Source organism: Epinephelus fuscoguttatus, linkage group LG4 (assembly GCF_011397635.1).
Source record: "Epinephelus fuscoguttatus linkage group LG4, E.fuscoguttatus.final_Chr_v1".
Taxonomy (NCBI): Eukaryota; Metazoa; Chordata; class Actinopteri; order Perciformes; family Serranidae; genus Epinephelus; species Epinephelus fuscoguttatus.
In genome coordinates, this window is record NC_064755.1 from 28,188,627 (window position 1) to 28,411,361 (window position 222,735).

Genomic DNA, 222,735 nt, shown 5'->3' on the forward strand with positions numbered 1-222,735 from the left:
AGCAAAAACATGTAGTTTTGATTTTGTGGTCAACTGTGCCTTTAAGATGAAGCAAATTCTTTTTCGTTCTATAAATTGTGATCAGGGGTTTTCACCTCCCAGATTATTTTACTTGATTAGTTTTTAGAGGCTTGAGGAGGTTAAACTACAGTATTCTGGGGGGAAAAGAAGCATCTAATAGAGAGAAGTCAGGAAAATAAATAAACTTTGTGTATCCTAATGAGTGAACTGAGTTTTTTCTTATTTCTTACTTTTATCTAATGACCCATTAAATTCATCTTGTGACTATTTGCAAGGAGCCTTTTCACAGCATCATTTAGGGATGCAAGTCTAATAAAATCCATCATACTAATCCAACTCCTCTATTAAAATGTCTTGTGATCTTTCAGTGACATTCTTTACAGTGACATGTTTAAATGTAGGATTTGGCTCAGTGTTTAAGCTGCTCAATCTCGACAACAATCTCTGTCTTTGTCCCTCTGATAGCTCTATTATGTCACACCTTCACACAGGCCTACAGTATTTGCCGTGTGTCACCACAGGGGGGCGGTGTGATATCAACGCCCCTGTTGCTCAATCAGCACATACTGTCCCCCTGCGACTCATTTGAATACATTAAAAACTCAACTGACCTGTATTTCTGGTGCTGTGACGGTGGACACACCCAGTACACTCAGTGTTTGTTCTGCTAACAGGTTTACTTTCTTACGTCAAACATGTTTACTTATATTTTTTTGAAGAGTCAAACCTAAATGAATCCTAAAAGAGACAGACAATACATGAAAGGAGACTTCATTTCCTTTTACTCGCTTAATCTTAGTAATACTTTAATGTACAACACAATGCAAGCTGCCAAAATGACCATAAACTTGTGTAAACACCTCTCTGAAAAGTTTCAGCTAAACATTTTAACATTCATGTAGACAGAGGCGGAGCAGTGGGGTGGTGTCTGGGGCTCCAGCTGGGACTGTTTTCCCAAAAGGGGCAAATATTTTAGGTTTTTAAAAATTCTTTCAGCTTTGTGTTATTCACATAATAATATATGTGCATGTTGTTTATCCTACTGTCTACTACTGTTCATCCTACTGTGTATCCTACTTATCTTAACCGAGTAAACATTGCTTTGTTGGCCTTTCAGTCTGAGTCAGCAGGACCACCTTTACTTCTTACCCCTCTCTCTCTCTGTCCTCCTATCAAATAAAGGCAAAAGCCAGAACAAAACAAACAAAGTAATGCTGTTTACACCAATTTCCTGACCTACCTATGTTATGTAACTTAACATAGTAAGGTGAAGACCTAGAGTTGATACAGAGTGCCTTAGGGTTTTGTGTTTATTTGTTAAGTGTTCTTTCTTTCTTTCTTTCTTTCTTTCTTTCTTTCTTTCTTTCTTTTTCATGCTTGTCTGCACCACTTAATGGATTGTGTTTGTTTTTTATAAATAGAAACATCAGACATTTTTTTTGCCTCTTTTTAGGTGCTGGGAGTGAAAAGACAACATCCTCTACATTTGTTGTGTGTTGATTCCAGGATGATGAAGACAGATGGAGAACAGTTAGATACAAAATAAGATGTAGGCTCTACAGCAGGGGTGTCAAACATACGGCCCGGGGGCCAGAACTGGACAGCCAGAGGGTTCAATCCGGCCCTTTAGATGAATTTGCACACCTAATGTTGATGCACATGTTAAGGCTGAGGTTTGAAGAGCAATTTAAATAGTGAGTAGATAGTAACACGACTTAAGACTGGTAATGGTTTGTAAGGCAGGGGATGACTTCACCTGTTTCTTCAGTAATTTCAGCTTTAGCGGAAAATCATGACTAAATGCATATGTAATGACAGTGAGTAGTAGACTGACTGAATGTGGAACAACTGAGACATACTGTGGAATTTGCACATACTTTTCACAGGTTGCTCATTTGTTTTGTAAATGGATGAATGGATGTCTTTACACTAAAAAGAATGATTAAAAAATTGAAGGGGTTGCTATTTATAGGTTTCACTGCAGTGGTTTTACTGGTCCTGCCCATTTGAGATTGAACTGGGCTGTACAATATGTGGCCCCTGAACTAAAGTGAGTTTGACACCCATACTCTACAGGATGACTTTTTTCTTGGCAGCGATATTGTTTTTATCAAATGGTGTACAGATTTTCAAGCATTATTTTATCTCAGGTGGCTTGACAAATGCATATAGCTGCTGTAAATGGCAAAGAAACCTCCCTGGGGGAGTAGCATACACCTGGACCCATATGTTTACAAAGTCTGGTTCCATTGTACACATCCAGGTGTACCAAAAAGTGTGCATTTGAGTTGATAAACTGTATCTGAAATCTGAATGAAATGTGGCTCTATTGCATTATTTTACTTCATTTAATCACACACAGATACATTACAGTGTACAATGATATTTAGACATTCATGTTTAATACTCAACAATTTAGGTAAACCCCTCCCCTGTTTCCACATGACAGTGCCCCCATGAACAAGGCCAGGTCCGCATTACAGTGTTTTTCTCAGACGGATGTGAAAGGACTTGACTGGCCAACACAGTGTCCCAACCTCGACTCTGTCCAACACCTTGAGGAAAAACTGGAATGTCGCCTGAGAGCCAGCTCTTATCACCCAACCTCAGCACCTGACCTCACTAACGATCTTGTGGCTGAATGAAAATCCAGCAGCCAAGTTCAGAAATGTGGTGGAGACACTTCCCAGAGGAGTGGAGGCTGTTATAGCAGCATAAGGCCTTGTTAAGAGACATTCAACACTCACACATGTGAAGGAGTGAACTGTACATTTACTGAAGTTAATCAAGTTAAATTAATTAATGAATTATGATGTACTGTTATAGATTAAGATAAAACTTTATTGATCCTAGAGGGAAATTCACATGCTGTCCAGCAACATATTAAGTAATTGAAATCAGGTCCATCTTTATCAGCTGCAATATTAATGTGATGTTTACACATTAGTGCATTAATAATTAGAATGCAATATATGATCATGAAATGTATTTTTACACTGCAGTATTGCTACCTTTACTTAAGTTAAGTACTTCTTTCATTGTTGCATGTTCGCAAACAAATACGTTTAGGTTGCTGAACAAGACTGAGTCAAACTCTGTTCAGTTCTTTGAACCTCTGACCTGGAAAAAGCTGTCCACACCTTCAACTCCCTTGATTACTGCATCTCTTTATATTTTGCATTACTCATCTGAGCTAAGGGGGCAGAGGCTCTTAAACAGCTCAAAAACAGACTTAAAGGGACAGTTCACCCCCAAAATCAAAAATATAACAGAAGTAGATACAGTAGCACTCAGCTTGTGGTGCTCAAAGCTCAAAAGAAGCATATATCATGCCCGAAGGCTTGTGTGTGGGACAGCACAAGATGTAAACATTAATGGCGTCCTCCTCAGCTGAGCTGTAACATTAGCTAGCACAGTGGTGCTTGGTAAGCGAGCAGTAGATGTACACTTTGAAAGAAAATAGCTCCTACATGAAACCGCTCACAACAAGGCCTGTGGATTATCTTGAGTAAACTGGTCATGATTTCTGGAAAGAGACATTGCTGTTGAGTTTTTCAAATGTAATTTTTGGACACTTTGAGCACCACAAACAGAGTGCCATCTAGTTCCATTATATTGGAGATAAGGCAGACATCTCTACAGCCGATATCTCCATCATTCAGCAACTCGCACCAAAACAATCTAGACTGGAATTTTTCTAGTTTTACAAGAAATTAGGCACAGAAAAAGTAGCATTACTTTATTTGCAGCTGTAAAAAATGGTCAAATACAATGGATTTTTATGCCCGAGATCTGTTATTGGTTTTGACAGCACTTTTAATGAAGCACTATCTTAAACCCAAATAAGTCTATCTAGAGATCAGACTGACTCCACTGAGATAACTTACTCCAAACATAAGTAACAACACGGTGCATTAATTTACCTATGAATTTCTTTCTGGCACACAAAAGGAAGTAACACTTGTTTATGTAAAGCCATAGCTGTATCACCCATTGGGCCTACGTGGTCCAGGCCCAGGGTCCTAAGAGCTCAGGGGGCCCCTGAGCCAAAGCTTCTGCATGCAGTCGCTGTTGTTAACTTTGCATTTCTTATCAAAGGGCTTTGTCATCATGTCAGTAGCAGAGCCCTAAAAGTCCTAAAAAAACTTCATATACAAAGCGCACTCTTTGCAGTGTGGACCCCTGAATTCTGTGGGGAGAAACAACAGAATGTTGTGCCTGCCCTGGGGCCGGTAGGGGGCCTCTCCGTCATAATCTGCCTATGTGTATAGCCCATATAAAGTGTAAAACATAAATATTTCCTTACTGGGTTTAATGACAATGCTTTATGGTCAGTCCTGTGTGCTGTCAGTCTGATGTGAGGGGGACATTTACATGTCTGGGCCCATTCTCTCATAATGTGTCCATACCTGCTGCTTCATTTCTTCTGAAATGTCTGTAAGTCTTTGTATCTATTTCATGTGTATTGGCTGAACACTTTAAATTATTTTTTTCCCTATATTTTATTATTTGTAGGTTTTCCTAACATGTGGGTGTCCTCGCACTGATGCAGTTTCAGGGATTACCACAGACAGACAGACAGTTGGCTCTTGACGCATGAGACAGGAGGCAGAGCAAGGGTGTCGCTCTCACTCTCTGATGCAGTCACTTTCTCTGACGCACACACACACACACACACACACACACACACACACACACACACACACACACACACACACACACACACACACACTCAAGGCTGACCTGAGTCAACCTTGAGGCTGATGTCTGTCACTCTGCACTTCTGATCTCTGCTGGGAATTCATGGACACAGTTGCTATGATGCCCCACTGTTCTGACTCATCAATGAAATGTTGCAACATCCTTCCAAAAAACACCGCTGATGTTGAATCACACACCCTAAATAAAAAGTATTGTGCAAATTTAAAGCAGAAAAAAATGTGCCTCCCTTCCTGAGAACAGTTTTGTTCTGGAAAAGCATTCGTTTTACAGAGGAAAAGTGAAAACACACCGAAAGAGATAAACTTTATCTCTGACTGGTTGTGCCCGACACAGTCAGACTCTCCCTCCTCTACACACACCCTGTGCTTGACTCATCTTTTTGTTTTGCGTTCGCTCTGCATTCACCTCCTATGGTAATGGGAATCACAATTTCAGGGCGGTGACAGTGACTATAACTTATAACACTTTCTAATATCCCATCAGATCAGATCACTTGGTTAGAGGAGCAGGTACACTTCATCTGAGAGGAGAACATCTACTATCGACAAAGCATTAATGGTTATGGTGAGTCAAAATCTGTGATTTTTTGGAGCTGTTTATACAGATTAATCTATTTTACTGCTGTTTTAATAATGAAGTTAAATTAATTTTGCGTTGCCACAGTCTCAGCCTCACTGAGACATCAAATGCCTGCATGTGAAGCTTTGAGTGATTGTTTCTATGTACAAACATGCCGTGACGTGAAGCTTGTGTGATTGAGCATGAACAATTATGTGTGCAGGTGAAAGGTGATTTTTCAGGTAAATGATGAGCTGATAAGTAGAGGAAGGATGCCTCCACATATCTCCCTGTGCATCTTACTCAGTGTAAACCCATCAACCTTGATCTGCTTTAGGGAGACGAGATCCTCCACTGTCCTCAAGGGAAATGATTGGCTGATTAAATAACCTCTGGACAGGCTGTGCTTTATCTTTTTCAGCTCAGATGCGCCGAAACAAAGGAAGGCAGTCAGGGAACAAAGCAATTAGAGCAGACATGTTTATCCAATGAGAGATGTTTATCTATTCTGCTCCAACAGAGACTTTTCTAACTGTATAGCCTTCATCCAGACAGGTAGACAGTATAGTGCAGACATGCAGCATGTATCATGTATGACTCCCATGCTTCATATCGCTTTCAAGTTGTCTGCAGTGACTCACTGTTGCTAAGCTCAAATAAAACAAACCAGATAAAAACTAAGGTGTGGCGCCACCTTAATAATAGAGTACGGCTGTGCCACACCTGGCACACCAACAGTCCTCCATTCAAACTCAACGTCATTATAAAGACTGAACTTAATATGAAGCCAATTTGTGAAGACATCAGAGAACAAAGCTCTCCAGAGCCCAAACGCCTTTACTGCAGCACACTGAGGCATAATGTTTAAAGGATATACATGAGTTAACATAATCATTACAGATTCAAAAGGAACAGCAATTTATCTGTTAAATAAAAACATAAATAAAACTGTTTGGTGCAAAACTAACAAACAATGGTGAGTAGAAATAGATTCAGCATTTCTGAGACACTGGTAAATTATTATTTCATTGTCATTTATAGTACTTTGTAAATTGTTTCATTTGTATTTTCATGTGCTCTTGGTTATGAGGTCATTGGTTCCTACCTGCCCTTGTTTTATAGGGACAGGTACAAGTGATACATACAGTAAGAGAGCGTGAGTGCCTCGTGATTAACAGTGAAGAGAAGTTTCTATACCTCTAAGGTGGGATGTGTTAGTACTGTCTTGCCGTGTTGGTAAGAATTAAACGGAGAGGAGGAAACAAATGCTTTAGCTCACTTATTACCAGCAGCCCGGAAGAACTGAGGAACACATACAATCAAGAAAAGAGGGTTACAGTACCAATACCATAGTGTAAAATACTCTACTAAAAGTTCTATTAAAAGTACATATTAGCATCAAAATATACTTTAAGGATCAAAAGTCAGAGTACTCAAAATGCGGAACGGTCCATTTCAGATTAAAACACATTACTGTGTATCGATGGATTATAACTAACAAAGCATTAATGTATAAAATATGTATATAAATAATTTGTAATCAATATAAAAGACAGTTGTTGGACAGAGAGGGGAGTTATATATTAAGATTTATTTATTCATTTTCTTATTTTATTTGATAGGGACGATGCAATCTAGCATAGTTCAAATACAGAGTTTGGGACCAATGTGTTGCTGAGTTTATAGCTATTGCTAATTTTCAACTCTCGCAAACATGGAAGGCACATAAATCATACATAACATACATAAACTACAAGCCACATAAAACACGACATATACCACAATACATTCGTCACAACATATCCCACAATACATCTACTTCAAGAGACGTACCACAACACATATACCAAAGTACACATAAATACACTTAAACGAATACCCTTTAAAGGTTTGAGCGCATTTAGCTAAGAGTGAGTACAGCTCTGGTTTGGTTTAATTCAAAAACAATGTTGTGTTTGCACGAAAAGCAAACAGACAGGAGGTACAGTAATAGTTAAACAAAGTAAAAAAAAAAAAAAAATCAGACAATTTAAAAAGATGTACAAAAAAATTCTTTTTCACATTCTTGTCTGGGTAGTGTTGTTGATTATTAGTGGTTTAGTTGTGGGGACGGACGCTGGAGCGGCTGGTCTGTTTATGTGATTGAGTATTGATGGATTAGTATAGAACAGGAGTAAGACTAGACAAGCATGTTGCTTCTTTCTACTGCTTTTTGGACATAAAATGTTAATTTAAGTTGCTTATTTAAAGTCTGTAAGATAAGTCCTCTGTTATCTGCTGCTTATTGCTGTTCCATTTGATTTTTTGTGCATATTTTATTTTATTAAAATTTTAGATTCAAGTTTAATCATGTGAATTCAGTGTTACAGCTGATAAAAGTGGAATGAATTACAACTATTTCAAAAACCTCTGGGTAGCTCCTATAATAATACATCATAATTTGTTTGTTGACTTATATTTTGTATTAATAATCAGCATTTGAAAAGCAACTAAAGACTACTGTTGTACTACACTAGCTCCTGAAATGTGGAGGAATAAAATGGAAATGCTGAAGTAAAGCACCTCAGAACTGAACGTCACTGCAGTACTTGCAGTAGTTTATTCCATCCTGTGAACAACAGTGTAGTAACACAGCATGACATGTGACATCATGGTGTTAATGAATTGGCTCTGTCACATTTAACCTGGTTATTAATTTGGGTATGACTCCACTGACCACAGAGCTGTGAGAGAGTGCTGAATCACTGACAGTTAATTGACCTGGTTTCTCCACACTCTCACCTCATGTTAAACTCTGATTCAACATGGATCTTTATTTATTTATTTTTTCATTTTAATGTTAATAATACATAATTGTCATAGGTTTTTTTTTTTTTTACCTTACATCTTAAATTATGTTATATTAAATTTAAAAAATATATTAAAGTTTATTTTAACCTTTTTTTTTAAATCCACTTAATTCAGATTTTCACAGATTTAAACTTAAATTTATGCGATTTCAGGTATTTTCAGAGCAAATAAAATCTCATAAACATTTTGAAATCCAGTTAAACCTAACTCTCAATCTCTAATTGATCACTCTGTTGGAGATTAAATCTTAAGTACTAAACTAAATTGGTTTTTAAAGGTTTAACTAACAAATATTTGACTAAAGCAACAGCAGCAGTGCGTAAAGAGGAGCAGCTCACCTGTGAGTCACCTGGAGAAAACAGGGCAAGTAGAGGCCAGTAAAAAGTACATTAGAGACAGTGTGGTGGACAGAAAATGGCTATTTGGTTTTATGAGAGCAGCTGGACTAATTATATGATATTAAAAATAGACATGAGTGACTCCAGAAGGAGGCAGTAACGCAACGTTAAAGTAGCCAACGGCACCAAAACCTGAAAGAATAAGATAAGGAGAGGAGCACCTGTGTGAGTCAGGTACTAATCTGGGTTCAGTGAGGCTCCACCTCCTGCTGGTGTGCAGCTCTGCTCGCTCTGTGTGCGCTTCTCTGTGCGTCTCACATACTTTCGGCTGCGCAAACAACCTGCCCGCACCACTCTGTCCGGACGCTTCTCTCGCGTCTCGTCTTCTTTAACTTGCCACTATGAGTGTCATGGCCTCTGAGAATGCGTTTCTGACCGCTTTACAGCCCAACACCACGGTCACCACCTATGGACTCCCGTCTGAGATCCACCTCGGGAACGGAAGCACCATGTCGGACGAGATGGCCAGAGCGCGGCGCGTCAAGGAGCAGGTCCAGATGAGAATGGCGCAGAAGTCCACACTTCCGCGTCAGAATGGATCGGCCACACAATACGCCATGTCAGGTAAACAAATCTATTTAACTCACAAAGAACTGCAGCGGCTTTATGCTCTGCTTTGTGACAGTATTTCCGTGTGGAGCTCAGTGAGCTGAAGAAAGATTTGGGGTCAGTGACTGCTAAAGCTGCAGCCACTCAGAGCCCCCCCCACTGGTACAGGTGCAGGTACAGGTACAGGTGTTGACAACAGTGCTGAGTTTATGTAGTTTATGTAGTAATTAAAGCTCTTATCTGACCAGTCAGTCTTGTTTCCTTTGGCCTCAGTCCAGATAAGTGAAATAAAATCATTTGGGTTGGGCTTTTCAATTGCACGGGACATTCCAAATTGGTTTTTAAGTCACAACACACACACATTTTAAAAGTTTGTGAACTAACAAGTATTTTAAGTACTATATATATATATATATATATATATATATATATTTTTTTTTATCAATCTACTGAATACTTTATCCAATAATCGTTTCCTCCAGAGTTCCCAGAGCTCATAGTGATGTCTTCAGTATCTTTTTTTATTAGATAAGTCAGTTAAAACCCAAAGATATTTAGTATAAGGGGCAGGGCCGTAAATATAGACAGTACAGTTGCATTTGGGCCTGTGGGGTGGAGCAGCAGTATGTTGAGTGGAGTGTTGGCCCTCAGAAATACGCTGCACGTTAAATGAAAAATGGTGCCATTTGCTGTATATTCTGTCGAAAAGGCAAGGCCATTTCTGTTAGGGATTTTATTATTTTTCGTAAAATAGTGAGTAGCAATCTTTAAACTACGCGAACTTTACAAAACTGACAAAGATTTCAATTGAATGAATAATTTTTTATATTCTTTGGGGTTTTATGCTCTGATGATTGCTGGATAATATGTACATTGATGTTGTCCAGTGTCATCGCTATTTGATCATTTGGCAAGAGGATATGATAAATGGTAGCTTTGGGGGGCCCGTCATATTAACATGAACTGGAGCCTGTTGTAACTTCCTTATGCCAGTGTACAGAGGACAAAGAAAACCAGAAAATATTCACATTTAAGAGGCTGGAACCAGTGAGGTTGTGCTTTAAAATTTACTTCAACAATTTGTTCGGTTTCAAAAGAGTGGATGATAAATTTGTTGTTGCCCGACAGATTAATTATTCGATTAATCATTACAGGTTTAGAGTTAGTTACTTTTTCTTTCGTTTATTTTACTGGAACTAATGTCATAATCCCCCTGACTCAGATCAGTGAGGAAGCTTTTACTTTCAAGAGTGTGTGTGCATTAGTATGTCTGATATATATGTGTGTGTGTGTGTGTGTGTGTGTGTGTGTGTGTGTGTGACCCTGTTGCATTCCTGTGAACTTGTTTCTTGTCAGCTCATGGGGGGAATTTGTCCATGCAGCTGCTCTGCAGGTTCAGATGAACCTAAGGCCTGAGCTGCGATCTCACAGCAGCAGCTCTGTATGCCACCTACCTGCCCATGAGAAAGGGTTAATGTGTAACAGGCTCAAACAAGAGCTGCTTTCATGAACTTCCCTGATAGCAGATCAAGGTGAAAGCCTCTCTCTGTGAGATTGAGTTTCAGGTCTTACTCAGCTTTAAGAGATGAGGGCTGATGAGATACATGGGAGATGACGGTGTCGTGAGAACCAGCTGTTGTGTTGTCTGTTTAAAGACGTCGCAGTTTTAGTCAGTGTCTCTTTGAGTCGTCTTGGCGCTCAGACAGAGTCACTCAAGATGGGGTTGTTGTGTAAGCCGCAGTGAGACTCTCACAGGAGAAATTAAAGGATTCCAGAAGAGCCGTGAATTCGTTTACTCAATTGTTACAACTTATGTGACGACTTGATGTGGTTAAGGAGCTCAGTTGGTGTTGAGCTACCCTTAGACACGTTTTTTTTTTTTGAATCTGCTGACTAAAACTTGTGCACCTGCTTGATGCATGAGGACGTTCCTTCATGTCCCATAATTCAGTGTGTTCCCCCCAAACTGCAGTGAGCAGCATGGTGTTGGATCTTGTCTAATAACCTTTAAAATTCTGGTTGTAAAGAAGAATCTGTTTCTCACTCGTCTAGTTTGGGCATTTCCCTGAGGCACCAACATACCTGCCTTGAGAGAAAAAACATGCTGATCGTGTTTTTTTTAACTGCAGGGATGCAAACAGACACACGAGTTTGCAAAATGAGCCAGTTTCTGTTTTTACGTCCATTACATTTGTCAAACGCTCTGTCAGAACTAGGCTGAGCGTGATGTTTCACAGTGTTATCTCTGCCTGTCCTTTGCCCTGGGCTTTGCTGGGAGGAAAACACACAGTCATAAAATGTCGCCACGTCATAATCATCATCTTTTCAAACCTGTACAAGAGGGAGAGAAGGATTCCTAACGACACAACAGGGAATGCTGCAATTTCAGTGGCTTGTGGCTTTGAAGGAGCTCATAATGAATGCACGAGTGTTCAAACATGAGGAAAACACTCTGCGAGGAACGCCTCCTTTTTTGTATTTAAATACTGCAACAACTGTGCAAGTATGGGCTTATTGGTATTTACAGGAAGGCAAGTCTCAGCAGTGGGCGAAAGAAAGGAAAAAAAAACTGTGTGTGTTTAAGTATTGGCTTTATGACCAAAGTGAATTTTTCAAAAGACAACAGAGGAAAACAAAAAGTTCAGTTGTCAGGGTGTGTTTTCCCTGTGGTGCAAAGGTGTGTTGGGCGTAGCCGAGGTTGGGCTGGGGCCAAGGGATGTGTCAGTCAATCTCTATACCAACTGGTTTGGTGTGTGTGCTCTGTAGAAATGAAGCGTGACGACAGCTCGCCCCTCCCCTCTGCTACACATGGGAAATGTAAAACCCACAGCACGCAGACGCACATGTACAGAATGCTCACACATAATCATAGGTGCAATCGCACCGATAAACCTGTCTTTGGTTTTTAATGTTTCCTCAGATTATTGTGTTATTTTTGTTATTTAAGTGTCTGGGCTCCCTCAAGGCAAAAGCAATTTTGAATCATGATCAGTGCGGCCTGAATTTTATACCGATCATCGGCTCGAGCCTTGTGTCAGAACATGTAACTGATCTTCAAACAATGATTGCTGGCTACCTTCTCAGTCACGCTGCCTGTGTGGCTCTATGAATGACAGTGTCAATCAGTCTGCCGCTTTGATCCATACTGAATGACCTCAGCAACTATTGAATGGATTGCAATGAAATTTTGTTTATGGTCCCCAGATGCTGACTGCTGCAGTCTTCATGATCCCCCGTTTTTTTTCCTGTTTTTTTTTTTGCCACCAGTGAAGCAAACATTTTAGACACTTTTCATCTGGCGATATCATCAGCTCAGGTCATTTTATTCTGTCCAATAATTTCACCATTTACCCACAAAACTGAAGATACTCCTATCAGCCTCAACTCAACTTTGTCTTTAATGCTAATTAGATAAACTAAGAGATGTTAAGGCCCTGACACACCAAACTGGCATCAAAGAAGTATTGGCAACAAAGGCAGACTGTTGCATAACCTCACGTTGCCTGTGTCTCCGCCAAAACGTTGCACCTATACACACCGCAAAGACAACAGCCAACGGCCAACTGGCATGTACGTTCTATGTCTGCATGAGAGGAAATAAATCTCCATACCAGCAAGGGAATGCGCAAGACTGGCAGGACCAATTCATGACACTAGTTAGCCAGTTTGCACAACCTGATATTAAAGGAAGAAAGGGTATTACTGTCCGCTAGCAAACAACAAAACGATTACAAACCATTTTTGCTAAAGACCTCACCTGCTGCAAAACTGAGCTTTCCTCATATTAAAAGTTTGACTTCTTTTAGCTGTTTGTTTGCTTTTCTCACTTCCGTTTCTTGTCTCGTGCTGAACTGAACTGTCAATCAGTGCAAGATCTCTCAACAATGTGCTCCGCTGTCTCCTAATCTGGATAAACATGCTGATTTGTCTGGAAAAAAGCAGACAAGGGTCGACTAGTGCCAACGGTTCGAGACACGCCGCAGAAACTAGGGTGACAGATGCTCACCGATAGCGTGAAATTGACCAACGACCGACCATCGGCTTGGTTTATAAGGGCCTCCAACATTTAGTTAAGAGCTGCTAGCATGGCTGTAGTCTTTTTTGGTGTTTGTGTTTGCCTCCCTGCAACAACAAATTGCTTCTCTGAAAGTCAAATGGTGGCTACTTTACAAGCCTGCTGTCACATTCATTACTCACCTGTCAGGTAACTCTGCGTTCTGGTTTTACAGCAGAGCATTCACACTGTCTCTGAGCCGAGAGAGCCGAGAGCGTCTTAGTGTGTCAGATGTGAACTGTTCACTCTGTGTGAAGGGTAACCAGAGACGTCAGACCTTGGGACTGGTCGGGTCTTGCTGTTACAGACTGTGTGTGCAATCGAAACTTCCGTCATTAGTGCAACAGGATACCTGCTATTCAAAATGTTTGTCTTTCATGCAAATCATTGTTGTAAATAAAAGAGGCGTAACACCTCGTAACAGCTGCGATTGTGATTAAATCTACCTCCACTGAGCCATGTGTTCGATAAAGACACTTTATTTTGTGCTTTGAAGTCTTGTACAGTTATATTCAGATGAACTTAATTGGGTAACGCTGAATTAAAACAATAGCTCAAAGAAAAGTGTGTTTTAATTTAGAAACATGAGCTTGTAAAGGAAACAGGATTCAATTTAATCGATTCCTTGACTGTATCCTTACATGCAGTCATGCCACTAAAGGTCAGGCTTGACTTGATGCTGTATTATTTATCTGTGGCAGAGCCCAGTGATCAGTTGACACACCAAACACCATTTAAGTTTTCCTTTCGCCACTATAGCTTACTTTGTTCTGCTTCTACAAAATTACAAAATTAAAAAAAGTCCCCACATTCTACTGAAGGGTGACCTCACAAGAATAAAACCAAAAAAAGAGATTTGTCAGCTGAATGTGCTTTCAGAGGAAAAACAATCTCCTTGCTTGCAAAAAAGTGAAACTCCTTTTTAACAGAAGTGCACACAGAACGAAAGATGAACAGCTTAACATGCAGATTTGTGGACAACACATTTCAAGCACAAGGAGTAGACACTTTTTGCATTCAAAGCGCTTCCAGTTGTCTTTGTCTTGTTTCTGCCTGGACCTGTACTTGACAGTGACACTGCTGCTTCTTATAAGATAAACACATATATTCTGTTATGATTTTTTTGTCATCTTAAAAAAACTCTTGCTGATACTGTTTTAAGAAGAGGAGTTTCTGACATTTTAAACTAATGCCCCTCCCACTTTTCCAGCCAGCCTCACCAGGCAGTTGGCTGACATGGGAGGATTGTTACCTTGATTAGGCTCACCTGGGCTTCCAGGCTATAAAAGCTGCCTCATGTGTTCACTTGGCCTCTCCCTTCCTTCAGCTGACATCCACCGCTTTTGGTTGCACCTTCAACGCCTCCACACTCACCCATGCATGGCTTTCATAACTGACTTTGCTGACCTGCACACTCCATTTTTTATTTAAGTTCATTTTAGTTTAATAAATTCTGCTTGTTATTAGTAAATCTTTTGTGTGGACTCCCTTCTTGTCACATTTACTGAGCCAGTCTGTGACATAATTGATCAATCGAGAAAATCAACAGATAATATAAATAATCGTTAGTTAGAACCCTACTATAATGCAGCCTTTAAAACCAGGAAAAGACAAGGCTTACGATATTACAATATCCAAAATCTAAGGGTGTTTTCACACCTGCCCTGTTTGGTTCTGTTCAATGGAACTCACTTCATTTGCCCCCTAAGTGCAGTTCGTTTGGGCAGGTGTTAACACAGCAATTGCACTTGGGTGTGCATCAAAACAAGCAGACCCAGACCTTCTTGAAGAGGTGGTCTCAATCAGGTTACAAATGAACTCTGGTGCAGTTTGTTTGTGGTGAGATCCGAACCAACTGCAGTCACATGACACATTGTTTGGGTTAAACATGAGCATGTTACAGTCCTGGAGGATTATTAATGCGCACCTCCTCCTGTACTGCCTTAATATGCACATTCAGCACATCCAATGCATCAAAACATTGATTTCTAGTTGGAGCCGCGCCTCGTTTTCAAACTGTATGGTTTGACTAAAATGAACAATGACAGCAATATAGTCCACGATGAGCAGCGCTAAAATCAACCTGCGTAGTTGTCCCTCCATTGTGACATTAGAAAGTGTCACATTTATCTTGCAAGTGTACTCTTCTTCAACGTTTGGTTTACTTCCTGGATTCTTCCCACATGGAAATTCTGACCAATCAAGAGCAGCTTTCTCGCCAGGCACATTGTCTGGTCCACTTATAAATTCTGCCATGAGAACATGAACGAACTCTATTAAGTGAGCTTATGGTCACACTAAATAGTCTCATCATGATATTTATATAATAGGGATGCACAATAATATTGGTATCGGCCAGTATCGGCTTTAAAATGAACTATGAGAATTGGCCAACGTGCTTTTTCTTATTTTGCACAATGAATAACTATTACATAGATTAAAAAACATTCTGTTTCCTGTCTCCGTCCTCTGGTGGGCCATCATGATAACAGTATGCATGCATAATATAATGTTAATTCCACTATAGAAGAGATGTATGTTTTAATTAATAGTTTACTGCATCAAAGAAAAGCTGTAAACCAGTTTTTATTCTTCTTGTAACATTTCACTTTATTACAGTTGTATCAATATGATCTTCTACGTGGCACTTATCTTATTTTCTGTCTCTGCTTCCTTTCAGACTACGGTGGTTCTTCAACAATGAAATATAGCACCTATACCCCAAGCTACAGCTCTAAATCATCTTTTATGTACTCCGGCGCCAAAACACTGGTAAGTACTGCAGCAGTATCTCACTGTTTCAGTGTGTATTCACACATATCGTGGAAATATTACACTGATCATGTCATGTTTCATTTAACTGGATGTTCTAATAAACCAGTCTGACCCTCTGCTGGTGCCACAGGGGGTCACCCAGGACATAGCATGTGTGGTATTTCACAGTACGCTGTCATGAGATCAGCTCAGGGTTTTCAAGTCCACCCTCTAGATTCCTCAATTTCAGTAATTCAACAGCAACACTGGCTTTGTGCCACAGATGTTTGAGCTCTGAGCTTTTAGAGAGGCCTGAAGTTGCATTTTAGGCTTCATCGTACTTTTCAGTCATTTTATATTTGAGTCACTAATAACACTGACCTCTGCGCTTAAATTACTGTGCCCAGTATGAGGAATGGAAATCAGTATGTCAAGGGCCTGACCCTTGTTTCCCAAAAGGTTGTCACATTCCTCTGATTAAATTTAGAAACCATTTTTGTCGATATACTGTGACTCTTAACAAATCCACCCACACATTCGCAGTTCACTTCTGGAGCATGATGAGTAACTGTGGTCACACCTTTGATTGTAACAGTCACTCCTCTTCTCATCCTCAGGGTCCACGCATGTCCCATAGGTCAGGCTTCAGCTGCCAGTCTGCTGGCCCGGACATGGCCCAGATGCACAAGATCAGTGTTGGAGGTGGTGGTGGCGGCAGCAGTTTTTACCGAGAAGACATGCGCATTGGCAGCTACCATACAACCCCCAGGCCACAGAGCCGAATGGAGCAGGAGGTTCTCTCCCAGGGCGCAGTGCGGCAGCACACAGCACTGGTGAATCCCTGGCCGATGGACAGCAGCGATACTGGCAGCTTGGTCTCCGACCGTGACGCCACCTTAAACCGCCAGTACGCTCAGAGCGCAATCAACGGCTACACCAGCCAGGTGAGGCAAGGAGGAGGCACCATGTCTTTTACATCTCCAATGCGCAGATCTCTCAGTGGCACTCTCTCCCGTGGTGGAGGGATGTCAGGGGGAGAGGTGGAGATGGTCCAGCAGCATTCCTACAAAGGCCCGGCCCAGCGCACCATCAACAGGATTACAAGCCGAAACCGGATGAGCATGGGCTCTATGTCTGGGCAGCAGGTATCCTCAGGTGGGAGCATGTATCGCGGAGGGATGGACGTGGTGGACAGAGGTTTCATCACAGCCGGAGTGTCCTCTGGTTCCCAGGGGAACCTGATGCGTCAGAACACCCTGTCCCGTGCCATGTCTGTCAAAAGCATGCAGAGTGTTGGCAGGGGCATGGACATCTTCGGGAATATGGAGATGGGAGCCAGCATGGGCAACCTCAGCGGGTAAGAAGCTCACATGACAACAATGTTTCATTTGCATCACTGACTTCCTGTTGTCAACAAATCCTCAGGAAACAGGACCAAGAATGAACTGATCCCACTAACATGTTTTGTTTGTGTATGTAAAGCCTGATAGTAGGTTAATCCTCTGTGCTAAAGACCCTTCTTTGTACACAAACTACTAAAATCACATCAGTAAGCCACACTTTTGCACTGAGTGACCAGCCAGTTTGTTACAATGAACATGGTCACTGCTCTTTATCTTGAGTTGATGCCACATGCACTGTCCTGCTGCTGTATATACTCACAAAACCAAATCTGTATTAATCCGTTGCTGAAAATAGTCCCCAAAAAATGTTCTTATTTACTTCAGTTTGAGTGCTCAGTTGTTTAAGAAATCATTGAGCCTTTTAAAAAAAAAATTAGCATGATATCTGTGACCACTTTTTAAGCTTTATGTCTTTAATTGAAACAAATGAGCTTGGGGCTGGAAACGTAACACAGTATAGGGAGGTCAGACAGTATTGAAATACAGACTTACACAATTTTTGGTCTTTTCATGGGATTTTCTGACAATGGGAGAAATATGTAATGACGCAAGCCTTATCCTCTAACCAGACTATAATACACAATGACAGAGATGACAGCTCTCGTAAAACTCGTGACTCAGAGTGTCATGTTCCTCCTGAACGTCAGTGATATTCAAGTGATTGTGATACACCAGCATGATGGAGTCACAACTTTCACATGTCAGGGGCTTTTAGCGAGGGAGTGTGTGATGTGAACTGTGTATTTCCTAAGAGCTGTGGATTGGGAGGTGGCTCCGCAGTGGCAGGACTGGTTTTGGGTGTGGCAGCTCAGTTTCAGGCCTCACATTTCACACATCCCACAGCATGTGGTTAGTTGAGCGGATTTGCAGACCGCTGTGTGATTTGGAAGAAATTCAACGAGCTTAAATTCCTGGAGACAAGAAACAAATCATCTATGAATAATTACCATGGCTTCACATTTAAACATCCAAGAGACATATTTTGTGCTACCATACGTAACAGCAGGGTGATTACATAATTAAATGTTTTAGATTCTTTGGTTGAATATGTTTGTTTACTCCTTCACTAGGATTGCCTCCTTGGACATGCCCACTGCAGTGCAGAACCTGAGAGAGTCCGACCATGACCTGCAGGTCCTGGGTGCTGCCTACATTCAACATGAGTGTTACAACAACAGCGACGCCAAAAACGAGGTACTTCAGACTGATTAAACTTGTGGTTTAAAATCCTCTGGGTCCTTCCTCTCTGTCTGTGCAATCCCGTATTGAGACACTCAGTCATAAAAATTGTTTTCCCTTCAGGCGTAGGCGTCCATTGATGGATGTTTCTCCATTTCTGGTGACATAAAGTAGCCGCAGTTTTGCTTCTGTTCTGGTGTGCTACAGTTGTTACACATGATGTCAGTTTTTATCATCCCTGTAAACGTACTTGGACTTTGCCCTGTATAGGTGTTGAATGGCAGACTTACAGTAGGGATTAAAACTCTTATCTTATGTGGCAGATGGCTCAGTCGGCCCTGTGCTTTTAGCTCGTAGAGGTTATTTTCAGCTTTGAGGATACAGTCTCCTGTGAGCTTTATGAAAAGATCCAGATGATTTTATATTAATAGGAATAGTTTGACATTTTGGGAAAAAAGACAGAGTGGTTTTCATGCTCAGAGGTAGATGAGAAGATTGATGCGACTCCCATATTTGTACGGTAAATTTGAAGTTACAGCCAGCAGTCGGTTAGCTCAGCTGACCATAAAGACTGTAAACGGAGGGAAACAGCTGGTCTGGCTCTGTGCCAAGGTAACAAAATCATTTCAGCACCTCATTTAATATTTAAATACAGACAGGAGGGTGATATTGTGCATTGCCCAAAAGGTTGAACTATTCCTTTAAAGCCTCTATTTCAACTTCTATCAGTGATATGACAAAAATGCTGTGGCTGACAACAGTGCACGATGGATCCAACCCAAGGACACTGACCAAGCGGCAACTTCCAGGGCTGAAAAATGAAGCCAATGCATAAGTGCCAAAAACTGCAGGCCACTAGAGGCTGGTGTCAAGAGTCAATCAATCCCCATAGACACCTATGTTAAAATTTACAGCAGAAATAAACATCTTTACAGCCTTTACAGCCTCATAACAGCTGTATGGGGGTTGAATTATTATGTAACTCAACCATTCACATTTTAATAGGTATTAAAGTTATGCATAATTAAGGGCAGGACCGCTGTGAGTGACAGCCTGTCTGCAAGGCATCACCACAGTCTGTGAGTTAGATCCACCTCTCGCTCCTCCCAAGCTCATCCAAGTGTCACTTCTGGCTCCAAAAATTTGAGGTGGCAACGGCCAAAATGCCAAACTCAAGGCAAGAGTCCACAAAGCAATGGGTGCGTCAAGGTGGCTACGCCCATAATTTTTAAACAGTCTTGAACACTGAGGCTGCACCAATTTTTCTGCAAACAAAAAATTAAAATGTAAATATGATCAAATCATATAAAAATGTATACATAGGGGTTTTAATCCCTGAAGAAGTTTAGTTCCTAAGCTTGCAAAGAACCATAAATCACATAATCACTGGAGAAAATAGAGTTACCAAGCGAATTAATATCCTAAACAGAGCTTTTTTCCTGCCACCCTGTCTCTAGGTGCGTCGCCTGAAGGGCATTAGTGAGCTGGTGAAGTTGTTCAACTGCGACAACCAGGAGGTGCAACGTTACGCCACTGGCGCCACTCGCAACCTCATCTACGAGAACATGGATAACAAGGTGACCCTGATCGAGGAGGGTGGCATCCCACAACTGGTCGAGGCACTTAAGGAGCCAGACGAGGAGCTCCACAAAAACATCACCGGTAAGAAAAACCTGATGGCTTCATTAAAATAAGAACATGACACAACAAGCAGAGCTGGTCTCAGACTGCCTGTTTTGGACTTTTGCCTCCAGCAGAAATGAGTGCAAATTAGTCAGTCACAATATTTGGATGCAACATGATCTTAGCCATGGTGCCCTTGAAATTCTTTGAGGAAACAGTAACCTTTGAAAGTGATATTATTCTGCACGAAACAAATAGAAGGGCAGTGGCAAGCTGTAGCCTTACAGGAATCCACAGAGCATTTACTGGAACTAAATTACAGTCTGAGATGTGAGAAACATGATTCTTTCTCATGGTAGAGTCTTGTTGTTTTATTAATGTCTGTGAGCCATTCACAGTTCAAGTTTAAATAAGTTGTGTTTTCAGTTTACTCTGTCTTCTCACCCCTCAGCACTACACACTACATTCTTAAAAGTTCATCTGGTGTCACAATTATGTGTTATCAGCAAAACTGTCAGTCATACTTTCTAAGAAAATGAACGCTGACTGGAATTTAAGGAAAACGATGTTGCGACCCCAACTTCATAGTCTTAGTGTGTCTGAGCCCACAAGGTGGAGGAGGTGGAGCTGCAGACTTTTCTATAGGGTGTGTGAAGGTGGGGGAATGAAGGCATGTGTGGGAGTTGTCTGGGCCTGTGGACTTACAGTATATCTGCCGCTCCCTTTTATGAGTGATGGCCTTGTCACTCTTTCCTTTGAGCTGTTACACCTTGATTTGTATCTGTACTGTAGGTTGGCTAAAGAACACATGTCGTTGGGAGAGTGATGAATAACAGGGTAATTGCATGTGTGCACATTTTTTTCTGGTTGGATTGCTAGGATGTGACACAGAGATCTTATCTTACCCACAGTGAATGCCAACTGTGTCAGCTTCACTGCCATAGTTTCTCACATTTGAAAAGAATTCGTCGTCCAAGTTCAACATTTTGGAAAATCATTTGCTTTCTTGCTGAGAGTTAAATGAGAAGGTTGATACCATCTGCATGTTTGTGCGCTAATGAAGATAAAGCTGGCAGCTGGTTAGCTTAGCTTAGCTTAACTTAGCACAAACACCTGAAATGGGGCGAAACACACAGTACCAAATCCGCCTCTACGTTTTCGCTGAGAGTTAGATGAGAAGATTGATACCACCTGCTTGTCTGTATGCTAAATATGAAGCTTTAGCCGGCACCTAGTTAGCTTAGCTTAGCACAAAGACTTGAACAGGGAAAAACAATTAGTCTGACTCAGTGTAGCAGTACTAAATCCACCACCGCTATTTTTCGAAGAGTTAGAAGAGAAGATTGATACCACTTAGGCTACATATCTGTATGCTAAATATGAAGCTATCATCAGGGAGCAGCCAGTTAGCTTAGCTTAGCTTAGCTTAGCACAAAGACTTGGAGCAGGGGAAAACAGGGGAACTGCCCATTGGTCCGACAGCCCATTGTTCCGACCATATTAAACCCATTGTTCCGAAGTCCATTCGAAATCATCATGATGCCCTGTGGTTAAGGTCTGGTTAGGTTTAGGCACAAAAACCACTTGGTTAGGGTCAGGAAAAGATCATAGTGTGGTTAAAATGAAAAAGAAAGTGACAAACACATAAGCCGTGAGCCTGCTCCGCCTCAAGCCTTTCCCAGCTGACCCAGAGCCGGTCGCGGCGCACCATACGCCCGCGGCAAGCCGTTCAGCACCACGGACAGTCGGGCTAATGGGATGTCGAACCAATGGGCTGTCGGACCAATGACATGGACCCGGAAAACAGTTAGCCTGTCTCTGTCCAGCAGTACCAACTCCGCCTCCCAGCACCTCCTAAACTCCAGGAAGTTACTGCACCTGGCCAAGAAATAGACTTGTTATTGGTCAGTTGGTTTTTGTATAGATTACACAAACATGATATAATGTGTTAATTAGTGAGCTTTAGGGGTGTTGGTAGACACTTTTTGTTGACTTCAGACTGAGCCAGGCTAGCTGTCTCCCTGTTTCCAGTCTTTATGCCAAGCTAAGCTAACAAGCTGCTGGTTTCGTACTGAATGGACAAACATGAGAGTGGTATCAATCTTCTCATCTAATTCTATGCAAAAAAGTGACGTCTATTTTCAAAATATTTCTCTAAACTGGGGAAACATGAAAATCTCCTAGAATGAGGTTAAAATGTCCAAAATTCCTGACACCCAGGTTGGGACATGAAACATTAAAGACACTACAGGGATATGCAAAATCAAACACACTGTAAATGTCAGATTCACTGACTCTCCCCTGGTATGTGTATGTGTGCAGGTATCCTATGGAACCTTTCATCCAAAGACAATCTGAAGGAGAAACTGGCCAGGGAGACACTTCCTGACCTGACCGAGAAGATCCTCATCCCTCTGTCAGGTGGTGGAGACTCTGAGATCATCCAGCAGTCGCCCTCTGAGGCAGACATCTTCTACAACACTACAGGATGCCTCAGGTGCACCTCTACTATCTGTGTCGTCTCTCTGTGGCTGCAGCACGCTGCTTCGTTAAAAATATTTGTCTGCCTGTTTAACCTTTTCTCCCATGACCACATTTGCATTTCGGGAACTTGTTCTAGCAGGAGACTCAAACTCGTGTGGCAGCTCATAGCCACTGGAGATTTTACCACACCCATCGCTTTTCACTGTTGTTTGCAAAAGCGTGCGTCACTCCAGCCTTCAGTTACCTTGGGCTCTGCTCTGTTAATGTGCACCCTGGAGAGTTTTTATCAGCAAATTAATTGCTATTTGGGGGGATATTTGCTGTGCTCCCTGCATGATAATTATCATGTAGCACAGTGCAACAAACTGTGCTGACATCTATATTTGCACTGTCTGGTTAAAGGTCCCATGAAGGTCCCAGATTTCCATGTCTTTTCCTATTATAAAGCAGGTATCAATAACAGCTATATCAAGTATCAAAACGCTCAATCGGCAGAGAAAGGCACAGTCCATATTCAAAAACGCTGCCTTTAAACAAGCCGTTAAGACCTCCATGAAGTTGTGATGTCACAACTATACTATATAAAGGTAGAAACTGCTGCTACAGTGTCGTTATAGTCATATCTAGCTCCAATAACGGGGTAGAGACGCTGAGAGTGCACATGTGAAAGACACGGAAACACTGACCGATCAAAGCAGACTTGACTTTTTAGGGGAGAGGGGCTTAAAGACAGTTTTTTGTACATTAAAGCATGTAAACATGTTGTAGTAGAAACCCAGAATAGAAGTGCAACCCTGAAAATGAGCTCAATATAGGCCCACATGTATGATTCCTGACTGAATTTTTACTGAAATATCTCTCTGACTCCTTGTTGGCTCTGTGTGTGCTCAGGAATATGAGCTCGGTGAATGAGAAGACCCGTCAGCAGATGAGAGAAACACACGGACTGGTGGACTCTTTGGTGGGCTACATCAAGGCCTCCCTTGAAGAAAACAAGGCAGAAGACAAGGTGAGACCAGACGAGAAGGATCTGAATTTAAGCTGCTGTTTATGCTCAGCTCAAGGCTTGTGTATTCATGTGTCTGTGTGTGTGTATTCGTAGGGGGTGGAAAATGCAGTGTGTGTCTTGAGGAACCTCTCCTACCAGCTCTACAGCGAGATGCCTCCATCTGCTATGATGCGCCTGGAAGGACAAACCAGAGATCAGGCCTCAGGGAAAGGCGACGCCATTGGTTGCTTTACACCTCAGAGCAGGAAAGCCAAAAATGTACGCTTGCATGAGATTTACCCCGTCAGCTTTTAATGTGTGCAGACCAGACTCAGCCCGTGTCAACAATGTCCTCTTGTATCCCTCTTCCACTGACAGAGCAAGAACCAGGATCTCTCCACCTTCACCGAGGTCGCTCGGGTGCCAAAGGGCGTGGAGTGGCTGTGGCACCCACAGATAGTGGGGCTGTACAACCGTGTGCTGCATCAGTGTGAGATCAACACCACCACCCGCGAGGCAGCTGCTGGAGCGCTGCAGAACATCACAGCTGGAGACAAGAGGGTAAGCATCATAGTCATCAGTAAAAACCATTCAGATGCAACAATCTATAGGTTTGTCCAAATACTTAAACATATTTTTCCCACAGTGGGCATCAGTGCTGAGCCGGGTGGCTCTGGAGCAGGAGCGCATGCTGCCAGTGCTGCTGGACCTCCTGCGTTCCAACAATGACCTGGAGCTGCGTTCTCTAACAGGCCTCCTCCGAAATCTGTCCCGCCATGCCAGGGATAAGAACGACATGGGTCAGTACTAATTTTTTTTTTAAATCCTTGTTCAGTATAAATAACGTAATGCCTGTTAACTGAGTAAACCTGTCACCTATTCACTTAAATGAAAATGTGTTGTTAAATTGCATTTGAGACAAACTGTGAGCAGAAACACTTTTAACCAGTGTTGCATCACAATGTTACTATTGAAATTTAAATATCACTGAACTTATAGTGTTCAAATGTTTTACTTTAAAAAAACATTTTTCTGAATTTAAGTGGTTTGAATTCACTTTGAAATCTTCTTCCGGGTTATTATGATTTGTTCAATTTTTATTCAGTTCTTTTCTTTTTTTTACAACAATAAAGTGCACGTGTGCATGTCGGTATGTACAGTGACTGAAATGTCCACAGGTGGACTGAGTGTCAGAAATAGAGTCCATAAAAACAAGAACTAGGTAGGTCAAAGAATGCTCAAGATTAAGGATGGAAAATTGAACCCCTTCTTTCAGGTTATGTTAAGTTAAAGTGCAAATTCAAAAACAGGGATTCACAAATTCACATCAGTCAAATTCTGTCAGGGTAATTTGAATAAAGTAAAAAAGGATCAGGCTGCTCAAACTCAGTCAAATCCAGTATCAGCAGTATCATCCAGTTTACCCAAGATAATCAAACAAAACCTGAATGAAATCAATCAATCATCTGTCTATAACAATAAATATTAATTGTTAAGAGTGCAAAACAAACACATACAGAAAGTTCTTGTGAAATAACCAAACTGATTGAACTGTGCCAGAAATGTGTGTGTTAATGCAGGATCTCATTGTTAAGAGGAATTAGCTGATTGTGAAAATTGGTTTTAAACTCTTTTTTTGGAGAACATTTGTTTTATGGAACAAGTTTTCCATTTGTGCATGAAAAAAAATTTAAAAAGAGGAAAAGGGAAAACATACTTCAACATAGAGGTAAAATACAAAAAAATAAAATGTTTAATATTATAAAGAAAATATATTCAAATGTTTTTTTTTTAACAAAATCAAACATTGATTTAAAGAAAAAAAAAGAAAAAAATCTAAAGCAAACCAAAGAAACAAATGCATATTAATTGATAGTAATGTTTTTTTTCCACTTAAATACATCTCCACATACATACACATCAACTAACTAAACTGAGGTTAAGTAAGACGGTAAAGTTGGAGTTGGTCCAGGAAGAGTCATACATTTGGGGTCATTTAATTTTAAAGGCCTGTACATTTTCTGAAAGGTTACAGGTTATATTTTCTGGAGTGCTCATTTGGCCGATGTCTTGGTGATGGTGAATTTTAAGATTTCCAGATACAGTAGTTAGAATGTGTTTTTTCACTGCAGTGCCAGCAAACAAAATAAATTTATTTATTGTGTTGGTTCACATTAACATTAAGCTGATGTCTTCGAAAATCCATAGTTTTGGGTCCTTCCCAATTTGAAATAATTTTATCTTTGATATTAATACAATACTGTGTTTTCAACCTTCACTGGACAATCCAAAGCATATGTGGGAGATTTCCTTTTTTTTAGGTTTTAAACACATTAATTCTAACAATACTTACTGGTTCATCCAGCCACAAAGGTGGTGAACAACCTGGTGACCAAGCTGCCCGATGATGGACACAAAAAGGAGCCATCCAGCGAGGTGGTGGTCAACATCTGTGGTGTCCTCAATAACCTGGTGACCAGCAGCAGTTTAGCTGCCAGAGACATCACCTTCTTTGATGGCATCCCAAAACTGATCGGCATCAAGAACTCCCATGACAGCAGGTGAGTGTATTATGGCATTGATTAAACATAGTGTAATAATTAAATGTGTACTTAGTGGTTGAGACATTAGCGGGACATTTGATGAATGATCAACAACCTATCTTCTCACACACTGTTAACCTTGGATGCCTCTTTCTTTTCTAGCTCTGGGAAGATGAAAGCAGCCAAAGCAGCAGCCACAGTTCTTAGCAACATGTTCCAGTACAAGAAACTGCACAAAAACTACAAACAGGTATGAGAAAAATGTTTTTTTAATTGTCCTTTGCACGTTTCTGCAGAGTTTTTAAATGTTAATCACATTTAGATGCCTTTAAAGGGGTCAAATTATAATTTTAGACTATCAAATCACACTGTAATAGAATTTAAACATGTTGAAACTCTTTAAAAACTTTCTGAAACCACAGATAGCAATGTTATAGAAACACTTGCTAAATAAAAATATCATTAAGCATTACCAACTCGTATTAATGTATAGCTATACTGCACTTCAGGACTTCTTATTACAGGACTTTAAGGTTTTCTTCTCACGCATTATAGTAAAAAAAAAAAAAAAGATATAAAAGATGCATCAAAGTAAAAAAAAAAAAAGATCAGCTTAATTTGTGCATATTTTTGATGACACTTTCAATATCTCTTTCTTAAGAGTCTCCTGACCTCTAATATGGAGAACAAGTTAGACTGTTTGTCGACTGTTGCACAAAAGTCAAGCCTCGGTGAAAAACCTCTTCTCGAGGGGCCTCGCCCTCATTCTTCTATCTGCGCGTGTGTGCCTGAGTGTGAAAAAGAGTGAGAGTGACAGAGATTGTGTGTGTGTGTGTGTGTGTGTGTGTGTGTGTGTGCGCGCGTGTGCGTGTGTGTGTGTGTGTGTGTGTGTGTGCGCATGTGTGTGTGACAGATGACATTCCTCTCTTCCCGGCAATTCCCTCGTCTGTTGGGTGGCGCATGTTCAAAACCCATATATCTCTCACTGTTCACACTGTTGCTCTTTCAACACACACTCAAACACTGAGGCGTGTCCACGTCTCTGGGCAGGACCAGGTAGTGTTCGCTTGCTGCCTTCTGCAGATCACGGCTTGCCCCTCCCAAGGGTGCGGTGTTAAGCTTATTTCCTAACCAGCAAGTCCCAGCAGAACAAAAAATGCTTTTATGCTTGTCTTATATGCAGTTTGAAAGTTTATCCCTGGATACCTGCACCACCACATGTTGTAAAAAATATCTAAAGCTACAGTCAGTGATTCTGGGAAGAGGTAGTTGATAATTGAACTTAGCACCCAAACAAATACACTCCTCCTGTCAGTTTTACCGTCCCTCCAGCTCCCACTGCCTTTGTCTTCATACTTCCGTGACCTTTTCCTTTGGCTGGAAAAGTGTTGTGTGGCTTAGTCAGAGCCACTTTGTTTGTTTCCCATTGACAGAGCCAGGTTTTTTTTCAGCGCACGCACAAAGCAGGAGATATTCGCTGAATTTCACAAAAAGTTTATCAGATTAGAATCGCTGACTGCGGCTTTAAACAACCGAGTTGTGTAACTCTGAGATGCATTGTGTTGAGTTCAGATGTCACTCCAGGTCAAATATTAAAATCAAGGATGCTGTTTGCACCTCTGTGGTGCACAGCGTATTTCACATTTGAATAAATAGTTAAAGGTCCAGTATGTAGGATTTAGGGGGAAATGTTGGCAGAAATGAAAATAATCAAATGAATATGTTTTCTTTAGTGTATGATCACCTGAAACTGAGCATCATTGTGTTTTCGTTACCTTAGAATGAGCCGTTTATATCTACACAGGGTGCGTGCCCTCATTCATAGAGTCCCCCATGTTGCACCGACATGTTTCTACAGAAGCCCAAACCAGACAAAACAAACACTCCATGGGGCATTGGAAAAACACAGATTTTTTAACTGATGCTGCTTTATTCAGTGTTTTTTCTGGTTTTAATTGCTGGGTCTGTTTGTTTTGGAGAGAAAGAGACCTCTGCAGATAATTCGGCTCCCATTAAAAACCTCCTGAACAATGAACACTAAAGGAATTCTAACCAGGAGTTCACACTTGGCACATGGGAAAAGTTTCAGCTGGTTGCAGTCTGCAATCCTCACCACTAGATGCCACTAAATCCTACACTCTGCTCCTTTAAATTAATAAACACCGCATAGCATTTTTTTTCTGTTTCATGCTCATGCAACATCCTAACACTGTCTTGTTTGTTTCTTTGTGTTACAGAAAGGGTTCATTAGATCGGATTTTGCAGACATGACAATGTAAAACAAGAGTGACGCAGCACAAGTTTCCCGGCCTGTACTCCACCAGCCCCATATGGAGTAAACAGACTGTTAATACTATTCAACGATAACGTAGGTTAAGTTTTTATCAGCCATACTTTGTGAGGAGAACATGGACACACAAGTGATGGAGGATCTACCCGATGGAAAAGGACTTCCTGTGTATTCTTAAAACTCGACGGACAGTTCAAGGAACGTGGATCCGGTGTGGCGGACTATTGATGGACTCTGATACAAATGTGTGCACCTTAAGCATTTATTCTCTTTGTTTGAACACTGTATGTCTTAGTGCGGAATCAGGGATTTCTTTTCTGTCACAGCAACATGTACTTAGATGAACCTGCAGCTGTTTGTGTTTCTGCTGTTTGGAAACAGTTCACGACTGTTAAAAAGACAATATGGTGGACGCTTGTGCCTTATCTTCACACTGCTGCACCTCAGCCACGACATGAATGCAAACGGGTGCGGCACATGGTATTTTGTAAATATTGCTTCTTCTTTTACACAGAAATCAAATGTTTTATATATTGTACTTTATATTTGTAGTTTTTGGATGGATGGATGGATAAATGAGTTTAAAATTATAACCCACAGTTATAATTCAATGTAAACCACAGGAGATTTATAGAGAGTTGGAGTGGTTAATTAGATTGAGAAATGTGGGGATAATGATTGTGCCTCCGATGTTGACTTTTTTATGTAGTTAAGTGCTTTTTTACATTTGCAAAATCTCGGTCTTGCCATACAAAATGCTGATGTGTGGCGTTCATAATCACTTTGTCAAACATGGAGTACTACAATGTCTGTTTATTGTCATTATACCCAAGGCTATTCAAGAGAAGGCTGAGACACGGGGTCAAACATGGGGGGGATTGCACATGCGCAGTAAAATCTGGTCTGCACTTCCTCAAAGGCTCAGTAGATGGCGTGAGACCGCGGAATAAAGGGGATGTGCATGCATGTCATTTTCACAGCTTATTATTGGACTGTCACTGGTGGCCTGCATTTTGGGTGAGAATGACAGAGATGCAATTCCGAACACTTCAGGCAGCTGCCGTCCAAAAGTCCAAGCAGACTGCACCAAGCACACTCCTTGATCGCCTGAGCGGATCCTGTGCTTTTTATCTAGCGCCCCTGCTGTCACTCTCCAGCATTGCAGCTCAAGTTATACTGCGCATGTGCAATCCCCCCATGTTTGATCCTGTGTCTCAGCCTTCTCTTGAATAGCCTTGATTATACCTAAAGTTATTTTAATTAAATTGATGTGAGTGTGAAACAGGTGAACAGGATACAGTCTTAACTTTGATTTTAAAAGAAAAAATATTATTTTTGTAACATTTGGACCCCATTAAAACTTAGCAAGTATATTTTAATTATATTTGTGTAACTTGAACGAATTCTTAGAAAAAGTTAAAAACTCAGATTAAATCTTTGGATTATTTCTGCTCTGTGTCATAAATGGTGACCCTTTGTTTCTGTGTGGCTTCTGAATGTTGTAATGTTGTGTTGTGTACAGGCAGATGTGGATATTTTTCAGTTAATAAAGAGACGAATTTGGAAGTGAACTGTCACGTTGTAAGCCTTTCTCACGTGTGTGTGTGTGCTGCAGCGTTTGCTGTGATGGTCTTATACTGACACAATCATGGTAAAATGTCGGCCACTCCCTGTTTACATATTTTCTCCTGCTCAGACAGGAATGATACCGACCTTCCCTGCTGCACCTTTATTTAGGCTCCTGTTTCACTGCCGGTAATCATTATTCCATGAGGACAGATAGCAACACCCCCTACAGAGAGACACAGCCAGGTATTTAGTTAAAACTGCTTTATTAGTGTGATTGCTGAGTTGTTGTGAGAGTGTGTGTACATCACACACAAAACCCTCCCCTTTACAGAAATGTCAAGAACTGTGAGTCCTTCGGTCATGAGTGTTGTCATGCTTCAGTTGACTGCTCTGCAAACAGATATGAGCGTTCTGGGTTTAAATCTGACTTTAAGACGCTGTCTTTGCTCCAACTGTCCCAAACCTTTGCATACTGTCAGCTGTTACCTTGTGACAAATGTTTTAATTCCTTCTGCTTATTATCTGACATCACTCTGCCCTCTGCTGGGGACTTCATGAGAGATGTTACAGGGTTCCCATGGTCAAGTCATGGAATTTCACAATCAAATATTCCAGGCCTGGAAAAGTCATGTCGTTTTAGATTAAACTGTTACAGTAACCGTCCATGTAATGTAACATAGCAGCAAATTTATTTTCTGGAGCTGATGATGTTATGTAGCTCTAACATGCTCCAATATGTGACCACTTTTTGTTTACAGTCAAATACGTTCATCATTTTTGTCCCCACGTTCTGTCCCCCCCACGTTCTGTCTCTCCCTTATAATATTGATGGCTAACTGAAGTCATGTATGAAAAGAGTTTGAATCTGTTTGAAAAACTCCAGGCAAGTAGCGCAAGAATAGAAAATTATGTCCTTGAAAAGTCATGGAAAAGTTTTGAATTTTTTTTCCATGAAAACACGTGGGAACCCTGATCTTGGCTGTGAAATGACAATAAAATGTCCCTGTTTTTCCGATTGACATAAAAATTTCAGATAATTTCTCTCATAAAATATTTTACACCACAGTAAAAAATACAAAAACATTAAAAACAGGTCTTTGGTAAGAGGAAACAGATAACAATTTGATTTTAACAACACACTATAAAAAACATATTATTGAGACAGATAACTGTGAAGCGATATTAATGAGGATATCCTTAGTGTTAACTGTAAGTGAGGGGAGTGTGGATCACATGTCCTCCTCTGTGACCAGGCAGTAGAAGTCTGAGCGAGCTCCGTAGTTGCGTGATCCCAGGTCGGACACGTCGATGTCGGAGGGTTTGGGCTCGGCTGTGGTGATGGGAGCAGGAGGGAGGACTGGAGCTTTACAGGCCAGAGCCTTGTACACAGGGAGGCGAAACCCTGCAGCAGAAAGACAAAGATTTTTCACTTGGCCACATTGTGATTTTTTTTAATTGCAAGACAATACAAAACACAAACTAAACAAGGACAGTGACTACAAAAGTAAATACAGGCCAGTGTTGTCAGAGGATAAGGGGACAAGGTTGGGTTGGCTGGCATGTGTGTGTGTCTGTGTCTCTATACTCTACAGGTTTAACAGGTGAAAGGATGGGGGAAGGGGGAAGAAAGAAAAAGGGAAGAAAGTATATTAAACTAATCCTACCTTTACCCTGTTACCACCAATAATTAAAAAATGATTAATAATAATAAAGTCAGGGGCGTGTCCTCCCATCCACCGGGAGCAAAGCAGTGCCGAGTCACCATCGGAAAACTCGAGAATGGGTGGACAAAACCCTGACAGCTCTTGTGTGGGTTATTTATTATCATTTTATTTATTATCATTATTTATACATTCATAAGTACGCAACTAAGAAACAATGGCATTAGTAATATAAAAAGGGTGTGTGTGGGAGGGAGAGAAAAAAACAAATTGCGATTTGGATAATATTTCAATTAATTGTGAAGCCCTGAAAAGTATTTATCAGTGGATGTACAAAGGTTCACAGTTTAGTGAATAAGTGCATGTGCAGAGATAACAGTTCAAGATGTGGGTTAATGTAACATGTATATACAGTGTCTACTGGGGTGGGGGGGGGGTGAGAGACCGTGGCAGTGGGGTCCTGGGCCTTGTTGATGAGGCCCATACATTCGTCAGGCCTCAGGCTACAACACATTTTTACAGTTACAAGATGTTGCACCTATATGCAAAGCCGGACTCATTAAAGGAGCAGTGTGACATTTTGTGAAATATTTATTTGCTTTCTTGCTGAGAGTTTGAGGAGAATATTAAGATCCTGTTCCCAGTCTTTGTGCTACGCTAAGATAACCAGCTGCAGCTTCACGTTTCAGTGAAGAATAAAAAAAAGATGTATCAACTATACAAGGAAGCAAATGCTGAGCTATTCCTGTGACATGAACACTCATTTGCCTCTCAAATCTATCTTTATTCAAAACACCACAGACAAAATATGTGCAAGCTCAGCATGTGAAAGGATTTCCCGGTATTGAAGATTAACTGAAGCTGAATCTTTGTTTGTTGAGTCAAACTGGGCCAGTTTCAATAATGCACAGTGCATGGTGGAAAAGAGAAAAGCATCTCTATCAGGTCGGGACTTGCATATAGGCCATAACTTTTTATATTCTAATTCTCATGACACAAAAAGTACAAGAAACCGTTGGCAGGTAGGCGTTTACATCTCTGGATCAGAGTCAGCAGCACCAGATGGTTGTTAAACATGAGCATGCTTGCCTCAGTGTGTTGTCCAGGTATTGAGTTTTTTAAAACAGTCACCTTGTGCTCATCTGTGCAAGGTAGTGCAGCTTTTTTTATTTGCATGTGCAAATAGAGTGACAAGTAAACCAAACATTACTGCGTGAGGACTTTTCTAGTCCCGTGATAGCTGCTCTTACCCAGATCTCCGGCAGGATCGGTGTCCGAGCGGCAGTCCAGGTAGTCGGACTCAAGGGTCAGCATGGGGTCCTTGTCGTCTTGTAGGATAGTCTGAGGGTCGCCTGCAGACTCGCTGCGGAAGACGACTTTGCGAGGCATCACTAAGGCCAGCTCCTTCCAGAAGACTGAGGACGGAGTCTGTGGAAACCGAACATATTACACCGGGCTATTAATCAGAATCAGAATCACAATCAGAAATACTTCACTGATCCCTGAGGGGAAACTGTGATTCGTCACAGTCACTCCGGTAAAGAATCGAGGTATAGAAGAAGGAACAGAAGTAATAATAATAATACATTTTATTTATGGGCATCTTTCACGACACTCACTGTACAGGCAAAGACAGAGAAAATAACAGCAGATTAAAAAACAGATACAGAGAACAAGATAAGGAATTAAGTAAAAAATAATAATATTAACATAACAACAAATAAATATTCAGCAAAACCAGTTTAAAGAAGTGAAATTCTGTGTAAATAGAGAATCTGTGTGCCTAGATGGACGGGAGCCATATAAGAATAAGAGTAGGAAATAGAAGGATGTAAATAAAAGCAATAAAATAAAATATAATAGAAATGAAAATGTGCATTAAAAATAAAAATAAACTAAAAACAGAATGTGCATTATGCTACAGTATTTAACACTAGTTACTAAGATATTAAAAATGTTAAAAATAAAATATATATCGTCACTGTGCCGAGGCTGTTAGTGTGAAATATATATATATAATATATATATATATATATAAAATAAAATAGAATAAGTGTAAGCATAAGATGCATGTATCATCATATGATATAAACTGTACATTTATAATCTGAATTCATATGTACATTTTTTTAATTCCATTGAAACACCATTCTATACTGACAAATTTCTATAGTTGTGTAATTAGTTGTCAGTTAAATAGACTATTTACATTGTTACAAAAATCAACATTGCTTTTAGTGATAATAATTATTACATATGACAGATATCTGTCTGTGATGTCTCACACAGGTTCGCAGTGGACTGGGTTCACTTGGAGAAAGATGATGTCACACACAGCACCCACACAGTCATACATTTTTCAGTGTTGAAGATATATTATACAGGATTTTCTTACAAAAAGAACAACCAATAGACTCACACAGGAGTAATCCCTCTCATCCTCACTTATGACCCACTCTCAGTGTGTGGTGGTGTGTTCCTCGACAGAGACTCTGCTCTCTGCATGTATTTTTTGATTTTCTTTTTATGTTGTGTGTTTGGGGTGTTTATGGGCGTGTACCCCCACAGTGCTCAGGTGAGATCAGATTTTTTAAAAAAAGGTAGTGACCAGATGCCAGACTGTAATCAGTAGGCATTTAAGAAACTCAGCACCAAAAAAAAAAAAAAAAAATTGCAAATATGCAATAGGCAAAATGTCTAATGAGAGTGAATCTAGTATGTTTAAAAACAGTAACCGACCATCCTGCATAATATACCTTTACCTTTAAACACTTACAGATTAAAAAATTACTATTTTATGATGCCTTTTTTAAACCTACACTTTGAGTGTTTCTTAGAGATCTAAAAAATGTTGTATAAGACAGTCTATTCACATGATTATTTCACTATAATGTCAATATGTAATGTGGCTTCAAGGGAAACACAACTGAGTGGGACAGCGAAGACAGAGACAGACACAAGATGTAAATGTTAAAGATACTTTGCACATATGTACATGTGTAGTTTACATAATGATATATTCACTCCACGTGAGTTGGCCAAAATCCAATTTACCGTCAGGGTTTTTAGTCAGAGGAGACGATGGTGTCTAAAGAGAGTCATATCGTATTTCGTTCGTTTGCTCAGAGAGCACTAACAGGTGTTATTGTGGATCTTACCACAGAGTTGTGCCTCCAGGTGAGCACGGTGAGGCAGTGCTGGTTCTCACTGAGCACCTGCTTGATCTCAGGTCTCATACGTTTGGACTGACCCTCCAACATGATGAGGATGGGCTGCTGATTCAACTCCAACAAGTGCAGAAGGCCCTGTCTGAAAACACACAGATACAGTGTGTAATGATATGACATGCTGGAGATACTGCAGTGTACAGCAGCAACACTGACCTCAAGTGGTGTATTGTGATGATGCCACAGTATTTACACTCAGTTTCACACTTTGTTTCTACATCAAATTTGTCTGACCTGAAGTTATTGCAGCACCAGTCCTGCTCAAGGTAAGCATAAGAGAGCAACACGATCAGACGCCGAGAGCGACTCATGTTCATCAGAAGCTCTGCAGAAGGTTCTGGAGACACAAAATATCGTTGCGCATTGTTAAAAACCGCCAGCTTTACATTACAATTTGTAACCCAGGAGCCTCTTTCCCTAAAACTCTTATTATTATTTATTTCTATTTTTTACTCTGTAAGTCTCACTTATAAATTAGATCATGTTCTCAGTGTGACTTCCTGATTAAATAAAGTATATATAAATTGGGTGAAATAACAGCTAACAGATGTATTGTGAAGATTAAAACAATCAAAAACTGCATAAACAATGGATTAAATATTAATTTCAATGTAATATTATTAATAAATCTTACCTGAGCCTGGTAGGATATCGTTTTCATTGAGGTGCACCTTGTATGCATTTTTACTCTCCAGGTGAGGTTTGAGAATAAAGTTGACAAACTTCCTGTCATGATCGTTGTTGACATACGAGATGTAGGCGTCGTATAATTTGCCATCTGAAGACATGAAGACACAGACACACCTGTGGTGTTAATAAAACAGTCTTAATCATGATTATAAAAACCTGACAGCACCTCAACAGAAACCTCACCATTGAGTTCGTAGTCTCCGTACAAGTTCTTGTACCAGAGTTTGATGTTGAGGTGACACCTGGAGTACACAACAGCAGCCACAGCCAGGAGGAGGAGGAGGACGATGGCTGCGATAACAGCAGCTGTGTGGTTGGGGGGGCGAGGGAGGTCACGGGGGCACCCAATTATTTCTGAGAAAAAAAAGAAAAAGAAAACCAATCAACCAATACTGTAATTCAAATTGATCGTCACAAACTTTATGGAATATGGTTTCTGTCAGTAGAGTGAGTCTGTATAACTGGGTTCTTCTAACTAAAGGACTTAAAGTCTGGGTAAAACAAATGAAATTTGTGTTTTGAGTTTGTCACAACACAGACAAATGTGTCACAAACCACTTAGCCAAATTTGAATAATTAAAAAATCGACAAGAATAATAAATATAAAATTGAGCTAAAGAGCAAGTGCGGCAACACAGCAACTGACTCTCATTCAGCAGCTAACGTTAGCACAAAGCACACAGCAGTGAGCAGTAACTGCCGGCAGCTCGGGAAACTGATTTGGGCCGAACGCCTGAAAGGTGCATTAGTGACGGCTGTTTTGAATGAGTTTATATGATTGTGGCATTTAACAAAGTGTTTGGCCATGTAATTATTAGACTGAAAGAGCTAAGAGAGCTTGTTTAACGTAGTGAACTCTCCACTCACACACGGGGTGAACATAACGACACTGATGCTATGCAATCTAACACCTAGTTTTATATAGTCGGCTCCTGTGCATCATCGCGCAATGATTTCGGGCACACTCAAAAAATTGTGGACCCAGAAAGTATTTTCCAACATGTATAATGTGTTTAGAAAGAAATAACTTATGTTGCTTTTCTTTAAGTACTGTACACATTTCAGTAACATTAGTCAGAATCAATTCATGTTGTGAACCAGATGGACCTCTGCTGCCTACACTGCCAATCCCGGCTACCCGCCAAGACACTGTGAAGTGATACAGACTGAAGGTATCTGTGTGTGTGTGGTATTAACAGGTGTGAGAGAGCAGACAAAAAGCGTGTGTACCTGGCTGACTTCCCCCAGCTCCAAAGGTACACTGACCATGTCTACGATTGATATGACTTTTGATGAAGATGCAGGTTATAACTGCTCCTCCTCTTGTCCCCTCTTGTCTTGTCTTTCACTCTTTTCTGGGAATGTCCTGAACCGATCACTAAGATCAGTATCGGGGCTGGTCAAGGCATTTTGTAACTGATCTGGATTGGCTATATTGAGTTAGATTGAGCCTGATCCCATTCATTGTTTCACGTCAGCTGTCACACAGGTGTTTTGTATGTACAGCAACACAACAAGTGTCCCCAACTCTCCAAGCCCCACAAGCACAAAGCCAATAAGAGAAATTCATTAATGTAATTCATGCTAAACGTGTACAGATGACAAAAATAAAGGCTCGATGGAACACAGTTCATTCAGGTAACTCAGACACAGGCTGCACCAAAGCAACAAAAACTGGAGAATACTCTCTAAAAGCAAAAGAGAAATTCCTTCAGCAACAAGGCCAAAAAGATTAAACAGAGGGCTCGCTATACCAGACTTCATGTTATTTTGTAAAAAATACAAATAAAAAACATTAAGGAACGGCTTGGAAGCAGGTTATTTTTTTCTTGATACACTGCAGAGCTATTTAATTTATTTAGTAAAGTATCGGGTGGAGACTCTGATCTAAATGATCTGGATTGGAATTGGGGACAAAAAAAGCAGTTTTCTCTATAATACATGATCACATTTGCATGTCTCTTTCATGTTTGGGTTGCCGATCTCTTTAGAAATATGACACAACATGCAGGAAGAATCTGAGAAACCCAGTATATATATGTGTAGGTATCTTTAGTTGTCGTACCTGAATGTATCACAATGAAGTCAGATGAAATGTTCCTCACTGTGCAGCTGTAGGGCCCAAAATGTGTCAGGTCTGTGAGGTTGATCACCAGCAGACTGTTTACCATCAGCTGACCAGCAGCAGGAGACCTGATCATCAGAACAGAAAACACCGTCTTACTCAAATACGTTTTTAAGCGGGTACATGTAAGTGATATTCTAAAAAGCTTCAAGTCACCATGAGGAGGTGTTCTGCATGTCATATGATTGATTAGTGAGAGGTTGGCCATCTTTACTCCACTGCAGCGTGGTGTCACAGTACTCGTCTGTTGGGTCCCAGGGGAGGACAGCAGTGCAGTTCAGTGTCACAGTGGATCCCATAATCCCGTAGACTCCATCATGGTGCCCATCATGTTTAAATTCAGGGGCTCTGGAGCACAGGGACTCTGTGGAAAGACATTCCACTGTTATCTGTGTTCACTGCAGGAGCTGGAGACAATAGACGCCTTCATACGCAACGCCAGGTACAGTCTGAGACTGCTGCTGGAAGGCACACTGAAACTAAATGCCTCTTTGCAGGTGCAGCTGTTCAACCCCCGTGCAAACTGCACTGCAGGGACAAATCATAGCTAACCGTAGGCAGACACATAATTACAGTATCAGGTTTAAGATGACTTCATTACACTTAAACACAGAAATAATACTTACCTTTAACTACGAGACGCACAGTGAACGAGGCTGTGCTGTTGCCCTGCTGCGTGCAGGTGTAATTCCCTTGGTCCTCTGAGCTGAGGCTGCTAAACTCCAGGTAGGTCTTGTTTTCCTGGGTGGGCAGCTGCTGGCAGTTTCTCTGCCAGGTCAGTTTGGGCTGAGGGGAGCTCTGGAGCTCCAGAGGGCAGTTCAGACGATATGGAGGCTGCTTCACATAGAGCACCTGCTCCTTAAACTCGCTCCCATCCACACAAGTCTGAGCTGCAAATAGAGACACAGGGAGTTTACACAGTCATCTTTACAGCAGGGATGCAACAAACCAACTTTATTCATCCTAAAACTGATTATAGTCTCTTAACTCGTAATGATCCTATACCAGGGCTCTCGCACTGTCGCCTCACAGCAAGAGGGTTCTGGTTTAAACCCAGGGTGGGGGAGCCCTTCTGTGCAGAGTTTGCATGTTCTCCCCGTGTCAGCGTGGATTTTCTCCAGGTACTCTGGCTTCCTCCCACAGTCCAAAGACATGCAGGTTAACCGGTGACTCTAAATTGGCCTAGGTGTGAACATGACTGGCTCTCTGTCTGTCTGTAAGTGTCAGCCCTGTGATAGTCTGGTGACCTGTCCAGGGTGTATCCCGCCTCTCGCCCAATGTCAGCTGAGATAGGCCCAGCCCCCTCGTGACCCGCAACAGGATAAGCGGTTACAGAAAATTAATTAATGAAAAATGAATGTCTGAACTCTTTTTGTTCTATTTTTGCAGATTCTTGAAGTGAACAGTGGTCAGCGATTTGTTGAAGATGGAGAAACTGGATTATCGCGCTGTGATCACATATCTTCATCTCATCTCACCATCTGAAATCCACCAAGATATGCTAAATACTAAACATGACAATGCCCCTTCATGTGCCACAGTCAAACACTGGGTGCAAGAATTCAAGCGTAGCATGGAGAGTGTTGAAGATGGGTCACAGGGTCCCAGATAAAGGAGCTCCAGCATTGCTGAAGCGAGTGTGTCGCCCTTGAGGGGGGATTATGTTGAAAAATAGAAGCACTTTCAGTTACCTCTTGTAACTATAGTGAAATTATAATGGGAGCAGTGGATGTTTGGTGTAACTGACAGTGTATAACTTGTCAAACTGTTTATCTTAGTGATGGCCAGTGAAAAGAAACTGGTGCTGTTTTGGCCTGATAAATGAAGAAACTGTATTTAACCCCGATCACGTCAAAGCCAAGTCATAGTCTACTAAATGGTGCATCTCTATTTTATGTTGTGTGCAGCTTTTCTTCTTTGCCCACTGTCTGCATATAAAAAAGACTTTGTTCAGTCTTTAGCTTTTGACAAAGAGTGAGTGTCTAATAGTGCATGACGGTGAACCTGTTTACTCTTTCACCCTGGCTGACTCTGAGCTAATGGCTGTTATGCTGACATGGATGAAAAGATAAAAACACGCTTCTGTTCTGTCTGAGGATGACATGTTCAATGTAAACAGCAACGCACCACTGCTCCTGTGGCAGGACAGATCTAAAAACGCATCTCAAACAATCTAATTAATGAGCTCTGCCCTGTTGAATCTGGACCTGTTCTTCAACATATTCTGCGCATGCGCTCATCGTGGCTGCGGCCAGCAAATAACCCGCACAACTGCTCTCTCTGGTTCCTCTCTGACGTCACTTTGCTTTCCTCTTCTTCTATTTTTTAACTATTTATCAAACAAAGGGGCACACATCCGGGTCCGAAGTCCGGGTCTGGTCCTCAGGTTGCCAGGCAACAGCATGTGACTGCGTGACAGTGACCCTGTACCTAGTGACCACATGTGTATTGACCTGTATTTACCCACCCAGCATCCCCTACACCTCACTGCGACTGATATATATACCAAAATAATAAGGTGAACACTGCAGCTATTAGCTCGTTTTTTTAATATTCCAAATAAAGTATCATAACTGAGTGAATTTAAGTGAATAAAGTTTATTTTGTCTCTTACCGTCTGCCAGGAAAGTCCTGTCCCATTTCCCGCTGAACACCAGTATGATAGCGACCAGAATCAGAGCCATGAGCCGCAGTCTTCGTCTTCTTCCTCTTCCTCAGGTGACAAACAAACCGTATGAAGACTGTTTTCTACTACTGCTGTTTGTTTTTTGTTTACCTACATCACTTCCTGTAAGATAACCTGTTAGTTTATTACAGTTTGGTTACATTATCCAGAGCCGTGACGCGACTATGCAGACGTCAGCCTTCTGGTTCATCAACTGCACCTGGAGATACCAGAAACTCTGCTGGCCATTGGCTCCCCGGGGTCACGTGATGTCTGCTCCGGCTTTCACCTGCGCAGTGAAATTTAAGTCACTGAAATACCTAAAATACATCTTTATAAAAGGATGTGTGAGTTCTAACTACTACTTGGCTTCATTTTATTTATTTATTTTTCAATTATTTATTTATTAGTTTTTAAAGTTTTACAAACACCTCCGAGCAAATACATTGGCAGTAAAGACAAGATTAAATTATAATAGTAATAACTAATGAGGAGAAAATAATATAAAACAATAATAATAATAATAATAATAATAATAATATATTATAATAATATATTATGAATAAAATAACAATATAATGAGAAAATAATAACAATAATGATAATAATTTACAAAAAAGAAATAATAAAATAAATACAAAATACTTGTATACTTGTAAGTGCATTGTTCCAGTTGTAGTGTTGACTTTATTATATTTTTCAAATGCAAAGTCCCTTACTCATCACTGCATTCTTCATATTTTGGTGGGTTGGACATCACTGACCACTCCCAGACAGAAGCACTGGTATATCTTTATTTATAAAGCAATACTGGGCAAACTTGCCTACTTCTGCACCCTTCTGTGTGCTAGCTTTGGTAGTTTCAGCTACACTCCTCCGGGTGGTTGCTTTTAAATTTTTTAGGTTTAACTGTATTTTCTTACTATGCACCATGGGCATGGTACATCTTCAAAAAGATCTAAAATTGGAAACACTTATATCAACTGATCATAAAGAATGTGGTGACAGAGACGTGTGCTTGTTTTATTTGAGAGGCCACGATGTTTGGATAATTGTTGTTTTATTGTGGATTTTTGTATTATATGTTGTATTTGTTGCAGTTTAATGTGTTTTAATTGGCTGCTACCTTGGCCTGGTTTCTCTTGTTAAAGATATTTTCAATCTCAATGTGACTTCCTGGTTAAATAAAGGTTAAATAAGAAAACATTATGAATAGTTACTTAATCACTTGCAAACCAGTAGCAAGATCTGGGTTGCCAGGTTGTTAAATATCCTGATTAACTGGTGTTTATTATTTGCAGTTAGGTCCATAAATGCTGCAGAAACATTAACAAATGTTCACAAGTTTCTCACTTTCTAAAACACATTAATATTGCAGGTACAGATGATAATGAGTCAATAAGGGGCGCAGTTTTCAATCTACACCTTCTGCAACGCGGTGGATCTGAGGGATACTCCCTCCAGGATAATTTTTTAGAAACTTCACAGCTCAACTGGCCATTTTAGAGCATGCTGAAACAAAAATCTTAGACCAGGGGTTTGTCATGGTTTAGGAAGCCAGCTGATTGAGTGCTGCACGGGATAAATGCACACAATAGGAGTTTTTAGGCAAACTGTAAACTTATAACGCACTAACACTTTATGAAAACTTCTACACTTGGACAGTGTAGTATAGTCTTACTACACTTATACTGCATCCTAAATTTCCTCTTTTTAATCAGTATTCTCATAAAACGGTCCGTATGATATCCTGCGGAAAAATGCATGCACAGCACTTCGTGTGACGTTACGTCCTTAACGTACAGTTACGTAATTAGCGTAATGTTACGAAAGTTAGGTTGAGGCAAGTAAAGTCACTGAGGTTAGGTTAAGGATGAGAAACATGGCGAAGACGTACCTTAAAATGACTAAAAGTTCACTCGGCTCTGAGCACGTGACTCCAGGGGAAAACCAAAGGGAAAGTCATCCACCCTCCCTTACTTCCTACAAGATTGCTTGGGACTACTTCCTTGTTTACTCCCATTGGTCACGTGATCGCTGTCTTTCAAGACATATGGGATATGGGTTAAGATGAGGTAAGGTGCCTCCACCCCTTTAATTCTTCTCCCTAACAAGTACATGGCACCAAGTCTGCTCTCAGCACATGTATGAAATTGATATGCTGCAGTAAGTGATGGCATATCATCTGAATTGCTGCATTATTAAAATTTATTCCACTTTATATTGTTTTTTGTGAGGGATGTTGAACACAATATGAAACTGCTTTTTGATTCGACCAATAAAAAGGCCATAAAGACACTTGACATCTGTAGCTAGGTCTTATAATATCTCTGTGTAGTATGTTATCCCCCTGGCTTTCTGTTTCTGTTATTGTTGTGTTTGTATTTACTGTTGTGTTTGTATACTCTCAACTGTACACTGAGTCCTTTTCACACTGTGTTTAAATAAAGATAAATCTACCTAAACTGTTTAAGACTAAACTGATCTGTTTTTTTTGTCACTGGAAAATAGTGATCTATGTATTTATATTAAGTTGCACATAAAAGGTTTTGACATATATGTGATGATGGGGGATCTGTGGGGAAAGTCATTCATTCATTCATCCTCTTGAGGGTCGCGGGGGGGCTGGAGCCTATCCCAGCTGACATCGGGCGAGAGGCAGGGTACACCCTGGACAGGTCGCCAGACTATCGCAGGGCTGACACATAGAGACAGACAACCATTCACGCTCACATTCACACCTACGGGCAATTTAGAGTCACCAATTAACCTAGTCCCCAATCTGCATGTCTTTGGACTGTGGGAGGAAGCCGGAGTGCCCGGAGAGAACCCATGCTGACACAGGGAGAACATGCAAACTCCGCACAGAAGGGCTCCCACGCCCGGGATCGAACCGGCAACCCTCTTGCTGTGATGGGAGAGTGCTAACCACCACACCACCGTGCCGCCCTGGAAAGTCATTCAGTTTATTTTAAAGGAAAACATTTTTTTCATTTATAAAATAAAAACATATAGTTAGACCTTTTGGGGCAAGACACTCCCAAACCCAAAGGGACCCCTGCCTCAAAATATGATTTAGTTAGACTAGTATATAGCATATGGAACTTGCTGCAGGAAGACATCCTGAAATAAAAACAACTAGCCTAAAGGAAAGGCTAAAAAACCTCTAGATAATCCATTAATGGATCAGGGTTGGGATTTTAGTTTAGTCAGATAGCTTGTTTTGTAGCTTGGGGGCATCTTGCCCGGGGCAGGGCCCTTTACAAGATTTTCATTTTTGTGCTTAAACAACAAAAGTGGTTACTGTACTAATTTATTTCCTCCAACAGTGTGTTGGTTTGCACCATCATCCTGTACATGCTAAACTCATATCAAAATATTTTGTAATTTTACAGTAAACTGACTTGGTTCTTAAGGGGGCATCTTTCACCATATTACCTAATGAATTTGAGTGCATTACTTTTCTACTCAAAGCAGTCGAGCAACAGCTTCTGCTGGTTTACAGCAATGCCAGAACTGCACTACACCATTTGTTAAATGTATTTATATGATTACAATTAACGTAGATGTGCTAACAATTATTTAAGAAAGCAATGTGAGGTGGCCAGTTGCAGCAAATTAACATTAAGACTCTCAAAAAAGTGATTTATCTGCATAAATCGATCCTTGGGCAATTAAGATATCAAGATTAAGAACTACTAGATTAACCCTTAGCAGACACTATGTGTGATTACAGAATGTAAACTCCTCCTCAGGCCATGAAATCCCCCAAATTCTAAATCATAAACATAATCAAACAATATTAGAGAGAGGGTATGAAAGCAACACTGACATAAATGTCACTATTACTGAAATAACGTGTGTATGTAAGGGGAGGTACTACAGGTGAATAAAATCTCTAACTAACCGATATTACCATGAAACCTCCTCAGGTGATTACTTACTTAAGACAATTATTTTTTGTTATAACATGATGCTTTATCTTATTGAATATGTGCTAATTGGCAGACATTTCCAGAGCAGAAAGTAAAGCATTGAGTAAAGCCAAGTCCAGCATTCTTGTTTTATTTTGTTGACACAAGAAAGTCAAATTTTCTTTTCTCTTTTTATCTCTCCATAAATCAGAGAATACTGTCAACAGCTGTATAAAAAAAAAAAAAAAAAAAAAAAAAAAAGTCATGTTTTTAGTGATCAAATGTGCTATAAATTGGGCTATAAATGAGATATGGAAAAATAACTCTCTGCCAAACCCTTCAGAATATAGATAAGAATCAAACTGGTTAGTCTGGTGTATTTTACTGCTGCTGCAGTGGAGTTTTTTTGTAAAATTTCATCAATTCTTAGACATGGCTACATGTTTCATGAATAGGGTAAAAAATTTGAACTAACACATATGAAACTGCCCTAGCTGATTACTAACATTAAGACGATAAAATAAACATAATATATATATATATATATATATATATATATATAATATAACCTAAATGTGTATTTTGGATGTTTTCTTTCCACTGGTCTGAAAGAAGACATGTTATGGAGACAAAACAGCCCAAAATCTCAAACTTGACCAGTACATGATGTAAAAAAAAAACTGTAGGTGAAAAATGTTTTCATGTGGGGTTTTCTCACCTTAAAATGTCACGTATGACATACCTTTTACATGTCAAGCTTAAATTCAAAAGACATTACATGAGGCGAAAGTTTTCCTCTTTTATTCAATAATATAAAATATTATAATGCAAAACATTCCTGTGTCATGTTTACAAAAGACACCATCAGATTCGGTCTGCAGTAATGACAATCATCACAGCGCTTTTTAACAATATAAGGCAACATCGTAACACACAATCAGTACTGTATGTGCAGCAGCAGTATAAATTATCTGTAGGCTTTCAATATAAACACTCACATACGTCTCACAAATATAGAGATCCAACAGTAAGCGATCAGTGCATTCTGACAATAGAATAAGAACAATCTCATGGTCAGTAAAATCAGTTGCTGTACACGTGTTTCGTCCAAGAAAAAATTAGTCTGCCTTCAAAGTCTGTTTCATACATGAGTATCCAGATAGCCAGCACTTAACATTTGACTGCAAACAATGAAAGAGAGTGAGAGTCCTCGGTCTGAACTCTTCAGAGAGACAATTGATGACTTTGAAGGTGACTCAACACTGTGATAGTCTGGACACTTTAATGCACAAGGCAACACTGAGCTCATGTCCTCTAAATGTGTAAACTTCAAGTGTCTGAATCTGCTCATGCTTCAAATGAACTGTAAGAAAGAAAAGAAAGGGTTGGTTAGTTGCAGCATCTATTTCAAGGAATCTGAGAGCACTGCAAAACACATCTTAAAAATATGTAATATATAATTAATATAATGTGAGCTACAGACAACAAATGTCACATTTGTATTTATGTGGCATCATGTAGGCGATTAGGATTCAGTTAAAAATTAAAACTAAAGTACCATTAACAAGTGCCAGTACACTGGGATTACAGTTTCAAGGTCAGAGAGGAGTTCCTCCACATTTTTAATTTAGTGCTTCCCAGAAAACCTCTGTATATCTGATTAATGTGATCTGCATCAGCATAGCTAGATTTATTCAGACAGTAAAACGACATGTACAGCACATGACAGACAGACAGACTTTTAACAGGGAGATAAGCACAATCGTGATGCAAATCAACCAATCACATCAGTCAAATTCATCAATTCAATTCAAGTCCATCTTGTTCCTGAGATCACAAGTCATGGCCGACACCCAGTTGGGTAGTAACAGGTAATGTGTGATCAGGATTACACAATCAGATAACAAAACCTCACCTCTACCACCCCAGCCTTCACCTTTCTAATTCAGTGTCCTAATGTGATTCTAAGATTAAATGGTGATCAATGTCTTGCTTGGGCTCACAAGCACCTGTACACCAGGGGGGTTTTCTGCATTGCGGTCCCTGTTTTGTCATAGCATAGCATGCTGCTTGTCTAATCCATGGAGCACCTCAAGAGCAGAGCCCTCAGCGCAAAACATTACTGTATTTCCACCTCCAAAAGCTATACAGCGGGATTGAATTTATAGCACTTCTCTAGTCTTGATGCTTTACATTACAGGCAACATTCACCCCATTCACACACTATCTATCTATCTATCTATCTATCTATCTATCTATCTATCTATCTGTCTGTCTGTCTGTCTGTCTGTCTATCTTAATGATTGAAAATGAATGAGCACAATTGTACTTTGGCATCCAGCTGCCACATCAGTGTCATCACACATTACTTGAGACACACCTGAGTTCCTCTTTTAGTCTGTTGAGTTTATCGAAGAGTCGATCATTCTTGACCTGCATCGGAGCGCTCGGCACAAACCAGGCTGCAATGAACTTGAATATGACGACAACATGCTGCAAACAAAGAAAGAAAATGTTAGGAATGTTACCTGTGAAAATGTGGTTTCATTAAAGATTACACTCTCGGATTTTGTCATAGTGTAGATCAGTGTGGTGAAAGATTAAAATAAACAAACAGTGAGCTGGGAGGACAATGTGCACGTTCCGGTGGGTGATATAGTACAAGAAACTGCTGAAAGAAATCAGAGAAGAAGTGGTTGGTGGTTTTGTTTGGTCATGGGTGAGGCTTACCTCAAACAGGATGACAAAAGCAAAGCGGACAGCTAAAATTAGCCAGAACTGTGGGGTTAAACTGTAGTCCTCATTGCTCCTGTAGTCTTTATAACTGTGAAGGACAGCAGACCAGAAAGCAGACATTATCTCCCTGATCAGTTTTTTATAAATCAATCACACGGTGGATTATTATGGGTACCATCTGCACTGATGGCCCCATATTTTACATAGCACTTCTATCACCTGAGGTAACACAGTCCTTACAGTAACAATCACAGTGCAGTACTACCAGGACATCTGAGTGCACTGCGAACACTGAGCTGTTATTAACACTGATGAGCAGGATCAGTGCTTTCGACTCTGTTGTTACTCAAATGTTTTGACTTTGATTTCTCTTGACCTAAACATCAGAATTACTCCTCAGTTGTAGAAGACAAGATAAAAAGAGGACAAACCTGCATGAAGTGACATTGATGCCATTAGGAGTGATCATCTGACCCTCTAAAAACTCGTTGTTTATGTTCTGGTCGTCTATGTGTGCAATGGAGAGAGTGTTGCTGATGTATCCGACCATGCAGCTTGTAAAACAGAAGAATTTCCAATTAAAATGAGTGTTGCACACAACCTGACAGAACGTAAACATTTTCAAGATGAGTCCTCACTCAGTATCTGTCACCGTGCCATTGGCACATGGGCCGTAGCGGTAACGGTACACCAATCGAGGGATGAAGTCTGAAGACACACCGATGACCAGCCCATTTGCAATGACAGCTAAGACACCAATAGCCTCCAACACGTCTATCCACACACCTTAGGAGAAACAATGATATGAGGAGAACTTAATCTACAGCATAAACAAGAAAACAGCATTTTAATCCTTAATACCTCCTTAATAAGAAATACCTCCCCTTACAAATGGTTATCTGTATGTCAGCTGCTCAGCTTGTGTTTTGTTGAATTCATGAAGAAAATGTTTTTCTCGCATACCTCCATGATGAACGAAGAATCCAAAAATTGAGAAAATTCTTGAGATATTGAGGGCTCCATGTTTAACAGCACCAAAACTATATCAGACCATCTGCTGACAAATGTTCACACAATTTATGCAGTATAATTTGGGGGGCTGTATTCACAAAGCTCTCTAGTACGAAGCGCTACCTAGTGACTAGTGATGAAATGTTACGAAAATTTGACATTTTTTAAGAATTTTTCCCTTAAAGTTAAAACAAGATCCTTAGCCCTCAAAGGAGCTCCTCAGTTAAGAACTGTTAGAAGTAGGGAGGAGGACTTTTAAGAGTTTCTGAAGCAGAAGTGAAAATGAAAATAACAGCGGGTTAAAATACTACAGCTTCAATCATCCAAGGAAAATGTTTGTGGTTGATCTCGTTAGAGATGCACGTACATCTCCCACCAATCACAATAAAGCCAGAAATAAAGTGATCACAACACTAAGATATTTGGCAACTGTCTCGACCTTCCATCAGCAGAGTGATCACTGTATCAATAACAGCTCTTTCAGTCTCATATTGTGATGCAGTTCATTAAACGTCAACTGGGTGTCCACTCCTGTCATGCTCACTAAAGGACAACCAATCACACCTTTTAAAAGAATGCATCATACCTAGCAACAGGGTCAACCACACCTCCTCAGTAAGTTAAAAGTTTCTGTCCTGTTCTTGGAGTTGCTCTGAGATATTTCCTAAATCACTCCTAAGCGAGGACTCCTTGCTAGAATTTCTAAGGCTAAGTTAGGAGCTCTCTGAATGTTTGTGAACATGGCCCAGGTCTCATTTTTAGTTTATCCGCTGCCTTGATCTGTAGTTTGTTCGTGTTATTGTGTGTTGCTGAATTGTCCCCCTATGACTTCAAGAATTTTCTCATTTTTTTGGATTCTTCGGTCACAGAGGGGGCAAGGAATTCAAAGTAACATGAGGTGAGTAATTCATATACAAATGCTAATTCGGGGGGTGAAGTACTCCATTAAAAGTAATGCTCACCAATATCGTTGGTTTTCTTGGGAACCAATCTGCGCTCCAAAGTGACCATTTTAATGGCATCCAGACGGATCTCAATGACATTATTAATGAGGGCCAGCAGAGGAGCTAGAGGAAACGCTGCCACAAATATGGTTGTAAAGCTGAACTGGATCACTGAACAGAGAGCAAAGAAGAATATTATTCACCAAAACCAGACCAGTAACTGTCTACTGTTTTTGTTGTTAAAGTATTCAGCGGGGTACGTACCCATCTCCAGGAACTCATGGAACAGGCTGAAGGAGTCGACATCGTTGAGACGGTAGTTGCTGAGCCAGTCTCGGAGCTTGCAGTTATCACACAGTTCAGCTCCGTGTCTGGCCTCTGATTCGTCTTTCAGGTAGCAGTGGGCGCATTTCCTCTGTAGCTTGTGGGTTCTTCTTCTCTTCAACCACCTGCAGAACCAGCTGATGCAAACAGGACACAGCTTTCAAAATCCCAGACCTGACGTGAGTTAAGTGGATGATACAGTGCACATGTGCAGTATCCAAACACAAATCTGATTTCTACTTACGGGCCAGTGAACTCAAAGACATTGCTGATGGTTTGCTTGAGTACCATGATAATTGCCATTTGGATGAACAGGTCTGTGAGACATCCACTGGGATGACACTGCACAGGGAGATACAATATTCAAATATAAAGCAGCAGTTTTTACTTAAAAATGGACATTTAATCCTTCTAAATTAGATATTCATGTTACCCACCTCCTCCAACCGCCATTTCCCTGAAATTCGGACATAACCACCAGGATGGCCGTTTATCCTGCCGGGTGTGTTAGAAAAAAAGACACATTATCATTGGTCATGTCAGAGGGGTGTCGGGTGAGGACAATGAGTTCCTGGTTGCTGGAGCCTATCCCAGCTGACATTGGGCGAGAGGCGGTGTACACCCTGGATAGGTCGCACAGGGCTGACACATAGAGACAGACAACCATTCACACTCACATTCACACCTACGGCCAATTTAGCGTCATCAATTAACCTGCGTGTCTTTGGACTGTGGGAGGAAGCTGGAGTACCCGGAGAAAACCCAAACTGACACGGGGAGAACATGCAAACTCTGCACAGAAGGGCTCCCACACCCTGCGTTCAAACCAGGAACCCTCTTGCTGTGAGGCGACAATGCTAACCACTGCAGCATCTTGCCGCAGACTCAGAACAGTAAGACTAAAATTCTTTCCGAGTGGAAGCTTAAAGGTTCCCAAGAACAATAATTTCAAGTGTTACAGTTTTCCGTATTCAAACCTCACTCACTTCTTACATGTCTGCTCAAATCACCATCATCAGTTACCTTGCGAGGCAGCTGATTCCCAAGATCACAAGAGAATCCAGCCATTATTTGCTCAAACAGATCTCTATTCTACCAGTGGATACGTTTCCACTGTTGCTTGATATATACCATCATACTGCCCAACCCTAATGTGAGCACTGAATCAACAGAGTCCACCAGTTCTTACCTGCCAAGAAAAAAGGCCACGTAGAAGAGGGAGGAGAAGTAGGTGAAGAACTGGAAGGTGAACATCTTGACGGTGAAACTCTTCTCTGTGGCAGCAAATGATCTTGTTTTCTCTGGTGCAGACAGACTTCATGTCAGTGTTTATGCAGTTCACTGTTTGGTCAATGGATGGCACAATCTCACACATAGCATTTCAACCTTACATCTATTATATTATTACCTCTATTTACATTTCATTTATCTAAATAGTTGTATTCTGGTGCACATAAAACTGAGATATAATGTCATGTGTTTAAACATAAAGTTATTGTCCTTTTGAGTCTTCCATTTCTACAGGCAGCTTAAAGATGCTGTATTCAACACACCACAGCTGAACCTGACAGGCTGCCTGTGCTACACAATGGCCAAAAAGACCGTTTTTACAAGGACAATCTGGTGTACATGTCATAACAAGTAAAGCACAGGTGTAATTAATAACATCATGATGGCTGTGCTCTTATCAGGTGTGCCAGTTCAAGGATCCTGACATCAGACATGCTGCCTCACTGGCATGGGACTCAGCAAAACGACAGAGCAATCATAAACCAGGGTGTCTACAGATATCAGACTTTAATGTACAGTAATGTCTTTAAGACAGCAGTTTATATTACAAAACATACACTGGAGCAGATGCAGTATATTTTGCGCTGTTGTTCAGATTTTTTCAAAATTTTAAAAGTGATAAAATGTTCACATAAGAGCTATAAAAATAAGTCAGGGGGAGACTTGAATAAAACAGCTAGAATAAAACAACATAATGGGGTCATCTATCCAACACCTCCACAAAATCTGGCCGTAAGGGTCTTTCTAACGAATTTCACCCACATGGTCCAGAATTTAATGAATAAATTTTTCTGAGCATGAAGAGATAAAGTCATTTTTTCAATAACATAAATGTCATTTACTATATCTATCCATTCCTGTATTGTGGGAGGTATAATTTTCCATCAAATTTAAGGCTGATTTTTGGACAAATATTCTTCTTCTCATTCAAGTATTGCAGATAAGTATAAAGTTAAGTATATGCTCCCATGCAGAGGCAGGTTTTATGTAGGAATATGGTTATTAAAGTGAGTTAGGTTAATTTTAAGTACAAAGTAATAAGACAGTTTTTGGTTCAGCGGTATCACAAATGTGGATTTTCACACAGATTTTGACAAATTAAATGATGGATAAATTAGATAAAATGTTTGTGGCACTTCAGACCTCACAAATTTAAATTTAAGATTATTTAATTACTTTTAATGCCTAATATTTATGAAATCGAATTTAAGACATTAAAGACTTTTCAAGGACCCGCACACACCCTGTAAATTAATGTTACATTACACCAGTGTTTCTCCTGCCATGACGAGTCAAAAAAAATCTGTTGTGAAGAAGGACTTCTGTGTCATATAAGTGTCCAAAGAAAAAAATATGTGGTATATAGTAAACAAATGATATGTAGCAGGGCTCAGATGTAGACCACACCACTGGGTCATGCCGTTGTCTGGCTTGTGATCCATAAATCAAAGGACATCTACTCATGACCTTTTGTCACATGCTACTGTGTTGCAAAGTGTGATGTTCCCTTCTCAGATGGTTTCATTTGGGTAATTCTTAGAGGCGTGTGGAGAAAATACTCTCCAGTATAAATTTGAAGATTTTCCTTATTATTCATCTTGTGAAACTTCAGATTTGTTTTATGACCACTGACGGGGGTTTTGGCTTTGCTCTACATGACAGGGCCAGCAGACTAGATCGGATTGCAAAGACCCTCATACAGTGTACCACTTCATGATAATCTCCTTCTTCTTTAGACTCTCTCTTTCTGTTCCTTGTGTACTGTATGTTCTCAGGCAGTTTACTTCCTGCATAACTCACCTTCCCTCTTATTGCCTCTGTAAGTATCCTTCCTCTGATTATCACCGTCATACATCTTTACAGCATTTTCCCAATCAGTGTACATGTTGGCCCAGTTCCAATGTCCACCCTGTGAGGTGATGTTTGCTCATGTACTTCATATATAATAAAGATACTGTACTTGCTGCTACAGTGTGTATGTGTGAACATGATGTCGGCAGAACTTTTGAAATGGTTTTTGGTTGGTTGCATAGTTTTTATCACAGGGATGCTAATTTGTGGCTAAATTTCACAAGAGAAATTGGGGAAAGGTTTGCAGAAAGTCCATGAGAGCCCTTAAACACAGTTTCTCAGTGAGACAGCCTTAAGCCCCTCACATCCTTTAAAAAACATGCAGGTAAGTCTATGAGTCTGTAAGAGTGGGCTTCGGATTTGGGCCACCGTATACAGGACGGCTCTCTGTCTCTCTCTACCACATCATCTAGTGTTCCAGACACTACTTGTTATCTGTCTGTTATCTCTGTCTTGACCTTCTTCCCGTCTGATTACTCACCTCCCTGCTTCGTCCCCCCTGCATTTGTTTGCCTGTTCTCTCTGCTGTAAACCAACTGTAAACCTGTGAGAGGACCAGTGTGTCAGTTTTAGAGGCATCTAGGGGTGAGGTTGCAGGTTGCAAGCAAATGAATACCCCTCCCTTTCCAGGCGTGTAGTATAACCTACAGTATCCCTAAATTTATAGTAAAAACAGGCCCTCTCTGGAGCCAGTTTTGGTTTAACCATTCTGGACTAGTGTAGAAACATGGCAGTAAAGGAAAGGTTAGGACTCAAGCCCCCAGGAACAGTGCCAGGCTTTGAGGGCAAGTTGACATAGTGGTCCAACAGGGGACTTACAATGACGTGTTCATCATGTGATGCTATTGGGCCCCAAAAGACTTTTTCTAGTAGACTAACACTGTGATTTTTAACACACTTTTCTTGGCTCCAGGAAAGTTTTATAAATATAAAATCTCCATGGATCAAAAATTCATAATAAAAAGAGTCATAATCGGAGCACTGTGATACTGTGAGCGGCCACTGGGAGATATTGAAGCAAGGCTGAAATGCTTTCCTGGGGCCTGGTCACAATCCCTCATGAAATGACTCTTCTCACTATCAGAAGGTCATCCATTAGTCAGATAACATTTCTAAAGTCTTGATAAGTTGCACAATTAAATTATTTTAACCTTATTCAAGTTAGCAGATGGCCAAACTGGCATGGAAGTCTCTAGTGTGCTTGCTCTATGGGCAAAATGATGCAGAAGATCTGGTACTTTTAAACCCAAGGAAGACAAACTTTTTTGGCTTCATGCGCCACTGAGCAACTATCAAAGGAATAAACAGGCCCTTGTCTCCAACACTATATCCAGGTCTCTTTATACCCCTATGCTCCCTATTAGATATAAACAGCTTATTCTAAGGTAATATAAAGATTCTTAGTTTCAGGTGATGATACACTCATGAAAACATAATTATAAATATCATATGCCATTTCTGCCAACTGATCCCCCTAAATCCCACACACTGGCTCTTCAAGCTAACGTTTAAATCTCCCAGTATCTCTTTTTAAAATGTGATCATTAGAATAGTAAACGTACCTATTTCACAGAGCTTCATGGCCACAATCCTGTTGACCTGCAAAGACAAAGACATCATCAGAGTCACAGAAAATATCTCTAAAAGTTAACAGAGATGCACATTTAGAGACCCGCATACCCGTGTCATGACGGTGATGATGACGTAATGGAGGACGGCCCCCAGCATCATTGCCCCGCTGTTGGAGTGGTTGCTCAGAAACTCCCATGATCCCTCAGCCAAGAGCACTGCTGCGATCACCCTGAACACCACCAAGGCATGTGTCAGACCGATGATCACCAGTATCTGCGGAAAAGACACAAAACACTTATTTGTGTCACTATGGTGGTGAGGGCCTCCATGATGAACACAAATACCCTCCACTGCTGTTCATGCCGAAACCTGAATCTCACCCAACCTCAACATGATTCTTATCTTAACCTGAACTGTAAAGATGTGAAAGCTGTTTAATAAATAACACACGTGAAGAGCGTAAAATGACGGTCACCCACCATAACGGTGACACAGATTAAAACCAGAGTGCTGCGCAGATATGAGTGTTTATATTCTTTTGGTGCACAGTTGACGTCGTTCACAATTTCCAGGATCAGTTCCTCCTACAGTTAAATATGATTTAAAAAAACAGGAAAAAAGGAAAGAAAAAAACACACAGTAATGACTTCCAATGATCACTCATTAACGAGTATTACTGAAACGAGATTTAACATATAAAAGTGATCATACCTCCTCCTCACACCAATCGGACACTTTCCATTCACACACATAGGATGCTCGATGTCTCTTCCAAAACTCCAAAAACAGTGTTGCTGTGAAGATGAAGGATTTCATAAAGTTCATAAAGCCAACTGAACAGTGACAGTTTTTAAAATCAGATTCACTGTGGTGGTAAGGCATTTTGCCAGTTTTGGGATATTTGGTATAAGGGTGTACAAAAATATAAATACATTTCAGTATTGTGATATTATGTTCTGTGATATTGTATTGATTCTCAAAAACACTATTGATTTTTAATCAATAATTTACATGCAAAGTTTGTGGCAATGGTTCATGGACCGCTAGATACCAGTGTTGCAATCTATCCTTGGTCGTTTGACTCTTCCACTCGGACGTAGTAACATATAACGCGCATAAACCCAAAGAACACAGGCCTATCAAACAGGCAGGGTTATAAAAAGCTGCAATATATCACCTTGTTTCAAGTATCGTAATATACTGCAATATATCAAATCGTAACCCCTGTATCGTGATATTTATCGTATCACCAGATTCTTGCCAATATAGATCAATCGTTCTAAATCTAAAAATCAATCTAAATGTATGAAAAATACTGACATGTTTTCAGGGTTTAACATCTGATGAAAAATGTTCTCATTTTGTCACGTACACACTTTGGTTTTTGGTTGTAGCATACTAGCACAAGACGTTGTCACAAAAACTAGAAAGCAGAAGAAAATTCAGGAAACGATCCCTACTTCTGCGGTCTTACAGTAAACTAACTTTGACATAAATTGCAAAATTCTAAATAGTTTTTTAAAAACAACCTTTTACACTGGTATTATGAGGGGACTTCCATTCAGCTGGGCACAATTTGTCCTGCAACATCAGCATTATGCTGTCCTTGATGCATTTCTCTCTCTGTATATCACCCCTCCCTGACACACTTCCTCTTATACATTCATTTTCAGAAGACTGCAGTGGCTGTTCCAGTTAACTGTACTCTTCTCACAGTTGCTAACAGACTTCACTCAAACAAATAATCTAACCATCACTGTGCCTGAATCCGTATTCTCTACAGCAGGTATGAATTTGATGTGAGTGACAGTCTGAGTGACAACAGACTTTAAAGACATTAAAAACTCACAAAAAGCAGAGGAACTAAAAGCAGAAAAGAGCATTTATATGTTCTTATAGATGACTGCTTGACCACCCCCACGGCCAGATGGCCTGGGCTGATTAAGATGTGAGAAGCCAGGACGAGTAGGTTCTGTCAGTGATGTGGCATCTCGTTGGCAGTGCATATCTCAGTGATCATAAAAAATCCAGTTGGATAAAATCAATGTGAGGCAGATAAAAGACTGGTTTGTATAAGTCGTCCTGTGAAGCCAAAATTGTTTAGACAAATAAACAAGAGCATTGGGGAGGAGATCTGCAGCCTGATTGTCAATTGCTTGTATTAAATGTGCCTATTGCATGGGTCTTAATGGCTATGAAACAAAATTGCATCTGCAGGAAGTATGATTGTGATAAGTCACACTAATCTATCTAAAACAGGGATCTGAATACTAAAAGAAAAACATGATTATGTCAATCAACACAAGAATAATTATGTCATATAAACACACAAAACTCACCCCACACTGCCATGAACATTGCGAAGAGCACTGTGCCATTATTATCAAACAGCTGGCTCACCTGTAGGCAGACGAAAGCCACAGTGAGCGCAAAGAGACAAGCACACCATTCAGCTGCCCACTGTAAATGCACTGAGGTACCTTGGCGTATGTGCAGGTGTCGGAGAGAAGCCACACTTTGCATCTCTTGTCACAAAGGGGGCACATGACTGTGTCAGCCTCACAAACCTCCTTTCTACGGCACAATAAAAAGCTCTTTATTTATCACAGTGTTACAATGCCGATACTGTGGAGTTGTGGAGAAACTTACATGAGGGGTGAGCTGTTAAAGAACGCAAGGCCATAGAGGAAGACGATGACCCCGATGAGAGCTGGCGGGATGAGGAGATACGTGTACCAGCCCAACCACAGGTAGTACAAGGCCACCTTCTCCCCAAAGTAGTTCCTGATATGAGAACACATACACAGAAGGAGAAAATGACTAAACTCAAAAGGTAAGGATAAGTATTTAAAGCTACTGTTTGTAACCTTTATCATTTTCTTTTCATATTTACTGAAACTGACACTATTCACACAAATGAGACAGATAATCTGTAGAATAAATCATAGACCTCTGCCTACTCTCTTGTCTTGTAGTGCTTCTAATGGACGAAAACGCCCAGTCAGAGCAGAGGAGTCTCAAACGCAGCTGTCAATCATGTCAATTACAGCTCGTGAACTGCAGTCAAACTGTCAAACTAGACAGCGCTGATCAAATATGAATCAAGATTCTGTTACTGCATGGCCTATTTCTTGTCTCAGATGTTTTCAGAAACATATTTTAGTGACTGTTTAGCTGTAAAATGAGAGTTTGTGACCCAGCCACCATGTTGGATACAGTTTAAACAGGAGTACCACACACCACCCACCAGCTGGACCAAGTTTCTGATTTTACAGCTAAAGAGTACACTAAAATATGTTCATATTTGATCAGCACTGCCTAGTTTGGTAGTTTGACTGCAGTTCATGAAGGGATTGGCATGACTGACAGCTGCGTTAGAGACTCCTCAGCTCTGGTTGGTTTCATTAAAGGTAATAACTGTCACTTTAAGGTACTTGTCCACTAGATTTGTCATTTCCATGCTTCCTGTTCATTGTCTATATAAGCAGCTGTGCAGTGCAATCTGGTAGTGCTGTGCTGTGTTTCGAGAGACAGGTAGTCCACTCCTGTCTGCATTAAGTTAAAACTCAGTCCGCTTTATGCAAATCAAGGCAATCTGGTGCAACTTGCACACCTCTGGAAACTCTTGAACAAATTTAAACGACGCTTGTTGATCTTAAATGAAGACAGATTCAGTAACTGTATGGCTTATTTCTCACCTCAGGTGTTTTCAGAAACACATGTCAGTGAACTGTTTTCGTGATATAAAAGACAATTGCTGTGCTGATCCGGTTTTAAGACAACCCACGCACCTAGTCGCGCAGCCATCAAGTGCCCAATGCTGGGAGGCGACATGACCCCTTGCGTCTAACAGTGCCTTTTTTGCCTTTTGCAATTTATAAACATAACAATAAAATGACGTTGGCAACCAATTTCATACAGATTTTATACAACATTTCACATAAATGTCATGCTGTTTAAGGCACACATTTATCAGTGTATAAAATCTGTAAAATATGTACTTTAATTACATGACAGAAACACTGTAAGGTTCATAAAATGTAAAACTTCCAACATAAATTCTCAAAGATTTTTCATACGGGAGTGGTTTTGCTTCTTGGTATTTAAAATAATTACACTTAAAAGGACTGCGAGTACTTGACTGATTTTGGCCCAATGCAGTATAATGATGTACAGTGTATCTTGTCGCTATGGTTTGCTGATAATGTGGGTGGTATAATAAAAGGCTGAAATTGAAATCACACAGCCCACATATTCACATGAAGCAGAACTGGAGACATGTTTGCATTGTGTTCTTCTGCTTGGACTCAAGTGGATCTAAAGACTGCAGCTCTAATCTGCACCTGCATTATGTGCTGTGCATGATTTTAAACAGTGGGTCCAGACAATGCCTGCAACATGTGTGGGTGATAACATGCTTGACATGGAAAACAATAATGCTGCAATAACCGCAGATAAAAGAAGGAAAAAACCAAACAAATAAACAAAAACAAAGGGCAGGATTATGAATAGGCTGTTGTGTTGCAGTCCAAACCTGACGGCAGTAATGGGTTGCCCTTGGAGACAGGCTGTCCATCGTGCCCAGCTCTCCTTCAGCTCTCTCTGTTTCTTTTTCTGAAAGCAGAAGCACAAAACAAACAAACAAGAAATATCAAAGGAAATCGACATGAACAGGAGCTTTGTGCACATGCATAAACACAACATACAGTCACACTGAAAACAGAAGCTCACAATCTAAAAATATGATCAGATTTTACTAGCTTATTTATACAATTGTAAAACATCCACAGTTAATGCTGCTTTATATTTTGAATGAGTTTTGGACATTTATTTACATTCAAAGTTCATGGACATTTAATCTGGAGGAAATGTCCTCACCTCCCACAGCGCTGTAACGTAAACACAAGGACACACATGTACATGCTTACATGCGCACACACAGTTAGTGTCAATGTATGTTCACATGCACACGAGCCCACATACTCCCAGCAATGAATGACTCACTGCATTAATATGACTCCCATGGAGTCTCGGTGAACAAATACTTTATTGGCAGCAATGCATTATTTTGGAATGCCACTGCCAAGTTTCACGTCATAATTTTAGATGCTCTTTAAGAAAAAGAAAACACTTCGGTGGCCATGTGAAGAAAAGAGCTTTGTCAGTACATAATCGTGTCACTATCTTTAGTATGATTATGTGTGGATCCACACGGTGAAAAGATACGGCTTTAATTGTATCATTCACACCCTAATTCAGTCCACTGTTTTCATTTTTTTATTCATACAATCTGTTTGATCTGCAGTTCCTGTCCAAAATAATAATTCAATTATCAGACCAGACACGGTGACAATATTGCAACCTGTAGCAGTGATGAATCAGAGATGCTGCACAACAACAACAAGGCTCGTACGGTATGTTAGGATATTTACCTCGTGCAAGCAGAACCTTGCCTCAAAAACCTTCATCTTCATAAGATCCCGCAAACCCTCTGCGAAGAACAACAGGCAAGAGGAATAACATGAAATATGAGGTTACCAGAGGAGGATCAGGATTGTAAATACAGTTAGTCTGTCTCACCTCCTGAACGTATAGGGGTGTGATTCAAGATGAAGTGGACAATCCTTATCCTGAAACAAGGACAAGTATCAGTGAGAAAACTGAACTTGCAACAAGATGATAAAAAGTTCATTAAGTCAAGAAATTTTCACGGAGACTTTGAGATTTTGGCTTTATGTAACGATGAAGAAGAGTTGGGCTTTAAAATATCACATTCATACAAACGCATAAAATACAATATCATTTGTATTAGTAATGGGACGATACATGATTTTATCATGAATCACAATAAATAATGCTTGCAATAAGCTGATCGTGGTGAATTTCCATTATCAGGGTAATCATGAATATTGTGTCCAGCAGCCCCCAAAGAGAAAAACAGGCTGCCCACAGACCAACCTCAAAAAATGCACAAGATCTTAAAAGGATGTTCAATAAAAATGTGTGTCCTATTTTTCAGATCTATTCTTTATTTTATCCCTCTGAGTCACAGTATCTCGTCTGTGAGGGAGTCCTAGCCAAGATGGGCAGCAAAATTAAAAATTTTGTAATACTACCTGTGATGCAATAAAGGTATGTGTTTCTTAACAAACTGTGAAGTGATTCCAGTATGTTTTGGTAGCATTTCAAGAGTGGTAAGTACATGTTGATCATTATCAGGATATCATGAATCACAATCATTTTGGCAAGGATAATCGTCACATGAAATCGTCCCATGCCTAATCTCCAAACCACATATTTAGAAAAATAACTGTTTAAAGATCATGTTGAGCACATAAACAGTCACAGATACTTTTAAAAACAGCCAAAACCAGCAACATGTTTTACCTGGTGCTGAGAGGCACAATGTTCTGATCCGAGCTCCAGTTACAAGCATCAGACACTTTGAGCAGGTACCTGTACTTCTCAAAAATCTCTTTAGGTGCTTGAATCCCATAGAAGATGAGATCGTCATCTATAATTTTCTAACAGGGGTGAATAAAGATGAAATGAATGAAAGAACCTTGCAACCTTTCCAACAGTGAGGACACATTTTTATTCGGTGTTGAGAGACTTACGGTAACTTTCAAGTTCTTTTTCTTCAGTTCTTCAATGTATTCAGTTTGCTTCTTGAACGTCTCTCTGTCCTGTTTGTCAATTGTTTTGGCAACCAGGACGTAGTCATATGATAGAGGCGTGTGCTGTGTGGCAAAGATCATATGGCAAAGTCAGACTTTCAGACATTATAGGGATCTGTGAATTAAGGCAGCCAGGACTAGCTGGTGTGTGGTTAGAGTGGACACATTAAAGTCTTACCACAGGTGGGAGTGCTGTCTGATCATTGCCATTCTCTCTGACCACTCCCATTAGTTCCAGCAATTCAATACTGGGCTACATGACAGAACAGTAAAAATATTAAAAGGAGAAGTTAAAAAATGTTACATTCTACACATTATGGATAAATTGTAGTGTTTTAAAGCGAGACACCCCAGGTGAAAACACCTGAGCACTCAAAAATACACCTGTAGGTGTTTATTTTAGTTCCGGTTTCTGTTCTAGCAGTGTACACAAAAAGAGCGTATATCATTAGGTCATTACTGGCCTCCTTTGCATGTTTAAACATAAAATTCGGAAAACTGGTGGTACAGTAATTGTCCCCATGTATGTAATCACCTGGGGGAGTTTCATGGTAACATCTATTCAGTTCAATTCAATTCAATAAACTTCATTTAATCCAGAAGGAAATTCTTGTACCAGAAAATGCTTAAAATTACAGTAACCACAATTTTAACAATTCAATTAATGATTCAGTTCGGGGTTACTCACTGGGCCCAGTTTTACAACAATAGAGTATGTTATTCACCTATAGTATCTCACCTTAAATAATCTAAAAGGCCTGAGTGGCACATAATGAGTCTATTTAAGTATATAATTAGGTTTCCCCTGGTATTTGATTACAAGCTTGTGAAAATCTGCAGAAAGGTCATCATGATGAAGACTACAAAAGAATCCTGTTTAACTGTGACGTAGGGGGTGTGCCAGTGAATGCCACTGGGGTGATCCTGAGTCACTGTCAGAGCAGATGGTTTGTCTAACCTGACTGAACAGCATGGCATGTGGACATACTCTCACCCTCATGCCGATCCAGGCTATTCACTTACAGGGCAGTCTAAACACTGATACTGTACATGTAAGCCAACACAAGGAAGGTGTGGCATACTTAAATATACAATCAGAGCACTGTGATAGCAGAGGAAGCACATAAACATCCTATTTAATACTAAATATGATTAAAACATGTGGTGTTGATTTGTGTAACCTGCACTGGGATGAGCTTGTGTTGCATCTGTTTAGTCTGACAAGTGCAGGATTAAAGACAGCAGGCCTGTCTATGATCAACACAACAAAGGCTTACAGAGCTGGCTTCACGACAGCTCCAATTTGCATCGAAGTAATCTCTGTATGTGTGAATAAGATCACCTACCTGCCTCCTGTGGACGGGCATGATGAGTATGAGCTGAATGCAGATGCGGCTTCCCGGATATGAAAAAAATAAAAAGCTTCAGTCACCATTCAGTGATCCCGGAGCCTCTCTGTCAGCTCACCGATATGCCCCACTATAAAATGACATGAGTGCTGTTGAGCAGGCAGTAGGCAACTTCTGTACTTCCTCCAGGAACAAACGTATTGTATTACAAGCTGAGGAATGTAAAAGCGACTCTACCTGTTGCTGGTGTCACAGCATTTATCTCTATCGCCTCCACCTTTTTCTCTCAGCCTGGTCAGCTGAACGGTGCGGTCCACAAACACACAGACACACACAAACAGGGTCTGCTGTGTGTGTGAGAGAGAACAGAGATAATGTCGATATGGCTTGTCAGGTGCGTTGGAATGGCATATTTCTGTCTGCCTCCTCCTCACTGATGCAACATGACAGGATCCGCCGTTAGATGGCAGCAGTGACCTCTGTTCATGCCCGAGCTGTGATTGACTCATCCTACACACTCCCGAGTCAGCAGCACTGACCGTAACATTTGTAGAAAAAGACATTAACACTTCGACACTTTGAGTCATGAAATGACACCGTGAAAGCATCTCGAGGTCCATAATGGAGGCTGAGCAGGTCCATTACTATTCACAGCAGAGCAGGCTATTAAGTCGTGACTGAGCAAACCAACATGAAAACAGAATTGAAATAAATTCATTGTCACTATGTTGCATAGCATTAAAGGGGAACACCACCTAAATGAAGCATTCCAATATGTTATTTCCATGGCCAAGGAGAGCTAAATAAATATTTATGAACATAAGCTTCTCTCTCTCAAAGCTAGAAACCAGCAAGTACCCCTAAAACTTCAATTAAAAGCCTGGTCACAATTAAACACCTAGTCCCCTAGTCCCTTCCCATCCATCCATTTTCATCTGCTTAGGGGGCAGCAGGCCAAGCAAAGCACCCCAGACGTCACCCCCCCCCCACATCGCTTTCCAGCTCCTCCTGGAGGATCACAAGGGTTTCCAGGCCAGATGTGATATGTAATCCCTCCAGCGTGTTCTGGGCCAGTCCCGGGGCCTCCTACCAGTGGGACGTGCCTGGATCACCTCCAACAGGACACGCCCAGGAGGCATCCTGATCAGATGCCCGAACTACCCCAGTTGCCCCCTCTGGACATGAAGGAGCAGCGGCTCTACTCCGAGCTCCCTCCGCATATCCAAGCTTCTTATTCTATCTCTAAGGCTGAGCCCAGACACCCCACGGAGGAAACTCATTTCTGCCACTGTATCTTTTGGTCACTACCCAGAGCTTATGACCATGGGTGAGGGTTGGGACGTCAGTGGAAGAGTAAATCGAAAGCTTTGCCTTCCAGCTCGCTCGCCATGACGGTCTGGCGCACTGCCTGCATCACTACAAAAGCTGCACCAAACCACTGATCCATCTCACACTCGCTGTAGCTACACATTCTGACAAATAAAAGCCTGTCTTAATTGACCCTTCACAAAGTCCCACAAAAATATATAAAACTGGATTGTTGGCTACCTCACATTATGTGTCCGTTCCTCGATTATCCTGTAAGTTATTCATATTCCTTTTGTCTGTAAGGGTCCTCAGATCAAAAGAATCAGAAGGGGTTTTTTTAATCCAAGTTGTGAGTAGCCTACTGTTTTAACAGGAGAAAGTGGTGTTGCATCAGTATGCTGGGTGCGAAATCCATGTGTGTTGTAATTCACTCTCCCTCTGATTCATAATTGATATATTTCTCTGAAGCGCTATTTTTATACAAGTAATAATCACAGTTAAATAAACAATTTAATTGTATTTCCCGGTATTTGCTGAGCAACAGTTTTGTATGAAAGGAATTAAAGGCCTGTACTATATAGACGCCTGTCACGAATATCGGCCTGTTGATTTAAGTGATTTAAGCAAATAATAGCCCAGGCTAATATTTGAAGTTTAACGATAGGTCTTAAACTTGTAATGTCATCATGTATAGAATCTGGAACTGCTCCACTGACAATGAATGGGAGACTGACTTTGTGGACCCATTGAAAGTTTCTTTTTTATACCCAAATGAGCTTTATTTATTGTAGATATTGTGATCTCAGTTCTGAAAGAGAAAATGTACCCATATACTCAGAACATTTTCCTGGGTGCTCTCAGTGTCATCTGGAACACCTTTCCCAATTCATTGCCTATTGAGTGGCGACACACTTTTTACCCCTCAAACATCACAAATTTGTCTTTTAGCACTTTAGATTTTGGATATGGGCGACAGTTATTCATTTTAACTAATATTTTTGGACTGTACTAAACCATAGGAATAAAATGTATGAATTTTGAAAATGGGTGAAGTTCCCACCGAAGGCCAAGTCCGAAGTGGCTCTGCTTCGAGTCTTTGCTGAATGTCTCTCCTTCTCTGCCCCCATTCATGTCTCTCCGTTATCAAAGCACAAAAATGCAGAACAAAACAAAACACAAAAACAAACCAAAACCTAAATTCACCATAAATCTTAGCTTTAGTGTTACTTAATTCCTTTATAGCCATCATGTTACCATCAGTTTAGCTGCAAATAGAAGCTAAATTAATGCAAGTAGGCTAATACATGTTCAAGATGAACTCACCTCATTAGACGTTCCTTGGTGATCTGTGGACGATGTAACAAATGTGGGCTAAACCGGACTTATTTATAGAGGTTACACAATGTTACAGCTTTCCAAGTTGCTGCTTCAGCACTTTTACTTCAAATTGCAAGTTTCTGTCATTTAGGAGACAAAACATGCCCACGCTTTAACACTTACAGGAAGTTTTTAAACAATCATTTAAATGAATCAGTGAAAAATACACAACATTTGCCCAGTGTAAGTAAGTTTTTAGTGGTGGAAAGTTAGGTACAATTTCAAAGGTAGTATTTTAGCCTTCGTAGAATTTCCATTTCATACACTATAGCACTTAATTTTTACTCCCTCTTTTGAGCGATAGATGCTTTTCTGATATAGGCTGTTTTATTACTGTATTATTTGAAATACAATATATATGACTAAATGTATAGAATGATTCAGTGTGAATGAGTAAATGACCAACAGCATGTAAAACTACTTTAGCCTACTCCACTTTACCACCACACTGAAATGCTGCTTAACACAAATAGTATCCAGCACGGTAGCCTAAAATAAATCTGATTCTCTTGATGGATACTCTTTCGTAATATTTACAGTATTTTTTAGTGTTACTACTTTTACTTATATAAACATTTAGGCTGTTTCACATTGGTGTCTTGCTGTGTTTGAGCTTGTCTGTATTTCCCATATTTCTAAAATATATTTTTAAAAATCTGTAAAGACTGACATACGCAGGGACTCAAAAGCAGACTCGTGCACAGTGGAAAACACAAACTTGTCCTTTAATCTTGCCAAAGTCGGTACACAGGAGGTCAAACAGCGGAGGCAAAGGTACAGAGACGGCAGGCAAAAAGCAGGGTCAAAAAAAAAAAAAAAAAAAAGTAGCTATTGGTCAAAAAACACTTAAGACTCAAGGAAAAAAAACGCTGGAACGCTGTCACAAAAACAAGACGAACTGGCACAGAGGGGAGAAAACAGACTAAATACGCTACAGGGAGGGGAGACAATGAGACACAGGTGCAACACATTAGGGGCGGGGCAGGTAATCACACAGGTGGGAAAACACGAGGGCAGGAAGTGAAGGACCTGAAATGAGACAACAGGTGAGTTTCAAAATAAAAGATAAATTTGAGAAACAAAAATAACTTAACAGGGTGGACTCTCATGGTTCTGGGGAGTTTAAGTTTGACTGCCACAGGATTAAGAACCTTCGAGACAGGAAATGGGCCTACGAACCTGGGGGTGAGCTTCCTGGATTCCACCCGAAGGGGCAAGTCTTGTGGACAGCCATACCTTCTGACCTGTCCTGTAGATAGGCGCAGGGGTGCGGCGCTGATCTGCTGCCTTCTTGTAGTGCTTGGAGTTGCGAAGCAGAGTGCGTCGGGCCTGGGCCCACATGTTGCGACAGCGGCGGACCAGGGCCAGCGCAGATGGCACGCTAACCTCTGTCTCCAGAGCTGGGAAAAGTGGAGGCTGATAACCATAAACACATTGGAAAGGTGAGAGACCAGTTGAGGAACATGGCAGAGAGTTATGTGCATACTCAACCCAGGTGAGTTGCCTGCTCCAGGTGTTGGGACTCTGAGAGGTGAGGCAGCGTAGACTGGTCTCTAATTCCTGGTTCAGCCGTTCCGTCTGACCATTAGTCTGAGGATGATGTCCAGAGGAGAGACTGGCAGATGCTCCAATGAGAACACAGAAGGCCCGCCAGAACTGTGCTATGAATTGTGGACCCCGGTCAGACACCACATCCCTGGGAAAACCATGAAGGCGAAACACATGATGCAACAGTACCTCGGCCGTTTCCTTGGCCGAGGGTAATTTTGGCAAGGGAAGAAAATGCACCATCTTGGAGAACCTATCCACCACTGTGAGAATGGTGGTGTTACCTTCAGAGGTGGGTAAACAAGTCACAAAGTCCACTGAGATGTCTGACCAGGTTGATGTGGCACAGGGAGAGGGCAGAGAAGACTAGCAGCTGGGCGACGAGAGACCTTGCTGCGAGCACACACTGGACAGGCCATCACGTACTTCACCACCTCTTTCTCCATGACTGGCCACCAGAAGCGTTGACGCAGGACAAGCAATGTCCTACGCACACCAGGATGGCAGGAGAATGAGGATGCATGAGCCCAGTGGATGACCTGGGAACGTAAATCAGAGGGCACAAACAATTGGTTCAGCGGGCAGCCGGCCGGTACTTGACAGTTCAAGTTAGCATCAGAGACCTTTCTTTCATTATCCCAGGAAAATGCACCAACACCACATGAAGGAAGCAGAATAGGTGAAGGTTCAGTGGCAGAGTTACCAGGGGAAAATACACGGGAGAGAGCATCTGGCTTGGTATTCTTGGAGCCAGGTCTATATGACAGTGTGAAAACAAACTGGTTGAAAAAGAGAGCCCACCTTGCCTGCCGAGAGTTGAGCCTCTTGGCTGTCCTTAGATACTGCAAGTTCTTATGGTCGGTCCAAACCAGGAAAGGTTGTTCGGCTCCCTCCAACCAGTGTCTCCATTCTTCCAGAGCCACCTTAATGGCCAGCAGCTCCCGGTTCCCCACATCATAATTTCTCTCAGCAGGGGAAAGCTTGCGGGAGAGGAAAGCACAGGGATGCAGCCTGCTGTCGGTAGCTGACCTCTGGGAGAGCACTGCCCCCACACCTACATCTGAGGCATCGACCTCCACAACAAACTGTAGGCTGGGGTCAGGGAGTGTCAGGACAGGAGCGGAGGTGAAACAGGTCTTGAGCCGTTGAAAAGCATGGTCAGCTTGGGAGTTCCACTGGAAACTGGACTTGGGAGAGGTTAGTGCATGGAGAGGGGCAGCAACAGAACTAAAGTTTCTGATAAACTTCCTGTAAAAGTTTGCAAATCCGAGGAAACGCTGCAGCTCCTTGCGGGTGCTTGGAGTAGGCCAATCCTTAACAGCACTAACCTTTTCGGAATCCATCTGGACCGCCCCTTCCGACACGATGAATCCCAGGGGGGACACAGAGGGCACGTGAAACTCACTTTTCTGCCTTCACAAAGAGCTGGTGTTGGAGGAGACGTTGGAGGACCCGCCGCACGTGCTGAATGTGTGTTTGCTCATCAGGGGAGAAGATCAGAATATCGTCCAGATATACAAAAACAAATACATTAAGCATGTCCCGAAGGACGTCATTGACAAGAGCTTGAAATACTGCAGGGGCATTAGTGAGTCCAAATGGCATAACCAGGTATTCGATTCCTCTACATACTTCCTCATAGCCTGGGTTTCAGGAGCTGACAGTACAGGCGGCCCCTAGGTGGTGAAGTACCAGGCAGCAGGTCTATGGTGCAGTCGTAGGACCGATGAGGGGGCAGAGAGGTGGCTTGGGCCTTGCTGAAAACCTCCTTGAGGTCGTGGTAACAGGAAGGAACCTTGGAGAGATCTGGAAACTCCTCAGCAGGCTGAGATTCTGAAGCAAAACAGTCCTGGTAAGTTTTTTCCCCCATGACAAGATTTGACCAGTAGACCAGTCTATGAGGATTGTGAGTCTGGAGCCAGGGGTGACCCAGGATGAGTGGATGTTGAGGGGCATGAAAGACGTGAAAACTGATGTGCTCAGTGTGGCAGTCTGGGAATGACAGAAGTAGTGTCTGAGTGCGGTGAGTGACCTTACAGATAATTCTTCCATCCAGAGCACTGGCATCCAATGGTTGGTCGAGGGGAAGAGTTCTAAGACCCAGCTTCCTGACGAGATAAGAGTCCATAAGATTGGCATCAGAACCAGAATCCACCAGGACAGGATGCTTAAGAGAAAGCACAGAAGACTGAAGAGATACAAGTGGCAACATCCGGGAGGAATTACTAGCAGTCAATGTGCTTCTCACCTTAACAGCTGGGCCTGATCGCCTCACTGGACAGGATGCTATGAAGTGACCCATCTTGCCACAGTAGATGCATCGGCCCTCAGAGACTCTTCACTGGCGTTCCTCAGGTGTCAAACGAGTGTGTCCAAGTTGCATGGGCACCTCCAAGGCCTCAGGGGGTGCTGCAAACGAATCCGAGTGAGGCGTGGCTCGGCATGAAGTAGAGGAAGAGTTGCTGGTCCGCTGCCTCCAGTGGAGTGGTGGGGAACTGCGAGAGCTGGTTCAGCTTTTCTCTCTTTCACACAAACGCTTGTCCACTTTAATGGCCAAGGCAATGAGTGAGTCCAGGTCAACAGGTAGGTCAAAGGGTGCAAGATAGTCTTTAATGGAGTCAGAAAGACCATCCAAAAAGGCATCAAACAGCGCAGACTGATTCCAATCACTCTCTGCTGCCAGGATCCGGAATTCTATGGCATAATCAGAAACTCTCCTTGCCTTGTCGCAGACTCACCAGAGCACGTGCTGCCTCTTGTCCGGGGGTAGTCTGCTGGAAGATCTGGGTGAAGGATTTAGTGAATGCAGACAATGAATCACAAACCGGGGACCTCCTACTCCACTCTGCAGTAGCCCAAGCCTCTGCTCTTCCAGTCAGGTGGGAAATTATGTAAGCAATCTTAGAACAATTAGAGGGAAAAGCTGCAGCTTGGAGCTCAAAATGTAAGTCACACTGAGTGAGGAAGGATTTACAGTCACCTGAATCTCCAGAGAAACGCTCAGGTCGGGAGAGGTGGAGGGGCAAAGATGCAGAGGCAGCCACAGGAGATGCAGTCTCAACACTGGCACCTTGAAGCGTAGAGGGGGTGGCGTCAGGCAGAGCAGGAGAGTGTTGTAGCTGACGCATCTGATCAATGAGCAGATTCAGCTGTGTACCAAAACCAGCCAAGTGAGATTCCTGACGATCAGAGAGCTCTTTCACCTCATGGCGAAGGAGACTGATTTGTTGGTCTTGGTCATGAATCTTGTGCACATGTGCCTGGAGAATCGAACTGACTCAAACTGATCCTGAGTCCGCTGAGTCCATCTTGGCCAGTTCGTACTGTAAAGACTGACATACGCAGGGACTCAAAAGCAGACTCGTGCACAGTGGAAAACGCAAATTTGTCCTTTAATCTTGCCAAAGTCGGTACACAGGAGGTCAAACAGCAGAGGCAAAGGTACAGAGACGGCAGGCAAAAAGCAGGGTCAAAAAAGGGTAGCTATTGGTCAAAACACACTGAAGACTCACAAGGAAAAAAACCGCTGGAACGCTGTCACAAAGAAACAAGACGAACTGGCACAGAGGGGAGAAAACAAGCAGACTAAATACTCTACAGGAAGGGGAGACAATGAGACACAGGTGCAACACATTAGGGGCGGGGCAGGTAATCACACAGGTGGGAAAACACGAGGGCAGGAAGTGAAGGACCTGAAATGAGACAACAGGTGAGTTTCAAAATAAAACAACAAAGATAAATGCGAGAAACAAAAAGTAACTTAACTAACAAGGCAAGGTGTGACACTATCTGCTTTAAATTATAGACTACTGACACTAGGAGTCTTCTCTATACAGTAGTCAGTGTTTGTGAGCTTATGATGTGCTTGTGTGCGTGTTTTTTAAATGTCTCACATATGATTCCCATTGCACAGTCCCCTGGACCTATTTCTGTTCCCCATCCTTTCTCTCTGACTGTAAAAAAAGAAAGACTAACATGTCAAATGGGTGGCCCTCCGTGCCTTGTTATTAAATATGAGTTTCACCATTAGTCTTAGAAACCTTGGAAAGCAGTGCACACCCAGGAGGACCCACATGTCAAGCAGCAAAGGCGATACGAGGTTAAAGAAAAAGTGGTTGCGAAAATAAGCAGCTGTATTTCTGTACACGGCCACACCCCACAGAGGAGGATCACATAATTACACCAGTACAGGACCGTGTAAACCACTTGAAGGGCGACAGAGGGGGCCGCTGCGGCTAAATTTGCCCGGAGTGGAAGTACAGGGTAGAGAGGTGGCTGGGAGGAGCAGGGAAAGGCTGCTGATAGACTCCTTCCTGAGTTCCCTGTCATAGAGGAAACAAATATACTGATGAGGTGAATGACTGGGAAGATAAGCTAAACAGGATGCTGCTTTAAACACAACAAAACAATACGCCAAACTAAACATCTACATGACTGCTGAAAGATAGCCCGAGGTCTCCTCAGCAAAGAACTGAACATCTGTTTTATTATATATATGGGAATATATGTTTATCTGAAAAGGTCCAGTGTGTAGTGTTTAGTGGCAGAGAGGTCGCAGAACTGAAATTACTCCCATGTGCAGGACATGTAGGAGAACTATGGTGGGGGTGCACAAAAACATGAATGGCCCTGTATTAGAGCCACTGTTTAAATTTGGCAGTATTGGGCTACTGTAGAGCAACATGGCCGACTCAGTGGAACCATGGATGTAAAGAGATCTGGATACAGCGTTGGAGGTGCTCAGTGGCACTTGACACCAATAACATTCAAGATTACTGCAGTGGTCTGTTTGTAGGACTTTCGAGACAAAATGTTTGCCACTTCAGCTTATTCAGAATGCTGCTGCTAGGGTCCTGACAAACACCAGGAAATATGACCTCATTACTCCAGTTCTAAAATCCTTACACCTGTCACTCAGAAAACTGATTTCAAAATCTTGCTGCTTGTGTATAAATCACTCTGTGGCTCAGCACCTAAATATATCTCTGACACGCTTGTGACATATGAAACTTTTAGGACCCTGAGGACATCTGGGGCCGGCCCACTGACTGTCCAGAGAGTCAGAACAAAACATGGTGAAGCAGCATTTTGTCATCATGCAGCACAAACCTGGAATAACCTCCCAGATGATGAAAGACAAGCCCTGACTCTGAACACTTTTAGGTCAAAGCTAAAAACTTTCCTTTTTCACACTGCCTACTCCACCCTGTAATGACTGCAACCTTCTTTGTAAACTCAATTTTGATTCATTTTAAATAATCTTTTTATTTTTGCACCTCTTTTCTGCACTTGTGCTATTTCTAATGGTGATTTTCTTTAAAATTGTAAATCATTTAATAATTAATTTTACCCTCTATATCTTTTTTATCTTGACACTTTTCTGTATCCTTTATCATATCTTTTTTTGCTCTGGAAAGCAATTTGAATTGCCCTTGTATATGACATGTGCTATACAAAGAAAGCTGCCTTGCCCTCCAAATGTTATGGATCAAATGAATCAAATTCTGTTGGTAAAAAATGAATCATTTCGCATGGGGTGTGCCCCTCAAAAAAATGTAACCACTGATTTGCTGAGGTCTCTTTTACAATGTAAATCTATAGGAAAAGTCTTTATGGACCTAATGGCATCATGTGACAGACTCTGAAGTTGTAATTCCACTGTTTAACCACCAAGAAAATTAAGGTGCAATCTGAATCGCATACTTTTTCTTTTTACTTTTAGTAGGTACTGCAGCTGCCCTTAAGAAGTATGTACTGTTGCATGCAGTATGCACACAATCAGGACAGACTACTTTCTCATAACATTACACCCTGAACTTTTACCGTCTTGCTTTTGTATCCATTACCTTGGAGATGAAACAAATGCCACTCGCCGAATTTGCCAGAGACGGAGATCAACCCGGAGAACTCTGCTAATATTACTTTGCAATGTATTTAGTTTAACTCAAACATTCTAACTGCATAGATTGTAGATCTAACATATTAAATTAGCTAAATTACATCTGCATTTCTCTTTTATTGTAATTTTTTTTTACAATTACAGCCTTTTGTTGTTTTTAATTTTTATGATCATTTTGTTTACTTAATCAATATTCCTATGATTACTATTTCACTGATCATCAGTTACTTAAAAGCACTGTTGTCTATCACTGCGACTTCTGACACCTGTAAAACAGCTGTCAAGCTGACATCTGTTTGCGGCTCAGTCGATGTGACATATCATCTGCTGCGCAGAGGATTGTGGGTCAGAATAGCCAGAAAAACATGCTGGCTTGCACACTACAAAATTTGACCCGATGCAGTAGAACATCCTGGTATTTCTGGCATACTGCATTTGATATACTGGGACATACTAAATCTTTGTCTTGCAGTATGTGTATTGGAACGCACAGTTGGCTTCAAAGCCCAGCGCACTTCCTGGGGCCCTGGGTGAAAGAGGACCCAATCCATATAATAGTCTATGCTCCATATGTGCTCATTATAAGGTAACAAAAACACAGTGATTCTTATTTTCAAGTGACTATAAACCAATGAAATCATACCAATGATTATTGATTACCATTTGAAGATGCTCCTAAATGCCCCACACTGGACCTTTAACTGTCTGAACGTGTCAAGTGGGAGATTGAGATCTCTTTTTATGAGACACCTTTGGATAGGCATGAGTTAATATGTGGTTGGTTATGAAGGAGTTCCTGAAAGCACTCACTCTGGAAATTTTGCCAAACAAATTAAATTAATATCTAACAAATGAATGATCTAAGGGAGAATAGCTACAGCAGCACAAATCCTTGTAGCCTTGTAGTCTGTCTTGTTTAATGTAGCCTCGTTTGCATACTAACAAATGCTGAGAGCTGGATTGCAGATGTTATCACAGGGCCTGGGTAATTGTTGCTAGGTTGTTAGGTTGTTATTTTCCATAGTTCACCCACTGGCTTTCACTTCCCACTTTTTAACCATCCACTGACAAAAGAAGATCCCGCATAAAGCACTGTCACAAAGTAACCCACACTCTGTAGAGGCCACTTTAGGAAAGCTCGGTTGAAGAATACTCGTTCTGATTGGCTGACACGTGTCACATCTCAATAAAGTTCTAGGACTTCAATTAAACGGCTGGTTACCGTGGCAACAACCCTTTTAAGGACGGCTCTCTTTCAGTAAAAATGAACTTCGGGGTTAAACTGGCTTAAAAAAAAATACGACTTTTCAAGCCCAGACGAGGTATTTGTTTCCTTTCCTAACTGTCAAGGTAAACATAGGCCACTGAAGTGTAAACATAGACTCCTAGTTGTTTTGAAGACTAATGAAGTTCATAGAGGAGAGCCTTCAACTTGTCCGTTAGCTAACGTTAGCTTCTGTATAATTTAGCTTCTGTTTAGTAGGTTAATGTTTTAAATTGAGACTATCCATTTGTGTTCGTTTAGTTTTACATACCTAGAATGTCGACCTTTGTGTAATTACAGTATTTGTTCACCCCCAGGCTCATTGGCTTGTGGTGTGTGGAGCCACTCCCCTCCTGTACCCTCCCTCCATGCTGAGGTGATGCAGCAGTCGGCGGTCAGAGGGTGAAGCAGGGCAGCCTGGCGAACAGCCTGGTGGACTAGCAGAGGCGTCTCTGAAGAGGACGACTGTGAAGGAGGACGGGACGGAGTTCAAGCGTGGGAAGGCAGGACAGAAACCGTCTGGCTGGGGATATCTCGGCGTACATGAGGACCGATAATCACGTCTTGGGTACACTAGAGACTCAACATGCACCGAATAACGGGGAAAGCGGGAGGGGACAGTTTGATTGAGATGAGCCCGACAGACTCTTTCAATGGTGAGTAGCTAAACGCCAGCCAGTCTGCCTTCAAGCTGCATACACTCAAAATGTTGCTATGAAGTTAATGTGTTGTGCTTCATTAGTGCTGAGAAACCTTCCTACTGGGAAATCAATTAGGACTAAACTGAGGCTGGTGTTCCCCAGTCTGTGAAGCCTTTAAAAATAGGTTAAACTTTTCGAGGACTACTAAACATGTGAAACACTAAAACTCCAATCTTTGAAACATTACTCTATATAAACATAGTGTACAAATAGCTTACAGGAACTGAAACCTTACATATAACAACATAACATTACCATAGCATTCCTCAGTTAACAACAAAGGTGAACAGCACATTTAAAATTAGATTCATGTCACTGACTGGTGTATGTTGACATGGCCTTCCTGGACAACTTGCAAGTCATTGTGCCACTAATAACAACCTTTACCATCTTCACCTATACACAGGATATTTTGATAATAATCTGAGTAACATTTGCTGAACTATTTTAAAATGTACCCTCCCTGCACATTTTCCCTTCGTCTCTGTACTTTCTATTGGAGCAGCAGTGACTTATAGCCAGCCAGCCTCTGACAGCTGGCCTGCTTACTGGAAACACTTTGTCACTTACAGGCGCCACTTCATCCACCAGCACAAACCCCAAACCCTGCTCTGCTCCTGGCTAAATGTGAATTTTAAGCAACGCTCAGTGGATTGTGTTTTTTAGCCATTTATGGTGTCAGTGAATGGCTGATGATTCACCCTGGATGCCCTCCAGGACCCTTATCTGTATGAGTCAAGGTAACCCTGTTGTGTTTCATCTGCAGCATACAGAGAATCATACTGGTATTATAGCAGATTACAGCAGGATCATGAACTATAGTTACAGTTGGATAGGTGTTGTGTATTTATGGTGTGCTGAGATGACAACGCAAGCAGCGTATACCACAAATCACACTCGCAGCTCCCCGACGTTAAATCACTGTAGTACTCCAGATCTTGACTGTTTTAATATAGAGGTAAACAGATTCTGCGATTGCCACTGCTGATGGAAAGCAGCCTCTTTATAACTTCCACGAACCATCAGAACTGAATATATGTACAACATTCCAACTGTAGGATGCAGGGGCTGCAAAAATGAATTTCCAGGTTGTAAATATGCACTCAAAAAGTCTTCCTGTTACTGGTACATATCCCCAGACTGCTAGTTTTTCCAGACAACACACCAAGAGTCATATAAGCTGAGTCGTACAGGGTCGTTTCAAGGAAAATCCAACTGCACAAACACACAAGTCAAAACACAGGGATGGCGGAAGGTCTCACAGTTTGCTTACAAACCCTTTGTGCATTGTATTTAAATACAGATTCAAACCACATTGACCGTACTGTAGGTGCATGTTTCCAGACTATTCATGATTGTGGTTTGACCATGTTGGTTCAGACTAACTTGGACTGTCACTTGTTTTGGAGCCAGTGTTTATCCTTACTGTAAATATGGATTACATTTAACTAGCATTGTCTTGACATGTGATCAGGCCTGTTAAAGCATGTGTATATGTGCACCTGAAACTTAAAAAACACTAAATGTGAAAGGCAACCAAAGGTTTCTTGTCACAGGAAGCCAGATAAATCCACCCACTGTGTTTATATACAAATAACAAAGTTAAAAGTGGGGCTGCTGAAATTACAGTTACAGCTTTGCTTCGCTGTTTTAGGATTCAGCAGGATTTCCCCTTTATTATCAGTACAGCTGAGTTGCAGATAACTTTCCTTGTGTAAATAATTGATGTATACAAGGACTGGAATCTGTAGTCTGTTGGGTTGCTGTGGTAATAAAATAAAGAGACAGAAGCAGCCTTGTGGCATTTCCACTGTGATCAGCTGCTCTGTCTTAAACAAAGCCTTAACTGTGGAGGCTTCTTAGCTAGGTGGGAGAAGACTGTTGGCTTAGCTGAGTGGTGAACACTGAGTGCTCTAATACTGCGTCCTACTGTGCAAAAATATGTTCAGCTGTTTGAGAGGCATTCTCATGTGTTGTGATAGAAATATATTTTGGAATAAATGACAGCAGTGTAGTCAGTCAATATAATAACTGTTTTTAAGGAAGATGAAACAAGAAGTTGGATATGAAGTTGTTAAAAACACCATAAAAGTCTGTCATAAAAGAGCAGCTATGTGTTATAGCTTTAAATCTGCTGCAGTTTGTACTGTATGGCCTCAACTGATTGTTAAGGATTCTTCACTGCTGGTGAATTGCAGCCCCTATATTTCCACATCCTGCCTTAACTCAATAGACATTGGTAAAAAAATAAGCATGGGGTGTATGCAAATGTTAACAGCAAGCTTGATTTTCATAGTCTAGATAACAAATAACTACCAATTACATTTATTTTAGTTGTTGCATTGTTACTGTGAACCACTATCTAGAGCCTTGTAATTTAAGAGAAGTGAAAAAAGTGAAGAACAGTGATTTAGTCCAACAAAGTAAAAAAGCAAAAGTCACCAGCGGGGAAAGCTGCTGGCTTCCAGTTGGAAGATGGAAAATGTAATTTATTTTAGTTTTGAACCACTAACTTATACTTTGCTGACTTGGAGTGTAATAACATCGAGACAGAGAAGGTTTACATATTACAAGGTTCGAAAGCTTGTTTCAGGTCAGTGTAAGCACATTTTCTGTGTTGAGTCCAGACTGAATATAACCCCAGAGAGACCATCAATTAGGATGGTTGCATTTCTATTTAAACACAGACAAAGAGGCTGAAACCTTTTGCTTCATTTTTTTGATGGTACTAGTGCCAGCAGCGCTTCATGTTTTCCCTGCTTTTCCATCTGCCCTGCTATTTGTTTATGTAAATCTCTTTATCACAGTGAATTGGAGGCTGTAATTGCATTTGAGAGACAATAAATAGCAGGTGAAAGCAGCACTTCAGCATGGTTAAACCCATGTGTCATAACGCATGCAGCTTTCATTTTCAATCACATTGAGGGGGTTTACCAAACTTCTTGGTCTCATATCCTGCCGTCCCTCCTGTAGTGGTAGAGTCACAGCCCAGCAACATGGCTGGTTGTATTCTCTCCCAGTGATCCAGTTAAGTCATGCTGTCTGGCCTGTGGGAGCGCTGCCACAAAATGCTGTACAAATATAGACCACAACATTGGCCGCCTGTCAGTGCGCCTCTCCTAACTGAGGCAGCTGTTCATATGCCTGAATCTTAACTTTACTGCCACCAACCTGCCTGCCTGAGATTCACTAATCGTTATTTTTGCAATGGTTATTGTTTTGCAGACGATATCAATGGCTACAACCAACACCCCTCGTCCAGCACAGGATCTTTCCAGCAGGGACAGTCAGAGGTAAACACCAAACTCGCCACCACATGCTTACACAGCACATTTATACAGATGTTTCTGTAAAGGAACTTCTTTTGCCTTGATTGTGGACAGTCTGAGAGAGTTTCTTTACATACAGATTCCAGATAGTAATTTCTTGACATCCCATGTCATCATACATACACATCATACATACATCATACGTACATACATTTCAAATGCTTCGGAATAGATTGTAAATACTTGAATTATTTGAATTTGTACCAGCTATTTAAATATATGAAGATGTACCCCTCCTTTTTGTTAATATTTAGCTTTCCAAGACCGATACATGAAAGATTTCTTTTTGACACTATTATATCTTCACCCCCAGCTTACCACCTCTAAGCGTGGTGGCAGGAAATGTGTGCACAAGTAAAATGCTTTACTGAGATTTCCCCATCAGTCACACTGATTTTCTTATTGTAAATACCACCACCAGTCATCAACAGCCAATATGTGGTTGAAGAGTTAATCTTGTGGGTTTTAATGGAGGACAAAACTCATAGACTCAGTTTTGAGATTACATACATGTTTCCAATACAATCTTAATAGTTTACAACCTGTAAATGCCACGAGGGAGTCAGAGATAACCCTTATACTCCTGTCTATTCTCTCCCTACTCTCACACTGTACTTAAAGTCTCCTTTAAGGCCTGATGTGTGTGTCGAGACCTGTGAGTCTCTCAACACCAGCCTGGCCTCCTTGGCCGCCTCTGACCACAGCGACAGTCCAAAGTTTGAGGATCAGACCTTTGAGCGAATTAATGCTTTAACTGGGGTAAGACGCCAGTCGAGGACACAGATGCATGCTGCAGTGTCAGTGTCTGCGTGTTTGTGTCATCTCACATCATCTTCAAACTCAAGCCTGTAACTGAGCAAGACCTGACTCTGACTTTGCCTGACTTATAACATTTAGTGGTTTTCAGAGTGCTGTGAAGTGTTTCTTGACATAATCTGTAAGTGTGGAGTGACATTTTGATCCCCTCTGTAGGGGTGCTGCTACAGTTTTAGCTGTATGTTCTTTAATCTGTCATGTTGTTAGGCCTTCCCTCACTATCCACTCGGTTCCTCCACAGCTGGCGAGAAAGAGGGCACTTTTCCTGAAGTTTCGTTCCAGGGTATGGCATGGTAAAACAGGCTTGTGATGTGATGCAACTTTATGCATATGTCTGTCTGCCAGCCTTTATTTCCTTCTTGAGAAATGTCTGTTCAGTATTGAGTTTCTCCACCAGCATTAGATGTTCAGTGAGGCTTGGACAACAGAGTTGATATCAATATACTCTTCCTGGTAGAGAGCTGATGTTTTCTTCTGGAGAGCATGTTTTTTTTTCTGCAGGGAGTAATGGAAATATGCTGGCATGAGCTATGTGTTGATGCATCGTATGAGTTAATTAAAAATGGAAAAGGTCTTTTCACTTTGCTTTGCTCACCTGCGATTATCGTCCGCTTCACTGAAGAGAAATCAACAGCCTGGTGGTGTTACAGCATAATTAGAAAGTGCACACTTGCACTCACACATGCAGACTTGCACATGCACTGTACATCATATTTGTCATTTGCCTCGCTGTTTTTGTGTGTCTGCATTTATGTGTGTTCATATACTTTAAAGGTATACAGTCAATACTGTAATCATGACCCTGCCCTTTGCTTATGACAGGGCTGAACTTTGCTGTGGCTAACCATATACAGTAATGTACTGTAGGCTTCTACTTTCGAAACCTCTAAAACGTGGTCTTTATTATTGTGTAACCCATTTTAATGGAAAGTGGAATTATTGCTAATCATTGCTTGTTAATGGTGGCTAATCTTAAAGGAAAATAACCCTGCAATACGCTTAATGGCTCCCTCCAACTAAAGGCTACGATTTAGCCAAGTTGAAGATCACATCAAGCCGTTTTAGAGGGGAGGCAGCTGCACTACATCTATGACTTGCCTCTATAATGAGGAAGGGAGATAAAAGCTGAGTGTATGGTTCTCCTCCTACAGTCCTGCAGTTTCAGCTGTGCAGCCTTCCAGCAGGGTTATCACTGTGAACTTTTTCAGAGGCTGAACTAGACACAGTTCTTTCTGCAGATCTGGGAATCAGAGTATTCATTTTTCCATTTTTAGCTCTGAAGAAAAACACAATTTTCTCTGTGCTTAAAACAAGCCTGAAGATTGCAACAATGAAATAAAGCTATAATCCAGAGGCATCCATTTACTAACAACTACAGAACTATGTTCTTTGGAAAAACAATCCTTGATATTGTTCAAATAATATGGGGCAGCAGGGGAGAAGAGAATTGCACCCTTGCCACAGGGTTTTTCTGGCCCTAATATCAGATTGCATTTAAGACTTAACATGATGTTAAAGTGTAGAAGATGATCCTAGATGTGAGAGGCCTAGGGTGGAGAGATGATTATTCATTATGACACAGTTTAGCAGCTGTAGTGTATTTAAAAGAGATAACCAGTTTCCTAGAAGTTCTGTTCAAAACCCTTTTGGCCCACAAAAAAAACGAAATGCTTTGAAAATAATATTTAAAAAGAAACTCCTCCCTTAAACTAGTAGCCTATTTATCTAACTCTATGTTCTACATTTACCCTCCTTAATTAAGATGAAAGACATACGCATGTTCAAACACCCGGTAGTTAGGGCTAAGCTGGTAAATGTATAGAGCTCTGTGGCCTCTACCAGCTTCACTAAGCAGAAACAGCTCCCAGCAGATGCACTGATTCCATATGGCTGATCTGTAATTACAGCAAATTAGAGAGCTTTTCCAGCGACGTCCCGGTTAAAGAAAGCAACCACCCTGCCATGGTCAACATGGTCCAACCTAGTCTGGGAGGTAATGCAGACGAATGGTTAGAACGTATGCATAATTTGAGATGAGAAAACCGTAAAAAAGTGTAGACACAGTTAGTACAGTAGGAACCAAGGAGGTAGGTCCAGCTGTAGAGCTAAAAACAGCTGGCTTACTTACAGTATATCACTATATGCCTGAGGCAATATACATAGATAGTGTCCCATCTGCACTTTGTTCGCCATTGTGGTAACCTGTCCAGATTTGTTTATTGATTAGCTTCAAACAGTCAAGTCAGACTGAGGGGATTATGCACCAGTCATCAGTTTTGGTTTTCTGTAGCTCACTCTTATCCGTGCAGATTTCTTCATGTGGTCAGTCGTCTTTTCAGCTGATAATTCACTGGTTATCTGAAATATTAGACAACATGTCTGAGGGACACTGATGGTCAGTGTTGTGCAGTACAGTGATACCACCTCCCCTGATGCTGTGTTCTTATTACATTAGCTAGCTAGCTGGCAGCCGCTATGTCTCCCCATGCTGATGTCATCTCTAGGAGTCCTCTCTACGTATCCCTCCTGCTGTCTCGCTCCCTCTTTCTTCTCTGGATGTCTGAGCAAGTGAGGGCTCGTCCAGGGAGGTGAGTGGGCTGGATGGAGCCCCTCTGGCTGGGGAGATCAGTGTAGTGAGAGTGAGAGAAGCAGTGAATTCAGGGCTGGACTGTGCTCCCTGGAGAAAGTCAATTTTGCTCAACCAGGCAGCCGGCCTTTCTGCTGATGCATCATAACCATAAAGGGAGTGTACCATGGAGGTAAAGTGCTCTTCCTTTCCTCCCTACCCCCACAGTGCTGTGCTTACGGAGAGGGCCGGCTTTGTGGGAACTACAGAGAGCAGTGCTATGTTGTAGTTTTTGTGGTGCTACATGTTAATGAGTTCTCTGAATTGTCTGCAGTCCAGTGTAGGAAGCTACTGTAGTGATGACAGAAGTAACTGGTACATGGTTATTTTTAGCTTTCTGAACAGCTGAAGCGGCACTAGCAGCGAGCAGTCATGTCTTCCTTTCCTCCCTTAAAGCATTCCTGTGTAGTTCATTTAAATGCAGCCCTGTGGCTGCTCAGGAGACAGACACTGAAGGGCTAGCATTTTGCTGGCAAGCACATGTTTGGAATTTCCTTAGCCACCAATGTGGATGTTTTCAGACAATATGGATTTACAAAATTTGCAGAAAACCATATAAACTCCAATAATGTTGGAGTGTTAAGCCTGATTTAGCTGTTGGATGTTCCTGTTGTGTAGAGAATGGTGTTAATGAATTTGTAGTCCTCTTCACATATCCTCTGCTATATTATGTACCCTGAAGGTTGTGTGAAATGAGTTGACAGATGCCTGAAATTAAAGCATTTATATCATGGATATCTTTCAGGATTTAAGTCTGTGATGCGACAAAGATCCCTTCAAAAGCATGTTCTCATCTTTGGTAAATCCTATAAGTGGACACAAGCATATGAAACATCTTAGCCTTAGAAGATGCCCTCCATTTACAGTAGCATGATGTTTGTGTTTGGAGTGAAAATATCCCAATCAGTATTTTTGTTGTTTTAGACAAGCAGTCAAGTGTGATGTGGTGTTGAAGCCTTGTTCTTTGGGTTTTTGCTGCCACTGACATAGTTTGACTGTCTTTTCTGCTGTGCTGAGTGCATCTAAAGGCGTGCTGATCTGATTCTGTACCCATGTATATGTGTTTCTAAATGTTGTGACCTTTGTTTTATCTCGTTATAGATTGACAAACAACAACACAGTAAAGACTCTGTGTTCTTCCGTGATGGATTGCGCAGGATTGACTTTGTCCTGTCCTATGTTGACGATAAAGATGGTGAAAGAAAACAGGTAAGAAACAACTTTATAGGTACTGTATGTTCAGTATATTTCCCAAAGTCACTAACTGCAAGTGCTGTGTGTGTTTGTATTAACTGATGTTCTTGATGAATGTTTTTCGTCATTAATGTTATATTCACAGAACTAAATATATTGAAATCCTAAAATATAACACAAAAGAGCAGCTGGTGTTATTTCCACTTCTTTATTTAAACAATAAGAATGGATTCTCACAGGATATCCTTGGAGTTCACAGTGAGTGTCACCAGCATACCCTAAATGCCACAACACTGATAAAGTTAGATAAACTCTTCAGCTCAGCTTGTTCTGTAATCCTCTCAAGGAATTTTCTAAGAAGGTCACTCAGGCTTTCAGGCCCTTTTTCTTAAGTAAATCAACCTTGAAGTACATTTCCATACTGTTGCTGGCCAGATTTGTTTTTCAAGCTCGTCTCTTTATCAACTGTGGAGTGCTGGAAGACCAGTGTTTGATACTGAGCTGTTAGTCTTCACATGTCTGTGTTACCACTTGGGTATGAGGCAGTTTGTCACAGCCGACTCACTTTTTACCCACAGCCTCATCCGTGAGTCAACACTCAGACCTCTGGCCTGGTCAGGAAATCACTAATTTTTTCCACTGTATGAGGAAGGGCAAACAGGAGGCTACTTCCTGTGTTTTATCCACATGTGTTGTAAAATGCGACCGTAAATTTCAGCTCTAACAAGGAGCATTTTTTTTGGGCTGTCAGTTTTTGATATAGACAATACTTTCCTATGTGCTTATTTCTGAAAACAATAAACCTAATTCCAAGTGCTATGTGGGAATGTTACATGTTGGATTTAGTGAGGGCTGCTATTGAACGTACTGAGCTAACTGACAGGGCTTTATCCCATGGATGTATAATAACACCTAAATACTGGATCTCAAGATAATGCCTATTTGTTCCGATGGAGTTGCTTGCCAGGAGCATACGGCAAAAAACTTTTGGGTTTACTTCCGAGGTATACGGCTCACTGAATATGCACAGTAGTGTTACTCCCACTGGCCCCGCCCGCAAGTTCTTACTCAGCTTATAGACTTTACATTGTGGTGACATCACAGATTTTTAAGATGTTTTTCTCATAGTTCAATTCATAGTAGTACAAAGGGTCATGATTGACCTTGTTTGCAGTTCAAGGTGTCCTGTCAACAGCTTTACAGACGTCTCTTTTATATTGGTGGTCTATGGGTAAATGCTGTTTGGGGCCACAGAGATTTTTTTTTTGCTGCAATACTGGGAGTGACCACTTGAAAAAATTGGCCACAAGGCTGGGACCTGCTTTATTCACACTGTAGTGTCTGAAATTTGCTTTTTGACTCACTGGTCAAGGGGACTGGTAGATGAAAAAATCCACTGGCCAAACATATTTTGTACTGGCCAACATCATTGCCTTTTTGTGTCACATGATAATATAATTGTCATGTTCAATAAGAAGATATTTTATTGAATACAAATTCAAAGAAGAGGCCAGAGCAAAATTTGAAGCAAAATCATTGAATTATATTGATGAACAGTTTATCATTTAAAGCCTGAATACAACTCAACAAGCCTTGATCTCAAAATTCTATTAAAGTATTTGCTTTTAAATGTGCTTGAGTGTTTGTTAATCTGTCTGATGCTTTTCCAGTCAATGAACTTAAACCTCCTCATCAGGCTCCTCATGCTTGACCGCAATCCCCCTCTTCTTTGCACGGTCCGTGAAGTCTGGCCTCCTGCTCCTGACAGAGTCCTGACCAGCAGCAAGTCATAGTTTAGTGGAGTAGCTGGAAAAATGCAGGAGAAACTGTCAGCGTAGTTATTTACTCATTTGGTACAAACATTTACCAGCCACTGTGGAAGATAGCCTTTCAAGATTTATGTGCAAAATGGAGAATCTGTTCGCATTTGGCACTTGGTGTTTATTTCGTACCCTGCCACACTGGTTAAAATAGTAGTTGTGTGAATGTTTTTACACCTGCTGCATTACTGTGACTCTACACTTAACAGTCTTAAATATTTGCTACTCACCTTTTTTATGTGTAGTTTTCCCAGTATTTATGCGCTTTTCTTTCAAGCTTTTGTGGATAATTTTTTCCTCACAAAGTTTGTGTGTACTTAAATTTTTTGTACAGTAGATTTAACTGTTGTACAATGGCAGTATAGAAGTTAAACTTTTATAAAGCTAATATGTATATATGCTTTGTTTTTTTCTAAAGGAGAGGAGGAAGGTGTACGAAGCCAATCTAGTGAATGTCGGCCTGGAGCTGGAGACAGAAGATAAATCGGTAAGAGTGTCCACTTATTGATTTGGTTATGTCTAATGTAAAGGGAAATTAAGTGTATACAGTATGAGTGTGTATATCATATTACATATCTGTGTTGTGTTGATTTTGTTTTTTTCTTGTTTTTACAAAGATAAAACAATGGTAAAACAATAAACCTGTACAGAAGTGTCTGTGGGTCTTTTACATGAAACACATGGATCTCCTTTTAACACTGAATAATGTTCTTTTGTTCATGCATCAGTAGCCCCACACTCATTATCTGTGATACCTGTCTCACTGCCACTATCATCAGGAGTCAGAGGATGGAAAGACTTATTTTGTGAAGATCCACGCTCCATGGGAAGTGTTGGCCACCTACGCAGATGTGCTGAAGATCAAGGTGCCATTCAAGGCCAACGACATCCCAGAGAACAGTGAGATGCCCATGAACTGGCTGTCCACCCCCTTTCGTCTGCCGGAGCACATCATGCACCCTGAGCCAGACTATTTCACAGCTTCCTTCGACAAGAGCAAGTCTGACTTCTTCCTGATCGACGACAAGGACACATTTTTCCCGCCTTCTACTCGCAACAGGATAGTAAGGATGCTTTGACTGTGACTTTTTTTATCTTGTTTGTGACCATCAAATTAAAACATTTCATCAAAATTTAGATCAAATCTGAATTTGCTATATTAAATGCTGCAGTATACTGTAGTTCTGTGTGAAGGCCTTCTCATGTTACATTTTTAAAAAGGCTTATTAAATGACTAACCTTCAGATTTAGTAGGTTATGTCTATTGTGAGGAATTGAATGTCCATTATCTTAAACTCTTGTGATACAGAAGCAACTTCATCATTCTGTTTTTATCCAGTGAAACTACATCATTCCATTTCTCCTTCTGCCCAGGTCTACTACATCCTGTCTCGCTGCTCGTACAACAGGGATGAATGTGGAGATAAAGACAAAAAAGGGATCAAGAGGTTACTCAACAATGGCACCTACACTGCTGCCTTCCCCCTGCACGATGTGAGTTTCTCTTGGTGAACTTTTTGCACTTTTTTTCTCATTGGAAAAGCCTATAATGGAATGTGCACTCATCGTGTTTAAGGCAGCGTTGCATGTTGCATCGCATGGATTAATAATTTTGCAGTAACGCTATGAATGTGACTGTATCTTCTGTGTGCATGCAGTGTAGATACTGGACAAGATCAAGGGATGCAAACTGCGAAAGTGAGAGATACAGTCTCTACAAACACTGGGCCAGATTCTTCTGTTTCTTCAAGGAGCAGCCCCTCAATCTTATAAGGCAAGACTCGAAGACAAAGTTAACATACCTGATGTGTATTTATTTAACATGAACTAAAAGAATTTAATTAAAAAATGTTGTTTTTCCCTTTAACAGGAAGTATTATGGAGAGAAGATAGGTATTTATTTTGCCTGGCTGGGCTTCTACACTGAGATGCTGTTGTTTGCTGCAATAGTTGGAACAATTTGTTTTATCTACGGATTCCTCACCTACGATGACAATGAGTGGAGGTGATTTTTAAATCAAGAATACTAGCCCGTTTTGTTGAATGTCACTATAATATCAGGTATTGTTTTATCACTAATGTCATTGTTCCTGTTGTTAATAAATTACTCTTGCTTCTCTTCAGTAAAGAAATATGTAGTCCGGATATTGGAGGCAATATCGTCATGTGCCCACTGTGTGACAAGAAATGTGGCTACTGGAAACTCAACTCAACGTGCAACTCCTCATGGGTGAGACATCCGGGCTTTGTGAATGATGGATGGAGATGGAGGGCAGGCAACTGAAGGCAAAGACTACTAACACTGCACAAATGCCTACAGTTTGTGCTGTTTACAGCTGTTAGAATCCAGAAAATTGGGAAAAAACAAGGGCCACTTTAAGAGATGAAAATAGTAGGATGTAAAGGGGAGAAGCAAAAAACAGTGGTCACTGAGAAACAGCAGCTGTCATTCTGGAGGAGTGAAGTCAACCAATGTGAGACACTAACGTTAAAGCATTGTGTTAAACACACCTCGAGTTGGATGCAATTACAACGTGCTGTGACATTTTCTCTGTGTTTTTAGCCACGACCCAGATTTTAATGGCATTTACCAGGGAAACAGTTGACGTCGTGTATAGAAAACAGAACTGCACCTGACAGCGGTGCACCATGTGCAGAGTTGAAATATGAAAGACAGTTATACTGAAGCACATTTACCCACCTGGCCAAAACTTTATGGACCCAACTGCACACAAAACAGTTATAGTCTACTAAATTCTTGTAGACTTCCACCATGTAACGTTAGTAACATTAGGACCTCTGGAGGACGGGGTAATTTGTAACAACAATCATGTCCACACTGGGCAAACTGGTCAAGTTGTGGGAGAAATCAATTTTTTTCATTTTGTATGGATCACATCCAACACTTCACTTCCTGCCCACCATCTGAATTTCAAGCATCATAATAGTCACATGATTGCTAATCTCTCAAGACAGATTCTGGAAGAATTTTTTTTTTTTTTACAGATGGATTTCCAGATTGCGTGATTGCAAACAATCTATGGAAAGGGTGTTCATTTTTCATTGTCTCACTTTATTTCTCAAATATGTTCTTTTTTCAGCAATCACACCTGTTTGACAACGTGGCAACAGTGTTTTTTGCCATATTTATGGGGATTTGGGGTGAGTAAAAATGTCTGCTTTCTGCCTTTTGTATTTTCTAACACAGTGCACCACCTAGTGGGAGCTGATGAGCTGTTATGTCATTTAAATTCATTGTTACTCACTCTGTATTCAAACAACCTATTCACCCAAATCAGAAAAATATATTTCACTTGCTTTTGTTCAGTGAGGTGCTGAAATCTGATACTTCTGCTGAATTGTGGTGAACTGTGGGGGTCAGAGCACTGAAAAAATAAATTCATGGGTCGTGTGCTCTGCAGTGACGCTGTTTCTGGAGTTCTGGAAGAGGCGGCAGGCTCGTCTTGAATACGAGTGGGATCTGGTCGACTTTGAGGAAGAGCAACAGCAACTGCAGCTTCGGCCAGAGTACGAGACCAAGTGCACCAACCGCAAGCTGAACCGCATCACTCAGGTGTTTGTGTGCTCATGAAATACTAATATGCTGTATAATACTGTTCCAATATACTGCTTCAAGTCTGTGTAGCTTCCATGAGGCTTTGCCAGACACATACTGTATGGTAGGATCGGACAGACTACATTATCTGTTGTATTACTGGATAATACTGAGTTGGTTGCAGTCATTCATTAGGCCAGTTCCTGGACTAATAACAGGTTTGAATGGAGGTTCTTTGATTAAGAATATTACTGAGTAAAATTGACCAACTGTGTTTTCAGGGAATCTAGAATACGTAGTTAGTGATAGTGACAGACACAGATGTGTGATATTAACAGAACCAGGGTGCTGTAATTTACCTTGACCACATCCCCCGTTTTTAGGAAATGGAGTGGGTTCTTGACAGGACTCCTTCAGATATAATGGGGAAGTTGTTGTTCTGCTGGGCCACCGTGTTACTCTGGGTAAGGGTGGCACTTAACATGGAATGCCACATTGGTTGGAAAGAGGTTTTGGTGTGGTGCAGTTTGTGTGGATAATAGACATTTCTGGAAAGACTCAGAGGCATGAGTTTCTCTCTGTACCGCATTACTGTTTGTCTGGTAGATCAGTATCTTGAAAGGCTGGCTTCACTAGGAGACCACTAGATGAAAGAATTGGACTCGACCTGGAACACCTACGCACATAGAGCTGTGATTGGGCGACCTCCCTCTGCCTTGCATCTGAGGCCAGTGATAATTAAAGGAACCTGGCCTTTTAGAGCTGTCTTTTCAGGATATAACAAAGGGTGACTGACTCCTGTGTTCATGCTTTGCTTGCTCATGATGTAGGAAATGGAGCCATACTTACCTATAACAAGCAAGTGTGCACGCTCATGTCTGTCTGGAGCCACCGTCCTGTTATGGGTGAGCATTTGAATTTTTGGTACACTTGATGAATCTAAATGGCTATCATCCTCCACCTGTTCCTCCACCTTGTGTCTTTTTGTCTTTCCTATCAAACTGTCCACCATAATCACTAATATCTTGTCACCAGGGCCAGTATGTTTAAAACTTTTAAGAGAGTGAGCTTTCTTAAATATTTTGGAGCTGAGACCAAGTCAGAATACTTGTTTATTCGTGGCACTAAATCCTAAAAATACGGACAATTCTCAGAAATGTGACCCATTTAAGACCAAAGAGTTGCAGCTTTAAACATAACGTCCCAGATTTAATAACTGCTGTGAACTGTTGTTTTTAAAAATATGCAACATGTGAAAGAGCTAATGTAAGGATTAAGGTATATTTCTGTTAAAGGTGGCATGTGTGCACACTTCAAGCATAACAGTTACTCCTAACATCTTTGTTGGCAATAATTCACCATGCTTTATACATGTGTCTATGTGTTTTGGTTTTTGCACTTGCATCAGGATTGGTGTTGTGTTCTCATTGAGTGTGGTTACATGGACATGAATAACCCATTTATGAGACTCATCGCGGTTATGATCAAATTCAGGATACTGTATTTACATGAGGACAGAAAAATCAGGTTATTTATACATACATGAACACTACCAGTAACTCGGTTGCTAATTACTGCAGTCCATTTGCACAGGCACTGCGATGTTTACAAAAACAAATCAACAATAGGAGATGAGAGCGACATGAAATATTAAACACCACGCTGTACAGTACATTTACTAGGCTAACACTTGAACACTACATTGCTAATTTCTTCTCTGCTCTGATCGGAAACAGCTGTCTGCTCTGAGCAGCAGTCTCTTTTCTTTTTTTCTCAACTGCACACAGACGCACTACATAGTTACTCACTTCCCATCATTCCTGAAAGCAGCGACACTACTCTTATAAAACTGTCGTCCACACTGGTGCCAGCCTGTCACTGTGTCTGTAAGCCGGGAGCAGTGGTTGAAGACATTCAGCCTCTTTTATTACTGAAAGACAAAAGACTGTTTCTTCATTGCTCCAGAAATGAGAGGCTGTCGGTCCTGCCTTTTTTTTTTCTGTTATATCACTTGGCTGAAGCTGCGCCTGTGCAGGTATTCAGTGGCCCTCAATAACTAGTATAAATTATATACAAGCAACAGTATCCCAGTTTCTTTGGGTCATTCACTTCCATGTAAACACGCTCACTGTACTTTTGTCTTGTGCCATGCATTTGTCTTTCATGTTGTCTCTGTTGTCTCTGTCCTGAAGATCTCATTGATCATTGCCTGCATCATTGGGGTGATAGCGTACCGCCTGGCGGTATACGCAGCCTTCGCCAGCATCATGAAGGACAACCCCACCTCCCATCTGCAGGTGGTCGGCCCCTACATCACGCCACAGCTGGCCACCTCTGTCACTGCCTCCTGCATCAACTTTGTCATCATCATGATCCTCAACCTCATGTATGAGAAAGTGGCTGTTTGGATCACTGACATGGGTGAGGGTCAGAGTGAGAGAGCGAATTCCAGATTATTAAACTTCTGTGGCTTTATATGTCCATTTTACATTTTGTATTGATCCATGAGTGTGCAAATATGTTCCTTTTTTGGATTATGTCATTTAAATATATTTTATTATCTTTCACTACGTGGCAGAAATCCCCAAGACCCACATGGAGTATGAGAACAAACTGACGGTGAAGATGTTCCTCTTCCAGTTTGTCAACTACTACTCCTCCTGCTTCTATGTGGCTTTCTTTAAGGGCAAGTTTGTCGGCTATCCTGGAAAATATGTTTATATGTTTGGCAGCAGTCTGAGGAATGAAGAGGTACTAGATATAACTACACTACATTACATTCTTTAAGATAAGTACTGAGTCTGTATTTGAGTTAGTGTTTTTCCTTCCCACCTCTCCTTGATCTCAACCTATTTACATTCAGTGTGACCCTGGTGGCTGTTTGATTGAGTTGACCACCCAGCTGGTGATTGTGATGACTGGTAAACAAGTGTGGGGCAACATCCAGGAGGCTCTGGTCCCGTGAGTACTCAAACTGAACCGACCACTCAAAGCACAATTCATCTGCATACAGAGAAGATACAGTGAGATTAAATAGACACACTCTTTACAGGCTTTGCAGCTACATCACATGACTCATAGATATATCAGCCTGGGCTGGGGCCTTGTTTTGTACTATGATGTCATTGATCTTTTTCCGGATATAGTATAAATGTTTAGTAATCTCTGCTAAAGTAAGGTTTTGTTTTTTTTAATTGTCAATTCCTGCAAGATAATTCAGAAAAACACTCAAAGTTATTACGTATTATGGCATTATTCAGACACCAAATCAATGAGATTTAGACATTCAAAGAAAGACAGAAAGACATTTAAAATGCAACAGAAAGAAAAGCAGGAGCATAAATAGTACAATTAATTATGGCTAATTCGATTTAGCTGCCTCAGTTTCTGGCTGCTGGTCTTGTGCATGTTGGCTCACTACTCATTGACTACGTTTACATACACAGAATGTTTTGGTTTTTGCCCTTATTCCGAAAAAGCAATATTCCTACCAGGCTATTTACGTGTCTTATGAAAATATATATTCTGCTAATATTCCTGTTTACATGCAGCCGCAACATGTCTTTTATCACATCAAAAATGGTGGCAGACTTGTGTGAACACAGCCTCCCTCTTTTATTCCTTCAGTGCCTTATTGAAAATCCAGAATCCTGTTAATATGCCACTCTTTCATAATGTGTTAATTTAATGTGTGTTTCTCCTTCCGAAAAGATTCCGAAAGATTTATTTATTTTTTTCCTTTGAGCATGCATTTTTACACCAGCCTTGTAAACTGTTGGCTAGTCGGTTTGTCGCTTAGACCTGACCGTAAACAGGCAGGAGGCCTTGTGTCGCAAACTGCAGTACAAACCTCAACTGAGACGCAAACCCTAATATATTCATGTCTAAATTATGCTCTTCAAATGTGAATAATGCCGACATATCCCATGTCTTAATCTGAAAATGCTACCTTCAGAATAAGGCCTAATTTGGAATATCAAAATAGAGCATGCTTTTTACATGACCTGTATTAAATTCAGGAATATTTTCATATTCAGAATAACATGGAATATTAGTCTGCATGTAAACATAGTCATTTGTCACCCTGTCATAGCTTACTGGGACACTTAAACAGAACAGAGCCATCATTATTGTTACTAGTAACACTTGAGCTTTTGCTGCTATGACAGTCAAAATGTCTGCTATCAAATTATGTATTTCTGCACAATCAGTTCCCAGTCAACAAGGCTAGAGCGCTTAAACTTCAGACTTCAGAAACTTGAGGCTTAAAAGTTCAGATGTAAAGGTTCTTTGTTTTGAAGCTCTCTACAGCTATTGTTTAGAATTCAGTACAGCCTCCAATGAGGCTATCGGAGGATGAATTGTGTTTCTACATGGCTCTTTATTGCCCCCTTGTGTCCTTCAGGTGGCTGATGAACTGGTGGGGCAGCAGGAAGGCACGAAACCACCCAGAGAGTCTGTACAGCCGCTGGGAGCAGGACCACGACTTGCAGGGCTTTGGACAGCTGGGCCTCTTCTACGAGTACCTGGAAATGGGTAAACATTCAGTACATAGTCAAACCATTACACGAAACAAAGATTTAGAGCCTGGCTGCTGTCCACCCAATCAAGACCATTTTAGAGAATTTCATTTTCATTCAGATAAGGCCTAGAGCAAACCCAAGACAAACTTCCTGTTAAAATTCTGCAGCATAGTTGAGGATAGATGTGTAGGCAGATTAGAAAGATGCAGTGTCCCCTTAGAGTCTGCAGATGGTGCTGTTTCCATCCTACCGTCTGTCATTAACCTCTCTCCTCTCTGTGTCCCAGTGATCCAGTTTGGTTTCATCACTCTGTTCGTCGCCTCCTTCCCCCTGGCACCCCTGCTGGCACTAATCAACAACATCATCGAGGTTAGAGTGGATGCCTGGAAGCTCACCACACAGTTCAGACGTCCTGTGGCAGCAAAGGCCCACAGCATCGGGGCCTGGCATGAGATCCTCAATGGGATAGCCGTACTCTCTGTGGTCACAAATGTGAGTGCTGGACTGGACTCCATCTGTGTGCTTTGTGTCCGCTCCTTATCCTCCCAGTTTTATCTCTAGTTTTCCTCATTTCTCTCCCTGCTCTTCAGGCGTTTATTGTGGCCTTCACCTCTGACATGATGCCTCGGCTGGTGTACATGTATGCCTACAAGCCAGACGGTGAGATGACTATGAAAGGCTACATAAACAACAGCCTGTCAGTGTTTAATATCTCTGAGATCCCACTAGCCAGCATGCCTGATGAGGGGGAGAGTCCATCCTGGTTCAACAACTCCATCACTACCTGCAGGTATGTGTGACTGTAAGACTCTGTGTATGAGAGAGACAGATTGTAGATGTAGGGCATGTTTGCACTTCTATCTTAATATATGACTGTGTTGGAGGAAGTACACAGATTCTTTACTTAAGTTAGAGCAGAAATACCATCATGTAAAAACAATCTGTTTCAACCAAGTCCTCCAGTCAAAAGTCTACTAGATAAAAAGTACAGAATTATTACCAGCATATCAGTATTCATTTTTAAATATAAATAACATGTTAAATATGTAACATTAGCTTAATTATTATCATGGGTGCTTTAAACTGTAAGCAACACTTAAATGCAGTGGGATGAGTGAAGCTAATTCAAACTGTTTTATTAATTTGGGTTGAGTAGTTCAAACACAATCTGTACACCCATGGTCCACATAGTTTAAAATTGTATCACTCTTATTAGTACACAGACTTTGGTGATTGCATGTAAATCTCAGTTTTGCAAAACTCTAAAACTCAGTTCTAATGAGACACAATATTGAAAACACCTATGTCGGTGTGTAGGTTCTTTAATCCATTATAATGTATCATTTTATATAAACTGATTATGTGTTTTGTATGTAAAATCAAAGTAACTGATAAATTAAGCTGTTGAATAAATGTAGTACCAGAGTAAAAAGCACAACACTTCCCTCTGAAATGTGGTGGAGCTGAAGTATAAGGGACCGTACACATGCTGTAGTTTTTGCACCCTCCAAATTCATTGTTTTCAAAGTAGAGGCACAGAAGGCGCACTCAAAAGTGAGACCAACACTGTTGTAACAAACAAGTGTTCCAAAGTACCTGATTTTCAGGGTGTGAAGGCTTCACCCTGATATAAACAGAGTTCAACTTTTGGAACACAGCAGCTTGCACCGCATGTTATATGACAAGGAACAACCAATCACAGCCAGCAGATACCTTTCCCTTCTTCAGTAAATATCAGTCTGTGGGAAGTATGGAGAAGTTGATCATTTTAGTGCAGGTCTACCTAGAGCTTTACTACATCTGTCGCATGGACAATATTTTAGGCCTAAAACACACTTAAGAAACAGTGTCTGGAAGAAAATCAGCTCTGCACTCAGGATTTCTGGTAAGTAGGCTATGATGTGGTGCTGGTTGTGGTCGCTTAGCAACGTCAGGCACAAACTGCCTCTGCGCTCTTGTAAGTTGGCACTGACTCAGCACAAGAGTAGCACCCAGCATCTGACCTCGCGTTTTACAGGCAGTTAAAGACGCGGCATGTGTACAGACCCTGAAGTAACATAAAATTCTCAGGTAAAATGCAAGTACCTCAAGGTTGTACTGAACTATGCTCATTTTCAACATTCATACGTTATTCCTTTGGTCTAAGATAGTCCAAAATGTTAGTAAAAATGAACAAAAACTGAAGTGTTAAACTCAAATTTGTGATGTCTTAGGGTATAAAGTCTGGAGCTGATCCATAGACAATGAATGGTGAAAGATGTTATAGATGACACTGAGAGCACCCAGGGGAATGTTCTGAGTATATGAGTATATGATTTTCTGTTTCAGAATTGAGAACACTACAATATGATGAAGATCATTTGGGTATAAAAAAGAAAACAAACATTCTGTGGGTCCTCAAGGTCAGTCTCCCATTCACTGACTATGGAGCAGCTCCAGAATTTATGCCCCAGGACATCCTAAGTTTGAAATTCACTTCTCTTTGTGAGAGCAGTTCATGCTCACAAATATTTATTTATCTTTCCTTGGCCATGAACATAACATATGTAAAATTCCAAATGTATGTGGTGTTAAACCTTTTAAGCACAGTATTTGAGTAAATGTGGTTTATTACTTTTCACCACTGATACACGATATGTCAGGTCATGATGGTAAGAATAGTCCAGTGCCTTCTGGACACATTTTTGCAAGATAGAGATTTTTCTATTTTAGCTCAGAATTTTAATTTAGTAAAGCCTCATAAATACAACTCAGATGAACTTGTGTCACAGCCACTTTACTCAAATCAGTGTTTAACTCCACAACAGTTTAAATGTTGTGTGGTTAAAATTGTGTTTACTACTTCACAGTGGTGGAGGAATTATTCAGATCTTTTACTCAGTAAAGGTAGAAATACAACAGTAACAAAATACTGTGCTATAAGTACACATCCCGAGTATAGAATCTCACTTAACTACAAGTATTAAAATATTAGCATCAAAATATACTCAAAGAACAAAAATTGAAAGTACTCATTATGCAGAATGACCCATTTCAGATTATTATATCAGCTACTGTATTATGAATTAGAATTATTGATGATTTAATGTGAACATCACTTTAATTTTGCAGCTGGTAAAAGTGAGCTGATTTTTTTATGATATATGCTACTGGGTAAGTTTTATCTTTATCCACATAATACATCAAAATTCATTTGTTGATTATGTTTGTATTGATAATTTGAATCTGCAAAGTAACTAGTAACTAATGTTGAGAAATAAATGAAGTGAAATAAAAAGTTCAGTACTGCCTTCCAAAGTGTAGTGGAGTGTAAGTAAAAGTAGCAAAAAAATAAGATACTCGAGTAAAGTAAAAGTACCTCCAAATTGTATTTAAGTACAGGACTTGAGTAAATGTACATAGTTACATTCCACCACTGCCTTTTCACAATTTTAATACATTTTTATAGCTAACACTGGAGTAATTATTACTTAATTTGCCTTCACTCAATGGACTGAAGAATGACATTAAACTATCTTGAATCAAAGCCTTTAAAAATGTTCCTCTTTTGTAGGTATCGTGATTACCGCTACCCTCCTGGCCATGACAAGAAATACTCCCACACCATGCAGTTCTGGCATATTCTGGCTGCCAAGCTGGCTTTCATCATCATCATGGAGGTAAAACCAGGCCGCAGTGCTTCCACCAACACTTAATGACCACATCACATTCTTACTTTGGACAGTAAATGATTGTTACATTAATAGTAACCCCCGTTCTCCCACACACACATATTTTTCAGATATAATACAAACCCATACAGTTTTTCTTTATCTGCAGCTCTTGCTGACACTGTCTTGAGGTGAAACTAACCTGGTGCGCCTTCTTCTTCCACAGCATGTTGTGTTCTCGGTCAAATTCTTTGTGGCCTGGATGATCCCCGACGTTCCTTCAGACGTGCAGGCCCGAATTAAGAGAGAGCGCTACCTGGTCCAGGAGTATCTCCATAACTACGAAGTGGAGAAGCTGAAAATGCAACTCAGCCAAAACGGCCACAACGACTGTACCTGCACGGCCATGATCTATCCCTCTATCAAACACGAGGTGCTGTCAGAGTGTCTCTAGCCCAGCGAGCTGCTGGTCAATCAGCTGGGCATGATGGGAGGACATGGTGATATAGATTTCCCTGCTTGTGTATTATGATACTGACCACCACTTTGCTTTAGTGCCTGTTGATTGTGCAGTACACACACACACACACACACACACACACACACACACACACACACACACACACACACACAGAATTTAAAGAGCTAGAGGTTTCCTCAATTCACAGCCATCCTTCTTCCACTAATCTGCTGATAGTTGAAATGCACACAGGTGAAAGACCAAGTTTCTGTGCATGCTGAAACGTGTATTTAAACCTCTGTCTAATATATACGGCTCTTAGTTCTCTATGTTGTAAACAAAGTGCTGATGATAATCAACATTTGCTGCAAAGAAAGAAAGAAAGAGAATATCTTATACACTGTGTCTAAACCAGACAACTTCCTCTTGTTTGAATATAAGACTATTTATTTAAGTGCCACTACAAGTAACCAAAGACTGGATGCCTTAATATATCACACACTTATCGTTGGTTCTTTCTGCCACTAGAATAACAGCTGGTATCATTCAGAAACTGGGAGCTTGATTATTATGAGTGTTTCCCTTATATGCAGCTGTATGAAGGGCTCCAGTATCATACTGTATGTTAATAATCAACTTTTTATTTTTACAGTTACTGCAACAAATGTGAGCATTGTTTATTTGCATTGAGGTCACAGCACAGACGCAACACAACAGTACCAAATAATTGTTTTCACTCCACTGTCAGTTAATCGGCTGGTAACATTTTACTTTTAATCTAACAACAGCCAAACACTTTCTTCAGGCCAGAATCGGACACGTGAAGTAGCTTTTTGAAGACATATCTGTGCAGCTGTTATTACTGTGAGTAAGGGCAGATTTTGTCCTGCAAAGGCCAGTTGTTGAGCAGCAGCAGCTGGTGCATGTTGACTGTTGACAGTCCTGTTCCTGGAGATGAGAAGCGAAAAAGCCCAGAGAGAGTGAAGAGATCCCTTTTTAATGTGCCTCTGTTTACCAACATGTCGGCGCTAATGAAAGCCTGCCCCTACCTACTGAACTATGTTTGCTCCATTACACAAAGCACGTCAGCCATCGCCCAGTTCTCGCGCTCCTGTTTTCCTCAGCTGTGTCTGCGTAGAGAAGGAAAGATACACATTCTTAGTTTTTTTTTGTTTTGCACAAAGCACTTAATGAAACGTGACTACCGAGACGTAAACATGTCAGTGATTGTTGTGACACTACGTATTCATAATCAGTGTTTTGAAGCAGCGACGTGTGATAAACTTTGTTCATTTAAATGGAACAAGAGTTGTACTGTAGATGAGAAGGAGTCTGAAGTTGAATATCAAACTTAAATAACACAAAGAGAAAGATGTAGCTTTTTGTTTAAAAATTATATGAAGGACATTAAATGTTTATTCGACTGCGTATATAGAAATATGTGAGACGTATCTGTTGTTGAAGTATTTAAATTGTATGCAAAATAGCAGGCTGGCTGTGCTGCAAACTCAGGCAACTAAATCTGTTTGTTTGAGATGCATGTAGATGTGACCACGTAGCCAAGAGCAATGTCGGACTGATCCAGTTTGCCTTTTTCATGCCCTGCGCTAAGCTAAACTATTGCCTGTTGATGCCTTTAACCATCTAATACTTTGTGTTTTCTATTTTTATTTCCTTGTATATCTCTTTTTATGTTTTCTTCTTGTTAAGCTCTAGTAATATTTTGTTTTATACTGTTAACATGCTTTGAAAAAAGAGGTCAACCTGTTTACTGTATGCTTAAAGTTCCATGTTTTCATTCGTCATTTTTGTAATTGTCCTGTATCCAAACAAAGACAAATGTCCAAAATAAAGTACCAGTTCAACTTGAGTGGTTGTTTGGATCTATCTTAAATACTGTAGCCCATCGGCTCCTCTGCTGAGGGCACAAAAGTTGCTGTTCACCTAACAGATGGCCCGAGAGCACACTGATAACTATTCAGTGTTTGTTCACACTGGTGGGTGTGTTTTACACCAAAATATGTTGGCATGGTTGTTTCACTTGGCACACTGCGAAGCCACTGCAACAAAGACATGGACAACACTCAGGTTCATCAGGTAGGCTGGACAGATTTATTGTAGTTTTAAGTATTTTATCTAGCAGGTTAAACGAGATTTTCAAGAGAGAGATTGTGCCTGTTATGAGTTAATAGTGTTTTCTGTGAGGGCAGATATCCTGTCCACATCTTTAAAGTTGTCTACTGAAGCGTAAGTATTGATTAGATGAAGCTTTAGATGAAGACAGCGAGGATAGAAGCTATTTTGTGAACTCCAAGCTGAACCTCTGTGGTCATGACCATCCAGCTTCCAGAGGCAGCCTTCTGTGACCTGAACACAGGAGCTCTACCGGTGGTCCAGCTCTACGTGATGCCGTCCTTCTTCCTGGCAGTGCTGATCCTCGGGCTTCCCCTCAACCTGCTCTCCCTCTGGGTTTTCTTCCACCGCTTGCGGCGCTGGACCCGCAGCACGGTGTTCCTCTTCAACCTGACCCTGGCTGACACCTCGTGGCTGCTGGCCCTGCCTTACCTCATCAACTACCACCTGGACGATCTGTACTGGAAGCTGGGGCTGCCGCTCTGCATGGGCGTGAGGATGTTCTACCATAACTACTTCTACCTCAGCATCTTCTTCGTCACCTGTATCAGTGTGGACAGATACCTGGCCATCGTGCACCCGCTGCGCTCCCTGGTGCTGCTGGGCCGGAGGCAGACCTGCTTGCTGTGTGTGGTGGTCTGGGTGGGCACCCTGCTCCTCAGCATACCTGTTGCCGGTATGACTCTAATCCAGACCTGCCCCGGGAGCAACCGCACCGTCTGTACCCTGTATATACTGCTGAGTGAGACCGGTGAGAGCCTCCCTTTTTCCCTCGTCTGCTCCGCCATCGGCTTCCTCTTCCCGCTGTTCTCCATCTGCTACTGCGGCCTGCGCAGCGTCAGAGAGCTGCGCCTCCGGCCGCGCCGCGCCGACCCGCACAACCAGCAGCGGCGGCTCCGGCGGGTGCTGTGCGCAGCCCTAGTTTTCTTCGCCTTGTTCTACCTGCCCTACCACATGAGCCGCAACGCTGCCATCGTGATGCGGGTGGTGTACCCTGACAGCCCCGCCTCCTGGCGGCACGCAGACCTGGCCTTCTCCCTGGAGATGTGCCTGTGCAGCCTCATCACCTGCATCAACCCAATGTTCAGCTGTTTCATGGGCCGCCAGTTCAGGAGGGAGTTTCACGGCACTTTTGCTGCCATGTTTTTCCTGTGTCCTGGCACTCGGCTGGCCTCAGTCATATCTAAGAGGACCCGGATGACGGTGAAGAGGCGGCAGGGCCTGTCTACTGTCGCACCTGTGTGCGCACTGCCTGTACCTGGACCCCAATGAGCTGTAGAGATGTACATCAATACTGCTGTGTCTAATATTCATAAAACTGTATAGAAACGATTTTAATGTCATTTGTTTAATTTTATTTGATTGGTGGAATAAGATAAATACACTGTACATGACTGTATGTTGGTTTCCAGTCTCCTTTATCTCCCATCAGCTGAGGTTTGGTCTCTTACACAACACTGCCTCTGCGTGGTTGACTGCATACTGTACTTTACAGTCTGGCTACACATGTCTTCTTTTATTCAATGAAAAATATTATAATCACCAGTTTATTCATTTTAGTAAAAACAAATATTTCAACAAATGCATTCCTGGGGTTTAAACACTGTCTATAAAGGCTGCAGGTCAGACTAAAACCCAGAAATAACCGGATGTAGGGAGGGTAAAGGAGGAGGAGGAGGAGGAGGAGGGGGGATCACTGCTTTGTGCCCGCTGCAGCAAGTGATTTATAATTGGTCGGAGCTCCTCCTGAAATCCCTCTTTTTTATTCAGTTACATATGAGTGAAGGAGAGAGGTTATGCAATTGGCAAATGTCGCTGTTAACAGATTTTTAGGTAGTAATTGAATTAGAGGAGAGGAGCGGAGGGAGGAGGGGCGCTGCTCGGAGCTGCTGACAGGTAGATGAGCTGTGCGCTGTCCGCGGTGCTGAAACCTCCTCCGGCTGCTGCCTCACCGGAGATCCTCACCTCAGATTAGACCGGAGCTCCTCTGACCTGCACCGGCTCCACATTTACACTTTTTTTCCCACCTTTGATTTCCTTAAAGAAAACTAAAAAAAAAATCCAACTTTCTGTTTCCTGCGTTGCTGTTTTCTAATCGCAGCCTGGATCTTAAGATGGCACTGCATGGATTAACATTGCGCAAGGCAAAAGCGGACTTATTTGACTGCTGTTTTGTGACTGTGAAACCAGCCCTTTCAGACTGAACGTCTTTTCTCTCCTCTTTCTCCATTTTCCTGGCTCATCTTTTACCGGACATCGAGGCGTTTTCTGCTCAAAAAAAAAGACAGACGTGCGTTATTTGGATTAATATCTTAACAATATGCTCATTACTGCAGCGCTTCCATTTGTTATAGTGTTATAGAATTTTTAAAGAAATTTTGGATATGGAGCCAGGCGCGGAGAAAGCTGCCCCTTACTCTAAAGAGGGGATAAAACAACTCGCAGGAAAGGCCCTCGGGGGTATTTACAGGTAAGGAGAAGAAATCCCCTTTTTCTGCATGATTTTTTTTAATCAGAGAATTATGAGAAATTAAAAATAGAAAACACCCAGGTGTTAAGATCACACACTGGCTTTAAATATCTTTATGACTAAATCACAAATAAATCAAATGGGTAAATCTGTTCTTTATGGGATGGATCACGGACAGGATGCTGAAAGCAGAGAGTCGTGTGGCCCGAATATTTAAGGATCAGATATTTCCCTGGAGGATGATCCCCCTCCACCAGCTGCTGTGGGTGTTTTTTAATAATTAATGAAACAGAACGAGTCGTGACACAAGGTCGGAGGATATCTATTACCTTATGTATCCATCTGTATTAATCCAAGATCGATGGACTTCATATCAATTGACTTGCTTTATTCTTCTTACTGTCAGAGGGACATAAATGAAATGTGGTCCTAAGGAAAGCTGATCACTGAAAATCAAACACATCTTCATTTTAAAAGCAGAGGAAGGTATGAGGACGTAGAGGAGCAGATTTTCTTATGTATTAAATTGAATTATTTATTATTCCTGATTGAAAATGCGAATAAAATCAAATTTTGTTGAATATTAATCCAGTGAAAAACGAATTTTCGCACAAATCATCTTAAAAACACATATTTTAGATCACTATTAATGCAGGCACACATTTATTTTTTGCACCTTTAATGTCTTTCAGTTCTTGAACTTGATTTCAGGCTGCAACACAGAAACGTGACTCAAAGCTATGCATGAAAAAAAATCTGTTGAAGGCCTGGTATGAGGCCTTCACATTTTTTTTTTCTAAATGAACCTTAAATTCCTTTGCACGAATTTGAAATGAAAGCCAAAGCAAAATGTCGACGCCATATTTTAAAGGCTAATTAAAAATGGAAAGGGTAAAAAAAATAAGTCTAAACAATGATGCTGCTGATAGTGCTGCAATGCGGTATGAAGGCAATTCTTTCCTCGTTTGCCAGCGTGTCTTTCTTTTGCAGAAACATGGCAGGGAACGAAAAAAACAGTTTGATTTTAACTAAAAGGGAGCAGGGTTTAAAGGGCCTGAGCCAAAAATGAAAGAAGAAATTAAAGATATTGAAGGCCTGTGTTTGAAAGGACATATAGTAAAGATGCAAGCTATTTTCCTTTGTAGCATGAGCTGCAAACAGACTATAATATGAACAGAAATATATGTGTATATGCAGTTTTATGTGCAGAAAATCACACATTTCCCACTTAATTCCTCGCCCCTTTAATGCACCTTAATCCGCCTGTGTTGGATTTCACACACCCAAGTATACACATTAAATTCAACCCTAAAAAAGAGCATATGATCGGATGTGTCGTGCAGGAGGCTAGAGAAGCGGCAGCAGACAGGTGAGGCGATCGAGCTGACGGAGGATGGGAGACCCACGGCGGACCCGGAGCGGAAGAAGCCCCTGGTGGACTGCACGTGCTTTGGGCTCCCGCGCAGATACATCATCGCTATGCTGAGCGGGATTGGCTTCTGCATCTCCTTCGGTATCCGGTGTAACTTGGGTGTGGCCATCGTCAGCATGGTCAATAACCACACGATCCATCAAAACGGCAAGATCATCATCAAAGAGGTGCTTGTTAAACCCCGCCCCCCGCACGAGACACACATATTTAATAAGTGATGAGGGCCAAAGCCAATAGATTGATCCATTTAACACACCTGGAGAACCTCAATTGAGCCTGCGTGTACTTTTAAATTGTGTTGGGCCTTTATTATATAACACATAGAAGCAAATACATGTAGGCTCCTTGATTCTTAATTCTATTTTTCCTACAAATCTGCTTTTTTTTTTTTTGCTTTAGTTAGTCAAACAATCATGATATATATCCATTAGTGTGGCTGCAAAGGTATTAAAGCATCAAATGAAAAATAGATCCGACATCTTTCTGATAATATTTTTATTCTAAGAAGCATTTTGATCTCATCTTTAACCATTTTGTATCGTTTTAAAGGCATTTAATATGATTTATATTTTTTTTATTTTTGTCTGAAAGAAAGCGAAATTCAACTGGGACCCAGAGACCGTGGGGATGATTCATGGCTCCTTCTTCTGGGGCTACATAGTCACTCAGATCCCAGGAGGGTATATCTCTTCAAGACTGGCCGCTAACAGGTAACTGCACGCGCACAAGTATAGATTTTGGTGGGGGGTGCAGGGGACACGTGCCCCTCATTATTTAAAACATGTGCATGTGCCCCCCCAACAAAAATGTGACTTTTATTATGATAAAAGTTAAAAATACAACAAAAAAATGATGCGTTAAAGGCACAACACGGTGCGTAAAATTCATCAAAATGCAGGAAATTAAGTGTTTGATGCTCAAAATTTTCGGTGTTGAAACTTACGCCCTTGTGCACGTGATCATCTCTCCCAATTCTCCGCCGATAAATAGTGGGTGGGGGTATCAAGAGATCTGTTGTAGATATGCTGATATTTTTAATCTATAATTGTGATGTAGGTGTGATGTTTGGATGAAGAGTGGAGGCTGACCTTACAGCAGATAAACTGGGGGTTTGGCTGATGCCTACCAGGCGTGCCTCCTCATGTTAATGAGCTCCCGAGGGACCACCGTGTCTAATCCTTTATATTCAGAGGCATGGCAACCACACCAGCCAAAGCCTTGTGTGTGTGTGTGTGTGTGTGTGTGTGTGTGTGTGTGTGTGTGTGTGTGTGTGTGTGTATGTGTGAAATGCGGTTCTAAGTGATGATTGTAGCGCGATTTCAATGACCATCCTGCCTCTATATATCACATTATTACACTAACAAATTAGTCAGCTACAAATAGAGAAAAGGAGCAGAACAAATGCAACAAATATGTAAAAACTGGAGAAGAACATCAAATTCTAACAACAAAACCTGCAAAATCTTTTATAGAAAATAAATATAGGCTAATAGTGATACAATAAAGAGCAATCAAAGTATAATGTTGCAGTGTAAGTCCTTGCACATCCATGTTATGGGATTGTTAGATTTCTCGTGAGGGAAATGGAGGCTAAATAAGATGCAAATCTTTGAAGAGCTTCATCATGCCAAGTCAGCTGAGCCCACTGAGGCCTTCTGCTCCAAACACCTCCTGTCCTCACTTCAATAGAAACTGAATAACTGCCTGTTGTGTGTGAATGTGTGTGCGTGTCCAAATCTGTATCAGTATAAACATACAGTATAAACTTGCATAGGCATAGATTTCAGGGGGGGTGTAGGAGACATGTCCCCCTTAATTTTAAATTCTGCATTTCCCCCTCTAATAAAACATGACTGTAAAGGAGGACATTTATTCTGACAAAATTAAAGATGTTTACATCATAAATTGATGCAGAAAATGCACAAAATGGTGCATACAAATTCACTAGAATGCAGGAAATAAGGTGTTTGATGCTCACAATTTTCTGGAATAGAACCCCCAAACCCCAGTTACATATGTGTCCCCCCCAAAGAAACCTACACTTTTGTCACACTGTATTGATATTTTGTTACTTATCTGATGCTGTAGTCTATCTGAAGTGCTTGAATCAATATCACTGCTGTTTATCTTCCTGAATAAGATGATCTCACTCTGATAATATTCTGACAAATACTCCACACTGTTTATCCAGAGTTTTTGGTGCTGCCATCTTGCTGACATCCACCCTGAACATGTTCATTCCCACTGCCGCCCGGGCGCACTACGGATGTGTCATCTTTGTGAGGATATTACAAGGGCTGGTGGAGGTACGGATGCACAGTTTGCACGTCAGATCCTGACCTTTAAAAAGCCTCAAAATTGATGCCTCATTATCAAGCTGAGAGCTAAACTCGACCCCTAATGAAATTGTCCTGACATTCTGTATTTGACCACAATTTACAGAAATCCTCTTGTGCTGAACTCCCTGGCTTTCTGTTTGAATTGGCACAGGAAAATGAAGCCCATTATTGAGAGGCTCCATTCATTATACTGTATACAATTGTCAGATTAGCCTACAAATAACACACAGCATGAAATCCTTGAATAGCAGGGCTCATGTATGTTGGTTTACCTGGCTGAAACAGCTCCATGTTCACATAGAAACACAGAACAAAAGAGATAAAGCCCACTTGATGCGGGCGGCTCCCTCAGCCCAACAGAAGAGATTTCAGAGTGAGAGATGCTATTATCAAACTGAAGGTCATCCTCCTTTGTGATTTTGTTTTGCTGCCATTTCAATAGCAGCTCATGACCGCAGAGAGAGCAAGTCGCCTGCGTTCAGCACCCACCGACTTATTACTGCAAATTAAACATTAGCATTTCAGGGTGTCTCCCACTGCAAGCCCCAGCAATTTATGTCTATCAATAGTTGATTGTATGCCACTTAGTGTGTAATGAAGATTTAATAGGAGCAGTTCAGTTTTTTTTCCTCATGAAGTGGGTAGTCAGGCTGAATCTGCACCGACTCACACCTAACCCATTAGTCTCTATTAGAAAGGTCAGCTACAATGCACGTCAGTTTGTTTGTTATTAACTACAATTTGTCTTGAATGTCGTCGGCAAATAAGAACAGACTACGTCAATCAGGCAGAATCAGTTACATTATGTAAATTCTGTTGACTGAAAGTGGAACAATAGGAGTAAAACAGAAGTTATTTGCATCATATTGAGAAAATACATCTTAATAGAAAATGATCCTCGTGTATTCAGACTGTGAGTGTAATGTTATCTGTCACCGTGCAGGGAGTGACTTATCCAGCCTGCCACGGGATCTGGAGTAAATGGGCTCCACCGCTGGAGAGAAGTCGTCTGGCAACCATCTCCTTCTGTGGTACAACATCTACACACACTGTCACCTTTCTGTGTTGATTTCATCATCATATTACTTCACACGCTGAACTACAGGTTTAGAGTGACACAATATTGCTCCTAAAATGTGTGTAAACGTGTGCTGAACACATCTGACATGAAACACTGGAGCAGTTCTCTGAATAAGCAGCCGGGATCAAATTCTGCCTGGTCAAAATATTTCTATCTTGTCCAGGATCCTATGCTGGTGCAGTGATAGCCATGCCTCTGGCTGGGATCCTGGTGCAGTACACTGGATGGTCCTCTGTCTTCTACGTGTATGGTGAGTATCACTTTGATTGTAACACCTTAAAGGGAGACTATGTAACTTTTGAAAAAAGTATTGACACAGTTTCTTAGTTCCTAAGCAATTAATCGCACCCTTTTTCAAAAATTCAACACACTCAGGAGTTTTGCTGCTGCAGCCTTAAATGGACTGGTGTGACCAATAGCTTCTGGTGGCTAACATTTGCAAACTTTAGACTCCAGAGCCACATGCGGTTCTTTTGCCTTTCTCCAGTCGCTAATAATAATGATTATTTTTTAACATTTTAATTTCCGTTTATCATCCTTATAAACCTTAAGAAGTTCTTACATTCGTCAGCTGTAAAAATGTGTAGCCTATACACCAAATAAGAAAAATATTTTTACATTTCATCGACTAAAATGTGCATCATCTGTGGACTAGCATCTTTTCCTCTAAATTTTGCCAAATCTCAATGGCAGTAGCTCGTCTTGAGTCTCCCTAGCTAGACTAGCTATGGATTCCAAATCCAAAAGAGGAAAAGTCTTGGAGTAAAGTATTCAATAGGGTGTGGACAGGTTTGTATGCTTTTACTGCCAATGCTGCAAAGTTAAAGTACCGAATAGTCCTTAAGAGTTCAGTAGCCACCTTGTGGTAAAACATATAATGAATGCTCATTTAGACCTTTTAATAATGCTGATAGGCTAATACAGACTTAATAGGCTGTGTTACCTTCAGATAAAACTCAAATATGTTTTGCGGCTCCAGAAAGATGGTAGTCTTTTATAAAAGTTGCCATGCATGTTGCTATGTTTGTAGCAAGCAGCAACCTCTGGCGAGAAAAAGGAAGTCAACAGGGAAGTGCCCAAAACTGCAGTTCTTTGAGCAGCTACTTGAGGCTGGCTCCAGGAGCGAGTCAATCCCCACAGACTCTCATGTTAAGTTGTCCAACTTTACAACTGAAATAAACATGTTTACAGCCTCGTTTAAGACACCTCTGCCTCTATAGCTTTTGTAACATTCACGACAACTGTACGGGAGGTGAATTTTTATATGTAACTCACCTGTTTGTATTTTATTAAGGCTTAAAGGTACTTTTTTTTTTTTTTTTTTTTTTTTTTTACAGCAGACTGCTTTAAGTGACAGGTTGTCTGTGTCCTCAGCTTCTCAGTCAGATCTACTTTTGCTCTAATATGGTCATTTCTGGCTCCAAAAAACCATAATGGCGACAGCTAAAATGCTGAATTTGAGGCTTGAAAAAGGGTGTCCACAACCCAATGGGTGACGTCATGGTAGCTGCATCCCTTATTTTTACAGTCTGTGGGTGTTAGGCTTCTTCTTCTTTTTCTTTTTTTTCCAAATAAAGCAATAAAATTAATAATTAATGAAAAAAATTGAAGGCATCTATTGAGAGTCTGTGATTTATACTACACTAATGTTGCCACTAATTATCCATACTTAATCTAACTCACCTAAAATGTTTTCAGCACTTGCAACAGATCTGGATGCAACAGTCTCTGTCATGCAGTAACATTAGTAAAGTGTTCATCAATCAGTGTTGTTTGTGTTCCAGCACAATGTTGTGTGTAAAACAGATTACCCCTGCTTTTATGCAGAACATCTGGAAATTGCCTTGCATGGTCTTGAGCAGTAATTTTGTCATGAGACGTTCATGTTGCTCATGTCTGCATCTTCACAACCAGAAACAAGGAAGCGAGTTTGGTGATGTTGTGTGGGGGGACTGCTATGATCAGTGAACCTAATGGCAAACTATGATGATTGGTCAGTTTATCAAAAATGTTGCGGTGATTGGACAAAATTGCATGGCTGCGCAGTATTCACAGGAGTTGGTTGAATTTTTATTAACTGTTGTGATCCCAACATCTGTAGGGGCTGACTGACATTACTGAGTCAGTTTACTGTCTTTGTGAGTCTTCTCTTTGCTACTGTTACACTGAGTTTTAGCAGGTACTATTATTGTGTGTGGCTACTGTTCAATTGACTAGCTTTTCCACTTTTTAGTTCTTCTGAAGTGCCATTATGGGGAAAATTCTCACTTTTATGTTGATGACCAACCACTGGTGATGGTAAATGAAGTTGACTGAAGCAATAAATTCCTCAGTGTTTGCTATACTGACTGAGAAGGCTGCAGCTCTGATATCTTTTGTTCTTCCTGCACCCAGTGCCGTCATCTGATGCATCAGTGACGCATTTGGAGATAAGGGAGAACTACAGGCTCTTTTATCTTGGATTTCTACTTCGCCTCAGGTACCCAGGGGGCATCCTCTAGATATCGCTCAAAAACAGGATTTCCCTGTTCTCTTTGCTTGTATTGCAACCTAGCCGTGTTTACAGCAGCGGAAATAGCATCCCAAAATATGAGTGCAGAGAATGAGGATACAGCTGACAGTGTTTTGGCTGACTCACATATTCAGCCATATTTGTTCAAGGCAGAAATGGAAGAAAGGAAGAAATGCAGCGAGCTACAGTGGCTGTAGCTGCATGAGCTGTGCAAGAGGATATGGTCGGCAGGGACCCTCCAGAATCTGAGCTACCAGGAGGGAATAATTCTCCTGCAATGAATTTTAGCATGGGCCTTTTTTGTTGGATGCTGTTGCCAATACCAACCCAGAGAGAGCCCATGTGTGTGTGTTACTATGCATGAAAGCTTACTCCTCACTTGGACAGAGCTGCGCTGGAGACCTTCTTCAGGATCCCAAAGATAAACTGAAAAGACAACCAAGTCCAGCAGGGCTGAGGGCAGATGGCCACTGTGAGTGAGGACTTTTGACACCTAATGCTACGTTCTGGTCAACAAAGCTTGCGTCAATACATCCTGGTACATGTAGGCTCTGCCGGCCTGACTCAGTGAGCAGGAGAACTCAGCTTTCTTGGTCACGAGTGAGGATTTATTGCTTCAGCTGACTACATATACTATCAGGACTGATTGGACATCCACATAAAAGGTGGCAAAGATTGGAAAAATCACCTTATTAGTCACTGACAGCATCATAGTCTGTATCAGCTCATCATCAGAGCTGTTATATGATGTTTAAACTGAGTGAAATATTCAAATATAAGACTCTGTGTTTGTTATGGCTGCACCATTCTATCATATAGAAATATTCTAGATATAATTTGCCTCGTTCTATACACATTTTACCAAATTTCAGTCTGACATGTTTGGTATCTTTGGAAACTTTGGAATCTCCACTATATTTAAGGTCACGTTCTGGGGGTCTGATAAATGTTTGGCTGCACAGCCTGAGTTTGTTATGACTAACATGCTCATCACTGTGTCAATCTGTTCAGGATGCTTTGGGATATTTTGGTACATGTTCTGGATCTTTGTGTCCTATGAGAGCCCAGCGGAGCACCCGACCATCACTGACGAGGAGCGCCGTTACATCGAGGAGAGCATCGGTGAAAGTGCCCAGCTGATGGGTGCAATGGAGGTGAGTTCTCAATATGTATCCACTGATGTGTGCATCATGACGATTGCTGTGCATTCAGCTGATTCTCTGTTTGTTGTGACAGAAATTCAAGACCCCCTGGAGGAAGTTCTTCTCCTCCATGCCCGTCTATGCAATCATTGTGGCCAACTTCTGCAGGAGCTGGACCTTTTATCTGCTCCTCATCAGCCAGCCTGCATACTTTGAGGAGGTGTTTGGTTTTGAAATCAGCAAGGTAAATGAATCCCTTATAATCCCTGGTGTCAGCCCTAAAAATATCCTTTAATGTCATGTGATTAAGATTACAAGCTGTGATTTTCCCAGACATGAATTGTAAATTAAGAACCTTCTTGCTACTAGTGCTATGAACTGTCACTGTCAGAAGTATCACAGTGCTGTTGTTCATTTTATAATGTGTTGCTTTCACAACTTCCACTTCCCAAAATTGGCTAAAGACATCAGTTTTTGCAGGTTTAAAAATTGCTACCAGTGTTAGAGTCAAACTAAAATTGAGCATAGCGTAAGTTCAGACAGGACACGAAGTCAAGCTCAGCTCACAGCTACATCAGCTGATCTCAAACATCCCCATCAACTGATGGAGCAGCTGATTTATGGAAGGGAGTCAGCTGATCGATCACATGATTCCTTTCTATACAACCAATTGGCAAACCTCATTCAGGGCGCCCTATTTAAACTGCTCTGGCCTGCCTACTGTTGCTGCTTCCTCTGCAAGCCGTTTTGCAACCAACCGCCACACCAGCTCCTCCTTTTCATGTTGTGGATGACTTATCAATGTCATTTGTTTATCATTGATGTTTGCGCTGTTCTGTTCCCGGGAAGGGGTCTTTGCTGCTGCTCCCATGCTTAAGGCTTTCCATGTAGGCGCATGGAAGGGCAGAGAGGTGTGCTCTCTCTGCCTCAGGCTTTCTTCGTTTGCACGTGGAAAGACGGAGAAGTGTGCTCTCTCCGGTTTAGGCTTTCCATGTAGGCACCGAAAGGGTGGAGAAGTGTGCTCTTTCCGGTTTAGGCTTTCCACGTAGGTGCGTGGAGGAGGTTTTCTGTGTAGGCCTAGGAAAGGCTGAAAAGGCCCCAGTACAGAGCCATACCGCCAAATATAATACTGCAAATAGAAATAAAATGTTCCTGACTGAAATGGCAACCCAGTCACCAGAAAAAATATTGCCATTGTGCACTTCTGCAAACCGTGGATACTTTACATTTGTATGTTATTATGTAGGCTAGTGGTACAAAAAACACTTGGTTATGGTTGGGAAAAGATCATATTTTGGCTTTAAATCCCCTGGGCACAATAGCAGCTGGAAACGCAGCGATGTCACTGTAAAATACAACTGCTTTTTGTGGCACTATTACTCATAGAAAAACAGTGACGGGTCACTACAAACACCCACGTTTGTCTGCTAAAAAGAGGCAGGATAAACAGCAATGGGTCACTAAAAATCAGCCAGGGTTTTCGTTTGTTGGTCTTGAACTTGGCTGGTGTCTCGTCATCCACCATCCACTCCACCTCCTAATCTCAAAGATGGCTCATATACTATGTCACTTTAGAAACAATATGATACAAATGAAATGTATAAATGTAACATATTTGTGGTTTGCACAAACACACTTAAAACATTTTCTTCCGGCGACTGGGCTGAAAATTAAGTTTGGTCTTAGCATGCCCCGAGACAATAGACTCACAGACATGATTCTCATTTTATGTTTGTTCCTGCTTTGTAGCCTGTGTTATTGTGTTTCCAATTGTGGTGAACAATGGCTCCACTGCTTCCATTGTTGTTAGTTATTAGGTGCAAACTGTGGTTAGACTGTGAGGATGATGACATGCTCAGGGCATATAGTGAAGAGGCAGACATTTTAAAATTCAGATACTTTGCTTAACTGTCTTAAATGGTTTTCCTCAGCTGTGGGAATCATTACTTTAATTGTTCAATTGAATCAAGCTTAAAATTCTTCTACCGAGCCCTTTCACAAAACATTAATTGGAATAATCTTACTCATTTGGCATAATTTGTCACCTCTTTTAAGAAAATTGATTTAAAACATATTGAGTGTATTTTGCAAAGATTGCTTCTGAAGGTGCTGTGGTTTGGTCATTTTCTGATCCTGCTGTCCATGAGTGAATGTGTCAGACAAAGATTCTAGTTAATCTTAAAAAATCACACTCTTAACCCGCGCTGGAGAGTGTGAAGCATGAATCAAGCTGGTTTGGCAGGTGTAATTCGGCTTCAGGATGGGCTGCTGTGATTACTGCAGCTGAATTATGGCTCAGATGTGACGCTGCAGTCAGAGGTTAAAACAGACACAAAGATTGGGTCCCAGAAGAGAAGAAGAATCACTTCTGTTTTGACAGCTTCTTTGGAGTTGTCACATTTGCTTCAGACAAGTGTTTGATGCTTTCTCAGGTTGGAATAGTGTCGGCGCTCCCTCACTTGGTCATGACCATCATCGTGCCCTTAGGAGGCCAGTTAGCGGACTACCTGCGGACCCACAACATCTTGTCCACCACCATGGTCCGGAAAATCATGAACTGCGGAGGTGAGGCTTTGATAATCAGCTCTCTGTCTGTTTCCTTGATGTTGTAAAAGTATGCCTCACCACAGAACTCTTGTCCTGTTGTTTTCAGGGTTTGGCATGGAGGCCACCCTCTTGTTAGTGGTGGGTTATTCTCACAGTAAGGGGGTGGCCATCTCTTTCTTAGTTCTGGCGGTGGGTTTTAGCGGCTTTGCAATATCAGGTGAGTCTCAACACAGTGGATTGGATGGGACAGATGTCCTTTTGTGTTGTTCATAAGAGCACAAGACTCTAAATATTCACTCTTTGTTGCTGCAGGTTTCAATGTCAACCATCTAGACATCGCTCCTCGCTATGCCAGCATCCTCATGGGTATATCCAACGGTGTTGGTACCCTGTCAGGGATGGTTTGCCCTCTAATAGTGGGAGCCATGACTAAGCACAAGGTGAGTCATTGCTATTCATACAGTAATTTGAATGTTAATGCAGATAGGAACTTTAAAAGACCCTGAAAAGTGTTTTTAAATCTTCAATAACACTGTTTCTCATTATTTTTATTGGGATTATTTTAGCACCTTATGTCTACCAGAGAAGAAAGTTACACTGACTAATTCAATATTGTCGGTGTATCTGTCTCAGCGTCCTTTCTCTTTTCTTTGCTTATGCTGGAAAAATGATCCCACTGAATGGCCAGTGGTGGCATACTTTGATATTTACAAATATTTTATCAAATCAGCGGGTAAGATCATCATTCAAAAGAGATCTGAAGACACAGTATGTAAGAAGTGCATTGCCTGTGAAACTGGAAGTGTATTTAGAAAGAAGACAATGCATGTAACAGGCAGAACTTGACACGGCGTCCCAGAACGTCAACATCCAACACACCCAGGGTACCTTTCACGTCGTATCTGGACATGGAAAGTCCATGATCAACTGCCGACATGTGACGAGGTCAGAGTGAGAATGTGTTGCATTGAAGCTAACAAAGATCAAAACCAGGCCTCACTAGTTAGCTTCAACCTCCACAGTTTTTCTGGCCAAGTTAGCAAATGCTTGCTACATGAAGATGTACTGAGTGTCAGGATCTTACAGTTTTCCCTTATCCTCCTGCTGATGCCTCAAGTTGTATTGCTTACAAAGCTCCGTTTTTTGGTTTGCCAGCTTGTAAAAACTTAGTTATGGAGTCTTTACCATGATCTTGTGCATCCCACCACAATGTAGCTTTTAATGTTGTTTGCTAGCAGATGTTAATGAAAAGGAAGCACCATTAGCAATACAAAGTTATTGGAGAGTGATGGATTGTTTTCCCCTCTAGTGGGGCTGGGACTGACATACACTTTGTCTCCATGGTGAAGGCATGACCCACCCTATTCTTCCTCTGATTGGCAAGTACCCATTGCCTTGGGTTGATAGGTTCAGGCATGAGGAGTGAGATTTGTTAGGGTTAGGGTAAGAATATCAGAGTGAGTCAGTCACTGGCAGAGTAGTACGGGTCATGCCTTTGCCATTGTAGGATGATCTGGTGACTTGTTAGCAAGCCTTAACCCTTGAAGAAATGGCCCTTCGGAGCAGTGCACATTTTTTGGGGGGGTAACAGACTGTCGTACAAATAGGCTTTCGGTCCAAAGGGACATTTTTTGGACTATTAAGGCTCCATAATTATGGGCTGTTGGAACAATAGTGTGGCTCCAATAGGTACAAAGAGATGCCAACCCAATCAACAGTGTAAATGCTGGCAATATTTTTTCCCTGCAAATAACAGATATGTTACATTTGCACATTTCATATTTTATCTTCCTCCTGATGAGAGCCACAGCTCATATACATGTAATCTGAGCTATGTCAGTTTAGACGTAGCTGTTGATGTTGATATGATACTAAAACATGATAAAACATACAAATGTGGCATAACAGTGGTTTGCAATAATGTGTAATGCCAACATTTTATTTTGAAGACTGGGCTGGGGACACATGACTTCACTTTTGTCCAACTATACAGACACCAATACATGAATCTGTCATGTGAAACCAAAGCTGTTTGGTGGAAAATTGCTCATGCTAAGAAGTCAGTTATGAAAATACATCATCACGGACTTAAAGGGATACTTTGCAAATTTTCAGTTTTTTGAATGCAGCATTGGAGGTGGGATCCCGTTCACTCTTATGAATGCTGCTCAGCAGCGTATGAAGCCAAAAAGTTCAACTGCCACCTATAAAATTACCCGGATGACTGGCACTGCTTCCACTTCATCAGGCCCATAGAGCAAACCCACTAGAGACTTCTGCCAGCCAAACTGGCAACTTTGGGTTAAGTGCTCCGCTAACTTGAATGGGAGTAGAGAGATTTAATCTTGCAGCTCATCTAAACTTTCAAAATGTTATCGTACCCAATGCACAAATACTGATAGTAAAATGAGTCGTTTTGCAGGGATGAGATGCTCAAAAAAATGCATCAACTCATTTACAGAAGTCTCTATCACAATGTTAGTCTATGGGAAAAGTCTTTTTGGGCCCAGTGGCTTCACTTGACAGACTTGGAAGGAGTAATTCCACATTTCGTCACTATGTAAAATTGGCTTCACAGACCGGCACTTCCTGGAGGCTTGGTTAACAGCAGGCCGCCATGTTTTTTGGAATAAGTAGCTCACATCCCCTACCAGTGGGGGTGTTTATTGGTTCAGTGCAGCGCAGTGCATTTTGGTAGTTGTAGGTTTTCTACCTCTTGAACAAAAGCTAATGCCGCAGCCTTTTTCTTCTGTTTTCTCTTGGCATTTAACACCATTTTCAGAAGTATTTGCATCTTTCTGCTGCACAAACAGCGTAGTTTTGTAAAAAGACCACGTTTCCAGCAATGAAATACTTCTTCAAAGAAGTGACTCAGCCTGATGCAACTGTTTTCTGTCCCTAGACTCGGGAAGAGTGGCAGTATGTCTTCCTCATTGCTTCCCTGGTGCATTATGGGGGAGTGGTGTTTTACGGGATCTTTGCATCTGGGGAGAAACAGCCATGGGCCGACCCTGAAGAAACCAGTGAAGAGAAGTGCGGCTTCATTGATGAGGATGAGCTGGCTGAGGAGACCGGTGACATCACACAGGGTTATGGTGCAATGGGCGGCCCGGCTAAGAGCTACGGGGCCACTGCGCAGCTCAACGGAGGTTGGGTGCAGGACTGGGATAAGACAGAGGAGTATGTACAGGAGCCGGCTGGAAAGATGTATTCTGAGCGTGGCTACTCTTAAACCAGACAGTGGTGGTGAGTCTGCTCGCAGACTCTCCATCATGGATTGCACAACATTATCTTAGATATTTAAATCCATTCTGTGTATTCAAGTAAAATGTTTACTAGTTTCAAAAAGCCAATGTAAAGAAATAGTTAATTGCAATGCAGAACAATCCTCATTAGATTCTCACACGTCTCTCATCACATCTACCTACTGTAGGGCTTCACTATACAGAGAGCAAAGAACACTGCAGGCATATGTTGTCCTTCTTAGACACCCAAACCTCATCAATCTACTTGAACAACATGAGCCAGATGACACTGCAGTTGACCATCATATAGGGTCTTTCTAATACCACTCTGATTGCACTGAAACTATAAGTATTCTAAAAACAAATTCTATTCTGTTTCTCAAATGTGTTTTATGTACTGTATATACCTGTATACTGTTTCTGTGAGACTATTGTGGATTTTGGGTCGTTGATCTGTGTTAACATTAATATAAAAGGCCATATTTTTCATGGACAGTACCTTTTCAGGGAGATGTCTGCTTGCAAAAAAGGTCTCCTCTTCCCAGAGCGAGGCCTGTAATACACTATAAGACAAAAATAGCGTGAGTGAAGTTGAACCGTAGAGTTTTAGTGTGTGTTTGTTTGCATGAATTTGCTCAGATCAATGTTTCAGATGCAGCCGCCTCACAGTCATGGATAGTCCTCATACGGCTCACTGCTTTGTTCTTAGATAAGCGTCTTCTGCCATAATGAATAATAAAACGAACTTTCAGGTGCCAGTCGTGATGTGAGACAAATCAAAAAAAAAAAAAAGAAGTTTTGAAGGCGATTGCTCAGAAGACATTGTTTATTGATGTTTGGTGTGCACTGCAATAAATTCTGTGTACCAGCCACCACCCATCACATTCTGTTCTGTAATGTAACACTGGCTTGCTGTATCTAACTGTAATTGTTTTGGAGTCATGTGATGCTCAACATTAAGGTGTGTGTTTTAACAAATTACTAGTCTGGAAAATCCAGCTTTAGTGCTCATGATGCAGGACAAGTTACATTTTGACAGCGGGGAATGCAGTAATGTATGTGAACAACCAGGCTGTTGTGATCTTCTTGGTGTTTCTTGGTTGTTCTCATTGTCACCTTGTTGACACTTTGATATTGTCACGTTTGGAGTGAAGCACATGAGTTAATAGACGGCTCTTCCACCTGACTTTATTTGCTATTTGAACACTTTATTCATTTGCTGTATGAACTCTGCAAGGATGTTTAAAAATATATGAATATTTAAGAATGTTTTAAGATGACCAAAAGATGCTATTACGGCTTTGTGCCTGAAGTTTATGTAAAACAGATTAATGTGATTTTATGGCTTCTAATATTGTGTTTAATGAAGAGGTATGTTGATGTCAAAAAGTGTTATAAAAAATACTCATATCATTTTATAAAAAAAAACAACCAAAAGTCATGTTTTTTGTCGTTCTTTGCCATCTTTGCACCGTACTGTACTGCAGCATATCCAGCTGTTTATCTGAAGGTTACTGGTCCTCAGAGACTGGAGCCAGACTACTAACCAGTATGAACCACCTTCTCCAATCAGTGTCGTGCAACTACAATTCTCTCCACGTTTTCTCATTAGTAAATCAATGACCGAGGTCTCTGGAGTCCAAGGGAGAGTATCGGACCCCAGAGCTCAGTAACTGATAAAAGGAAAGCAGCAATGTTAACGCTATTACTGGAGTTTAACATCCCAACAAACCAGTATCACTGTCTGTCGTCTCACAGACTTAAATATGCAGTGTACATGAGGTGTCAGTGTAGGTGCATGAAAGTGTGATAAACTAATTAAACCTCTCAGCAGCATCTCACACTTCTCTGGAACGTACAGGAAAAAGATCAGAGGCGTAACTGAAAAAGAAGAAACACATTATGAGAATGTAATGTGAAATATTATACTTGTGGCACACCCTGTTTCCTCAGTGTGTCCTCCGCTACACGACTGAGGTCACCAGTGTTACATGAACATATTCCACTATTGACCCAGCTCCTGCATTAAATCGTGACAAATCAATACTGTTTAACTCCACAGCAGATTGGACTTTTAAAACCAAAATGCCTCTAATGAAAGTTTGAATTCAGAATAAATGCTGGTGACAAGAAAGGTCGCGCTGCCTTTACAGTCGACACTAAACACATATAAAACATCAGTGCTCATTACATTGCATTAATTTACATTTTAATAAAATCCTCGATTTAACTTGCAATGAGTGCAGCTGTAAAATAAGGTTTGATTCCTACATTATTAATGTTACAAGCAACCGTTTGATGATGCACAATTGAAATACTGACGTTACAAGGTGAAACCTGAATGCAACATTAGTTCCTTGTAGCTTTGGTCTTTGATGACACCATCCAATGAAAATCAGCAACAGCATTTACTTTATTTTGAATACTAAGATAAGTTTGTTCCGTCTTGTGAGAGGCTCTTAGCATGGGTGGAATATGGTCTCAATAAAAAATATGAAATGCAAGCCTCCTCCAAAAAATATCCAGAGCACACTGTTGGATTTGTGCAAAATTAAAAAGACCTTATTTTACATGGCAGCATGTATTTATGGGTGTAGTGTGTAGGATTTAGTGGCATCTGGAACCAACTGAAACTTCTCCCTTGTACCAGGCATGTAGAACTACAGTGGCTGACGAGAAAATGTCGCCCTATCTAAAGCCAGTGTTTGGTTTGTCCATTCTGGGCTACTGTAGAAATAACATGGCGGACTTCGTGGACAACAACTCGCTCTGCATGATATAAACAGCTCATTCTGAGGCAACAAAAACACAAAGATTCTTATTTTCAGGTTATTATACACTGAAGAAAGTATACTTATGATATTATATTCCATTTCTGCCCATATATCCCCCTAAATCCTGCACACTGCACCTTTAAAATGACCAGCGCATTGCAACCAACACAGACTGGGCTGTGTTACAGATCATCACTTATGTTGAGGACATTTATGTTTAGTCTATTTCCTGTTTTTATTTTGTAGGTTCACTCCTCATGGGAGTTCTGCTTCCTGTCTTTAGTGTGTCTTCTGCCCCGCCCTGATTTGTTTCACCTGTTCATCTACCTTGCTGTCACCTGTCCCTCATTATCACTCTCCTTTCCTTATGTGTTTAGTGTTTGTGCTCCCTTTGTGTTTTGTCAGTTCGTCCGTGTTGGTTTTCTGCGCTCCTTGTTAGATTCCTTACCTGTGTTTCCGGATTACTGGTTCGTTTCCAGTTTAGTTTTTGAGTTTTTCATTTGTAGTTTGTGTAACTCCAGCCAGCTCCCTCAGGTTTTCCCTATTTGGGTTTTGACAACAGCCTTATTTTATTTTAGTTCGTCTTTTGTTCCTTAAACCTGCTTGCAAGGTGTTGTGCATTTGGGTCTTCTCTCTGAACCATGAGACCTGATGCAAATACCTGGGCAATGCTTCTACTCCACTGGCTTCACATCAGGGTGAGTTCGTTTAGGTTTTATAATACTTATTTGACCAAAGAAATTATTTTGAAAAGAAAACAGAATTCACCAATACTGCCCTCACTGTGTGATCATTGCAGTTGTGAGGGAGATGATGGAGGCATAGTTGCAGATGTTGGGGGGGATGCAGGGGACACATCCCCCTCAATATTTAGAACATGTGCATTTGTCTCCTCCAATAACATCATTCAGTAGGGGGGGGCTTTTATTTTGACAAAATTGAAGACATTCACCATGAACTGATGCATAAAAATTCACCACAATGCAGGAAATAAAGTGTTTGATGCTTGAAATGTTCTGGTGGAGGACCCCCAATACCTCTGAGTCATATATGTCCGCCCCCAATGGTGAAACAAAACCTACGTCCTTGGATGGCGGTCTTATGATTCACAGTTAAATCTGAAGTCAGAGATGCACACAGCCAACAAGAAAGGTGATATTACAATCTGTGGCGCCTCTGTGCTGCTCTGCAGTGTGTCAAACATGCTGCTCTGGAGGCCCACAAACTGCAGCCTGTTAGTGAGGTGGTGAATAATTCAAGAAAACATGGCGTCCATCCATTCACATGCGTCTCTCAGCTTTTCCTTACAGCAGGAAGGGCTCTGTGGTGTGTTCGAGTCTGGATAAATCAAAGTCCGGGATTCTGACGGCGCCTTCCAGCCTCTGCAGGTGGGGATGAGTCATATGGAGCAGATACAGAATATGAGAGCAGTCCATCATCAGAGGTCTGACCAGCTCCCTGAAGGTCCTCATTACGCATGATGTCAATGTGACCAACTGGTAGTTATTAAATGTGGTAGGTTTCCACCTCCCTCTGACTGTAGGCCCGGGGTGAATATATGCAGGAAAAATCTCTGCAGCCGTTTGCAAATGAAGCTTTCGCATCTCTGCTCTCTCCTGAGAAGAAATGATTGACAGGCGAGAAGTTTGTGGGGGTGGGGGTTAAGGTGTTGACCATGGGCTTTATGCACATGACGGACAGTTTGAATCAATTCAATGTGCAGTCTACAGTAGCCTTGTCTGTGTCAACTGATGCTTCGATCACAGGAAGCAGCTCCATGTCTAAAACCAGCAGCAGCAGTGGCAGCAATTACAATAAATCTCAGCTTCTCCTCCAATAATCTGCCCGGCTGAGGAGGGAAACCATTAACACTCAGCACCGCCTGCTCATCGGAGCACATGTTAATTTGACAGAAAACACAATTGTGTCACCAGCCACGTGGAACATGTTTTCTCATGCCTAACCAGCCGGGGTGGTCACGGCTGTTGCACTGGTGACGTGCCTGCTGGGGTGCGCCGTAATTGGACAAAATCTGTGTCGACATTTCATTCATAGGTGGGGATTCTGTCAGCGTTCACCTGCCTCTAACCTCCACCCTCTGCTGCATCCCAGACTTTCATTGTGATGTTGCTGGTGCTGTTTGTGTAATGGTGAGGGCGAGCGAAGGAGGATTGAGTAGTTGACAGTCTGTGGGGCAGGTGCAGTTTGGCTCCTGAGGGACTGTAATGGGATGAGGCCCAGCCAGAATGAGTGTTTGATGACAGGGTTGCACTCCTCCCCTGGGACTCTGCCTGCATGCAATTATTCTCCTGATCCCTTCTCTCTTCTCTAGTCTGCAGTCCACATTGTACACAGCCATCTCTCCACCCTGCTCCCTGAATATCCTTTAACTTATCTAAAATTCAACTCCCTCATATGCAGAAAGATCAAGCGATTATAAACCAAAATTTCAAAGCAGCATTGGAGTAATTACTGTTTTATGGCACCCTCCAGCATGACATTACACTACCCCGGGGCAATTGAATTTATAAACGCCTCTCTCTCCTCCCTAATTGCTTTATTAATGGAGAGCTTGGCACCTCAAATCAGTCTGTCTCACCAGACATGTTATATGTCTCTGCTCTCCTCCCACTGCCACACATGTGCACACTGAAACAAATATTTTTAAAAGCATTTCTGAATCTCCCCCACTTGATTTTTTTTTTTTAAGAAGCTAATGTTTTTGCAATGAGCTCCTGATGCTCACTTTGAAACTGAAAAACCCTCCTCTGTTTTTTGTGATATGCAAATGGCACCCACTCTTAAACATCTCCATCTTCTTTAGCTCCCAAAAGCAACAGGAACTGTGTGCTATCATTATTTTCATCTGTGCACTGAAACATTTATTAGCACCAAACTACCAGCACAGTACTGAGACAGGAAACGGTGACCCGCCTTATTCGCAGTGAGGATTGCATCTTCCACGATCAGAGGAAGAGGAGGCAGATTGCTACATCCAATTGTTTCTCCTCCACAAAACTGGTTTCCTACAGTTGCATGTGAGGTAATCTATCACAGGTCCTTCCAGCTCCCCTCCCCCATATCACATTACGTTGATGGCTTCATACCCTCCTCTCTACAGCATGCTCATATCGTCGGATCACACGCAGACAAAGGATGAGAGGCTGATAAGATTTTACACGATATTCTCGTTGCTGCCAGTGCTTTGCTTTGAAATCTGGATGAAATGATGATGATGATGATGGATTTTCAGATGATATGGGAACATATTTTACAGCCTATAGTGCATCTTTTCTTTTATTAGGGCAGCATCTAAACATAATTGATAGAGCTCTACTTTCTTTTGCCTTTTTAGTCACTGGCTGTTTTTCGACAAATCAACCCCTTCCTTCTCCTTATGTGCCACAATACAACACTGTTTCTGCAACGACAGCATCTCACTGGAGTGTCTGACAGTGCAGTTTTTATGGGATGTCCTGTAGAGGACGATGTGAACTTCTATGATCCCATTCTTCACAGTCTGCACCGACATTTCATATGACTCAGTAAAAACCCAACACTCCTCCTGTCTTAATAAAGCATCCATCTTTTCCTCACTGCGAGAAACCCAAATGAAAGAATCAATCCCGCTTCCTCGCCTGATGATGGTGGCCACCGATCATCAGCATCCTCTGAGTGGGACACAGGTGTGCGGCAGGGCCCTCCTGCCTCTGTGATCCGTCACCGAGGCCAGACAAGGGCCAGGCTGCAGCGGCTTAGGCACGTGCCGAGGGAGGGCTCTACTCCCCCTCCATCCCCCGTTCCACCCGCCCCTCGGAGGACTCCCTATTCACACCACCAGATGGGGGCTGGATCTGAGTTTTAATGAATGCTATCCCTCACGACCACTCTGAGAGCCGCAGAACAACAGTCGCCCTCAGCACGTCTCACTGCAGCTTGTTACCCCACGCTGACACACAGCAATAATACACAGGATAGAATAAAAGAGAGCAGAGAATAATGTGCGTTTCATTTCTAATTTCACATCCATACTTGAATAAAGAGGTTTTATAAAAGAGAGTGATGCTTCATATTCCCACAAACACTAAACTCACTGTTGAAGAGATTAGCTGCTACTTCAGTGAGCAGATTTAAGCAAAGCTAACGCATTTAAATCAGGCTGGTGGTGAATATTATGGGGATGTGTCGACCTCCTGATGTCTATAGTGATACAATTAGACAACCTTGTAATTTTACCTCGCAGGTTAAGAGCGGGGGGCAATTTGTTCACACTTACAGGACAAAAACTAAATAGCTGCTTTATATCAGAAGGGTGGTCTTAAGATGTAGCAAATGACACCCTCTATTATAGTCAAGTAACAGCTCTGTGTCAAAGAAAACTAAACATTTGTTGGCATAAAAGATTGACAGCAATTACCTCGTTTTTTTTATTAGTTCTCAGACATGTGGGTATTTATCCTACATAAATAATGGGTAAAACATGTTTTCATTTAGTGTAGATAGACACAGCCAGAGGACTAAATTGTAGGCTTCTCATTCGGAGTCAGACTAACACATCTGAATCATCACCATGGCTGCTAACTCACTCTGCCACTTATGTGTAAGGCTGTGAAGAAGAGTGAGAAACACAAAATCTAAAAAAAAAAAAAAAAAAATCTGTCAGTGTTCAATCCCAGAGGCTGAATGCTAACATGCTGCTTGGTAACATGTAGAGGAGGAAGATTCTCATCCATTTGCTGAATTAACTCCAGAAATTTGTCCTTAAATCATTTCTAAATCCAACCTACAATCTGATCTGACATGATGAAAATGTAAATGAAATGAATGTGCATATATTTGTAACCTTGGAGCAGGTGAGATCCCTTCAATCATTGTTGGTTTCCCTCCAGTCAGATGCATATGTTCTTCATTGGATGGAAATAAATTGGTTGTGTACATGCAGCCCCTTACTCAGTGACCCTTGTCTGTCTCAACGTGAATTGCTTTCACGGCGTGTTAAACGAGCCGTGGTCGTGTTGGTGTTTCCCTCTGCACGGCAGCCGGCTCTCTAATCCGCTGTCTGCCAGAGTTATGTCACACACCAGCTATTGTGGAGCGTTTGATTGAAGACGCCTGATCTGACTAACTGATCCCTCGCCGCAGAGGTGCTCTGACACATGGGCGAGGTCTGAGATGTGTGAATTGGCAGTCAAGTCACATGACTGGCATTAAGCCAATCAGAATTTTTAGATTCAGACGAGCGCAGCTTTGTGGCGAAGAGGCGATATTGACAGATGGTGTGTGAGAAAATGATTTTTAGGTGTGTACAGTTAGAAAAGGGAAAATTGGATTGCAAATGATTTGCTTTCTTTGATGTCTGCAGTGTCTTTATGGCCCCTTGTCCTTTAAAACTAATTTGTCAGGACCTCATAAATCAGCAGCTACAGAATTATTTTTTAAAATGTAATTTGGGAGTAAGGTGGGATTTATGATGCTTAATGAAGCCTTGAATCTCCGGAGACCAATTTATAAAGTGTAAACTATTCACTGCCTGACAATTACTGTCAATTTAATTCAGTCAAATCACGTGCTGCTGCTACTTATTACAAGGCAGCATGTGAGGGTACCATCTGTCCAAACCTTGTAAGCTGGGTATTTTTAACATCCGGTTGCACTGAGATGAAAAAAATAAATTAATTCATTAATTCCATTATTACAAGCTGCATGGATAAGCTTCAACAAAAATGTTTATGCTGTGAAAGAAAAGGGCTACTGCAACAAATTTTCAGGCTCCCAAATCCACTAAAATGAGCAGTTCTAAAATGTTGTCATCAATTGTGTTTTAATTGTTTGTTTTTTATCCTATTCATTTATCCAGTTGTGTTTCTGATTCTGTGACAGAAATGGAAAAGAAACCTCTGTAAACGACTGGTCAACATTCATTATGTGTATTTTTTTTAACTAGAAGACTGTGTTTTGATATCTGAGATTGATACAGACACCAATATGGTACTTTTTGACATCTTCCCCAGTTATGGACATATTTATCTACAAAATCAGATTTTTCATTTAAGAGGAAACCAAAGTTTTTGAATGTTGTCATAACCCAAGCAGCCATATAAGAACTCTTAAAATATGAACAAAATCAACAAAGTTATGATTAAAACAGTCTGATCAGAACTAAGGGGGAATATGAATCTGAGCGAGAATTTGATACCAGCTTTTAGTTATTGGCAACTTCCAAAAATCTGTGTTATGAACACATTATGTGCGGTACTGAGGTTTAATACCCAGCCACAGTCAAACATTGCATAAAGACAAAGACAGAAATATACATTTGACATTTCTTCCAGCTCTTAAGAATCCGCAAGGCTTGCAGTCACTTGTTAAATGCTGACAGGAGGTCTCCCCACACACTCAGACCTCTGACATCAAAGTCCCCATCAGAAATTTTCAAAGCATTTAGCTCTTTCTCTACATCCTCCCTCAGAGAGGGACAGGCCTCAAACAAGGCCAGAAAGTGCTCCGTCAGTCTCTGGAAGGACACTGTTTGCTTTGTGCCACTTTGAACCCATTCACCCTCACTTATGCTGTACTCCATATCAGAGGCCAACTTTTTCAGCACATCACAATATGCATCTCTAAATTTCAGGTGCTGTGTGGCCAGGTCTATAATAAGTGTAGTAGGCAGTGCAGAGCACATGTGCTGCAGCACGCTGTGTTCTTTCTGCAGCCAGTCCAACAGAAAATCCTGTGAAGCAGTTTGTGCAGTGGAGTTTTTTCTTGTCAGCAGAGCTGCTGCGATGACCTGACAGAAATGTTGTGTCGCTCCTCCACATCCCTGGAGGACGGAGTCTAAAATATGCTCTGTCCAGCAGGCTTCACTGCCAGCACCCAGCCTCTCCATCAGCATCGCCCCCTGCACCTCAGCATCAGCACCAACAGCTGACAGGTCAGTGAGAGGACTCAGGACTTTACAGGCAGATTTACACTGAATGATGTGGCTGCAATGGCCAGTGACATCCTGATACTCACTCTGCTGGTTGTTTACAGGACTTGTCGTGTCAAAGAGTTGCTTCATGATGGAGATGGGCAGCTCAGGATTTTTTAGCAGCCCAACAAGCAACAGGTGCTGACACCGGGAGAGGTCCGAGAAGGAAACCTGTGTGTATCCAGGGAAGGCAGCTCGCAAACTTTCACTTGAGACCTGCAGCTGCTTCTCCATGATCCTCCTTATCGAGGGGTTATTGTGGAACCTGGTGAAGAGGTGTTCGCAGTACTGGGTCCAGTGAAAAGCTCTGGATAGAGTTTGTTTATCCCACTGCTCCACCACACTGCTGTGCGCCGCCACAGCCAGCAGCTCCACCGTGCTCGCCAAGTTTTTCAGCACCGCCTCCATGTGGCGCTCTCCGCGTTCAGACTTCAGACCCTGAGCGCTGGTGGTGGACGCTCACTGCGGAGGAAAGACATTCACTTAAACTGTCCTCTGCCGCCGACAAACTGCTGCTAACGTTATGGAGCTAACTAGCAGTTAGCAACAGGTTAGCTAACAACAGCACTTCCTGTGGCCCGTTTCAAAACAAAATCATTTTTAACGAATCATGTTTAAGGTAATATCCAGAGTTATGCATAAAACACAGTATAACCCACTAGTTAAGGGATATTTAGGAGAAATAAACATAGTTTTACCCACTTGTTTTTTCATTTTCTCTCGTTCGACTGCCTGTTTGTGCCGCTTTTACTCCTGCGCATGCGTGCCGGAGTGCACCCAACTTTTTTTCCTTCAAAATAAAAGCCGAGTAACTTATTGCCAATAATAATAATAATAATAATAATAATAATAATAATAAAACATTTGCATTTTCTTATTTTATTTATAATTTTTATTTTCTGACTATTTATACAAATGTATGTGATGCATTCTTTATATTATATAGTTAAAAATATTCTTAAAATAAAGTCTATTTAACTAGGACTAGAGAAAAAAACATGCATGTATTTTGACAAGAGAGCAATTCGCAATGTATGTATTTGTGATTATGTCTGCTTCAAGATATTTGTTTACAACCACCAAACTGTTATTTAAAATTAGTACTCACTACAAACGTAACTGTAGATGTGACATTGCCAGGGTTTACCAGTTGGATCAGACTACATTACATGCGGGCACACAGTAAAAAAAAATCCATTAAATCAAATGTATCGGCGTGTTGAATTTCTCGGGTTGACCTGCTGAATTCAGTCCAGAAATGTCACATTGAGGCAACACAAAGCGGAGAGAGGTGGGAGGCACTGCCAGTAGGACCAAACTTCCCTCCCATCAGCAGCAACAGCAGCGTGTTGTGAGTGTAGCCTCCGTGTGTGTGCATGTGTGCGTGTGTGCAGTCAGATCCTTGTGCAAATGCGCAGTGAGAAAGACCTCCCCGGTCCACATTGGTTCAGTGTTTTGGAGCCTAACCTGTGGGTCGGTGCACCGCGGTGAAAAAGCATGAACGCTGGGATCCAGCAGCTCTCAGAACGAGTGAGAGGAAGGTGCGCACCAACGAGCTGAACCCTGAGGGTGAGCACAGATAAGAAGCTTTTTTGGGGACTCATGCAAGAAATGTTTGCTGCTTTACTGCTGCCAAATAAATGTCTGACTTTTGAATGTCTTTATGCATATTCAGTTTTAAGCTGGGGGGTGTAACTTGTACTTTATAGTCTCTTTCTCTTCTCATTGCAGAGTAATGCCATGCTCTATATTTAAAAGTTGGGGCTCAGTTACTTCTTGATAGTTTAAAAAAAACCTGGTAATTATTTTTTATATTCCTCACAAATGTAATGCCAGGCATATTTAATTACACAGAATCTAACTTATTTTCTTCAGTTGCAGCTCTCAGTTTTTCATTGGTTTTAATTAGTGGCTGCTCTGCTGGATTTCAGTCATAACTCATCAGGCGTTCTCCCTTGATCCTATTTCCAGAGTGGTTGTATGTCTGTTGTGGTTGTTTTTATTTGTGACAGTTGTAAAGGAGGAGACAGCTTTAAAATATTAGAGCGGCTGTAAATGAAATGTGCTGCCGAGTGTTTTACCAGTCAAAAAAACCAAACCAACTTATTGGACTAAATTTAGACATAGTAACAAAAGATCTGTATGCTGCAGGGATAAGTATGTTGATGTGATGTCTGTCTGGAATGCAGTTTGTTGATGGTGAAAATGTTTACAACAAAGAAATGCAGGCCTCAGGGTGCCTGTTAAGTTTGAAAAATTATGTAGTCTAGAATAAATCAGTGCAGGATTTATGACACCATGTGGTGTACTAATAAACACAAGAGCAGTATTGCTGGAATATGATATTGTGGATATGTAAACAAGCATTGTGCTGTTTGCTTGTTGTTTGATGTTTGATCTTACAGGGGAATATTCTGCTTTTGTTGACATTTGCAACCAGACTTTGTACTTAAGCGACCGCAGCTGATGACACTATCTGATACCTGAATATGACACTGACTCACAACACTCACAGTACTAATCTGCAGTGGAAACATGCTGAGTTCCCTCGTTTAAGTGGACAAATCAGCCTCCAGATCAGTTTACTGTTGTGGAGGAGAAAGGCACGAAGGGTGGCGAGGGTGAGGAGGACAGAGCCACTCTTGTTTTTTTTCTAATTGATGTGTCCAAGTTCCCATCCATATGCCTTTCCTGGAGCAATCTGCAGCCAACTGTGGCAGGTTATGACTTTTTTCACTGAAGTCATGAGACTTTTCGTACAAGGAAATGTGTATGTTCATCTCTGTGTATTGTAATACCTTTGAGCTATAAATTAATGTTTTCCTGATCTCAGTCTTGAGTCTGTATGGTGTCAGATTGTGAATCTTATTCTGAAAAATTACATGACATAGATGGAGCACCAAGTTCAGCAGATGGTGCAAGCTACATAAAGCCAGGCAGGGTGGTGGTGGCGTGGGCTGTGTTTTTGGCCTGCAGTGGAAGAGGTCAGGCTGCAGTGTGGTGAGAGGAGCCAGGTATGTTTAACAACAGCTGGTTGTTTCTTTAGGACTCTTTCCTGGGAAAAACAGGGGAACCCATGTGTTTATTAATGATCCTGTTGGGAACAATACAGGTTTTTTTTTCAGATAAGGTGAAGTATTTTGCTTTGTTGCTTATTGGCAGATGTTTACCCATAAATCCAATGCATCTTTCAGCTAATCTGAATAATTTAAAATGATTTATTTAGCTTGAGGAGTAGGAGAAAGTTGGAGTTATATGGCTTTCATTGGGCAGCGATAATATCTAAATACAGCATATCAAAAACAATGTCCATGACAGATATGTCAAATACAAATGTTTTTATTGACAGCAGTGAATGAGCTTTCTACTGAGACATGAGAAGTTGTCCCAGTGCCCTTGTTCTGTCTGTCAGCCTGCCCCACAGTGGACGTGGGAATGTAGCACCTGTGTGTGAGTGCTGAGCTCCAAAGTTTACTGTGTACGCAGCAAGGAGCTCTTGTCTTCAGGAAGATAACACGACCTTGGTCGGACATCAAGGTCCCGATGTCCGGCGTGACACCACAGTGTGATCTGGTTGAGGCCACCTCCAGAGGGACCTTGAAATGTTACACAGCTTTAAAGGTCAGATTCCTCAGATTGTGTTACACTCCCTCGGCATTCAGAGGAAATTTTCAGCCATCACAGACTGTGAACTAATTGTTCATGGCAGCTTCGCTTCCTTGTTTGAATAAGCTCTTCTTGTGATTTGCATCGTATGTCCTGGTGCTATTTGCCTACCGTGTACCGTGGAAGATGTTCCTGCTCGTGTCCAAGCTGGAGGCAAAACTTTTTTAGGTGCAGCAACTTGATGTCATTGTCAGAGTTGGTATTGGACTCGACCCACGTTCTGTTTCTGTAATGAAGCCTGAACAAAGAGCATGCTGTGGAACAGAAATCAGTCATCTATGTTATTAAGTTATCTATAACAATAGAAAAGTTCTGCTGTCTCTTCAAACTTATTACATTAAAAACCTCTCTATTGTAAGAACCCCCTTTTTTAAACAATCAAGCAATCAAGCCCGTTTTATTTCTATTTCTTTCTTCTCAATTCGTGAAATGATGTCCGCACATATGCTCTTTCCATGTCAGGGCTTACATCTGGTGCCCAGTTGTTTTGTCAGTTACTCACTTGTCCCAGCACTAATGGAGTGACACTGGACTGAGACGTGAAAGATTTTCACATTATAGCTCAGACAGCGAGCGCTTGGCACACTGCAGCACCATATTGGAAAAGACTGTGAGAAATGTCTTATTTACTCATTGACTTCAGTTTGCAGGCCGTGAGTAGCTGTTAAATATCACTCTGAATATTGATTTCAAACGCAGCCTCTCCATCAGGCTGTAATGTAAGGCCGGCTGCAGTGTCTGCTGGATCGCACTGATGTACTGTAGACTATGATAGACTGAATCTGTAATCTGAAGGAGCTCTTTGTTTGTGTCCGCTGTTTGTTGAATAGAAGTCCCACTGTATGATTCTGGCTGGTATAAAAGTGTCTCTTGTCCAATGAAGAGGCCGTCGCATGTCATCAGGTGGACTGTAAACCAAACCAGGATTTGGCTAAGAGGACAAAAGCTCTCTTCTCTTGTGTTCATCTGATCCGCCTCTGCTCCTTTTGAAGAATACTGTCATGAAATTTTAGATTATAAGTGTAAAACCAAAATTTTCATATGGTCTTTATTTTACGAGTGTTTCCTTCTGTTATAATATATCATCTTTATAATGACTGATTGTTTTCTTAAGAGCCACAGCTCAGTGATAGTAGTATGTAGAATTTTCTGTATTTATATATGCTTATAGTATTCAGGTATAGTGTATACATCATACATCTATGTACATAACCCAATATAAGCATACAAGGGTTGGACACCAGGATTTTTAACATCTGTAACACCTTTAAAGTAAATTTAACTGACACAAGCATGGCCTTAAAAATGTCCATGGAGTTGAAACAACTCATTGAACATAAGATCCACATAAGTATTTATTTGAGATCTGCTGATTCTATTACGCAGATGTTACTTTCATTGTGTTCCATATTGATTTCCTATATACAACAAAAATGGTGTTAACAGCAACCCAAAAGTGGCTCTCTGACTTGTTATAATAGAGGAACCTACTTTTATTTTTGTACTTGGGTACCCTTAAATGAGGACAGATAAAACCATGCATGAGTTAACATGCCTCTAAATGACACTTTTACTTAAAATATGAATGTTTGTTGATCATTTCAAATGAAATAATGGCTTAAAGGATTCTGAACTCAATACAGTATGTTACCTTTTCAAACCTCAAATATTTATGTGCACCAGGGGGGCAAAAAGGTTGAAAACCATTGCTTTATTCTCATAAATGGTAAATAGACCTGCATGTGTATAGTGCCTTTCTAGTCCTCCTGTCCTTTTACATTATGAGTCACTTTCACCCTTTCATGCACACATTCATACACTGATGGCCGAGGATACATGGTGCCACCTGCTACTCAGTTTTTTTAACACGCTCATGCACCAATGGAACAGCCATCGGGAGAAATTTGGGTTCAGTATCTTGCTCAAGGATACTTCAACATGCGGGCTGGAGGAGCCAGGGATCGAACCACTGATCTTGACAACCTGCTCTATCTTCTGAGCCACAGCCGCCCAAATATTACTTTTGTTGGCAACTTTAATATAGTGTTTCTAATCTTTCCCTAGTAAACTAAACTAATGCCAGGCACACTGCACAAGAATATGGCCAATTAAGGGCTGAATTCCCCCCTTTTGACAACCAAAGCCTCAGTTTTTTTGTGTGGTTCTAAAAACCATCTTCCTAGGTTTTTATGTGGTGTTAGGTATGTAAAAAGTGTTTTTTTACATCCTCCGATCTCCTCGGAAGTCCATCCTGCCTGCACTGATTTAAAATGATTTCAAACATGTTCAATATTTTCGATATCCTGTTGTGTGTGGGGAACCCCCAAGGCTCTCCAGTGATCCTTGAGGTCTCAGAGGGTTTTAATACAATTTAATGGGATTCAACTCAGAACTTACTCACCTCCAGCTCACGCTGTAACATGTACAGTCCATGTTCATGCTGTCTCTTTGACTTCATCCACATTTGACCTTTAGCTTTGTTCATATCCTGTACAAAGTAGTGCAAAAACTAACGTCTGGTACTTCCTGTTTGTCGTTTGCCATGGTTTTTACTCTAAAGTCACAGTTTATGGCGCAGGATTTCTGGTTTTGAGAGTCAGGACTCTGATTGTTCATGAATGGGATCTGTTAGTTTGTGGTGTGCTCTTTTGAGCAAAGCATTGCTCTCGCCACACTTTAAAAACAGAATTGTTAAATATATCATTACATGTCATTATGTGTGGAGTCTCTCACATCTTTAACATCAGGAAGGATTTGAAAAGTCTTTCAGTGTGGGCCATGCTCAAGATGAAAAACCAGGGAACCTCTAGAGAACCATACAGGGGCTTTAAAAAATTATCTGGTTCTACAGCTTAGACTAGTTTAGTTTACTGAAGAAAGAACAAGTGTGAAGCTGTCAGGTCAGCACCTCCAAATCTGAGGCCATGGTCCTCTGCTGGAAAATGATGGATTGCCCCATCCAGGTTTGGAGTGAGTTACTGCCCTAAGCGAGGGAGGTCAAGTATCTCAGGGTCTCGTTCATGAGTGAGGGTAGAATGTAGCGTGAGATGGATAGGCAGTTTGGTGTGGCATCTGCAGTGATGTCGGCGCTGTGCTGGACTGTCGTGGTGAAGAGAGAGCTGAGCCAGAAGGAGAAGCTTTTGATTTACTGGTTTATCTATGTCCCATCTCTCACCTATGGTCATGGCCTCTGGGTAGTGATCGAAAGAATAAGATCACGGATACAAGCGGCAGAAATAAGCTTCTTCTGAAGGGTGGCTGGGCTCAGCCTTAGAGATAGTGTGAGGACCTCGGACATCTGGAAGGAGATCAGAGTAGAGCCGCTGCTCCTTCTCATCGAAAGGGCTCAGTTGAGGTAGCTTGGGGGTTTGATCAGGATGCCTCCTAAGCACCCCCCGTTAGAGATGTTCTGGACACGTCCCACTGGTAGGAGGCCCCGGGGCAGACCCAGAACACACTGGAGGGATTATATATCCTGTCTAGCCTGGGAACACATCTGGAGGGGCATCTAGAATACTTTCCTCAGCCTGCTGCCCCCACAACCCGTCTTCAAATAAGAGATTCAAAATGGATGGATGGGAAGGAACTAGTAGAGAACCTCTAAAGAAACATACAGGAGCTCAAAAAGTTCTTTGTGTGGCAGCAGTGCTATAGCACCTCGATCCACGCCAAAGAACTGCTGAGGAACATTTTAGACATGTCTGAAGTTCCCTTTGCAAACTCCGATTCAAGGTTCTCACTCTGTCACTGTCTGTGTCATCTTTGTGTGTCTCATGCTCCTCTTCTCCTTCCTCAGGCCGTCAGTAGGGAACAATGTGCAGCTCCCTGAGCCCCAAACAGCCCAGTGGCCCCGGCCTCACAGATATGCAGCAGTATCACCAGTGGCTGGCCAGTCGACATGAAGCCAGCCTGCTGCCCATGAAGGAAGACCTGGCTCTGTGGCTCACTAATATTCTTGGTAGGAAACACACATAATCAATGCAAAAATGCATGATGCTTAACAATCCTGCCATTCTACATACGTTTATAAATCTCTATCACTGTAAAATTAAATGAAAGGAACTAAGCTCAGCCCAGTTAGCAATAGATCATTGAGTTACACCAACAAAGTGGGCCTATGTCCTGTTGAAATGTTGATTTTAATATGTTGGTATTTTATTAGAAGAATATCTTGCAATGCATAGGATTTTAAATAGGTCTACTTTATATCATTGCGCTAGCGCTTAAATCATTCATTTCCCCATAAACCTTGCTAACTTTGCTAACAAATACAAGGTGCTGTCGCTGATTCATTCAAAACACTGTTCGAGAAAATGGCTTGGCTCTGAAAAATCCTGCAGTTTCCCTCATCTTCAACATTAACTGAACTGGCTATGCTGATGTAAACACCTCTGCAGGGGACTGGAATCAATCTGAACCTCATTACCAACAATTTTAAAGTCATGAGAATGTGTGAACCAGTTTCCCCGTTCACACACTTTCCCATAGATTTTCCTTAATTGAATAATGGCCGTCATTAAGAGTTCTGAAGAAATGCGCAGCCAGTGGTGGAGAATGAGCAGCAGAGGGAACAACAGCAAAAGTTTTGTGCAAGGTTGCTGTTGCATAATGAATCCCCCTGTGTGGTGGACTTCTTAACAGTGCAGTCACAAATCCAGTGCATGAAGCACTGTGAGGATCTGATTTGAATTCAGTGACTCAAATTAAATTGGGCATGTATGCAGTTAGTTAAAGGGATACAATGAGGGTAGTTTGTGTAAATGAACTGTGGTACATTTCCCTCCATCTTACCAGCATCCAGATCTCCCTGCTCATCTCTCAGCTCTAATCCAATGAATGATGTGATTTCACTGGCTCTAGGGCTGTTGCTCAAATTACAGATTGTACTTCAGTTTTGAATGCCCACCGTAGACACAAAGAGTATAAAGTGGATTGAGAGAGAGAGAACCGCCCCTCTATTGCTCAAACTCAGGTCAAACTCCGATCAAACAGTAAACTAGGCAGTGCTGCTCAAATATAAACCAAGATTCTGTTTCTGTGTTGGTTAGTTCTCGCCGAAAATGTCCTCAAAAACATATTGCAGTGCACTGTTTGGTTGTAATACGAGAGTTTGCGAACAGGAAGTGGGTGCCATACTGTTTCCTGTATAAAAACAGAGGCTGAAAAAACTGGTCAAAAGGTGAAACCAAGGAGTCCCGATCAAATATGAACTAAAATTCTGTTACTGTGTTGCCTATTACAGTTTTCAGAAACATATTTTAGATTATGGTTTAACTGTAATTTGGCCAGTTGGACGCTATATTATCTCCTGTGGAAAAACTGGCAAGCTAGCATTATGTCACCCACCAGTGAGAGTGTTTATTGGTGGGGTGACTCACAGTGTATTCCAGCAGTTCTAGGTTTTCTTGAGTAAACACGAATTCCAAATCCCTTTTCCCCCGTTTTCTCTGATTATATAGCACCAGAGTCCAAAGAATTTAATATCTCTCGGCTGCATAGCCTAGTTTGATGAAAAGACTATCTTTCCAGCAGTGAAATACATCTTTAAGTTTCAGGTTAACACATAATAGACTCAGTTTTAAATTTGCAGGTTTAACTGCTGCACCAGTGACCAACCAGTGTCTGCACAAAAATGCATTTGTTAGCGAAACACAAATTCTTACAATTCCTCCACCAGAGTAGGTCACAATTCAGCAATTGTTTGCTGAATTTTCACAAGGCTAACAGTCTGTTATATTGTGTTTTGTGTATGAGAATTTTAAGATTTGTTTAAGAACATGTAGTGTTTAAGACGTAAAGCAGTCTGCTAATGAACCTCGTTATCTGAAGACTTGCTTTTGTAGTCTGTGTAGCTGCACTGAATGTGGTTAAAATTGCCCGCCTAATGACTGGAAGTTACTCCGTGGGACATCTTGCACACTGCGCACAGTCCAGCAATCATTTCACAAATCAGCTGGAAGCCAGTTAAGTTCCTGAAACTGACTCCTGCCTGTGTGTGAACAACTTGAAACAACTTCAGTATCACCCCTGTTATCTCTGGCGGTCTGTGTGTTTGCTCTGGAACCAGCTGGTCTGCTGCAGTGAGGGATCAAGGATGAAAAAGACGAGCATCCGTGTGTGTCCAGTAAATACCAAGTGTCGAACCAGTTTGTTGGTTTTTTTGCCATGTCCTGTTGTCTTGTGTGCTCAGCACCTTACAAATCTAGGCAAGACACTGCTGATATACTTACTAGGGTTTACAGTTTCAGGTGGGAGGAGCATTCCGGCATAACGAGTCCACTGATTGAGTAGGAGGCGGACGCTTGGTTACTCTGATGAGTCATATTGTTGTTGTGATGGGAGGTTGGAGGAGCTGAGCAATTTATAGGAGTGAGTATTTGAGTTGAAATGCTCTGAGAGCCCTCTGGAATATATTTTTCCTCACACAGCGAGGGAGAGTTTGAGCATATAAGACGGGCGCTCACTGAGTATTTCTCAAGATTTCAATCTCTCTTTTCTGGGCTCAATTACAACATTTGGAACTCATTAAACGCCGAACCCCCCAGACCCCTCCTCCTATAAGAAACAGAAAGGGATTAAAAAAAAAAAAAACTCTCCGGTTTCTTTCCACAGACACCCCCCTGCCACCACCTCCTATTTCACAATGATCTAACTATGAAGGAATGGTCCTCTGGAAGTCAGTCAACTGGACACCACATGTTGATCACCAATCTATCTCTGCAATCGTGCAGGATAATGAGGCATAATGTGCACAATCAGATGCCCCCTTTTTATGTGATCTAGTCTTTGCCACCCCATGGTGTACTACCAGAAAAATCCCCCCCAGATTCCCCCAAGTCATGTTGTAATATGTGAACATTTGGCTTCTGCAGAGCTGCCGAAACCCAGCAGCACAAGCCAAGCTCAATGAGCCAAGCTCAATCAGCCAAGCGGTTTCTGAGAGTCAATAACATTGCATCAGGTTCAGCTTCAACTGGGAATGGACTGGAGAATACATTGTATTTCCTCATACTGTACACATTCTTTAAAATGAGCATTTTTTTTACTTGAATTTATTGCTGGGTTCTCTGCTTTCTTTATGTGTCCCCTGGTCAGGTCTGGAAATCACCGCCGAGAGCTTCATGGATCGCTTAGACAATGGCTTCCTGTTGTGCCAGCTGGCTGAGACACTACAGGAGAAGTTCAGGCAAAGTAACGGAGACCTGCCTGTCTCTGGCAACAGCAAGGTACAGAGGAACCTGAGGATTACAGTAGTCTGGCGCGATAACGGTTACAATGAAAACACTAATTTGGGAGCCAGGTCTTGGCAGAAAGTGTTCTTGGACTGACTTTGAGGTTGAGCGATTCGACAGATGATTGATTCTGAGAGGGGAGAGAAACTTATTAGATTCTTCTGACTGACAATCGCAATGGTCTCAACTATTTGAACAATCCTCCTGCTTGATTAGAAGAGAAATTCAGACATACCAAGTAACCTGTTTTGGCAAAAAGAGACGACTGGTTGCTCTGAATAATCAAATATATCAAAATAGTTTGTTGGGTGCTCCTGGAAAACAGGATCAAGACAGAATAAAAATCCAGGCACTGCAAAATATCTCGAGTAGGGCTGGGCGGTATGACCTAAAATTCATATCACGGTATAAATCGAATCCCTTCACGGTAACAGTATATATCGCAGTATAAATTTAAGTGTAAAAGTTATAATAGAAGTGTTTCTGAATGGGTTTTGTAGTCCCTTAGCAAAGCTAAATTGATAAAAAAAACAACAACAACAACAACAACAAAAGCAAAGATATAATGCATTTCTTAGAACATTTATTGTGCAGAATGCAGATCTCAAAACTCAAAATTAAAACCCAGCACTCTATGGTGCAAATTGTCCCCTGGGATCTATATCAAAAGGTAATTTCCTCCTTTTAGCAAAATCCTAAATGACTGAGTTGTGTTTTTTCCACCTGGACCTTTATGCTCTGCCATTTCTCCTCTAATCATCACGCTGTAACCTGTGACAGGCTGTTATGATACCACAACTATCACACATTCACATATGGAGTTTTTTTGTGGAGCCCCTAGCGTCACATAGGTTTACATTACCAAAGGTTTATGACAAACTTTCTTGCCGAAAACCAACTCCCGTGTGCGCACGGTGAGAGACGAGAGGGAGAGACGCTGTGCTGCTGCCAGAGGAGACGCTGAATGAGTTCACGCTGAGCGGTAAGTCGCTAAAAGAGTCTGAGAAGTCCAGGGCTGTTCATAAAACATCAACTCACTCACTCACAAGTTCTCCAGCAACACATGTTGCACATGCTACGCTAAATCACGGACGTGAACCAGCTCCTCTTGCTCCGCTGTCTCTGTGCTCGCAGCCATTTTCACACTGAGGCAGGTGCGATGACGTCATCGACGATAGGACGGTAGAGCGTAAATCTCTACCGTGGGCCAAATTTATATAATTTCTACCATCTACCGCATATACCGTACAGCCCTAATCTTGAGTCATATGACTTGGACTTGAGTCAGACTCGATTCACACATTTGGCGACTTTAGACTAAACAGAGTCAGAAAAGACTTACAGCTTGACTTGGACTTTAAGACCAGTGACTCGTAATTTCTCTTGGACTTGAGCCTTTAGACTTGAAAATACTTGATACCTTACCCAAGGTCAATTTGGGAAGAGGAAAGTTATAGACATTTTTTCCAGTTCGAGATGATAAAAATACAACAGGACAGGACCAAAACCAACACATTTTCACTCCGACCTCATCACATACCAATGTTTGGTCATGGACCTTCCATGTCCAGATAGGATGTGAAAGGTACCATGGGTGCATTGGTTGTTGACATTCCAGGATAACGTGTCAAGTTCTGCCTGTTATATGCATTGTCTACACCTCCATTTTCACAGGAAATTTAACATTTACACACAGTAACATTCAAAATAAACGCGCTACGTCAGTACAACAACGCAAATTAATGTTTTTCCTCCAACAACAAACACATGGTTGGGTTTAGGAAAAAAGAACAGGGTTTGGCTTTATAAGTTCACAGGACAAAAACACTGCTGTTGTGGGTGAAGGTTGGTGTCTGTTGGACGGAACCACCACCTCTCCTGCCCACCCTACTTTCGCTGCCTTAAAGGGAAATTTCGGTTTATTTCAACCTGTCTCCTATCGTCCTAAATTTGTTTCAAGTGACTAGTGACATAAAAATAATAGTTAGCATGTTAGCCGTTAGCCTACCGGGGCGCATAGTAGCGTCAGACCTGTTAAAACGTAAGTGAACGGGCATCTCTTCAAGTGCAAAGTTAGTCCACTAAACAAGCTTTTTTTCCACAAAGACTGCCTCATATCGTTAGGATAAATGTCAGAGAACATATAGAAAACGACATGTAAACGTGTTGTCTTACCTTACCAGTGTGGTGCCATGTTTGTTTACCATGTAGCTCTGTTTTCCAAAGCGCGGCCGAAATATCGCGAGAACAAGCAGCAATCTCATACCGTGCCTGAAATATTGCAAGAACAAGCAGCGATCTCGTACTGTGCCTGAAATCTCACGAGAACAAGCAGCAACAGCTGGAAGGCAGAACCAGACAGTAGCCTGAAAAGTTCATTCATTTATTTTATGAAAGATTTATAGAATAATGGCTGACTTTTTGCCAGACTTCGACTTTGTGGAGGAGGAATTTGATTTTGCAGAGTGTGATGGCCGCCCTTATTTATTTGAGCCAGAATACACTGACGAAGAGCTTCGTGAAATTGAAGAACAGAGGAGGAGAGAGAGAGAGGCACAACAGGTAGAGGACGAGAGAGGAGGAATGGCTGCTGCAAGGCTGCGTAGCTCTGGAGATTGGTGGTGTACCTGCGAATGCTGTGCCCCAGTGCCCACAGAAGAGGAATACCTCTGTTGCAAGGAATGGGACCGGTTGCAGCCTTATTTTCAAGGTCTGGATGTGACCGAGGACGAGACACCTCCACCTGGAGTAGTATCCAGCTGGGCTTTATCTAGAGCTCGCAAGATATATTTCGGCTGCGCTTTGGAAAGCAGAGCTAGATGATAAACAAACATGGCAGCACACCGGTAAGGTAAGACAACACGTTTACATGTCATTTTCTATATGTTCTCTGACATTTATCCTAACGATATGAGGCAGTCTTTGTGGAAAAAAAAGCTTGTTTAGTGGACTAATTTTGCACTTGAAGGGATGCCCGTTCACTTACGTTTTAACAGGTCTGATGCTACTATGCACCCCGGCTGTATCTAGGCTCATGGCTAACATGCTAACTATTATGTTTATGTCACTAGTCACTTGAAACAAATTTAGGACAATAGGAGACAGGTTGAAATAAACCGAAATTTCCCTTTAACTTTCGTTCTTGTCCCACTGCGTTTCCCCCTGACGCCGCCACGTGCCATTAAACTATAATGGCAACTGGCCGCATATCATGCATAAGTTAGAGGACTTTTATCGTCAATGTCTGATGGCGCAACTCACTGCCCAAGTGCCGGATTTCTGCAGAAACATACAAAATTCATTCTAGTTAATTGTGCTATATGAAAGTGCAGTGTTAGTACTACTTTTTTTCTGATTAAGTTGCACTTGTAACAAACTTGTTTTAACAAATAAATAATAATTTAAAAAAACAATCATTTTTTTGTTCACATAATATATAATTACTCTATTGTTCAAATGGTATTACATTTACTGAAGAGTGCATTATGACTTGTTTAGGATTCGAAACTCAAAGTTTAGGACTTGGGACTTGACTTGGCACTTGTTGGTCTGGACTTGGGATTTGCCTCAGGATCTGAGTGCAAAGACTTGAGACTTACTTGTGACTTGCAAAACAATGACTTGGTCCCACCTCCGCAAAGAAACACATCAACAAGGAGGAAAATATTAAAGGTTTAAAAAGCCTAACAAAGACCTACACTGGTCCAAAGATGTTGGCTCTTTTAATGATTAGCCACTACAATAAACACTTTTTACATTTCCTTCTTGGGTAATATATTTCTTCTTAGTGCCTGGATTGCTCCCCTGCTGAATACATGTTTTGTTTGAAACTCAAATACATGTTCAGTTTTCAGTATTGCCCCATAAATTATCCCTTGAAATCCTGTTTTTTACATAATTTATTGCAACCAGACAGCGTGAGGACATCAGCATTGAAGTTTTATTGACTCTCCCAGAGACAGGAAACCGCTATACCCCAATATTGTGTTTCCCTCAACATGATCAATAAAAGCTATACTTACAGAGTCCCTCCTATCTCAAAGAAATTTTTATCATAACCTTGGAGAGTAACAGAGAGAGAGAAAGACACTCAGATACACAGAAACAAAGTCCTTAGATCTTACTTGTTGATTAGTTTTGTCAGCTCAGCAGCAACCATGAATCCCAGCTTTGCAAGGAGCCTCATAATTTCAGAAAGCAGTGCACAAAGGGCAGGGTGGGGGATGGGGGCCTGCAGCCTTCAGCAGGGCAAAAAAAAAGAGAGAAAAAATAAGGCTGGCAAGGACACATTAACTGATGGGGCCCCACATCCCCTGTGAGAACTGGCAGAACTACGTTAAATGTTCATTTCTGGTGAGCCTTGTGCGAGGGTTTAATGAATTTTACAAGATTAAAGGGTAACCTTGTGAGTTGTAATTGTATATTTTACTGGGTCAATGCTTAAGAAAACAAAGGGACTGGGGTACAAAGCCTTAGATTGTATCAGCGTCAGAGCTGCTGCAGAAGGTTTGTCTTCCATTTATTACTTTCAAATCAAACGAAAAGAAACACTTTTAAACACGTTCTTAACGTCTTGAAACGGTTGCAGTTCCTCTCATACTTGGTTAGGTTTAGGCAAGAAAACTGTGTGGTAAGTTTTAGGAAAAATATCATGGTTTGGCATATAAAAAGTATTTTACACATATTATATATCTTACATGGCATACGTCACATATGACACATCGCATATGTCACAAGGGCAGCATGCTACACATACCAACATAGTAGGCAACGCTGTTATTATTCCAGGACGTGAACACTAGTCTCTTGGGTGAAAGTCCTGAGTTTGTTTGACCCATCAACAACCCCTCACGCCATCCTACAGGGGCTTCTTTGATATTTGTACAACCTTATACTGACTTTGTTGCTTTTAGTGCTAAGTCATACATGTTTGCCTCCTGTAATAATTACTACAGTCACTAGAGGGCATGACCTTACAATAAACGTGAGCATTAATCGTTAAAAGCTGCTGGCACAGTCGACTGTTGTGGTTGTTTTTTCGGTGAGAGCTAGCGGTGGCTAGTCTAATGTTGACTTTAAATGCAGATGTGTTTACTCTGTTCACAAGAACAGTTCATATGAACTTCCTCTGTTGTGGTATTTCTGACTTTGTAAGTGTAAATTTTCCGAGAGCTCCGAGTTCATGTACACGGCTTCCCATGTCATAAACACAAACGTACGAGTTTCATTTGAAGCAGCATATAGGCTGCAGCAGGGTCACCTTTTTTTTGTAGGCTGACGCAAAAGCGTCGCCCTGGCTGCCTCGTCAATAAGATTTTTCCATTGGATTTTGTATTATTGCAGAGCTCGGTGAAAAATGAAAGTTTATGATCCATGCATGTTTTGTTCAGCAAAATAATCTTCACAGATGACCACCACTTTTATGATTTTTGAGTGTAAATGCAATCGCTAGAAGTAAAAAGCTAATGTTAAACTGTAAATGAACTACATTGTGACCGCATGACTTAACGTCACGACCACAAAAAGGCCATAAAGCCGCATTTGGCGTAGTGACATTCCTTAGTCTCATTAAGCTATCTTTTTTTTTAAATGCCTAAAAGCCTCAAATGTAATGATTTAGGTATTTACTGCTGTATTTTATGTCGTAGAACAAAACATCTCTTAAGCTTTGTTAAGCGAAGACTTTATTTCAGGCATCTAATCAAAAACACATTCACATAACCCAGTGACTTTGAGACAAGGGAAACATGAGTGCTGAAATGCTAACTTATTTCTGAGACTCATACCTGCACCTCTATAAACGTCCATAGAAACATCCTACAAGAATGAGTGTTGACTTTGTAAAAGCCTTAAAACCGAAAACTTTGAAATAATGCTAAATATCTGACAAAATAATTATCTTGCAGACATAAATGCATATTTTTTTGATAGTGACTATGGGTGTCTGTACGTACACACTGAGCTGACGTCTGGTGCTCTAACAGTGGGAAACACTGATTATTAGGTCATGTTTCTGTTCAGAGGAAAAGAAGCAAAAGACTCTTTTGTTGGCTCTTGAGTGTGAGTTGTTGATGTTTGCACTGAGGCATTACTGTGCTGATGACGGTGAGTCTCCTGATCTCAGTGTGAGTGCAGCAGCACAGATGTGAGGAAATGCTTGAGGTCAGTGACCGTGGGACGGCAGAGGATCTACTGAAATAGAGGAGCCTATTGATTGTTGGACGCCAACAGACAGACAAAAGTCCTGAGGCAGATGGGAGCTCTAGTGAAAGAAAGAGAGAGTGCTCTATCTTGAACTGCAACTCGGGCTTTAAAATCAAACCAAGTTACATCAAGTTAATGGCTTCTTACAGCTCACATTAAGGGCCTAAGTTAATGAGCAATGAAAGATGAATCACGTTCTCTATGTCTGTACCTCATCTCATGTCAAGTTTATAATTCGTATCAAACAATTGTTGCTATATCAGCTCATCATGGCTCTTTATAAGCTGTAGTTGTTTACCGTTACATTCAACCACTTTAAAGAGAACTTCCATCTGCTTTAAAGCTGATCATAAGTTGCGTGTGTGGAGTGGGACTAAGTGATTCCAGCAGAGAAACAATAAATCCCTTTGTAGATGCTGTCTCTCGCACATCAATCAATATCAACTGCAGATGACTGAAGATGATATTTCAGTCTTGTCATATTACTTCCATGTGCCAAGATCAATACCACCGCCTCATTAAATGATAAAATTTATGACCATACTACTGAAAATTAAGCAGAAGTTCAGCATTTTAGGAAATACCCTTGTTTGCTTCCTTGCAGAGTTACGTGAGAAGATTGATACCATTCTCACATCTGTCTATTAAATGTGAGGCTACAGCAGCACTTCTTTAGCAAAGCACAGAAAACAGAAACAGGGAAGCAGCTATGTTTCTTGGCTTCATCCAAAGATAACAAATTCTACCTCCCAGCATGTGTTTACTAATAAATAGGGATGGGCGCTTCAAGTGACTTCCAATTTCAAGTACCAGCACTAAATTATTATAGAGTAATTGAGTACTTGCAATAAATAAATAAATAGATAAATAAATAATTCAACATAAGAGCAGGAATATAGATTTGCCAACAAGCGAAACAAAAGCAATTTGTAATTCCTTTATTGAACAACCAGGCTTCAATAACCCTATTATACCATAAATTCAAATTTAACATAAGAAAAAGTAGCAAACTTTCTGTTGCTGCCATTACATAGGTCAAACACAGACTGAATGATCGTCTCTGGAGTCCCAAACCCCTCTCCCAGTCAGTTAAATGTCTGCCATTTTGGATGGAAATGGTGACAGAGACATACCAACGGAGTCGTAAAGAAACATGCATCAATGTTTTCATTTTGCATCAGTGATATTGGATCGTTGATCACTGACTTGATTTATCAGTCCAAACTGATCTAATGTACACCCCTACAGTTAGCCCTGTTACTGTGTGTGCACAGGCAGACTCTAACCAACTGTCCCTCAGTGCTGAGCTTACACTCCTGCAGCAGGGTAGGGAGGCGCTGAGTGAAGCAGTACACAGTACACTCGAAGCAGCCCTACAATGACATAAGAGTTAAAATGAAAAGTAAAAAATAAAGTCACGTTCACATGTGGGAGGTTGGGCAGCAAGTACAGTGTGTCGAACAAATACTGATGTCCAAATCGAGTACTCGAGTACTCTTGGCCATCCCTACTAATTAACCTGTTATCTTTAATATGTACAAAAACCAGGGTTTAAAAATGACAATTTGGCATTTTAAAGTGGTTCTCTGCTGACTTGCTTATTTCTTGGCTGGAACAGGCAACCAGCTGAGACTCCAGGAAGTTACTGCAAGGCCCCTAGGAATGCTACACAGGGTTGCTTCCAATATTCTCAGTGTCCACTTGCAGTATTGCAGCGAAAAAGTCCTCTGCAGCCCACAAAGCATTTTCCTGATAGGCCATGATTATAAAAGAGACGTCTGTAAAACAGGACAGGACACTTCGAACTGCAAACAAGGTCAATTATGACTCTTTCAATCATGAATTTTTAATCCATGGAGGGTTTATATTTGTAAAACTTTCATTGAGTCAAGAAAAACAATTTAAAAAATCCATGACATTATCACCATATAAAGTCAAAGAACCAAGCGGGAGAAACACAAGTGCATATTTAATGGGCCACACACTGCTGAAGTAGGGTAAGCTTGAAACATACAGTATATGTCAGGTGAGCAATTTTGTTCGACTAAATAGATGCCATCTTGGCATCCAGTATTTGGTTGTTATTATACATCTATGGGACAGCGCTGGAAATAGTTTGCCACATAACCCTCTGAGCTTTAGAGGTGCTGGTGTGCAGATTTTGTATCTGGGGGGCGGGGGGCAGGCTTTCTATTTCATAGTGTTTCCATTCTTTCTGCTAAGCTAAGCTAAGCTAACTGGCTGCTGCTAATAGATGTGACAGTGGTGTAATCTTCTCATCTTACTCTTAGCACAAAAAGCAAATAAGCGCATCTCCTAAAATGTGGAACTATTCCTTTAAAGTGTGCACAAACAGCTGTGAATGTAGGGATGTTGAGAATCTACACAAATAATTTGTAATCTTCCTGAGAGAAAGAATATTATGTGATTTTTATGCAAAGTACTTCCTTTACCTCTCAATGTAATGTCTTCCAAAAGGACTGTGCCTCAGCTATTAGACATGTAAAGGTGCAGATAATTCAAATGCAAGCCACCACAGAAATAACAACCCGTCATTCTAATCATCAGATCAAACGACACTGGCAATGTGGTCGACATTATTTCTCCAGGAATGCAAAGTAACTCAACAACAGAAAGGATCCCAGAAAAAAAGTCCGAAGCAGAGCCTGGAAAAGAAAAGAAAAATACCCACAAAAGCCTGCATATTTCCAGCATGAGCTCATTGCACCTTTCTCATAGCACAGACGCACATATCCTGTATAAAACCACAGCGAGGCGCATAAATCTCCCCGAACAGACCGTGTGGGGGCTGAGACCCATAAGCATGTCATTTGATCCCGAATCATAGCAGGCCTGGTAAAGTAGGCCCGGTTTTCTTGCCCGCCATCTCCCATATTGATCTGTATGGAAAAGGACCTTGATCCTGAGCTGAAAGCAGCAGATGGGGAAGAAATCAGTGTAGATAAAGAGTGTGTGGCTCTGTGTTTTGATGGAAACTCTGGGGGTTGGGCTGGACAAGTCACCCTGATAGACGTTTGTTTTCTCTCTGTCAAACACTTCTGTGCCATTCATGAATGAGTTTCTTTATTTCAGGTTTATTTGTGTGTACATGAGGACATCTACTATCTCTCTGTGTCTCTAGCAGAGTATTCCCCATCGGAGGATACCATGTCGGCAGAGCGCTCCCTCCGGTTCTTTTTTTGCACGGGACAACACAGCTAACTTCCTGGCCTGGTGTCGCAAGGTTGGAGTTGGAGAAACATGCCTGTTTGAGTCAGAGGATTTAGGTGAGTTTACTCTTCTTGTGCCATAAACACCAGAACACCAGAAAACCTGAATGTTGGACAAACAGCGCAGTGTATAAACCTCAGATACAACACACTCGGCCTTTGGCTGTCACTGACACTGCCAGGGCACTGGACTCAGATTTCCATCTCCCATGAATGGCGTGATTATGCAGGTAGAGTATCACGCAGGTTGGACGGCTTCCCTCTCCTCCCCTCTGAGGCTCAGAGGACTCACATCTCCAGGCTGCGCTTCAACTCCTTTGACATTCACACAAAGCTGACAAGGACAGCAGTCTGCCGGGAGCAGCTCTACCTGACAATAAGGATGTGTGCATCTTGAATACTGCGCTCATGCACAAAATGTTTGGAGCAAAACAAAGGGAGCAAAGACAGAAGGGTGTGAGTTAGTGAAAGTAGGCCAACGCTATGCAAATGTTTTCCTGAGCACAGAGTAGGGACATTCTTCTCTCTTCTTCCTCATTCACACACTCACTATGTTATCTATGTCCCTCTAATCTATTGCAAAGATTTTTTTGTGTGTTATGTCTCTAAAATATGCAGTGAAGATATGCCTGGACTGAAATATTGTCCTTACAATCAGATGTACAGTATGTGACCCTGCCGGTAACTGACATACCGAGGATAGTCAGACATTCCAGTAATTTCTGACTAATGGCTGCTCGACCATCGCTAAGCAATTTCAGCTATGCAAATCATTTCTCAGGCCAAATCACACACACAGTAATTCATCAACACTGCACACTCACATGCAGTGGACGTGTCATTGTGATATGAAATGCTGTAAAAATACTTTAGGAAACAGTAACTTTTACTTCTTTCTCTCTTTTTCTCTCTCTTTCTTGTGTTATTTCTCTGGATGGATTTATCAGTTCAGCAGTAGATGTAACAACACCAGGTTTGCTATCATGCAGTGGATATTTTGTCTCTAATGCATGGTGTGCTGTGTCACATGTATCATACATCTCGTCTCACTCTGTGGTCATATATTTGGTTACATTAAAGGAATACTTCACCCTCCCAGATAATCATTTGTATATCAATTACTCACCCTGTGTTATGTTGAATCCTTGAATCTTTGTTTTTCTGGCATGCCTCCACAGTGAATAAAGAATCATCAAAACATTCTCGCTGAATTGGGATATAAGGGGTCCACTTTTAACAACTGCAAAACTAGATAAAAACATCAGTTTACAAACACTCATACAACTTGTGCAGTATAATCCAAGTTTCATTTATCGTACTCTCACTGCCTCCCAAACACATGTATTTTTGCTAAAACTGTGACACAGTGGAAACAGCTTATAGTGATCATGTCTAATTGATATTTGTATATTTATCACAAGAATATATTAAATATTGAGTATTGTTAAGTATTGCTGCTGCGTCTCGTCGGCTCATTTTTGGTAGTTTCTCATAAGCTTCAAGGAAACTGTGTTTTTCACTGAGAGAAAATTACATTATTTGTCCTGTCGTGATTTTAACATGCAGTACTAGCTTTAGGTAGCCAACAGGTTACTGTGAAGCAAGTTATCATGGGAGTATGTTGTCATGAATAGGATTAAATGATTCAAAATGAACACTGTAAGCGGACTACTTGATCAAGTGTTACAGTGTTATCCCCCTACCTCACTTTTGAAGTGCTGTAAATGCGTTGTGGATGGATTAAAGCAGACTTAAAACAATACAGTACAAATTTAATGTTCTTTATTTTGCCGCTCATTTTTATCTGCTGGCTTAATGTCTGATATCAACCCAGTGCAAGCTCATATCTAATAGGGCTCTTTTCCCCCTCAAAATCAGTTAAATAATTACAAAAATAATATTATTAAGCAAAGACTTTTAATTCATGGTTTCATGTCTAAGTCTGTTTTAATTTCTGTTTATATGGTTGGAAAGTGATGTCGGCAGTGCTGCAGTGAAACCAGACTGATGGTTCAGAGTCAAAGAGTGGAGATTCTGTGTTGTCAGATCTGGTGAGAGTAGATTGGTGAGACAGGGAAATGCCTTGAACACGTTGAAATTTCTCCTGATTTGTCTTTCTGAAAAATGTGATTTTAGTGTCAGAATGTTTGGAAGATATGCGGCTTGTGAAAACTGGGTCCAATATTTACTTTGATGACTATATCGTGAAACAATTGGTCATTATCTGTACTCACATTCACTTCCCATTGTAATGAATAAACTCAAGGCTGCAATTAGTCTTCTAAAAGGGAGGGGCAGAGGCAAAACCCATTTGATGCAGATACAGGAAGTGGGCTGTTTCGGTTTGTCAGTGGTCTCTGATTATACTGCATGCGGCCCCCATTGACTTCAATTCATCAAGAATGTTATATATACATACACACACACACACACACACACACACACACACACATATATATATATATATATATATATATTTTATTCTTTCTTTGTTGTGGAGGCATGGGAGATAAAGAAAGTTTTCTTCCCAAATTCAGCATAACATGGGGTGATCAACTGACATACAAATGATCATTTGAGAGGTGAATTATTCCTTTAAAATAAATGCCTCAAGCCTAATTATGCACCCCAGGTGTGAACAATATGCCTTTTCATTTGATTTGGGATAAACAGGATTGCAGAGGAGGGGAACATTTGAATGCATGAAGTTCATGAGCTCATTTTTGTGTGCATCTTACCATCACACAACCACTCATTTTCACTCATTACTTTTTTCCAGATACCATGTAGTGTCACTATACTGGAAACACCCAATGCTGAAACCATTTTTATTCCTATGGCTGAAATTTTATCTCTTCCTGTAGTTCTTCATAAGCAGCCACGAGAGGTGTGCCTCTGTCTTTTAGAGCTGGGACGGATAGCATCACGGTATGGTCTTTCTTTTTCATATTTTCTTTTTATTTAAGTCGTTCACTGATGACTATTTTCCTGTATGTTTTTTGGGATTACTGACTGATATTACTCTTCATTTCCTTGGCCTAGGTACAACGTGGAGCCTCCTGGCCTTATAAAACTGGAGAAAGAGATTGAACAAGAAGAAACAGCACCTCCACCATCTCCATCACCTGTGTCCCCAGCTCAGCCCCTCCCTCCATCTCCCTCTGTATCTCCCTCCCCGTCTCCTTCCCCATCTCCTTCCCCTTCTCCGACTCCTACCAAAGTCAGCTCCAGCAAGAAAAGTACAGGGAAGCTGTTGGATGATGCTGTAAGTTCACAGCAGTTAACCTCTGCCTCTGCTTTTAATATCAGGTGGGTAACCTGATTAATATTTTTATCTCCTTTGTGTGTGTTCCAGGTAAGACATATTGCTGATGATCCTCCCTGCAGATGTCTGAACAAATTCTGTGTAGAGAGACAGTCACAGGGTCGATACCGTGTTGGGGAGAAGATGCTTTTTATCCGGGTGAGTTAATTACAATAAGGTTTAGATGTATGCTGGAAAAAAATAACATATTTCTCTCCAAATGTAGTGAAATAAGAGTAAAAAGCTGGGAACGATCAAGCAAAGTGCCAGTGTCTATAAACTGAACTGGACTGGACATTTACTCTGCATCTCTGCTGTTAAACAAGTGACACCAGTGAGTGAAAACATATGAGTTAATGGTGGTTTATTACTCTACGTATTTTATTGGTTTGATTTATTTTACAACACAATATGAGGACAAAGAAAAACTTCACAAAAATGACACAATATGACATTTTTAGCAAATCGAATTTCATCTATTCTATTACTTTTCACATCAGTTTGGGGTTGATAACAATGAGGTCTCAGACTGCAGTGGAAACCCTTCTCCATTCACACAGCATATGGTAGTGTGTTGATACTTGGAGCTGGCTTGGGGATGAAAGTAACCCATTGTGTCTGCAGAGCCCGCCTTTGCTTCGAGGTCTCATTTACTGGTAATGGTATTCCGACAATGTCCATCTTCAGCCAAACATAATGTGGCTCACTGGCTATAAAAGGAAACTAACAACCACACATTTCCATATGATGTGAAGTTATTACTTTTAAAATATTTAACTAACCTTTATCACCCAGTACTGACCAGCTGCATTAATTACATATTACAATCACACTGAATCCATCAGCCCAGGAAATGTTACTGGACTCTCTCTGAGTGGAGGGATAAAGGATACTGGAGAGAGATAAATGGAGGCTAACACAGATTAGAGAAGTAGCTCTGGCCCCCTTGGGATCCTGGTTACTTGGCAACCCACAGCCAGGATTCACACCTCTAAGAATGTGATTCATGCCGACAGTGTGTTTCAAATGTGGAGACCTTCAACGGAGAATTTACTCTTGGATGTCCTCTGCTGTCGGTACATTAAACTGCAACTACTAATGTCAAATGATGAAAAATATATTGTTAAAAGTCATGTTGAAGAAGCTTAAAATTTAAATTAGGTTCTTTTTTTTTCTTTTTAGAAATAATCAGTGCCTCACTTTCAGCAGTGTAGACTGCAGATTGTTCAGGCAACCTTTGTTCAGCTTGACTATGCAGGTGTAATTTACATGCATGCTGCTGCCAGTAAACTTAAGCCCCTTGCTGCAGTGTATCATAGATCGCTTTATTACAGGTGGTAATTGCAGAAGCCATCATTGTATCCTCTATGAGAACATAGGGCAGGGGTGTCAAACATACGATCCGGGGGCCAGAACTGGCCGTCCAGAGGGTCCAGTCCGGCCCACTGGATGACCTTGCACACCTAATAGTGATGCTAAGAGGTGCCAGGTTTCAGGAGAAAGCTAAAGATTGATTAGCTTTTTTCCATGAAAGATGCTGCTCCAGAGGCTTTTCCACCCTGACCACAATACAGTTCTTTTATCTTAAGTTTAGTTTGGTGTGGTGAAGTCAGGATTACTACTCAGGAGTGGACATGTATAGAAAATGCTCATGTAAAAATTCTGAAGGTGTTTGTTATTCATAGGATATTATGCAATGCTTTTACTGGTCCAGTCAGTCCAGTTTACTCTATCTATCTATCTATCTATCTATCTATCACAGCTGTTCTGAAACATTACTGAGGAAAACAACATGAGATACTGTGTAAATCTGAATATTTATCATCATTTGATGCCTTTTCAATGACTGAATGATTCAGTCTTCGTTGTGTTGCTGAGCAACCAAGGACAAATGGTGAGCATCACAGTGTTGGTCCACTGCAGGCTGCTGTACAGTATTTAGTATACACCACCTTACATGTCCAGTTGAGGCAGTTTTATTTACAGGACTCAAAGGGCTGTAATCTTGTTGATATAATATAGTTTTCCTTTTTTTTATTTCTTCTTTTAGTGTTTTCTTTTTACATAATTGGTTTTATTTGATTGGATATTTTACAGTTGAATCAATTGTAATTTAAAATATCTGTATTTGTCTTTACATTTTCTGTGTGTATATCATTGGGGGGGCTAAAACTGATTTCATTGTGCCATCCTACATTGTAAATGCAGTAACAATAGAGCTGAACCTTGAGCCTTCACAGTCTGTACAGCAAATGACTCCCTCTATGTGTAAACCCTTGATTTGGATAAGAAAAACAGCTCCCCCAAAACACCTTTTAATGGGGAAAAAATTAGATCGAGGTATCACTTTTTTCCGCAATAGTCGTTGTATGCACAGAACCGGCAGCGTTAACGACAGGAACATTACACGTGTATTTCCATGCATTACCATGTGTACTCACAGTTGGAGTATGTGAGATCCATCATTTGATCAGGCCAAAACAAGTGTTAAACCTCTCTTCCTTTGTCTCTCAGCCAGTGCTCGTCACAGTCAAAATGCTTTAATTAAAATTCCTGGGATGGTTTTTGCCTTGCAGCAGCTGCTTCCACTGAGAAGGCATGAATACGGTAAGGCCAAGTCTCTGTCTGTTGGCAGCCCTTGAGCGAGGACAACACTGGCATGCAGCACATATAAGAGTCCACTCCACAATTATCTGTACATGCCTGGGAGACTGACCTTCTCAGCTCCTGGAATAAATGAGGTGGTTGTAGCCTCAATGAGGGGGCAGAGCAACATCACAGTGTTTGTGAGAAGTGCTGTCCAAGCTGAGCCCCAGGCCCCCGTCCTTCTCTGGGCTGGAGAGGAGGGAATGGGCTCAGGCAAGGGTCTCGTCCCAAAGCAGCGTGATTGAAACCCCTCTGCATCACACAGGTCCATTACATCCACAGTCACAAAGCCTGAAGGCCTGAAGCCGGTGATTGGAAGCGCTGCCCCAACAGTGCACTCCTGATTGATTCTTTTAAGAAGCTTATAAATGTTGCATGTTTTGCTGCTGGAGGGCAGAAAGCCTCATATCAGGCCAGACTGAGGTGACAATCTCAAGAGGTAGTTTACCCTTTTTATCAAATGATTTAGTTTCATATTTGTCAGATTCCTACTGTTTGTGCTTTTAAAGACAAATACAGCTTCCAAATAGTCTTAATAACAACTTCCTGTTTATCTTGTATTTTATCTGGGAAGGCATTTAACAAGCTTGTTTTAGTAGAGGTGTAATGTCGTGTTAATGTGGTAGGGGGGTGATAAGGCTCCATAGTGAGGCAGACATGTTTTATGTGCACAGCCTCTGGGGAATGCGAGTGTCTGAGCATCCAATATATCAGAGCCTTTTATTTCTTCGTCTCTTTATTATAATGGCCGATGTTGCCATGGTACCCAACCTTGAGAATGTGTGGCAGGTGGCATCGTTTTGAAGCAAATGTTGCAGTTTGAATGATGAAAAAAGACGGAACATGCATATGCATATAGTTCCTTAGTTAAACAGAGTGCAGATGGTGATTTTTGTTTTGTTTTGTACTTTTATGTTAAAATGGACACTGAATATTTTTTTTAGCGGTGCTCACAGCCTGACTGCAGGGATGGCAACGTCGGTCTGTCTGTGGTGCAGTCAGTCAGTCAGTCACTTGGTCCACCTCTTTGGTCATAAATAGATTATCTCAACAACTATCAGATGGACTGCCATGAAAGTTTGTACAAGTATTCTTGGTTCCCATGAATGAATGAATCTCATGATGAATCCTACTGACAGTGGTGATGCTCTGACTTTTTCTCTGCTGCCACCATGAGGCATTTTTGTTCCTGAAAAGGTTTTTAAAAAACCTTGACAGCTTTTGATGGTTAGCATTAAAATTTTGTGGCACACAAACTGGTATTGTCACCTAACAGCAAGAGGGTTCCTGGTTCGAACCCCAGGGTGGGGGAGTTTTCATGTTCTTTTCGTGTCAGTGTGGGTTTTCTCCAGGTACTCCAGCTTCCTCCCACAGTCCAAAGACATGCAGGTTAACTGGTGACTCTAAATTGTCCGTAGGTGTGAATGTGAGCATGAATGGTTGTCTATGTGTCAGCCCTGTGATAGTCTGGTGACCTGTTCAGGGTGTACCCTGCCTCTCGCCCGATGTCAGCTGGGATAGGCTCCAGCCCTCCAGCGACCCCCAACAGGATAAGTAGTTACGGAAGATGAAAGTTACAGAGAGACATTCATGTTCCCCAGAAGATGGGTCACAGGGGTGCTGGAGCCTATCCCAGTTGACACTGGGCGAGAGGCGGGGTACACCCTGGACAGGTCACCAGACTATCACAGGGCTGACACATAGTAGAGACAGACAACCATTCATGCCTACGGGCAATTGCGAGTCACGATTTAACCTGACATGCAAGTCTTTAGACTGTGGGGGGACGCCAGACTACCCAGAGAAAACCCACACTGACATGGGGAGAACATGCAAACTCTGCACAGAAAGGCTCCCCCACCCCGAGGTTCGAACCTCTCACCTCCAGGCTTGAACCAGTAACCCTTTTGGTGTGAGGTGACAATGCTAACCACTGCATCACCGTGCTGCCATTATCTAACACCCTTATCAGTTAAAAAAAAAGAAAAAAAAAGAAAAAAGTTGTCCAGTACTCCGGGATACTTCGGTAATGATCAAATACCTGCAGAACTAATGACATTCCCACCAGCCTTAGCTGTGTAGTACAAATTCTAGCATGCTAATTTAAGATGTCAAACATAGGCTGATATAAGATGGAGAGAGCCTCCCTCCAGAGACATCAACCAGTCTGAGCCCCTCAACATCAATCGACAACCCTTGACATCAAAGCCATGCTTAAATGTTCATTCAGCTCCTGCCTGAGATCCAAAGCCTCAATCAGTGAAATTAGTCCTGTAGAGGGAATGGCTCAGCAACAACAGTTTAAATCTCTCCTTTGACACACAGACATCACAAGTGACACTATAATCCTGTGTCTCCCTGCAGATGCTGCACAACAAGCACGTGATGGTGCGTGTCGGCGGAGGCTGGGAGACCTTTGAGAGCTACCTGCTGAAACACGACCCGTGCCGCATGCTCCAGATCTCCCGGGTGGAGGGCAAGACGTCCCCTGTCAGCAGCAAGTCCCCCAACATTAAGGACCTCACCCCTGACAGCTACCTGGTGGTGGCAGCCCACTACCGCAGCAAGAAGTGAAGAGATCAGACTGTAATGTGCCATCAATTAATGGACATTGTTTACTCCCTAATGGACGTGGCAATATAACATATCCCTGTTCTTACATAAAATATGTCTACAGACACATGGGAAGCAGAGAGTTCAGTCAAGTAGGTGTTTGTGAACAAATTAGCAGGCCTTAACAATATACTTTATTCAGTAAAGTATGCCAATCATTACAATATAATTACAATTTAGTGGATCAGGTATGTGGCTACGGACCTGGCTGTATTTGTACGTTGTATGTTAAACACTTCTGGATGAAACTGAGTAGGTGGTGGAGGTTTCAGTGCCTTTAAGAAGCTAGTCTTCATGGCAACCTGGTTTTTGTGATAGCAGAAAGCAAGTAGATATTTTCAGTGAAGGCAATGTATTGGTTTCCCTCCCATTTTAATTTGCCATTTATCTGATATTGTTACTCTAACTGCGTTACAGTGCTTTTAATACATGGATGGCTCCTGTAGTCACCACACTCAAGTTGCAAATTAAACTTTAACATTAGAAGAATAAGTCCAAAGAAATGCCATTTACCAAATCTTTACATGATAGTCCACTGTGTAGTATTCTTAGAAAAACTGCCAAATCTCCCCTAGAAACCAAACATGAGTCATGTTATGGCTTTTTCTTTACGTTGTACTTTTTTACTAGGTTAATTCAAATTAAAGCAATGCTTAGACTGTTTACACGTTGAATAACTATTCTATCAAACGCATTTTTATACTCTTATCATTTTATAATTATTCATTATTAGGACAGCTCCTGTTTTATGATTTTACTGTAAGAACATGGACAATCACTTGTACAAGATGCAGTACAATCAGAACCTTGTTGATTTATGATTGATAGTAGAGCAGATTTACTCATTTGAAATGCTGCAGTTCTTCAATTTGTTGTATGTTACTGACCTCTAGAGGTAGTGCAATCATTGAAACTTGATCATCTGTTCAGTTTCCTACACTTAATACATTCACATTATCATTCAGTGTATTAATTTGTTCAACTGTTACCCTGGAAAATCATATGTGAGTTTTTGTGAGGTCACTTTCTATGCAAACAGGCTTGTATGTGAAGTACATATACACCAAATTTCTGTTAAAGATGTACATTTTCAATAAATTCTCAAAACTTCAATCTTCATAAATTGAATTATCTACTTTGTCTGTCAATATTTTCCGCATGACTGGGTATATTTTCTGACCTTAAGTCCAAACTTTAAAGAGGAGTCTGCTTTGGATTTTCAGTACATGCAAGACTAAAAAATATTGGTTATTATTTGACAGTCTATAACTAAGTGTAACATGTTTTAGCAGGTTAACAGTATGTCTCAAATGCAGCATGTTGCATCTAAACTTGAATTATCTTTCTATAAAATTGTAGTTCAAATGAAATCCACACATCAGTAGCAGAAATGTGATTTATTGTAGCAAATAACATTGGCTAGATTTCCTCTTCTACAAAATGGCGAGAGCACCGGAAGCATTTAAGGATCAAGTGAAGGCTGTAAGAAATGCACTCAGTTAAGCAAGTAAATACTTCACTGCTGTACACACTTCACTTGCTCTCTTCCTTCAGTTTCTTCCCGGTTCCATTATATAGTTTACGTGAATCTCTCCAAACATGGAGTGTGAGCAGGCATGTTTGCTGTTCACCAAATGTTGACAAACTGCGTGCAAAGAGATGTCTAACAAAAGCTTCTGTATGTAATATGGCAGTTCACAAACGCATTTCATATGATTTAAATTAAGCAGGCATCACATCAGTGTTTTGCATATGCTGTAATCAAATGGAACAAGCGCTAATTGTGCAGAGATAAAAAAAAAAAAACAAAACCCTGGCTCTATTAAAGGAGTAGTGGCAAAGACCAGTGCAAAGTACAGTAGGCCAAGTGCACAAAGGAATTAACGGCGTATCCTTGTGCACCTCCTTTTTAATTTTTTTTTACTGGTTGAAGAATGTTTAAGTGTTGTTCTACATTATTCAGCAGCATCTGTAGCTGCTGCATATTTTGACAATCACCAAATTAGTGACTAAATGACGCTGCACCGAGAACAGGTCAGTTGAGCCAAAGAAACAACACCTCACATTGCCTTCATCATCAACAAGGGACTCCCATGTGCGTGCACACTGCACTGGTCACGAAAACACCCCAGAGACAGGCAAAGCGCATTACAGGTTCAGTAAATACCAACAAGCACTGTTTGCACGAGTCTTTGTGTTGCCAACAAATAGAGCCTGAAATAAGGTGAAATGAGTATTAACTCTGTGCTTTTCACTGTATACTAATAAGCACACTTACATTTTGTAAACATAAACTGCTTTTACTTTATTTGCATAACGGATTTTTTGAGAAGTCGTACAAAAAGTAATGTGGCCAATGTGGATTTACAGTAAATATTGACCTTCGACAATGAAAACCAAAAGCAGTGTAGTGTAAAAGGTGAAAAGTGTTGAGGACAGCTTTGTCTTAATATGACGAGTCAGCAGAGATACTGCTGGACTTTATAATCATATTAATTTAGTGTTATATAATGTTGGTCGCCATAAAACTGTCTTATCAGCTGTCAAATAAAACTAACACAGCAGGACCTGTATATGTTCGCACATTTCTGTTTCATCCCTGACGTGTCCAAAGGTCCAAACTGGCTTGTATAACTTGGCAACAAGGGGGTAAGTCCAGCTGTTCTGGTTTGTAGTCACTTCAGATTGTTTTGCATAAAGCATGTAGTCGTTTGTCTCATAACATCATAAATTAGGCAAAAAAGAAAAGAAAAAACAAAACTGGACAGCAGTTCAAACATCTTTCAAGTCATCTTGTCGCAATACTTCATATTGTTTTGGACTTCAGAGTCAAGACTTCAGGTGTTACCTTCATGTTCTTCAGCCCACCTGCCACTGGAGAACAAAGAGGAGAAAATCATCAGAACAATCTTCAGTCTTTGAGACATCGTTCTAACTGATACAGCACCGTACCAATGTACTTTATACTTTAATCTAAAGCTCATACTCAGCATGGAGAATGTGGAAATAGTCAGACAGTATTCTCTGTGCTTGTGTGAGATCAGACTGCTCATACAGTGTCTGGAAGTATTGGTGTTCCTTCCTCCCCATGACCTTCATGGCTGTCTGAACCAGACAAGCAAGTCTGGATTTTAACTCCACATTCAGATTCCCAAACCACACTGACATACCATACCTGACAACACTCTCCAGAACAGCCTGATAAAATAAAAACATGATCCTCAGGTACACCCTTAACACCCTCAGTCTTCTTAAGTTGGTGTAATATTCTGATGTTACTGCTTATTGGGTTTAAAGCAGACTACAGCTGCTTTTGTGAGTTTCACAAAGAAAAGATTGTTCAACTTGCACTAAACCTCATGAATGACATGAATTCAAGATCCTCCTGTTGTTCTAGAGTCACACATCTTGAGGACAAACACAACACTAACCTTCAACCCGCCGCCACCACCACCAGACACTGAGGTGGTCATTGCCTGTTTTTCCATTTCTTCCTGTTTTTTCTTTTTTCTTTCGACCGCTTCTGGATTTTTAACACCCCTGTATGTTGTCTGAAAAACAGAGTGGAGTATGATAAAGCAACAGCCATATTGTTAAGTCAATAGTTTCATAAAAGTGTTTTTATCTTGTTGATATGTTAAAAAATACACATATAAACAGTCTTAAAAACATGCATGTGTTTCAAAATCAACACCACAACCTTTTTAAAAAGCACAAAGCATGTTCAGTCCAAATTAGCAAAAGGACATTCAACTGCCAAATAAGGCAACTCAGATGAAGGATGAAGCAGCTAGCTGAAACGTGACTGTGGGTTACAGCTCAGTGCTTTCATCTGCATAGTGAATGTGTGAATGTGAAGGGTGTCTGCGAGACTTAAAAGAGAAAACAGTGACTTGGAACAGAAATGTGGTTGTTGAGATACCAGCCAATCCAAAAGATTCACCTGGCCAAGAAGAGTTTCAATTCTGATTCAATCTCTACTTACCTTGCTAAAACTTTAGCACGATTCTTACGGGTTTGCAAGTGGCTTTTCTGTGTAATAAAAAAATCACTCACTACACTGTCATGTGCATCTACCTTGATTGGGGTGTATGTAGTATGTAACAGAAGGCTACACAGTCATACAAACATTTTCTTACCAAATTATTAGGTACATCTAAACTCACCAGCCACTTTATTAGTTACACCTTGCTAGTAACAGGTTGGACCCGTTTTGCCGTCAGAACTGAGTTAATTCTTCGCAGCATAGATTCAACAAGGTGCTGGAAACATTCCTTGGAGATTTTGGTCCATATTTACATGACAGCATCACACAGTTGCTACAGATTTGTCGGCTGCACATCCATGAAGTGAATCTCCCGTTCCATCACATCCCAAAGGTGCTCTATTGGATTGAGATCTGATGAATGTGGAGGCCATTGGAGTACAGTGAACTCATTGTCATGTTCAAGAAACCAGTTTGAGATGATTTGAGCTTTGTGACATGGTGCGTTATCCTGCTGGAAGTAGCCATCAGAAGATGGTACACTGTAGTCATAAAGGGATGGACACGGTCAGCAACAATACTCAGGTAGGCTGTGGTGTTTAAACCATGCTCAGTTGGTACTAAGGGGCCCAAAGTGTGCCAAGAAAATCTCCCCCACACCATTACACCACCACCACCAGCCTGAACCATTGACACAAGGCAGGATGGATCCATGCTGTCATGTTGTTTACACCAAATTTTGACCCTACCATCTGAATGTTGCAGCAGAAATCGAGACCCATCACACCAGGCAACGATTTTCCACTCTGCTGTTGTCTAATTTTGGTGAGCCTGTGTGAATTGTAGCCTCAGTTTCCTGTTGTTAGCTGACAGGAGTGGCACCTGGTGTGGTCTTCTGCTGCTGTAGCCCATCTGCTTCAAGGTTCAACATGTTATTGGTTCAGAGATGGTCTTCTGCAGACCTTGGTTGTAACCAGTGGTAAACCCTAGAGATGGTTGTGTGTGAAAATCCCAGTAGATCTGAAATACTCAGACCAGCCCATCTAGCACCATCAACCACGCCACCCTCAAAGTCACTTAAATCGTCTTGACCATGTCTACATATCTAAATGCATTGAGTTGCTGCCACGTGATTGACTGATTAGCTATCTGCATTAATGAGCAGTTGAACAGGTGTACCTAATATAGTGACCAGTGAGTGTATAGCTAAAACCAATGCAATCTAAAAAAAACTATCTTTGTAAAGGTTAATGATCAGTTTTTGAATTAACGGTTTCAGGTAAGTGTTTGGTTGCTTTTTGGATATTTTGAAGGCTGTGGTGTATTTTGATTTTGAATTTGGACAGCCTTATATTGAGCAGTAATATAAAATAGCACAAACAATTCCATTACAGTACAAAGTCCATCCTACAATAAATCCCATCTTGGTGATGACAGGATTTATTGCAGAGATGCTATAAGACAATACATTAGTTTTAGCTAGATGTACCTAATAACCTGGAAAACAACAAGTATTACAACACAGTTTTTACGGTGTTTAAAATATAAGTTAGTTACCTCTTTTTGTCTCTTCTCTGCGGCCTCAGCTAATTGTCGTCTCCTTGTCTCCTGGAAAAAAACAGAAAGCCTGTGAGCTCCCGCAGTAAGCAGACAGTGTCAGTATAAAGCTAGCTGGTACTCTGTGTGAGGCCTGGAGCATACTTGACATGCCAGTGTTTACAGAAGCTAAACACAGGCAACGCCTCCTGAACATTACCTAGTAGGGCCTATTGCTGTCCTACACATGATTGATTACATTCACGTTCCCTTAGGTTCAATTAATTTGCGTCAAATCACATTAAATGTCGCAACACATGTGCGACATTGTGATTTGTCGAGTGACACAGCTGGTGATAAAAGTTCTGGTAAATTAACTTACCGGATCTGGAGTGACAACAACGTCGTCCGCTGCTCCACCAAGGCACGGTAAGCACATCCCCATACTGGAGCTGTTATCCCAGGCAGTATAAAAGGCAACGTATAAAATTAGTTATCAATGTTTAGCTTAACTAGCTACCTAACTAGCAGGTAAGCCAGTGTCAATCTGCTGGGCTGATAGTTAAGGCAACGGAGGCAACAGCTTCTTCTCCCAACGGCTGTGGTTGTTGGGTCGTCTGGCATAACGTTACCGTTAGCTAACGGCTTCTGTTAGCTTGCGGTAACGTTGGCGTTCTAGCTAACGGCTAACGGCTTCAGCTACCACAAGCTACAAGCGCAGTTACTTCTCCAAGCCAGCTAATACATTAATTCCCCTCACACCTCTTGTTCAGTCGTCTAAGCATTTGGAAAGTGTCTGTTTTAAAGTCAGACGTCAAAGACAAATATTTATCCGCCTGAGTTTGTTTTGGTCAGAGTTCAACTGGCTGACAAATCTGTCAGGGTACGTTCAAGAACGTTACGGTTTTCAGCTAGCACGCTACAAACACTACAGTATCCTGTCATGTCAGCTAGAAAGACGCTGCGAGGCTACAGCTGAGTTTTAATGAATCATTAAACTGGGGTTAACTTAATAATAACACACTCTAAGGAACTTTACCGCGTTAAAATTTGTTTTAACGCAATTAAATTTTAGTCTGTGTATCGTGATTGTGAACGTAGCTCAGTGTGACAAGTGATGGGTGGATGCTCCACTCTCGTCCTCAGTAGCTGGTCCAACAGCACCACCGTGTGGAGAATGAAACAAATGTTATAATCACCATGGTAACGATGATAATATAATACATCCATGACTACAACATACTGATGGTTTAAGTGCGATTCATTCACAACAAGCACAATGCTTACAGCAGAGATCAGATTATAGCTGATCATAGAGATGTCCTGCATTCATATATAAAACAGTGCATAGAAGTTAAAGTGAGACTTCTTGCCAATAATATTACAATACAAAAATACACAAAATAACCGATACTATAGGCTAAGTGTCACAAGTGTAATCACATAGCAGATTGTGCAAGTGATTATGCCCTCCAAGAGAGTGTCTGTCTTCTCTGATTATTATTTGTTGTCAGTCTCATACTTTAGGCTAACGAGAAAAAGCTCCCATGTGAAGTGAGTGATTCTCCACACAGCAGTTCCGTCCAATCAATACTCTACAATCAATAGACCTGAGAGTTTTAATGTTGTACCCCGCTTTACCCGACAACACTCTAAACTCCACCCATCCATCTTCGCTGCACAGCCCGGGCTACTTCACAGCTCAAAGTGCTGCACAGTGGGAATGGCAGGATCATGAGATTGCACAGCCCTTTGTAGTTGTCCAAGTTGTCACTCAGACACTTATTGATGGGGGACTTACACTGAAGGCGCAGGCTCACGCAATGGAAGTCAAGGTGTCACAGGGTCTTGGCAGCTCCTCAGGTAGGTTTTACTCACTTCTGAAGGAGGCACACTGAGTTAGCTGATCAAAGGTATGATAGTAAAACTGCAGCTAGCTATGAGACTAGCCTAACATTGAATTAGATCTGTCATCTGGGTATGGACTACTATGTCATTTACCCTAGTAGGTTTGTTTAAGTGTAACTGAGTGACATACTTGCAGGAAAAAGTACACTTTTGCCATTATAACTGCATCATTTATACTGTAAATTCCACATGTATAAGTGATGAGAGCAGCAGAGTTCAGTATGCAGTATTATAATCTACTTGATGACAACTGATCCCCTAGAATTGATTAATTCATGAAGTGTCACATGGGTGCCTCCTTCATGTCTTTTTCCATGAATGGGAAGTAGATTAAATTGAGAAAAATGACATAGTGCACTTCATGTGTCTCTTTGGTATGTGGTGTTTATTTTATCATCAACATGTCATGAAAGCACATTGTAATCTTGTTCTGAAACATCTGCGGTCAGACACAGACTGAAGAAACGAGAGCGTGACTGTTTTCTAGGGAAATCCAGCAAACATGCCCAGCATCTTTCAGTTTAATGAGCTATGTAATGCATGAACGCTGTGGCTTTTATTAGCTGTTCTAAATCACCACTGCCCACGGCAAAGATGAAAACGCAAAAAACTGTGGTTAATGCCCTGATAGCTAATAGGACAGTGTTTCCATCAGTGTTGAGCCATGTGGATAATGTTCAGTGGTGTGCAGAGACTCTGAGAAGGGCAAATTGTGACGTGGTGGCTCTGCTTGATTCTGGGTCAAGTGTTCACCATAGTATAAATCATCAAGCGTTTGAAGCTGTTTTGGATCCTTCAGTTTGTGCCCCCTCACCCCATGGTTTGGGTCACTCCTCACTAATGACCAGTGTGCAAAGCAGAGAAGTTGAAAAAATTGTCTTTAAAAAAAGGGCGCTTTCCGTGGACTAATATAGGAGTTGTGTGTGAACTCCCTGGGAAGAAAACTGTGGAAATTTGACATAAATGCCTCCTCTTGCCCTGGAGAAATGAATTAGAGGCTGATATTAGGTTGTGGCCTGCTAATTTTTTAAGATAGCACCATAGTAGAGGTAAAACTACACAACCTAAGACATCTGATGGTACCATTTGTCAACTCCCCATTCTGACATATTTTTAACTAACCACATACTTTTGGTTTTGATTTTTCTGTGGCCCTGTCTGACGACCCCTATGAAACATTTCTGCGGATGCCACTGCTTCTTCTACTTTCTTACCATTCATTAATCTGTTGGGGAAAAAACCCAACTTAAAAAGAATTTGTGTGTTACCTTAGTAGGAAACCAATATTCACTTTTATTTTCTAGCTGCAGAAGATAAATTCTCAACAGCTTTAGTAAATGGCCACTGCAAGTTTCACTATTCTGTTATTGGCCGTCAATGCTCTCTGTTGAATTTTGACTATTAACGGTACAGTTAACATTTTAAGTTCCACAAAAATCCTGTTTTAATGTGTTATGTATCTATACATGTTAGGTGATTAATTGTTTGTGTCCTCAAATAGGCTGGTTGTCCTTTTCCTTAAAAAGACAAATATACAGCTTTAATTTGAAGGAGTGCACTGATTTTAAGACACAAAACAATTACTAGGAACAAGATTCTACACACTCATGGGTACCCATAGACCCCATTTTCATTCAGATTCCCTGAGGTGAGAGTTCAAGGGACTCTTGAAAATGTCCATGCCAGGTGTTCCCTCGCAAAAATTGAGCCTAAATTTGGAGTGTTATTTAGCTCACTTTCTGACAAGCAGACTAATCGGTGCCATCAGATGTCTTAGGTTATCTAGTTTTATCTCTACCATGGTGCAATCTCAAAAAAATGAACAGGCCACAACCTCTTCAAAACAATAATATCAGCAGTCTCTACAGTTCTCCCCCGAGAACCATAACCCTCCTCTGAGAACCGTCACCTTATCGTGGTGGAGGAGTCTGAGTGCCCTAGTGACCCTAGGAGCTATGCTGTCGGGGGCATTTTGCCCCTGGTAGGGTTTCCCAAGGCACATTGGTTCTGGGCGAAGGGTCAGACAAAGAACAGTTCAAAAGACCCTTCATGATGGACAACAACAGGAGAACATGTACCTGTGTACCCGGCCTGGAGGGTTACCGGGGCCCCGCCCTAGAGCCAGGCCTGGAGTTGGGGCCCGTGGGCGAGCGCCTGGTGGCCGGGCCTTCCCCCATGGGGTCTGGCCGGGCCCAGCCCGAACCGGCTACATGGGCACGTCCCCCTGCAGGCCCACCACCCGCAGAGGGATCCAGAAGGGAGTGGTGCATTGTGGATCGGGCAGCAGACCAAGGCGGGGGTCTTGGCGGTCCGATCCTCGGCTACGGAAGTTGGCAATAATATCAGCCTCTAACTGATTTGTCCGGGGCAGGAAAGGGCATTTATTTCAAATTTCCACAGTTTTCTTCCCAGGGAGTTCACACACAACCCCTATATTAGTCCATGGGAAGCGCTCTGTTTTTGTGTGACTTCTCTACTTTATACACTGGTCATTAGTGAGGAGTGATTCCTACTTGTGTAGGAAACCAATATTCACTTTCATTTTCTAGCTGCAGAAGAGAAACTCTCAAAAGCTTTAGAAAGTAGCTACTGCAAGTTTCACTTTTCTGTCAGTGACAGTCAACTCTCTCTGTGGCGTTTTAGGGGACTTGACAGGTCCAAGAGAGTAGTGTTGTCAAAAATAGAAATTTATCTGTATTGATTCTAAATATTTGAAATATTATACAGTTACAGAATTACTCTGTCATTCTGCTGTTTTCTGCCACTAACCAAGACAAGAAAAGTCATTGTCCACATGTTATAGCTTCATTACATTTATCTTTATACACATTTTAAATTCAATCCCCTCAATGTCAGCTTCTCTCATTGGTACTGAAAATGGTATTGGATATCAATATTTTTCATGCCACTGTATTGAAGTTAGAAATCCCAGTATCACGACTACCTGCAAGAAGTGATGATCTTTTTTGGGATCATAATTTTTTGCGTGCTGTTTTACAAGGTCATTGTTTAAAAATGTATTTGAAGGCTCTAATTTTCACTTTGTTTTTTATTGGTTTTTCAAACAACGACAAGCAAAACAAACAAATAAACAAACAATAATAAAATAAAACATACAACCAATAAGATACACCACAAGGTGGAAAATCACAGCAAACTACAACAAGACAGGACAAAGGGAAATATGTGGATGTGTGTATATACACAAAAATATATTCGTGCGTGATACATATTTTACATGGTACAATATCAAATTGTATTTTATATTATGTACACTATTAACACCTCAGATTATAAGAAAGGGTGCAACTCATCAGTACGTCAGGTCACAGTGGTGAAAGGGCCCCATATTTTCAAACCACTCCTTCACTGATATCTCTCTTTTAGTTTCCCAATGTCGCAGCACTATTTATAATGTTTGTTTCTTAATGCTGTTTGGCATATCTTAACATTTCTTTCACATGAAAGAACCCAGCATTTTATCTGCACAATTGAATTAGACACGGAGAAAGGAGTGTTATGATTCCATGGAGACATTTATGTGGCCTTAAGTGATCACTGCTGACTAATGTAAGCTGTTTAAGTGATGTGAGAGACACACACCAGGTCGGAGTAGCCATCATGTAATGGAAATACTGCAGTATGAATGGCCTCCAGACTGCATATGCGCCCCCTTTAGCTTATATGTATTAAGGTGATAAACACTGATGCCCTTTTTATTCAATTAACAAGTTGCCAGCGTAGATGTCCACCTGACTGCACTCACACTAAATACATTTTCTCTATCAGCCTTTGACATCATGGTAAAGTGTTTGTGCACATACAGTGATTATATTATTCCACCCTGTAAGGTTATTAGTCACCCAAGATTTGTCTGTGGCACTTATTGCAAAGTAGCAATTTAGTCATGGTAATAGTATTTGCCAGACAGTGTGGCTGTGGCGCTTATTGTACACCACATGCTCGGACAGATTATATCTACATGATTAATGGATGGAGTCACACTTTCCTCAGTATCTCATCATACATTCACGGTTACTTGAGAGGGGAAATAAGTGACCCAGTGCTCTGAAAGGTATTTGTTTAAATAAATAATCAATGTGCCAGGAAGCAGGAAGTACCTGCTCATCAATCGATCTACCTCGTGTCTCCATAATTTTGAAATCCTTAGGACAGTATATTAGCCTACTGCACTTAGACTGCACAGCTGTAATGGACAAAGCACTTTTCAGGGAAAGTTGTTTTTTTTCTGACCAGTTGTACAGACATAGCGCTGGTAACCTAGATAAGGAAGTTTCCAAATCAGCGGTACTTCTTAGACACTGACGTGCAGTTATATCTGTCAAAGTAATACGTCACCCACACAATGATTATTTGTAAATCAGTTAGTCATGCTGTGTTACCTTGGATTAATTCTTCTCATAATTCTCAACGGAAAAGGGCAGACACATTTATTGATTGACTGGGGAACAGGTTTAACAGAGAGGAAACACGATTAAAACATCCATTTACAAACTCTCACACGTCTCATTTATCCAGTTGCTTGCTCAGTACTTTCCAAACACATGCATTTTCACAAAAAAAACTTAGTTTTGTAGTCTGGCTTTGAAGAAAGGATAGATAAGTTTCATTTCAGTTCAGTTTTAAGTGTAAGGTTTTATGGAAAATGCATGTGTTTGGGAAGTACTGAACATACAGCTAGATAAATGAGACTGGAAATTTACTGCATGAGTTGTGTGAGACTTTGTAAAGGAATGTTTTGATATAGTTTTGCTATTTAACGTGATCCCTTATTGATAAATAAATCAATATATTCATCGTTTTCTGTTGAGGCATGTGAGAAAAACAAGCAGCAACCTCTGAGTTTAAAAAATGAAGCTAATGTGGAAGTGCCAAAAAGTGCAGCTCATCGAATAGCCTCTTGAGATCGACTCCAGAACAGTCGATAACCACAGACCACCATGTTAAAATGCCCAACTTTACAGCAGCTAGAAACAGGTTTACAGCCTGGCACAAAAAGGTTTTGGTCTCTATAGCTAATTTCAACATTCGTGACAGCTGTACAGTACCATTTACGGTTTATCATGGCTTAAAGTTACACATATTTAAGGCAAGGGACGACAGGCCAGTTTGAGTTGCCCTGCCTGTCTGCAAGGCATTGGTACAGTCTATGAGTCAGATCCTTCCCTTGCTTATCCACAGCTCCGCCATCTCATCCAAACATGGTCAGTCCTGGCTCCCAACAACCAAAACGGTGATGGCAGAAATCCTAAACTTGTGGCTTCAGAATGGCAGCCCACAAACCAGTGGGCGATGCAAATTCAATGTAACACTGTGTCACTAATTGGTTTACAAATGGTCATTTTGTCCCTAAGTATTCCTTTAATGGTGTTTGTCAGTGAAGCTCCACAGGGAGTTGAGAGGCTACACTTACTCACTTAACATAGACTGAACTGGTTTAACCCTATTTGGATTCACTCAAACATATTGCTGTATTTTCAACTGTATTACAACAGCCTCCACTCTTTCAAGCGTGGGCTACACAGCCCTCTGGTAATGTGTACCATTGCTGTCACAAACTGACATATTTAAAATTCAGCATTTCAATAACGCACTGTACAAACCAGCATGTTTGGCAGCCATGCGTTGTTTTGTTGTGGGCTCCTTTTGAGAAGAAATGCTGAAGGGAGATGTCGCTGTTGAACCTGCAGAGAATCATTTCTGAGATGTAAAGTACCTCTGACTGTTGGTGAGTCATGTTGTTTGGACTCTGAGCGCAGCCCCGCGGCCCTTCCTGTTGGTCTTAATGAAGCCGACTGCACACATGAGGGAGGGAGCACACATCAGCACACACTGGATGAAAACCTGACTGTAGATGTTGTTTCTCCATTGTAAACAAATTAAAATGCATTATTGTATGCTAACTTGGTTAACCCAAGCAGTGACCTGTTTAGGATTCAGAATGGGAGCCTCCTCATTATGTAAAAAAAGCAATTACTGCAATGTAATGGCTCAGTGGATGTATGCAGTAATTGTAGATCTGAATTTATAACGTGCTTTAAGCCATTTTTCTTCTCATTGTGCTCATTACTCCCCTTGTAAACATCCACATTGTTAGAGCAGCATTTAGCATATAATATTGTGTTGGTTGCATTGTATCAAAATTAGCTAGTTTATTAGCATCTATGCCAATTTTCATTATTTTACTTTTGCTAACACTGTGAAAACAAACTCCATGATAACAAAACTGCAGATTGGATAAATATCTATCACTGAAATCTTTAAAATGTATCCCTAAAGAGCATTTATTTGCCTGGACATTTCTGTCAGTTTAAATGTTTTAATAAAAAAACAAAACTAACCTATTCAGTAACACAGTTGCTTTTGGAAAGCAAGAGGCCTTATTGTTCCCCATTAGTGTCAAGTATCAGAGGGTAAAAAGGAATTTTAAAGATACGTTAATAATGTATGAGAGCAGAAACACGAGAGTGCTAAGTAGGGAGCTAGACTGCTGTGATCACCTGCAAATTTTACTGATCTGAACATACAAGCAATTACATTCTCCCCCTCATGATAACTAAAGAAACCAGTATCATGGTTTGAGTATGTGACAGGATGGCCTTTGAAATAAAAGCAACAATATTATACTTTAATAACATCACGTCAGTGGTGTAGACTCCCACTTTGATCACTTTCTGTGTGTGTTGCAGGATCATGTGGTCAGGACAACTGTATGTCCCTGCCTCTGCTGGAGAGTCAGGCCTCCAGCTCCTCTGGAGCCGACAGGCATGCTCCTATCAATCCCACCAGCAGCCCCTCAACGTCCTGGGGCTCCTCGCTGGCCAACAATCTCCTCTCTGGAGACACAGAGACGGACAGCGACCAACTCTCCGGTGAGTTTGCCAGCAGCTCTTGTGAGCAAAGGTTTTTAAATCCATTACATCTGTCTGAGATCCACCCGTACTTGTTTGGCATATTGCTGCACATCTAAATTAATATTGAGACTTTAAAGTAGTTCCTTCATGAATATGGACCATGCTGACTCTGCCATTATTCCAATAGTCAATTAGCTGAATTAAATTGGCAAAGGTTTTGAACATCGAATTATCACGAAAGTTATTCATCAAGCAAAAACACCAAATATTCTCCGGTCCCAGCATCCTAAATATGATGATGTACTGCATTTCTCTGTTTTTCAACCTGTGTAACGGACAAAAGAAGCCATTTAAAGACATGAGCTTGGACTATGGATAAAGGTGAGGGCATTTTTTATTTATATGCTGAAATTTTTTAGTGTAAATGACTAATTGATTAACTGAAAAACACTTAATAGAATAACTGATACTGAAAAAAACATGTCCCTCAGATCAGATCCCTCAGCTGCTCAGCCTCAGAGCAAGACATCAGTAGTGGTTTAGTTGAATGTGTTGACGTTGGAGGTCTTTGTCATTCAGGAACCTCTTGAGCAAGCCGAGAGTTCTTTGATTCTTTGAACAGCCTGTAAACACTGAACTTTTTTATGCAGCAAGCAATGGGTTGAATAATAGGGAAGATACAGCTTTGATTGTCTGAATGTGATAAAATATTTCTCCCTTTTCTTTGACTGGAATATTGGATTGCTAATTTAACTGGTTATTTTATGCAGCCTGTTACTGTTTTAATCAAACTGCATTGATTTTGCAGTCTTATCATTTTGACTACTCATTGTGGAGCCCAAAAAAGCTGAAAATTAAGCTTGCTTTCTAAATTAGAAAGCATCTTGCGGTGCAGATTTGAAGATTTGATATGTTTGAACTGTGTAAATCATTGTCTGGCTTATGATGTAAAGACGACGTGAAAATTTGTTTGAAGGCTGCAAGACTGGAATCTTGTCAAGAGTAGTTCATGGTTGTTTATTTACATGCATAGGCTGAGGTAAACAATGCACTAATGTGGTCCCTAGCTGGTGTGCTTACAGCTCAGTCATTTACCTTTTCAACCACAAGGTGGCAGTGTTTTATTTATGCAGAAACCTTGCCTCCTCTGCAGCGCTATCATCTGACCTACATCTCTAAACTAACAGGCAGGAATGGGAGAGATAAAATTTTTAAATGGGACTGGCCATATAAGAGCTGCTTACTTATTTATTTATCGGCCCAGCGGAAGAAATGCATTTGCCCGGTAGTTCAATGACATGTTATAGGGGTTGGCGCGCACAGCCCTGCCATCAGTCCTCAATAAACATCAGCACAACGGGAAGAGGAGAGGCGTGCTGAGCTGCAAGAAAGCAGATGGTATTTGCATCTATGACAGATGCCAGACTACTCCCCAGAATACCAGCGCAGACACAGATTGATAAACAAAAGTAAAGAGACAGACCCAATTGCAACCTGTGTTACTGTGACCTTCTGAGGACTGAACAGATCACAGCACTCACTCCGGTGTCTCCTCACATAGCAACATGAACAAGACAGGGCTTTCTCTCTCAGGAGAGCCTGATTGGAGGTCTGCATGTCTGTAACTCTGTGTGGTTGACCTTGAGATGAGACCAGTGACCTTGCAGATAAACCAGGATAGGACTACGTTTTAACTGAATATGAAATAAAGGGGCATGTCGAGATACCACATAAATTGACTATATGATTAATGATAAAATGCCTCATATTCCATAAAAATGTCATATAAATCTGCCAGAAAACAATAGTAAGGCGATAAAAGAGGCACATTAGGGCCCTAGAGTTAACATCAATAAAACAAATAAACTACAAATTCAAACAGACAAATTAAAACAATATGACAAAAGAGAGAAAGGCAGGCGGAGAAATCTCATTTTAAAGTATAATAATAATAAAAAATCATTTGTATATAACTTTTCTTAACAAGGTTACAAAGTGCTTTTCAGGGAAAAAAAACGGCAGATAAAAGCCAATAAAATAAAATATGAACAACAAAGTGATCATAAAAACATAAAAACACTGGGGGATAAAGCAAGGTTTAAAGAAAGTGGAAGAAAATGGCCAAGTAGGGAGGATAAAACCTCGCAACTTATTAATATTCATGAATGCTTTTCTATAAAATAAAGTTTTAAGATGGGATATAAAAGATGCTAATATGAAGTGTGTGTGTGATCTCAGTAGGCAGAGTGTTGCATAGTTACCGGGGATCTAACAGTAAAGGCCTGATCAGCTTTGGTCACATGCCAAAATTGAGGAACAACAATCAGAGCTGCATCCGCTGATCTAAGGGAGCGTAAGAGTCGATAAATCTTTGATGTAATTTGGAGCAAAATTAGGTAAAAGTATTGATTTGTTTTTAATTAAACCAAACTGTATTCTCCACATTCTATTATCCCAAACCTACAATTCCCCCAAAAAACTCTCAATAATCAAATACAACTTCTACATGTTAGCTCAGTCCCAAGTTACCAGATTTAACACTGTGTGATCAAACTACACTGCAGCCATTTGTAACACACAGCTCAGTCTTCATGACTGGTGTAACATTTGTTCTGTGAGAGGGATCCCCCTGCCTCTACAGCGGCAGTGTGTCAGCACAGCTGAGCCGTGAGCCCTGTAGTAGTAAGCTATAGTATTGATTGTTTTGAGTTTTTCTCACAGCCTCACAGTCTTTAATGCCTGCCAAAGCAAATGGTTCAGCCTTGGAAAAAAAAAATGAAATGGCCCATTTTCCCTTTATTGATATTTTGGTCTAGTCTTGGTTTTATGTGTTTAAAGGGGAACTACGCCCATTTTCAGAATTATTTTTCAGTTGATATACAGTTAGTGCTATGGTCTAAGATGGTTGAAAAATAAAAGTTAACGTCAACAAATCTCCCAAATCCAAAAACTGGAGTGCTGAAATTCAACTTTGTATTGCCATCAAGTATAAGTGTAGAGCTGCTCTGTAAGACGATGAATAGGGAAGGAAATAATAGATGACACTGAGAGCACCCAAGGGAAATTTATGAGTAGCCTATAGCCCCATTTCCACCAAATACTTTCAGTATAGTACCTTTGGAACCAAAAGTAACCTTTCACACATGGTACATAGACCCTAGCGTTTCCACTGCAAACAGTACTCTTAAATATGGGCAGGGTTGTTGTCACTCACTGCTCCATCCAGCACTCACTGTATTTCCTCATTATCAATGACACAGAGGGAAGTCTGCACCTCGTTTATCGTCCACAGATTGAGGCTGCACGCCGACATTTTCTGAACAACATAAAACAAGCTGCAGTGAGTCTCTCTCCATGGGATATTTAAAAACAGTGGGTTTGTGCATTTAGTCCTTCTCAGGTAAGCTCAGGGGTTTAGTGTTGCTGGAGCCCACAGGAACAAGGCTCTGCAACGCTTTTTTTTTTCCTTTCATTTTATAGTTACAGTTTACTAATAAAACTCTCCACGGTATGAACAGTGGTTACATGAGCCTCAAAACCAACCACAGCTCAGCCCTGAGCAGAGTGACCGTCCTGTATCAACAGACTGCAGTGTTCACAGCTCCACCTTTTAGTACCAGATCTGTGTGCTAGGTACCCCAACAGAGGGGTGACCAAAAATGGGGACAGTATGGAACGGTTCCATTGGTACCATCCACAACTTTTCACAGTGGAAACAGAAAAAAAGCGCACTAGACTGAACTGAACTGTACTGCTCGGTGGAAATGAGGCTCATGGGTACAGCTTCTGTTTCAGAACTGAGAAAACTACAGTAGAATAAAGTAAACTATAATATAGAGCAAATATTATGGGTCCACAAAATCAGGCTTCCATTCATTCATTGTCTGAAGAGTAGCTCCAGACTTTATACTCAATGACATCACAAGTTCGAGACTAACTTCTCTGTTTTTTTTAATTTAGGTGATGTTCCCCTTTAAAGTTACAGCTGACAACAGCTTTTGTCATCTGATGATGTTATGTTGAAGTTGACATGATGTCCAATAATGCATAGCCTATCTGAAGGGGCTATTTTTAGAATGACTTGTTAAATGATGAAGTTTCAGTCCTTTCTTTAAGGCAGCAAAATGGTAAAAAAAAAAAAAAAAAAAAAAATCTAAAGAGGCTTGTAGTGTCTGAAATGTGAAGGTGCTATTACATAATCTATTTTTACCAGCACTGACTGCATTGTATTTTAGTTAGCCCTGTAGCCTAACTGTATTTGTCCTACCTGATAGACTATGTGGTACATATAGGATACGACAGCTTTCAGCACCGAGTAAAAAAAAAGGATGATTGACGACCGAATCAATACACGTCCTTGTCGGTCCATTTGAGATGTGCTGCCCCTGGTAATTTCCCGCAGCTTATTTGGAGTCAGTAAATCAGGACGGAGGGGGGGGGACGTGTCCATCTCAGGACCTCCCCCGTCACCATGACAACAGCCGTGGATGGTGGCGGTCGGGGAGCGGAGGGGTGGGGGGGGGGAGCATGCGGAGCTTAGACAGGTGTTGCTGGGGTTTGCGCATCGCCCGTGAGATCGTTTGGCAGGATGGGAGCTGCGAGAAGAACACCTACGCAAGCCCACCATAGTTTCCCATGTATTCTGCAATTTTGCTCCTCGTAATACGGAATTCAATTAACGCTGGGAACCAAGTGAACGTCGCAATGGTGCACCACTCGGGCTCCATCCAGTCCTTCAAGCAGCAGAAAGGTTGGTCGCTGATGTGGTCATCTCCCGCGTCCGCTAATGATTCGTGTCTGAGCTGAGTGTGATGTGTGGGGACTTTTCTTGTCTAGTTAGATAGTTTGTGATGTGAAACGGTACTCGGAGGTATCGGACTCTGTACTTGCTGTAAGTGTGACGCAGAGTTGGAGGTCTTGCAGCCTCCTCCCCCTGGGATGAAGCCTGTTTATGGACCTGGTGCGCGCTGGTATTTTATCCACTACTTTACGCTTCATTGACTCTATTACCCAAGTCATTATTTGTTAATCAGAAGGGGCGACAGAGGTCCATTTAAAGTATATATTAATAAGTAACACATTGAATATGACTACATTTATTTATTGTTTTTATTATTTAAAATGTGTCATATTACAGGGGGTGGTTGCAGTTAAAGCTGCACACAGACAAGATATGACCTTTCTTCACACACATGCATTGCAGATCCTGATAAGGTTGTTTCATTATGAACTCACAGTAATGTCCATATGCATCAGCTGTCAGGACGTACAGTGGAACAAGTGGGCTGTGAGCAGTGATTACATTATTTTGTGCATGTGCTTTGAGGAAAGATACAAACTGTTCAGGACAACGCAGAGTAGTTTGTGCTAAGGCTCGCCAAGAATAGCTGCACTCAGGCTTTGACAGTGATTAAAAAAAAATGATTTGAGGCTGTTAAAAGTTCCTGTCATTCAGTCAGCATCTTCACCAGGCAAGTTATTTATGAGTCAATATGGGACATCAGATTCCAGTTCATGCTGGTGTCCATGTGGCAATTCGGCGATAACGTGGACAGACATAGATCATGTAACAAACTGTACAGTGAATCAATGAAAATTGGTCTCCGCACAAATTTCTTCAAATCTATAAATAAATGCCCATCGAGTCATCAATCTGTGTCTTCCTCTCCAGCTTGATTACACCACTGCGCCTGTATTGATTTCAGACCCTAAGTAGGGCTCTTTAGAGAACACTGGTGATTCTTTAATGCTTTGTGTTAGTTATTCATGTCCCTGCTGTCTGCGTTTTAGAAAATGCTGGAGAAACTTCTTGTTTCCAGGCTGACACATGCAGGCTGATAAACGGGGAGCGATGACCTCTTATTGTTGATGTACCTGGGCTGAGGAGGATGAAAGGGTCTCTCCCCTGGCTTCTGATGAGAGGATGCTGAGCCGAGCAGTCAGAAATCTCATGAGTGAGGGATGCCCTGCTGAGGAGGGTGTTAGCTTATGGATCTGCTGTAGCTCATGTCTCTCCACTGGTATTTAGTATGAAAAGAAAGCGTGGGAGTTAGATATAAAAAAGAAGGGAAAGCTGGCTATTTACACCATTTTTTCCCACTAAGATTTACTGTACAGGCACAACACAGACTGAACCACATCCATAATGGTTAATTTGGAATTTTTGTAATGATCTTAACTAGGGGTGCGGGCGATTTGTTGACTAGTCAATTAAATGTTGGTACCCTTGCTAGTAGGCACCAGAAGCACTAGTCAGACACACTTATTATTAAAATTATTTTTTATTTTATGTGATGGTGCTCACTAAATGAAAATGCCGTCATCACAGGCCCGTTTCCTAAAGATTATTGTTTTCAATGAATGTTAGTTGTTAACTTTTATTCTGTGAGTTGTTGTCATGTTTTGTAGGATAATGTGCCACATATTTCAGCAGCATTTAAAATACAATTTGGTCATTGTAAATAGTGATGAATGATTTCAAATTGCTCTTTTAATATACACAGTGCTAGGGATCGACAGATAATCGGCCTGGCCAATTATCGGGGCCAATATTATGAATTTTTAGGGTTATCGGTATCGGTGATTTTTTCCACCAATATGCCAATATACAGTTTTGTTTTCCTTAGCTGCGCTGTTTTGCCCCTGCCGTGCTTCTCACTGCCTGCACGTACCACTCTAGGCTCTTAAAAGCAGACTCGGAAAAGTTCTCAGAATAAATATATGCTTAACTGCATTTGAATGTAGTGCTTTGTCAGTGTTTATTTTTTTAAATTCTGTGTCAACTATGATTTTTACAGCAGACATATATCGATTGTAAATATCAGCTATCAGTATCTCTGTTTCATAATAATCGGTATCGGCATCGGCTTGGAAAAAAAACATATCGGTCGATTCCTACACAGTGCTTAAAGACATACTACAGGGGATTATCGGTTACTGTTTGTAAACGCAATCGCCAGCAAAAGTGACAGTAAAAGCCAGCCCTAGATTCATTTTTGTTTGGTGTTTCGCCTCACTATACTTGCCTTTTTTTCGTTGCTATGTCTTCTGGAAGCATGCCGCTTACAGTCTGACACCTGGGGTCTCATTTATAAACACTGCACATGCACAAAACAAGGCCTAAAAGAGGTGTATGCCACTTCCCATGCAAAAGTTATGACGTGTGGGGCGTTGGTGGCTTAGTGGCAGAGCAGGCGCCCCATGCACAAGGCTGTTGCCGCAGCGGCCCGGGTTCGAATCCAGCCTGTGGCCCTTTGCTGCATGTCATCCCCCTCTCTCTCTCTCTCTCTCTCTCCCCCTTTCACACTTGACTATCCTATCTATAAAGGCAAAATGCCCAAACAAAAAAATCTTTAAAAAAAAAAAAAAAAAGTTATGACGTGTAAAAACCAACTTGATGGGAGAAACTTTGACCCATGCTTGCGAACATTTTGGAGACGGGAAATTGGAGACACAGATGGTGAGATGGAACCCTGGTGGTAGAAACTGTTGAATATTTTTTGGTGCACGACATTTTTGCTATGAATCATATGCATTGTTTTATAAATGAGACCCCTGGTCACTACCTTTTCTATAAAGCCCCGACCTTACCTGAGCAATGTTGGGCAGTACGTCCAAAAACGTCCCAAACAAAGACAATAAGAAGAGCATAAGAAAATACAGGCAGAGGGCAGAGTCTCTGCAGAAAAATGCACCGCCACACACTTATAGTGGCTCGTAAGTGATTTAGACGGATTATTTCTGTATGACATTGTTTTTAGGAAAATCCTTCATGGTATACCTTTAACCTTTATAGATGAAGTTGTGCTCAATATTGACTGTTTCCTGAGTGTTTTCTTACTTTTAGACGAGTTAATTCGCCTAAGTTTAAACATGATTTAAAGCGTCAGGGAAATTAGTCGTTAGGAACATCCCTAATCTAAACAGACTTTTATTTAGTTGAATGAATGATCTTTATTGCCGGGATACACACAGGTACAATGAAACTTCATTTGGCTACTCTCAGGTGAATTTAAAACTAAACATAAACACTCAAAACTCAAGAAACCCAAAAAGACTGAGGGAAGCACCAGAATAAATAAACCAACAGCAGCAGGATAAACATAAGCAACATCAGATTGACTAAAAACCACAGCAATTATATCATGTTTAAGAAGTTGTTTAATTGCTTGAATGATGTTCCATGCAGTAATTATTTCTTTCTGTGTGGTTTATAACATCATATATCAAAGAGTGAGCCCCCTCCCTGCTTCGGTCCAGCCAACAGGAAACACACAGCACAACATGATATCAGATTTATGTAAAAAGCTTGACTACAGGCCTGAGGGCCCACTCAATATTTCAGTGACTGCTAAGTGCACCATTAAATTGAAGGCAAAGGGGTGAATGTTGGCTCACAGAAGTCCTGCTAAAGCAGAAATTCAGATATTATGTTGCAGTTCCTCGAACACAATCAGTAACAGAGAGAGCATTAAAAGGCTCTGAGCTGAATGCAGCTTTGTGTACCTGTGCACAAAGCTGCATTCAGCTAAAATGTGTTTCAGCATTGCTGGAGCCAAGGCAGTTATTGCTTTATTGGTAGTCAGTAAAATCTGAAAATGTATTCTGAATCAACTGGGAGCCAATATATGGTGGTTCATGTGCCAGTTACATCTCTCTTCAAGTTTCCCTTAAAAGGCTCTCCGCTGAGCCACAGGTGAGAAAAGATGTTTGGTTAAAGACAGAACACGGAGGGTTAGAGAAGGGACTGATTATGTAAGTAAACATAAGGTGAGGGTATGAATGACTTCATGTTTTCTTCCTGCCTTGATAAAAAATATCGCTCAGCTGGTATAAACTAGAACATACAGCTCCATTTGGAGTTTAAGAGGAAAGTGACTCACAGCCATCTGATATTACTTTTCAGGATTTGAGTGAATTTCAAATGTTCTCTGGCAGACTAATCATCAACTTGTTGACACACTGAACACTCAATATCTGCCAGAGAGTATTTGCTTTAAGCACAGGGAGATTTAAATGCAGCCTGGTTCTACAGTCACATGCGTCTTTAGCAAAGCTTTGCTCATGCTTCTACGTGTATTATTCTAGAGCTGCAACGATTAGTCAATTGATTGAAAAGAAAAAAAATCTACAACAGTTAAAAAAATCATTGAAGTCATTGTCAAGCAAAAAATGTAAAATATTTGATGATCCCAGGTTGTCAAATGTGAGCGTTTACTTATTTTATTGCTGAATTATTTGGGGTTTGGACTGTTGGTCGGACTAATCAACATTTAATGGCGTCATATTATGCATGAGGACATTGTGAAGGACATTTTACTGTTTACTGCTGTTTAAAAAAACAAATGATTAATTGACTGTCGAGAATTTTGGCAGATTGATAGCTAATTAAAAATAATTGGTGGTTGCAGCTGGATTTTATCCTGCACTGTCAAGTAGTGTTTACATTATTAACAAGCAGCTTCTCTTATAGTTTCTGAAGAATCAATACTGCATATCAGGCAACGTCCTGCTCACCTTATTCTTCATGCAAATAGTTTATGGATTAGTGTTTTATTTCCTTTTCTTTTGTGTGTGTGTGTGTTTGTGTGTGTATGACCTTAACCCTTTTTTGCATAGGGATCCAGCAATACTGCCACAAGGAAGGCCCTTCATTACGCCAGCTTCCCTTCCTTTACACAGAACCAAACAACTCATATCACCATTCCAGTGTGGGATTTTAGACACAGCATGTCAGCGTTTCGAAAGCAAAATAGGGGTGGCAGGTGTGATGTGTAACTCTGCATCTAGTGTGACACATACCATAGGGCAGCCTCCTAAACGATAACAATGGCATAACATGGCATGTGGTTGATCTTGTCTTGTCCTCCAAATTTGTGGTCATTTTTGGTTGCTGTTCTTTGTCTTTAAATTAGCTGCTAACTACCACTAGGTGCTTTTTAATATCCTGGTGGTGGGTCGCAAACATAACATACCAACACACTGTTACACGCGTCGCGTCTGGTCGGCTTACACTTATTACACAGACGTTGCTTTGGCGCTGTTACTACCTCTGATTCTGGCTGTGAGGCTGAACAATTATGTTCCCCCATTATGTTTTTTGCAAAAGCGGCTTTAGGCCAACAGGGGACAAAAGCCGTGGCCCCCATTGGGGAAAAAGGAGATTATTGTTTCAGTGGTCACGGTTGAGGTTAGGTTAAGGTTAGGGTAAGTCTCCAGGAAATGGATGCAAGTCTATGTAATTACCCCAAAAGTGACCTTAGTAAACATTTGTGTTTGTGTTCTGCTTGTCAGTGTGTTGGTTCAGTGTCTGCTGAAGGACTTAGAGTCCTGTCCTCAGTGAGACTACTCTTTGTAACATTGTATGTATGCCGATACAGCGAATGTGTGTGTGTTGTGTGTGTGTTCATGTGTAAACCTTTGGTTGCACAGTCCTAAGCAGGCCACCTGTCCTCTTATGCAAGCAGGCAGATGGTTTTATAGATACAGACATTAATTTCAGGGCAGATTTGGGGAGAGCACATATACAGTATCATCTGTGATTTAAACAGGCTGCTGTAGGATATAAGGCAGGCAGCAGTTTCATGTTAACTGATTCAGTGTGTTTAAAAAGCCTTTTATGAAATTGCAGCATTTCAGATAGACATAGAGTTTACAAAATGACAAAACAGAGAGGTATTGTGTTCTGCATGTGTGTGTGTATTGTCTTGCAGTTACCAGCTTTAACACTTTCACAGTCTTTAAATAGTCCGCTGTTGTTTTGTTGCTAGGTTATAAGAACAAAACAGACACAAGTTCTGCCGGAGCCCAAAGTTATTCTACAGTTTAATCACGTCTGCAAAAAAAACACACTGTTTTTAGCAATTCTAGGTGGAACTAAAATGTTATGCTGTGACCTTTTGTTGCTTGCTAGTATTTACTCTGCAGTTCGTATGCGTTCCCTGATGAGGTGTGTGTACGCAGAGACACAGCAGAGGCTTTGCGGAAAATCCTGTGACGTAGTAGAAATCACAAGCAATCAGGGGACATAAGAAGATAGCGTGGCGTTAAAGGAGCGGGGCAAATATAGAGATTGAGAGGGAAAGAAGATGTTTAATCTGCTCAAATGATGCAACCCAGAGGTTGTGCCAGGATTGTATAATGAGGTCCTGAACCGTTTAAACCGGGGGTAAAAAGTGCCATCTGCTCTGAGGTGTGTTCACGGTCAGGCTGTCGCCCCAGCTGCACGTGAGAGAGAGACGACGTGTCTGCGGGGAAAATTGTCAGCTATTTCAGACTGTTTTTGTTGTTTTTTTACTATTAATCATTGTCCAAAAACATAATTACAACCACTGTGATCCAGTGTTGCAAAAATAAGACATGAAATGTCCAAGAGGGCGAGTAGTTTTATAGTCACTGCATAAAATGATGTCTTTCTTCGCTGTTGCTTAGAAATTGTCAGCGTCTGTAATTAGATCCTTTGTGTTTTAATCACACATTTGTTGCAGTTCAAGTCAACGAGCTGTGATGTCAACACTGCATCCATTAGCTATAATACATTACATGTCATTATCATCACTTAAGTCAACAGCTTGTGTGGCAAAGTCAGTTAAGTACAACATAACAGATTTGGATAGTTAACCTGTATTTATCATCATTAAATGAATCAATGAACAGCAGACCTCACTGATTTGTATTTGAGTGGATGAATTAATGTTGTGGTAAATCACAAATCACATGGGATCACTCACATGTGCCATGTGCAGCAACGCTTGTGAATGTTTATGTCAGATTATTCTTATTGAATATGTTTTTGTTCATGTAAAAATGAGAGTTGGTGCAGTCTGTGTTTTTGATGACTGGAAGTGCAGTAGAGGTGGGAATCTCCAGGCACCTCACGATTCAATTTAAGTCTGACAACATGATTATAAAACAATTATCGATGCATCTTTTCACCACCTGATCGCTTCAGCTGTAAGGGACTTCCAGCCTGGTCTCACAAAACTGTTAGAGGCGATCATAATGTTAACAGCTGGGTTTTAAATTTCCAGTTATTGACCTTTTTTGCAAGACAGCCTTTCAAGAGAGAATCATGATGCATCTAAGAATCAATTTCCCCCCAAACCCTAAAGTGCAAAGTTCAGAAATGGTCTAATTTGATATATGTGGCTTTAAAAATAAAGGTAAAGCTGACGACTCGTCGTTGTGAGGCATTTCAGAAGGTACTGGCATTTTATTTCTCCCTGTTTTAAATAGAAATTCAAATGATACTAATATTCTCTATGAAATCTGAAGTTGCAAACCTGCAATCACAGTATTTGTGGTGCTGCAGATATTCTTTTGATACTGTGATGGGTAGCAGCTCTAGTGTTTAAAGATTTACTTTCAAAAAGCTTTTATATATTTATTTATTGAGTACACTGTTATCATGCTGAATATATATTTAGCTCACCGTCTGTTTCTGCCAGTCAAACAGAAGTGTTTGATTTTCAACATTTTGTGATGGTGCCCAAGTACAATTGCTCCCCTCCCAACCTCTCAGGTGTCACATTAGTAATATTGTTCTATACCAGGGTACATTTACATCACCATCTGTTTCTTTATATTGTTGCTAAAGTGTAGAAAAGAGCTCACAAAATCCTGAGCCCATACAATAGAGTCTGCCTTTGCACTGTGGTTCATATTTTAGAGACAACAACATGAACGACCCTTCCCACTTATGAGGGTGAAAATGGCGTATGTTGTGCACATGTGCAGATTTTAGAGGAGGCAGACAGCACTGAGAAATGCCTTTGCAACTCCACTCTCCAATTGCTATTCACAATAAAGTGCAGTTTACCTTTGTGTTTTGGTGCAGTTGTTTTTCACACCTGATGCAAGCTGTACCCAAGAACACACAAACTGTACTCCAGACCACCTTTCAAGTGGACTTGGGCACAGATTGACTTGTCTGGCACACAGTGTTAACACTAATCGAACAAACTGGACTTTGTGCATTGCTGCTGTGCGCCGTTCCGAGGCCGCTGCAGAGCAGAGCAGAGACATAGCCTCGGTTCAGGGGGAACAAGCCTGTGGCCATCTTGTTGAGGTCAAGATATGTCAACAAACTAGGACACATCCCCTCAGTGATGTGAGAGATGGAGTGTAGCATGTTCCAGGATGTCACTGATAACATCAGTGAATTCATTGAATCTGTGGGGGATTTAATTTGTACAACAACAGAAGCAACTTTACCCAAAACTACAGTTAAATCCGCCCACAGTCAGAAACCAAGGATTACCAGAACCCTCTGGAAGCATGGACAATTATAAAGCAGAAGCCTACAATGTAAGAAGCCATATTTTACTGGAGTTACCTTGTGTGACTTCATGTGACAAATCAAGTGTTTTCGGATCTGGCCTCCTTATTGTGACATTTCCTGCATGGTTACATCCTCATGAAATCCATACCAGAGATCACTCATCATTTCAAACTTGTATTTGGTCAGCAAGAATAATCGTTGTGCCTCGAATATTCACCATGTAACATTTGATATGAGCTGAATATTCAGAGGCTGCTAATGATACCGTTCTAAATGCTCCCTGTGAACTCAGCTCCGTCTATGTTTTCTTTGATATGGTGCCAGGCAGAGGATGAAACACACTCTAATTGCTTAGAAAAGGTTTCTGTAGGAGAGGCTGTTGGCCTCGCCTCGGTCCTGTCTTCGCGTGATAATTTTTATAAACGCACCGCTGCAGTGGTTTGGATGTTCTTCTCTAAGCTTGTGTGTGTGTGTGTGTGTGTGTGTGTGTGTGTGTGTGTGCGTGCGTGTGATATTTTTTTCTTCTTTGCCCACTCTTGTTCCCCTGAAATGCACTCTGTTAGGGGAAAGCAATAATAATTTTTGTTGTGCTCATAATGCAGAATGTACCTCAGTGAAAGCTGTGACGCTGAAAGTGCTATGAGCTGAACATAGATGAATTATTGAAGGTATAGAATGAGGAAACGCAGGGGCATGATGGGAAACAGCCCACTGACCTGAATTCTCTGTTTGCTACTTTGTGCAACATCCTCGCAGATAATGTCTCGATGCTGAAGTTCCTTCTCGGGTCCCTTAAGGCGATCACGAATGAACGACTAAAAGCAAAAGCGTAATTTCTTTTTTGACACATATTGAACAGTGTTGCCGCATTTTCACAGTATTGTTTTGTTTCTTCTGATAGATACTTGCAATTGATCATAAAACCCTTGACGTTTTTCAAATTAAATATTTGCTCTTCCAGCTGGCTCAGAGTAGATTGGCGACAGCCGCACAGAGACACATAGAGGAACAGTGCTGTGGCACTGCCAGGGATATGCTCACTTTTTATGACAGAAATAATCAAGAGGAGCATAACGAGCAAATAACAAATATACACAACATCCATTTCCAATGTTTGTCACAAGCAGAAACATTTGTAGGCGAGTATACAGTACACAGTATACGTACACAATGTTATATGTACCCACACACATGCACAGACCGAAAAAAAAAAATCCTTTTAATCTCACAACACAAGACCGTCATGGACAAACTGCACAGGAGAGATCCAAATCCCGGATCACGACCTTCCCTGAATCTCGTCCAGCTCCCCCTCAGATGAGCCTGAGTGGGTGTTTGTGAGAGCACACACAGGGATTGCCGTCAAGGGCCTGTATCACGCTGATGCTGCAGAGAAAATTCAGAGGTGTTTTTCTTCCCGTTGTCACCTCTCAGCAAGCGTCCATTCCCTGGGCCTTTTGATCTGCTCCTTTTTTATTCCCTCCCGCCTGTCTCCTCTCCTCCCTGTGCAGGACTCACAGACAGTCAGTAGCAGCCCTCAGACTGCCATACCAACTGGCACACACATGCACATACAGTCCAAGCACTCACACAGGATTAACTTTCTCCTGATAAACCAGTTTAAGCCAGTGCACAGCGAGATTAAACACAGGATTTCACATTAGATGAACCCTTTATATATTTATATAGACTTACACAATGCACTGTCTTCAGGATGTACCGCTCTGACTGGGACAGAGTTCACAGAGTCTGTCCGTATCAGAAAAATAAGCTAAAGCTTTGGAATCGGGCAGTGATTGTCAGATAGCCATTATTACATCCTTAATATCCACAGATCCACACATGCTCTGAAATTTTCCATGGAAGCAATTTCATACAACACCAACTCCATCCAATTTGTGGGTCTATTTTAAAATTTAAGAATCCTTTGGGATAACCGAGCCTCACCCCTACGGGCCCATTAGCTCCCTCTGCTCTGATGTATCATCTCAGACATGCTGAGCCTTGCCAATGTCTTTTGGGATTACCAGGACCAGCCAGGGTCCAGTAAATGTTCCTTTTTGATTATACATACACACAGCAGCCACTGTATTATATTGATCAGCATAATGGAGGGAAAGTGGGCAGGTATATTAAAAAAGAATTGACTCTTCAGGCCAATCCGTGGAGACCGTGAAATTACAGCACTTCAGGCGTTCTTGCCTCTTGAGTGGGAGCTCTCCGCTCGCACTGTTTTACCAGTCAGTCATAAAGCATGTTGTTGCTGCTGAGGGAAACAAACCTTCTCGCTCACTGGACCATGAAATCCCTGGTTTCTGAAATGTCATTTCAGATGTCGTACAGATGTAATTGGCACAATGTGACTCTTTAATAACAGCTTGACAACCTGCAGCTCAGTATTGATTTGAAATATTAGACTTAATGAAATAGATTGAAACACGAAAAGCAACCAAGGGGAGCTGAAAGTGTGTGTACACTGTAGAAATAATTAAAGCACTGGGAAATTAAGCTTTGTTGTTAGCCTGAAGACAAATTAACTTAAATAGCTTCATTTAAAGTTTACTCTTATTGTGTTTTGTGCTGAGTTATCATACTCTCATATTCAGAAGAATTTTATTTCAAACTATGTTTCTAAATCTGTCTCTGGAGGAGTGAAATCCAGTTGTAAGCAGAATTTAGTTTCAATGCACATCAAGATTTACACAGTTTTCACTTTCTCAATAATTCATTGTGTAGCTTTTAGCCGGAGCTCACAACTTCCATTCATTTCATATCTGTGGGGCTGCACAGGAAATAAACAGCGTGATCAGTGGTTCCCCTGGGCCCACAAGCTCACATCTTTAACTGGTTCCCTTTCTCACCCAACAGCAATGGGGAATCCCACTGGGATGAGTGTCATGAGAGTGAGTTATTGCGCAGCTTGCAGCGCGGACCCTCAGGATGCAGTGAGTGAATTATCAATGCAGCTGAACGTTTTCAGGAAGGTCACTGAGAGAATTCCTCACTGGAGGTGAAAGTAAGTCACGTTGCCATTTGAAAAGAGAGCGCCGACATTTCATGTATAAAATGCCAGAGGCTGCAGAGGTGGAGCTGCTGCCTGGTGTGAAGGTCGTGTGCCACGACCTGCTTCAGTTCAGACATTCAATATCAGTTTCTCTTTACAACACATCATTACAGGGTTGAAGCACTGATTCAACAATGTGTCAGCCCCACTATCGACACATTGCTCTTTTATTATCGAAATAACCTTGAAAATGACCTCCACTGCTATCGATAAAATGCTAATAAGAAAGTTATGTAACAGCACATATGCAAGCTGTTATAACACGTATCTCTGTTGAACTGGTTGTAGCACTTGCAGGCATGTGTATGTAAGAACTGTGGTGCACCATTATGTGGCTTGTCTTGAGGTATTGAGCTGCGTGGTGATGGAGGGGGAGTGCTGATGGTTTTAATGCACTCCTCTATGAAGGGCAGACATTATTATCACCGCTCTAACCCATAAAAGGATGGACCAGCTGATGACTGAAGTGATTTCTCCTCCCTCCCTTTTTTCCACACACTCCCTTGTTATCAGTTTAAGCACTTGATCTACTAACGATTGTAAACAGATTTCCTTACGGTTAATTCTTCTTCCTTGTTTTTGTTATTGGACATTGCGCTTCTTTTTTTTTTTTTTAAAGGGATTCTTGTTTGTTGTATTTTACAAGATTAGATGAGATATGATAGGATTAAAATGATGGAAAATCCAGCCAATGGACACACAACACAAATGACAAATGCAAACAGTAAAAGTAAGAATTTTATGTAAACTCAGGCTACTCCTACTTTAGCAGCTTCAAAAAGCCAAATGGCCTCAAACATGGAAAATGATCCAAATAAATGGATTTCTAACAGCTGTGGGTTTATGTAGAGTTCTTACTTTAACATGTTACCAACATTCCTAATTTACTGCCTAGTAAGTATGCATTACTGAATATTAAAAATGTTATGTAACCACTATATAAATACATAAGTATTAGTGAATAGTGTTGCATTAAATTGCTGAAGTTGATTTTATTTTATTTTTTTATTTTAGTTTGACATCTGTTTTTGAAAGGGATGATGCAACTATGGTGGTTGTTTTGTTGACAGTGCACTAATGCTCTATAAGTAGTTGGATGAAGTGATGCATGACCGTCCATCATCTTGCCCCATGAAAGGAGACATGTTGAATTCTGCTGACAGTGTTATCTCCACCTGTGCTCACACATCTGCAAATGTAACTGGTGAGCATGCTAATGTGCAGCTAGTCAGAGTGTGGATGTTAAGAATTATGTGCGGGGCTTTCTGATCTTCTAGCTTAAGTGATGTAGGTAATTACCAAATATTGACACAAATGGTTGCATGATAGATACATGTGTGAACGACCATGTGTCTCAGCTGTCCATTTGTGTTCTGACCACTAAAGCGCAGGTTAACACCAGGTATAAACAGGCTCACAGTTACAATACAGATCATAAAAACTGATGAGCTGCAGAAAGTTTATTACTAATTTTCAGCTATTGTTCCTAGCTGGGCTTTTAAATTTATAGTGTAATTAAAATATAAAGCTTTCAGTATTATAAATTATAGTGGCATTAGCATTCTGGCATCAGCTGCTTTCCTCAAGGAACACTCGGGTGATTTAGTGTATCACTTCCAAAAAGTTGGTGTACTCACGAGAGCCAGATTTTGAAAAGACTGGTCAAAATTAATTCAGCTGAGACATCGAATGGGTCAAGCTCAAGAAACAGTCCTTAGTTAAACTCTCCCTACCTGATGAGTGCCCATATCTTTCAAACTCTTAAGGCCTCAGTTTGTTTGACTTTTCTGCTACAAATTTGCTGTCAGAGATAAACCTGGAGACATCAGCAGGGTTATTCTCTCTGACTTTATAAAGCTCCCTTCAGAGCTACATAGCAGCATTATACATCTGTTTTCATAAGCTGGGTTGTACTTCAAATGAACCTGCAGAGCAGAGTGGCCCTTTCATGCTTCCCTATACACTGGCTCATTCATCAGGGGCGCACTGAGCCCTGATAAGACGTAGCAAAACGTTTATTTGAACGGAAACGGTGGTGTGTTGAACACCAAGTTGTGTATGTGAGTGCACTGACTTTTAATATGGTGGGGTTTATATATGACTCGCTGCTGACACCTCTGACCTCCCACCAAATCAGAGAAAGCAGACCTCAAGCCCATTTCACACTGTTTTGAGGAAAGGGAGTTCAATTCCGAAACTGTAGCAAAATGGTTTACTGGTTTTAATGGTTTTTAGGATAAATGTCAGAGAACAAATAGAAAACGACATGTGAACGTGTTGTCTTACCTTACCGGTGTGGTGCCGTGTTTATTTACAATTTAGCTCTGTTTTCCAAAGCGCGGCCGAAATATCGCGAGAACAAGCAGCGATCTCATACTGTGCCTGAAATCTCGCGAGCTCTAGATAAAGCCCAGCTGGATACTACTCCAGGTGGAGGTGTCTCGTCCTTGGTCACATCCAGACCTTGAAAATAAGGCTGCAACCGGTCCCATTCCTTACAACAGAGGCATTCCTCTTCTGTGGGCACTGGGGCACAGCATTCACAGGTACACCACCAATCTCCAGAGCTACGCAGCCTTGCAGCAGCCATTCCTCCTCTCTCGTCCTCTACCTGTTGCGCCTCTCTCTCTCTCTCCTCCTCCGTTCTTCAATTTCACGAAGCTCTCCGTCAGTGTATTCTGGCCCAAATAAATAAGGGCGGCCATCAAACTCTGCAAAATCAAATTCCTCCTCCACAAAGTCGAAGTCTGGCAAAAAGTCAGCCATTATTCTATAAATCTTTCATAAAATAAATGAATGAACTTTTCAGGCTACTGTCCGGTTCTGCCTTCTAGCTATTGCTGCTTGTTCTTGCGAGATTTCAGGCATGGTATGAGATTGCTGCTTGTTGTCGCGATATTTTGGCCACGCTTTGTAAAGCAGAGCTAAATAGTAAACAAACATGGCACCACACCGGTAAGGTAAGACAACACGTTTACATGTCATTTTCTGTATGTTCTCTGACATTTATCCTAACGATATGAGGCGGTCTTTGTGGAAAAAAAGCTTGTTTAGTGGACTAACTTTGCACTTGAAGGTTGCCCGTTCACTTACGTTTTAACAGGTCTGACGCCACTATGCGCCCCGGTTGTATCTAGGCTAACGGCTAACATGCTAACTATTATTTTTATGTCACCAGTCACTTGAAACAAATTTAGGACGATAGGAGACAGGTTGAAATAAACCAAAATTTCCCTTTAATGTCATGTGTGTGTTCTAGCAGAGTGTCACCAAAGATCAGAGCCATCCATCTCGTAATGCAGGTGTCTCTGACTAAAATATATTTTTATTCATTATTGTAAGCGTGCATACATCACTAGGTAGACTTTTATTTTCTTCTCATTTTTTTCTGTATTTCATAAATGTCTAAAGTGACGAGTGAAATGACCTCTGCTCTTGTCCCTGTCCCTCTTGTCCTTAGGCATGCACACCAGCATCAGCGAGATCTTGAAGGAGAAAAGCCTGAAGCCGTCTCGCCGCAGCCTGCCCTGCCTGGCCCAGAGTCAGACTCATCCAATAAACCTCAACCACTTCCTGTCTGTGCCTCTGAGCCCGGAGCCCAAACCAGAAGTCGAGGGACTGACTCAGAGCATCAGCACCTCCTGCAGCCTTCTGCCCCCACAGACAGGTCAGTCTGCTGGGAGGAACTTTGAAAGTCATGTCGTGTGAACTTGTCTTCTGCCTAGTTCACACTAAACTAATCATGTTCAACTACTGTCTTCATAAACCTATCAGTGGATAAAATGCTTCAGTCATTTTTAAAGATTTAAAGATTTTAAAGTTTACCTTGGAGGTTTCTGCATGGTAGTCCAAGTAAAATAGACTTAGCGAGGAAGAATTTTAATTTGGGAGTTATTTGATACTTTATCATTATTGGCACACAACATAGTTGGTGGTTATTTGTTTGGTTCAGCTGGGCGGCTCAGTTGCAGTGTAATAAAGAGAGGAGAGACAAAGAAACAAGCAAGAGACACCACAAACCACTGAACATTATGAATATAGTGAAAAACATCTAATATGTACAGTTCAGTTCAGGTCCCCAGCATATCAAATAGTACAGTAGGCAGAAAGTACAGCTCCAATAACAAAAAGTTGATAGGCTGTGAAAAAATGTCAATAAAAAAAGAATGAAATAGATTATTCTTTTTTGCTTTTTGACTTTATTTTAAAAGGACAGTTTTAAGCATGAAGAGATAGGTGATGACATGCAGCAAAGAGACACAGGCTGGAAATGAACTTGTGGCCACTGTGGCAAGGACTTTACCTTTATTCATGGGATGACTGCTCTACCTGCTGAGCTACCAGGCGCCCACAAATGCCTGCACCAAGTTTCAAAAATGAGGGGCAACAAAAGACTGGGAACGTTGTGGGATCCTCAAAAAAACACCTATTTGAAACACTGGTAAACAGGTTAATTGGTAACAGATTAAAGTATCATTATTGGGTATGAAAGGTTGATGTACCAGTGCAAACATAAAACGTAAATCAGTACGAGTTCAGTCCAGGGCCTGCCGAGCAACGCAGGTCAGTATATGGGAACTTGTGGGAGGGCTAGCAAGGGAGTTAAGTGCTCTAACTGCTGTTGGAAAAAAACTGTTAAATGACTTATTATAGCCATTTCTGTGGCAGGAAGGCTCTTATTGAGTGTACATATACCTTTGTACTGGTTTTAACTCATGACTTCTACTCTCTAATGTTGATACAGCTTGTCCTAGGTTTTTTTTCCACAATTCCCTTGATAAATTAAAAGATTTTGCAGTTTCTAGCTGATGCACCTGCAGGTTTTGCACATTGTTTGATTTTTGTATCCCTCTAGAGCTGGCCACGGCTAACTGCTAAATAGCATTTAATTTGATGTGATCCAGCTTTGTTCTTTTTCATGATGGGTTTAAGGCCCTGATCACACAGAAAGTGTTATGTACTGCCCCTTTTTTTTTAATTGAATGCCAAAAGTAAAAAAAAAAAAACCTTGCTGCACCTTTTTATCATTGCAGCCCCATCACCTCCTTACCCTAACCTTTGTGTGTAATCAGTCTACCATGCTAAATCTACCTACTTATTCTCACAGTTATTAGTAGCTCTTAATTAAAATGGACAGGCAGAGGGTACATGCTCCAGCTCTGCCCAACAAACTATTTGCAGACAGCCTCGCACCCTCAACCAAAGTGAAACGGAGATCGGTGTGGGTACTTGTGACCATTAAAATAAGAGGGTGGATCGCAGGGAGTACCACCAGTTTCTCCTCCATTATTTACCAACTGTAAACTTGCTGTCATGGCAACCACAGAAGGCCCACCTCTCAAGTCATCTGATTGGACAAAAAGAGTTCAGAGCACTCCGGCAAAAACGCCAGGTGCCTGAAGTGCAGAAATGTGAGGTGCATAGCAGTGCAAAAAATAGCGACCAAAAAGCTCAATACTTATTAAAAACACTTCAAAAATCCACCTCCAGCTGCTAAAATGCTTTCTGTGTGACTGAGTTATTCTTCTATTCTATTTAGATTCTTACAGGGAAGCCTTTCACAGCAAACTTATGTCATATCTGTGATGCAAACTATCACTGTTATTCTGTTCAGTCTTTCTATTACAAATAAGTTTATTTCTGTGGCTCTTATGTGTTGTTACTGGTTACCGCTATTTTTGTCTGTATGCTGTGTTTCATCATTCTTCATCCTCTGTATTGCGTGTTGTGCTCAACAAGATTTGGTTGCTGCGCAGATTTTTTTGTGACATTTAAGGCACATGCAGGATATTGATGGAGCAGATTGTGTTAATGCTGCAGCGGATGTGTCTGGTGCACTTTTAGAGGCAGTGAGATAAAAACCTGGTAAAACCGGGGAAAAAAATGGCTGAGGGAGAGGGAAAATTATTCAGTCTTATTAATATCTTCAGGAATATTCAGAGGCCATTGACAGCGAGGGCAGCACTTCAACACGTGAGTATTTTCACGACCTTGAGCTGCCCTTTGCCCCACTCTTTGTTTTTTTTGCTGCCGAGTGGAGTGTGCAAAAGTGGGAGGAGAGGTGCAGTTTCATGCAGATGAGGCAGCACAAGGTGAGGTGTTGCTATTTTGGTGAAAAGCGGCTCTTTGTCGTTGTGCTGAAAATAGACGTCTGCAGAAAAAAAAGGTCTGTTGGCCCGAGGAGGGTGCAGACGGAAGGAGGGAGTGGAGACAGACCAACCTTGGTACACTGACATGCGTTTGATCTAAGCTGGATGTACTGCTGCGAAATAGGACATATGTTTCGCTTTACTGTTAAATTGTACTGATTTACTTTAGCTAACAATGATATTATCAGTCATGTGACACAGCACTTTAAAGGGACAGTTCACTCAAAATCGAAGCTATATGCTTTTCCTCTTACCTGTAGTGCTATTTATCAGTCGAGATTGTTTTGGTGTTTTGGTGTGAGTTGCCAAGTGTCATGACAGACAAGAGATGTCTGCCTTCTCTTGAATAAAATGGAATGTTTTTTTGTTAGGTTTTTTTGGGGGCGCTTTGAGCACCACAAGCACAGTGCTGTCCAGTTTGATTATATTCAAGAGAAGGCAGACATCTCTACGGCCGATATCTCCAACATTCTGCAAGTCACACCAAACTATCTAGATTGATAATCGACACTACAGGTAAGAGGGAAAATATAAATTTTTGGATTTGGAGTGAACTGTCTCTTTAAACTGGAAGCGCTCTAATACGGCTCCTTGCTGTGTGTGAAAATGCAGCATGATCCAGCAGCATCAATTCAGACTGCTTTTCTTTACAGTGCCCCATGTTGCCTGAAGTTGTGAGTCATTTTTCAGCACAGTTGACACTAATCACCAGATACAAATGGACTGGCTGTATTGGCTTTCAGTGTGGAGGAAATCCACATTGATGTCTGAAAACAAGACCTATCACAGCAATCAATTCCCACTACACCTGTGCACTTTTGATATTAGCTGTACATACCAGATCGAACATTTTACATCCTTCATTCTGATGTTTTAGCTTGTTTGTGGTGGGCTATAGATATAGTCTTCATCTTTATCATAATGAAATCTGTTGCAAGCAGCTATGGAAACTATTCTGCAGAGATATAGTGATTTCAAAGATTGTCACAGTGCACAGTCGTGATCCTAAAATAGAAGTTGGGGCGGTTTTGTCTCAATCTCAGCCTGGATCAGGGAAGATGCTGATTAAAATAAATAAAAGAGAAAAAAAATGGTCACAGCTAATGATTTTGCATTAAAACTAAATTCCCTCTGTCCAAGGCTTATTAATGCACTAACACACACTAAAACACATTATTGTCAGGAGACCCTAATTTAACTTCAGTTACTTAATGAAGCTGTTAAGTCTTGATGTTTTTGTAATCTAAATGAAGTGCTAAGCAAAAAAAGAAGCCAATGAACCAATGCAGCTCCTTCTTTGTCCCCTATTTTTTATTTCCACATGTATTTGTGGTAATAAAAATGTAAGTCATTGATTTTGTTGGAATAATTTAGATTTCTCGCACTTGATTTCAGCACAGCAGTATCAAGACGTTCTGACAGTAGTGAGACCGAGCTGTTGAAGTCGACACATTTGACTGGAGAAATGAGCCGAGCTGTCACACATAACGTGCTGTGCTGTGAAATGATACGTCTCTCTATAGCTATAGGGTGTGAACTATGTCCATGTCATGCCATCAGAGTGCATGTGTTATGAGATTTAGTCTTGGGCAGATGGATGCTTTACTCACTAAATCTACTTTCCCCCCTCATAAAGGCAGTATATACCAGGTACTGGTAATGGAAAAACCTCCATTTGCTGTGTGGCGAAAGAGTTACTGCTCATCAGTTCTTCTTTTTTGTGGCCAGGAAAGGTTATCTGATAAGGTTTTAAAACACTGAGCTTCTAGAAAACAAATTCTTGGTGCAGTCTTGATTGTTTGTCTTGCCTCACAGTGTGGGTTTAGCAAACCTTATTTTGTTTGTGCACGTCAGTGGGATGTGTAAAGATTCAGGAAGGAAGGAAACACGATTGGCCGTCTTTCAACATCGGTGCTTGGATCTGTTAAATTGCATCAAGGTGTTGCTCTCAAGCTGGCGCCCACATTTGAATAACTTGGATTTAGCTCAAATCTAATTTCAATGTTGGCAATTAGATTTAGGGAAATATTGACTTGAGCAACAACAAAAGACTTAATGCAGATAGAATACTTTGTGTGGTGTGCTACCAGCTCAATAACCGTCTCATTGATCATGCTGTGTCTGTGTGCAGCAGAGGATGCAAAGGATCAGTACGTGGAGGAGTCAGAGGTGACTACGTGTGAAACCAGGGCAGACGAGTCATTTCTGCTACAGAAACCTGTCACCCGCGCTAAACTAGAGGCCCGCACAGACTCACTTCAGGTACATCGCTCTCATTAATCTTCAGTTATTGCCATTAATGTTCACAGTGTTACACTGTAGTTGTCACACTGACCCACTGAGAAGCTTCAAATATAACTAGCATCCCTGCCTCTGAAATTCACATATAAAAAACATTGTCATTACAGGGAAAGACTCCAGCTGATTCCTCTGGGCTGTTTTTCCGAGATGGGAAAAAGCGTATTGACTACATTCTGGTTTACAAGAAGTCCAGTCCACAGGTGGAAAAGAGGTGCACGTTTGAGAAGAATTTACGGGCTGAGGGACTAATGCTGGAGAAAGAGGTAAAATGATTCATTTTAGAAGACTTTAATTGTCTTTGATTTCTCAACTCAGCTCTTAAACTACTGTTTCTCTTTAACCCAAAAGCCCTCCTTGACGAACAACGACATTATGTTTGTGAAGGTCCACGCTCCTTGGGATACACTTTGCAAATATGCCGAGCAGATGAACATCCGAATGCCTTTCAGGTAACTGTAGTTAGAAACAAAAAAACTGAGCCTTTAAAGGGGACCTATTGTGCTTTTTCGCTGTTTTCTGTCTTATACATAGTGTCACAGTGAAGGATGTTCATATTAAACATGGACAAAGTTTCAAACAATGAGGTAAACATATGAAGAAGTTGTGAGCAAACACCTCAGGTTTCCCACCGTTCTGAACAACCTGTTTCCAACAGTTTTTTCCACTCTGGCTACAGTACGATGTTATACTGTGCCAGATTTCTCTATATGATCATTTGCTCCAGGCATTCTACTGTTAGTGTGACATTACATAATCTACACTGCTGATTTATGCTACATACTAACATTAGGGAAACATGTAATCTTCAGGGTTTCTCACAGATACATTTATTCTATTTGCCACAGTAACAGCATCTCCCACCATGTGTTGATATTTTTTATTTTTGGAGCTGAACTGTTCATCAGGAGCACTGTTGAAATATTTACCCCTGTCAGTTATTCACTGCACACACTGTCAGAGCACAGAGCATACTGTAGGCACAGACAGAGCAGCAGAACACCAGGTACAGTGAAAGTAAAACTGTGCTGTTCATTGTGCTGCGGCTAAAGGTTTGCCTTCAGTCATTTCTGCAGCAGCTGCTCCTCTTAGGGGCCATACACATGCTGTGTCTTTAACCACCAGGAAAATGCAAGGTTGGGCGCTGGGCAGTACTTTTGTGCCAGCTTTCAAGAGCATCGCAGCAGGTTGCGTCTGAGATTGTTAAGCAACCTTAAAGGTATAGTGCACCCAAAAATGAAAATTGAGCCATTATCTACTCACCCATATGCCGAGGGAGGCCTTGGTGAAGTTTTAGAGTTCTCACATCCCTTGCAGAGATTGGCAGGGCAGCGGCTAGCACACCTAATGGCTGATGGCGCCCCAGACTAACGTCCAAGAACACAAAATTGAACACGCATCATATAGCCTATTTATTTCAAATCCTGAGTGCAGAGCTGATCTTCTTCCAGGCGCTGTTTATAAGTGTGTAGGCCTATCGTCCGTGGGACAGGTGTAAAGCCCCGGCAGCCCTGCACCCACATGATCAACTTTTCCATATTTATCACAAACTGATATTTAAAAAGAAGCGAAAGGAATCTGTTGGCTGTGATCGGTTGGTCCCCGTCCCATGACGTGCGATGTGCGCTGCTGTATTCCAAAAGTTGAATTCTGTTTACCTCAGGGTACAGCCATCGCGCCATGAAAAATAGGAGCTAGGGAGTGCATGCACGCCGCGTCGGCATCGTTCTGGCGTTTGAGTGTGCCTGCTGCATGTCTACATTGAAAACAATGAATTTGAGGGCAAAACACGGCATGCATACAGCCCATTATCTGTCACTCTGCTCTGATCAGCTCTGGTTGGATAAACTGATCGATTATCTACCCCATGACTCATAAAGAGGTCCACCTGTGCTGCATTCAGGGGCCTGCAATAACACCCCCAACTTGAAACCCCATTTCAGATATATTCTTGCTGCAACATGTCCATTTTAGTTAACAACCTTTTATTGGTGAGTTTTGATGGTAGAAACACAGTCATGTCTTTCCCCAGCTGCAAGTACACTACTACATGAAGCTACATGCGAATGTCAGGGAAACATGTAATCTTAGTTGCTCACCTATTTCAAATCATATTCCTGCTGGATATATATACATATGTAAAAAGTGCAGCTATTCCCTGTTGTAATTACTCCCCGACTGCAGTGAACACTGACCAATAAGAGCAGACTGGGCCTTCTCGAAGGGAGCTTAAAGAGACAGGCGCTAACACGGAGCATCTCAGACAGAGGGTGAATACAGGTGTTTCAGCACAGTATGAGAAAAAGAAAGTGTTTTATTGAACATTAAAGCATGTGATTTAGTAGATCCCCCAAATACAAGTATGAACCTACAAATGAGCATAATGGGTCATCTTTAGAGTCATTTTTTTTCAGTGGCTGACAACTTCATCCAGTATCTAACTTGTCTTTCTTTTGTTCTTTAAGGAAAAAATGCTACTTTACGGACTTGAAGAGCAAAACCTTGGGCAGGTAAGTAGATCTAAGGTATAGGATTATTTTTCTCTGTTGCTCTCTGGGGCCAGGAAGCTGGACGCTTCACTGCCTCTAATGAAATTCTTGAGTGCCACAGCTGCGAGGCTTTAGCCGTAATGTGAGCTTTGGATGGTATTTTCAGACTAAAGTTATCAGTCCTTTGAGCGAGGAATGTTTGAGTCGGACCAACCACTGAGTGAGTATTAATTAATCCAGGATTAATCACCCCTTTATGCATAAAGTCTGGGATTAGATTTTTAAATTGGAAACCCCCCCCCCCCCCCCCCCGTGTGCAGCACTGATAAGTAGCTAAAATGGTTTGAAAATCATTTAAAGATCAGTGATTAAGTGCAGCTGACCGTTGCGCTATTGTTTGTTTTAAATTAATGTGATTAGTTAAAGTGAAAAGCATCCTGCATGTTAGGCACATTGTAAGAGTATAACACTCTTAACGTTAGCAGTGCTTTTCTGTAAAATACTTGTAATCTCAGTCAAATAAATGGAGCTGCACAGGCTGATTAGCATACTATTTTTAGAGAGATGCACTAGCACTTTGATGTGATGTTCAAGTGTGTCCAGGCTCTACACAGGACTCCAAATTTCCATCTCACTGGAGATGCAGACAGAAACAGTCCAACATCAAATCACTGAAATAAGCTTAAAGCAGCATCTTTTGTTTTGAAGACCTTGGTTAACACGCTGCATTTGTATTTTAATTATGTAAAGTCTACAAACCCTTTGCAAAACATTTTCTCAGTTAAGAGCTCACTGTGACTGATGTGGATCCTACATGAACTCGACATTCTATGTCAAACTGAGACTAGGTTATGGATATTATTTGGATTTGTGCTCTTATCACTGGTTTGAATTGGGAGGGATTTAGCTGGGAAAAGATGATGTCACATACTTCAATGCACCACTCAGGATTTGGCAACATTGGAATTAAGATGTGGTGACATTTGTAAGGTTGTTTCTTTATGTCACTGTCAATCATACCTGGTCAAATAACACCCCCACAGTCCTGATAAATCAGATTAGCTGAGTTTCTGACTGTTAAACTCTTGATTAAAAAAATGTGTTGCTTGTTTAGTCATAAATTTTTAATTTTATAGAGAAATACACAAGGTTTGAGAGCACACTTCCAGGGGCAAATTAAAAAAAATACCTGTTTTTCTTCTTACCTGTAATGCTGTTTATCAGTCTAGATTATTTTTATGTGAGTTGCAGAGTGTTGGAGATATTGGCCGTAGAGATGTCTGCCTTCTCTCCAATATAATGGAACCAGATGGCACTCAGCTTGTGGTGCTCAAAGCACCAAAAACCAAATTTTAAAAATTCAACAGCAATGTCTGTCTCTTTCCATAAATCATGACCCGATTACTCAAGATAATCCACAGACCTTGTTGTGAGCAGTTTCATGTAGGAACTGTCTTCCTTCTACCAAACTACCCCTGCCAACTGTATCACTGCGCAGAAGGAAGCTTGCACCACTGAGCTAGCTAATGTTACAGCTCAGCTAAAGAGGACGCCATTATGTTTGCAACTGCTCACAACAAGGTCTGTGGATTATCTTGAGTAATTAGGCCATGATTTCTGGAAAAAGACATTGCTGTTGAGTTTTTCAAATTTTGTTTTGGCACTTTGATCACCACAAGCCGAGTGCCATCTAGTTCCATTATATTTGAGAGAAGGCAGACATCTCTACGGCCAATATCTCCAACACTTGGCAGCTCACACCAAAACAATTCAGATTGATAAATAGCACTACAGGTAAGAGGAGAAATGTGTATTATTGATTTGGGGCTGAACTCTCCATTTAAACCTGAGGTTGATAAATTTCTTGGCAGTATTTTTCACTCCAGTGATGAGAAATAACTGGAACAATGTTTGCACCACAGCAGTGATGGCAGATGTTTATGAATAAGCTTTGAATGAGCCCTTGTAACAGGCAACAGTTAGTGACGTGTGATGTTCATGCTCATGAAGTACATGTGGGTTTTTCTTATCCATTGAACTGCAAACATGGTGTGACTGATGTTGCTTTTGAACAGAGCTTATAAATGTCCCTGTTTTGGTATGATACATCACCATGCAGATTGAAATACTTTATCAATAAACTATCACAAACACATCATGTACGCACATAATAAAGTCAGTGACGTCTCAAAGTTGAAGGAGTACACAATATGGGTAATATTGATACTGATAATATTGCTATTTCACCTTTACAAACTGTATCATTTGAACATTTTAATGTTCAACTTGGAGGACACACACACCCACACATACAAAGCAGACGTAGATCACACAGACAAGAATCACCCGCCCACCTGTCCAACTGCGAACAAAGAGTGATCTTAGTCACTGTGAACAATGAGGACCATTATGATTTCCTCCGAGCTCCTGCAGTCTTTCACTAAAAAAAAAAAAATCTACCCGAGTAGTAAATAAGCTTTATGTGTTTACTAATGGTCTGTCACTAACTCACGTCCCTGTAAAGCGTAACGAATGAGCCATGTGCAGGTGGTGACAGCTTCCTGGGTTGATATCATTACTTTCTGTACAGTACCTGTCCCCTCCACCACTACAGTCATAAAATGCTCTCTGGCTACCGTGTGTTTTTGCCCAGAATTTCCATTTATATTCATTTACTCCATCTCAGAGCAGAGCAAGACAAATTAGAGAAAGACCTCTTCAGCAAATCTGGAGAAGCAGCAGGCAAATATTATTGTTTAGCCACGCTGGCAGAGCTGACTCTAGGATGTTAATGTCGTCTGCCTGTTGGTTCAGACTGAAGCATCTCGACACTATTTGATGGATTTGCTATGAAATTTTGTAAACACATTAATGTGGCCCAGAGGATGAATCCTAATGACTTTGGTGGTCCCCAGACTTTTCATCTAGTGCCACCAAGAGGTCGTAGTTTTTAACTGAAATGTCTCGACAGTTACTGAATGGATTGCCATGAAATATTTTTGCATTACTGTTGCTGGCAGAATGAATTGTACTAAATTTGGTTATCTCTTGTTCATCATCAGGTCAAAAGTTTTTAATTTTTAGTATACTTCATGACCAAACACCTGCAAATTAATCATATCCCCATTAGCCTCAACTATACTTTGTGTTATATAATCACCTAATTTTAGGCTCAATCCCAGTACACGCCTTGCCTTTACCACTTAGCCCTTACCTCTCTGTTTTGCATGTTCATATCTAGGGTTATGGTGTCTTGATTGATAAAGACTTAAAATGACCATAACCATCATATCACCTTCATTTAATATTTCAGTATATTATTGTCCAGTTTCCTTATATCAGCCATAACGAAAAAAAACTGCTAGTAGTATGCTATTGTCTCAGTAGCTAGCTATCTAACATTACATTGTTATTGCTGATTTGTGCATGACATTTGGTGGTATATGACACCTGAAATTTAAGTTAAGTCCAGCACCAGTGTTACTGCACTTGTTACTGCTTCTCTAACATCGGTGCAGACTGACACATAGGAGTGTGGGTTACAGCATGACCTGTAACTCTGTTCTGATGGGCAAAGGGACACTTGAAAACAAGGGGTAGGCCTAGAGGTAAAAATAAGAAATGGTATTGGGACTTAGCATGCTAGCAGGCTAAATTATATTGGTGAATATAATAAACATTTTACCTATAAACCTTAGCATGTAAACACTGACACTGTAGGCATGTTAGTATGTTGATGTTAGCATGTAGCTCAAAGCATCGCTGTACCGAAGGGGAAGCCTCAAAGAGCTGCTAGCATGGCTGTGGACTCTTATTCTTTTCTCTTTTTACTGAGTTAAAATAACTTTTATGGCTGGTTTTGCGGGATAAGGGTGATAGGGGACAGAAGAAGATGTAGGTGAGCAGGTGGGTGGGGAAAGTCCAGGCTCCAGGAATGCTGCTCAGCTTTGCAGCCAGTTTTTCCCAGTGGCCACTTGCGGTATTGCATCAAAAAATTCCCCTGCAGCCCAAAAAGCATTTTCCACATAGACCATCATTGTAAAAGAGATGTCTGTAAAACTGTTGACAGGACATCTCGAACTGCAAATAAGGTCAATTATGAGTCATTCTATAATACAGTTTTGATCTATGCAGGTGTGTGATGCATCACAATGTAAAGTTTATGAGCCAAGTGGGAACTCATGGGTGGAGACAGCGGGAGAAACACTACTGCGCATATTTAGTGGGCCGCAGTAAATCCTGAAGCTAGAAAATTTCCTTTGTCATATGTGCCAGGCTGGTGTCTAGATAGTATTATAAATTTAGGGAAATGTCAGGTAACTACAAGGATGACAAGAGAAGTGGGAAGAGGTGTGTTGATGCATAATGGAGGCAGGTAATGGGGAAAGGCTGAGGAAAGCCTGGGGCTGAAAGGCATCAGTTTCCGTCTGCTACTGTGGATCATCAAAATTCTTACATACTAATTTGCCTGTGCTGGCGACTTCATGTGCTAATTTTGTGATTTTGGGGTCAGCACCCATTATACTGTAAATACAGCTGAGTTGAGAACGCCAGGTCTTTTTGAAAGAAGGGAACATCTGAGGGCATCTGGTGAATGGAGGGATAATGACAAAGGGGCCTGGGGAATTAGCAATGTGGCTGGAGTGAAGGGACAGAGAGACAGACTGTGACATTAACATTAAAAGGAGATAGGTTTTAGGAAATCAATAGATGCCTTCAAACTTTCACTGGCCCTTAAATCATGATTGTAACACAAAAAATAGAATTATTCTTTGAGTTAGATTTCACAAGCTGTTATCTTGGATCACTGACTCCCCGGCTCATGAGTCACGAGCAACGTGAACATAAAAAGCGATAGTCTGCAGCGTGATGCCTGCAATGTGTGCGTGTACGTGTGCATGTGTGTGTAAACTTGTTTTTCAGTGGGTGTGAGGTGGGGGGAGCTTGTCAGGGTTTGTGTCAGGGGAAAAATGTTAGAAGCCAGTGCTCCACATCAGGAAAACAATCTTCATGTTAATCTGTGGCGTTAATCCTGCTTTCTCCGTGCGTCCGTGCAGCAGGTTTCATCTGAGATGTCGTCAGATGAAAAGCTGGCTTCCCAGAAATCCCATGAAGCTGGACAAAGAGGCCTTGCCTGACCTGGAGGAAACCGACTGCTACACGGCCCCCTTCAGCAGAGCACGCATGCATCAGTAAGGAGGACACGCACACAGTCATTCATACCACCTCAGAAACTCACGCATATTATCAGAGCGTCACATAATGGCAGTGTCTGTGCCAGCAGTGTCGGATGATATTTATCCCTAAACTCCCTCTCGTACATCAGATCATGTCTGAGTTCTGGGTGAGGAATTTAGACACCAGCAGTCTTTTATATTTTATAGCTTGTGCCAGAACGATAAAGACAAGCTGATCATAAATAAGATATCGAAATACAGCAGCAGATGTGCATAAAATGATTAGATTTCTCCCCCATTTCCTCCTATTTTTTTCCATTTTTATTTTGATGAAACTTTGATGAAAGGCAGTTAATCACTTCCACTTTTCCATCACTTGCCAGCCTTGATGTGTGTGTGTGTTTTTTTAAATAACAATTTGTGAATGAGCACAAACTTTTCAGCACAAAGTTTTTAATGAGCTTTGCATCGTTACTGGCTCAGCTCTAATTGGAGGCTGTAACTGGATGATATTGATGTGTCGTTACATGATGAATAACTGAAACCGTGCACTGTTATTTTCCTCCCAGCTTCACTATCAACAATAGAGAGACCTTCTTCTCCAATTCCACCAGAAGCAGAATAGTTCATCATGTGCTGCAGCGCACCAAGTATGAGGATGGAAAATCAAAGATGGGTAAGGGACCGTGCTCGCTGCTTACTCCTCTCGCTTCTTACATAATAAACAATATTTCTACCAGTGTCACATTAATGTCGGGGGATTCCCGTGCTCATTATCTGGATATATGATAATGTACAAGTATCCATCATGGTGACCTATTTAGGACAATGTATTCCCTGAGAAGGGAGCAGAGTCTACATTTCTGCATTTTGTTTCTGTTGCTTTTACAACTTCATAGAGTGCTGCAGGAATAAGTCCTTAAACCCCAGAAATGAGTTGGCATTTACACACTTCCGGCTTCTTTGTCTTGAAGTCAGTAGTTTGTTTTAATGGGTCTTTGGTTGATGCCTGAAATAAGGTCTGTGGTAAACACAAGCTTAAGAGATTATCCTTTTGTTCTACAACAAAAACGTCTCATTAAATAGGCCTACTTGTAAATTTTGGTCTCTAGAACTAATTTCCCTGTTCATGACAACTGTAGAGGGAAAGGTGCTTTGAGCGACAGGCTCTCCGCCGATAGAGTTTTCGGCTTCTCAGTATGATCCACCCCTCGCTCCTTCACTGAGCTAGCCTCTTGCCCAAATATGTCACCTCTGGCTCCATAAAACCAAGAGGGCGACGGCCGAGGTGCCGACCTCGAGGCTTCGAAACAAGTCAACAAACCAATATTTTTACAATCTACGCTTAAAACAGGCAGTTGCTAACAAGTAGCTAAATGAGACTACAGAACCGCAGCAGGGCGGGTAAGGTTTTTCAGCCTTGTTTTGGTGGTGATGTTGAAGTCACGTGACCCCGGTGTAGTTAGTTTATAGCCTAACGTGTCAATGAAGATTCTCAGTCATCCAGGCCATGGTAATCATAAGTGCTATATCGTCCAGAACTGAAGAAGCTTCCTGGATGAGAGGCGAAACGTCTTCAAGAAACGCAAGCAAGTCCAGTTGCCTACGATATAGCAGCTATGGTTCATAGCCTAACGTTATCTTTTTATATCTGGTGATTGCACTGATGCTTCAAAAATCCTAAACATGCATTCGTAAGATGATCTTGCTGAACAAAATGTGTAAGTCTCATAAACTTCTGTTTGCCACAGAGTTTATTTTCTGCAATAATCCACAATCCACAGGAAGATCCTATCAGCTTTTTATCGAGGGAACCAGGATGATGTTAACTTCTGGGTTGGACTACAAATAAACGTCATCCCTGCAGCACTCCATTCACCAGAAACATTAGTATTAGAGCCCAAAATAATTAATGCCAATTAGTGGCAGATAAACAAACGACACAATAATTCTGTATTTATTTCTGTCTCTGTGTTTCCTGCCGTTTGGTTTATGTCTCTATGAAAACCATGAGGGGCACCAGTGAAAGAGACTGTCTAGATTTAGCTGTTAATTTGGCTTCATGGAGCGACAGTAAGGTAGTGGGGGGAATTATGCCTTTGTTTGTTGTTTTTGCTGTGGGATGATTAAAATGTGGGCTGCTGCTTAGCTGTCGGTGTCATCCAACTTGTGGCTGATCCCTCCTCTCCTTCTGGCTGTTGTGTTCTTTGGTATCGGCAGTTACCAAACTGCCCGTCCACTCCCACATCTACTATCTTGTCTGACTGCTGCCGACATGTTTTGCTGATTAAAGTTTGGCCTTGAAGGGCTGGAACGGATTTCACATTAATATTTTAATACTGTTGACCACTCTACTTTCCAACAAATAAGATCAGCTCTGCCACAAGAGTGGAAAATCCTTTTCAAATCCACCCCTCCCTGCTCCTGCTCCCACTATCTACAGTCTCAGTCGGGGGATGACAATGCAAATGAAAGCGCTATTGTCCTGTGAAACATAGCATTTCATTCATTACTGCTTCATACACAGTGCAGGACCTGCAGCTGATTCAGTCACTTTATTGTGATTGAGTGATTTTACACAGAGTCATTTGTGGTCCAGAAAAACGAAAAGGGTCATTTTCAAGTGTTCGCAGCTATCTGAAATACTAACATGAGTGTTTTAGGCCTCTAATGTGCTTGTTTAATGCAGCTTGTCAGTTACGTAATGCAGTAAACTGTGTAAGAGTGGGTTTAAATGAAGTTCTCATTGGACCCCTCTCTGAATCGTGACTGGTGCTGAATTTTTAATGTTGTCCTTATGCTTCTCTGGCTGGTACATCTGCATCCTTTGACATGACATTGTTTATTCTACTGCAGGCATCAACCGGTTATTGGGCAATAACACATATGAGGCTGCATTCCCTCCTCATGAGGTGAGAGGATTTTTATTTGTACGAGATTCACAAATTGTAAAAGTCCTCCTGTAATGTGACTTTCTTTACTCTTTGTCTCTTCAGGGCGGCTACAAGAGCAGACACCCGATTAAGACTCACGGTGCTCAGAACCACAGGCATCTTCTGTATGAGCGCTGGGCCCGCTGGGGAATCTGGTACAAATACCAACCTCTGGATCTCATCAGGTATTCAACACTGCATCAGGAGCTGTTTTTAGAGGTTTACATGAGCTCTGGTGTCCTGGTTATGAGCTTTGTTATGTCTTTGATCATACCCAGGATGTGTTGTTTAAACAGAACATAATGTAAAACAGTTATTTCCCTCCCTGGTTATAAAGATATCCAGGTTTCTGATCACAGTCTGTTCTCTAAAATCTAAATCTCTCTCCCTGACATCCCAGTATGTCTGATATTTATGAATTGATGGAGTAACTCTAACTGTTGAGAAATTGTTGAAGTGTGACTCCGCTTTAGTTTATGGCTGCCTTGGCACTGCTGAGTTTTAGCACTGTATTCTCTGAAGAGTGACAAGGAATAGCTTGACATTTGAGGAAATACACTTATTCACTTTCTTTCCAAGAATTACTGTAGGTGAGAGGATCGATACCACTCTTGTGTGTGTGAAGTACAGAGCTTGAACCAGGAGACGATGAGATAAGTTTTGCATTGAGACCAGAAAGAGGGGAAAATATTAGAGAACTCCCTTAAAAACACAAATTATCTTTTAACTTTGGAGACGACCAGGCCAGCTTTCCCCCCCTTTCCTCTTCCAGTCCATGCCAAGCTAGGCTAATTGCCTCTGAAGATTTTATAAATTTAATAACCATTAGAGATTTTTCAAACTGTTATTACAAAGATAGGTGTACCTATAATATCTCCAGTGGTACTAAGGGAATGCTACAAATCAATAAGCCGATCTGCTTTATGACAGTATTGGATTTTAAGCTGCTATAATGTTTATATTTATAATAATCTTTCCAGTGAGGCTGTGAAAATAATGTGACAGTGGTCACTCATAGTGATAAATCTACAGAGAATTATCACCAGAATCTCCCTTCAACTTTACAGAGCTCTTAAAGTGTTGTCGTTGGCCAATGCAGGTTGGTGTTTTCAGTGTGAAAGCTCTAAAAACTAACTGCACACTACCTGGTCAGCACCAAACAGCAAACAGACACAGTTTAGAGACCAGCTGGTGAACATAGTGGAGCATTTAGTGGCTTCACAGACAGATATTTAACCTCAGGAGTTGGTAGAGACCAAAATCAGATGGAGAGGAAATTTTGAAAATTTGTCTGAAAACAGACCTCACACGGGCGGCTGCAGGGGGGTTGTTGTTTTAATAATCCTGTTTAAAATCAAGCTAAAATAAAAAAAAAAAACTACAAGAGCCAGAGCATTCATTCTTCTTGCAACAAAAAGCTAAGACTTACATCTTTGGCACCATCACATTGTCCGCATACAGTGACGTCATTACATTATGCTACAAGCAATCCAATCCTGTTTAAAATCAATCTAAAATAAAAACTATAATAGCTAGAGCATTCATTTTTCTGCAGCAGAAAGCTAAGACTTATGTCTTTTGTGTGTGTGCAATGTTGTCGTCCAAAAGATGGTGAAAACTTGTGGTTGCGCCTGAGGAGCAGAGAAGCAGGTCAATAGGAAAGACTGTTGTTTTTTTTTGTATGGCACAATTTCAATAGTTTTATCAAATATTATGGGGTTTTTTTGGCTTACATAACCGTTTAGCTTGGGTTGTACAGATTTTAGAGATATGACGCATCTGAAAGTGCTCCAAGAAATGACATCACAGTAAGCAGACATACCAGCATATGCACTGGCGCTCTGTTTCTATGGCAGAGTTCAAAGGGGGAAGGGAAAATGATAATAAAGGCCTTGAAAGTGTTTGGAAATAGACATACTGTATGGGTCTTTTGAAAGTGCTTGAATTTCTACACAGTATATTGTGCAATAATAGAACTTTTTTTTTTTTTTACATCGCCTGCCATCGCTGTAATTACACAACTGAGAAGTGTTCAGACATTCGAGCCTCTCTTTATAATTGTTGTCCGTGAGCTTCTGTAAAGCCCCATACTCCTCATCACAAAAATTATATCTTGGTTACAGACAGCTATGAGCCCTTATTCTAAAACCAGGGACCATAACTGGGATACTGGTGTACATGTAGGGAAGACTTGTGGACGCTCCTTTCTTTCTCAGCCATGTCCTTCCTTGTTGTTAATACAGCATTGCATACACAGATGAAAGTTGCCTGATGCAGCTTATTGTCACTGAGATGCTTTACTGTAGCAGTTGTGAGATTTGTGTTTTGCTCAAGGGCACCCTGACAGCTGTGGTTTAGGAGGCAGATAGAGTTATTGGTTCCCACCACAGCATTATGCCGTGTGACCTTTCAGCCCAGCAGCCTCCCTATCCATGAGGCTACCACAGTACAATAACTACACCCACAGCTCTGCTGCAGGAGAGCATGGCCAGGTTTAATCAACAGGCAGCAGCTTATTGCTGGGTTCTGGCCACACTGTTTCTCTGTTTGTCTCCTAGACGTTACTTTGGTGAGAAAATCGGTCTTTACTTTGCATGGTTGGGCTGGTACACCGGCATGCTGATTCCTGCCGCCCTGGTTGGCGTTTTTGTCTTCCTCTATGGTCTCTTCACCATGGACTCCAGCCAAGTCAGGTCAGTTCACACAACCTGTACACCACTGTATTAATATAAATGTAGAATATGTCATTTAAAATATGATTGATTCTTGATTGCTGCTGTCATTTCCTGATTTATTGTCTCACCAGTAAAGAGATTTGTGAAGCCAACACCACCATCATGTGTCCAATGTGTGAGGAAACCTGTGAGCCGTGGACGCTGAGTGACAGTTGTGTCTACGCCAAGGTCAGTGCAGTTCGTCAACACAGCGTTTCAGTATGTTAGTGTTTCTCATTACAAACATTTTTAGGTTTCAAAAACTGTCATCACCCCTTAACCTAGATAGTTTTCACTCCTATTTTGCAAAGCGCACTATTGAGTCACTATTGAGATACATTATACATCACCTCCCTTTTTGGAATAAAAAGAATGATCAGAAATAACAACTAGAGAGTCATCAAGTTGTCTTTTATAATTTGGGTATGATTCATGATCACAGAGATCATGGAGCTTTAAATGAATCATGAGTCATTTTAAAAATACATTAACATACAGTAAGGGAACAGCTTTTGAAATACATTTTAAAGGTTTGGTGAGACATTTTTTGGAAATACACTTGCTTTCTTTACTTGCAAACAGTTAAGTAAGAAGATACTCTCTCACACTCTCATATCTGTCTGCTAAATATGAAGCTCCAGCCAACAGCTGATTAGCTTAGTGTAGCACAAAGACTGGAAACAAAGATAAACATCTGGCCTCTCTTTGTTCAAGGACAAAACCAAAACTTGTCTTTTTTATACTTAATTTTTAAAGTTTGGTTTTCCAACCTGCACCCTGTTTTCCATTATTTTTGTGTCTCACTGACTAATGAGAACAACAGTTTTCGAAAGTTTTCCAGTATTGAGCGAGATCACTGCAGCTGGCAGCAGCAAAACAGGTTGCAGTGTAACCTTTTGGGGCACGTACGCACAATCAATTTATGCCTATAAAATGAAGCCTACTTTCTTTGCTACACTGACAGGCTCAAATTATAGATCTCTGAAAACTTATGGAAAGGAACCCTACAAAGGTTGACCTTGTTGTTAAAGGGTAACTTTTTGTTTAACCATTAATAACCTGGAAATCCCCATCGGCAAACCCACCAGACTCCTTTTAAATTAACAGTAATCTTATCATCATAAAAGAAACTTTATTTAAAATAGATAGAAACAAAATAAAACTTGCAAGACTCATCTTTGTTAATCAACTCTGGTTTGATTGAAATAAACCCTTAATTCACCCAGTTAGATGTGAAACTGTGCTGTTTCTATTCATGCTAAAATTAACGATAATTTAAATGGACTCTGGTGAGTTTGCCAATTGCAATGCTGGGGCTGTTACTAGTTAAACAAAAAGGATCTTACTCTTCAACAAAAAAATCTGTGTCCGTCTCTTCCATAAATTGTCAGACACATATCAATCTGAGTCAGTCAGTGGCAAAAACGAGCACCTATAGCAGTTTTTGTAATTACATTAAAGCCAATTTCACAGCTGCCGGCTGCAGCAGGCTCATTCAATCCTGGATTATCTTCAAAAATTGTTGATCCCATTAATCACTTAGTCACTAAAATATGGGAAAATAGGGTCCAGGTTGAAAAACACCAGATGTACCCTTTAAATAAACAAGAAATAACACTGAGCTTCAGAGGTGCTGTTAGCCAGATTTATTTCTGGTGGACAGGGCCAGGCTAGCAGTTTGAAAATAAGTCACACTTGTTTGTATGACTGATTTATGCCACCATTTCAGGAGGAACTTTTTCAGAGCAGCTCTTCATGTGCTTGTGTTTCTAGGTGACCCATCTGTTTGATAATGGCGGCACTGTGTTCTTTGCCATCTTCATGGCTATCTGGGGTAAGTGGAGGCTGGTTTTTTTTGTATGTCCCTCTTCCTGGTTTTGTGAACACTTGTTGTGTTACATCAAGATGTGCCTCTCTTGATACAAACCCCTCTGGAATTCAAATCTATTTATACAATAGTGTGTCAGTGCTCATGCTTCCACTCTGCACTCAGCTCCTTTAAACACATTAAGCTCCTCAACCGAGAATCCAATACAGTAAACACTCTGCAGTGCAAACACAGAAAATCTTCACTTTGTAACACATTTGTTGGTGAATAAATCATGGTCAGGTTTCTCAGATTGAGCATCTGCATTTAAACTCCCAGTGCCGTCTTGATGTAATTAGTCGGATAATTAAACATTTCTCCGAGGGGGAGACGGCAGCGTTCGGCCGTCAGGGTTGCAGAATTGCACCATGATAGCTGTATAAGACAGCTATGGTTCCCACCGCTATAATATCTTAATAATGTAGAGTGTGAGCGGCGTCTGGCCTGGATCCATCTATCTGCCAGCGTGGTAAATAATCACCTGTACCCAGAGGGAACTCTTGGCACATTGTGTTCTGTGTTTGGGCTAAATGAAGGCCAAGAAGAGCCGAGGGAGGTCTAGCCCGCCTTCGCTGACTGAGGTTTGCAGCTCTGAATCCTGCATAAGGGCTTTTGGCAGTGTGGACCAAAGTAACAGTACTGCACCACTGAGTGAGTGCACTCCAGGTCTGCTGTGTGTGAGCAAGATAGAGATGAAAAATTGGTTAGCCCAAGGGACCGAATGTAGGCATCTGAGAAGGCTGCTTTTCTCTCTCTTAAAACAAAAGTGGGTCAAGCTATATTAAACTTCAACATCTTTAACAGCAGTTGAAGTGGTTCTGACTGAGGATTCAAATTCTGGTGCATTTTAAGGTCACTATTCCTCTGTGTGACCCAAATTTATCTCCAACACTGGAGTCATGTAGCCTGGAAATCCAGACCCAAATCTAGAAAGATTTAGGGTCTGGCCATGAGTAATGAAAATGGCCCAACTCGAGGGGCGGCACCAAGCATGCATTTGTAAATATCACTGCACGCAATTGGATAACACTACAACCAATCAGAACAATACACGAGGTGACATATACGCTTAGCTACCAGCAGAGCTAACTGGTAGATTAGACTCTTGCCGTATCCGGTCGGCAAAACAGCAAAAACGTCCTTCTTGCAAAGGAAAGACTCGAGCGCTGTCTTTTGTTCCTCTTTTAGAGAAAAAGCCAAGTCTAACTCGTCCATTGTAGCGGCCAAAGCCATTTCAAACAACTGGTGTTCATCTGTAGCCATCTTGCAATGTTTGCTGACTGATTCCGGACTTCGTCGTCGCAGCACTGTCATCATCTGTTTAGCTCGCCTCTGGCCCGCCAATATCAGATACACCGATGTGATTGGTGCGGCTCGGTTTCATAGGCATAGGGGATGAGCATCATTACTGATTGCCAGAGTGACTCGCTGAGCAAATTCAAATTGTGCTCTCGCGAGAACTCTGGATTTCTAGGGTAGGAGTCATGTTGTTTTACTCTAAATGTATTAACAAATAACACATGTAAGGCTGCCACTAACAATTAGAATCGAGTAATTTGATTACTTTTTTCTCAATTGATTGCTTAGTATAAAAACCGCCACGAAATAGTAAAAAAAAAAGTCCAAGATCAATTTTTTTGTCTTATCAAATGTCTAAAACCGTAAAATATTCAGTTGACTATCAAATATGACAAAGAAGTTTGAGTGGCTGGTATTTAACTCCATCAAGTACACCATGCTCGACTTCACCAAACCACAGAATGTATAGGTTGTAGTGGGCCAATCATAGCTTTCATCAAATCAAAGGATGTTTGCAGTGATCAAGCAAAATGTGAGCAAAACTGTGCAAATAGTCTATTTGGGTTATTTCAGCTGATACCTTAGAGATACTGAGTACAGATACCCTGCCCTAGCTGGAACTGAGGAATGGTTCTGACGGTTTGCTTTAAAAAATGACTCAATTATTAAAGGTATACTGTGCAGGGAAAAAATGTGTAGTATCATAGAAAAGTAATCCCTCGCAGTCATCACTTACTACCCACGAAAAGTGTGTGGCAGTGTATTTATCTGCAGAGACTCTGCCTTCTGCCTGTATTTTATGATTTTCTTCTTCTTTTGCTGTGTTCAGGACGTTCCTTGGCAGAGCATGCAGGTGAGGTTGTGACTTAATAAAAAGTTAGTAACCAGTAGGGCTGGGTTGCCTTTAAGACCTGGGTCTCCAGCAGGTGGCCCCAGCACTGCCAAATTATTGTTTTGTAATTAAATTTAAGTTTCACTTCAGGTGTTTGTTTTGTTGGCCTGAAAAATGTTGAAAACCCCTAATTTAAGGTACTGACCAATATAATTCAGTACCAAGTAGTATTTCTCCAGTCAAGCCTTATCTGCATCCTTTTGGACCCAGACTGAGAGAAAGTGACTATTTGTATATTTAGCTCACAGCCAGTCTCCACAAGTGTTCCTCAATTTAATGTGGCATGTGATTTGCCCACTACTGCAGCACCTACAACCCATACAGAGCCTATCAAAGCTGACAGTGGACACACCCTGGACAGGTTACCAGACTATAACAGGGGCTGACACATAGAGACGGACAACCATTCACGCTCACGGGCAATTTAGAGTCATCAATTAATTTAACGTTCATGTCTTTGGACTGTGGGAGGAAGCCGGAGTACCTGGAGAACACCCACGCTGACACAGGGAGAACATACAAACTCTGCACCAGGAACACTCTTGTTCATTGTTTCAGCTCCAGACACGTCAGATGTGTAGAGGAGCTGCGCTGAGGCTGCACAGCACTGATCCAATACTCATGTCAGTTTTCATTAGAGCTTTGTTCCTCTGCTACAGAATCACATGTGTTTTAAAATGTATGTCTAATGAAAACTGACAAAAGAGCTGAATCAGTGGTTTAGTGGTACAGTGTGCTGTCCATCATAGATCATACGTGATTGCACTGTTGTTTTCCACTGGCTCTAAGGTCTGCCTGTCACTGCCTTTGCTCTAATGCTACTAAGACACATTTTTCCACATATGTTGAGCCACATAATGTTGATTCTGACGTGTGCGTGCCATTCAGCCTTTATAAAAACCTTTTTTTTTCTGGTGTTATGTATCTGTAATAAACCAGAATACATGAAGTCTTGACAGAGACAGATTACCGACATCATCTCTGGTGTTGTGTTCAGCTCAAGTCACAATAGAGTCCTACACAAAGGAAACAATGCCTCCAGAGTGAGTTGTGCCCACAGAAAGCTTCACTTTTGAAGTCTTTCAACGCAAAATGGATCCCGCCTGACAAAGACAAGACTCGGGGGTGAAATATTGTACTCGTAAAGCCTATTTGCTGTTGCCACTTTTCCTGAACTTCTCCACAGAAACAAAAGCAGTCTTTGAACTGAAGGCTGTAATCAGTTTTCATAGTGGGCCGTGCACGTCACTGCAGCCGTGTTCCACTCAGGATATCTGTCTGCTGTGTGGTGTTTGCTTTGTGTCCACAGTGAATGGAAGTTTCCTGATTATCAATCACAGTGTGCTACATATTAAAAATCAATCAATAATGTAATTGATTCCTTATCCCCTCCACAGCCACAGTATTCCTAGAGTTCTGGAAAAGGAGGAGGGCAGAGCTGACTTATGACTGGGATCTCATCGATTGGGAGGAGGAAGAGGTACGTCAGCAGTATCCTCAAAATAGATCAGTGAGCATTTGATTACATCAACACATATTCTAAATTTGGCACTGCTTATGTGATATAAAAAGAAGAATATACAGTTCAATAGTTCACGCTGGATTATATTTTGTGAATCAGGAGGAGCTGAGGCCTCAGTTTGAAGCCAAGTACTCCAGGGTGGAGAGAGTCAACCCCATCTCTGGCAAGCCTGAGCCTTTCCAGCCCTTCTCAGACAAACTCAGCCGGCTCATGGTGTCTGTGTCCGGAATATTCTTCATGGTAAACCCTTTGATCTTTGAATAATCTCCCCTTTTGGGATTCAGGGACAGAGCGAGAGCACCCTTATTTTGTGTGCCACCTTTGGAGCCTTTATGATGGTGCCAGCAGTGGCATAACATCTCCCCCTGCTGGATGAAAAGTGTATTGAGAGGAAATAGTGGATTTGGCCTAATTGTTCCTGTTTACTGATTATATTTGAATGATGAGTTTGTTTAATTGAATAGTTGTTTTAATCAATAGGTCTTCCTTTTCATGCTGCACTGTAATTCATTATAAGATAACATTAAAGCCTAAACTGACGTGTTTATCACACTCACATGCATGTAACATCCCCTCCGCTCTGCTTCCCTCTCTCCATCATCTGCATTTAGATTTCCCTCGTTCTGACAGCCGTGTTTGCCGTGGTGGTTTTCCGTCTAATTGCGATGGAGAAGTTTGCTTCCTTCAACTGGTATTTTGTGAAGAAGAACTGGCAGTTCGCCACCTCTGGCACCGGTGTCTGCATCAACTTTATGATCATCATGTCTCTCAACGTGGTGGGTGTCTGGACAAGCATCATCTGGCACGTTTACATGTTCTGTCCAACCAGTGTTTCATGAAACATTTACTTTGAACTTTGTTCCAGGAAACCTCACATCCACAGCCAGACAGACGTTTTGTTTTTTGTGCTGAGATTCCTGTTTGCCTCTCTTTTTTTTATGATGATATGAACCTTTTTCCTATTGATGCTTATGAGTGCTATCATCTTGTCCAGGTGTATGAAAAGGTGGCCTATCTGCTGACAAATTTAGGTGAGTGTTGTCCACATGCTGCATGCATTTATGCTTTCATTATTGTATCCCAGATGCTTGGCAAGCATATTTTTTCTCCCTCTTCCACCCCATATAACCCCTCTTTCTCCCTCCTCAGAGCACCCACGGACGGAGTCTGAGTGGGAGAACAGCTTTTCTCTGAAGATGTTCCTGTTCCAGTTTGTAAATTTAAACAGCTCCACATTTTACATCGCTTTCTTTCTCGGGAGGTAGGCCGGCTGCCATGAACTCTACAGTTCATGTTTACAGTGAATTTAATGAGCAAAGATGTTTCATTTCAAACTCCCATGCCATGACGTCTGCCAAGACTCCTTCTCTTTCCCTGCTCACTGTATATTTACTCTCAAACCTCATGTTTCTCCATTTACAAAAACTGCCACCACTAGAAATGTAACCAAGCTGTGGTTTATCGGACATAATCAGCACCTTTAAGTGTCTTTTTTCTCCCTGCTCAGACTTTATTAGTTCTCCTCTGATTGAATTTTGCAGCTAATGTTGCCAATCTCAATCTGTTCAGGTTTGCTGGCAGGCCTGGAAAATACAATAAACTCTTTAATCGATGGAGACTGGAGGAGGTGAGTGCAATTAGGCATCATCATAAGTGTGCCAATTATTGCCTGCTGTTCTAGGATAAATTTAGAATTGCCACGTAATTCCTCTTTCTAATGATCTGCCCGTATATTACTATGTGAACCATTAATCTCTCACATAATTACTGGGATTTTGAATTTTAATTATCAAAAAACAGAATGGGATGAAGGGTGCCCCAGGATTTGCTCATGGCTTTGAATTACGGGGCATGAAATATGGATGTTACAGTTTTATTTTAATATATTTTTCCCAGTGTCACCCGAGTGGCTGTCTGATTGATCTGTGCCTGCAAATGGGAGTCATCATGTTCTTCAAACAAATCTGGAACAACTTCATGGAGCTCGGTTATCCGTAAGTAATATTTTATTGTAATCATGTGGTTCTTTCTCTGTGAACCATTAAAATGCCATATTAAATCCTTAATGCTGTAAATTTAGGTGATTGGCAGTTTACAAACTTGATGTAATTTATGTAGTTTTTTGTCCTTTTAGCTCATTAGCATATGAAAAGGTTTTCTCTTCTGGAGAAACACGTCAAATCCGCTTGCGTGGGGCTTAGTAACAGGGCTCCAGCAGTGCTCAGTGAATTGTCAGAAATAATTGCTTTGAGTTGACAGTTAGCTACTTGCTCCGTTTTCAGTTTGCTGCAGAACTGGTGGTCTCGTAGGAAGATGAAGAAAGGAGGTGGTGGAGGGCAGAATGTAGAGAACAAAGCCCAGCTTCCACAGTGGGACAAAGACTGGAATCTGCAGCCGATGAACGCCCATGGACTGGTGGACGAATACCTTGAAATGGGTAAAACATCACACTCTTTTTGAGTGTTATATTTGACAAAGGAGGGAGGGAAAACATTCAAAGTATGAACATTGTTGGCACCAGAGTTTAGATGGACGTCCTCTGAAGTTCATCAACATGATTTTTTCCTTTGCAGTCCTCCAGTTTGGCTTCACCACCATCTTTGTAGCAGCGTTCCCGCTGGCTCCTCTCCTCGCTTTGCTCAACAACATCATTGAGATTCGACTTGACGCCTACAAGTTTGTCACTCAGTGGAGGAGACCTATGCCTGCCCGAGCCACTGACATAGGTCCGTGTGATCTCTGACTGCCCCCACACACCTCCTCCCTATGTCTCACACACAGTGTCTGTTGTATTTTTAGATCACAGACGCTTTTTTCCAACAGTACAATATTGTGGGAACCACAGATTTTCTATTCTATGGGGAGAGATATGTTCCCACATCCTCAGCTTCTGCACCGCCATATGCTGCACCTCACCTCCCACCAGCCCATCTCCCCATATGATTACAAACAACACCCTCCAACTGCCATATAATATATGGCCAAATGCTTCTGTGGCACATTGCCCTGTAATTAAAGGAATAATCCACCCTGAAACATTTAGAAATCTGCAGCTGTAACGAGCACATGATGTTTCAGTCACACAGAATCAAAGAGGAAAGCCTCTTTGTAGGTTTAATCTGACATTTACTGATCATACAGAAATATATCTGATACAGAAAAGGCAGAGAGATGATTTTTCTCCACTGACAGTACAGAAACCTTATTTAGACTTATTGTACTGCAGCCCAAAAACAGTTCACAGTTTTTGGCCACAGTATATGGCTGTATATGTATATTTAAACAATATGTCCTTTCACCATCTCTAGAGGCTGTTGAAACTTATTCTGGTAAATTATGTAAGTTGCTCGTTACGACATTAAGAACAATAATACAGCAGCAAACAACAATTAGCTACATGAAGATATAGCAGAGTTATGGTTTCTTGATCAGATAATAAAGTCGCCCTGCCTCTGTGTGTTGTAATCTGAGCTTCTCTGTTCTTTGTTGTGGTAGAAAGCCTGGCAGAGTGTGCATGTTAGCACGTGTGAGGCCCTGTGTGTGTGTCCCACTGGCATTATTTTATTCCCAAGTGTGTTCCGCCTTGTCTGAAACACGCTTGGGAGAATAAAAATTGTCCATCCCACTTGCTGGCTAATTTCCACCTTACGTGAGCTGCCTTGTAATGTCTGGAAAGCTGCAGCGGCCACTCCCAGCTCAGTGGCCTGCGGCTGTTTGATTCTGAAGTGCGGCCAAACTGGTAGTCAGGGATAGTTTAACCTTCTTCCCACCTGAAACACATGAACAGGCCTCCTGGTCACAGAAAAATGCACAGCGCCCTACCTCCAGTTACCCCCCTGTTTGTACTGGCACCACTGTTGCCCTTGTTGGCACTGCTTGTGCTGTTAGCACCGTTGCTGTTAGCCGCCAGCTCAGCCACCTCTATGTAAAGAGCTGTGTGCAGGAAATCCTGGCTCAGACTCTGAATCATAGATGTACTCTGAATGTTGTTAGAATTTCACCTCTCAGTTGTTCGTCATTATCCTCTGCTCAATGCACTTTAATGTACATTTAACTGGAATTGTGTTCTATATGATTTTATGTGATAAATTGATTGATGTATGGATTGTTTCACCTTTAAAAGGCTTTGAAGCCACACAAAATTTAAGTAGATGAAGTCATGCAGATTTATAGTCGTTTCCTGACTGTCTTCCTCTCCACTTTGTCTGTCAGGTATCTGGCATGGGATCCTCGAAGGAATTGGCGTGCTGGCAGTCATCACCAATGCCTTCGTCATCGCTATCACCTCAGACTACATCCCCCGCTTTGTTTACGCCTTCAAATATGGCCCATGTGTGGACAAGGGACACAACCACAGAGATGAGTAAGCACCGATGTGTAAGCTTCAGACACATCCGGCAGAGTGGCTCGTGTTATGGTCTGATAGCTCCTCGTCTCCTCTCCTCCCTCAGGTGTTTGCGAGGCTACATGAACAGCAGCCTGTCTGTGTTTGAGATGGAGGATCCGAAGAACAGCAGCCAGGTTAGGTACTGCAGGTACAGAGACTACAGAGCGCCGCCCTGGAGCGTAGAGCCCTATGAATTCACCCTGCAGTTCTGGCACGTCTTGGCTGCAAGGCTGGCCTTCATCATCGTCTTCGAGGTCTGTCAGCATTTCTTTTTTGTGTGTGTTTACCAGCTAAATACAACCAGCTAAAATTCTGTGAAACTACACAATGTTTTGTAGGTTTCAATATTTTTCTTTTACTTTTTCTAATTTATGCTGCTGTCATTCTTAACTGAAAACCTCACAAGCCCAGTTGAGGTGATTTTAATGCTTTAATTGAATCTTACTGCCACAGTATGTTGTGGAATTTTGCTAAAAACCCACAGAATAAATCCCAGATTATATGGTGCTCCAGCTAGAAAAAGGCACCATGTTTTTCTTCTTTCCTTGATAAGTTGACAAGATTTTCCCCTGACTGCGCTGCCTTGTGCAATGACTTTTACAGTGAGAAAAACTGGCATAACAAACATCTATAAAACATTATAGGGAACATAAAGTTCTTTATTGTGGTGCACACAGTGTTAACCTTTGCATGTAAATACTGGCAACAAAAGCGTGTTAGCTCTGTGGCAGTTAACTCATAAATGATTAATGCTTCCCTCAGCACCTGGTGTACGGGATCAAGTCCTTCATAGCATACCTCATTCCGGACATGCCGAAGGATCTCTGTGATCGCATGAGGAGGGAAAAGTACCTGATGCAGGAGATGATGTACGAAGCAGAACTGGAGCACCTGCAAAAGGAGCGGAAGAAGAACGGACGGCGTTATCACCACGAGTGGCCTTAGCTTTAACCCCCACGTCTCCACTACACGCCGCACAGCCCTCAACTCACAGGCACGACCTCCCCCTGCCTGCTTACTTATGTATTTTAGCTTTGAGAGTCTAGCTTCACTCAGCTGATTCTGTACACCAAAGACACCCTCTTCAGTCACCAGATCCTCCCCCAAACCTGTCTGGCTTCAGGCTGTGACCCCGACCACTCCCTCGCCATCTGTTCCACGTCCAGTGTTGGCGCTGCGCTCGGTTTTTGGCTCTGACCCTCTCCTACCTGCCCCGCCCCGATCCCTCACCTGGCTTCATCCGGCAGGTTGCCCTTGGGTCTGTGCTGTATCATGGCTTCACTGGGGAAACCTGTGCAATTGTAATGTTTACTATGCAGATCAAGGGCTGCAGATCACCACTGTTCACTTTTGGCACCCATTCCGCACTCTCTCTCTGTGTGGCAGCTAGCACTCCGCTTCAACCCTGTGTGGTGCCGCTCGCAGCATGGCCGTGTTTTCTCTCCCGTGAGCATCAGCAGAGCCACCGCTCTGCCAGGTTATGTGTGACAGAGCTACTGCGGCACTTAGCGTTCCTTGTTGCAAAAGAGATTCTGGTGATGTGGCTACCAAATACAATGGATACTGTTCTTGCAAAGTGACTGTATATTGCCCTTGAAGCATGCTGATTAATATTTGCGGCCATTTCGTAAACTGCAAAGAAAAAAACAACAAAAACAACAGCACTCATTGTGGAGGATGTGAACATCCATTCAGTACATTTGACAAAGAATTCTCTATGACATTATATAAAGTGCATGGTAATATTGTTTTGTACCTTTTGATAGACAAAGTCCCTGTCTTGATGCCTGGTTCACGTGTGTCTGTACTCCTCGGTGTGAGCTGTGTGTTAATCTCTGTCTGTGCTACTGCTGAGCTTGACTGTCCTGAGTTGGGAAAATGTGAACTTAGTGCGATTTGATTGTGCCTACAGTTGTGCGCACCACAATTGTATCACCAACATCACGTGTGCCTGTTTGTGCTGCACGTGCTTTTTTTCAAGTGCAAGAAATACTCTCTCTCGTTGTTCTGTTGTGTGATTTTCTGTAAACTCTCTGAACTCTCCTGGTAGGATTTATTTTGGATGTGAGTCACACCACAGTACCTACTCGGGTCTCAGCTAATGGCTCCGAAACACAGTATACGTTGTAATGTGACTCCCATCATGAACAATGTATACACTCGCATGCAGGAGCCGCAAATCTGCTCTTCCGTTCTGCGCTCGCAGCCTGTTTTTCATTTGTTGTTGGAAGCCCTGGAGCGTGGTTGAAACTTGGATCACTCCTTAGACATACCTGTGGCTTTGGATGTTCAGCTTGCAAAGAACATCCATCCACTGTTCCTCACTCACACCAACACATTTCAGTTCCAGTCTTCTGCTAAGCACACGGTCAGGCGCGGTTTCAAGCTTCTTCCCGACCTTTTACTGATGTGAAACTGAGAAATTTGCTAAATGCAGAGTCATGACCTTTTCTTGTGGTCAGTTCTGATGTCATGGAGCAGCGTGTTTTTGGGAACTCAGGAAAATAGGCAGCATGAGCGACGCATCCATCTGTGAGGCTGAGTCAGAATCATAATCATTTCCTGTTTCATTCATGCTGAGATGGAGAGTTGTGGAGTGAACCACATTAATGAGGGGGTTTCTGTTTTGTAGGTGAGGAGAACTTTAAAGTTATACTCTGCAGGATTTTCCTAAAAAGCAATTTATAGTCTCACACAGAAGTAATCCCTCACACTCATCACTTAGGACCCATGAGAAGAGAGTGGTGGTGTATTTATGTGCAGAGGCTCTGCCCTCTGCCTGTATCCTCTTTTTTTCCTTCTCATTTTCTGTGTTTGGGACGTTTATGGGTGTTTCTTTCAGAGCACTCAGGTGAGGTCGGAGCTATAAATCAAGGTAGCGACCAGGTGCCAAACTGTAAGCAGCAGGCATCCAAGAGACACAGCGCAGAAAAAATGCAAATAGCAAGGCAAAACGCCAAACGAGAGTGAATCTGGGGTCGGGTTTTACTGTCACTTTCGCTGGCGAGTGTGTCAACAAAGAGTAACCGATGATCCTGCACAGTATACCTTTTAACTTTGGCCCAGGAGCTCCGGTACAGGTCATGTTGATCATATGATGGCAAATATAAAGAGTATCACTATCCTGAATGCATTGCACAACACTGAAAAACTCTTCATTTTACAAGAGTTGTACATTATTTGTTCTTTTATTTATTTTGCTGTTAGTTGTATATACATTTTACGATGTATGTAATGTTTTTATACTTTTTATTTTGTGCTATCAGTACAGTACGAGTTCACCTGTTTTCACCCTCAGATAAACAAAGTAACGTCCACATTTCTCAGGTGTCCTCTGAATGTTTTATATTTTCTAAGATGCAATCGAAAGGTGTCCTGCTTTTTAAGATATATATTTTTGCACTGCAGTGCATTTGCATGACTGTAATGCACACTCACAGTTAAACGCATGTTTGATTTTTCTTTGCATAATCACAGTAGGTATATTAGAGCAGATCAGAAATCATGACATGCAATCACACAGTTTATTATGGAGACATGATGGAGGATGTTGGTTGAGGTCCTGTCTACATGTATGCAGATATTTTTGAAAACGATACCCTCTGTTTTAAAAAATAATTTTGTCCACATGACCTTCATTTTACAAAATATCTCCGTCCACACTAGAGTGCAAAAAATGACTCCAAACACTTGCTGGCATTAGCTTTCTTCAGCACTCTCCCCTCCTCACAAAGTTAGACTAATGACATGCTAACATTTTCCTTTCAATCCTCATCGACAACAATCCCACTCTGAAAAGTGTCCCACCATCTGCTGGTTCGACCGTCGTTTCTGGCGGACCTTAAACTGTGGACACTGAGGTCAAGCAAAGCATTGGGTGCAGCAGATGCCCACATTCGTCCGTGAAGTGTTGCAGCAATACTAAGTTGAAGTATAAGGTAGTCATTAGCACCAAGCAGTGCTAAAAAAAAACATTTGCAAACCGATAGTCCACCATTGTTGTTATTGTTTACAGCATAGCCTTATTACACAAAGTAAAAATGGGCATGCATGATTATGTTTCCCAAACGCTTCATTTTACATGTCCACACAGATAAACAGTAACCAGCATTTTGAAAATCTGCACCATAGACGGTGTTTTAAAAATCTCCCTTGTAGTGGCCTAAAACTTTAAACTTTAAATTTTCATGCAACACGAGATGCCAAAACGTAGAGGAAAATATTTGTTCACAAAAATATTTGTATACCTGTTGATGGGATCTGAGATGTTTTCAGGTCATAGTGTTCATTCCATCGATCACAATCGTTTCATTCACAAGAGAGAGATACCTGTTTTTAAATCTCATTCCAACACTTAGAAAACTAGTCCAGGTTTTCAGAATATCTTCCCTGCTATGTGAACATTGAAAATCTATGCATGTTGTTATCCTTGAATTTGACTTTGAAGCCGATGTAAATGTACTGGTACATTTGTACTGTAGAGTATGCATGACCTAACACCTGCTTTGAGCAGAGCTAACTTCTGTAAAGTTGTTAACGGTGTCTTAAACATATCACCTCCCCTTTTTTTCAGTTGTGATTCTTTTTTGAAGTCCGGACAAGGCCTTTTATGTTTCATGATCATGTGGCAGAATTTTAAACTGTAAGAATATTTTCTAAATAAAATCTTGGACTCCAGGCGTATTTATATAATCTGGCCTGGACTGAATTGGAAATAGTATCTGATAAAACTAAACATTCTCAGACTTGCTCTGTTTGAATGCTCAACTGGGAATCAGAGCTGTTGTTTAACCTCTTCCACTCCAACCCTCCCCACCATAGACCCATGTTTTGGCTGGAGATCTTAAGGGGAGATAGTAGGTCAACAGTATTTGTCCCACAGAAGTGGCTCAGAACCTGAAGATTAATGTGAATGCAGCTCAGCACTGTGTGTCAAGTTTTTCAAGTCATAACTATTGAATAAACATCATATTTTGGCTTTGAACATTTAGATTGTATAGGGGCTTAGAACATTATGATGGAAGTATATGATGGCTATTCTCATGCTCAATAATGTCTCATAAGTTGTTGCGGCAATTTTGGGGTTGATGCCATTTCTTACACAGGTTTGGTAATAAATGTAAGCATTTTTTACCACTTAAGAATTGACTGGTCAAATATCCCTCCAAAACACCACAGTTAGACACTAAGACCTTATGCAACACCATTGAAAAATCCATCCATGCACATTGTACCCACAAGAATTTCCATTCATACCCAATTTAGGCAATTCCAAGACTGTTTACGAACCCCAGAGTGCAGAAATATTTGAAGACAATAGGCAAAAATAACACATTTTTGTGAGGAAAAACATCATTGTTTGCATGGGATTAGCACAAAGTGGGTATGTCTGTAAAGTGGAGACGTGTGGGTACTCATAAAGCCAATTTCATTAAGATATCTTGAGCTGAGGGGTCAGGGGACTCCTATGAAAATGGTCATACCAGTTTTTATTTAACCCCCTTCCCGACAAGCTTGCATGACACAGTGGCAGGACATTGGTACCAACAGATTCCTTAGTCCCTAGTCTAGCTTCATATGATAGCAGTATCTTCACTCTAGCCCTAAAACTCTCAGCTATAGCTTCTGAAATACAGTAATTTCGGCTGAGGACGCTGCATCCTAGTGGAGTGGAAGAGGTTAACCCCTAAAAGCTGAAGTGTTTAACCCAGTGGGAATAAATCTGACCTTGGATGTTTGACTTACCCAGCTACTTATCATTTTCCTGTTATCCTCTCCTCTCTGAGAGCATCGGTTCACATTCTCACTAACACAAATGCTGCACAGTGGTGGAAAGGCTGCCTTCATGCCTTCCACTGTTGGGGATAGCACAATATGGGTATTGCATAATAAGTAATAATGGCATGACCTTGCACATCTCTGAAAATATAGCAGTCTAGGGGGGATTAAGCTTTCTGTTCTATGCTATGCCTCCTAATAAGATTGTGCTTGAGCAAGCGATGTACTTGACGTGGAAGCACAGTGACGTTAGACCATAGATTTAACTGTACAGTAGGGTGGTATCAGTCGTGACATGAAGCGTATCAATAACATTGTTTACTTCGTTCCTGTTTACATGTAAAAACATTGAAATGTATAAAAATAATGTAACATAAAATAATTTGGATATCACTCTTTTCTGTAATAAATCATGGATTGTATCTTTTAAATCAAATCTGCTCTCTTCATTTGTGTTACTGCTATGATATAAACAGACAAACAGCCTCCAGGTCAGCTGATATCATCTTCATGACTGTCTGATTTTAACAAAATCTGCTTATGGAACAAACCAGAGCACAGAGAGCAGAGATTGTTCTCCTTTTTCCCCCCTCGCTATTATCACAAACCACACATCTTCTTGCCAAAGAGTGTTCACATAACATATTGTTAAGAAGACTGTGTTTCTATCACAAACCCACCATTTGAGTAATGCAAGATTTTCCCACAACATATGATCATTTGCTGCCGCTGCTGCTCAGCCTTCTCTTCTAACTGCTTTTCCGCTCATGTCATGAAATCTAAACACTCCAAAAGAAATGGTTTACTTTGAGCTCTGCTGACAAATGTTTAAATACTTTTATTCTTTCCTGTATTCTGTCTCACTGCTGGATGCTCACCCCAAGATATTTCCTTTCACTTCTTTGACCAGCAGATGTTACTGATGTAATGGCCTAAAAAGCTGTGGCTTCA

At 41.2% G+C, this 222,735-nt stretch overlaps 10 protein-coding genes across 18 annotated transcripts; 6 read left to right on the forward strand and 4 right to left on the reverse strand.

The window, feature by feature from the left end:
• Positions 1-5,182: 5,182 nt before the first annotated feature.
• LOC125886853 (plakophilin-3-like) lies at positions 5,183-29,987 on the forward strand. 2 transcript variants are annotated; one of them, XM_049573200.1, is made up of 14 exons: positions 5,183-5,307; positions 8,936-9,113; positions 15,833-15,924; positions 16,524-17,263; positions 18,380-18,503; positions 19,946-20,150; positions 22,434-22,608; positions 23,487-23,604; positions 23,698-23,862; positions 23,962-24,144; positions 24,230-24,383; positions 25,949-26,144; positions 26,289-26,376; positions 28,364-29,987. In XM_049573200.1, exons 1-14 carry the CDS (start codon positions 5,299-5,301, stop codon positions 28,403-28,405), a joined length of 2,469 nt encoding a protein of 822 aa, XP_049429157.1. In that variant the 5' UTR covers positions 5,183-5,298; the 3' UTR covers positions 28,406-29,987. The 2 variants fall into 2 exon arrangements, with proteins under 2 accessions (XP_049429157.1, XP_049429154.1); XM_049573197.1 differs by lacking the exon at positions 5,183-5,307 and having other exon boundaries at positions 8,742-9,113.
• Positions 29,988-30,231: 244 nt separating this feature from the next.
• Positions 30,232-42,382, reverse strand: sigirr (single immunoglobulin and toll-interleukin 1 receptor (TIR) domain). The gene is made up of 11 exons (XM_049573216.1): positions 42,251-42,382; positions 40,303-40,642; positions 38,315-38,578; positions 37,845-38,052; positions 37,629-37,756; positions 35,747-35,917; positions 35,508-35,651; positions 35,108-35,210; positions 34,805-34,955; positions 32,897-33,074; positions 30,232-31,387 (listed from the first exon to the last, which is right to left on the reverse strand). Exons 2-11 carry the CDS (start codon positions 40,370-40,372, stop codon positions 31,215-31,217), a joined length of 1,590 nt encoding a protein of 529 aa, XP_049429173.1. The 5' UTR covers positions 40,373-40,642; positions 42,251-42,382; the 3' UTR covers positions 30,232-31,214.
• A 2,426-nt stretch (positions 42,383-44,808) lies between these two features.
• LOC125886850 (anoctamin-9) lies at positions 44,809-64,684 on the reverse strand. 5 transcript variants are annotated; one of them, XM_049573191.1, is made up of 25 exons: positions 62,259-62,947; positions 62,019-62,067; positions 60,851-60,925; positions 60,613-60,735; positions 60,383-60,519; positions 59,576-59,625; positions 59,428-59,486; positions 58,530-58,609; positions 56,645-56,779; positions 56,476-56,569; positions 56,335-56,395; positions 54,707-54,789; positions 54,475-54,579; positions 54,104-54,268; positions 53,986-54,022; positions 50,472-50,583; positions 49,720-49,777; positions 49,527-49,624; positions 49,223-49,419; positions 48,977-49,129; positions 47,642-47,789; positions 47,435-47,557; positions 46,998-47,091; positions 46,648-46,760; positions 44,809-45,630 (listed from the first exon to the last, which is right to left on the reverse strand). In XM_049573191.1, exons 1-25 carry the CDS (start codon positions 62,639-62,641, stop codon positions 45,615-45,617), a joined length of 2,748 nt encoding a protein of 915 aa, XP_049429148.1. In that variant the 5' UTR covers positions 62,642-62,947; the 3' UTR covers positions 44,809-45,614. The 5 variants fall into 5 exon arrangements, with proteins under 5 accessions (XP_049429148.1, XP_049429149.1, XP_049429150.1 ...); XM_049573192.1 differs by lacking the exon at positions 44,809-45,630 and adding an exon at positions 64,653-64,684 and having other exon boundaries at positions 45,643-46,760; positions 62,019-62,151; positions 62,259-62,368; XM_049573193.1 differs by lacking the exon at positions 44,809-45,630 and adding an exon at positions 64,653-64,678 and having other exon boundaries at positions 45,643-46,760; positions 62,259-62,368.
• An 8,696-nt stretch (positions 64,685-73,380) lies between these two features.
• ano5a (anoctamin 5a) lies at positions 73,381-97,962 on the forward strand. Its single transcript, XM_049573188.1, has 23 exons — positions 73,381-73,475; positions 73,735-74,073; positions 77,344-77,411; positions 78,069-78,206; positions 78,505-78,546; positions 81,991-82,098; positions 84,322-84,390; positions 84,683-84,967; positions 85,278-85,397; positions 85,562-85,677; positions 85,774-85,908; positions 86,028-86,133; positions 87,005-87,065; positions 87,326-87,477; positions 87,843-87,923; positions 89,652-89,880; positions 90,038-90,210; positions 90,323-90,420; positions 91,865-91,995; positions 92,269-92,474; positions 92,573-92,772; positions 95,536-95,641; positions 95,859-97,962. Exons 2-23 carry the CDS (start codon positions 74,004-74,006, stop codon positions 96,084-96,086), a joined length of 2,922 nt encoding a protein of 973 aa, XP_049429145.1. The 5' UTR covers positions 73,381-73,475; positions 73,735-74,003; the 3' UTR covers positions 96,087-97,962.
• Positions 97,963-98,128: 166 nt separating this feature from the next.
• On the forward strand, positions 98,129-99,497 carry LOC125887311 (P2Y purinoceptor 6-like). Its single transcript, XM_049574011.1, has 2 exons — positions 98,129-98,189; positions 98,436-99,497. Exons 1-2 carry the CDS (start codon positions 98,166-98,168, stop codon positions 99,495-99,497), a joined length of 1,086 nt encoding a protein of 361 aa, XP_049429968.1. The 5' UTR covers positions 98,129-98,165.
• A 441-nt stretch (positions 99,498-99,938) lies between these two features.
• On the forward strand, positions 99,939-116,416 carry LOC125886858 (vesicular glutamate transporter 2.1-like). Its single transcript, XM_049573214.1, has 12 exons — positions 99,939-100,695; positions 102,039-102,294; positions 102,719-102,837; positions 104,319-104,433; positions 105,410-105,497; positions 105,711-105,797; positions 109,071-109,213; positions 109,296-109,445; positions 111,634-111,766; positions 111,855-111,965; positions 112,061-112,188; positions 114,651-116,416. Exons 1-12 carry the CDS (start codon positions 100,610-100,612, stop codon positions 114,978-114,980), a joined length of 1,746 nt encoding a protein of 581 aa, XP_049429171.1. The 5' UTR covers positions 99,939-100,609; the 3' UTR covers positions 114,981-116,416.
• A 5,773-nt stretch (positions 116,417-122,189) lies between these two features.
• fancf (FA complementation group F) lies at positions 122,190-125,513 on the reverse strand. Its single transcript, XM_049573229.1, has 2 exons — positions 125,440-125,513; positions 122,190-125,199 (listed from the first exon to the last, which is right to left on the reverse strand). The coding sequence occupies exon 2, from the start codon at positions 125,143-125,145 to the stop codon at positions 124,126-124,128; it is 1,020 nt and encodes a 339-aa protein (XP_049429186.1). The 5' UTR covers positions 125,146-125,199; positions 125,440-125,513; the 3' UTR covers positions 122,190-124,125.
• Positions 125,514-126,036: 523 nt separating this feature from the next.
• Positions 126,037-155,328, forward strand: LOC125886868 (growth arrest-specific protein 2). Of its 2 annotated transcripts, none has more exons than XM_049573227.1 (8): positions 126,037-126,306; positions 132,200-132,361; positions 135,499-135,629; positions 144,982-145,126; positions 147,934-147,997; positions 148,112-148,334; positions 148,425-148,532; positions 153,384-155,328. In XM_049573227.1, the coding sequence occupies exons 2-8, from the start codon at positions 132,217-132,219 to the stop codon at positions 153,591-153,593; spliced, it is 1,026 nt and encodes a 341-aa protein (XP_049429184.1). In that variant the 5' UTR covers positions 126,037-126,306; positions 132,200-132,216; the 3' UTR covers positions 153,594-155,328. The 2 variants fall into 2 exon arrangements, with proteins under 2 accessions (XP_049429184.1, XP_049429185.1); XM_049573228.1 differs by having other exon boundaries at positions 144,985-145,126.
• Positions 155,329-155,424: 96 nt separating this feature from the next.
• On the reverse strand, positions 155,425-160,052 carry LOC125886878 (small VCP interacting protein). Of its 2 annotated transcripts, none has more exons than XM_049573238.1 (4): positions 159,536-160,043; positions 159,175-159,225; positions 157,064-157,183; positions 155,425-156,506 (listed from the first exon to the last, which is right to left on the reverse strand). In XM_049573238.1, exons 1-4 carry the CDS (start codon positions 159,596-159,598, stop codon positions 156,492-156,494), a joined length of 249 nt encoding a protein of 82 aa, XP_049429195.1. In that variant the 5' UTR covers positions 159,599-160,043; the 3' UTR covers positions 155,425-156,491. The 2 variants fall into 2 exon arrangements, with proteins under 2 accessions (XP_049429195.1, XP_049429196.1); XM_049573239.1 differs by lacking the exon at positions 155,425-156,506 and adding an exon at positions 157,618-157,664 and having other exon boundaries at positions 159,536-160,052.
• Positions 160,053-160,948: 896 nt separating this feature from the next.
• On the forward strand, positions 160,949-222,498 carry ano3 (anoctamin 3). Of its 2 annotated transcripts, XM_049573184.1 has the most exons (26): positions 160,949-161,016; positions 167,772-167,954; positions 187,740-187,946; positions 192,560-192,690; positions 192,837-192,992; positions 193,078-193,178; positions 195,192-195,236; positions 200,273-200,407; positions 200,962-201,068; positions 203,249-203,304; positions 203,389-203,510; positions 205,884-206,018; positions 206,132-206,228; positions 207,813-207,873; positions 211,495-211,577; positions 211,719-211,859; positions 212,231-212,395; positions 212,614-212,650; positions 212,769-212,880; positions 213,189-213,246; positions 213,516-213,613; positions 213,902-214,056; positions 214,193-214,345; positions 215,832-215,982; positions 216,071-216,260; positions 216,769-222,498. In XM_049573184.1, exons 1-26 carry the CDS (start codon positions 160,977-160,979, stop codon positions 216,949-216,951), a joined length of 3,102 nt encoding a protein of 1,033 aa, XP_049429141.1. In that variant the 5' UTR covers positions 160,949-160,976; the 3' UTR covers positions 216,952-222,498. The 2 variants fall into 2 exon arrangements, with proteins under 2 accessions (XP_049429141.1, XP_049429142.1); XM_049573185.1 differs by lacking the exons at positions 160,949-161,016; positions 167,772-167,954 and adding an exon at positions 172,470-172,686 and having other exon boundaries at positions 216,769-222,497.
• The last annotated feature ends 237 nt before the right edge of the window (positions 222,499-222,735 follow it).

Bases quoted from the DNA above. Each gene is read 5' to 3' on its own strand.
- LOC125886853 (XM_049573197.1), top strand. From the start codon at position 8,891: ATGAGTGTCATGGCCTCTGAGAATGCGTTTCTGACCGCTTTACAGCCC. The intron at 22,609-23,486 runs GTGCACCTCTAC...GTGTGTGCTCAG, and splicing joins AACACTACAGGATGCCTCAG to GAATATGAGCTCGGTGAATG. The intron at 26,145-26,288 runs GTGAGTGTATTA...TTTCTTTTCTAG, and splicing joins AAGAACTCCCATGACAGCAG to CTCTGGGAAGATGAAAGCAG.
- sigirr (XM_049573216.1), bottom strand. From the start codon at position 40,372: ATGGCTCTGATTCTGGTCGCTATCATACTGGTGTTCAGCGGGAAATGG. The intron at 35,211-35,507 runs GTAAGATTTATT...TTGTGTCTCCAG, and splicing joins CGATATCCTACCAGGCTCAG to AACCTTCTGCAGAGCTTCTG. The intron at 33,075-34,804 runs GTAAGATCCACA...CGGTTTCCACAG, and splicing joins CCTGGAGGCACAACTCTGTG to ACTCCGTCCTCAGTCTTCTG.
- LOC125886850 (XM_049573190.1), bottom strand. From the start codon at position 62,641: ATGGACCTCGAGATGCTTTCACGGTGTCATTTCATGACTCAAAGTGTC. The intron at 54,790-56,334 runs GTGAGTTTTGTG...TCATCTTCACAG, and splicing joins AATGTTCATGGCAGTGTGGG to CAACACTGTTTTTGGAGTTT. The intron at 47,790-48,976 runs GTGAGCATTACT...GTTTCTCCTAAG, and splicing joins CAAGAAAACCAACGATATTG to GTGTGTGGATAGACGTGTTG.
- ano5a (XM_049573188.1), top strand. From the start codon at position 74,004: ATGCACCGAATAACGGGGAAAGCGGGAGGGGACAGTTTGATTGAGATG. The intron at 78,207-78,504 runs GTAAGACGCCAG...GTTCCTCCACAG, and splicing joins GAATTAATGCTTTAACTGGG to CTGGCGAGAAAGAGGGCACT. The intron at 90,211-90,322 runs GTACTAGATATA...ATTTACATTCAG, and splicing joins GCAGTCTGAGGAATGAAGAG to TGTGACCCTGGTGGCTGTTT.
- LOC125887311 (XM_049574011.1), top strand. From the start codon at position 98,166: ATGGACAACACTCAGGTTCATCAG. The intron at 98,190-98,435 runs GTAGGCTGGACA...ATGACCATCCAG, and splicing joins ACAACACTCAGGTTCATCAG to CTTCCAGAGGCAGCCTTCTG.
- LOC125886858 (XM_049573214.1), top strand. From the start codon at position 100,610: ATGGAGCCAGGCGCGGAGAAAGCTGCCCCTTACTCTAAAGAGGGGATA. The intron at 102,838-104,318 runs GTAACTGCACGC...CTGTTTATCCAG, and splicing joins TCAAGACTGGCCGCTAACAG to AGTTTTTGGTGCTGCCATCT. The intron at 112,189-114,650 runs GTGAGTCATTGC...TTCTGTCCCTAG, and splicing joins GAGCCATGACTAAGCACAAG to ACTCGGGAAGAGTGGCAGTA.
- fancf (XM_049573229.1), bottom strand. From the start codon at position 125,145: ATGGAGGCGGTGCTGAAAAACTTGGCGAGCACGGTGGAGCTGCTGGCT.
- LOC125886868 (XM_049573227.1), top strand. From the start codon at position 132,217: ATGTGCAGCTCCCTGAGCCCCAAACAGCCCAGTGGCCCCGGCCTCACA. The intron at 132,362-135,498 runs GTAGGAAACACA...TCCCCTGGTCAG, and splicing joins GTGGCTCACTAATATTCTTG to GTCTGGAAATCACCGCCGAG. The intron at 148,335-148,424 runs GTAAGTTCACAG...TGTGTGTTCCAG, and splicing joins GGAAGCTGTTGGATGATGCT to GTAAGACATATTGCTGATGA.
- LOC125886878 (XM_049573238.1), bottom strand. From the start codon at position 159,598: ATGGGGATGTGCTTACCGTGCCTTGGTGGAGCAGCGGACGACGTTGTT. The intron at 159,226-159,535 runs GTAAGTTAATTT...GTTTTTTTCCAG, and splicing joins TTGTTGTCACTCCAGATCCG to GAGACAAGGAGACGACAATT. The intron at 157,184-159,174 runs GTAACTAACTTA...TCTGTTTTTCAG, and splicing joins CAGAGAAGAGACAAAAAGAG to ACAACATACAGGGGTGTTAA.
- ano3 (XM_049573184.1), top strand. From the start codon at position 160,977: ATGGAAGTCAAGGTGTCACAGGGTCTTGGCAGCTCCTCAG. The intron at 212,396-212,613 runs GTGGGTGTCTGG...CATCTTGTCCAG, and splicing joins TCATCATGTCTCTCAACGTG to GTGTATGAAAAGGTGGCCTA. The intron at 213,614-213,901 runs GTAAGTAATATT...CTCCGTTTTCAG, and splicing joins TTCATGGAGCTCGGTTATCC to TTTGCTGCAGAACTGGTGGT.